Raw genomic sequence first — 230,000 nt, forward strand, 5'->3', positions numbered from 1 at the left:
TTTACCAGTTGTTATTTAAATATCTGTGTCCTAACTACAGAATTAGAAACTTTATGAATTCACAACACATGAAGATACAAATCCCTATAGACCTGTCAAAAACATGCTACAGGGTGACGTGTTGTCTTTTTGCACTTTTTATATTATTGGCAGCATAAAGTAAAACTTTGTGATCCTCATACGTTTGCACTGTGATGAAAAAATAACAATGCTTGCAGACCATCCCAGATGCAGGGGTGGTAATTCCTAGGAAATTGTGGTTCTAGGAAACTTACATTAGATCATAATATGTGAAATGATAATAATAATAATAATTTATTTCTTAAGATAAAATTACATATCCTAAGTTACAATATAAACTCAAAAAACTATTTACATATCATATCTAAAAATTATTCTGTTACTAAAAACGTTCTTAAACCTGTCAGTGTAGATTCTGGGGACAGAGACTGACGTATTTCTAAGATTGTACCTCGCGTTCTTTTCCCTAGGTAAAAACTGGAAGAACGGACATTCGGGGTCATTCAATCTTTTTTTGTAGAGTGTCTTGTCCGCCTTCTCTAGCAAGTCCCTGATATTTACATTCTTGGACATAAACTTTCTTTTCATACACCGGTCTAAAAAATTCTGTATTACAGAAAGGTCGGAATCTAAGGCACCATAAACCGGCAGCCGGAGCGTAAGAAAAATTTGGTAAAACTATTGCGTTAAAAAGGTGATCTACTTCCTCCTGGGACATTCCTTCCTTACGTAAAGATCCTAATACGAATAATGACTTGTTCGCCTTAATTACCTTCGCGCGCACGTGACTGCTGTATGTGGGAACAGGGAGACCCATGCATTTTAATTAGCGTTAAGTAACAACGTCTCCTTTTAGTAGGTTTGCTGTTACATCCATTGTGGATTTTAAACAGCCGTAGTGTTTGAAGAAGGTTTCCATGAATCTCAGTTTTAAACATATTTCCCCATCCCAAGTTGTTTATAAGTGTCACCCCATTACTAACCATCTTGCGGTCAATATGCAAATAAAACTGGGTAAAAAATATTTCCAGAATCTTGTCAGAACATCCACCCTCTTTTGGGTGTAAGCTGTATTTACTTCTTAATAAGTTTCTTTACGCTTCTTATATTCAAGCTTATTAATATGCTGAAAAAATAAGCTTAGGCTAAAAAAAAAAAGAAACGGTATAAGCTTAACTAGTGTACGGTAACTTTATCAAGATCCCCTTCAGTACAAGCATAACAAATGACCATCAAGCTAAAAATCAGGGAACCAGGAACGTGGATAAAAATAAATTCGGTTTTAAGTCACCACCGTTAAATAATAAACTAAAAGCATGAGAAAGATTCGGCTGTCATAAGCTCTCTGACGCACATAACTAAACTTTTTCAGTCATTTGGAAAATTAAACGCAACAACAGTGCAAATAAATAAGCAGATCTAAGCACGGAAGATAGCCCTGAAAACAAAATGGTTGAACTACAACGATTACAATTATCAGAGCATTCGATTCGCCGTAAGACAGGTAAGCTTAAATCTATCGAAGATCTACAACATCTGGAATGACAACATAAACATTCGGTTTCGAAAATTTTTACAGACCCACCTAATAAGCGGAACACCAGATGTACTCGCTGCGAGCGATTTGTATCCTATTCCAGTCATATTTTACAAGTGCCCTGATACAATTCTTTTCAAGATCCGTGTTTAATGAAATTTAAGTGACCTCTGTTTGATAAAGGAACGTCTACAAGTCAAATCCTGTCGCAATGAGTTTTCCCAGTAAAATTACTCCCATCGGATTTATAGCAAGCGCCAAGACTCATCATGAAGTCGAGGCCCAGTAAAATCACGAGAGCAACGTGTGCTTGTACACACCGGATGTCACCTCTGACACCAGGCACCAAACTAAAGATAACCAAAGATAGATATTTCCGGGACATTCCTGATTCATGAAATTAATATTCAAGCGACACGATTTGCTTCATTCGTGCATGAAATAGGATAGAAAACATCATTTTTTTTTCATTTACCTTGTATTCAATGAAAAGGGTTGGCACGTTGCCCAATTACCAAGATTATTTTTCGCGTGATTTCGTGACCTACTACTTGGTCTTTTAACTATCATAAGAGAACTTTTGAGTAGTGATTAATTATGTCCGTGCAAGTTGTCTCGCAATAATTCTAACAGTTATTGTTGGTTTTCTTTGTGCCCAAGTCTCTTCTGAGAATTACGAGACAATGGAATCACGAAAAAATGGGCAATTTTGTTTGTAAACTGGGAGTCCTGTTAGAATTTTATCAAAATGTGGGCTATTTTGCCAAGAAACCATATGCTGTCAAAGCTAACATCTAAGACAACGCCAGGTTAACGCCCACCAAATTTGATGTATGTTGGGGGAGGGGGGGAGGGAAGTGCAGTTATGCTCGAGGAAGGCTAAGTTAAGGGGGCATAAAGCATTATTTTTCGTTGATTTCCTCCCTTTCTCCTAAATATCTAGCCAAGATTTCATTCAATCAAAAAGTTACTCAATCAAGTTACAGTCCTTAGTTCAATAATTATTTGTGAATTTTTGAACGATTTTTCGAATATTTTTTATGTGAAAAAATTAAGCGGGGGGGGGGGGAGATGTTTGAAATTTGAATAAAAAGGGAAAATATTGGATTTGGGGGTTGTTAAAAGTTGAAATATGAAGTAAATAATTAGTAGACAATTACCAGATAGTCCAACACCACAACAAGGTGCCTCTGATCTCATTAGCGCACTAACTGGTTTATGTGTATACCTATTCTACCCTCATATATTTCCTTCCCAAATCAACATCATTTCCCACAAATTTTAATTTGTCGTCTCATGGCCAAACAAAATTTTCTTAAAACATGCAGTGAATGCTTTAAAAGGAGTCATGTCATAAGTGGGTGTATGATTGTCCGGGTGAGTGTGGTCCTATAAGTAAGTTTAGCATTGTATTTGAATAGGCTAAGGCTGAGGCGTTCTTGTTCAGGGCTAGAGCAGTGGCGTAACCAGGGGAGGGTCCCCTTCCCCTACCCCTTATTTTTAGACCAAACTGAGGCCCGAAGGCCCGAAAAAAAATTTTTGGCGATCAATATTAGGGCCATTTATACGAGGAAAAATACGACGCGTCTTACACAGGACGCGTCTTAAATAAGACGCGAACTTTCCCTATAAACGGCACATTTCGTCTAAAATAAGACGCGGCTTAGCTAAGACGCGTCTTATTTTAGAACAGCCCTTAACACCTGTCCTTAGATAAGTTGCTTCTTAGCTAAGACGAGAAAAACTTCGTATAAATGACCTTAATAAAAAGAAAGGGATTTTTTTTTTCAATTATTTTTTCTAGAACAACAGACTTGTTTTCCACACCCAAAAGTCGGTTCCAGATGCAACGAGATTTATAGTCTTAAATGATTATATTTAGAGAAAAGGCGAGAAAATAGCACCTCTCTCGGGTGGCAAATTCACCTTCTCTCAACCGAAGGGCTGGTGTCAACAATTCAGGATTATAACGTACTGCAAAAATATCTAAACTTTATTTTGCATGGATCTTCTTTTGCCTCTCTTAATGGAAACGTTAGTGTAATTATAGGCGTATACCAAAAGCGGCTGTGTGTGTGTGTGGTAGGGGGGAGGGGGGATATGAGAAAATAGAGCTTCACACGTGCTCACAAAAGTCCCCCCCCCCCCAAAAAAAAAAAAGAAGAAAAGAAAGAAAAAAAAGCACTGTGGACAGGTTATTGAACATGTAATCACAAGTTAAAAAGTATTAAAAACTAATTTACTGTGCATTAAGTCACTACAAGCTCGCTTATGTTAAGATTACTCAATATCTAATATTTCAAGTAGATACAGAGCAAATATAAGAAAAATAGGGACATTTTTACACACAAATATTTAAGGAACCCTTCTTACACAAAAACATTTAAAGACATACACGTATAACAGTAAGTAAAATGAGTTCCCATAAATTACAAATAGCTTAACTTAAATATTCCGATAACAAATATTCCGAATCAGTAGCCTTTAAAAGGCATATACGTACAATAAATCTTAGAGGAGAATAATTTATTAACAGTCGCCTGTGCCAATTTCACTTTCTCTAAGTTCAAAGCATCAGTCTTGTGATCAAACGCTGTCACCCAATTTTGTTTAACTATGCCTCCACAAACTGAGCAGGTGGATCCAAGAAGAACTGAATCAATAACTTCAGTGGGAAAACTGGGCAACGTCACACATATGGCTCTTTACAACAGTCACTCATCCAAGAAAACTCACTGAACCTGTCTGATTGACAGCAAGTTAAATTATTTTACTGTGACTGTAATCTGACCAGCTCTGAGGCGAAACATGTCACTCCATGTAAGGTAATACAAAACAATATTTGGAGTCTGTATTCCATTTTGTGGATTCCAGATGTACTGGATTCAGGATTCTAATTGTTGGCAGGATTGCAGATTCCATATGTAGCCTGTGCACAGACGCCCCCCTCCCCTCATTCCACGAGAAGAAATTTCGAGGATACAAGATTTTACGAGGAAAAATTTTCTAAATTGCAAAATCTGGATTACCTTACATGGGGCGAGTCAACGCTCAAATATTTTGGCAAGCTTTGCCACAATTTCATAGGAATTTACACATGTGTCCTCCTCAAACCTTGCAAAGGAAATAACATATTGGTAAAGACAAATTTGCTTGATTTGATGCACAAGAATTTCAGTTTTCAAAATATTTCATTTTATAGTTAATTCCAAACTGAATTTCGTTTTACACAGTCTGTTATGACTGAGCAATCAAGACATTCCATGAAAAAGTCCTTGGCCTTCAAATGATTGACAGTCCATGTTACTACATCAACACCATAACCTCTCCACATCTCTAACATGTCCCTGTGGAACAAAGCAAAGTTTTTTAGTGGTTATCATATCAGGTCAAGTATTGTCCAAGATCTCACACAGGACCATCTTCCACACAGCTGTCATAAGTCAGGAGAGCTTCTAAATCACAATAACTTTCACTAACCACTTCTCTTAATTACCAGAAATAGGGGTTTTTTGAAGGGGAACCCCAAGGGTAGGAACCCAAGGGTAGCAGCCACTTGAGGGGGATCAAAGGGAAAGCAGGAATTAGGTGGCAAACAAATAAAGGGCATTTCCATTTTCGCCCACCCTAATTCCCTCTTTTCCTTCTTCTTTTAGGCCTTTAGTTTGCCAGTTTTACTTTGACCTTCACTAAAAGCCCACAAAAATTAGTAATGAGGATGACAACAGCAGCAGGGGCGGATCTAGGGGGAGGGTGCAGGGGGTGCGCACCCCCCCCCCCCTTGAGATGACCTGCGGTTTTTTAATACAACTGGTATTCTGCCAAAAAAAAAACTATGTGGTTTATTGGTGTTGAAATAGAGCAAGAGACGAGTGCACCCCCTCCTAAAAAAAATCCTGGATCCGCCCATGAGCAGAGAAATAATCACTCAAAAAATGAAATTGCATTCTTTCAAACTTGATCACAATATTCCAACTTGCTCAATACTTCACTGGGGAGACTAATTTTCCTACTGTTCAATAATATCATTTTTAAGGACCACACCTAAGTGTAATATAAGAGAGAATAACTGGTCAATTTGTGTATTTCCTGTATCTTTGAAAAGTTGCGCACTACAGATGAATATCATGATCATAGTTAGGCAGTGGCCAGGAAAGGAATGTACCAAATAGTTTACTGCATGTGCAAAGTTTTGGCTATATCAATTTGCATTTTTGACATTCCCATTACTGTCTCGGGGGGGGGGGGGGAAGGGGGGGTATTGTCCAGATTTCAAGTGCTGGGGATGATTGAATGGGGGCAAAAAGTCAAAACCCAAAATCATCCCTAGACCAAAAATTAACTCCCCAAAAATCCCATGCTGAATTTCTGATCTTTAAAATCTGAAGTACCCCTGGGTCACTGTCATCATTGCTAAAAACAAAACAGCTGAGACACTGTGCAACTGTCTGCTAGTCTGCTCGTGGCATTGATCATCTTTAATCTTCTACTATTTGATGATTGACCTCAATTGTCAAAATAATTGAAAAATCTTCTAAATTTGGTCAGGACACAGAAACTGGCAATGAAAATTCAGACAGGAACTTTACAGCAATCAGAAACCAAAAGACAGTCTGAATGAAAGATAATAATATTAAAATACTAATTGTCTTGGAGATACAGAAACAAACAGTGAAGAAATTCTGAAAAGAAAGATGACTTACGCGCAAACATGTTCCTTTGCACATGACAGAATGGGTACTCCAAGGAAATCATAATACCATGGCAAAAGCACCTCCCATATTCTATCAAGGAAACTCAAAAATGATACTCTGATGGAACTATCAATCTCAAACAATTCCTTGCCTCCTGTTATAATATAACTCATGCTGTCTCTCCACCATACTAAAGCAGTAATGATTTTAGGATCTGTCTTGCGAACCTTAAAGATGTCAAAGCAAAAATAAAACAGTTTTAAAAAAGCAATAATTCTTCTGTAGTTAATTTGACTCTTTACTATTGATAGTTATGAAGGGAAAAAGTTTGATGCAGTTATGAAATAGCAGTACCCTGTGAACAGAGCCTCCTTTTATTGTCTCCTTCATGATCAAAGAGGAGAACAGCTGGCTGATCTGCCTGAATCACATCAAGCCTTTAAAGTCACCAGAGCCTGAACTATTCTGGACTAGTCAATCTTGTTTTCTCTTGTTAACTGGATTTTTTAGTGCAAACATCCAATTTTTTGATAATCACGTGCTCATAACTGAGCCCACTGTACCACTGAGTTCAAAAATTGCATCCTTCGAGCAACATGCAGTGCATGCTCAGCAAGCAAAGATCTTACTCAATTCGTACAGAGTCTGGAGTTCACCAAAATCCAGGAAAAGAATTAAGGCTCTTCAAGCAGGGTGATGAAAAATAGAAACATAAAAATTGCTCCTGATTTTTGTTTTTAAAGAATTGGGTTAATAACTAGTAGTAGAACTTGAGGTGATGCCCACCTCCATCTAGGCCAATGTCAGTGTATCACTCTTGCCCTAATAGTTCTGTCATATGTAAACATAGCAGGCTAATCCTGACCCTAAAATGATCAAAATGTAAAAAATCAAAATAGAGCTATTTCAAAAATAACTGACTGCTCTACCGTTGCCTTTTTGTCCACAATTAACTTAAATCACATTTCACATTGAAAAACTTTTATTTTGTGAAGTACAACTTAATGATATTTATATATGTTGTAGTTCAATTTTATCCTTGGTTTAAATTTTATTTTCCTTTGTTTCAAACTCATTATCATACATAATACCATATCCCAAAACAAAAGAAAATAAAATTTAAACCAAGAATAAAATTGAACCACAACATATACATTAATTTAATAGAAATTAAAAAATAGTAATTATTACTATTTTATAAGTAACATGCAATCATCTACCTTGTAAATTACACCAGGAAAGTAGCTGCAGACAAGAGCTCTGTCATATAGTTGATAACTCGAAAACAGATTTTTCAAATATTGTGCTGTCTAAAAAAAGATTTAAAACAGGAGATACTCAGTTAGTACACGAAATTAACTCTGTACTCAGGTTCTAATGCTCACAAAAGTATGACCGACTACAAAATAAGTTTCTAGTGAATAATCTACCAGCTTAATTAAGTCATGTGTTGTTTTGGAACCATTCTGGATTGTGAATAACCAACCGAAGCTACGTAGCCTCTTGACATAATCTATCTAAGTCTGCATGGCAGGTGTCGAAGATTTCCCCAGGCAACGATCTTGACTGGATATTATTTGACAGCCAGATATTTTACACTTAACTTTTCTTTGCATGTCAGTTAGGAGGTGGGTTGGAGCCTGAAACAATAATTATTGATTGCAGCATTTACCCTGATTCACCCCTTTATCCCTTTAAGCCCCAGTATCTACATACAAATTCTCCAAACAGATCTCTATACATTTCCTTAAAGAATGAGTTAAGAGAATTTGTTAAAAGATCAAGGAATTTTTAGTTAGGTGATCATTTTATTAATTCTCATAACTTATCTGTTGACAATGTATGGATACTGTTAGGAGAAAATTGATCTTGGTCACTATTGGGACTTAAAGGGTTATTTGGCTGGTGCACGACATACCAAGTGAATAGCGAGTCTCGCATGACATCACAAAGAACACCACAATGATCCCTAGCCCTTAAACAATGACACAATAAACTTTCCACGAAAGAATGACACAATAGTGCATACACTGTATATTGACTTGGTATATTGAGCATCACCCCTTTATTACAGTCGACTCCCGATAACTCGAACCCTCGCTAACTCGAACCTCGCGCAAACTCGAACCAAAATCGATTTCCCCTGGATTTCCTTCATAATGTACATTTACTATAATTTCACCCTCAGTAACTCAAACCCTCGATAACTCAAACCTCCCAATAACTTGAAGTAATTTTTGTTTCCCTTCAAAATATTTCTATATATTAAATTTACCCTCAGTAACTCAAACCATGCTTTCTGCCTGACAAAAAGGGACTGCAGTCCCAAACACTTAAATTATTTTAACAACCATGTATTCTTTGTCTTTACTTTTTTGTCAGTTTGAAGTGTGCATGTTACTTGCATTCATTCCCCCATCCCACTTTCTTATTTCCGGTTATTTGCTGCTAACTCCTGATAACTAGAACTCCCACTAACTTGAACCTATTTTGATTTCCCTAGCAGGTTTGAGTTATTGGGAGTTGACTGTACATGCCCTTCATGTTCTTGACTTGTACATCGAAAATTCACCCCTCCTCTCTCAAGAAAGCCTTCCACTCAGGATAGTAGAATCTCTGTGAGATGTTTCTGGAATACTATTATTATAAAGTAACTTTGCTCTCTCTCTCTCTCTTTTTTTTTTTTCATGTACAGTGTGCTCCAATGATTTAATAAAATAAAAGTAGTAGCAATGTACTCACCCAAGCCAGCATATCGTGGGTGACAAAAAATAATTATTATTCCTTAATTTTGGCGGCAAATTTCAGATGTGAAACTACAGAAATGCCATGACAATGGTCTGTACATGTCAGGACCAATATGGCATCAACGTTTTAAAATGTTATGAATGAAGATGACAATAAATTTTATTGCAAGGCATTAAAAGACGCTAAACAAAACCAATACACAAAAGAGCACATGAAAAAATGAAGAAGGATTCTATTAGGTATTTTCAGAAACTCATAAGGGGTTGAAACGTGTAACTCTCATATGTTTGCTTTGTCTGATGCTCGTGATTATTCATTTTAGAAAGTACCATATTTGGAACGAGAAGAAGAGATAACTAACCAATCAAACTTCGCAAACAACGTGACGTAATTTTCCTTCAGGTTCCCGCGCCCGCTTAAAAAAATGGCCGACTAACGGGGGAAAAACTCCCGAAAGCCGACAAAGCTTTCAAAGGTTAAAACCAGGAATATTATCGAAACACTGAGCAGGATATTATTGCCTTACCACCCGGGCTAAACGTCACATTATGAAACCCATTGACGGCCTCGCAACTTCTTGAAGTTGTCACTTCAAAAAACGATGCCTCGTTGACCCTTTGCACAGTAAACTTACACTGCAAATAGGCTTTTAAAATTCTTATGTTAAAAGTCTAGAATAAGCAGTGAAAAATATTTTCGAATAAAATTCATTAGCTGCGTATCGAAAGTGTCCAAAACCTGAACCTGACATCTTCGCAAAAAGTGATGCTTGTAATGAATGTGAGAAGCATTTTAAAAGCTTAAATTAAACTTAGATGTTGTAGTCACGATCGTGTTTTGAGCTAATTTTATGAATGAACAAACTCAAAACAATAGACAGAGAAGCCGTTTCTTGAAAATTTTTATTCAAAGTCCAAAAGGTTAATCCTTTAAAGCAATTCGGAAAACACTATCTGGATCGTGGATCCGTTCACGCAAGTGACATTGGCTAAGCACATGGCAAAATTCAACACAAAATCCATCTCAAATCAGGGCACATTTTGTAATTTTTCTTTAGCGCCGAAGAGAAAAATTTATAAAACGTCTATGAAACATTTAAAAATACATAAATTCCCTTTCAAAAACGTAATTGTCTTGGCCATAGAGTGCAAAATGTACCTGAAAATTCAGCAAAATCTTCGCTGACTTGGTTGCATTTTTAAAACAGACCATGGGCTCCGCCGTGAAGAAAACAAAGTTGAATTCGTCGAAGGACGATTTCTTGATGAAAAGCTTCCCTTTCTCCACAAGAAGAAAGCTGAGCATTCTTTTGAACTTTCTCTTTCCATTTTTTGTCTTTTAACGGTGTATTTTTAACCTTGAAATGCAGAACTCTTGTCTTAAAACATCTGCATGGTGATCGCGCAGCAGCCATTTTGTTGAAAATGGATATCCGTCACTAAGATTTCCAAATATGGTCAAAATGAATATTCACAAGCATTGGACGCGAGTTACACGTTTCAACCCCTTATGGGTTTCTGGTATTTTGTCATAAAATTCTGAAAAATTATTATAAACATATCCAAAATTTAAGCTTCATCTTTAACTTTTCAGTGCGTGGAGTTCATGACTGATACGATAAACATGTCAAAAATCCATGACTGTGCGCATAATTTGTCACCCATGGTACTAATTAATAAGTCATCAAATGGTAAACTACCCAGATTAGGTAATAATTTCACTTGTCACAATTTGATCCACATACAAAATTAAAATAATGGGGTAGAATGTGTGTATTAATTGTTTTGTGTATTGGCAAAGCAGAGAAAGAAGTGTAAGGTGCACAGTCATGCCTCTAGGAGCCTCCATAAAATCTTCTTTACATAAATTTTGTTCTCACCTCTTCGGAATTGCTGCCCTTCTTGATTTCAATAATCATCTTTAACCCAAGGCTGGCACAAAGCTCTACAACTTCTTCAACAGATGGAATCTTTTCCCTTGGAAACTTGTCACTATCATAATTATGAAAATATTAACAATATTGTTATATCTTTGACACTGTTGCTCCCTATGTGGTTATAGTGGAGAGACTATGGACAAAATATTAATTAGATACAGTTTGAAAATTTCAAAATTTACAAGGATTTACCTGGAAAACTACTCAACTATGACTGGGAGGCAAGAGTTCTTTTTCCCAAACAAATCTTTCTAATTTTGGTGGCAGTTACAGTCACTAGTTTTGAAATATATGGCTGAACAGGTTAGCTGTATTCTGTTTTAGTTCCTGCTGCAGTCATTTTTCCAAAACAAATCATTTGTGTTTACAAAAAGTTGATTGCGCTACCAAACTGCAAATATCCAAAAAGGCCTCTTAAACAAAGTTGACCAATTGGATTACAGGAAACTAAGAACACATTCCAAGAAAGTTGGTTGTGGGCCAATCAGCAGCTCGTAAAAAACAATAAGTTACTCAAAGCACAAAATTTAATATTCTTGGGAGAAAACATTTTTCTGGAAAGCAAAATGTTTCACCAGATGATGTTTTTCTATATGAAACTTTGCATGCAATACCCAGGACACATTTTTCTTTGACACAAGCTGTTATTTTGTCATCTACCGGCAATTTCAAAACACAAGTCAACATTTTACATTTTTCGTCTCCATCACCCACTCAAACGGATCTCTTGGGAAACACATGCTTTCTTCAGCGGGTTCAAAAGGTCATGTCTGTAGGTTTTTTATTGGTTGATTTCGATCCATGTCGTTTATTTCATTTTGTGGTAATTATGATTGACAACTAACTTTCTCGCAATGTACTGTTATTTTCCTGTAATTGAATTGGTCAACTTTGTTAAGGTGGTCCCGGGTATAGTAGTCACACTATAACTTACAGTGTAGGCCCTGTTTACAAGCAGGGAGAACCCTCGCACTCGCACTCGCACATTTCTTCTTTTTTTGCATGATGTGTTTACAAGGTAGGTAGGGTTACCCTAGCGCTAGAGTAACCCTACCTGAGTGCTACGGTTACCCAAAAAAGAGGGTTACCTTATCTGCCTTGTAAACGCTCTGCTAGGGTTAACTTGCCCATCTGCAACAACTTTCCTCTGTTATGCCTGACCAGTGGTCTTGACAATTTGAATGGAATTATTGGCAGGTACAAAACACAGCTCACAGGTCAAAGGTCAATAGTGTAGGTCACTGCTCTATTTCCCCTTAACCCTTTAAGTCCCAATAGTGACCAACAGCAATTTTCTCCTAACGATATCCATACATTGTCATGAGATGAGGTTATGAGAATTAATAAAATGATCACCTAAGGGAAAATACTTTGATCTTTTATCAAATTCTCTTAACTAATTCTTAAAGGAAATGTATAGAGATCAGTTTGGAGAATTTGTATGCGGATATTGGGGCTTAAAGGGTTAAGCTAAAATTCTATTTTGGATTGTGATTAGGGCTGGGCGACACTTTAAGTGTTCATGTTTATTTACCATAGCACAGTGACCTGTAGTTTGCCCTGCACTTGTGACCTGTGACCTGGATTTTGTACCTGCCGTGAAATTATCCAATTTCTGAGCTAAATTATAAAAATCTGAACAAAAAGTCAATATAGGGTATTTTCTGTATATGATGATAATATTTTCCCGTTTTTTCGTGAATTTAAGGTTTTTTCCATAGAGAACTTCAAGTTTTAATTTATTTCGAATCTTGGACGTTACAAAGAATGTCACGCATGACGAAACACGTCAGTAAAGCTTGGTAGATTAGCGGAATTTGCTTGTAAACCAGAGCTAACTTTAACCCGCTTGCTAGGGTAACCCTAGCACAAGGGTAACCTCTTGCTCCTTGTAAACAGACCCTTAATTAAGCTACATACATGTAAGCTTACAATTTTTAAATTTTTACAGTACCTTAACGGATGTTTACAAGATGCGTCAAGTCTTCGAATTTCCTCAAAGGAGAAGTCACTGACCAAACCTATTCCATCTGTAGTTCTGTCAACAGTTGAATCGTGAATTACAACTGCTTTACCATCCCTCGTGAAATCTACGTCAAATTCAACACCAATTGCCCCATTTTCTTTCGACATACGAAACGCAGCCAAAGTGTTTTCAGGTGCTTCAGCTGACCCGCCTCTGTGAGCAACAATTGCCGATTCCGATTTATCATTACGGAGAAAAGATTTGGCTATGTTGGGGTCAGGCCGAGGTAGGCGCAATACGCGGTAGAGAATTGAGATGAGGACTAAAACAAAAGCGAAGAACTGAAGACAACAAAGCGACTCCATCTTTGTTTTCGTACCTTGGGAGATCGATACCTGGGAGCTACCCTGGGAACGAATTTACGAAACCCGCACGCGTGAAAACGCGTGTTGCACGCGTGATCCTGGAGAAACCACTGCTCGCGGGGAAGCGGTCTTGTGGTTTGCTGAACATGAATCATTTTCGAGTTAGCCTGCGTCCTAATTCCCTTCCCCTTCCCTTTCGAACGCCTGCCACGCAGACTATTTTCGCGTTGACTTCTCTCTCCCCCGCAGAGGCTCCCTCTGGGTATCCCTATAAAAATAGCAATACTCAAAAAAAAAAAGCGTGCTCTCTTTTCCTTTCTCCTCAGCCTCCCAACAACACAAAAAAGGGAACTTAAGCAAAGGCGTTTCTGAGCGACGCACGTCGACCGGAAGTGAGACCTTTTCCTTTAACATATGCCTTAATTAACGCGAACAAATTTGTATTGCTAAGTTCCTTCACCCTTAATTTTAAAACGACGATACGCCCGAAAATTTGGGCAAAAACATTGCCCAGGAATGTAAAAAGTCTACTTCCGGTCAACGTGCGTCACTCAAAAACACAAGAGGCCTCTGCGGAGGAGGAAGCGTTGACTTTTATGAATTTGCTCGGCGAATCTTTTTCTGAGGTTTGCACTCTTTTCGAAAGTAAAACCTGTTACTACTTTCAGACCAATATCTGATCTGCGCCAATGTACAATTTGAATTAATTTGAACCATAAAAATCTAGATTTACCTGTTTCAAAAGAAATTAGTCAACAGGTTTTCAGCGGACGTACTGTCAGAGCAGTATGACATTAGGCTACATTTTCGCGCCATTTGACGACAGCGATTAATTTTGCTTGCGAATTGTTTAAGCGAATTGTTGCGTGACGAATTTCGCGCATGCACGATAAAAAAAAATTTGGTTTACTTTTCGCACGGCAGCTCACACAGCGAAAATGTAGCCTCTGCTCGCAGGGTATATGACATCGGAATACGTAGGAAATTTGGTGGCGGTTGTTGGCGGTGATGGCTATTTTCTGTGGACTTTATATTGATTTCTTAATATTTCTCCTCTTTTTTAGCATTTTGATTTTTTTTCTCTACCGAATATTTCGGTTTCCTCGGCCGACACCACACTTAGTTGAGAGCTTTCTTAAACGAGGGACATTGACAAGACATTCTCCAATAATTATCGGTCATCGAGGAGGAGGATTAGAAGCTCCAGAGAACACGCTCGCCGCGTTTAAATTAGCGAAAGAAAATGGAGCAACAGGAGTTGAATTCGATTTAGACTTTACTAAAGATGGCATTCCTGTAATAATTCATGACTCAACCGTGGATCGGACAACAGATGGAACAGGAAAAGTTTGTGACTTCACTTACGACGGGATCAGACGGCTGGACGCATCTGCAAAACATCCCCTTAGGTAAACTTTATTAAAAATTTCCGTACTTAAAAAAGTGTTATTCTTTGAATCTGATATTGACCTATATCTAGGCTCGGTATATTGACCCCAACATTGTTTACATGTTAGTGGGTGGCATTCTGCCGGGAGGGGGGTTACTTGGATTAATTTTTGCTGGGTATGTGCCACTGGCCTCTCAGAACCCCTACCCCATTATAGTCTATTCTGTGGCTATATTGTAGATCCCATCTTAATCATTTTTTGAGAAAAAAGTAGTTTTTGCAATTCCAACTTAGTCACATTCTGTTTATGCATCTACTTTATAAAGCCTTTTATCAAGGTCATCCAGAAATAAACTGACACATTTGTTAAACTTAATGTGGTGTAAATCTTTCTATTTTTAAATCGCTACATACACTACATACCCTGCAAGCAGAGGCTCTTAGCTGGCGGGCGAAAAGTAGCTTCTACCAACAACCGTTCAAATCCATCCAGAAATCTGGATGAATAAATTAAAAAACAGGTTTTTTCCTGTTTGACCGGTTTAGAGCACTGCATGAGTCTTGCGTAGCAGATCAGAGCTGTTGCAATTTTTTTATTTCTGTGAAACTTGTGCCATATTTTGACGACAGACCTGACGATTAATTTTGCTTGCGAATCATGTGATGAATTTCGTGCATGCATGATAGAAAATTAAATGTTTGCCAATAGAGGCTACTTTTCGCCGGCCAGCTCACACAGCAAAACTGTAGCCTCTGCTTGCAGGGTATACCACATGGCACTGTACCTGAATTTTCTAACCCCCAAAATCCTTAAAATGTGCAACCCCATTCTCGTAACTCTTATAAAAATGCAACCCCATAATAGTCAATCCAGTCGTGGAAATGCGACCCCATCCAGCAGCTCATAGCAGTTAGCCTACTATTGGGAAGTACCCCGCGGGGGCATTTGTAAGTGTTAAATAGTGTTGTTATCCTGTTTACAGGGACAGGTTTCCCAATGAACGTATCCCACATCTTCAAGAAGTAATTGATCTCTGTCTAAGCCTTGATTTACAGATGTACATTGATGTCAAAGCTGCAACACAAGCTGTTAAAGTATAAGTTATTTAATTACTTATCATACAGACAGGAAAGCATCAATTCATGGTTACTAGTTATAATATATCAGGCTAATACCTTTAACTAATGCATTTTTCAGCAGCTATTGGCATGTCATGGGGGGGGGGGGGGGGTTGACCCCAGGGAACCCCCAGCCATTTTCACAACCATAAAGTTTTCTTCTTGTTTTATTTAAAATCAGGAATCAAAACAACCCCGGTCAACAGACAAGTCCGTCCAAGATGACCAATAATATTTGTCTGGACAAACTTTCTGTTTGCCCATCGTTTTGATCAGACACAGTGATAAGTGTCAAGAAAAAAAAACACATTTTCACAACATTTGTACATAATTTTCAAGACGACAAGCATCTTTTTTCACTATATTATGTATTTGCTTGTTGGGGTTTTAAGGCATTATCAGGTTATTTTAACACTTTGACTGGTTCAAAGAGAGACGTGGCTGAGCTAAAATAAGTGCACCAGGCTGCGAAGTCCTGAACAAGGTTTAGTCCTTTACAGTCCTTTACAGGTTATGAGCTTTTCATGGCTTGTCCTAGCACTTAAAAAGCATTCAAAGCAAGTTGCCTGAGAAAATTTTATCCCAAAAAAATTTTCACTGATCCTGTCCATGATAATAAGTGTGAAGATTTAATGAATGGCTGTGAAAGGTCAGGACTGCAAACTACAGCTTCATTTTGCATTACTGCAACCAAAAGTCATTCAAGGTGACAACCTTAAAATCCGCAAATTGTGGTCCTGCCACAAACTTTTGACTTGATCCCAAAATCTCGGAAAAAATTAAATACTTTTTGATCATGAGTCCTAATTAGTTTTGTGTTTGTGTGTCTTAAAACTTGTTGCACCAAGATCTCAAACTTTCAAGCATGATTTTCAAGGAGGTTTAATTTACCTAGACCACTTGGCCATGCTACTGCTGGGGAGGAGGAATAAAGCCTGGTAGCTGAGAGTGCAGGCATCAGTTGGCTCTGCATGGTTTGCATGAAGCATGTGTGTTTTTGTGTGCAATTAAGTAAGCAACCCCAGTCTCAAATTAGGGACCATACGACCCAACAATGGTGACGTCCATGAAAACGTAACTGAATAACAGACTCAGCATTCTTTCAATTAACCATTTCACGATTATCCCAAGTCGCCCAGTAACTTAAAAGAGGGGAATTTAAGTTAGAGCTAAGGAGAGGGGACCGCACCCAGGTTCAGACAGAGATGGTAGAATTTATTGCCTCAAGGCCATTTCCATCCTTAAGTAAACTTAATATTTGGTCATTTCATGTTGTAGTTGTGCAGGGACGGCAATGTAATGTGCAAAAAAGCGTGATGCATGTACAGAGTTGTTGTTTTTCTCATTAAACCCACTGACTTTTTGACATTGCCGTTGCCGTCGTCGTTGTAGTTTTGTAAGGCCCCTAATATCTTAATGAGTTTTAACTTAAAAGTTGTCAGGCAGAGCACAAACAAAAACACCCCCAAAAACACCAGTTATGCAGGCAAACGTCAGAGCTTATGTGCCATAATAAACCAAGTTCTGAACAGACAGGATGATTGCAGATGTGACATAATATTAGATCTAGAGACTTAGGAGTGTCGTAGCCAAAAAAACTAGCCACTAGTCGTGGATTACACCTGGTAACATTATATTCCAACCATTCAGCTAGTTACACTTTATTACTTAACAGGCTGCGAGCATCCTAAAAGAGGTATTTGCCAGTCATCAGTTGTATAATAAGGCCATGGTGTGCTCATTCTACCCCAATGTTACTTTCCAGGTGAGAAAATTATTTATCAGTATTTTACAGTCAAATATAAATAGAGTGTGAGCACAGAGGTTCCCTGCAGTTTTGGTGCTTAGTTACAATGCACACAAATGTCAAATGTGCTTTATTGTATTCAGCATGCAAAGACAGTCGTAACTATAATAGCAGGGGGCTAGTGGATTTTGCTATTGAATTCCGTTCTTAACTTGCCAGACGGGCAAGTGAAGTTTTTTGGGTAATTTTAATTATACAAAAATAATGTAGTCATCCTGCTCGTCAAAACTATTTTTTCATGCAAGCTAGTTGTCATGACTCATGAAGACTGTGCTCTAAGAAAAATTGAAAGTAGCCCAGTGCTCTGAACCTGTGAAATGCAGGGTGCCCAGTATGTGATTTCTATGTAAAAGCCAAGATTTTCTAGTCACCTGAGAACAAAAGTTAGGCACCAGGGGCCACCAGGCATGGCTAGAGCACAGCCTTGTTCATGGGCTACATGGATGCTACCTTATTTTCACTTATTTTCACATGACTTTAATTTCGTGAAGTTGGAATAGAAACATTTCGTGGGACTTAAATTTTGCGATTTTGACGAATCAGCATTTTTCAAGGTACGGTAATTAAATTTCACAAATCAAGTACACTGGTGCATTTTTTTAAACTTCCATTCTTGCATTTTATTTAACCATAACAGAATAGAAATGCAACAAACAACTGGCTGAAATGTTCAACAATGTTAGCAACATAACATCTTTTTAAAATAGACTGATATAAGCAACTGAGCACTATTTAACTCAATGGCGCCGCCAATTAGCTAAATTTAGATAACGATCGCCTCAATGTTTTCAAATGGATGGTTGTCTTCCCTTGGACAAGTTCAGATATTCCCGCTTTGTTCCATCCTTTTGCAATGTGCTGCTTTCCTGCACTGCCTGTCAAGTGGTTGTAAAGGCTCACCAGCCAGGTGGCATGTAAGGGCTTCAGAACAGATAGCCTTAAAACAACCTCATCAGTGCTGTTTCCCAGCTCCATTTGTTTCTGACCTTCCACCGAATATCAAGTTGTAAACATATCTGTGCTTTGTGAACGATTTATATGTTGATGGCAAATTTGAAGACTGTACTGAGGAAGTGTTACAGGAACTAATTCAACAAAATGAATCAGATGATGAGGAATAAGGACATGCATTGAACTGAAATTTGAGCCCTCCTACTTGTATGTATACTCCTAGCAGATGGAAAACTTAATGAAAGGTTTTTAAATGGGTCACTAAATTAATTTTGTGTCTTTAATTTTTGTCGCACCTTATTTTCACAGGTCTTTAATTTTGCAAAATTTTTTTAATCGCAAAAATCATGAAAATTAAGTATCACAAAAATAAGTGATATTAAGGTAGTTTTAGCTTGCCCTTTGGGCAGGCTTTCAACACTGAGACTTCTCTGTACCTTTGTTTGAAGTGTTAGGAATAATGAAAATGGTAGTGGTGACATATGACTAAATTAAACCTTTTAGGTGAAATTTTATTATTTTTATTTTGTTTGTGTAATATATCAGGTTAGACGAGCTGATCCCAATATTTTGACTGCCCTCACATGGGAAAAAACGTTTATATCTAACTTTGACTATGATGGGCCACCCAGATACAAGCAATGGTGGAAGCAGATGTTGGCTTCAGTGTTGGACAGAATCTGGGAACTTCATCTCCATTCATGGGTTTATGATTTTTTAGGAGTTGGCGTATTTCTTTCACACACGGCTCATCTTTCAAGGTTTCAATTTAAAAAATCTAAATAATGTTAAGTTACTTTTTAATCAGCCAAAGAATTTAGCTGATTAACCCATTCGTCCTTGGAGATTTTGCATTTTGAATCTAGTCGAGTGGTTTTCTGGTCACTGTCGTGCTGTAAAGAGCTAAAACTTAACACAAAGCTGTTTACAGGTCGTACACTTCATGGCCTTCTGATCCAGATGCAAAATATTAGCTTGCAAAGTTCAGGCATGTGCAGAAAGCAAACTTGCGAGATAGTTTTTGGGTTTAAAAATGACACAGCAGTCTTGATTGTCACTATTCACTTTCTCTCTTCTCCTCTTTCTCACTTTTCTTGCCTCGTTTTTTTTTTTCTCTTGAAGTCACAAGCGGTAGAAAGGACATGGATCTGCACGGGCAGTTACAGGGGGCTCAGGGGTGAATGGGTTAAAAAATTTTGACCAATCATAAGTCAGAGTTCCAAACAATGGCCAAGAAAATATTACCATTTTACATGCTCCTCACATAGAATTTCTCTGTTACTTAGAATCAGACAGGTCTTGGTTAAAAGTTAGGAAACAAAGGATTAAAATACATGCTGCTTTGCAGAGATTTTGTAGAACTTGCTGTTCAAACCAATCAGAAATATAGTAGAGACAATAATAAAGTAAGCACCTTTTTACATTCCCACATGTTCATTGCATTTGATTGTTTCCTTCTTATCTGGACCAGTATTTAAACATCTAATTTTGCCACCAAAGATCATTGCTTATTGAGTCAGAGAGCAAAGGAAAATATCACTACAGATATAATAATGCTGTTGAGACTTTGAACAGTTAATTCTACTCTTTATTACCTGAGGAAATTGCGGGGAAAAGTCCAGAGAATGATAAAATCACTGAAACTCTCATTTCTTTCAGGGAATATGTGAAGAAATGGCAAGACAAAGGAGTTGATGTTGTTCTGTGGACTATTAACCATCCAGCTGAGAAGGACTATTTCACTACAGTGCTCAAATGTCCAATCATGACAGACTGTGTCAAGGAAGTGCAGAGCAAACCTCACGCTAATTAACAATCGGCATGTAGTAAATTAGATTTTGAATAGTAGGTTCAATTAATTTACTATTTAAAATAACATTTTTAAACTTTTTTCTTTATGTGTTACATGGTGTAACATAATTTTTTTACAGTGGAGGAAAGGGTTTTGGATGTTAAACTCTTTCTTTCCTATAATCGTGGCCAAAGAAACAATTCACTAGAAAATTGAAATTTATTTTTGTAAAGTCCTAAGAAATAAACAACAGTATGTAAAAGTTCTGCCAAAGAGGTTACATTTGAATGGTACAAATGTAACACCTGCTCAGTCGGGATTTCAACCACAGATTAAGAAGGTACATAAAAGAGTTAGTGACAAATAACATCACCAGTCTTGGACTGAACGGGTCTTAGGGTTTAAAAATCTTGATTTACATGATATGTACATGTACAGACATTATTTATATTCTAAACTATTAAAACAGAAACTTTAAGTTATAATACAAAGGAGCGAAGGTTATTTTAACTTATCATTGGCATGAGTGCTATTCACAGTAGGTATTTTTACATTTCTTTGTTTTTTAAGCAGAGAAATTAACACATCGTACTCTCGTGTATAAAGCTGTACAGTAAAATCCTCATTGAAATTTTCATTTTGCTTTTGTTTTATTGTTTTGTTTTGTTTGTTTTTTGTTGTTGCTTTTAACCAAGTCTAAATTCTCTTCCCAACCAGCAATGTTATCTTACACCTGAGGGATTTCACTGTATTTATCAGTAGGGAGAGAATGATTCAAATAATATTTTCAGTATTCTAGTAAGAGTACACACATGAATAGATGAAAGAAAAATAATGCTTCATTTAAAATACAATAATATGAAATGTTTAATAAAATACTGTTTTGGTGCTTTTTCATAAAACATTGCTGTATTGATCAAACAACTGACTGTTTGATGTTCTCAAAACTTCATGGCCTAATGTTAAGCCATTTTCACACCTGAAACACCTGAAGACAGAGATGTTGAGGCAGTGTGGTCGAGCAATTAGACAGAGTGCTGGAATCTAGAGGCCCTGATCATAAGGTCAATCCCTGCCCTAACTGTTGGCTGGATTTTGTTCACAGTAGAACTTTTCGGAGTCAACTCCTTGGCCACGCTTGTAAATAGCCAACTGGTCTGCCTTTTGCCAGCTAGGATTCTTAACCTTGATAATGTTTATTTCAATTATTTGTTTTTCCTTATTTGTGGCCCACATTTGTAAAATACTGGGTTATCAGTTATTGTGTTTGACCCCTATAAACCCCTATAAAGTCTCTTTTTTTGGAAGATCAGCAATGTGGAACCTGAATCACACTATTTTGTGGGATGAAAAATAACATGAGTGATTCCCCCCACCCCTATAACACCTGTCATATAGGCCACATTTAGGCGAGTGTAGCTAAATGTCGTGGGTTGTGGGTAGTGGGTAGTGGGTAGAGGTCGTGGGTCGTGGGTGTGGGTGTGGGTAAATGTCGTGGGTAAAAAATGTATGGCAAAAAATGATAAAAAATAATAATAATAATAATAATAATAAATAGAAAAAATTGTAAAATATTTATAAAACGAAAATCTCCAACTGCTTGATTGCCCTTTTCGTTACGGCTTCTTCTTCGTCCTCTTCCTGATATTTCCTTACACACGTGGGACTTGGCTCCCCTTTCACACCATCACTGTATAAAAGACCATACATGTTGCCGATGGAAATATATACATACCTGAGCTATCGCCGCAAAATAAACGAAACAGACATAAGTTATACGTACAATTTGCAGAAGGTATGGGATCAACAGCTCTGACTCGCTGAATGGAAGTGGCTGCTCACTATTAATCTTTATTCGATCTACAATTCCAATGATCAGCGGAGATTTCTTAACACTATGGAATGCGATCACCGTGGGAAAGGGCAGGGAAACAGGACAATTTTGAGGTATCTCATCTTTTTGCATAGAAGTCTTTCTTAAAGAAGTTTTAGGCTAGCTAATAACTTACGGAGGAACCACCCTCATGCTCAACCTTTCAAGTTAAGGCGCGGGCAGTATGTAAATTTTATTGCCTCACGTAAATATAATTTTCTCGATTTTTTTGTTTTTGCGTACAAAATCTTTGCTGTAACAATTCTAAATATCACTCCTCTAACTGAAAGGACATTTCAGTAACGAATGCTGACTTTTTTGAGAAAAAGCAGTTCAGTCTCCAGTTTTCTGTAACCTGCTATAGGTTTACATAGTGTACAGAGTTTCTTATTTTAGTGCTAATTATACTAAATGATTCGCTTATTTGCTTTGCTGACCGCGGGGAAGGGGAGTAAGACTGGCATGTACACGGAGATTTTCGTTTCATGAATTTTACAAATTTTTGCCTTTTGATTTTTTAATTTTGATTTTTTCTTTGGAAAACTTTTTTCTTACCCACAACATTTACCCACACCCACACCCACGACTCACGACCTCTACCCACTACCCACGACCCACGACATTTAGCTACACTCCATTTAGGCTGTTGCAGCACTTCCATATTAAAATCTTATACATTGCGTACTTTTAGATTCATCTTCACCAAAAAACATTTCCTACAAGGTCTGCGAAAAGCCCAACATAAGGAAGGAAAATTATTTTTACTTTCCTTTGCTGTAATTGGAAAGAAAAACAAAATATCAAGGAGAAAAAATACCTACATGTTTAAGTCTTGTGAGTCACGCTTGCTCCATCAGCTAGTTTGGAAATCTTGCTCTCAGCTTCTCCAAACCCAAAATGCTTAATTTTCCCACCAGCAAGGAACGTTTAGACCCAAGTCAAATTTAGAGGGATTTGTATGGAGTCATCAGAGCATATTAAACTGGGCTATGATATCTCAGAGACAATTTGCCCCGAAATGTTCATTTTTGGCAAGTAGACCTCTTAGAGGTTGTTCTTTCAGAATATCTTGACAAATCTCATAATTTTACAAATTTGATTTTTATGACTTCATCACTTTAGGACTCTGTTTGCCCTGGGTGTCTGATCCCTACCTTCCCATTGCTTTTCAGGTTTTCGGCGATGCCAGTGCCAATGCCAATGTCGGGATCAATTCCTTTTCGCACCTTCGATTCCTGTCGCAGCACGTACCATAGTTCACATTACAAATCCTTTGACAGCCTGTTTTTTTTCTATTACAGTTTTTTTTGCCATGACTATGTGCCATTTGATTTTCGCGGCGTCGGTGGCGAATCTCGCCCTGTCCTTGATATATACTGCACGAAATGTCAAACTCTTTTTTCATGCACACACAAGAAATTAAACAACATATAAATATTTTATTTTATTTAAAAATTTGTTTAAAACCGCAAAGAAGTAATTTTATCCCATAAAGATTCTGCGCACAAATAATTAATAATAATTCCCTCTCCAGCAGAATTTAGCAGATGAACCGCTTTTGTTTCCAAGAAATGAGCAGCGATATTTGAGGATTCCTTCCCAGTCCCCAGTATGTTTGTAATGATAGTAGAAATGGTGCTGACAGCAGTTTCCTATGGGCTTCACATTTATTTCACAATTCTTCTTCTATTCGTGGGAGTTTTGACGTTAATTCTGTACCGAATGCTTCGTTTTCCTCGCCCAACACCTTACACAGTGAAATGCTTTCTTAAAAGAGGAGTTTTGACAAGACATTCTCCAATAATTGTCGGGCATCGAGGAGGTGGATTAGAAGCTCCAGAAAACACAATTGCCGCGTTTAAATTAGCCAAAGAAAATGGAGCAACAGGAGTTGAATTCGATTTAGACTTCACTAAAGATGGCGTTCCAGTAATAATTCATGACTCAACCGTGGATCGGACGACAGATGGGACGGGAAAAGTTTCTGACTTCTCTTACGACCAGGTCAGACGACTGGACGCATCTGCTAAGCATCCTCTTAGGTAAACGCATCGTCTTTAGCTATTAAGCTTAATCCAATTTAATTTGATTTAAAATGGATTTGGGGTCCATTTTGTGTTTCATTGTTGTATCCAGAAATGGAAAGGGTTTCGCATTCTTCAGCCATTATGCATTCTAATTATTGTTGCTGTGTTGCGTGAGGCCGGCACTGTATTGTTGCCGCATCGGAAGTGGGTGGGGTATGGGTAACCTGCCCAGCCGTTTCTCCCCGCTCCTTGCCGCTGGGGGTGTTTCGCGAGAAGGAACGTCTGCGACTTAGCAACAGAAATTCCATACTGACAGGGCTCAAAATAATTTCTGGAAAGGTCTCCGGACATGATGAACGGCCAAATACACTCTAGCTCGGTCACGTGTAGTTTCTGGCTGGTCAAATTTATAAGACAAATAACTCAAAGCAAGGGCCCATGAACCAAAACTGCTGTTTATATATTCAGGGTGCAAAGAAAGTCATTTTTACAGCTTGCCATTTGGGCAAGCTGAAGCTAGCATATACTAGCCCAAACATCATTTCAACTAGCCCCAAAAACTTTATGATGAGCAGAATTGATTTCACAGTTCTTCCATAAGTTGAATTCCTCAAAAAACGTCAGTTGCCCGTCGGGCAAGTTAAGAACAAAATTCCTCGCGCAATAGCAAAATCCAGTAGCCCCAGGTCTTTGGACACTACTTTCTTTGCGTGCTGTATATTTCTAAAGTCAAAAGAGGGCTTCATGAGGTCAAGGAGCCTAGAAATTCACCCGCTGGGTGAAACTAGAAACTTGAGCCGAAAAAACCGGATGCTCTCGCAGGCTACGCAATACACAGCGACTCATTACAAACAATTTTAATTTATTTCATTTTCAATACGATCCCAAGGTTGACTGGTCAACTCCCCAATCAGTGTAGACATTGTCCATTGACCAGCCATCATTTCAAGCCCTGCATACTGATGACGTAAATCAATGTTTACGCAATAAATCCTGTAGTCATGGGGTTCAAAATGCAAATTTGTTCAATTTTACATTTCTCCTGGTCGATTTTGGTAAAGTGTTGTGTTCATCTGCAAACGAGCTCCAGCAAAACTCAAATGCTTCTTCTAGAGCAGAATATATTCCAGACATATTGACTGTTCTGTTATAGATTCATAGCGTTTACATTTGACCTTTGTACCCTTTTGTATTTTGTCTGTCATTTGTACACAGTAGCTAAAACAATGTAACTACTCCGTCAACCAATCAGCGCTTCTGACCGGATTCCAGACAGATTTTATGTCGTCAGTATGGGATTTCTGTTGCTGAGTCGCAGATGTTCCTCCTCGGCGAGGAGTCAGGAGAAACAGCTGCTTTCGCATGCTAGGTGATGAACTGTTTCATTTGACCGACCAGCTTCTACTTTCTACTGATAAAAGTTGATTGTTGAACTTTTCAAAGCAAAATACCTGCCACGCACCGAGAATGTCTGCACTTTAGTAAGAGTTGGTACTTACGAGTGAAACTGTAAGTGTAGTTGTGACTGTTGTTTACAGGTGGCCTTGAACACTGGGATCCATGGTGGGTGTGTGTTAGGCAGATAATAGCGAAGACAAAGCGACAACAGCATGCACAGATCTTATTGGACATCACAATATCTCCGCTAAATTTGCTAGTCTTCTGTAGCAAAACAATAGTCTCATATCCAGATCTCTAGATCTCTTGCTGACAAAGCCAAAGGCAAGATCTTGCCAAATCCGATTTTTGCATGAGATTGCCATTCAGGAATGTGGTAGGAAATGAAAGAGGGCGTGCTTGAAAGAACTCCTGAAAATATGCCCTTGGACAGTTTTTTCAACGTGTGACTGGGACCAGTTTGCAAAAAGTCGGTCAACACGGCTAAAAAGAACGCCTTTGAGTTAGTCAAGATGCAAAGTTTGAACCTTATTTGTTGAAAACTATCAAAGACCTATGTAACTCCACAAAATCCCAAAATTTTACAGCATTTGTATACATGCCTCGGTCCACCATACAGAGGTCTGTATTAAAATTTTGCTACTTTCTGGAGCAATATTTTCTGTCACTTTTAATCATTAAACTTGTTAAGTTTCCTTATGTTAAAGTACTCTCTCCAGAGACATGACTTAAAGCTAACCTTTCTTTGGACAGTGAACATGCATGGCCGGCAACAGTCACAAATTTATTTTGAGCCCTGCATTAACTGAATATAACTTGTTGACAATGGTGAGGAAAAGTGAGCCCTTTTCTTGTGGGGGGGGGAGGACAGTACTCTATACAATTTTTACCCTTTTATATACCATTTTTTTAGGGGAAAGGTACCCCTTTCATATACCTTCTGTTGACAAAATTAATGACACCCCTTTCACATACCTAGTTTCGAACTTTGCATCCCTTTTAACTTCTGTAAATGCACTGTATAATATATGGATAAATCACAAAACCAGAACATTTTCTTAACTTTTTTACAGCCATAAAATGCATCTGGTAGCCCTTTCGGTCCTTTTTACCAACCGTAATGACGAATTTTCCTACCCTTTCATATACTTCAACAAGTGAAATCCTTACCCTTTCACGTAGTAATATCCTGAAGCCTGTAAAAGGTACCCTTTTTGGGGGAGCCTTCCCATTTGGGCTATTATAGGGAGTTCCCCCTTGGGCGCACTTATGTATATGTGCTCAAAAGTGTTCATAAAATTAATGTTTTCTTAACGGGAGGGTCTCTAAACTTCAAAAGGGACTTTTGAATTTTTTATTTTATATTTACAATTCAATGCCCTTTTCAATATTCCATACAGGGAAAGGTTTCCCAATGAACGTATCCCACATCTTCAAGAAGTAATTGATCTCTGTATTGGCCTTGGTTTGCAAATGTACATTGATGTCAAAGCTGCAAAACAAGCTAGTAAAGTAAGTAATAATATTTATTATTTGACTGAGGTGTTAAAAAAAGATTTGTACAGGTTCTCACCTTCTCTCTTCCCAACATTTGTCACTTGGCTCCCCTTTTCACCGCATGCCTGATATTTTTGCTTATATGTGTTATAGGTCAAAATTTCATTTAGGTTAAAAATTTTTAAGCTAGGTTGATTCTCAATCTCCTCTTTGTCTCCTATCCCTAATTCATGGGCTAGAAGACAAAGGAGATTGAGAATTAACCCAGGTCAAAAAATATATACCTGAATTTAATTTGACATGTAGCATATGCACCAAGAGCCTGGCACAGGCTAATTTTTGATCAGAAACATCAAGACTGCTTGCAGAGCAAAATGTGCGAGGTAAAGATTGATTCTCCTGGAAAGGAAGTGCTGCTCAAATGAAAACAGTCTTTTTTTACCCCAGTTTTTCAAACCTTCCAGTAACTCAATCCAGTTATCTTTTCCCACCCAGTTTGGAAAGATTCCATATTATCATGCTAAAATATAATAGCTTTTTCTTCGTTTTTGCCAGATAAAGATTGATGACAGATTTGCTGAAATAAAGGGGTGGCAAATGGTAAAATCCGAGACTCGCCGCGATGCCGAGACCCTAGTTAGAAATCCGAGCCCGAGACTCTTCGGTAAAAAGTTTTTTCGAGACTCAAAAAAAGTAAAAACAAACCATGCAAAAACGAGACTTCGAGACTTATCAAAAACGCTTCCGAGATTTCGAGATCCTGTTAAAATTTTCCAAGACCCGTGTCTTTCAAGGTACCATTCACCACCCGTAAATAAGGCTTTTGCAATTATTTTGATCATGTTTAATCAAAATAGAATAATTACCACTATAGTTACTGATAAGCGGTTGTCTTTTTAACTGAGCCAGGCTGCAAGTGTGCTAAAAAATGTATTTGCCAGTCATCAGTTGTATGATAAAGCCATGGTGTGTTCATTCTACCCCAATGTAATTTTCCAGGTAAGAAATTTATTTATGTAATGTAAACTCAACATTTTTTTAAAAAAAATCTGAGATTTCAACAACCCATTATTGTTTTCTTTAAATGGGTTAGAGGTGATTAAATAAAAGCATGAAAAGAAAAAATGTGGAGCAAAATGCAAATTATGAAAAATATTTCCAAGAGAAGTAAAAAAATGAAAATAAATATCGCCATTCCTTTATTTCTTTACTTATTGACATATTTATTTATTTGCATTATTTGTAATATTATTTTAGTTATGTCTTTTTCCTCATATTTTTAAATCTCCTTTATATAATATTTAAAATATCTTAAAATGTGTTATTACATGTATGGTGTGTCCCCACACTGCCTTCCTCAAATAGCTTTTGCTAAAATGTATGTAGTGTATATAATACGCATTATGAATTTCTTTGCTGTTAATAAAGTTGTTGCTGTTGTTGTTGTATGCAAGGAGATTGTCTTGTCCCTCAAGTAGTTTCCTTGACAGGATATTGATGTTTTTCTATCTTGTACTTTATGTTAAGAGTGTTTCTTGTTCTCCTAGGAAAAAATTCATTACCTAATTTTCTTCTTTACCAACAGATTCGAAGAGCTGATCCAAACATTCTCACTGCCCTCACATGGCGTAAGAATTTTATATCCAACACAGACTATGATGGCCCGTCGAGATACAAAGATTGGTGGAAGCAAGTTTTCGCTCCATGGTTAGACAGAATATGGGAATTACACCTCCATTCATGGGTTTATGATTTTCTAGGAGTGGGTGTATTTCTCTCACACACAGCTCATCTTTCCAGGTATTGACAGTCTAGTCTGTTTTGCCCTACATAGCAAGTGTTTCCAGTTGAGTTATTATGAGTTATAATCATGCTTGTCTGCAAACATCACAAGTCTGGAAAACACTCCATGATAATTCATGGTTCGGTGTCCTTTTCTTCATACCTCTTTTTGTTGCTGTTGTCCCAACTTTCTCAACAAACTCGCAGGAAAATGCTTGCTATGTAGGCTAACTCTGTGTCCAAGCCTTGGATGAATTTCTCAAAGGTGATCAGCCCTTCTTGTTCTGATTGACTGGCTGTCAGATTCAGAAGGTCTCCAGAAGCTTTGAGGTGTGCATACCTGGTTGTTATGTTCTGCTAGCATGCCTGCAATAGTAGGGTATTGTTAAGCTGGCTATCAATCATGCAGTGATTAAAAGGACTTCCACTGTAGAGTTTGTTGCATCAGGCTGACACTGGGAAATCTCGATTTTTGCACTAAACTCAAGGCTGTAGCTAGTGAGAGACATTAGGAAAAGCTGCTTGCCTCATCTAGATTTTAAACCAAAATAAAACATAAAATACATGTAACTGGGAAACTATCCACCATTGAACAAGATTGATTCTTACTGGCTCATTCCTTTGGTGAGTTGATTCCAGATCTTGCCTCATCCATGCCAAAGGCCTGCGGGGGAACTTGTGGCTGGGCACCCTGGATTTCCAGTAACTAGTGTCATAGTTCATTCAAACCTCATATTTCATTGGATGGCTATATATCACAACTCTTTTGTTTAAGTGATAGGTTCCATTGTTATTTGTTTGTTTATTATTTTTCCAATTAATCCTACGAGGCCTTCTTAGACCCGCATCATCCCCCGACAATAATCACCCGCACAATAATTGTCTGAAGCTGTCTTGGTATGAAGGGCATTCCACCCTGCAAACTGTGATGGAACATATGTATGTCCAGGTTGAAATAAGAGGGCATCCTAATGATGCTGACAGTTTTGATGACTGACAGCCATCTTTATCAAAACTAAAAACTTCACAGGTTACAGTAGCCCTAAATAGGTTTCTGAAGGTGTTAATTGCAACAAACGCGTAAAGTCACTCTGTGGAGCCCGTCCCTCCCCCCTGGTGGTGACTTTGCAGATTTGTCACAAATTATTAATTTAGGGCTGCTGACACCTGTGACATTTTTAGTTTTGATAAAGATGGCTGTCAGTCATTGAAACTGTCAGCATCATCAGGATTTTTCTGTCGGGCTATACTTTAAGAACATTTGAATAGATTATTGAACTTACTAGCCTAATGAATTTCTTCAAGAGTGAAATAAGAGGGACTGATGTTGTTTGTCACAGTGAAGTATTTCAACAGGATTAGCTCAGTCAGTAGAGTTTTTGACTGCGAAAGTGGCAGGTAGCAGGTTTTGATTCCCAGGGCTGATCCAGTACTCAGGGTCTTAAAGAAATGACGGTTCTGCATTTGCCTTTTAAACAGCTAGAACTTTGCATGACTCAAATGACCACACAAAATGACACCTGATGGTGTCTTAAATTAGTAATTCCAAGCTTAATACATTGACACTCAAATGCATTTTTGGCATATTAAATAACAGGCAATCTTGGAAAATAGAGCATCTTGCAACCCATGGCGACTTACTGACTGACCAGCTTCGTCACTATGGACACCTTACTTATTGTATAAGACTTAGAGCTGGGCACTATATTCATTTGTTGAAAGAATTTGATCTCCTTATAAATTTCTTATATTAAACCCTTTGAAAAGTTAAAATATTATGATTTCCGCCTTTGCTCATAGTCTCTTTGTTCTTTTCTTTTAGGGAATATGTAAAGGAATGGCGAGACAAAGGAATTAGTGTTGTTTTATGGACAGTTAACAGCCCAGTTGAAAAAAGATACTTCACTGAAGTGCTCAAGTGTCCAATTATGACAGACTCTGTGAAATGGGATTCAGAGCAGGCTGCAGCATAAGGGCCCTGATATATTTTAATGTTACCATTTCTATCTCTTCTTTCTTTAGTTGTTGTTATTGTTGTTGTTGTTGTTTTTTTTTTTTTTCACAAATTTTTAAAAATCTAGGTTAAGTCATTGCCTAGTGTTGCTGGTTGAAGGAATCTAATTCTAGTTCATGAGCTTTTGTTCCTTCTGGGTTATAGGAAAAAATTCAAACCAAATTCTGTAGATCACGTTTCTCCGTATACTATGACTGAATAGTCAAACCGAAAATAGAACTTTCGGCTCACTCCCAGTTCATTACACAGGTTGTCCCATTTGCCAGAGGGTGGTTTTGAATTCACTGTTATAAGAAGTTTGAAAGAATGACACGAGAGGCCAGGGAAGTATGTTTGCGAGTGCTAAAAGAAAGCAACAAAAGTAGGTTCGACAGCTACAGAGTCAGGAACAGTGTATTGATCAGTTTACGTTTAGGGATTGTCGCGTGCACATTTTGTCCGACAACCTTTCTCGAAATAGCTGTATATGTTAGGGCGTTTTTGTGTGCTAAAACATAATTCTTATATTATATGGGAGTTATAGAATTGTGTTAAGGTGAAACTAAATGTCGTGAAGACATTAATGATATCAAAAAGGTTACTCTTTTAAGGGTGCCATTATTTTGCCCTATATGGGCTTACCAATTTCTTTTAGACCTATGTTTTGCTTGAATGACGGAAGTATGTGGCTGCATGAGATTTCATTTTCCTCCTTTTGCGATGTCGGGAATTTCATTTGCGAGCAGAGGAACGTTTGTGGCGTTAGGTGGACGTTTTGACAGTTTTTTGACAGTTAAAAATTTAAGATATTGATAATTAAAACTAAAATGTTTGATCAGGATTATTTAAATAATGTGCAAAATTTTTAGAATGATGAAACACGTGCTGTGAGTGTTTTAAACAGTTTCCAAAACTCTCTTCGAAGTGTTTTATTTCTATGGTATTGCTAAATCGTGGATGATCGCATTCCCCGTAACAGATGCAGTAAGTTGTTGTAATAAACAAGGAAAAACTTGCACTGGGCACATGTCAAATGAATAAAATTAATATTAACTTTATAGTATGGTCGCACATCAATTATGTTGTTCTCCGTCCAACAGTCCGGCTCGAATGGGAATTTAGATTTATTAATTTAGGGAGACATGAGTGTGTCTGTTTCCATCGGGCGCGCCCGTACCAATTTTATAAGTCTGTCCCATTCCCGTCTGTTGGCCATGACAAATACAAGATCCTGCCTCGTAAGACTGGTATCACTCTCTAGTTGGTCGATGAGTGTTGTTGCTGGGCGCCCCCTTGAGCGTCTGCCTTGTTTTGATTCCCAAGGAAGTAGCTGGCCAACAGTCTTTTTCTTGTTTTTCCATCAGTGGCCACTAAACTACAGCCGACGTATCTGGAGACTTGTTGAAGTTGGAGGCAGGGCTCCGTAGAGTTCCTTGTTAGATATATGATCTCTACAGCTTACGTTTAGAGCAGCACGTAGGAGCCTTGTGTAGCAGCCATGAAATTGTTTTTCCAGTGCAGTGGTCAATGTCCAACTCGCCGACCCGTACAATAGAACAGATTCAACTGAAGCTCTAAAGAAACTTGTCCTCAGATCTCTGCTGAGGTTGGAGTACCCAGAGAAAAAGTGCGCGACCAATAACTAACTTAACCTACCCCCATAATGTGGTTAGTGTGGCGTCACTTCTGGAAATTGAACTTGGGCTAGATTGGAGGGACGCAAGTGCGTCATCACTACCCGTGCGCCCAAAAATAGCTGAGCAGCCGCGAGGACTCATGCCGCAAGGACAAGATGCCCTGCCCCCGCCAGAGCAAACTGGATAGTGGCCGCCACATCGTGAGTTAACAATACACGCTTACATCTGACGCATGAAGAGAGTTTTCGAAATTATTAGAACGTGGTTTTCCTGCATCATCTAATAAGAGCAAACCAACCATTATCCTCTATTTCTTTATTGGGCTGCAATGATCAAGGGTGATGAAAAAGCAAGTGAAATACTTTCGTTCTATTTAATAGCGCGCTTAAAAATTACCAGATCCCTACGATATTGAAAATAAAAGAAAGTAAATAACAAAGTCCTAACCATACTGTACCCACTATAAGATTTTTGCAAATAATGGCCATATTCTTAGGAAAAATGTAAGTGTTAAAAAATAAAGTTTGATGAAAAAGAACGTACGAAACCGCCACATAAATCACGGTGGCTAACATGAAGTTCAGCATGGGATATCTCGGTAAGTAAATAAGTATTTTTTGTGCATTCCCAATCATGTAGATATGAATCTGTGATAAGTAGGTCTCGAGAGTGATTTTCCCCAGCCAGCTGAACAAACCAAGATAGTGGGATCGAAAGGAAGGATGAAGATTTCTGAACCACAGATAAATAAGAATAGCGATCCACGATGTATAAGGATGTATTATTTTGTAGTACTCTCGCTCTTGCATTAAAACAAAGTGGAACCACATCACCAAGACGCCAAACAGTGCGACTGTGATCCAGATTTTCAGCAGAATGGCTACCTGCGCCGTTCGTCTGTTTTCATGTTTCTTGTCCAAGAAATGAAGAAACCGATCAATGTACGGGTAGTTGTACGCACATAACATTCCCACCCAAGTGGCCCAATGATCAAGCCTAAGAAATACAAGAGAAGTGATTTTAGCATCCTCTTTTCGATTCTGTGCACACTAATGAGCTTCCTTGTGCATGTTATTGCGGGCGACAAAAGGAGCCCGCGACCCTAATCTCTAAGTTCTTTATTACGCATGCGTCACATGTATGTAACCAGCATTCGTTTGGACTTCCACTAAGAATGTATGGAATGCACTTTGATCACGCGCGTTTGGACCTTGTATCACTCGTAATCTGGTCATGCGTGTTTTGACCATATGTTACGTGAAACTCACGCAAAGCACAAAAAGCTGGAGCAGAAGCGTTTTGACCTTCGATCGTTGTCGTCATCACTTTGTAACCCTTGGTTATTACTTGTTTATATATCTATGTGACATCATCGACGCGACGTCCGTCTTCCTTTTCACCAAAAACATATCAACCTTCAAACAAGGGTTCATGTGGTCCCTGCTATACAACTCAAATCATAAAAAGGCAAATAAGCGAAGTAACTGGCTTAGGTCAAAGTGCAGAATTTACAGTACGTTTCTCTAAACCAGTTAAAGCTCAGTGGAAGGTGAAATCAAGGGGAGACAAAATCTGAAAGGGAAAATCAAAAGTAAATAGCAACACTAGCTTCTTACGTTGATCTGTAGACCCAGTATTGTAAGTTGCCTCTAACGTTCAATATGAACTGGAATGGCCAGAATACCACATAGGGAGCTCCAGGAATGTCGAATATTAAGGCGTTGACCACCAGATAGACGGCAAATTTAGCAGCCATGAAATAGCGATTCTGAAAATAACAGTAGGTTAAAAATAACATGATTTAGTTGAAGCTTTATCTCTCGCTTTCATATTCTCATACATTTATAATATACAGAGATAACATCTTCCTCGCCCTTAAGACGTACAATCAGTTTGGGTTAGTTATTTAATTCAGGATTAGTTTTTGACAATACCTTCAACTATGATAAAAGGTGTTGTAGGACCTGTTCAACGTAAATGATTACAAGGCAAATTTTGACGCACTATTCCGAACTCTAAGGGGCAGAATTTAAAATTATTATAACAGCTTTAGAAATTCAAAGTTAGAATGCTATTCTTGACTAGTAAACTACGAGTAGAGTCCCGCGGGAAACTGCCACCCGCGAGGTGAGGAGATATACTAAGGGACGCTTGCTCTAGAATTTTGCTTGATCTATACTGTAACCTTGAGTAGAAGCATATAACCCCATGCTTCTGTCTTGAGAAAAGAATTACGATCCACTCGTGCTCTAGATGTCTTGAAATGTGTACGTGCGTGTATGTACCGTATTTATTCGATTTAGCGCCCAGCCTCGAATAAGCGCCCACCCTCTACTAAAGGGCCCCCACCAAACTGTCGCCAATGAGATTGAAATAGCTAAGTTCCACTAAGAGACTTTCTGAAGACCAAGTAGTTTTCTTAGTATTTTACAGAAACTTTCAATGAATAGTTATAATTCTGCTTTGAAACATCTTCACGTTTTGTTGCAAAATAAAATTACTTTTGCCGAAAATTTAAGAAGTGCCCATTCAGCCTCGTCCCCAGGGCTTTCCCTTTCCATTTTTTAACGGAAAAGCCCTGGGGACGAGGTTGGCGCCCTTTTCTCAAGGTCCAAACGTTTCAAGGCGCCCAGGGCGCTTGATCGAATAGATACGACATGTGTACTTTCATGATTTTGAGGAGAAATTATGTGACTAGAACAATAAATCTAAAAACGAGAGAGATATTGTAAGAAATTATTATTCCACCTACTTGTAGCGTCGTTTTGGACTTGAAAGGGTCAACATTTTTAGTGGATGTTACCGCTACACTGTAATCATGCCAGAAAATTATTTACCTCGTTGCGTGACTTGAACACTGCCAACATGACGTAAACTGTGATAAACCAATAGGTGTGCATAGCACACACGTAATACCGGACAAACTCGTTTCTAGTGACTGCCATCACCATGACAACAAGGAAGTTAAGACGGAACATCATTCGTAGTAGACGGAAAAGTGAGTAGTCTTTCTTTATCCAGAAGTAGGAAAAGTTGCCTAGCAAGGAAATAAAAAAATCTCTTTGGTAACGTCTGTAAGGCGGACACCTAGAGTTGGTCCTTGCCCCAGGAGGGGTACTCACAAATGTTTACACGAGGAGGCTCCGCCCCGAGGGCCAACCCCTTACCCTTTTATATATCATTTTTCAAGAAAAGGTACCCCATTTGTATACCTTCTACTGACAAATGGTACCCCTTTCACATACCTAGTTTAGAACTTTGCATCCCTTTTAACTGCTGTAAATGCACTGTCTTTTTAATAGCAATCAATCACAAAAAAAAGTTTTCCCCACTTTATAGACCCATAAAATTCATCTGTTAGCCCTTTTGCAATTGAGCTCTTTCACAGACCCAAATGACAGATTTCCCTACCCCTGTATATACTTCAACCAGTGAAATCTGTACCCTTTCATATACCTGAAGCCTGAAAAAGATACTCCTTTCGAGCGGAGCCTCCCCGTATAGGTCATCATAGAGAGTACCCCCCTGGGGGTCCTTGCCTTTCTTTACCCCCTTTATTTGACCCTCTATAAGACGGACATCTCTTTAAGACGTACAGTTAGTGCCGATCTACAAGGTGTATAGAGAGTTGACTATATAACGGATACCGGGTGTTGTATCGTTTCCATATCCAAAAGACTAATCTTTACGGTCCTTTATTAGGCCAAAGAAAATACACAAGTTTGTAATTGTTTATCAAATTATTTTTTAAGGTTAAGGAAATATCTCAGTTTTCTTACCAAATCCTGTCATCCAAACATAAGCAGCGATATAGCATCTGATGGAATTAAACACCTCGTGGGCATCGAAATAGTGATACCAAACAAACTGAACCTGAAAACAAATGAAACAATCCAAAATTAAAAAATTAAAAATAGAGTTAATGAAAAGCGAATTTTAATGAATGCATCTGGCCTCATTTGTGGGTCTTATATATAAACCTTTTTTAGTTTTGGCAAGATATCAAAATAATGTTCTTCAGTCGGCTTGCATGTTACAAATTGTAGCTGGTTACGATTCCTATCTGCAAATCCTAGCTAAAAACAGAGAACAAGAAAGTTTCTCACTGCAGGAAAAACAAAAGACGTAACTGCAACGGAGCAGTAAAGGGAAGCAAAACAGGGGCTAAACCAAAACTAAGAGCGCGGAGTCGGTGCGCGGTTCCTTGAAAGAACGGTTAATTTTAACCCCAGGGTTGCTGTTAAGTCAAATTTCAGGAAGCAAAGTTTTCTTGCCTGGGAACGTGCAACTTGCGCTTATAAAGTATTTTCGAGCCTCTAATTCTGGTTCCAATTATAATAACACAAAATTATATTCTGAAAAATGTAAAGGAAGGCCTTAAAGGAAGGGCTGACGTTCGGCCCTGTCTGATCCTCGATGTTGACGCCAAAAGTCAACGGTAGCGATTGAAGTTACGCTCGCTAACGTGTGCCAGACAGATATATAGGGCCAGGGACCGCGGAACAGGGTGAAAAGTGGGAGGGCTGACAATTGAAAATAATTTTTTCATATTGAAAATCGAAAAAAGGAATAAAATCATAGTATGTGATTTTCCAAAAGTGGGGGCGGGGGCGCAAAAAAGTGGTGGGGCCGCGGCCCTACCAGCTCCTCCCCCTCCGCGGTCCCTGAGGGTGTGTTCCTTTCGGTGAATCCAAAAACGGATTTTAGATCTAAGAACGGATTTCGCGTTCCTTTCGGCAAATCCAAATCCGGATTTTTGATCTGGTGAATCCTTTTTGAAAAAGGATTCATTGGACTGGAAATCCGAAGAATCCAAATCCAGATTAACGGATTAGTGATCTACGCAGTTCCATCCACAGTGGATCCGAAATTAGTCAGATGATCCAGCGGTATTTCTAGTTGAAGTATTCCCATAGAGGCCGTAGAGTTTCCTCGTTGCTGTCATTTGCCACAAAACATCTGAAAACATTAGAAGATTGTTCCTGGTACTTTAAAATATCCATATACTAACCATTTGTCTCTAAAGATTGCTTGAAATCAGAAATAAGTAGTAACAAATGAACTGCTATCTAACTACAAACTCGCTTGTAGACGCGACAGGCACTCGATCGTGTTACGTAAAAAAATCTGAGCTATGGAACTGGATCAAACTGGCCGACATCCTTTAGATAATTTTCAATTTTTGATGTGCTTCTTTCTTTGTCTGTTTTGTATGTTCCATCGTCGCTATTCGAACTGCCGACCGCTAAATTCTGCACGGTATAATCGCATAATTTGTCAAACTGTAGAAACACGTCATTTTTTGAGAGGCTGTCGTGCATAATTGCACGCGTTGGCGAAAGGTTACCAAGGTTACAAATCCAATTTCGGATTTCACGTTCCTTTCGACCGCGAAATCTGGTAAATCTAGGATCAAAAATCCGTTTTTGGATTCGCCGAATAGACACACAACTGGGTACGACTATACGCTGAGTCTCTGTCGATAGCGGCAGGCTCACCCAAGAATTTCGGTGCAACGCTGCTGTGATATCAGTTTGAAAAAGGTTTCGTTTCTGGCCCCAATGAGAGATTCATTTCCGTAACTGTACCTGCATCCATCCTTTCCATTCTTCTGTCTGATCTCTGTTGACAAGTTTTTCGGGTGTCTTGCGAGTTGTGTAAACTGCAGCTACGATCACCAACAAAGCGAAGAGGAACACAAATATGTCTCTTGAGTACTGTTTGTTTGTCTTCGGCCTAGAATAAAAGTTTGTAAATTTTAGGTTGGGTTTGGTGACTGGACCCGTTTCCTTGAGCGGTATGAAAATGTAACTTTTCCTTTATTGAGTTAGTAAAGCCGGTGAGGCATCACACTAACTGTAAAAAAAATACATATTATTAACTGGCGTTCATCCAGACCCTGAGATAGGGGGAAGGGGGGAGTGGGGGACGGTCTCAAAAAAAATTTTTTCGGTCCTTCGGGGCTCAGTTTGGTCTAAAAATAATGGGGAGGGGCCCCCCGGGCCCTTCCCCTAGATCTGCCACTGTCGTGTTTCGGATTTTAGCACATGTCATGATGAATTGTCTCTTAATTAACTCTTATATCCTGTAATTTGAGATTCTTACCATACATGCTGATAATCACACAGCCAAAAGTAAAGCATGATGGCTCCGAAGATGACAGCTTTGGTTAAAAACTCTTCAAATGATGGCTGATCAGGATCAGTTTCTAGAAGTTTTTCAAATACACTTCTCGTGCCAGTGCTCTCTTCCGTCGCGTCCCCTCGGCCAAAACGTGATACCGAGGCTAAAATAAAAAAAAGTAAGCAACAACAGCTGAGTTTATATACTCTATGGAAATAGGGAAGGAAAAAGTTTCTGCTGAGTCTTTTTCAGTGCACTATGTGAAACAAAAACGAGAGAAACCCTACGAAAAAAGTTGGGAAAATCAGCCAAGAAATGAAGGAAAAACTGAGAGGCAAACACAAGTATTCGAAAAAATACTGAGGCAGCAAAGCAAAAAAAAAAATTACAAATTAATGTATTATAATTAATGTAAATTTGTTAAGGTAAACTTTTCTGTGCAGAGAGAAGTAGGACAGAACGGTTAATTTAGAATAGCATACACATCTGTGAGTGTCATTCATCCAATTTGAACAGGTTGTTAGTATATGAAAAAAGGCGTTTTACTTACGTTCATGCTTGGTAACTGGATATAAAGATATTAACACATTGTCCTTTTCTAAAGAAACAAAAGACAAAATATTTTATTTTTAATGATAAGGAATGGAGTAAAGAAAGCACCTTTCTTTGCTGGTTTGCACGTGACGTACGTCATGGCCACCATGTTGGAGATCAAGGATAAAGGCATTCCTCTCCTCCAGGATCTTAACTCCACTTTCATGCAAAGCGTTTATTAAAGTATTTATTGTATTGAACATCAACATGACCGCCTTGTCACGTGCTTGCAAACCAAGAATAGTTAGAGCATAGGTGTCACGAGCTCCTACACTGTGTAGGACTGCCAAATAAAAGAGCTCACACGTGATCGATCTCTGTAGCCTTATTGGCCAGTGCTTCTCTGATCCAGGATATACAATTGAATATACATTTTAACCCAACCTCGTTCCCAGGCTTCTCTCTTACCCCTTCCTCTCTTGCTCCGTAGGGACCAGAGAAAGAGAACCCTGGGAACGAGGTTGATTTTAACGGAAATGACAGTTGCACAAATTTTTCTCTTCTAAAGAAAGTTCCGAACTCTACCCATGCCGTTACCTACTAATGCAAGTAAGCGATTTTCTTTGAGTCGCAGTAGATCGAGAGCACGCGTAAGGAACTCCAGCTCTCTCTCTCTCTCTCTTTCCGCCTCGATCTCTCCTTCTTACATTATTTTACTTTTTCAATCACCGCGCTTGGCCCGGCTGAGGAAAAAGGGTCGACCGCTCGTGGTTTTGTACTATGCGAAACAGTAAGGTTTTAAATTATAAAATACAATTTTTTTCCCAGGTTGGTTGATTTCACAAATATCCTGCAAACAAACATGAATAGAGAAAATATTTTCAAAAATAAATGGATAAACAAAGGTAAAAACATTTGACCACAGAAGTAACCTTGGAAAAATACTTCTTGCCCAGATCAAATGAATTAATACACGTTATCCACACCCGGTCTCCGCTCAGAGAAGTCTCATAAAAGTCTTAAATGTTTGCAATTGGCCCCTGTACGCCTCTACCTTCACCTTTCGTTGCTGTTTCTACTTCGTCCCCTTCTTTTTTGGTGCCGTATTTATCACGCCACATGGAAATGTAACGTTTGCACTTCAGACAAGACCAAATAAGAATCACCGATAACCAAAGGATGAACAGCGCCTTTTGATGAAGGGTGACTGGTCGCGTTGGTGGAAGCCTGGGAAGGAAAGCGCTTGGTTAATATAATTCCGTTATGAAACTTACCAGACCTGGTTTTTCTCACTGTTTGTCCAAACCGTGATCTGACCGGTTTGCCATTGTTAATGGTAAACAACCACACGCTACCAGCTGTATTTTACACATGCGCACAGCAATATCAACCAGACAGAAGCAGCCATGTGCAGCCCATTCTTTTTCCAAAAGCCACCCAACGACGGGCGCTGGGGACGAGAGTCTGTGCAACCATGCACTGCCTGGGTTATACGGCTGTCTTCATGCGTAAAGTACTGGCCATACCTCAGAGTTGGTAGTGCCGGCTTCCTTGCGGAATTTGGTGTTATTTCCGGTCAAATTTGATATATTGTTACTCTATGCAACACTTCGGCTGGAAAGTTTTTTCAGCACGTCATTGTAAGCTTTTTGTTTCATCCTGCAAAAGAGCCTTTGACGAACAGTTCGTTTTCCTTTATTCGGCTTTTAGGTGCGCCAGAAGCAGATTCAGATTCAGTTTCAGGGCCTTAAGCAGCCTCATCTCTTGGCGCCTCGTACACAGTATAGATTATAGCGTTATTTGAGCAAGCGAAATATACGCGAGCGCGGGAAGGAGAGAAAATGCTTTCCTCCCTCCCCATATCACCTTCCTCCCGGGTGACAATTTTCACGCGCGCACTCGTATTACGCTCGCATTTCTATTCCTGAGGAAAATGAGCGACCACTTATAGTCTACCTACGTGTGACGGAGGATTGTGTGACGGCACAAAAAGAACTTCTGCACAGGTGGGTAAACAGGCGTTCATGATTTTCAAAATAATCTGGCGTGCCTGCCTCTCGCTCCACGTTCCCCTCGCTCTTGCATTAGCTCTCCTGAAAATCGCTAACAAATAACGCAATAACGCCTATCCGGCAAGCTACTGTGTGTGTGATGGCGGGGGAGGGTAGAAGAGGCAAGAGTAGTTAAGGCGGGATGGTGTTAAATACCTGCCAAGAGTTTGAATAGAGTTTAGGTAAATGTTACGTTCCTCGTATTTAATGGCTGGAGCATCCTTGTAGATAGCACCTCCCATTTTATTCCTGGTGTTTGTTTAAGGGAATTGTGGCTGCAGGATAAGGAAAACAAATCAACAATATAAATAAGACGGAAAAAGAAAGATAAAAAAATAAGAAGGTAAAAAGAAAAAAAGAAAGAGAAAAGAACCTAGGAGAGCACGGTGGGTTTCTCCCTTTACCCGAAACCTTTCCAAATCAGCCTGCTTAGAAAGCGTTTCCGAGCGGGATATTCCTCTTTTTTGCTCCCGTCCCAACTTTAATTCTTGATCAACTGGCGCGGAAACGCTTGCTACCCAGGCTATTTTCAAATTCAATGATCGGGTATTTGAGGAACCCAGAAATGTCGATTGACAAATTGTTACATGCTAATAAACGTCGCAGAGAAGAATCAATAATTTGTCTTTTCAACTGAGTTTGCTTGTGGTTTTGTATCTTGTTACGGCTATCAAGACCAAAAGTGGACGAATTTAGCTCATACTTCCGCGCTTAAAAGTCAGCTATGTGGGAAACAAATAGGTCGGTATATGTTATTTTCCAAATAGATAAATGAAAAAAAGAACAAAACTTCAGTTGTTGGTGTGACCGTGAAATCCCCGTAGCTCAGTGGCACAGCTCTCAAAGGTTTATATAACAAAGGCTATTAATACAATACAAATGACCTTGCTCTTAGGAAATCAATGACTTGGTATTTTAGTCCTATTTTGGTAATTATTATGCATTTAAAGGTCAAAACAAAAGGAATTATACAGTTGCTTCCTATGATAAATAAACTGATCTTTTAAAATATTCTTTATTTGGCAAAATGTTTACGGATAAGTCACTAGGCCAAGACATATCAATGCAGGTACGAGCCACATTCCATTTCGCCCACATGGGAGATAGTTTGCCCATTCTTTTAAACAGCTCTTCATGTATGGAAAAGCGAGAGATTTTTCGAAATGCCCTAAGAACATAGTGACGGATCTGTTTCCCCTTGCGAGTTAAATAAACAAGAAGGCTGTAAGGTGTAACAGAGTGGGAACGAATTTGTTAGTTGCTCTGGGGCGTAGCGACCTCAGGTGAACCAACAGGTGGTAGGATCGCATCAGATCACTCAAGCGTTCAATAGCTTTTCATGTAATTTTCAAATTTCAATCGCAGTCACAACAAATGATAACTAGTAATTAGCCTAGTAAATGAAGCAAAACGAATTTTGTTATTTCAGTAACTGAAAGGAATGCACAGCAAGACGACTTAGACCGGACGAAAATGCAATGAACTGATGACTCACCTATTCACTGAGAGACGTTAGAACGCTTCTTGGGAAAGAAAACAGACCAGCAGAGAACTATGAAGCGCTGCTTTCCGCCCTCTTAAACTTGTCTAAAGAGATCACAGAAGCTCAACGCCCCAATTTTTTTTCCATACGGAATTCAAGACCTCACAAGGGTCTTGTGTTCTTTCGGGTCCGTTAAGACGCCCTCTAACCTTGAAGTTTTATGTCACCCTCGCAATGACATCACTATCAATGATTTTTAATTGATCAAAGACTGCTACTAAAATGATTAAGTTCCCAGAGATGAGGTTTTGCGGGGACGCCGCGCACAAGAGAGATTTCTATCGGTGACAAATTAAAAATCACATACATTTAGTCAATCGGCTTTCCGACTGTTTGCCTAACTTTTTTGAACTGTGATGTGATCTCTACAATATACCAGGATCCATTTTTTTCAACAACAACAAAAACAATGTATGTATAAAGAAATATAAAGTTTACAATACTTTATGTCCCGCAAATAGCTATAATGCTAATCTAGGCAGGGCAAGACTTAAATAAAGACGTTATCAAATTACCTGAGAAAAAAGAAAAGAAAAGAAATACAATAACATACAGAAAGAAACACCTTACATATAAATTCGAGTACAGGGGACTTTTTTATTTGACAAAGACTAAAATCACAGCTGGAGGTATAAACAACATATCAGGTTAACATCATAAAATACTCTATTAAATAATTAACATTCAAATAATTATCTTCATTACCTAGAACGTTAAGGAGTAGTGATTTAATTTTTTTACGAAAGTTAGATATGTTGAGAGTCTTAACAGTTATTGAAATTACATTGTTATTGAAATGTATTTATTCGATTAACCGCCCTGGGCGCTTATTAAATTTTTGGACCTTGAGGGTGGACGCTTATTCGAGGTGGGCGCTTATTACAATTGCACCATTTTCAGAAAGTGTAGTATGTTTATTTTGCAACAAAACAATAAATGCTAATAACAAAACGCAAAGATGTAACAAAGCAAGGTTCCTGTAAACTACTCTGACGAAAACTCCGTCTTCGGGGAATAGTACTTATTCAAGTTTTTTAGGAGCGGGGGGCACTAGGAGCGGGAAGCGGGGTGAGGGTCGGCGCTCATTTGAGTTTGAGTGTGAGGGGGAGGGGGTGGGGTGGTGGTGGGCGCTTGTTCGAGGCTGGGCACTTATTAACTTTTTCTGCCTTTTGGATGGGCGCTTATTCGAGGTGCGTGCTAATTAATCTCGTACCCAGATCTCCAACTTTTCAGTGTAAAACAAGAGTGAGATCTGGGTCGAGATTAGGTGCTAATTCGAGGTTGGGCGCTTATTCGAGTAAGGGTATGAATATATGAAAATCATATATGTGAACTGCGGAGTGAACAAATTATTAATATTTGAAGGAAGATCATCGCAGTTATATAAGCAACCTATGCAGTTGCGGAAAGAAAACCTGAAAAAAATTCAGCCTTGTACAGGATTCAAACCCTTGACCTCTGCGATACCGGGGCAGCGCTCTATCAATTAAGCTAACAAGCCAAGTGGGAGCAGGTCGTTAAATTGGTTCGTAATAAACCCGTGAGACGATGATGATGAAATTATGAATATATGAAAATCATATATGTGATCTGCGGAGTGAAGAATTATTTGAAGGAAGATCATTTCAGTTATATACACAACTTATGCAGTTGCGAAAAGGAAGCCTGAAAAAAAATTTCAGGCTTGTACGGGATTCAAACCCTTGACCTCTGCGAGACTGGTGCAGCGCTCTACCAATTAATTAAGCCATAGGGAACCCACGCTCTTATTTGTAAACTACAAATGGAAATTCAATAAGAGATAAAATCGTACCTGTTTTGTTTTATTCTTGAATCTGCTGTGGTGCGAAGTGAATTGGAAGTTGTTTTTAACGATGCGAAAGACCTTCCCCTCCCCTTCCGCCCTCTTTAATTTTTTGGTTCTCGTTTCATTGCTCGCGCGGTTAAAACCGAAAATCCGCTTCCACGGTCTTTTTTCGCTCTACGCTTGCTACGCAGGCATTTTGAAGCGTCGACTTGAAGACAGTTTTCGCATCGTAAAAAACTTCCATTTCACTTCGAACCACAACAGATTCAAGAATAAAACAAAACAGGTAAGATTTTATCTCTTATTTAATTTCCATTTGCAGTTTACAAATAAGAGCGTGCATGGGTTCCCTATGATTATTAAGCTAACAAGCCAACTAGGAGAAGGTCTTTAACGGGTCTTGATAAAAAATGCTTTTTCAGAAAAAAGTGAAACAAAAAAATTACAGGACCTGCCACTTTTATGTCGCAGACTCGTTCTGAAAGCGAGGCCGATTTCCCGCCAAATTTCCCTACATTTTGTGTTTGATGCGCGGTCTTTCGAATTCGCGTGCATATGGTGTTCGACTGTTGAACATGTCGAACATGGAGAATTTCCTGGGAATGTTAAGCGAGCAACTTGGTGCAAAAATCTCAATCAACACGACGGTTTTGAACCCCACGTATCCGCTCAAGTTTGAAAGGTTTGGCGACGGAAAACTCGAAGACGACGCCGAGTTCCAATCGCACGTCAAAGAGCTATCGACACAGGGCCACGATGTCGCGATAGAATTTGCTTCAGATAAACGCTTCTACTCGAGCTCAAAGATTTACAAGGCAGAAAAGATGGCTAGAAAGGCATATGTTGAGGATGATCCTGTTGCTGCTGTTAGGAAAGCGTTGAAAATATCGCCTTATTGCCCCGAAGCTTACAACGTAATGGCGCAGTTCCAAGCTAACACCTATGAAGAAGCGCTTGGTAAGGATGCTTCATTTCGTCTACTGTGTGTTTTTAATTTCACAAAAAATGTAAATTTTTCCAGTCTGTGAATTTTTATTTTGTCTTAGCTAAAATAATGCAGGGTCTACTTCGTGATGAAACGATTGTAGGCTTGCTATATATTGCAACTAAAGTCATGGTGTGTGCCGAGGTCGACTGCAATCTGATAACTCCACTCTGAATTCCGGTCATGCATATTTCTCATGTGTCGGAACGCATAACACAATGGGCAATTTTCTCGTGTGCCATTGACGTGCAGAGTGTGGCCTAAAATTGTACAGGGGCGGATCCAGAAATTTCAGAAAGGGGTGGCCTTTTTACTACTTATTCTTCAAAAATAATACGAAATTTCCCAGAAAAGTGGCTGGCCGTGGTCCCTTTGGCCAACCCTAAATCTGCCCATGTTGCAGCTTTAATTTTCGCATCCACCACTTCACCTTAATTACTCATAACTTTCATTAAAAAAATGATCTTTCAACTCACCCCGTGAGCCCTTTTATTTAGGCAGATTCTTTACAGATGTATGTCACTCTCTACAGATGAATATTTTCCAGTCAGTACCTTATGGTTTGGAAAATGGTCAAGTGTCTAATATCAAAAATATCTTTCTCGAAATCAGAGTTTTACAACAAGGCTGTGGAACTAGCACCAAATGTAAGTGCTGAGTTTGAGCAAGAGTTACCAAAGCGGAGAGCTTGGTCTTTAAATCACCTGCGAAGTTACTTTCGAGCAGTGCATGGCCAAGCTAATACCTTACGTAAGATGGGGCGGTATGAAGAATCTCTTGAAAAGTATCTGCAACTGGAAAAGCTGGACCCAGCATTCTACAGGTATACTAGTTAATTAATTTTTTTTTATTTTTAAGATAATTATTATTTTTAGCTTCATAGTAATCAGGTTCTTTTTTTTTTTCAATTTTACAGATTTAAACAGCTTAACAACAGTTTAATAGCACTCAACAAGGCTGTGCTCTGTGAAAAGTTGAAGGGAGCCACTTCTCTGAACTAGTGAAATCTAGGGGACATGGCATATGATTTCTTTAAGGAAACCAAGATTTTTGCGTTGCCAGCGAGTAAAAGTTAGGTGCCTGAGGCAATTGTGCACTTTTAGAACACAGCCTTGCTCAAGAAATAATGAAAACTTTCTTCCAACTTAATGGCATGGAATTAATGCAAACCACACAATACACTCATTTTCTAATTTGACCAAGTGGGTGGATACTTATAATTTTCAGGGAGGGCACTTAAAAAAATGAGACCACTGTATCATTAAAAAGCACTGCTTCATTCTTATAATGGAGCTTGAAGACTGGCCCTACATTTGTAGCAAATTTATTACAGTTCCCAGAAAATTGGCTGGGTAAAGGCTTGAAAGTGTGGCGGCATATTCAGGGAAATATGGCCTTTACTGGTACACAACGTCATGTAATATACTTTTGTTTTGACTTTTTAGCTGGTGTTCATATGCCAACTGGAGGTACCATGTATTAGAGGTTTACATGAAATTGGGTGATGACAGAGGAGCACTCAAGTTTGCCATGAAAAAGTCTAGTGTAGAAGCTTTTCAATTTTCTTCATCATGTGGGGCGTGGTTTTGGACCAAAGCATTGCTTGACTATCGCTACAAGCAACACAGAGGCTATGCTGAAGACTTCTATGATGCAGTGATAGACAGAGATGATCCTGAATCTCAGAATGTCTTTAATAGCTTTGAAGGTACAATTTTAAGAGCCTTTCAGGCGTCACCAGAGACATTAAGTTTTCTGACTGGTGAACGCAAGCTGCCTGACTGTCTGATTCCTGTGCTCATGGGAAACTGGAGGTCACTGACTAATGTGGCCACTTACTGTCTGTCCAATGCTGAACTTTGGCGCAACACGCCAGGGGCATTGGAATGGGCTGCATCCAATGCTAGGACATTTATGTGCTCAATGATTTTGGATCAAGATAAGCAAAACTGTAAAAGACTTGGTATTCCATGCACAGCCAAGAAATTTAAAGAACTGCTCAGCCAAGGAATTTTCTTTGATGCAAAGGTTAATCGAAGCAGCAAGACATTAGTGCACTGTGCCGTGTGTGGTGAAATGCCTCGGTATTTGCAGATGCTGATTGATGCTGGTGCAAATGTCAAGATTGTCCCAAGAGGTGGCCGTGGTATTCCACAACCTCTGCACATGGCTTGTTATTACAGCTTCAGCTCAGAGATCATCCAGATTCTGTGCAAGGCAGGTTGGTACCCATCATTATTTTAGAGTTCTGAAATTACATTTGAACAGATCTTCTTAGTTTTAGCCTGGTTGTGGCTGGGAAGGAGTGTAAGGGTTTTTGGTGATGTATACATGTAGTTTTTGGGTTAATCATAAAATATCTTAGGAGCTGTCTTCGACATTTTTGGAAATCCTGGTCATGACAAGACAAAAATCTCATGCACTTGACTCAGAAAAAGTTGGCAGGTATTAGAGAGCCTTTCCAAAGTCAAACCTAATTTATTAAACTGGCAACATGCAGTGCATTTGAGATAGTCAGGGCTCCAAATACTGAACTTTATGTCCAAGCCATTGATCACTACATGTACATATGTTCTGAAATTGAATTAATTACCATACATACTGAGATATACTCACCAAAAAGTTTTCAACTTTCTTACGCAAAATGGTTTCTAGCCAATCGGAGCCACAAACAATGTTTTTCACATGTGAGAAAATTAGTTTGTACAATCAGAATCAATGTACAGTACATAATTCTGTTAAGCAAATCAAGACAAAATGGAAGGCAGACCTACATAATTTATTTTTTTATATATTTTTGACATACCGAAATTTATTGTAATTTGATTGTGAATAAAACTATACCTAAAATTTGATACACAAAATTATTAAAATTGTGTATACCATTGATACTTGGGTAAAATAAAAGTTAACAGTCTTTGTTATAGTACTTAGTTCTTTACAAAAGTTTTGTCCAATGTTCTGAATGTTGTTTGTGTTATGGTTTAATTTTATCCCTGGTTTAAATTTATTTTCATTTGTCTTCGGGTATGTATAATAATGAGTTAAAACTAAGGTAAAGTAAACTTAATCCAAGGATAAAATAAAAACCTCAACATGCAAAGTACTTTGTCTTTCAGGTGCTGATCCAACGGACAAGTGTGGGTTCCACTACTCTCCTCTACAAATGGCAGCTGAACAAGGTGGACTCAGAGCTTTGAAAGCAGCATTTGATTGCCTTCCTGACTACCGCAGGAAAGATCAGAAGGTCCTTGACAGCATCCTACTTGCTGTGTTTCAGAGCTCATGCTATGAGTGTGTGACAGGCCTGGGTGACCTGTGCCAGCGGTGCCTTGGTGGGGATGGTCCACATCGATCAGATGCAACATGGACAGGGGTGCTTGATTTCCTCACAGAACTAAATTACAAACCATCCAAGAAGTACCTGGACAGCATGCAGGAATTTCCCAAGAAAAAGAAGCTCTTTGCTTATTATGTCTGCAAGCTGCGAGGAGAGGAGCCAAAAGAAGCGGCAGAGGGTCCAGATTTGAGAAGAAGGCCACTGTCTCTTACACAGCCATCCAGCCTTTCAACATTCCTGTCAGCACTGGGGCAGTTTGGAGACCTTCCCAGTCAACTGCAGAAACAGCTTCAAAGCACTAAAGCCATCATGCCCAAGTCAGTGAAGTCAATGTGTGAGAATTGCAAAGGTAGTGAAAGGAAGATGATGGTTTGTGGGCAGTGTCGTCAGGCTTACTACTGCTCCCGAGAATGTCAGAAGAAAGACTGGAAACAGCACAAGAAGTCTTGTGCAACAAGAAAGGAGTGAAGAAAGTTCTTTATTCTTATTAGTATCAGTTATCGTGCCATTCATAAAGAGTATTGTCCATGTTGATAAATAGGAGGAAATAGATTGCTTTGTTATCTGTGTAAAGAACTATACTTGTACATTATTTTCTGCCATGTTCTTTAATGGAAATCAATTTTTCTCAGTCTTCAGCCACATGGTATATGTTCACGTTTTTATAATCGTTGCTGTTTGAATCATATCTTTTTGCCTTGTGGATGAGTACATAGGGGGGTTTTGCTATGTTAAGCACTGACAGCTTTTAAAGAATTAAATAACCCAAAGGCATTTATTTTTATAGCATTGCCGAAGTTATGGCATGTTGAAAAAAGTTTTATCAGAATTTCATGACAGATTTAAAATTAGTTTATAATGTATTGATATAATATTATTTAAAGATTGTTATAGTTGAAGAAAGATTAATTTTTATTGCAGGCATTAAATAGATTTAAATATTTTTTATACTTTGTTATTAGTTTTACTGTTTTTATTAAGCACTTGTGTGTGTACATGTTCGTCTGATTCATGATAGATAAGATTGTAACTTGCATGGATTAAAAAATGTCACCAAAAGATTTTTCTACCATAAATTATTTTTGTAAGAGTAGTTTTTGCTGGGATAGACTTATCATGAACTGAGTAGATCACACATTTATTCAATCGTTACCAACTGCTTTGATCAGTTCATCAATGTTTTATCATACGGATAATAAAAAACTATCAAGCTTACTAAAACTTTCATGATTTCTACTCCAATTCCCTTCATTATTGATGTGCGTACTGGTAACTCTTGAATACAGCTAACCCCCTGTAAGACAAACACCAATAACCGCGTCACCAGTTGCTGGTCATCTTACAGGGTGGGATGAATATATTTTAAAACAGGGACCGCGGAGGGGGAGGGGCTGGTAGGGCCGCGGCCCCGCCACTTTTTTGCGTCCCCGCCCCCACTTTTTGCGATAAAAAGAAAAATAGTTAAAATAAAAAAAGGCTTGAAACAAGTTTTTTCCGTCTATATTCCGATATATTCTCTGTATTTTCTTTAATTTCAAACGTCAGGCATTTTGTGGGGCTCCTGTGCTTTTCGCGGTAATTGTGCCCCGGGGCCGACTTGCCCCTTGACCAAACGCCATACCTTGGCCACCCCTTCGCTTCGTTCGGCAGCGTGTTTTGTACTTCCAGCTCCGGCAGAGTGTTTTTTATCAGTTTTATCAGACGAAATGAAGAAAATTACTAGCTTTTTCAAGCCAAACGAGGCTGAGTAGTTGTTTTGAGTTGATAAAAGTTTTATATTTTGTCTTTCTCCTTTCGAATCAAGGAAATATTCGATGGCAAGAAGAATTACATTACTTGAACAGTGAACGGCCATAGTTAGAAATTTTTTAGATCACTTAAGTGTAGTATTTTCTATACTATACATAAATAATACGAGATCTCGCTGATACTCGCGCGAGATAAACGAGATGTCGTCAAGAATGCCGACCTATAAAGAGCAACAAATACTGGATAAAGTATGCAGAGTCACGCGACAGAAACAAATCAAATACTATGATTTTATTCCTTTTTTCGATTTTCAATATGAAAAAAATATTTTCAATTGTCAGCCCTCCCACTTTTCACCTTGCTCCGCGGTCCCCGTAAAAAAGAGAGCTTGCCCTTTAGCTTTGGTTAAGCTGATGCTGAAGTTTACTAGGCCAGAGTGATCATGCAGGCCTACCAACCCCATTTTCACTAACATTCTCTTTATCTCATCAAATCTTGCTTGCTTATGGGACAACTTGCAGACAAAGCATGCTAGCTGGAGGTTTGCTCCACTAGTTGTAGGCTGTCAGACAGTTCTTTTGCCATGCTCTGTTCTAAGAGAAGTTGTTACTGGAGGGTCACAGGAACCAATATTTGGTTTTTTTTTCCAGAAAGTGAACTGTTTACATCAAATTTTTTATGACCTAAAGATTTGCCTGAATTAAACTGTAACAGTCAGAAACACAAAAACCCAATTCAACACTGATACAAACATGCTATAATTTTGAGGTAGAGGATGGTACTAAACCAAACAGTGTGAGAGTGACACAGCCTCATTCCCAGTTGTCCTTGGTGATTTCAGATGTGACATTACACGAAAAATTGCCAACAAGCACAAAAAAAATTGCAATGTTTGCAACTGCATGCAAACGTTGACATAAGTGAAGGCCCCAAAGGTGTCAAAGGTAAGTTCTGCTCGAAAGCCAACAACTTCCAGGCTCCTGTCACATCAGACATGAGATTTGTAATAGTGATAATGATGATAAAAACAACGAAAGTCCATTAGGTGACTGTAAAGTCAAGTTGTAGCAAAGTGTTGGCTTCCTTGTTCTTTGAACAATGTCAAACAATAGCCAATGCAGAGTCAGAAGGTTTTATGTTGATGACAAACAGATTCATTTATTTATGACTTTTTAAAGTGCTTGGATTTTCCATGAGAATGAATTTGTTTTCTCTTTCTAATAGTTTTCCCAGACTGTCCTTTCTGTTCTTTCTCAATTTTCTTACTTCTCCTCTTTTTAAATTTCTTGTGAAATCTTTGCTTTTTTGAAGTACATCTGAAAGTGAAAGTTCATAAACAGAAACAATTAATAATGCAACTCATTATCCGCATGTTTCTTAGTGTTGTGGAAACCATTGTTGGTTTGCCGTTGTGTTGGGGTGTATGTATTGTTCAGTGTCATTTGGTGATTGCACCTATCTGCAACACCAAGAAACTTCCCATTATCCACCTAGTATTCGTTCAGTTGCAATTAAAGATAAAACCCTAAGAAAATGTACACTTGTGCAATAGCTTACTTTTCAGTCTCTCTAACTTTATCATTGTTCAGCTGTTTCTCTTGTAGTGAGGCAGTTTCCTCTGATGTTGATGTCTCCATCAAGCCCTAGAGAAAGGCTGTGTTAAGTTAGGTTACAAACACCAGAAAGTCCAGAAAGTGTTTCAAAATAACAGGGATATCCAAATCCCGAGAAGTAGGATTCATGCAGATACACCTTGATAAAAACAAGGTTCTCTAGAAGCTCTGGTGACAGGTGAAAATTGCGTTCTAGTACACATCAAGCTGCCAGCTACTTACATAAAACAAAATAAGTCCAATGTATTTCTTTTTTTTCCCGTCAAAATGTTATTTGATAACAGCAAACATATGATGCATAATTTATGATTTGGGTAAATAAAGGTGTCATCCTCATGGCAAAATAATATTTATTTTGCCAGTTACTCAAAAATGAAATACCCTGAGATGCATGTTTCAAGGACCGCCAAATTAAAATTTAGCCTGGGGAGGCTCGTACAATGAAATGGGGTAGCTGCCTTCCCATACCTTACCCACACCTTTGCCACCTTTCTACCCAATCACTTGTTATCTATTTAATGATTTTCACATTGTACATCAAATTTTTAGGAGAACACTACAAATAGTGTGAAATCGTTCACTGCATGTTCCAAAAATACAAGCTGGATTGTAGATGGTGAGTGCCAAACTAGAACCAGCTGTTACTCACCTTGTTTGGTCCAATACATGCAAATTTACCACTGTCTAAGTTGACATCACTGATTGTAGTTACTGTGACAACATGATCAGGATGATCATAGGTTGTATTGACTCCAGGAACATCTTGTTCATCTTCTGATTCATCAGATTCAAGAGCCTCTAGGATTAAAATCAGTACACTTAACATTTCTTTTCTAGGGAGGAGAGAGTACTCCCTATGATGGTCAATACAGGGAGGCTTCACCTGAAAAGGGGTACCTTCTTAAGGCATCATAATCAGTTACAACTGTATGTAAAAAGGTAGAGATTTCAGTTGAAGTACCGGTAAATGAAACGGTAAGAAAATCTGTCATTTAGGTACTGGTATGTAAAAAACCCTCATCAATAGTTTTCCAAACACACAGCTTATGGCTGTATTATTTTAATTGAAAATGTACGCCTGCGGAAACCTGGACTTTGACAGCGGACATCCTGAGGAAATTGCAGGCCACTGAGATGAGACGCTTTAGGAAACTGCTTGACATCTCATACAGAGACCACATCACTAACGATGCAGTCAGAGACAGAATGAGGCAAGCCATTGCGCCCTATGATGATATCTTAACCACGCTAAAGAAACGCAAGTTAAAGTGGTTTGGGCAAGTAATGAGATCAGCAAGGCTTGCCAAGATAATTTTTTAAGGAACAGTGCAAGGAAGGGAGAAGAAGGGGCCAACAAAAGAAGCGTTGGGAGAATAATATCTCTCAGTGGACAGGGTTGAAGTTTTGCAACGCCCTAAGAGAAGCTGAAAACAAACTCAAATGAAGCGAAAGGGTTGCTAGGTCTGTGTTGCCCACTGGTCACCGTGACTATGGAATAGGTGCAAGGTGCAAAATTATAAAAAAAGGTTCCTGTTTTAAAACATCATTAAATTGCAAATCTTCCAACAGTCACTCCAAAGATATAGAAAAAGGATGGAACTGATTTTACTCAAATATATATCCAGTCATTGTTAGGTTGGCCAATACTCTTGAGTAGGTGATATTTTGTTACCTAATTCTTTCCTCCGTTTTTCTATTTGCTCCACCATACTACGCTTCTTCTGTAAGAGGGAATGAAAGAAAAACAAAGGAACAGTTTAATGAAATTATACATATATAAAGCCATTCTGGAAAACTGTTATCCTGGAGGCATCATCAATGCAGTCACTAGCTTATGACCACTAAGCTGTAGTGTTCAATAGCATTTGAATTCAATTCACAATCAATTCACCTTAGCATTACAGAATATTGTAACAGCAAACACTATTTTCTCTTTCATGAACTTAATTGATAAAACTATTTTCTGTGAGTGAAAGACCTAAATTAAAAGATGTTCCCTAATTTTATGGTAAAACCAACCTCCAATTTCAGCTCCCTCCTTCGCTCTTTTTCCTTCTTTGTCAAGTCTTCTTGGGCTTTTTTCCTCCGCTCATTTTTCCTCTTGCGAAATCCAAGAAGATATTCTCTGAAATTTCAAAAACCCATCATAACCTTGAATTTCAAAACGAGACCAGCTGCAGACTGCTTTGAATAAAATCTTTTACCAAGAACTTTTTGACAGGTGTAAGCTTAGGTTGTTTGAAAAACACAATACCAAACTACAAACCTGCGAGAATTTTCATCAAAAACGAGAACTTTCTTTTCTTTCCTTAGCTTCTTCTTGGCCGCCATATTGAATCACCACTGACCTCGACTATCGCAGGCCCAAAAAACATTGGTTACCAGGTTCCTGAGCAAAACGCGCGGGAAAATCAAATTAAAAATGGCGGAAAACGTAAACACTCTGTCGCGGTTTTCAAAGCTTCCAGACAAGAATCAAGCCACTGCTTTGGTAAGTCAAAACAAACCGGGAACTAAGGGAAAACCAGTTTTGGTTTTCCTTGGTCCTCTACTGTATTCTTACTCTTTCACGAATGATTTCTACAATCACCTTATTGTTATTTCAGTTTGTGGGTGTCAAGGGAATTGGAAAGCACCGCGTTGCAAGATCTACGCTAGCTGTTCACACTGATTTCTCTGTACAAATGTAGGTCTGGTTTAATCTTATTCTTATTTTAGTTCTACTGGAGATATTTTGATAGGAGTCTTAGCTAGAAAAAGTCGCGCTACATGCATAATCTTCAACTTAACGAGGGACGTGGGTGAGATCAGATCAGAGAATGGATATTTATTTGTATTTGTGAACTTTTTAAATAATTTTCTTATTATTAACAGACGTATTGCTACTGGTCTGCCATTGCCAGAGGACAGTGAGAACGCAAGGCCAAGAATTGATTTTATAGTGCTGTTTGTTGACTTGACCAATAACTTGAGGTACAATGTAATATAATGAATACAATCTTTCAATTGATACCCCCAGTAGAGTTAACAGGCAAGGCAGCGTACATTGGAAAGGTTCAAAATGCTGTATTATATCTGTTCCATAATACCATGTGTACAGCATCACGCAGGGCTGTCACTAAGATTTCAAGTTGCCGAGTAAATACAACAAGTGGGCGGGGAATCAAACAGCTGGGGATTTCTATTGGTTCTATTTTTCTTTTATTTTCCTTTGAAACTAGCCGGGGGAAATCCCCTGCCCCCACCTCTTAATGACAGCCCTTAGCTTGAGAGCCTGGGGATCAAGGGAATGAGGTGGCTTTGAATGAAAATAGGTATGTTCTCTTTTAAATCATAACTCAAATGCCATTTTTCTGGTGGAAGGGGGTGGGGTTAAAATTCATCTTCATAGTAAAGATCCAAGAGATTCAAGAATTTGTCTTGGAGTGCTTTTGCCAGCTCTGAAACAAATGTTACAAAACATTCTTAAAAATTGACTTTATTACTGAGTGGCTATTCAGGGTATGTACTCAAATCTGCAACACCATCCGTGTTTCAGCGTGTACATGCAAACTAGGGTACTTTTATCTCAAAGGAGGGGTACTCTAAGAATTCTTGGGTAGAGGTGTGCTGGAAAGACCGACCTGAAATCTTTGACCGAGACCAAGCTCTACTGCAATGTTGCTACCCTATTCTAGATTAGCCAGCAAAAACCCTCCCCCCCCCCCCCCCCCCCATCCCAGACTAAACACATGTAGAAACAAAAAACTCCACATTGCTTTAACTTATCTTTCTCATTAAGTTTGGAAACAATCAAAGCTTCAGTCAAACAAATGGACATTGACTACTTTCTGGGCCACTGCTGCTTTGTAGTAGTGCAAGGTATGTTTCCTTCCCCCTGTTATGAAATACCATAGCTGTTGCTTCTCAGAGAGGAATCTCTATCTCCTGGGACAGGGAAGCCGCGGGCATTTGCACAACAACATTTACAAATCCCCCTTAACCCACCCAAGAAAAATAATTATTTCTCCATAAGAAGCTAGCTACAATCACTCCTTTCCCTGGGGGCAATAGTTTGTTCAGATGAATTCCAAGGCACATGCAGATTGCAAGGAAATTTTCTTCTTGTTTTACTAAAAATACCTCTTTGTAATGTAAAGGGTTGATAAAAAATAAGGAAATAAAGTGCACCTGTCTACTGCACGTGATGTTCAAGTTAGTTTGTAAGTCATGGACAACATTGTTGTTGTAGGATTCACTGTATTCTTCCTTTTTCGCTAGATGCATTCAAAATCACGCATTTTTTCTTCAGTCTTTTTCCTCCTATCGCATGCATTCTGAATTAAGCGGTTACGATTAGTTGCTAGAGGATTCATTCACTGAATTAAAAATATTTTAAGGAGAACAGAATGTTACAATAATCACTGCAACATTATGAGCAAGCCAAAACAACAATAATTATTAGTGAATGTGTTTGCTCCCTTTGTTTCTGTCAAAGGCATTTTATTAACATTACATACATTTGTCTTATTTCAGCCAAAAATGAAGCCAAACATGCTGTTAGCATCCAGGAAGTAACAAGCCTTGCTGACAGCTTTGATTCACCTTTAATTTGTGCAGACTTGAGGGTGAGTTCAAGATCCCAGCGGTGAGATCTTCTATAAAATGCTTACTCCCAATGAAAGAATTACCTTGCATGAGTACAGTGTAGTTTCTCACTTGCAGTTGCTGGATAATCTCATGTGAAGAAACCCCAAGAATTGTTTGTGTAAGCAATATGAAGGGCAAAGCTAGCCCTGACCAGTTGCGTAGAATTGCATTATTGCATTATTTAAATGATATATATTTTTTAATTTTTCCATTTCTATCTATCATATTTTAGGCCTCACTTTCTTAATCAGAACCGAGAGATTGACGTTAGAATAATGTCTTTGTTTTTAAATTTGCACCTATTAGAAAGAGGAAGACATCAAATTCTTGTCAACAAAACTTGTTCACCTTCTTCAAGTATCCTGTGGATTCTGTGCAGATGTCACAACATTACTACTGGACACAACAAGAAAATCATTTGTGTTTGAGGATGAATTAAATGGCATGATAGAGTAAACTGGTCACAGGAACATGTTAAGTCTACCAGTTCATTGAGTGTCAACTGAAGATCATAAAAACAGGATGCCTCGTCATTCAGGATACTCTCTTCTAAGCCCTTGTCATGCCTTTTTGTCTGCATTGTTGGTCGGGCATGATACCACAAAGCCAATTCTGCTTACATTTTTGTCTGAGATGTTTTGTTACTAACAAATCATGGAAAAAAACTTTTGCTGTACATTAAGTAAGCTATTTTATTATATAAACACCAATGAAATACCAGGTGAGCTTTTGCGCGAAAACTTGGTATCTTCACATGTGAAAATAACATGTTATCTTCACATGTGAAAATATCACCGTTGCTATGGCTACATAATAAATCGTGCCTTTCACACCAAAAAACTATTAAAGTGAAATGGTTTGGTATTTCATTGGTGTTTATATAAATAATAAATAGAACATTACATGGCCGCTTGGAGATATGAAATTTCTCTTCTTATGTTGAAAAAATACTTCATGAGTGAGTGCAGCGAACGAGTGAAATATTTTTCAACACTCAAAGAGAAATTTTGTATATCTGTGTGCGGCCATGTAATATCCTCTATTGTTTCGTTAGTCACAGAGTGCAGTATTGCATTATGAACTAAAGCCTGGTTGTTTTCAACAACCAACCTGTGACACAGCTTCAGGTATGATATTGCATTGAGATATGGAAACATAATTATACCACCAGTGGCAAGAGCCATCAAAGGTCATTACTGCCAGCAAGCCTGGGATGTTAATCTCACGTCGACTTTGGAGGGACCCTATCAGTGGAGACTGAGATGGAGCCTGTTGCTGTTGCTGTTGGAACAGTGTTAGGCAGTACCAACAGCTATGTCACTACAGTCTAACCTCTCCTTACGGACACCTCTCTATTATGGACAGTTTGTTTGGTCCTTGAAATGCCAAAGATCATACATTCCTACCTCTATTAATATGGACACCTCTGTAAAGCAAACACTTGGTTCTATCCCTTTGGTGTCCATATTAAAGAGGTTTGACTGTAGCTGCATAGCTGGTGGGATACCATAAAATTCCGAAAAAAAGGCCCCTCCATGTATAAGCCCCTCCAAATATAAGCCCCCCAAACCGGTAACGTAAAAAAACCTCCATTAAATCGCCCCTCCAAATATAAGCCCCTGGGGGCTTGTAATTGGAAAATTGCCCTCAAATACAAAGAAAAACAAAGCAAATATGGTAAATTTACTTCCAACCATAAGGCTAGCCCAATCGATTTTGAAACGCAAATTTCCCTCCGTAGATAAGCCCCTCCGAATATAAGCCCCTCAAAATGGCCTTTGAAAAATATAAGCCCCGGGACTTATTTTCGGAATTTTACAGTATATCACATGCAACTGCCTTTTTCCGCAGGTCCTTTTGTTATTGTTTGAGCTCTAAAGCCACAAGAAAAATGGAAACAAAAAAATTCAGATGCCTTGTGGCCTTCTGCTGGCTAAATTCATTAGCTCCACCACTGAAAATCACCAACTCACTCTGATCCTGCCAACTTGGCAGGCTACTATGTCAAACAGAGACAGAGATTCAAGCTTTTGTTCATTCTACTATAGACTGCTAGTTGTTACATTTTGACAAGCCTTGATTCATCCTCAAAAGATAAAAAAGTGTCATGAAAAAAATGGCTGTCGGCGAGGGGGGAAAATGGGCAGTTTATCACTACAACAGTATTTGGTTAATTTAAACTAAATTTTTCATCATCTTCAGACTAAAATTTGTTTATTCATTTCTTTTCAAGCATGTTGTACAATAAATTACTATCTACAGATTGGGAAATGTATAAATAAAATCAATAACAAAATAAAAATAACACATTAGCATTTTTGGTATTGCATTAGAAAATGATCTGTACTGCTGTATTTACATAAAAGATTCTGACAAATGGATGAGCAAACTGCTCAACATTAAATCCAACATTTGCATCAATATCCACCCTTCTGTGTCGTACAAAACTAGCATGCGTTGATTGGCACTATGAACAAAAGATCTATTGATGTTCTGAACCACTGACTGCACCTATTTGACTTAGCATCTTCCCCTCTCTCTAAGCCCTAGAGTCTCCTAGAGAAAATAGTTGTACAGTGGAAGCTATCATAATAGACACTCCTGTAAGCAGACAACTCCACTTATGGCCACCTTCACAAAACCCTGTTTTACTCAACTCCAATGCAAACTCTGCATTTTTACATTCTCGTAAGCGGCCAGCTCCAGGTATGAACACCTTTTTCACGTCCCGAGGGTGTCTGCTTACGAGAGCTTCATGTACTTAGTACTCATGTTTATAGACATACTACTGAAATAATTATGTCAATGAAAATTTGTGACTGGGTATGAACATTCTATTCTACTTAAAAAGATGTTGCCTTGTCCTTCTCCTTAACTAAAATGGAGAATTCATGCCCAATTTGGTGCCAAACTTTAATTTGGCTCTTCTCTGGTGTCTGATCCACTCCCTGTAATAATAAAATGAGGGTTAAAAATTGCTGCAGTGGAAGATTTTCTGAATATTCCATCACTATCATTACTGTGAAAGGTTTGAACCCAGGGGTCTTTTCATAAGTAGGTTGAGTATGATTGTCCGCGTGAACGTAGTCCTGAATAGGACTGTTTCTGTTGACAGTGACTGGCGTTTCGACAACCTGTGCCGTAGTCACCTTCAGAGTCAAAGGGATTATCATTACTCTTTGTGACAAGTAACATCACTGTGTATACTGGGCCAACATAGGATTTTGAGACACCACTTACAAAATCTAACATTGTGTACATGTAATGATAAGCTATGTACATTTTTACAACAAAACTATTGACCACAACAGTTCATAATTTTTTTTGTACAGAAAGGTGTATCAGAAGATGAACTTTTTCTTTTTCTCAAAAACTGTTGAAAATGACAAATGCCTGAGTCCAATTTAACCGCTAAAGAATTAAACTCGAAAGGAAAATTTTTCTTTTTCAACAAAGAATGGAAAAATTAAAATAATATAAGCCTCCCATGCAGACGTTCTTAGGGCTTTGTAATGAGTTCCTGCCTCAGTGATGAAGCCCTACGAATGTCTGCGTATGAGGGTACGAAAATATTTACTCGCCATTTGTATTAACTATTAAAGTTAATGATCACTACTATGTGACATGTGGAAACAAGGGGTAATTGTTAACATCAACACTAAAATTAATACATGTCTTGCAAACAGTAGTGGGTCACAGACAACCATGTACTTCAATTATCAGGTGGTAAAATGAAGTTATCTTACTTGATATATCTCCTTTTAAAGAGTTCACAAATTGCAAGAGCAACAACAGGCCATAGAATGGTGATGATGATAGAGGGTACTGGAACATCAGTGATACTATATACAGGTGATCTATGCTGACTCCAACCAACTTGAGATAATGCAAAGTAGATTACATGGAGTGTCAAGCTGTACATAAAATGGAAAAGAGCAAGATAGTTCAGTTCACAACACATTGAATGTGTTTTTTCAATACGCTTGATACACCATACAGGGCTCAAAATAACTGCCAATCAACGAACGATGTCTGACCTGAGTGGCGACTACACCAGCTACACTGTAAAAACTTCAATCAGAGGTCATGTTGACCTGTCACACACAGTCTAATTCTTAAACAAACGGCCAAATTCTCACCTAAAAATCTTAGCGTTTTTTGTCCCTTTGCAAAACACATATTTCGCAAATTGAAAATCACACAAGGATTAGTTAACTTTTTACCAGCACTTAAACCATTCAGAATGAGACTTGACCAAGCAAAATTTCTTTGGCTGGTCATTGTGTCCGGCCACCAATCCAAAAATTAATTTGAGACTTGACAATACAAGTAAGGAAGTCTCATCTCATTTCATACTATTTTTTGGACACTGATTTCAAATCTTTGTACCTGGTAAAAAGCAAAGTTTTAATACTTACAGAACAGCCACTGTGCAGATCCAAGACTTATTTACGAAAGGTGATTTTCTCCAGAGTAAATGAAGGCGATGCACATAACTTGAGGAAATAAGTACTGCAGAAAAAATGACATCAACATAGTTTTACATTTTGTTACTTTTCAATGTAGTCTTTATGCTGTTAGAAAAATTTACTGTATTCCAATAAACTTCTTCCAAAGGACAAATAGTCTTGGCCGTAACCTCTGAAAATTCTACGTCCGCTTCAGACAGGTTTACATACCCAGCCCTTCCTCACCATTAGCAGTCCCAATTTGTTATACAGGTGAACTTCTATTAAACAGCCACCACTGAAGAAGGAAAAAGGGAGTGTGTCCAGTTTCAACTGAAAAGTCTGGTTCCATTTAACTGATCCAATGTTTTTTTATTTAGAATCTGGGTGTAAGAAAAATATTGGGTCTTAAACAGGGACAAAATTGCAAGATTGATCCAAAGGTTTGTTCCATTGACACCATGATAAAAGTTTGCTTGAAATAGAGATTTCACCCTAGGTTAGTTCAAAAATGATTGTGGTTTCCAAAGCAACCATAACCACGCCGCAGTTTCTGCACTTGGTCATGAGGTCAACAAATAACTCAGTAGCACAACCTTATGGCTAGTGTTCTCACACATAATAAATAATGATTTTTTCAGAGGTAGCATATCCAAATAGCCAGGTTCTTTGCCTACTATTCCAGCCGGTTAAATTGGAATTTGGAAGTGTTGGTTTTTGAGGAGAGGGAAAAAAAAGAGTAGCCAGAGAAAAATCTCTCAGAGTAAAGGAGAGATTAGCAACAACAAACCCAGCCCACATATGCTGTTGACACCACGATTTGAACCCAAGCCAAGTTGGTGGAAGACAAGTGCTCTCATCACTGTGCCCCCGCCCCCCCCCCCCCCCCCCCCCTTGCTCCCCATTCCCCATTACAAGTTGTTTACGAATATGCATGTATTTAAAAAATTGGTAATGTGAACGTCTGCTGAAATAAATGAAAGTACATGTGATCCTCACAGTCGAATGACTAACCTAAGGCTTGGAAAAAAAGTGTATGTTTATCGATTGAAAAAAAAAAAAAGACTTGACCAAGAATAACCAATGCTTGCCTTGGCATTACACCTTGACTTACCAAAAAGAAGAACAAGAAAAAACGTGTTGATATCTTGAGCTAAAGCCAGTGCTTGAATGTGACTCTGCCCCAGACCATTCCAGACTTCACTGCTATTCCTTTAGGTTAAATGAAAACAATTGCCACTACTCATTGCATGTTAATTATTTATAAATGAGATAGGAAGTGGGCGGTGGAGCATCATACCGCTTGAAACATTCTGTAAATTAATGCACTTACTTTCAACATCTCATACACCTGCTCACCTTACAAGCAAAACTATGTGACTATAAACTAAACTAATGTATTTTTTGGTGAATTAAGTATAAATTATTATACCCTCTACCACTGTTGTCTTTGAGTACCTGTTTCTGGCTGTCCTATCTTCTAATCAATCAAATCTGATCTTAGCCTTGCTTTTATGTTGTATCACTGATATTATTTATCAGTAAAATCCAACTAGTAGTCTGTTATCAATGCTGCGTTCTCATTGGTTGAGCTACTACTAGGCTATATGTTATAGCCCCATAGTAGTGAAAAGCGCGGGCTTTTTGGCAGCAAAAAAGTCTAGCTTTAACTAGCTAAAATTTTTTTCTCCTCAATATTTTTTACCAACTAGTTGGATTTTACTAAAACAATTATCCCTCTCGCCCTCATGGCCTCTGAGTCAATAGCTCATTTGGCCTTCTGCCTCATGGGCTATTGACTCAGAGCCCATTCATTTCCTCTCTATGCTGCTGCCGATTACCTGAACATGACGGTGTCCAACAAGAAAGCTCTTGCTTCTTTGGACTCTGTACACAAATGATCATGAACTTATTGTCTTTTATGATTATTTTATTTATCAGCTACTTTGTTCTCCTACTTACATACACTTGTGTAAATGCCTTTCATAAGGTGAAATAAACAAAGATTTAAGATCACTTGTTCTTTTCATTCATAAATTTTTCAAGGGGGATTCCTGCACCAGAGGTGCACATGTTTATGTTAATGATTAAGCTGAGGAACCTTGATGATATGGCTTAGCTAGCTACAGAATGCTACGCTAAAGGGGCCTAAGGAAACCAAACCAGCTTTCTGAAATTATGCTTTAAAAAAGCCCACGATTTAATCTTACCTGTATCCTAGTAGGTAATGACAGTCACTGGATTTCTTGTTTAAAGAACGGCAAATATCACGTAGATTTAGTGGAAAAAGAACCAGGCAGCATACACAAACAGAAGGAAAGAAGCACACAAGGAACAAAATGCAAACTCTATATGTGATATCCTGAAAGGGAACAAAGAAATACCTGTCCACTCCTGATTGGCTGAATCAGTAGAGCTTCATATAAAATCATACATAGGCATGTACTTAAATTGAAATAGGGTGGAATAGATGGCTGATCAGTGTGCAAAGAAAGTAGTGTCCAATAACCAGGGCTAGTGGATTTTGCTATCGGGCTAGTGAATTCTGTTCTTAACGTGCCCAACGGGCAAGTGAAGTTTTTTGAGGAATTTAAATTACAGAAAAACTGTGAAATCAATTCTGCTCATCAAATCGTACCCGAAAGGCACGCTGTAAAAATGACTTTCTTTGCACACTGCTAATACGGAAAATTTGCCTTAGAACATAAAAAATTCCTACCAGTACAAAATGTACCAGAAGCAAAAAAGGTTAAAGATTTTACATACCAGGCCATCTGCGAGTTTGTTTGGAAACATTCCTGCAAGCAAGCTCACCAGGACACTCTGTTGCCTAGTCTCTAGCCCTCATTATTCTTCACAGTCTGTGCATTTTGGGTCATGTGGTCTGAGCAAGTTTTTGACCCATTAGTCTTGGATACGTCCCCGAAATACATCAACAGAGAAGGTCTAGAAGACCCTGTACAAGAACTAGGCAAGACACTCTGAAGGCCTAATTTCCCCAGGAGAGCTTACCATTTATTCACATGTATGTGCTATGCACAAATTTACCTTGAAGTTTTTGTCATTTTTTCCTGTGATCATTGTCATAAGATCCTGATCAGCCGAGGAACCAATCAAAGACAGACTCAACAGGGGTACTGTCAGGCACGTCAGCCATAAAATATGGAGCCCTGTCAAGGGAGGAGGGAGGAGGAAGAATGATGATAGAAGCATGACGGCAGAAAGTACCAGCTGACATGAGAGCATGAAGGAGAAGCAGTTCATGAGTCCAAAGCAAAGATGACGTGCCTGCAATGTAAACAGTAATATTTATTTTAATTAGTGACATTATTTTATGGTAAGACTTAAAAGTGTACAACAGTGCGCTTGATGTAATATATCAAACATGAGACGCAGTGTTTCATCACCACATGAAACACTGAGAAGAGAGTTGAAAATACGACGCGCAGCGGAGTATTTTTGACAAACTTCGAGGTGTTTCATCTGGTGATGAAACACTGTGTCAAATGTTTGATATTTCTTCTCAAACAAAATCATTTTTGAAGGAGAAATTAAGGATGCAAAAATGAGCAGTTTTTCATCTGATATCCAAACACTCATTAAACATTAATTTCCTTTGAATTTTCTTTATGAATTATTAATGAGTTTGAGAAAGACAGATATCAGACATTGTCTTGTACATACTATATTATAAGCTAAGCTTGACTTTCATGTTGAAAAAATATTGAAAGTCCAATCAATGTTGATTCTTTAGTAATACATAACTAAATAAAAAAGTTTCCACCATTTAAGCTTGACAGTTCATTCAGATTTGTCTAGCAAGTGTCCTTAGAATATGAAATTACAATCGGCAACAAAATTAGTTGAGACACTTCACCCCAAAGGGGCTTTCTGATGTTTTACTGCCTTCAAATGGGGAAAACAAAGCTTTTTCTCCCCTATCCCCTCCATGTAATGTTGTGCCGCTGTTCGAGCTACCTATAGAAAACAACAAACACCCCAACTTTGAATGAAGGGGAGGAGAGAGGGGTGTGGATTCTTTTATTCTCTGAACTTACCTCATTTGAGTACGGTGTCTTAACAATTTTGACACCAATTGCCGCCTAAGAGGTCTTTTCAACAGCAATGTTTCTGCATTTCATGGGGTACATGGCCATAAAAAAGACCTTCAATTTTCATACTTTTTGACACATTTTATCATTATTTTGTTAGCCTATGTACCAATTTCTTAGTACCATCACTCATGCTTTAAACTTCCACAGATGTCTGGTAACCTACAGAGTATTACAAAAATCAAACAAAAAAAAATGCAAGAATAAAAGGGAACTGACCTCTTTGATTAAAACCTTAAAATCAAAGCTGGCATCTCTGTGGAATGCCAATGAGCAAGGTAGGGCATTAAGGAAGACACTCAACTCTAGTGGCGACAGCTCTGAAAATAAGATAAATAAAAACAATAATGGCTTGTTTACTTCAATCAAAGGTGATTGGAGACTCATGATCTAAAATAATACTAATAAGAGTAATTTGAAAAAAAAAAGGCAACTTGATTGCAGTTTTTCAATGCCTATATTTGACGGTTTGAAAGTACTTGAGGTCACACATCTAATTTTGACATTCACTTAAATTACTTAGAAATTATTTTTCTCCACCCCAGAAAAGAGAACTTTTACTGCTAAAGTAACAAATGAGTAGGAAGGTATAATTTTAATGGCAGTATAATCTGATGAAAAGGGCCTGTTTTTTAAAGGATAATAGTGTATCTTGGATAAACAAACTAACTAGTTATATTGGATCAACAGGCACCAAAACTTTATTCAATTAAATAGTTTTAGATAGAAATATGACATCTAAAGTCTGATTGTTGAAAGAAACTTTTGAATTTTAGAGGTTGACAGTTTTTTTTTATTATTGAAATGAAATGTTTTTAATTCGAAAAAATTTTTCTTCGTTACATTAATTTTTTTTAAGCTAAATTAAGTGCTTTTTAATTCGACAGGAATTGTAAATAGTGTTTTTGAATGAATAGTTTTTTCTTTTTTTTTAAGCGAATTAATTGTAAATAGGATTTTAATAGTTAGCATTGTTGTTAATAAAATTTCTTCTTCTTCTCTATAATAAAAAAAAAAAAAAAAAAAAAAAAAAAAAAAGTCTGATTTTCAAATTAGTTTATGAATCAATATGACTTCATACCATTCTCTTCCTCAGTAGACTGTTCTTCGCTTAGGCTTCGATGTATTTTTTGTCTAGCACTTTCATGACCAAGTCGAGGAGTTCCTGATCTAAAGTCTTTGGGCAGACCTTTTAAACAGAGCTGCGGGAATAAGGGTTCCACTGCAATACTGAAAAACCAATGCAAAAATAATAGTTTTTAATATGATACTTGAAGAAAAAAAAATGCCACAATAACAACTACACTGCCGTACTTATATGTTCACTACCAGTATAAGCTGATTTTCTGGAGATAAATCCTGTAAAGACCTCAAAGGATAGTAGGAACCACAGTTAATACATACATACATACATGCAAATACTTGATTAATATTTTGATCCTTTTAACACGGCTTTTAAAATCGAATAGGAAAGAATGTGAATTGTTCTCAAGGAACCATTATTTAGCAATTTCTCTTCCAGGGGCCAAGGAAAAAAAAGCAATTAGGAAGAAATAAACACAAATAACTCAGTGGCTCTAATGTAGTGACATAATTCTATTTAGTTTATAATAAAAGCCCCAACAATGCTGCACAGAGCTGTAAATAACAGTCAGTCGTCAGGCAGTGACTTACGAAAATATGCCCATATAAAATAAAGACTATCATATTGCAGCTGAAAAGTGGAATTAAGTAATAAAAGAAATCAAAAGTCAACCTAATATATATTTCCAACAATTTTATCTGGTTTGTCCAATTAAGGCCCTAATTTATTATATGTGAAAAAGATCCCAGGTTAAAAGTGTCACCCACCTACACAAGCTACCCTGGGTGATCATGAGTGGCCAACTTTTCATTCATTTCCTAACAAAATGTGGTAACATGGAAAACAAAAAGTTGACTTTGCTAGAAGGGTCACCCTCCTAGCCTGGCCAACTTTTCTCCTTGTGAACAATTTGGCTCGCCCAGCCGGGTCACCTCGGTCGAGACAAAACAATCAGAGCATGCGTGAGAACTGTTTTAGACAATCAGAGCTTCTGCTAGAGCTGTTGGCTCAGGCAAAGGGGTCAACTTTTTTTCATATAAATGCTCACTGAAGTAGAATTGACTGTGCATGTGACCTTTGGACCCAGGACAGGTTTTCTTCATATAAACAGGGCCTAAGACAGCGACCTGGTTAGACATGAAAAAAGGAATAATAATTTATGACCCTTCTGAAAAGAAAAATAATCTGCAGGCCCTCTGCAGCTACCAAATCTACTTTTAATGAAAATGAGGTTAAATCAAACTTAAAAATTTTATAAGAATAATTATTTGGTGAAACTGAAACAATTTGGCTTCTTCTTACCTAAGATCTGCTTGGATAAATATAGCAGGGTTAACTGAATTAAATGAACTTCCAACACAACAAACAACTTCTCCATAATCTTGCATTATTGAGATCATCTCTTGAACAGCTGCCCAAAAATATAAAAGGCCAATATATTATTTAATTAATCAGTTCTTTAAACACCTTCTTCAGTAGCCATGTCAAACTTGTCTTGAGAGCAGAATTTGATTTTAAAAATAACCACAACAACAAATGACAACCTTACTTTTACCTAGTACTTTTGAAAAAATAATGGTGTGTAATAATAATAATTTTATTTTTAATAAGCACAATTACTCTATTTGTAATCATTATGTTACTCAACAGACAAAGAGATTGTTTACAAATAATTTTTTATTACACTCTGAATCATGATATTCTTACCAGCTGGTGAACAATCAGTAAACAATGGAACAAGAAGAGGAACATTATCAACATTCTCCAGGTGAGGTCTGATATTTTGCACCCCTCTAGGAAGTTTAGCCTGTCACAAAAAAATGATAATTAATACTTTGTTGGTACATGGCGTGCTTAACTTTAAGAGAGCCAATCTTAATTAGACGTGGAGTCAGGAGATCTCTAGAGAGAGTTTGTAGTTGCAATCATAAGGTTGTTTTGGTCAGTAAACTTTTAATACCCCTAAAATGGTGAGATCTCTTGTGCAATGACTGATCATTTCACCAATTTTCACAGAGAAACTGTAGTAAGAGTAAATGCAATGATAGTTCAGAAGCATTAATAACAAGATCAACCCTTTGCCCAATTCTTTCAACCAGCAATCAAAGTAAAGTCTAAGTCCTCCTAAGTGGACACCCTAGGTGATTTTGTGGGTGTCTGCTTGCAGAATGTTGGCAAAAATTCAAGCATGATAAATAGTGTTGAAGAACGGCTTTCCTGCCATAGCCTTGTTTTCTGGTATGGTAAAGTGACTTGTTTGACATACAGTCAAACCGGGTTTAATGGACACACACTTAAGTATATGGACACCCACTAAAGTATATAGACACTCACTTAAGTATATGGACACCCACTAAAGTATATGGACACCCACTTAAGTATGTGTACACCCACTAAAGTATTATGGACAGCTCATTATTACAGATGGAAGAGATTAATCCACCCAAAATTAGTCCCATTTAGTTTAAAAAGAGTTGCGACATTGCATACAAAGAGTAACATAACCAGTTTGAGTTTTGGTAGGAGACTGCATAGTCACCCAAGTCCTTCCCAGCTACAACAGCCATACTAGAGCTATGCCATAGCAAATCTACTAGACAAGTACACATTGATTACTTGGAATACTGTATCATTACCCTGTTTGCAAAGAACCAGTAATCCTCAGGTGCTGATATCTGACTGCTACTCAACAGAGTACCTCCATCACTGTGGCTTTCAAGTAAGGGATCCACTTCTTCTGTGGCTTCAGCCTTATTAGGAACTGTTCAATAGCAAGGAGACATTATTATTAAAATTAAGGTAAATACAGTCGAGTCTATACTAAAGGCCCAGCAGATATATTCACTTCCTTGTTTTAAAATCTCTCTACACTGGCCACTTCAATTCCCTATGACTCGCGGTTGTACCTCATGTCTCCAAGGTGCTCCTGGAGAGGTTTGACTGTAATTGTCTTTGTTGGTTAAACCACAGGGCATTTGCCTTGCTGTTTGACCAAGCACATTGTTTTAGCTCAATGCTGCTTTAGAGAACTAAACAATCTGTGTATGCATTTCCTATAACTACTAAATTGGATGTAAATAGCAAGTAATTTGTATTGACAGAGTACACTGATGAAAGACATCATTACCTTGTTAATACTTTACTCTACATGTACCTTAGACTGTTGTTTTAACTAGGTGATTCCAATACTGGACAACCAATCATATTGAAATTAAATACTAACTACATGTACAATAAAAACCTCCTTTAAGTTACTGTCCAAAAATGCCAGGATTTAGTGGTTACTTACATCAGTTGGTCACCTATGAGGAACCCACTTTCAAAATTACACCACTTTGACTGAAAAAAACTGATTTTGGCATTTTCAATGGGTTACCACTTGCAAGAGGTGGTTAACTTATGACCGCGAAAGTTAAATTAAATTTTAAAAAAAAATTCACAGAAACATGATGTGCACATTTAAAGAGCTAGTGACAATACCTTTTTCAGGCGATTCATCACTACGAACTCCCCACCAACTGACATGTTTTTCATCGCCTTCTTGTCCAGCCACATTTATGTCATCTTGAGTATCAAAGAGACTCTCTGCATTTCTTTCTGATACTGTTGCACTGCTGCCTCGGTCCTCAATTAGTTGACCACCCTCTCTTAAAGAAATGTGACAATTCCAGCCTGTTTCCAGGCCCATGCGCTCTGCAAACACCTAAACATGAATTATATCATAGTCATTTTACAGGAATTTTGGCTCCAACAGTGCATGCTGTCAGCATTGGTTACTCTGAGGTCACATGGCATCTAATGATGAACTGTTTCCTGTCAAAAGTCTCAGAGTCAACAATACTGCAAAATCTATGATGTCAGAGGGCAACACTGGTGCCTTTTTACCTCTTACCTATAAAATGTTGAATTCTTGCTGAGATTTTCATTAATTTGCATACATAAATTAAAAGTGCAATAAAGTAGTTATCAAATCTTAATGTTTTACTTCATTCTGCCTCAGAAACACTAAAATAATTGTTGGGAAACAAAACTAACTGTTTCTCTTACGATGTTTAGGGGTTTACTGTCAGTCCAAAATGGAACAAATGCCTACACAATCCAGAACAGAGTCTGGCCCTTACCCTACTTCTCATTTCATTTTCAGCTGAAAAATAAACAAATCGGATCCCAGCATTATTTAGGTCTTCAATGAGTGGAAGAATGTCCTGTAAGAATAAAATTCAAGTGTAAGCCAAAGGGGACAAGATTTCATAATCCAAACTCAGAATTCAAAATGTAGGAATTAATTCACCTAGTTTGAGCTCTCTGCACCAAAACAGAGCTTAGATCAATCATAAAAATTCTATTTAAAATCAGGAAGATGGTTCTTACTGCTGTAAGCCATATACATGGCTGAATGATTCAAGCCGTCAATACATTTGTACCTTTTTAGCTTTAAACTGTAGTGTCACCACTCCAATGAAGATTTGTCCACCAAGAATGCTACAAAAGCAAAAAATGTGAATTACTTGAAATAAATTTGGGCAAATACATGTTAGAAGACCAATGATTAAAAAAAAATGATTTAAACTAAATACCTCTGATATTCCTCTGCATTCTCCACAACATTCACTCTGTCTAAGAGGGATGCTGCTGATTCTTCTGCATTCAGTTCAGAAGGCATTGTCTGTCACCAAGCACAAAGACATCATTTATTGATAAGTTCTCTAACAAAACACCATTGAAGATGTAATAAGATCTGTCATTTAATTATGATTTTATGACAGACAGTCAAGACACAAAGAAATTAACTTATCAAACTGGTTAAAGCAATTGTTTGATAAATTTGAATGTTGAAACTATAATTTAGAAATATTGAAACATTATTTTTAAACAAAGAAGAAGTTAAGCAGCATAAGAGCATTAAAAGTTGTTTGATTTTTTCAATTGGTCACAGCCATCTTCAGCTGTGTGCACTGAGCTGTTAATTCCCATCAAAAGATTTGCAAAAGACTGATGGTTACAAAATACAGATATATTCTGTCCACTAAAATCTACAACAACTGTTTGCATTAATAGCTTGATGAGTTGGATGAAATCTGAAAGTTATGATTTTCAAAGGGTTTTTCAAACTCTCTAAAACTGGGCTGGTTCAAACTCCACTGGCTTTTTTTTATAAAATCATGTTTTCTTAACAATATGAAGGATTGTGACCATGCACGTACACTTTGTTAAATTGTTAACTTACAGTAGGAAAGTATGAACATGTTGAAAAACTGTTACTGATGCTGACTTGTTTAATTTGTTTGTTTGCTTTTTTATGAGAAAAAATATGGTTCAACTTACTAAACAATTTTCTAAGAAAGCGATAAGGCTTTGCCATTCATAGAGAATAAACTAGAAAACATTGTGCAAATGACATTATTATATACTTACAAAAACAGTGGTCTCATCAAATTTATCTTCAGCTTCTTCTTCTGAGACTTCAGATGCACTGATAAAGAAACAATCAACGGATCAACATACTGACTTCAGCTTCAAACTGAATGGTTATCAACAAAAAAATTATTGAATATCCAAGGAATAATTAAAAGTTCTTTTGACTTCTCAAAATTTTCAATGCAAGAAGGCCCATATGCGACCAGCTAGTCTTAATATTGTCACACAATACACAAACACATTGAGAGTGACTTTAATAAAAATCATTTGCACCTTTCTATATCATCATTATCACTAAACGATAACCATCGAGTTGTAGATGGCAGCTCTAAGTACACATCACTGCTGTTTTCATCTGGTATCTGTCAGAACAAATAAGGAAATTTTGGAGAAAAAACAAGATTATCATATAACAAAACATCGATGTAACCACCTTTGTTGTTTTCAGTCAAGGTATGATGCCAAAACATGACAATTTAAATGCAAATAGAAGTAGACGTTCCAACGTAAGATTTATTATTACTCAGTTTACATGTAAGTAATAGAGACCTTGAGATTCTAAGATGAGGATGATTATGAGAACGAGATTTTCTCCCTACAAGTAGTGCATGTGCATGAACCAGCATCATTATGACAAGAAAATGCGATAGCCATTATGATAGTAATTCACTGACAAGTTATTTTTAGCCCTGACCCCAGTTAATCACATGACAAAGCTAAAAGTTTATTACCTGACTGACAGGACGATAAGCAAATGCCACACAGTTTGCTGACATGCTATTCCTCTGATAAAAGTCCAATACTTTCTTTCTAAAAATGAATGAGAAGTGAATTAACTTAACCTACAGACTAAGGGAAAAATTATTCTTACTGAATTTAAGAACATACCATAAAATTCCGAAAATAAGCCCCGGGGCTTATATTTTTCAAAGGCCCTTTTTGAGGGGCTTATTTTTGGAGGGACTTATATTCGGAGGAGCTTATCTACAGAGGGAAATTTGTGTTTCAAAACTGATTGAGCTAGCCTTATAGTTGGAAGTAAATTTACCGTTTTTGCTTTGTTTTACTTTGTATTTGAGGGACTATTTGAGGGCAATTTTCCAAGTACAAGCCCCCAGGCAGCCTTATATTTGGAGGGGCGATTTAATGGGGGTTTTTTTGCGTTAATGGTTTGGGGGGCTTGTATTTGGAGGGGCTATGGAGGGGCTTAATTTCAGAATTTTACAGTATTGAAGCTTAAAGGTGATGGAGATGTAAAAATTAATAGTCCCCTGCATATTGAGATCAATACCAGGAATGTGAGATACTGGGAGCTTTCTATTCAGCCCCCAAAATTCGGGAAATTTTAGTGAGAAATCAAATGAAACATACTGATTTCGGTTCTGTCCGACCGGAATATTTGAGACCACCTTTGAAGGTGGTCCACTTTGACCGGTCCACTCATTTCAGTCGGTCGGACCGCAATGTCCCTTTCTATTTGACAAAATTGTTGTTCCCAGTACTGCTATTTTGCATCCTGCTTACAAGAACAATACCCAGATGTGCTGTGGCTTGGGTTCTGGTCAGTGCATCTGGAATTTACCATTTCATTGGGCATGTGGAGTTTCCAAAATTTCAAACTGGAATTTTTATTGAACAGAAAGCATTCCCTCTGTCTCATTTTGCACAGAGCTGTTGTCATTGCCATCATCCCAGCTTGCAATAACTTTACAGTTAGGGTAAACATAGCATTACTAACAGCTTAGAGAATAACTATCTAATGAACTGAATAACCTGACCATTATTAAGTTCTTATGTAAACGTACCTCTCAGATGCTGTTACAGGACACAGACTTTTACCGTCCCAATAATCTGTACATGCTTCAAGAACAACATCTGCTGATCCTTGAGTGAGAAGTTGAAGAGAACCTACAAAGCAGATTAAAGATGCATAGATTTTTCTCAAAAAATTACCCATCAAAACATGATTTACGGATTTTAGAAAGGACTCAACCAACAACTTTTTTCCCTGGGCCTCTCTTCTCGCCCACCCCCCCCCCCCCCCCATCCCGCCCCCTTAAAGTAAGAAAGAGTGAGAAGGAGATGGGGGAAGGAGGGAGGGGAGAACGTGGGAATTTACTTGCCTCAACACTTTAAGACGGAATCTGCCAGCAAATTTTAGTGGACAAAAACCTTGTACCAGAATAATTTAAAGCATATTGCATTCCTTTTTACATTTTTCAAGGGCTAAATATGTAATTAGTCATCTGTAATAATACCAAAGAAAATTTCTTATGGGAGCCCTAGAAAATGAACGTCAAAGTTCACAAAATTACATCTTTCGCATGAAATTTTCACAACTTTACCTGTGTTTTCACAATTCTTGTGAAATTTGACATTCACTTTCTCGGACTCCCATGAGAAATTTGCTTTGGTGTTAATACAGATGATAAATTACATCTTTAGGCCTGGAAAAATGTAAAAAAGAATACAATATTCTTTAAATTATTCTGAAATTATTTTGAAACCAGCTGGGATGATGCTTTGATTCCTCCAAAAATGCCTTGAACAATGTACGTGTTGTAGGAGCTTTGAGTACTGGTTATTATTTATTATTAAAGAAAAACCATCAGTATTCAAGGTAATGTGACATACCTGTTCGTTTTTCCTTAGTAACGAGACAGATCATGTTTGGTATGGGCTTCTCTTTTGATACAGATAAAAATGAATGGGAATGGATGGGAAATCTGAAAGTGGAATTCTGAAAAGAAGAAGAAACCAGTAAGCAGCCACACAAGTCCTCAATGGAAGTTATCATTTCTTCTTCCCGATTACCTGGTAAAAGTAGAAGTGCAGAATGTAATACTATAGTTTGAAGTTTTCAAAACTTTATTTTTTGAATTAATACTATTTAGACAAAATATTATTTATGGCAAAAACACAACAATTTTTTTGTCCTTTAGTATATTATTCCCAAAAGTCTATATATGATAGTTTACCTATAAAATTGATACAGATAATGCAAAAATGAAATAATATTAAGCCGATGTAGGACTTGAAACTGACAAAAAATACTGTAAGCAAATCTGGTGTTTAGTTATACAGATGACTAACAACTTACCACTGGCGACTGAACTGCAAAAATGTACTTCTGCTTTATAAAGAGATCAAGAGCACGCTCCATAAAACCTATCTCCTTGCCAAGCAGACACAAACACCTGAAATATCCAGTACCATCAAATCCAACATTAGTGACTGCTTTATCAATTTAATATCATAGGTGACAAACTACTCCTTAACCTTCGCGCAAAAGTTCAGCATTAACTTATAACTTCACATGTGAAATTAAAAATCTGCTGTGGCAACGTACAGTGCCAAGAGGGAGTCAAGGTTTTAAAATGTTGTGAATGAAGATGCTGGGGCATTAAAAGACACTAAAAACCTAAACACAGAGAAAGCAAGGAAAATAGGAGATGTCAGCATGCGGGCTAGAGAGCACATGAGGAAGGATTCTAACAAGTATTTTGCAGAAAAATTCAGATAGCTGTGAACTTTAGCAAAAATTATTCTCCTAACTTTTCAGTTTGTGAAATTGTCAATACAATAAACACAATAATTAATAAAAAACCCACACTTGGGAAAATTTTACCTATTAAAATAGGTAATCAAAAAGTACACTCGTGAAATTAGGGAATATTATACTTGTGTTTTGTCCAAATTCTGATGACAAAAACACGAGAAATTATTCCATAATTTCACTCGTCACCATTTGATTACAAATACTTATTTTACCCTTCAGTTAAATGACAAATTATTTTCTTGCGAGCTGTTACAGAGGACCCAATAAAATATAAAAGCGCTGGTACCTTCTATAAAAAGGCAAGGGAACTGGATTGTAGGAAAGAGACAACAGACCAGTGTGATCTGCAAACCGGAGACATCGTACAGGACACTTACAGCAGGAGTTAAGGAGAATGTTTAGGCCCTGGAGACAAAAAAACTTCTTATCAACTAAATCAACAAGATCGTCTGGTTACAGTAAGAAACACATATAACTTTCAGTCTATACAGCCATTTGTTTTGTCCCTTATAATAATTTTACAAAAATTAGTCACTCTGATTTGTAAGATTTTGTCTGTGTAATAACAATCCTGGTCAAAACATTTGAGACACTTTGTCTTTGATACATGAACATCAGCAACATTATTTCCCTCCTACGTACACCTGGACACCCCTGACAGTGTTGCATAACCACACTAACAAAGTTCTTACACATCTTGCACAGGTTACAGGTTTGTCATGCAAATTAATTGTTGTTATAGAAGACATAACAGTGATGTCCCTAGGCCAGAAAACAGTACATTGAAGTTGTCCTATGCCAGTCTCTTAGATTAATAGAGCATGTTCGGTTGACAGCATTCTGGAATAGCACTAAATGGAATAAACTCTAGAATGTTAAATCACTTGATTGGGCTTTCATTGTATTCCAAAATCTACAAATTTGCTTGAAATAGAATATTCTGATCAGGGTGCAAAGAAAGTCAGTTTTACAGCTTGCCATTCAGGCAAGCTGTAGCTAACCCTGTTGTCATTTCAACTAGCCCCCCCCCCCAACCACCACCCCCCTCACAGTAGAAGAGGTTTATATAAAACTTTTGCATATTCTTATTCCAGAATACTATCAATCAAATGCATTGTTAGTCATTTTGCTGTTTCAGTGTTGAAAGATAACATGCATTTAGGATTGCCCCTCACGGTGTGACACTACTGACAGACTACATAAATAATATTGTATATTCACACAACTAAGTGATGAAAATTTTTGTCAGTAAATCCTCACCAGTGGTTTAAGAGAGCTGATATGATTCTCCCATCTGACATCATCAAACCTCAGTCCAAATTGACTCTAGAATTCAGTGCAAAAAAGTACTGAATATAATCAAAAGTCTTAAAGTGGAAATAGGGTAAAAAGGGATGGAATGAACTTGAGTTTAACAAATAACAAAGTCATTATCTAATAAATATAGTTTTGTTAATCTTTTTCCATGCTACAGTAGGTTTCAATAATATTGCAGCTGCTTGAGGCAACCTCCTTCAAACAGTGCATGAAGGAATGTCGGTACACAAAACAGCTGGTAATCAAGTCTACAATTAAGGCTAAGACCTCTACAATTATGAGATTAGATCACCGCTGCTTTGTAGACTTTTATAGACAGTTAAACGTTCAGCCTTTCAAACTAAGAAAAATGAACATACCATTACTTTCACAGTGTACACAGAACTAAATACATCCAGCAATCAAACTCCACATGCCCATCAAAGTGGTTTTAAAATATTATAACAACACTACAAATGAAAATACCTCAGGATCAGAAGACAAGTTGAGCACTTCTCTGTGACCTTTAAAATAATAATCATTCCAGTTGTTGCCTGAAATTCACACAAAATAAAGAAAAATAACATTTCTTTAGACTGCATGTATTTAATATATCTTACAAATTCCCTGTAAGTTTAATGTGAAAAAAGTTAAGCCCATTTAAACCAGACTTTTTTCAGGTTGCTCAATTAAATAGAGCCTTTTTTGTATATAACTGTACCAGCTTTGTATTAAAGGTGTTCACTGCATGTTTGAGATTATTTTCACAAAACAAACAAAAAGGACAAAGACAGAAAAGTAACTGAACTGATCAATATACACTTACCAGTGGTTTCAGAATCACTGACATAAATGTCATCATCATCGCCATAACCATCATCATCCTCGTCATCATTATCAGAAGATTCTTGTCCATCCTGGCTTGATGACTGTCTACTTACTTCACTTGTCCATGTGCAGGTGCTTTCTTTTCTACTCTTTGGTTTACCTGCCAACTCCTCTTTTAACTTGTGTTTGCGACTTTTTAGAAAGAACACTTTTTCTGCACAAGGATTTGGCAGTGACAATATCCCTTCTTTGTCCACACAACACCACACCTTCAAGTAGAAAGTGAAAAAAAATATATATATTTTACAGGTCAAATTTGATTTCAGTTTTGATTTACCCTAGGTTAGGTAGCACTACCCATCGGGTAGATCTCTATCCAATGGATAAGAATTAGGGAAACCAATGCACTATCAGCTGGATAGAGATTTATATGGTGGATAGCGCTATCCACCATTTGAACAATTTGGGCCTGTTATATAGTAATGCAGTAAGCCATATTACATTGATATGTTTGTACGGAGTCTTAAGTAATGCTAGCCACTACAAAAAGACCTATGATCACTTTATTTATAAAGATAAAAATGTCCTTTTATAAATGTTAGTAAATTGGGAGAAAGCCATTAGAGTCAAATGAGTCATGAGTCAAGAAAGATGAGTTAGGTCTGGGTTCTGACAATAGTGATTAGGATTAAGCACTGACAATGCTAAAAATGCCAAAATATAAAATGTCTTTGAAGGCCATAATACATTAATCAACGGCTATGCACAAAACAACCAGTATATATTTTTTAAAAAAATGTGTAACTCACTGTAACGCTTCCTAGAATTTCTAAAAGATTTGCTGTTCTTGGTAGACTTGAAGGATCTCCCAGGAATATTTTCAAAGCACATTTCAATACTTCTTGTACAGTTACCTCATTTGCTGGCTGAAAAACAAAAGTTGGTAACTTCACATGACACTTTACTTCACACGACTCTTGTAATCTTGTTGACCTCTCATCACTCTTACTGATCTTGTTGCTTTGGTGACTTCACATGGCTCTTGTTATCTTAATTGTTGATTTCATATGACTCATTTTGCCTTAGTGACTTCACATGACTCTTGTTGCCTTGGTGACTTGAAATGACACTTGTTGCCTTGGTGACTTCACATGATCTTTGCTGCGTTGCGAACATGATGCTGGTTGCCAAGGTGAACTAACATTAATTTATACTGCTTGCCCCGGAAAACCCTTTTTCCAGTGACCAAAGATGAATGTGGTTGCCGTAGGGACTTAGCCTATGAATATTTATTCTTCAGACATGGAGCCACTTTCACAATATTCTCCTGTAATGTTACGCCTTTCTCCTGCTACTAGAATTCTTAATTAAAACCCTGCATTATACACTTAATATTGTCTTAATGATTCCTCCTGATACCATCTCGGTCACACCATTACTTTGGTTTCTCTACAGTCTCTTTTGCTTTTACAATCTATTATGACCCTAATGTCACCTAATGAGGTATACTGGTTATCTTTACGTCACTTTTCCTATTATTTTCCACAAAACAATTAGACTGTTTAAAATTTGTTGAGTGCTCACCTTTCCTTTTTCTTTAAGAAATTGAAACAGAACTTTAACTTTTGCTGCTCCATAAAGATTGAGGGCAATCCATACAGTGGGAAAAGAAATGGGTAGGAGTGGCAAGACAGCATAACCCTGAAAAATCACACATAGTTTTCATACAAATGAACCTTAACTAATCTACAGCATGTCCTATTCCAGGCGTTCAGATGGTGGGGCACAGATGAAAAATTGAAGAGAGAGAGAGAGAGAAAAAAAAAAGAGAGAGGAGACCCTTGTTTTTTCACTCTCATTTTCCTTTTGCCTTTGCCATTTTAACTCGCTTCACACCATCTGAATACCTAGAACAGGCCACCCACAGCAGAGTATAATTATTTGCCCACAATTCTGATGCAGATACATGTGCCTCAGATAGAGGTCATGTAGAGATAGTTAAGAAATAATATAACATCCTGACACCTTTGAGTAGATCAGATAACAGGAAGTTCTTTTTTCTGACTCTTTGGTGTCTGAATGACAACGTTTGACTTACTGCGCTTTTCACAAACATGCGAATTCTTAAGTTCAAACGTCACGTTTTTCGCTGCCGTCAATCATAATTACGATCACAAGCAACGAACCCTGAAACACAGAAACACACAAAACGGATCGAAATCCACCAATCACAAATCACAAACCATGACCATTTGAACCCGTTAAAGTAAAGTTTTGTTTCCTAAGAGGTCCGCTAAGATGATTGACGGCAGCAAAAAACGCAATTCTCAGTTGGCTTTTGAACTTCACAATTCGCATGTTTGTGAAAAGCGCAGTAACTTTGATCACAATATAATCCATTAAAAAACCATGAATATGTACAGGAAGAATTACTATTGAGAAAGAAACTACAAAAAAACAATGTAAGAACTCTTAGTAATTAAAATTAATAAAATATTCATAAAATATACACTAGCTGTAACAAATAATTTATTACCTGAAGTAAAAGAACCAACTCACTCCAGTGTCCTGAGTCATTTGCAAGAAGAAATATTCTGAGAATATTTACAATCAAGGATAACACCTTCAGAAAAGGAAACAATAAATTATGCAATTATGCAAATCTCAATACAATATGTAAGCAAACTGACAAAATTTGCCTCAATTCAACCACATTTTAATATTCAAAATACTTCAAACATATTTTTTAGACATTATTTTTCAATAATACAAAAACTAATGTCATTAATAAACAAATTCAGAAAATTATATACTCACCAAAATAACAGGCAGGAGTCTCTTGTCTACAATAGTGCTAGTAATATAATGCATTTCGTTTCCTACTATGCTCACTGGTCTTTTCAAAGACTGATTGAGAATTCTCCTGTGTAAAAGATTAAAGTGATAGCTAGCATAAATTATGATATCATTACTGCGTCCTTCCACCACCTTCCAAGTGATAGATAGGGAATATTTATTACACAAAGTTTCAGAATAAAACATGACATAGGAAATTAAACATCTTCAACTACATACAAGAACTCTAACTCCAAGTATAATGAATAAAATGAGGAAAAAAAATGACTTTAAACCTCACTACAATAGCTTTAACTTTTTTAAGAATGACAACATATCAAATAGCACTGGGCTGTGAAATATCTACCTTAAACTGACTTTAAATGGTGTTACTGTGACAAGGAACTTTTCTCGTTGGTGAGGTTGTGAAGACTGTATACCGGTACCTGTTATTTTGGAGCCATCTGCCAAAAAAATAGCCACAGTTGTAAAATAAATCACAAACTCATCAGCTTGAAATAAAATGACAAGTCTTTGCATGTGAACATACCAGAAGGGTTTTGAGTGACGATTGGGTAGAACACTTGACCTTCTTCAAGAACCAGGGGGGAGCCTTTGTTTGATAATTCAGAGAAGAGCTATGGACAAAAGATTAATTAATAAAGGACTGAATTGGAAGTGTACAGGCTGTGCTGGGTAGTAAAGCCTGAACTTTAATCAAAGTACACTATATCTTAGGCAAGATTTAGATGCTGAAGTTTTTATGAGCTAAGTTGAATACCTTGCATCAACAACATGAAAAGTTCATCAATATTATTTTAAGAATTTTTTGCCTCAAACTGCACGCATGTATACTTGACTAATGTCTTTTGTTATTTGTATCATCAGTCCGATTAAACCAAAAACTTAACTTAGTTTGATGATGCAGGGATCACAGTCTGACATAGATATCAAACAGAAATATTTGCAAAAATTTTCTGGATTTCCAGTTTACTTTAAATGGGCCAAACTTCCTCCTCCTCCACAAAATAACAGCAAAACACCGCAGGTCTGTAACTCAAAAAACTCTGTGGGATGTAGGTGGACAACATAAACCCAACCCCTACAGGCTACTCAACTTTTAAGTTTGTCACTTTTGGGGATAAGACAACGCAATGAAAGGCGACTGGGCCAGGCACAAGGACTACTGGAAATACTTAAGGAATATTCAAGGAACCCATGCCAGCTGCATGCAAAGCCTCAAACCATCAAACAATCTTGTTTAACTGTTGACAATTCAAAACAAAATGACATTGCTTAACTTGGGATCACTGCTCAAAAGAACAACAGGATCAACACCAAGATATAACACCTATACCTAGTGAACTGTAAAGGCTTCTGTTATTTGAAGAAAAACCAAATATATAACAGATTGCTCTTTGTCAAATTGACTTGCTTTTGCTCAACAAAAATGTTCATCACAAGATTATTTTAGAAATTAAGAAAAATATTTGGAGTCGTAAAACTCCAAAAAATAATTCCTGAAAGCAGTTGTGCTGTTTCAAAGCAAGAAATTCGTGAAAGTTGACTATTGAGAAAAATAAAAGATAAGCAGAACTTGATGACCAAAAACATGTTTTTACACAACTTAAACCTTTACTGTGACTGTTTGCTTTAACGGCTGTTAAAATTCAAATGTTTAGCAGCAAACCACACCATGTCTGGCACCCTTTTAGAAGATGTTTTTTGTCTCGAGTCCACACTCACATGCAACCAAGTAATTTTCTTGCTTTATTTCAGGCCCCAACCAATGTCATATCACAACTAATGAAGAATCTCTTTTATTAACCTGTTGAACCTGTGCAGGGGCCGAGTGCCCAGGTCCTAGAACCACAACATCTCCCTGGACGAGCAGGTTACATGGTACACTGACGAGTTCCTGGTCTCTATAGGCATGCACCAGTGAGATGGATGGTGAAGGAGGAGTGCAAGGGTCAACGTAATCTGATGGCATCCAACTGCAACAGTCTATCAAGGACAACAATGTTAAATTACAGCCAACTATTATTTATCATATTGTAATGGTTATATATCATTTTAATGACTGAATTTAGAAACTTGAGCAATGGACTGTTTAGTAGAAGCATTGTTATGTTGGTGTTGTTGTTGCTTGTTTTTATTTGTCAGTTAGATTACACAGTATTACATGGGAATCATATCCACAGGAAAGTATGACATAGCATTTTTTATTTGAATGGTCACAGTAAAGTATAATTAACAATTAATGAATGAGGCTGAGTATCTTATGAGGAATTATGGAGATCGTTTGGTTCATTTTGGTATCAGTAATCTCATACACTTTTTTAAAATTTCCAGCTTATTATAGACAGTACAGCATTGTGTTCCCTCTGGGCAACAAATAGTTAAGTGAGGGCAAGTGAAAACTGAAATTTACTTGCACCTTCCCCCCCCCCCCCCCCCACCCCTTGCAAGTGGATTTAATTATTTTTTTTTTTCCTGCCCTGACCTATAAGTGACAACTACAAATCTCCAGGTTGCTTTACTGTTGCTCACCATCATAATTATCAAGAAGGTCCTGGACACTCCTTGCCATCTCAGTCCTCCTCAGTCTTTCCTCTCTCACACACAAGGCCAGGTTCACAGATGTAAGCAACAAAACAATCATCCCTTCAACTAATGGAAGGCTGGAACTGCAACATTATAAAATCGAAGTTCTACAAGACTCCTACAAACTGAATACTTATACTTCTGACTGAAATTGAGAAAATAAGAAATTCACTATTGTGATTCAATTAAGTACCCTCCATAAACTGGGTTCCATTATCACAAGGACATTTTGCCCGTAGAAATACATCTCCTGCAAGCTTTGCTAGTCCTGAGACTAAAGCTTTTAATTTTGAAAATCATAGAAAAGAAACTGTCCCATCACATTAACTCAACATTTGCATTTCCTCATGATACCGTTCTTTCCTTTTTAAATAAAATATTGTTAACTCACATGACCAACAAATGATTAAGCAGCCTGTCTCTGACATAATGTGCTCACTTAAGACCATTGTCAACAGCTATAGTGTGCTTGTAGAAGGGACCACAACAACATAAGATTGATTTTAAGACTAAGAAAATTTGTCACATACTTTCTTGTTGAGCCAGCCAGGGCATACGACAAAACCATCACCAAGACCTCAAGAATAAGGAAGCCAAGGCTGATAAAGCTGATTGGCAGGTGATGATTATGACTCAAGGTGTTCCACAAATCTTCCCTCCATGTACAGCTGTTAGCCTCCATGTATGTTGATAGTTCATCTTTGATGGCATCAAAAAGTCTCTTCAACGCTTCCTGAGAACTGAGGCCAACTGATTCATCGTCTCTTTTCTAATGTAATGATGAGATCACATAATGTAATGAGATCATGTAACGTAACTTTGCAATACATAAAACACTTTGCAGGTGGCAATTTTTTTCTCTAATGTTGCTTGCTCTACTATCCCTAAGTACATGTAAAAGAGTAGACTAGTTGTAGTCCCATCTCTGTGATGCATCATAAGCTTGTAATCTCACTGAGCTTGTAAACTTGACTTTGAGATTTGAACACAAAACTCTCTCTAATGCTGTAGGTCAAAATGACATTCAGGTTAAAATGGTGTCAAACCAGGTTGATTCTCTAGTTCCTTTGTTTCTTAGCCCTAGTTATTCATGATCATTCAAGATCATGGCAAATGGCAAACTTCAGATTCATGTTGACAATTCCTCAAATAAGGAAATAAGCGGATAAAAACAGTTCAAAATAATTATTTTGGATGAAAGTGGTGTGAGACTACATGGAGTAATAAAAAATATTTTTGTGTAGATATAATGAACAGAAAAGGAAAATTTGATCATGTGGTACAAGTTGGTGTTTGCTCTTTGCTGTGAACATCGTTCTGAATTTCTCCATTAAAATTTAAAGTTAACATTTACAAAATAAAAAGAAAATAATGTAAATCAAAATAGCAAAACACTTACTTCCTGTGCTTCACAAAGAATTTCCAGGGTTTCCATATTAATTTCACCTTCACTCTCTCCCTAATTATATCAAATAACCAAAAGATTGATGCAAAGGCAAACTTTGAAACAAGGGTGCCATGCCATCTTGGCAACAGTGAAAGAATACATGACTGTAGAAAAAGACTCTTCTACAGTTTTTTTCAACTTTTGAAATAGACAAGTTAGGGAAAATCCGTCGATACAACTGGAAAGAGCACCTTAAATAATAGTAAAATTACAAAGTTTGAAAGTGATTTGTTGAAAACTAACAAAGATGTCACTCCTCAAAGTCACCAAATTTTACAGATGTTTGTATGGTGGGGGGTAAATGTCATACAAACATCTGAAAGATGTATCACTTTCAAATTTGGCAATTTTATTAATATTAAGGCGCTCTTTCCTGTGGTGTTGACAGATTTCCCAACTTGTCTATGTCAATAGTTGAAAAAACCGTGAAAGGGTCTATTCTTGTTGCATACAGAAAAAAGTTCCTCGGTTCTCCACGAGTGCCTGTTACACTGGCTTTTTCTGTTTTTTTTGGCATCTCTGAATTTTATTTTGGCCTTACAAATTAAGAAACTATAGTCTCAAAATTGAGCATAAATTGACAGAAGGCTTGAAGAGGGGGTATGTGCACCTATGATGTTCCAATAGTTAGCATGGGGAATCCCACTTAATAATTTCATTTCTGCAGTTTTAATGTAATGAGTTTCACGTAGGGAGCGTTTAACAAAAATCTTACGGCCGATTTAGACGGTACGATTTTATTTACAACTATCAGTGCGACTAGCATATGCCATGACTTTCAACCATCCACACCTGCACCATTTTCACATACAACATCCACAATGTGTCGTACGACTGTCGGGGGTCTAATTTACGTGACATGATCTGTCCACATGTGCAAGTCATGATGCATGCTACATGTAGTCTCGTACATATAGTCGTAAGCAAAAATCGTACTATCTAAATCGTCCTTTACAGTAGCTCCCATTTCGGAAGAATGACCTTTTATTTTAGAGACTGAATTGACCCATGGTCTATACAGACCGACTTCAATGTATGTTCTGCGTTTATGACCACCCCTGATGTGTGCATGAAAAGCTCACTGTTTATAGTGATGAAACTTGAAAATCAGATCTTTTGAACGGCGCTTTATCTCACAGGGATCTAGGCATTTGCTTCGCTTGGTGCATACGGATTATGTATCAAGCACTGCGATACTGTCAGATTATACAAAACTAAAGAAATTTAAGTTCACCTTACCAATCCCTCTCGTTTCCGCCAGCTCCATGATCGCCGTGCTTCTGACACCGCAGAAAAATCATTTGGATAACGTGACTTTTTTCCTTCTTCAGACATTTTCTATGCGACTTCTAATGAATGAGTGGTTGTTAACAGAATTCAGCTGACAATTTCATGACATCTCTTTAAAAAAGCTTCAGTTTCAGTCTTGATATTATTAAACGATTCACATATGGCATCAAATTCTTGCCTGGAAGAAAAATATAGCAGGCTCTCCGATCAAAGGGCTCATTTTGCCCGAATTCCTCGTCTCTTTAGAGAAAAATGGTGCATTTAGACCAACTTTCACCACCTGGGGTCGCCATGTTGAAGTCCCCGCCAAACAAACTCGTCCCAGACTGCCGGAGTTCTGGCGCGGACAAACAGGACACGAGGAGCTCGGTAATAAATCCGTGTTCTCCTACACGAATACAAAAAATCCGCATAAAATATCTTTATGTAACATGTAACTATGTGTCACTCAACATAACTATGCATCACTACCCATCAGCACCTATCACTGTCCATCACTACACATCACTACATATCACTACATATCACTACACATCACTACATACTACTACAGATCACTACCCATCACTACCCATCACTACACATCACTACCCATCATTACACATCACCATCCATCACTACACATCACTACATATCACTACACATCACTACATATCACTACACATCACTACATATCACTACATATCACTACAGATCACTACATATTACTACAGATCACTACTTTTATTTATGCAAGAAATCACAGTCAGTTTTATGATTTATTAAAAAGTGACGAAACAATACAAATGCACTACAAAAACGAGAAAATAAAAAACAAGCAATGTATTAAGAACACTCGTTCCAGCATTAAACAACAGCTGCAGAAAAAATTTACTCAAGATTGGTTTAAAGCTCAAAACGACATTTCAGATAGCTCTAGACAAACATATACAAACAAGGCAATTAAAAAAGATTATCGCTTGGAAGAATATCTAGAGATAGTTAGAAATCCAGCTCAGAGAATCAGTATGACTAAGGGACTTGTCAGAAATTAGCAGGGGGGGAGGGGGGTGGAAACAGAGGAAGGGTCGCAACTTTTTGAGACTCAGAAAAGAGAGGGGTCATGAAAAATGGGCCGTTCAAAGGGGGAGGGTCATGCACTTAGTCCCCAGGGCTCTCCCCCCTTGGGCGGAGCACTTAGTCCCCAGGGCTCTCCCCCCTTGGGCGGAGCACTTAGTCCCCAGGGCTCTCCCCCCTTGGGCGGAGCACTTAGTCCCCAGGGCTCTCCCCCCTTGGGCGGAGCACTTAGTCCCCAGGGCTCTCCCCCCTTGGGCGGAGCACTTAGTCCCCAGGGCTCTCCCCCCTTGGGCGGAGCACTTAGTCCCCAGGGCTCTCCCCCCTTGGGCGGAGCACTTAGTCCCCAGGGCTCTCCCCCCTTGGGCGGAGCACTTAGTCCCCAGGGCTCTCCCCCCTTGGGCGGAGCACTTAGTCCCCAGGGCTCTCCCCCCTTGGGCGGAGCACTTAGTCCCCAGGGCTCTCCCCCCTTGGGCGGAGCACTTAGTCCCCAGGGCTCTCCCCCCTTGGGCGGAGCACTTAGTCCCCAGGGCTCTCCCCCCTTGGGCGGAGCACTTAGTCCCCAGGGCTCTCCCCCCTTGGGCGGAGCACTTAGTCCCCAGGGCTCTCCCCCCTTGGGCGGAGCACTTAGTCCCCAGGGCTCTCCCCCCTTGGGCGGAGCACTTAGTCCCCAGGGCTCTCCCCCCTTGGGCGGAGCACTTAGTCCCCAGGGCTCTCCCCCCTTGGGCGGAGCACTTAGTCCCCAGGGCTCTCCCCCCTTGGGCGGAGCACTTAGTCCCCAGGGCTCTCCCCCCTTGGGCGGAGCACTTAGTCCCCAGGGCTCTCCCCCCTTGGGCGGAGCACTTAGTCCCCAGGGCTCTCCCCCCTTGGGCGGAGCACTTAGTCCCCAGGGCTCTCCCCCCTTGGGCGGAGCACTTAGTCCCCAGGGCTCTCCCCCCTTGGGCGGAGCACTTAGTCCCCAGGGCTCAAAAATAAAAATAGTATAGATAAACTTACCTTTGTACTTACCTTTTTTACTTAGTTCTTGGTTTTTTTTTTGTTTTTTGAATTTTTTGTCCCTAGCGGTCTTTTGACTAGTTTTTTTTTTTGTAGTTATCTTTTTTGTTGTTGTTGTTGGTTTACGCTGAGGAATTTAGCTCTTGGTATGGTTCCGTTTTGTGTACGAAACTGTACTTGCCTACTGAATTCAAAAGCGTAAACTTCTTTTAGATTGTGATATTTTGGGGGTGAGAATTGAATTTGCTTCATTTCTGACTAAATACATGCTGTCTTGGTGTATATACCAAACCAGAATTGTCAGCGTGACGAAAAAACTTACAGCAAAATTAATGGAAAGAAAGATGCAACATGAAAAGAAATAAAACTTACTCGTTGAACCTCGAGATCTTTTTAAGAATAATGACCGAGTGCGTACTTTTCCATAGTTTTAGGACCAGCAGGTTATTATTATGGTCACTGAATTGAAACAGGAGGTTATTATTTCTAATAATTATCTTCTGTACCACCTCAACGACCTGTTCTTAAAATTTACCTAAAATAATAACCTGTTCAAAACAGTGGAAAATTGCATGAAGACCCGACTTACCGACTGTGTTTAGCAAAAAATGAACTTACCATAGGTTTGGTATATACTGAATAAATGACAGACACACAAATGCGTTGGCTGCATATCCTTTTTAAGGATCGTGGCAGTACTTTTATTGTTATTTTGAACACTTTTTGGGAAGGCAAATTGTTCTTCTTTTCTTTATGGTGAGGCAGAACCTGTTAAAAAAATGGAAAGCGTTATTTGTTGTTGTAAATACCACGCTACTAACGTGTTAAGAATTGCACTCCGAATTAACCTTCTTTTCTTGATTACCTGGTTTCTCGTTACCTTCAGTTTTATTTACACCTGTCTTGCACCTCTGTCGACTATTATCTTGTGTCAGCCTAACCGTCCCTGGAAGCATTGCGATTCTCTCCCGGTGCAAGCTAAGCACTCTACGCCAAAATTGCCAACAGTTTGTTTGTTGGTAACCCGTTTGTGCGGCATGAAAGCATAATTTATCTTTAAATCGTACATTAATTAACAAGGTCGCGGTTAATCAAATGTAAAACTCTGAGTCAGAGGAATAAAAAACTGTCCAACGTTTGAAGTTTATTTTATTAATGTAGTCTACAGAAGAGAACACTTCTTTAATTAAATCAAAGCGAAAATTTTTAACTACATAGACATCAACAAAATAGGCCTATTTGATCGTAACAATCCCAACTCGCGTTTATCTTGTTGACTCCAGTTCAACACTTAACGAGCCAACTTAACAAAGGGAGCATGCATGTTTACAGGTAACTTCTGGTGACACATTGAACAACACACAGAGAACAGAATTATGACAGAATGTCCTTTACGCGAAGTCTAAAAGAATAATTTCTTTCTGCTGCAAAAATAACCAGTAAGAACCGTTAAAGCAATTTGGAAAAACAAGCACATTGAGAAAAACAACACTCAGATTTGACTAACGCTTGAATTAGACGCATTCAGAAAAAAAAATGCCGACTTGATTAAAACTTGACAAATCGATGAAAGAACTGGCTTGTGAATGAGTATACAATAGGCCTTTCGGGAGTATTATGGTATTTTTGAAAAAGGCCTATAGCCGTGTGAATTACCACAAGCTAGACCCAGAATAAATTTTAAAAGTACCGGGAAAGAAACATACAAACTTTCAAAACTTCTCGGTAGATAAAAGCGAAGAAAGTTGAGGAAAACTAGTGTTAAAGAATTGCTAGCACAAGAACCATTTAAACTCCTAATATTTGATTGCTCAGTGATGTTGATCACCACTATCAGTTTGACAAAACTAACGAATATGCGAAGACTACGATAGCCTGTTTTGCGCTCGTCACGATTAAAGTTAAAATTGCGAAAGAGCGCGAATTCAAAGTTTTTAAAATTTCCACGGCAACTAAACTTACGGAAAACCAGTAACGTTGTTTCGGCGACTAGATTAATTTGGGTTTATTGCCAGCAATTAATGTAAACTAGGGCTTAATAGGCCAAAAATATAAGTTGAACTGAGGACAAACCTGGTAACTTCGAAGAGGCACAAGTGAATCTTAGCTGGTGGTGACATTTGATCCAATCCAGAAATGACAGCGATCGTTTGAGATGAGTTTGGTCCTTCCAGTGTAAGTTAACTGTCTAAACAACAGTTCAATCAACTCGAAATCAGCGTCTTCCTTTTGTACAGTTTCTCGATTAAAATTCATTCCAACTCGAGAAATACTCGTGTGGCACATGCAAAGTAGCATTACCAAAGTTTACCAAGATGTGATTATGCGCATGTTGGATTATTCAACTCAAGTTTTACTGGCCTTTGTGTTCGGTACAACAATAAAAACATATACTATTGATGTTAATTCATATGCAATTAACGCTTAAAATTCTACCATTCAAAGACTAAACTTTGTTAAACCGCTAAAATGTATCAAAAATATTTTTAAAAAAGGAAAGGATCATCGCACTTTTTCAAAGAACTGTGGCCCTAGACAATCAGTGCTCAACGAAGACTGTGTTAAAACTGCTAGAAACGTTGTAATAACGATTTAATCAAAATCTTTTGATGAAAATCATTGACGCCAAGAAAGATTGAAATTTAACAAAAGGTCAGCAAACATGAGAAAACAGACTTTAAAACTTTTTCAACGTTTTCTGCTCCGGAAGAGACCGGAACTGGATATTCCTTAATCGTTCAAGAAAAGCTAACAGTCATGATAGAATAGTTTAACTCTGATATAAGACGTGAAGAAGATCAGAGATCGGACTGCAATAGTTTCCTGTTTTGCTTGTTATTCAAAGTTACAGTTTTCAAATACAGCATTTTTTATCCGCCAAGGGAATCGAATGAAAGAGTGCTAAAAGTTGCTTTCTTAGCATTCCTACAGTTTTGGAAAAGACAAAGCAACTTTCTCACTATAAAGATGATCAAGCGTTTACATTGCGCCCAACAAATGCTTGATGAAAACATGCCTATATTTCCCATGCCGCTCGGGAAATGCACCTGATTGGTCAGTTTCTGTTACTGAAACCGCGACCGAAGTTTTATTAAAGTCCCCTGAGGCATGAAGGGTGGACCGTTCAGCAAAATGCTTTTGAATTATAGAATGGAGTTTCTTTCTCTAGTACAGCGAACTTTATATATCAGCAGCGTTTCAAGACTTTTAAGTTATGTGAAACAAAGGAAAGAAGAAGGAAAGAAATCGATCTCTTAGCTACGAGTGGTATACACTTTCTTTGAGTGTATTCCAAAACTTGAGTTGGTGGGCTGGCGAGTCTTGCCCTGTTATAGTCAGCATTCGCCTGGCCATGCCATTGCGGGTATCTCGTCTTTACGGACAACCATACAAAGGACAACAGCTAAATCACCCAAAAGACTTGAAGGTTTTGACTGGGAGAAGCTCTCATGATTGCAAACTTACGGAAACTTTTTCATTTCCCGGAAGCACATTTTATTGTTCTCGTTATCGTCATAACAGACATTGGGCCAACCTCGTCCCCAGGGCTTTTCCGGGAACGAGGTAGGCATGGGGTCTCTCATTAATTCAGTCCAACATGTACATTGGTAGCCTGAATTTCATCCGATTACTTAGAGTCGTTATTAGTCGATTTTTTGAAAGCGAACCCAACGAAATTTACAGTCATGTGAGTGAAAAAGGGTCAAAAGGCAGGTACCCCTTTCGACGCCTGCTACGCAGGCTTGTTTTAGCCTCACTTTCTCCCATTTTCTGAGGGAAAAGCCCCGAGGACGAGGTTGGACGATTTAAAGAGTTTTTCTGATGCACACTTCGCCCCAATGAAGACAACACCTTGTAATGTTTGTTATTTTTTAATACACTGAACCGCTATATAGTGTTTGTCTCGTTAACAATATATCTTTTACATAAATTCATCCATGGCCACAGACAGAAATCCATTCATAAAGAAATGAATATTTGTAATAAATAGACTACTGCATTTACAAAAAGATTTTACAAACTGACACGACCATTATATATAGTTGTTGTTCTTTTTAATGTTCACTAGCTAGGTTTGTAATGCATGCTGTTATACGTTGGGTGCCTTCTAGCCTGCGTAGCAAGCGTTTCCCTTTGGTTTCGGAGCAAAGAAAGACCGAGGAACGGAATTTTCGGTTTTGGCCACGCGGGAAATGGAACGAGAGCCAAAAAATGAAAGAGCGAGGAGGCAACTACAACTACGGAGAATGATGACATATGTCGAGACCATGAAGGGAGAAACAGTCAGGCATAGCAATCCCTGAACATACAGGAAGAAATAATCGTGTTTATCTTTACAACTAAAAGAAGGCAATACCAATACACTATGCTGCTTTTGAGGCTTATATGGCAACTGCGAATGCAGCATGAAGGTAAACAACATTTCAGAACAAACTTACTTTCCTTTAAACTCCTTTAAAATAGTTTTAATTATTTATTTTTTTGTTTTTAAATTATTATTTTCAATTGGGTCTTCATTTGAAGAGAAATTACTGAGCCCATAAAGAGAATAAAAATTTAACCATGATTACCATATCTCTACATGCTCTCTACAAACCCTGAATTTGGTCATTTTTTAGATGTTGTTATTCAGCAGAGAACGAAAAAGAGAATATGTAACATATTGTGTGTGAAAAATGTATGAACAGAGGCATTAGGGACCTTTAATACGAGACTGAGTACCAGTACAAGTTTTCAAGCCAAATTCGAGTGCCTCAAAAAATTTAAAATTATCATGCCTCTCTTACACTTGAAGTTTATTTATATGCTGGCTAGCAACAGAAAGGCGCTATAGTTTGGGTGATAAAATTAGCTCGAAAAGTTTTACTTGTACTCTATCTCGCCCCGTTGCCAAATCTAAAGATCATTTATGTTTTGCTTGTTAATCCCATTTGGAAGGTTTTTATGTTGTATAGTCCAGGCATCAATAAAAGTATAATGATTGTTACCTGAATACAACACCATAAACCTACATATTGAATACAACAATTTTGCAAGTAATTGCTTCACTATATACACATTTCCCCGTTTACTGTATATACATATCCCTGTTATACATACATGTACCCTTCCAAACATAAACAGAACAAAACGGATAGTGAACTTGCCAGAGGTTTATGCTTATAAACGACAAAGTCCAAAAAGTGGTTGTTCCAAACAAAAAAAAACTTTGGCCTATGGTGCGGATATTTGAGAAAACAATTTCGGACTTTAAAGAGAAGCAAAGGTTGACTGAGAGCTGAGAGGAGATCTTGCAGGAGGATTTAAGCTGCACAACATGTTCTTATTGTTGCATTTCTGTAGGTTATAAAAGAGGTAATTCTCTGTTACTGCTGGGTGCCTGTTGAGCCCATGGCCTGCAAGTAATCAATCAATCAATAAATCCATCAATCAATCAATCACTCAGTCAGTCAGTTAGTCCATCCATCAATCAATCAATCAATCAATCAATCAATCAGTCAGTCAGTTAGTCCATCAATCAATTAATCAATCAATCATTAATGTGAGGTAATCCAAGAATTAAGTGGAATAGATAGACAAAATGGGATTTAGAGAAGATAGATAAAACTAAATTTGCGAGTCAAAATGTATCTTTGCAGATAAGACAATTCAAGGAATAGCTTGAGGTGGGGCAAGGATGAGTTCACCTTAATAGAATACCCATGCTAATGAAAGGAAAATAGAAGAATGAAATAGGGCTCAGATAGGTTTACAGCATATTTAAAAGGCAAGCAATATTCTTTAAAAATAACACCACAATTTTTAGTTACCAAAGGAAAGGAAGGCACTATGGCAGCCATTGGAAAATCAAAGACTCCTGTGAGCAAGGTTATGGATGAATTGAATAAGTGTAGTGGAGCATGCATGGTATTATGAATTGAGTTATAAATTAATATATGATTTTATTATTGGTAATAACAGATAATGTTATTATTCTTTAGTTCAGGATTGATAGACCTTACACAGATGAGCTGACAAAAGAATGCTAGATAGCACATTTTATGGACAAGATGAGACTTACAAAACTCGAGGAAGAGAGTTAGAAGATGTTTGTACATAGAATTGTCCAGGAAGTTGACGGCGACGAGGAGGATTTACCTGCTAAAGTGAAATAATAGAGCAGCCATACCACATAGATGTGAGAAAGAAAAGAATTAGCCATAGTGCTCAGTTCAATGGACTTGCAAATAATTTTCTAAAGAGTTATTTACTCTAAATACAAGCAAATAGACAGTGACATTTGTATTTTGTACTCCTTACACCCGATTGTCACACTTTTTACACATTTTACTTTACATTTTTATATATATAGCTCCATGCAGAATACGTGTTGATGCTGTTCTTTGGCAAAAGCTCAGATTTTAACTTTTAATATTATTTTAATATTATCTTACAGCAGTTCAAGGCTTCACTTGAGTTACAACATTTTACTTTCAAACAATGGCACTATGTCACAGATACAGACATTTTACCAGTAAGGGTGTTGATAGTTAAAGGGTTCATTGCTTTTGTTTGTTATGGATTAGGCAAGAGATTGCATACAACTAAAGTGCATTGAAGTCATCATCCTATATAATACTATTATTTAATTTGCTCCTCATAATATATTTACTTGTAAAAATTGACAGTTGACAATAATTACTTTATTTTGAAACTGTATACATTTTACATATCCTACCAATGAACAGTTATGACTGGTATTTGCAGAAGCCACAAAAACTGTAACTTCAACAATAATTATTGTTAATAGTCTGTCATCCTCTTTCAATAATTGAGAGGGATTATTATGTATGATTATGTGAATTTACAGACCATACCTAATCAGAAATATAACCTACTGAAGATACCTTGATCAAATTTAAATCTCTATGAAAATACCTGATTGAGGAGTTGTCTTCCGAGGAAATTACCAGCAAAAGTGGTAATCTTTTTCCCTGCATCTTTCTTGCAGCGGATGTAACCAATGAGGTTTGCAATATTAAGGGTGAGACCAACAGCAACCACTAACTTAGAAAAAAATCAGTTCAGAGTGTTACCTTCGATAACACACTCAAACAAGGAGGCTTGGAAGAAGATTGTCCAATTACAACATTTTCTGAAAACAAAAGATTCTCAAGTGTTTTGCAAACTGACAAATAAAATTCAAGATTCAACTATGTAACCATTACAAACTTTTAAACTGGTTGAACTTACCTGACCTCTCAGGAAACAGCCCTCCAATCAATGAATTTTGTTGGTCGGTTTGCCAATAATACTTGAGAATCTTTTTTTAGAAAATGTTGTGATTGAACAATCTTCTTACAAGTGTCCTGGTTTGTACTGTAAGTGATTCTGAGAAGGGCTCATTTTATGGAGCTTTTGTAATTTGATTTTCAAGTCTTATCTCTTACAAAGCCTTAGAAAAGCTTCACTGTTTATTTTCTTATCTTTAACAAGGCCTCAGAAAAGCTTGACTCCCAGGGCATGCTAAAGTTCACAGTGGGTAAGCACAAAATTGTATTCTATCCCCAGTGGACTAACATGCACTATAAAGCTAAACAATGAGATTTATTAACAACATTTAGAGTACAATGTTTGTCATGCTTCCTTGTTAAAAATGAATTAGAACTTGGGCCAAGTAAATTTATCAATATTATTATATTCACCGAGCACAATTGGCAAGGCATGTGAAAATTATTTCTTGATGCTTGCTGTAAGTGTGGGAGTGAAAAATATTCCCAAGGCAGTCTATGTGGAGTTGGTATGACCAGAAACCTTGTATGTAATCAACATATTACATTTTGTCCTCTATAAAAGTCTCTTAAACTTTGGCTTCAGCAGACAAACAAGGATAACGGTGAATGTGCTGAGGATTAGCAAAAAATGTGTGCTAGGTTTTGGCTAGAACTCCCCTACTCTGGGTTAAGCAACCCCAACCCGCCCTCAGATTCCAAGCAAACCTCATGTAAACATGTAAAATCTGTGCCCCAAACTGTACAAGCCTACAGACAACTTTCTGCTAATGATACAAAACTGTTGTCAGACAATATTTTGAGGGTAATTACGAGAACTGTTACCTACTGTAGGAAACAGTGAAACCCTGTGAAAAAAGCTTCTAATACTAACAAGTTGAAATACATGAAAGATTCTAAGGTGCGTTATGGTCAAAGCTCCCTTAAGACACCGACCATTTGACTTTTGAGGGGGGGTATGGGTGATTTGGTTTTGGTAAGAATTTTTTCCCCCAAACCTCTGGTGATAGAATTTTTTCCTGGCATACAATGGTGTAAGATTTATTTTTTCAGCTTTGTACACCTTGAAAGATATTTTTTTCACCAGGTACTTCCTTGCAAGAATTTTTTTCCCTCAAAATCAGTCTGCAGGATATTTTTTCCTGAAATCACCCATACCCACTCAAAAGTCAAATGGTCAGCCCCTAAGCAGACACCCTTAGGAAAAAGAAAAAAAGTGTCCATGACTGAAAATGTTGCTTATTGTAACAGAGTGTTTTACAAGCAGTGAGTCAAAGCAGGATTTTGTCCATAAGCTTTCTGGTACAAGTGTATTGCATAAGAAAGCTTCAACAGTACTAATTTTGATTAGTAAGCTCCGTTTAATTCACTTCCATATTTATGTATCACATTTTAATAAACGCGGTCAAAATAAACTTACCAACCACTTAAATTTCAGTGAAAACAATGCAGCCACTAAAAAGAGCATCCAAATGAGAGGACAAATGACCAGACCCAGCCAGAAAACACGAGATTCAGCAGTTGTCACACTTTTATCATTCTGTTGGGAAACAAGTCATATCAAATCAAGTCACTGTTGTGCCCTAAGAAAAACTGAAGGGAGGCCTGTGCTCGGAACCTCTGAAATCCAGGGTCCCCAGCATCTGATTTCTACAAAAAAAGCCTAAGATTTTTTAGTCGCCCAGGAGTAAAATTTCAGCACCAGGGGCTACTGGGCACTGCTAGATCACAGCCGTGAAGGTATCCCAACTTAAGCCTGGAAGGAGTTGAAGTCTTGTCTAAAGTGAAAACAAACACTGATGAAAGCACAAACACAAGTTTAAAAACTTTTGTTTTAAACTAATGGAAAACTTGGCTACCAAAGAGCCAAATTCTCAGCTGTTGCTACCAGGTTGGGGGAATCTTAACAAAACTTGAGCTGGTTCTTCCACCTTGTTTTTTTGGCAAAATATCAGGAGCTTGTTCTTACCAACATGATACTGAAGCTAGAGATTTCATTTTCACAGGCATGAAAGCTAAATAGAATGAGAAAACTCTAGGATTAGGTATTGAAAGTTGTCCTCTAAATTTCTAGAATGGGGAATCAGTAGGTTTTCAATTTTTTTTTTGCAAAATCAGTGTGCACATTTCAAGACCTGGGGAATCTTAACAAAACTTGAGCTGGTTCTTCCACCTTGTTTTTTTGGCAAAATGTCAGGAGCTTGTTCTTACCAAGCTGATGCTGAAGCTAGAGATTTCATTTTCACAGGCATGAAAGCTAAATAGAATGAGAAAACTCTAGGATGAGGTATTGAAAGTTGTCCTCTAAATTTCTAGAATGGGGAATCAGCAGGTTTTCAATTTTTTTTTTGCAAAATGAATGTGCACATTTCAAGACCTGGGTAACACATTCCCAGTTCAAACCTATCCCACTATGCTTTCAACAAGATCAGACCCTTTTTAGAGAATGCCTCTGTGCATTGGACTATGAATTGGCAAGAAATATTGGTGGCACTGCCCTATACTGACCTGAAAAATATTTTAATTTCATACCTTTTTAGACTCAAACACCCAGTGACTGTTCCCATCTTCATCAATGTAGTTCCACCACCTAAGACCTACTAATAAACGGCCAGTTACATTTTTGACAGTCCAAAAATCAAAAGACAACAGCAGAACAATGACCACAAAGTTTGTGATAAAACTATCACTGAGCAGCCCGCACAGAAGATAAGCAAGAATGGCTGCAACACGGAAAAGGAGATGAAAAGCTGTCACCAGAGGATTCCTGAAATGAGAGTAAAGAAAAGAAGTATAATCAAGCATCAGACTGATTCAAGGGGTATGATCCATTCAAACAAACACTTCCAGAAAATTCGGCCAGGGATTGAATGGAACGATCCATTTTAGTTTGGTCTGACTGAAATATTGGGGCCAATGTGGAAGGTGGTCCAATTTGACAGAGAAAAAAAAGACCAATAAATTCTAGTTTGCCCGATGTGTTGTTGTTAGCAATAGCCGGCCCTGGATAGTACTAGTGATGTTAGTTGTGTTCAGTGGACGGGAAAGTACAGTTCTGTATGTACAAAGCCTAGGGGTACTCCCATATAAGCTAGAAAGGTATGTGCTGCCTTATAAGGTATGCTTTTTGAGGGTCTTAACCCATTAAGCCCCAGTATCTACATACAAATTCTCCAAACTGATCTCTATGCATTTCCTTAAAGAATGAGTTAAGAGAATTTGATAAAAGATCAAGGCATTGTTATTTAGCTGATCATTTTATTAATTCTCATAACTTATCTGTTGACAATGTATGGATATTGTTAGGAGAAAATTGATCTTGGTCACTATTGGGACTTAGAGGGTTAATCCTTAAGTAGTGTATCATTTTTGCCCTGGTGTGATCCTTAGATAGGGTACCATTATCCTATCAGCTAAAATTCAAGTGTGCAAATCCCCACCTAAACAAGAAACAAACTCATCTGGTAAAACTGAACTTTACCTTCGAGTATTAGGAAAGCAATTCAAGGAAGATGTGCTTACTTCCTTCTGAATTTTTGTATTCCCTTAAAATGGGTCTCATTTTCCAGGTCTGGGCCTTAAATAGGGTATAATTCTTTTTGTCTCACCCTTAAACAGGGTTAGGGTTTAAGAGCCTGGGTGGCACACACCTATCCATAATATATGGTAGTACCCCCCACCCCCTAGCCTGCGAACAGCAGACGCATTTCCAGTTGTCCCTTCTCTCCCTCCAAAAAGCGATGACCGGAAATGTGTCTGCTGTTCGCAGGCTACCCACCCCTGGGTACAAGGGAATTTTAAAAATTCTATGCAGAAATTTTGGCTGAATGGATTGCTGTTAGCCTAAGAACAAAGAGACTTTTTGACTGTATTTTTATATGCAACATGTATGAACAAAGGAACTGTTAGGCTTAAATTTATAATTAAATGAACAAATATAATGATAACAGAAATAGAATAGTTGTCACTAATATCTTTTCCATGCTTCCTTTTAAAATTTCTTGAATTGCATGCACGATTGTTATCACTTTCTTTTTCATTTCATTTCACACATGAAATGATGTCATTTATTCTGTCCACTTTCACGGACAACTAGTATGTAAACTTAGGCTTAACGTATAAGTTTCAGCTTACGCTAAACTGTTGACATTTTCATAAAACACGACAAAAGTTTTAGAAATTTACACATCTGTTTCTAACGGCAAACCCAAAGAGACTTATTGGGAGAAAATAAAATAAATGGATCTAAAAACACGTTGATATTAATGCATATGAAGCTTAGCTAGCTAATCTTGTCTGAGACTGTGCTTATTTGCAAACCTGAATTTCTTTTTTCTGCTGAAAAGTTCATCTTCGTCTCCAAAATTTAATGCTACGTCCTCCGTTCCATCCAAATGATCCTAAAAAGATAGCAAGGATTATTACTTATATTCTGATTAAAATAAAGCTAAAAACACAAACATCTTCGCAGAAAAACAGAAGCAATTTACGATTTGAAAGTGTCCTTACCGTATCCGCCATCTTGGATGATTTTAAAAACCGCTGACCTTCAGAAGACGACGTGGCAGTTTCCGCTGCACCATAGAGCATAGCTATCGACCAGTCAGCGCGCGAGGATTCGCTCAGTTATTGTAATTCAAAGTAGACAGACTGCAAATTATCTTAGTTGCTAAAAAATATATATCTACGGATCGCAACTGTTAAAATTGACTTTGGAATCGGGGGTAGTGGGGAGGGGGGAGGGAGGTATGGGTGATTTGGTTTGATATAGTTTGTTTTACTCGACATACAACGGCGTAGGATTATTTTTCCAGCATTACACGCCATGAAAGTTTTTTTTTTTCAGTGTAGGACTTTTTTTTTTCGACAGGTATTCCCTTGCAAGAAGTTTTTTCCCCTCGAAACCAGGCTGCACTACAGGAAACTTTTTTTTGAAATCACCTACCTATACCCCCCTCCAAGGTCAAAGGGTCGGCCCCTTATGATAGGCTAAATTCGACGGAACTTAAAGATAACAGATTTCCCTCATTCCCAACATTTAGATAAGGAACAGGGAGTTCGGGAGTATAGCAGACCGAAACAAACTCGCTGCATATCGCAAGTTTGGCAATGATGCAATACAAGAGAGAATAGATCATTTTCTCTTGTGTAATATCAAAATTCAAGTTACCGTGAACTGTCGTCATACTCGGTCATAACCACTGAAGGGTACAGGGTTCCTACGTCGGAATTCTTGAAAAAGTCTTGAAATTTGTCCAGCACGAGTTTCCAGACCTGGAAAAAGTCTGGAAAAGGAGATAAAGATTTTTTTCAAAGCTACAATAAGTGCTATATGAGTGAAATTTTTTTCTGGTTTTGGTGAAATCTTATTCAATCTCGCCCGTCAGGAGCTTGTTCCAGCGTCTTTTGAGATGATCACCTTTCTGATAACCTTGAGTGTCGAAAAAGAAGTTATTGTTTTGGAAAAAAAGTCTGGAAAAAAGTCTTGAATTTTGCATCGAAGCTGTACGAACCCTGAATTACCTTAAAGCGTATAACTCAGTATATAACCTCTCCTTATGGGTTATATGCTTTTGCTAGTGTAAGTGATTCCAGGCTTGTCTATCTTTGTAAAGGTTTTAGGAGGGCTCTATAAATATACACGATCGCTTTACTGGCACGCGCGATTCCCGTTTTAAACGTACTTTCAACTTTAGAGTGACAAGCATTTGGAACAGCCTAGATGACAATATTAGCATATAGCAGTTCTCTTTGAAAGTTCAAGGCATCCATGAAAGAATATCTTCATACTCAGTGCAATTTGTAATTTGTGTGCGTAACCTATAAACTTTGCAATTATATCATAATATTTTTAGTAAGCTATTTCTTATTATTTAGTTCTTTTCTATTTTTTATTTCACTTGGAGGATGTTTCACTCTCTTATCCCTTTATTAAGTTTATTCTCATTGTAAATAGTTTCTGAAAAGCTCGTTGGGGATGTTACCTATTTAAGTTTTATTATCGATTCTTCTGAGTTTCCACTTTCATGAGCTATTACAGCAGCTAATCACCTTGTTTTTTAAAAGACTTCGGTTCGAAAGGGTTCTTCGATTTGCGATAGATCAAGCTTTCGCGTGAGGCGGAGTTTAGCTGGCGGCCGGGAAAGCTCTTATGTGGGTTTTAAGGTTCCCAAATTGTTGAGATTTTGTTTGGCCATGGCTCGGAATAAATATTACTTTAATCTTTATGAGTTCCTCAAGAGATGTATTCACGAAATTTGTTTCTGCTGGGTTCCCGGTCGCCATATTCAGTTTGTGCCCCTCAAAGGGACAACAACCTGGCGTCTCGCTTGTAAAACGATTGTAAGAGGAAGGCAAATAAAGCCGGGAATCTTCCACTAAATCCCACGCAAATAAATTAAAAATCATTCCTAAAACTGGAAACGCGGGACAAGAGCAATAATGGTCCCATTATGGCTATTGGGGGGATAACCACCCCTTCAACAAGCGGTGAGTTTCCTTGAAAACATTCCACTGTAGTAAGCTTTATAGGCAAATAACAAGGAAATGAAAACATATTTTTTAAAAAGTATCTTCCACTAACGTTCCAGCTGGTTTGGTTTTATATTCATTCCACGCTTAATCAAAATGGGTTGAATTGGGAAACTGGCTTCCGAGGAAAATCAGCTAGAAAATTGTATAGTCACATATTGTTTCTCCTTTTTTATTTGTATATTAATTTTAACTTTTTGTACGCTGTGAATTTTGGAACTGCAGGTACAGTAACTGCTTTAAAACTGGCAGAGTAAGCCTTAACGCAGCTGCGTGGTCGATGTCGTTATATGTTACCAGTCGTTTTGCTACAAAGTCTTTTCTCAAATCCCCGCCTAGATAATAGGCTGATTTAGCAACAGGACGGGAACGTAAGTTGACGACGGGAAAGCGCGCGGAAAGGACTAAACACGACTTCCGGTGCTCAATTTGCCGCTCTGCCATTGGTCAAGCCAGTCGTTTGATTTGCGCGCGCCGTCGTCAACTGACGTTCCCGTTCTGTTGCTAAACCATCCTACTATTTCCTTTTATTTTCTTTAGCTGGCTCCGAAGTAGGGGGCAAGATGAAGCGAATACGGTGTTCTGATTGGCTACCCGAGGGTGTAAGAGGGCCTAACGAGTCGGCTTACGATAACAAAAACCTTTTTCTTTTACCAAGATTGTTCATTCGAGACAGCCTCGGTCCATAAAAACGTAGTCTGCGCCAGCCTCTCAGGTAGAAGCGACGTCGCGGAAATAGAACAAGCAACGTAAAATAAGACGCGCTTTATCTCGGAACTTTTGAGGCGGTGGCGGAAAAATATAGCCAGCCTGCATGCGTTTTTCGCATCACTTTCTATCTTTTTTCTGTACGACTACATATTACTAGAGACCTTGATGAGGACGACTATGAGATCTAGATTTTCCAAGTACTAAGTAGTGGGCGTGCGCGAACCAGTGTCATTTTGGCGGGAAAGTGTGATAGCCATCGTCATTCTACCACGAGGTTTAGCGGCAACATCGTATTGGCGAAAACAAGTTATCAAATGTTAGGAATTTTATCATTTAGCGATCGGGAGTGGGCTTTAACTCCTTCAACAGAAATATGCGTGCTAACTTTTGTGGTGAAAAAAGTACAAGGTGTCTATTTTTAGAGAATAGACGAGAAAATTAAATGTCGTCCTAGTAGTCGTCTTCGTCCTGCAATCTAAAGCTCTCTACTGTCTTGGAGCCAGGAACAAGTAATACAAGTGCAGAAAGTGAACTTGGCCAAAATCATAGCCTGCGTGGAGGGCGTTTGAAGCGAAGGGAAAGGGGGATTAAAGCGCACGAGAAGGAAAAAAAATGAGCCCATCGTGTCCTCGCGCGCCTTCACTTTATTCCCCCTTCAACCTATTTAAATTTGAACTTTGTTGACGCTCCACACAACCACTGTGATTCACATAGACGAGTATAGAACAATTTTCCAGCCGAACTCTAGTCTCTGGACACACTATTTTCTCTTTAGAGATGGTCGAGTGTGCACCGAAATAAAACCGCGAGGGATTCATTGACCGGGGGTCTCGTACTTCGTACTTACCCTCGCGCGCTCGTTGAATACCTCCAAAAAAGAAAACGAAACGACTTTGAAGCAAACCGACATGACACCTCGCTGTAAAGGGAAGAAAGAGGAGCATTTCCCTTTATGACATTCCAGCCAAGTGATTACTTCGAAGCTGGCGAAGCAAATTTCGCCTGGGGGCCATTTTGAGTAGCGAACGAAGCGAGCAGCGAGAGAACGTGCGAGCGAGTATAGCCGCGAGGAGCGGGGAAGTCGCGTTTCCATTCGCGTGCCACTTGCGCGTGACTTCTCACGACGATGGAGACTTAATTGATTTGGTTAAAGGCGTTTAAGGTGCAGCATTATGAGTTCTTCTATACCACAGCTATTTCACATTATGTTTTCTCGTAATGGCAGCACGCAGTACTTTAAAAAATATATTCCCTCTGTGATCAACGAAGTCGACCCGCACTGAACTAGGTTACATGATCATAAAATGACTTCGTGTAGTTGACTGTAAGTCATCATATATCATGTCGAATGGCACTATTTACGGGACTGTTTTCAGCCTAGAACGGTTGCCATTTTCCCAGAATAGTGTCCTTTATAGCATCCACGTACTGCGCAGGTACCCAGTAGATCCAATATCGAGAAGCTTCTGTTGGCCCGAGCTGAATAGCCTGCAACACAAAATAATCAATTCAGCGTTTACCCCCAAACTGTGCTAGGTGCAATTCAGGAGAGTGCGAGATAAGTGCCAAATCGGAGAATAGTAAAATAATAGTTGTGGTCCATTATTCAGTTGCCACTCTCCTATTCTTCTGATTCTCAAGTTTCGTTTTACGATTCTCCGACTCTTGCCCGATTGTTTCGATTCTACATTCTTTTAAAATTTCGTTCTTTTTGTGACTACCATTTTTGAGAAAAAAATCGCTGCAAACGTTTATAGTCCTCGTCTTTTCCGCTATAAAGCAAAACAAGCGTGCCAAACTAGGAATATTCCTCCTTCTTCAAGCCATAAAGTGAAACAAGCGCGCTTCACATGTAATATTCAGGACGTAACTAATCGATAGAAATCGATCATCGAAAATGTAATCGATTAATCGATAATACTCGATAGTACTCGATATTTGTCGATTGATTAGTCAATTTAATCGATTGAAATCGATAATCACAAATTTTTTGTCGCATCTATGGAAATCGAAAATCTGAAACGTGATCTGATCTTATCACAACACTGCGTAACACTTACCTTCAAGCTTACCTTAGAATCCGCTTTGTTGATAAAGATGATGTTACTTCTTTCTCCAATGGTAGCTACTTTTCTTATTTATTTTTTGTACCAGGATCACTGCTGTAAATTTGTACTCTAGAATTGTCAGAATCGTGGTAAATAGCCGGAGTCACTAATGTAGAAATTGGCAAACTGTCGTCCGTTCTCGTTCTCGTTCTCCGTTCTCGTGGCTTACGGAGCGCGGAGAATCTTCGTCCATTTTCATTTCGATCATTGTCGAACAAATCGATAAAATCGATAGCTAATTACAGAAATCGATCAAAATCGAAAATCACAAAGACGCGAGTGATCGATTTCTATCGATTTCCGATATTAATCGATTGATTAGTATCGATTAAGATTTAAGATTTTAGTGTTGTAATGCGCACTCGATCATATCTTTATCGCATGCTAGACTGCGCAATATAAGAAATAAACATTATTATTATTATTATTGATTACGATCGATTACGTTCGATTTCTATCGAGTATCGAAAATATCGATTAGTTACGTCCTGAATATTTCTCCATCTTTATGGCACGGGGCGAAACAAGCTTGTGACAAGTGTAAAATTTCGCGCTCTCCAGGAAAAATCGGAGAATCGTCGGACAATAGCACACTAAAATCGGAAGAATCGTACAATCGGAGACTTGTCTTAAATAAAAGTTTACATCGCAGAATGGTAAAATTGAGAAAATCTGTAGAGCTTGATCGGAGAACAGCCCACCTACATCAGTTGTACTAAATTCCAACTGCTTTCGCACTGCTCTGGTGCAAATGTGAGCCACTTAAAACGTTCTTTAGCTATTACAGTTTCGGTAGTGCCAGAGGACAATACAATAAAGCGAGCTAAAATTAAGAAAAATGGACTTGACATCCTGTAAAGCCGACTTTAGGCTTACCATAATATGATACTCCTCATGGCCTTCAATTGATTCGGAGATGACATTTTTTATTGACCCCATTGGTATTTTTTCCGTTCGTTCTGCAAACAAATGATAAAATTCAGCTTCCTTTATAGCAGTGCGACTAGCAGCGCAGTTTACAGCGAAATAAGATTTAAAGAATAAACATGTAAGATCACATAAGATCACGCTGACAGCCCTTGAACTTGTTTAGATGAACAATTAGCCTGTTCAGAGACCCTTTGTTTTCTCATTAGAGATCGTCGAGCGCGCGCGTGAAAATAAAAACCGGAAACGCATGGGGGTGTGGGTGGGGAAAGGAGAAAATTGTTTTTTTCCCCGCGTGTCGTGCTCGTTCTCGCGTGCGAGTGAAAGCACGGCCGAATCCTCGGGGGGGAAAAAACGCCTGTGGACAGGTTAATGAACAGTGGAATATTTTGGACAGCATCGACAGGGTGCGGATAGGGCGAGGTAATAGCCGAGGGAATTCCAGCGATCGCGCGGATCATGAAAACGAAAATAAAGGTTTCTGAGAGCTTCATAGCTCCGAGAATTTTCTGGTCAACTTTTTGCTTCTTTTTTGCGTTTTTCTGTGCCCTGTTTAACTGAATGGTGATATTCAGGTAACGTTTAAAAGACCTCTCCCCCCTTCACAAATTAGTTATAAGAAAAAAAAAATACCCATGACCGTTAAAACTGGTGACCTCACATGTCGTACAAGCGACATGGATCTAAAAGGACGGTTACGGGTGGTGCAGGGGTTAATAGGGACCTTAAACAAAGAGAACGTTGACGTCCCGGACGTCAAAAATGGCAACCGGACTCGACAAATACGTACAGCAGGAGTTAAAACAAAGGTACTCAGATTCGTTGTGTGAGACAGAAGCGTTCCGTCAAGCGAGACATCGAACTTCCGGTTGCTACTGTATTCATGACGTCCGGGACGTCAGCGTGCTCGTTGCTAATTACGCTGGGTATCTACTGAGCGGACATTGTGAATTATGGCCAAAAATTAAAAGTAAGATCCTGCTATCAGATAAACGTACAACAAACCTTTTGTTCCAATCCATAGTTGATCCAACTGGAGTTTGAAGGTTAACCTGACTTTTCCACCATATTTGTTATACATCCCCGCGACTGGAATATCTGGTAACTTTTCCTGTAAATAAAATGTATTTCACCTGAAATGTATAGGGTAAGCAACTTCTGCTAGGCCGTGAGGGCTTTTGCTTGATATCATGTTGCTTTTCAATATTATATTTTACCACAGGATTTTGTCAAATTTGATGACTGGTGCTCTTTGCAGTTAAAGGGTTTTTAAAAGGTGTTATGCAAAAAGTAAGTATTCCGGAAGTTTTTATCCCCCTTTAGTTTATTAATACAGGATATTGCTGGTCGAGGGCGACATTGATAAAGATGAAATAGGTTTTTCCAACTTTTGACTAGAACCAGTTAGCGAAAATCCGCCGGTCAACACAGCTGCCTTTAAATCGGTTTGAAAGTGGTTTGTTCAAAACTAACGAGGATATAACTCCTCAAATTCGCGGAATTTCAAAGACATTTGTATGGTGGAGGACACAAACAACATCTGTAATGAAAACTCTGCGACCTTGTGGAGCAATATCCTTGCTCGCTTTGGACGTATTTTCATTAAACTTGGCAAGATTCCTAATTTTAAAAGGTACTCTTTCCAGAAGTGCCGATGGATATTAGCTTACTGGTCTTTGTCAAAACTTGAAAAATACCAGGATGGATCTATTCTAGCGGGGATGCTGCGCATGTATATACTTCGTTCTCTCAGCCACTGATCAGGCGAAAGCAGTTGGGGGGTGGGGGGGGGGGGGGGGGGAACTGACCAAACACGTACGTGAGACGACTTCAGAAGTTGGCGAACAGGGCGCTGGCGAAACGACCGTAAACCGTATTGGGCATGACTGGCAATCTAGCACCTCAGTGTGATTTTTTTCTGCTTAGGTAACAGAGTGGCTATACAAGGGCAAAGAGCAAGTCTCGAAAGTTTCTGGAACCTTAAACTAACTTCCTTCTTGCAGTCAAACAACACAATAAAAATACTCTACACTTAAGACTTTGATCTTTCTGATTACTCAAACTAACTCCCTTTCCCTACAAGGTTCTAAAATGACTGGGATTCTACCACAGGCAATTCTCCAGAAATTTAGAAAGCAAAAAGGGAGACATGTATTACATGAATGTTACTCACAATTTTTTTTCAAGAAAATACCTTTTTATTTTTTATTCCTGGCATGACGTCATCTGGAATTCCTTTATCTAAGACTTTTTTATGCATCTGAAAATGGAAAAAAGAAAATAATTTCTTAGTGTATTTATTGGAGTAAGAACTATATTACCAAACAACCCAAATAGAAAGCAAAAGTATCGATAATGAAAAATAAGAACCTTTTGTTTACAAAGAGGTTCCTTTGATGAAGCTGCAAGACAGAAGAAAAAAAACCCTTCAAATTAAACATTTTTCAAAGACAAGGATAATAATATAATTAAGGATGGTGTCCTCTTTGGTAGATCTCAACAGGATCTAATGAGTTTAAAAATGAAATTGGGCAAAAACATACATTTTTCTGGGACAAAAGCTTTATTTTTGTAAAAATTTCCATTTAAGTAATGATCCGGGTAAGACAGGAAGTAATTTCTTTTTTTTTTTTTTTGCATTTACGCTTTCCTTACATATTTTCATTTTCACACAGAGAATGCAAAAAAAAAAAAAAAACTACAGATAGGCAGTTTACGAAATAAAATGTATTTTAAGTCCATTTTTAAAGAGTGTTTTTTTGGTGTTAAAAGATTTCAACCAATAATAAGAGTTGCAAACAATGGCCAAGAGAAGTTTACAATTTTATGTGTTCCTCATGTGGATTTCTGTGTTACTTAGACTCAGACAAGATTTTGTTATAAGGATGGTGGTTAGAAAAGAAGGACTAATATACATGCTGCTTTGCAAAGATTTTGTAAAATTTGATGTTTAAACCAATCAGAAGTGTAGCAGGAACAATAGTAAAGTTAGCACCTTTTTGCATTCTGATGTGTTCATTGCGTTTGGTTCTTTCCTTCTTATCTGGACCATTAAATTTAGTAAAGATAACAATTTTCAGAGGAATTTAATTTACGGTAAGAGAGGAAGATGTTTACATCAAATTCAAGAAAACTGAGCTGGCAGACGTTTTCATACCTACATCACAAGGAATTACTACTGCTCATCACACATAGTGGAATGTAAAATGAATATTATATATTGGCATGGGGTTTGCTTGACTTGCTTTGACTGAAAGGTATTAAAGGGGTCCCAGCTGAGCATTGGTTATGTGTTACACGTAGATGTTCCCTACCTGAAGCAATTTTTTCTTCTTTCAAAGCCCCTGGGGGAGGAGGGGTAACTTTCATCACATCGTTCATGGTTGAGCCTACAACCATCATTTTCACTCCATTTGTCACATTTAACTCTCTCAATGTTTTACTACCATCCTTGACAAGTCCTGCAGAATACAAATATCTTTGTCAATTTTTTCAATCCTCAATAAACTAATATTATTCACTGGTGTTTGACAAAGAAGAAGTGTGATTATTATAAAAATCACAGTTTTATTTTCAGTTCCCACTGGTGATATTGTTTATTTTACCATGATTACAATCTTCACATATTAATAATAATTATTATTAGTATGGGGTGCAAAGAAAGTCAGTTTTACAGCTTGCCATTTGGGCAAGTTGTAGCTACCATGAACTAGCCTAAGAGTCAATGAGGATGATCAGGATTGATTATACTTCTTCCATAATTTGATTTTCCCCCAAACAGAATTCACCAGCCTGATAGCAAAATCCACTAGCCCTGGGCAAATTGGGACACAACTTTCTTTGTGCACTGTAATAAAATTGTTATTTAACCTGAATGATCTGAATAACATATGTTACCCAAAACCCAAAAGGCATAACATATGTACTTCCTTTTTTCAGACAAGTGCGATATGGAGTTAAATGTTGAGATTGTCTGTGTGTACAGATAGTGCTTTCAACTTTTGTTGGCATTATCCTGTGTAGAGTGCTTGTAATTTTTAAGGTAAAAAGGAACAGGGTACTGACATTTCTTTTCATTAAAGGATGCCAGGAATCTCATAGATCATATACCATCTAACGATAGAGTAATAATTTGATCAGAAGCAGGAAATATTAGAAATGACAAAAATCCAAGAAAGAGATTATAAGATCAAGCAAGATATGAGTCAAAACAGTTTTAATAGATAATCATACCTGACAAGTGACAAGTGAGCAATTACACCTAGTGTCAAAATATTCAAACTTTGGAGTGACATTTATAATTATGTCACAAAATCATTAAATTGGAATGTTATCACATAATTAGTATAGGTAACAGCATGACTTGTAGGGATATTTGGCATAAATACCACGAGTGATATTTCAAAATCGTTATACGTAATTTCACGAGCCGTTAGGCGAGTGAAATTTGAGACAATTTTGAAATATCACTAGTGGTATTTATGCCAAATATCACGTACAAATCATGCTATTATTTGTTTATACTACTACCCGCAAAAGGTTTGTAATTTTCACATGTAGGTATTTCAAATTAAGCTGAAACACTACTCCTCTAAGCCAATCAAATTGCAGAAATTTCTCCCGTAGTAGTATAATGGACATAATATCACAGACTTATAACAAGAGAATAGATTACCTTTGTACATCAGCTTTTGCATTGATACTGGGAGACCTGTTAAGTAGCAAATATTTATTTCTTAATAATTATTAGAAATGTTTTGGTGAAATGAGGGTCAGCAAAAAGATTATTAGCATTGTAAAATCAAACAATACCTTTTATTTCTGGGAAACTGGTCCTTAGCAGTTCACAGTCATATGAACTGCTTAATGCAAAAGTTACGGGAGACAACTTAAACTGTACCAAAGAGGGAATGAACATGGGAAATTAATTTAGAGAGTTAATTTTGAGGTGATTGGAATATTGTATTTTTCTCCCTCACTTCAATTTCCCTCATAAAGGAAGACATAAGTTTTCGAAATCAGTGATGAATATATGAACGAATAATAGACTAGTGCAATAATATATTATTATTTTTCATTTCATAGTTATGGTCTTTTAGTAACCCTAATCTTGAATTGTGATATTGCACTATTTCCAAAAGTGCAGGATGCAGTAATTTTTCAATATTTGGGGTCTATTTTGAACAGTGTATAGCAGCTTCTACCTAATAATTTTTTTTTTTTGTCACCCTCCAATGTCACCATGTTAATTTGCAAAGCTGGATATGGTGACTCAAATTAATGCTGATATTCAAATACACAAACGAACTTTGAATAAACTTCTTTGTTCTTATGTAAAGGAAACTATTGTAATAATATGTATGAATGTGACATGGTGGGGGGGGGGAGTGGGGTTGAGTAGTTGTTACATGCATTGAATGGAACCCTAATCGTTTTATTCTTTAAAAACTTTCAGGGCTATAGGGAGTTATTCAATAGAGGCCTGAACACTTAGTTCAAGAGTCAATTAATCTAAACCAGACAATAACGAACCTGTGAGATTTTCTATATGCTGCTTGAGACTATCAGCTGTTTCATCAACAGGGAAATTAACCTCGTAGTTTTTTTTGTTCCAGACCACTCTAAAACTTGCAGTCTCTCTACTACAGCACGCTTGCTCCACTTCCGTCGTGTCTTTTTCTTTTTCCTCCACACTAAAATCCTCTTTTGATTTCTCATTTGAGTCCTCGCTATCGTTGACGACGTCAGCATTTTCTGGACAACACTTTGACCGACAAGTGTCCTTCAACCCGAGTACTTGATCATCCTTAGCCTCACTCTCAAATTTATCTTCTGTATCTACGACTGAAATGGGGACAAAAGCTATAACTACCCTTGTAAATCATAAAAGAAAACGAAATCTTAGTTGTTTCAATAGTCATAAAAAATCCCACGAAAACAACAAAAAAATTACCAGAGCCCTCTTCCGCCATCTTTTTCTCTTTCATTAATGAGCATGCGCAAGTTGTGGTGACTTGCTGTTGATCGCAGACTCAAGTAATAATCATGGCGGACGTGCCGGAAAATGCTCCTGAACGTAAGAAAATTATTCTTGACTAACATTAGATAATGAAACATAATAGTGACCTACGGTATGGGGTTCTATGAAAACATGAATATAATTTTTCAAAACTGACAGACTGTCCAGGAACGGGAAGTGAACAGGCAGGAAAGAGTACTGCATGCCAAGGCTGTCCAAACCAAAATATCTGTGCCTCCAGCAAGCCAATTGGACCTGATCCAGGTAATTTGTCGTCAGAAAATCAGTTCAGACGTTTAATTTGATGTTAAAGTCATGTGGAATTCCACAAAGTTTCAGACATTATAAACAGAGAATGGTAACCTCTGTAGCCCATGGACTACTGGAGGTCTAAACTCTGAAGACTCCCTCTTTGCTCTAACCCCCCCCCCCCTTCCCCCGATATCAAAGACCCACCACCCCTCCCCCCGATAAACACAGATCATTTCAGTCCCCAAATCATGACATGGCTGTGTGTGGCTCAGCATATACAAAGTCTTACATGAAGCACAGACCATTGAGATTTGTTTTTATTGTTGTAATGACAGAATTTTCTTTGAAAGTGATGAAATACTTGCAGACACTGAGACCATACCATGACCCAGTCTGCATGGTATGGCAAGTGCATGTATGAGCCTTTTGTTTAAACTCTTTCTGTGTACACCAAATCTGTAGCATTGAATGTGGCAGCACCATGCCTAACAAGAGATTTTCCCCTTGACCTGTATGGGAGTAGTTATGATATTTTTCCCAAATCCATACTAACCTGTAAGTTTAACACATTGAGTGGACCGGCAATTGGATTGTAGCCTTTCTTTCTACTGAGCTAAATGCTGAAACATGACCATATGTGTCCTTTAATAAATACTGTTTACATATTTTACATCATTTTATGAGTTATAGTGTTTGATCAGGAAGTTATTGCTCCCCAAATTGTATCAAAACTCTATACGTGGCTTTGATAGAACCATTCTTAAGATTATATTATATACTTGACGAAAAAAATAAATAGCCAAAAATAAAACACAGCATCCATGCAGAGGTTCCAAGCAATCTAGACTCGTTATTTGTGACCAGTCACAGATGAATAGTTTTTGTCTTGCTCTTACTGAGATATCATGTGATTAAAAGAGTTTTCATCACTTTTAGCTGTGCAAGAAGTAAAGGAAAGAATGTCTTCAGTTAAACATAAGATCCTGGTATTGTCTGGTAAGGGAGGTGTCGGTAAAAGTACATTTACAGCTCATCTAGCACATGGCCTTGCTGCTGATGAGAGTAAGCAGGTAACGAATATTTTCTTCTTTAGAAGCTTTCATGCCTTAGTCAACACCAAGGGCCTTCCATTCGGAATGGTCAGGTTACATGTTAGTAGAGCTTACGATTATTTTGTTGTAGCCCTTGAATGAGGCAAAACAAAGCAAAATTTGGGGAAGAAATTGTGAAGAAACTGACAAAGGTCAAATGGTTTAGAGAGTTCTGCAGTTTTTGTGCTTGACCTCTAGTTTTATATTGATAGCAGTATTAGAAGCTCTAATAAGTAAATTGTGCAATGCATTGCTACTTTATTTTTCAGATAGCAGTTTTAGATGTTGACATTTGTGGTCCATCTATTCCCAAAGTTATGGGACTTGAAGGGGAGCAGGTAAGGTTTTCACCTCAGGGTACTGTGATGGATCTTAGGCAGTTTGGAGGGACGGGGGTGGTGGGGGGGGGGGGGGTGGTCTGTGTGGTTCCCACCCGTCTTCTGATTGTACACTCATCAGACAATAAGAATACTGAATGCCTTAGAAGTTAATGTTAACTTAAAGGTACAGAAGAATCAACATATAACCTTGGGGTAGGGAGCATTGACTCTAAATAATACTTGTGTGCTTCACCAGTATTGCGATGAGAAATGTGTTAATTGTCTCTTGTGAAAGCTAATAGCCAGAAGGATGGGGATTATTTAACAATTATTCCTCGAGCCTGAAGGGCGAATGGGCTATTGACTCAGAGGCCAATTGAGGGCGAGAGGAATAATTGTTTTAGTAAAATCCAATTAGTCAGTCAAAAATATCGAGACACCACAACTTTTAGCTGGTTAAAGCTAGATGTAAATCCCTTTTTGCCGCCAAAACTTTGGCGCTCTTCACCACTAGTGGGCTATGACATATAACCTAGTAGTAGCTCAACCAATCAGAACTCAGCATTGATAATAGACCACTAGTTGGATTTTACTAATAGCCTTAACCCCTTGGCTACCAAGGACATATATATGTCCTATGTGAGGTCACTCAGCGACCAAGGCTGTATATATACATCCTCAGACATATGAAATCACCAACAGCCCGGTCGTTCAAGTTGTCTTGAATAAATATACTCCAGTCATTGAGAAACGGCTGCCGGTTGCTGGGTGTATTTGGCTCTGGTAGGCAAGGGGTTAAATAATGACAGCAGTTTTTACAGGTTTTTAAAAGATTTCTGGATCTTTCCCCAGGCTGTGATGGGCAGAAGTGATTTAACAAACATGAGAACATGTAACGGAACTGCATGTCTTTACTGGGCAGTTTTAGACCCCCTGATCTTACTGTGTCTGATAAAGCTTCTCACTTAGTGCTGTATTATTGCAGTTTGTAACATTATCATTGCACAGAAAATTTCCCGAGTAATGATCCCTTTTGGCTATTTTTTTGCCTAGGTACATCAAAGTGGTTCAGGGTGGTCACCTGTGGTAAGAATTCATATATGTTTGACTTTAACAACTTTCGAACAGTTTATGCTCTTCAGGAACTAATAGATATAAGTCAGTGTTGGATTTGTCATAATAGCCTCAAACTGTGAGAGAATATTGGGATAGGATGTGGCCTGAAAAGTCCGCTGACATTTTGTGACAGAACAGTGGATTGTAATCCAGCTAACACATTAAGAGAATGTATGGTTTTATGCAAAGAAAAGTCTTAGTTTGTCTTTTTGTTGTCTGTTGGGGCTAATATCTGAATTCCTTCTAAGAAATTGAAAACTCATAATTAGTCAGCAAAGAACGTTAAAAAAACCCTTTACAGTCACCTCAGTGAGTTGTATACCTGAGCCTGTGATGCAGTAATGTGATACTGGTCAGCTAATACCTTATTACAGCTGTCAATTGACCATAACAGGGATGTCCAATATCAAGTGAAACACAGCTTCGCCTTGTGAGTGTGACATTTCACATACGCTAACATGAATGGTTGGACGTACAAATGGATGGATTTTGTGACAACCAAAATTTCTTGGATGCATAGATAACCAGATTTTATTGCCGATGGTGCCCTACTGCACACGCTTTGTGCACCTGAGAGCTCTGCTATTATGGCTTACGGGGCTTTCCAAAAGTCAGAACTGGCCGCCCAGACCATTACCAGACAAGTCTTTTTGACAATGAAACAGGCTTTTTCAAAGAGTTTTTGCTGAAAAACCATCTCCTTCATGCATACTATTTTAGGATTTGACTGATGTGTCTGGATAGTTTTGTGAAATTCTCATTAAGGTGGGAATGGTCTGGCTGGTCAGTTCTGACAAATGGAAAGCACCCTTAGTTACTCTCTTCCTATTTTCCTTAGTATGTTGAGGACAATCTTGGTGTGATGTCTGTGGGTTTCTTGTTAGCCAGTCCTAGTGATGCTGTCATTTGGAGAGGACCAAAGAAAAATGGTAAGAGACATCTTATTTGTTGTAGTGACTTGATTAAGGCCATCCAGGCAAGTATTTTAAACAAATCAATTGTTGACTAACAAAGATTTTTAACTTAGTGTTATTTAAAAATCTATTAAAATTCAGTTGTAAATTTTCTTGTGATCTGGATTGCTGGGATTTGGCAGGATGGGTCCAAAAAAATTTTGGCCGAGCAGTTTTAACTTTCTGGCCATGTGCAATCAATAAAATGATGTTGATTTCCACAGCAGATTACTGACCAACAAATTTCGATTCATGTTGAACGAGTGAGTGATGAAAAGTCCAAAGGAACAAAAATTTCTTGCCTCCATATTGATTATTTCATGTGCTGTTATTTACCTCTGTTCGTAACTTTCTGCTGCCTGCTTTGTAAAATCAATAAGCCAACACTGTAGCTTGCTTCCTATCTTGTTTGACAAAAAAATTTGGTTGTGTAAAATCTACTTTTGATCATTGTTGTTAATGAAAAACCTGCCAGTGGTTGGGTTTTTGAATTTATTCATGATTGAAAGGTACATTAATATTGAAATGCACGAACTAATATAAATGAATTTATCATAAGTAAACTCAGTCCTAGCAGCCCAAACTTCTTTTGTTTTCTTAAGATGATCTGCCCATTAAATAAAAAGGAGTGAAAAACAGCTTGAGTATAATTCGTTCCAGATTTTTTAGTTAAGCATTAGTAGGAGGGCCCATGTGGGATACTAATATTTTAGGGCTATGCTCTAAGAAAAGTGAGTGAAAATCAGTGGTGCCTTGCATATGATTTCTGTACATAAACTGAGATTTTATGGTCTTTTGTCACTCAAGAGCAATAGCAAGTCACCAAGGGCCACCAGGGCACTGCCAGAGCACAACTCTGTAATTTTCATGGTTTGCCCAGGAAAAAGGAAGTTTGCTTTTTGTCCATATTGTAGGTTTAATCAAGCAGTTTTTACGTGATGTTGACTGGGGTGATGTAGACTATCTTGTTGTGGACACACCACCTGGAACATCTGATGAGCACCTGTCAGTTGTTCAGTACTTGAGTAATACTCATGTAGATGGAGCCATTATCATTACCACACCACAGGTAAGAATCGAAGAAAATCACTGACAATGTGCAAAATAAACTGTTCATCTTCAAAAACAAAAAATTGTAAATTGTAAATTGCTTGTTTACCCACGAAGCACATAGGAGTTCATATGAACTCGTTGAAACGTGTCCGTGCGTTCCAGATCGAATTGGAATTTGGAAGTGTTGGTTTTTGAGGAGAGGGGAAAACCGGAGTAGCCGGAGACGGGATGGGATTCTAGTCCATCGCAGGGTTACCCCCCAGCAGTATGTCGCCGGTACCCAATTATAAACCTGGGTGAAGAAAGACAAAATGGAGTAAAGTTCTTGTCTAAGGAAACAACGCGACGGGCGAGGCTTAAACCCCGGACCTCCAGATCCGGAGTTGGAGGTGTTAACCACTCGGCCACACTCGCCTCCACAAAAAATTTCAAGGGCTTCAGTATTATTTTCCCGAAACTTTTAGATGCAATTTAACGTATTACGAAAATGAGAATTTTTCTGATTCCTCTCTCCATCACATTTTTGAGTCCGAAAATTTTAGGTCTTCTTTTTTCTACGAAAAATAGCCTAGCCCAGGGAGTGAAATTTGAAAAATTAAACTTCAGAAAATCGTAGGGAATTTATAAGATGAGCTTCAAAAATTGTCGATGAATAGAACGGTCATGGAGACATTTTTAGCCATCCTAAAGAAGACGGATAGAACGTGTTGGACGATCCCAACTCGTTCAGACGAACTTAACTGCGCCAGACGTCGAACTTTTCTATGAACTTAATTCTCTAAGTTTGGTTCGTCTCGTGGAAAGTTCGACGTTTAGCCTAGGCCATAGATCGTCCAACACGTTCTATGCAGCTAGATCTGCTTCAGACAAATAACGTCTGAAGAACGTTCTAGAAGGAGAGCATTCGCATGTTATTGCAGTAACCTCAGGTATACCCTAAAATCAGTGCTGGGGCCGTTAATATTTCTTATTTTATTAATGATCTCCCATGCTATGTTAAGTCAAGGGTCCTTCTTTTTGCCGATGACACCGTCATCAAAAAGACTTAAGTGGTAAATAAATAAATAAATAAATAAATAAATAAGATAGTCTCCGGGACAAACGTCGAACTTCACATGCGACGAACTAAACTAATAATTTAAATAAATTTAATAATTTTAAAAATTTGTTTATCTAGGCTCGTTCGGGAGAAAACTTATTGAAATTGCTTTTTGGTCTGATTTAGTTGATTCGGAGTTGATTGGTTCAACGCGTTCTAAGGTCGACGTCTGACCCAACAGACGAACTTAACTTAATTCAGGTCGACCCACATTAGAGTTTGGCTCGTTCCTTGAAAAGTTCGACGTTCGGCCTAGGCCTAAGAGTTTGAATTTCCACTGTAAACTAAAAGGAGTAAAACTCGAAATTGCAAACTTGTAAATAGTATTTCAAAATGGATCTAAAGCAAAAGAAGAGGTATATAGATAAGACAATAGAGGGTTAACTTTTTTCCCTAATCGTCCTAGCTGGGGTTTCTTAAAAATGCAAGAGCGTACCCAAAGTCTGCATCCCCTGTGCTTGCACAGGCACACCAGAATAGACCCTGCTGGAATGAAGGGCAAGTTTGACTGTCCTTATTAATTAACCGAGTAGATTCTAATATGCACATATGCTTCAATTCAGTACACTAAGTCTTCCATTAAACGAACACTGTAACATAAAAAATGTTTTAAAATGCGTCACCTTACGCGGAGTTCATTGAACGTCAGTACGAAGTTCTTTGGCTCGCACAGTGGCGGCATCTACCGCTCTCATCAAAGCTGCTCTTACTCCACGTTCTTCCAGAGCGTTAATACCTTCAATAGTAGAACCGCCAGCAGCACACACACTGTCTTTAAGCTCTCCGAGGTGTTTTTGACTTTTCAAAGCCAACTGAGCAGCTCCAGAGGCCGTATGTGCTACTAATCGCACTGCTTCCTCGCGTGTTAATCCGCCACGCACTGCGCCGTCCGCGAGGGCGTCCAGGACGAGGTACACGTACGCGGGACCGCCGCCGGTCAGTGCTGTTATTAAATCCATTAAGCGCTCATCTACTGTGTGGCAGTATCCAACTTTGGACATTAGTTGATGGACGACTTTTCGGTCTTCGTCGCACGTAAACTTTCCGTAGGAAACAGTTGTAACTCCCTCACAAATTTGCACCGCGGAATTCAACATCATGCGGACTACTTTGGTATGACCAGGCAAGGAATTCTGCATGTAATTGAGCGTGACTCCAGCGGCGATGGACATAAGTAGATGATTTGAAGTCACTACAGGAGAAATGTCCTTGAAAACGTTTGAGAGTGCACTTGTTGGAGTAGCAAGGAATACATAGTTGCATTCCTTTAAAACTAACTGGTTATCATCAGTCACAGCACAGGCCATGTTGCGAAATTGATTCAAGTCATCCTGTGTACGAGAACTGGCAATAACTTGGTTTGCTTTGACTGTTCCTGCAGACAAAAGTGCTTTGGCGATGTACTGTGCTACTTTTCCCGCGCCGATAAAACCTAACGGTGAGATCAAACTCATCTTTAGGTGACCTGTGTGAAGCGTTGTGTGGAGAGATAAGTACGCCAGGTCTATTATCCAGACTCTATTTCTGCCCTTTCTTCGCCCCGCGCCTGATAAAGGTTAAATCTAATTAGCGTCAAAGGTTTCAATAAGCAATGGACCGTGAAACTTGAAGGCCCTGAACCTTGAAAAGTTTCACGGTTCAGAGACTAATCTGACGGTGAAATCCAGGTGAAAATCAAACTCATTCTTGGCACTTGTAGCTACTTGTTTTTTCTGCTTAAAGAACTTGTAGCCCATGAAGATCAAAAGCCTCCAAAGAATATCTAATCATATTTAATTGACCACTACATAAAATACCATAACATACCATAATGCTCTGTGTTTTTCACCCCAAAATTTTGCATAAGCATTGTTTGCAGTTTCTCTTCGGGCCATTTTAACTCCCAAGAGAAACTGAAGACAATGCTTATGCAAAATTTTGGGGTGACAAACAAAGAGCATTATGGTATGTTATGGTATTGTAAGGCCGATACACACGAGGGATTTTGCTCCGGGAGCAAAGTTCCTCCGTGTGTACCAACGATTTCATGGGTATACTTCATCCTCGGGAGCAGAATTTCCACCCCTCAAAATGCTCCACGATATTTAACCGGTTAAATATTTGGGAGTAAACTCCCGGGGCAAATTGAGCGAACTTGAAAACGCTCCCTCGTGTGTACTGACACGTGCAAAATGAGCCCGGAGCATGCTCCGGGAGCAAAACCCCTCGTGTGTATCGGCCTTTATGTATTGGTTAATAGCTCTATTGACTCTGTTGTATGTTAATAATATTGTCTTATTTATAGATGGTGCTTCGTTAACGTCTTTCTGACTGGAAAAAAGCGCTCTTTTACAAGATAATCATTCTAGCCGCCGGTCGAATAATTATTTCGCAAAAATAGCGCTATAAAACAGCCCGGAACAATGAAAAAACACGACACCTGACTAAGTTAACATTTCGTTAGCACTTTTATTGGAACATGTTTTTTCAAAGCTGTGTTTTGGAGCAAATTGTAGCCGCCGTATTGTTCATCTGTATCTGTTTTTCTCTTATAAAGCACAAAAGATCTATGCTCAGATGTCTAAAGAGAAACGGTCACGGGAACAGAGAGTGGTCTGCCTGTGTTGGGCGACCCTCTAGGTTTTTGAGGAAGCAGAGTATCTAGCCGAGCCCATTTTTGAAAGTCTGAAGTAACAGGGCTTTAAAGAAACTTGAATGCCAGCTTGTCCTTTGAGCAAGCACCTCTCGCATTTCCTTGGCCGGGGCCACCTCTTGCTTGTCTTAGTTAATGACTTTGTTAGAGGATGACTTGACCCTTGCCTATTTGGCAAGTAAGCTTTAAAAGTTACCGATTCAGCAAGAAAATCAACTTGCCCCGGACTAACAGACGGAAGTTTTTTCCAGCCCTAAAGTAAGTTAGCAAGCAAGCAAGCATGTATAGTTCACGAAATCGACTGGCATGACAATAGAAAGTAATTGACATGTTTGTCTCCATTGTCTGGTCAATGATCGTTGAAGCGAACAGTTCTTAATGACTGAATGCTCATCGCTGTTAAATATTTACTACGCCTGATTTCTGTAACGGTTTACAACACTTTCGGAAGCCGTCTTCGTCAAACGATCACATACACGGCGGAAGTCGCCAGGGGCAAATGTTTTTGTTCATTTTAGCGATCGTAGGCGTGCCATGTTTGCTTGACTCGATTTACTGCGAAAATGGCGCCAAGTTATGTCTGCGGCGCTACGCTCAACAATTTATTGGCATTTCCATGTGAGTAAGTGGCATTGCTTATGACAATATTAATTAAAATATTAAAAAGTAGTAACATCAGTAATATAAAAATTTTCGCGCCTAAAAAAGAGCGCGTATCGCATGTTCTCGCGGGAGGGGATTCCTCGTGCCCTCGCACGTGTTAGTCGCTCCACTACAGGGGCTCCAAGAATGTACAAGAGGAGTCCTCCTGTTGAACGGTCATAGTGTCCACTTTTCAAACATAGGCGTGCTAAAGACAGGCTCCAATCTCGCTAACAAACGCCTAAAACCCGCAAACGAGTACAGCACGGTTCAGTTCGTCACACATTCTTCCTGCGCTGGTCTCATCGTCTTTCATATTTCTCTGCTTTCTTCGTTTTGTTGCACAGATTATCCTACTCAATCTTTTCCATTCGTTTTTATGTGTCATTCAACAGTTGATTTCCAAGCATTCAGGACACGGGAACCGTTCAAAGCGTTTTTACAAGCGTTATTGGAACAGATCTTGGGTCCGCTGCCTAAGAGCAAGTTCCATGAACCATTTCACAAAATAGATGTTGTTTCACGATCTTTTATTAGAGACTTTTTTAGTCTAAACTGACGACTAGACTACGAGGACGAGATTTTCTCAATACTAAGAAGCGAGCGAGTAGCGCTATCGTTATTAGGAACTTTAAGATTCAACGACGCGGACAGCAACGAGAACGTCAAAAAACAATAGGTTTTATAGGCAAAACAACAACTCTGCACGTGCATCACGCTTTTTTGTACCTTTCTTAGCCCGTTTTTGCACGAGTACGACGTGAAAATGCATAATTTCGCGTTTTTTGGAGGACGTAAACAAGCAACGACAAAATTTTATTTCTCTTTCTGAACTTGGATGTGGTCCCAAAGAATTCAACTCCAGTAGGGTTCGCCTACATTTGACAAATTATGTGGGTAGGAATAAACGCAAATTCACTTTTTAAGCGACGTTCTCATTGCCGTCGCGTCGTTGAATCTTGAAGTCCCTATTGGCGGGAAAACGTGAAAGCCGTCATCATTCAACGCGTTTTGGCGAGAAATGTTAGAAGTTTTATCATTTTACGATCAGGAGAGGGCTTTACTAGGTTAACATTCTTCAATAAAAATAATCGTGCTAACTTTCTGGTGTAAAAAAAAAAAAGTACGATAGAGCTTTTCGGGTTGTGTATTTTTTGAGAATACGCGTGCTCGTCCTGGAATCTACAGGTGCCTTTAATCCGTTCTGGCAGACGTGTTCTACCTTTAACTTCTGCATACTTCAATACGCTTTCGTTACTAAAAAAAATGATCCCATTTGTTCAAGATGAGAAAGTAACAGAGCTTCAAGTACAGTATAGTCTGTCAAGTATAAGTCACCTTGAATATTGGAGAAATTTATCTATCTTTTATTAACCTTTATTTGCTGCCTAGTGAAATTCCCTTGCGACATGCACTGACTGGTGCTGGCTCTCTCTTAAGAAAATCATTGATTGAACGATTGTTATTATTTTGTATTTAAAGGAAGTGTCACTACTTGATGTGCGTAAAGAAATCAACTTTTGCAAGAAAGTAAAGATGCCAGTTATCGGAGTTGTGGAAAATATGAGTGGTTTCGTTTGCCCCAAGTGCAAGGTATGTGTTTTAAACACTCAGCAATTTAATAACTACCATGGGACAGATTTTTTAGACCAAAGCTGGTTCACGAGGATGCCTTATTTTGAGGCCTCGTCGACGCGCCCACACGTATTGTATTCGAAACGTTTTCGCCAGTCCACGCGAAAACTCTTAAACGATGGAAATACGATAGCATGCGTTTTGTGATTTATGAGATCATCGTATTCGAAAACCTCCGTTTTCGTCCGTACGCACGAAAACGGAAGAGCCGGCATTTTCAAAAATATCCTCTGACTCCGGAGGGCGTTTTGAACAGGTGTCTTTTCGGTGACCGTTTTCAGCGGATACGCGTGGACGTTAGGCCAAAACGTAGAAAAACTCTCCGTTTTCAAACAATAACGGATAGGCATTGACGGGGCCGTGGAGACAGTAGGGACAGATTTTGTGTACCAAAGCTAGTTAACGAAGATCAGTTATTCTTGAGTCTCTTTACAATGAACAGTTAGCGTTCAAAATTAAAATGAAGAACGGCGAATGGGAAACAGGAAGCGGGGAACGGGAAATTGAAGAATTGTAACAAAGCAGAGAATTGGAAAAGAAGATATTGGTGGGGCATCCAGTGAGGTTTTTGACGTACCGTCGCCGTCCTCGTTTCTTTTGCTCCCCGTAAGCACTGGTCTAAAGTACGGAGTTTATAATCCACATCAAAATTATCTCTCCGGGCCGGAGGCAAACAAGCCGAATATTTATAAGCATTAGTGAGAAGCTGAACTCGAAACTATTTCACGCTGTTCCTATGCAGCAATTAGTTTGAGCAACTTTTAATGTAACAATTGAGGACTACATGCTTCTACCAGAACAGTGAAGGTTAGTTTTAAAAGAATTGAAGGATGCTGCCTGTTTGCTAAAATTTGATAACTTGTGTTAACTTTTTTTGATACAGAAAGAATCACAGATCTTTCCACCGACAACAGGGGGAGCAGAGAAAATGGCATCAGATATGGAAGTTCCTTTTCTGGGCAAATTACCTCTTGATCCTCGGATAGGCCGCTGCTGTGACGAAGGAAAGTCATTTCTAACCGAAGTTCCAGATTCGCCGGCTGCCGATGCGTACAAAAAAATCATTCAAAGTACGTTGCTTTCATGTACTCGGCCATCGTTATGTTTTAAATTTAAGATTGTACTGAATACTACGCTAGCCTGCGAAGACAGACGTATTTCCGGTCGTCGCTTCTCTCCACCCCAAAAGTGATAAAGCGACAACCGGAAATACAGTTGAACCTCTCCATAACGGTCGCCTTGGGGTTAGAAGAAAATGGCCTTTGTAGAGAGGTGACCGTTGTAGAGAGGCTTAAAGAAGAGTCAATGTATGGACGATACGCCAGAAAGTGGCCGTTGCAGAGAGGTGGTCGCTGTGGAGAGGTGGCCATTGTAGAGAGGTGGCCGTTGCATCGAGGTGGCCGCTGTGAAGAGGTGGCCGTTGTAGACAGGTGGCCGCTGTGGAGAAGTCGCCATTGTAGAGAGGTGGCCGCCGTGGCGAGGTGGCTGTTGTAGAGAAATGGCCGCCGTGGCAGGGTGGCCATTGTAGAGAGGTGGCCGCTGTGGAGAGGTGGCCACTGTGGAGAGGTGGCCGCTATAGAGAAGTGGCCGCTGTGTAGAGGTGGCCACTGTGGAGAGGTGGCTGCTGTAGAGAGGTGGCCGCTGTGGAGAGATGGCTGCTGTAGAGAGGTGGCGGCTGTGGAGAGGTGGCCACTGTGAAGAGGTGGCCATTGTAGAGAGGTGGCCGCTGTGAAGAGGTGGCCATTGTAGAGAGGTGGCCGCTGTGAAGAGGTGGCCATTGTAGAGAGGTGGCCATTGTTGAGAGCTGGCCGCTGTGGAGAGGTGGCCGTTGTAGAGAGGTGGCCGCTGTGGAGAGGTGGCCTCTGTGAAGAGGTGGCCATTGTAGAGAGGTGGCCGCTGTGAAGAGGTGGCCATTGTAGAGAGGTGGACGTTGTAGAGAGGTGGCCGCTGTGGAGAGGTGGCCGCTGTGGAGAGGTGGTTGCTGTGGAGAGGTGGCCGCTGTGAAGAGGTGGCCATTGTAGAGAGGTGGCCGCTGTGAAGAGGTGGCCATTGTAGAGAGGTGGACGTTGTAGAGAGGTGGCCGCTGTGGAGAGGTGGCCGCTGTGGAGAGGTGGCTGCTGTAGAGAGGTGGCCGCTGTGAAGAGGTGGCCATTGTAGAGAGGTGGCCGCTGTGAAGAGGTGGCCATTGTAGAGAGGTGGCCATTGTTGAGAGCTGGCCGCTGTGGAGAGGTGGCCGTTGTAGAGAGGTGGCCGCTGTGGAGAGGTGGCCTCTGTGAAGAGGTGGCCATTGTAGAGAGGTGGCCGCTGTGAAGAGGTGGCCATTGTAGAGAGGTGGACGTTGTAGAGAGGTGGCCGCTGTGGAGAGGTGGCCGCTGTGGAGAGGTGGCTGCTGTGGAGAGGTGGCCGCTGTGAAGAGGTGGCCATTGTAGAGAGGTGGACGTTTCTAGAGAGGTGGCCATTGTAGAGAGCTGGCCGCTGTGAGGAGGTGGCCGTTAGTGGAGGTTCGACTAAACATCTGCAGACGCGCGTTGTGATTGGTTGTTGCCTATGATCTGTCACACAACAGACACGACTTAATAGCGTCACGGAACTTTCTCATTTTTTTGTCCAACATCTGCATGGTGAAAAGTTTGGAAGATGATTACGGTGTTATTCCAGATTGAACGAGCGAAGGCTCTGAAAAAGTTTAGAAAAAGCTATTTAAAAGTGAGAAGACGAAACGGAGAGGAAACTTTTGGAGACATAGATTCCATTTTCCCGCGTGTCTATTGAAAATGTGGCAAGAACATTATTGACTAATTCGAAGAATCTCAGGACTTACCTCCGCTTCGTCGCTGTTTTGGAGTGAAACAAAGTGGTATTACATTGTTATACCGAGACGATTGTGCTGAAGTATGATTGATATATAACTGATTTATTATTGAAAAGACATACGGTAAAATGGAATCACTCGCGTAGAACAGTTCCAACAAATTATATAGATCATTCCTATATATATTTAAAACAATAATAGTAATAATGCCAACAGGTCTTATAACGTTAAAAATACTAAAGGCGTTCTACATTACTAAGCCAAATTAAAGCATAAGCTAGTCTATTGTGCGTGCCTTAGTTTTTTGCTCTGTTTATTCCGCGACCAAGGAGTCACAAGTACCTGTAAAAAATGCCATGATTTTCTGTTCATGAATATATTACTTTGTTTCTTTTTTACCTAGGAATTTTAGACTACTGTGCCGACAAACATGATGATGAATAATTTGTGAAAGCCGTAAAAGAATGGTTGTTTCAGAGCCAGCTGGCAAAGAAAATCAGTTCATTTTTGTGCGACCCAAGGAGACTGGTTGGTTGTTGCTAATAAGCCATTTCTCGAGTTCCAAAAACTCTGACTTTTAAACGAGGCCAATTGCAAAACCTTTCGTGTGAAAACGAGCTTTATTTATGCATGAAAATGAAAACTCATTTTCATATCAGTAGCTTCGCACTTAGCCTCGGTTTGAAACTCGGTTCGGGCAACTCGAAAATGGCCTGTTGAAGCTTTTTGTGAATCATCGAGTAAATATGATGGAGTTTACTATTAACTATGCTTGAATGTGACTTGGAATTTGACGCCGGGATTTGACCACCACCAGGCGATATCCTGCACAACGAAGGCTACCCGAAAAATCATTCAGCGGCAAGATCAAAGATAAGTGCATCTTTTCCAGATCAAACAAAAATAATGGTTCTGCTTCCTGGCTTTACATGCATGTACCGAATCTAATCCTAATGATAGTTTTAGTACACGGGGCTTTTAATTCCCGCCGCAGATTCAAATGCCTCTTTTGAAAGATTTAAAGCAATTCGTATGGATGGCTTAAGAATAACGACGAACATGGCCGGAGTATTAAATTTAATAAGGGAACACTTATGCTGCCTTATGAGGCCGTTTGTCAAAGAAATGTACTGTCTGTAAGGATGAACAGCTACAATGCCGACACTTAAGACGACGACGTTACTTGAAAAAGATTTTTCGCTCTTTAAAACTGCCTTATGTCTGTAAATTTCTGAATTGCTGAGAGCCATCTTTCAGGGCGTACACGACTTCCACAAAGCTACATATTTGATTATAGGTAGCGCTGGATGAACATTGTTTTAATAAAATTGTAATTGCTCCAACAGTTGTGCCAAAGAATCAAAATTTTGTTGGGATTGGAGAGGTTCTTCTATTTGCTAACTTTAATAATTCATTCTATCCTGGTTAAAGCCGCAAATACTGTATCCAGGATCCCAACGGCGTTAAGTAAAGGTAAAGAAAACGTCGGAAGGGTGTAGTCCTAATCGCGTCTGATTTCAAAGCCTCCTTAGCATCCCGCGTAATTTTTCTCAGGGGCCTTCTCTCGGCCGGGATATGGTTTCTGTTTTAATCATGGTTAATCATGCCGTGGAATCACTTCCACACTCCCCTACACTCTCCTACGCACTTCTATTGTGTAACTACTACCAGTTTTAAACCCTCCTTGATGGAAGCGTACGGAGCGTTGTAAGCTAAAAACACCTAAAAGCTTCCCTGTTTTTTTGGCTGTTGTTGAGCAAAGATTAAAATACTCAAACTTCAGAGCCAACAAGTCATGTGCTGACTTCCACGGACATGTGAATGAGCTTTAAAAAAGTTCAAATTTTGCGTGTTGCATGTCATCCTCGGATACTCAGTGGTTTTATGAGTGTTCATGTATTAGTTGGTACTGAAAACTTCCGTTGGTAAAGTGTCTTGAGGAAGGACGAAAAACCGTAGAACCCGTCTTGTGGCTCAGCGGTTCCACTGATTTGACTCTTGTAGAATGTGAAAGAGCTGAAACCGTAACAATATTTGGCAGTGAGCGCTCCAGGCAACATGTACGTGTAGCCAAGCTCTGTTGTGTTGACCTTGCCACGTGTCGCCTGTGAGCAAACTCTCCGGGGCGCTCTGGCGGCGGGACGGGAAAAGGACGAGAGCTTGCAACTACGCCTCTGGAATTTGAATTCCACCCTCAATTCCACCTCCAATTCCCTTGTGGTTCCCCGACTCCCCGTCAACTGAGCTGTCAGACTTCCGCCAATCAGCGCGAAGCGGAAACAAACATTGAAAAACACGTGTCAGGGGTAATGCTTCAGTATGGATGTCATCTCCCCCAATTAGCATTTCGCATCGACTTTTCCGATGCAGATAATCAAATTCCAGAGACGTAGTTGCAAGCTCTCCTTCCCTATCCCGCCCCGCCGCCAGAGCGCCCCCGAGAGCTTGCTCGCAGGCTACATCAATGTGGTTAAAGTGTTTTAAATCGAAACATATCTTTCGTTGTTTTACTTTTTGCGTTGGTGAAATCAATTTGTCTTTTTTTATGTGGAAAGAAAAACATTTCTTTGTTAATCCAAGCCAGTTTCTCACACCATTTAATCGGCAATTGTCTTGTCTATACGTCTTTAATTAAAGATCATCTTGTATTTAAGGTTGCGTCCTCTGTCGAAATTAAAATTTCTTCATTGCGTCGGCGTAATTTTAGGTATACAAAAGCCTTGTTTGCTCACCAGCTGGAAGTTTACTCACGCTCGGTTTTTCTGTAGTCCGCCGAAGAGCTTTGAGTTTCAACAATGATCTGAATAAAATTCTATTTAATCTTCATTTTACTTGCTTTGGGAAAAGTTATAATTTGCCGGGGAGTCCTTTTTAGTAGTTTAAAAGATAATAAACATATGTATCATATCTCCTAGTCAACCATAGCCTGTTCTAGGCGTTCAGATGGAGGGGACATCGAAAGGAGAAGTGACAAGTGATTTGAACGCCTCAGGCCAAGTCAACCACCTGGAATTCCTAGCTTTAACGGACAATATGAGTGGAAGGAAGTGAAAAGTGGTTTTGCATTTTTTATTTTTATTTTTAGAAAATATTTACTCAGTTTATTAAACCACTAGTATAGAATTAAAATGGAAAAAATTTTGGCCATTTTCGTGTGTTCAGACAAAGACAGGAATAAACTGAGGTTGAGCGAAACGTGAGGAACCTGTTACAATTAGTTTTTAATGAAAAGAATTAATAAATGGATTTGTTTTCCTCCTGCGTTGGTTGATAATTGTTGTTAAAACAATTTCTCGTTTTTTTGCACAAAAATGTCAGACTGGACTTGATTTTGGCCATGTATTGTAGAGTTTTTCATAGTATGCGGTGCCGGAATAGTTTTGGCCGAATAAGCCAGTATTTATACTGGTATACAATGAACGCCAAAAAAAGAACAAAATAAATACGTCCGATTTGCATAAACAGGCGTTTTTTCTCAGTTGTAAATTATGTAATAAGTAAGAAAAGGAAAATCTTTTCAGAGTGTTAGTCCGAAATTTCTGCGAGGCTGCTCGCCTAATCGCAGTCAGGAAGTAAAAGAAAGAACATGGCTTGTATGCATTGAACCAGGATTGTATAGAGAATTTTCCTTTTTCGCGTAAGCGCCAAAAGTCGACTCCAACGTAGACTGTCCAAGTACGAACTGCCTCATTTGTTTCGAATTATCTGGCCGCCGGCGCGAGTGGCTCTGTAAAAGAGGAATATTTCAAAATTGACAGAGTACGCTATCAATCTTGCTTACACTTGATGAAGAGTTCATAAATTACTTCAGAGCACCAGGAAGCTATTTTATGTTGGTTTCACGTTTCATTATACTTCACATTATTTTCGATTCCTCAGACAGAGGCGTGCTTTCGTTGCACAACTGCACGAATATTATTTTCAGTTAAGAAACAAGCTTCCCTTCACGGTTCCCACTCTGTTCTCGACAGAAAACGCATTCTTCAACACTCCAGACATTTGGGCCATTTATATATTGTTTCTCCAAAACTAGTATATGGCTGACGTGCAGCGATCAGACTTAAACACAGTGAAAAACCCGGGATGGTAGTCTTCGTGTAGTGTTCTTCACTGTAAGAAAGCCTTAAAATGGCTCTTTTGCCTGGAGTGTTGAAGAATGCGTTTTCCTTCAGACGTGACAAGAACAGCGATGTATTTTACTTCCGGGTGAAAACCGAGAAGGAGAGGTTCTTTGATCTGAGCAAAGGAAGCAAAAAGTGCTCACGAGTTTGAGGAAGCAAATGTGAATTGGAACTCTTGAAGGCGTGAAAGCCACGTAAAATTAGCCTGTGATCATGCCCTCCCTATGTCTCTAGGTTAACACGAAATAACTTCCTGTTGCTCTGAAATAATTAAAAGCCCGAACTCTTCACAAAGTCTAAGCGAAACGGATAGTGTATTCTGACAATTTCGAAATATTCCTCTTTTATAGAGTAACCTGCACTATAGCCCGCCTGAAATAATTTTAGTCGAAACAAGTGAAACAACTTGTTCTTGGACAGTCTACGTTAGCTTACGTTAGAGTTTACTTTTGGCGCTGACGCGAAACAAGGAAAATCTCTATAACCCTGGTTCAATGACATATGTTAAAGCAATGCACTTTTTTACTTCAGTTTCGAATGAGTGACCAGCTTCGAGCAAAGACCATCCCCCATTTTTTTTTTTATGCAAGGCTCACACTCCGAAACGATTTTCTATTGATTACACTTAACACAATTTCCAACTACGAAAAAGGTCTGTGTAAGCAAATCTGAGGTTTTGTTTTTCTCTATTTTTTTCAGTTTTCGCATTTTTCAACACTGCAGACATCAGGCGGGCCATTTGCATCTGACTTCGCCAAAACGACTTTTCAAAGTTACATGTAAAACGTGAATAAGCGAGCAGACGCGTTTGAATGAAAAACGAGGGTAATCTCCGCGTTGCGTTTTATAGCATCATGTTAACACGATGGAACATAGAGCCTCTTTGTGGGTATTTTCCGACAAAATCGAAGTCGCGACGACCGGTATTGATGAAACGGTGATCTTAGAGATTTAATATAGCGCACTTTATGGCGACTTACCTAAGCTTTGATTTTTAACCTGAATGTGAAAAAGTCAACAGCATTGAAACGCCGAGATAACGCTTGTTCTACAAGCTACAGATCTTCAAACCCAGATTAACAACTAACTAGAAAACTAGTACCAGAATATATAGACAAAAATAGCGTTAAATTATTCACTGGACGCGATTGAGCTTCATTAAATTTCTCAAAACAATGTCTATCCCGTGTCAGATCGCTTTAAAAATGAAAAAGGTTATGAGACAAAGATCGTCATAAAACAGAAGTTCTGATAAACATATGCATGTTGCAGATAAATAAACACTTTACAAAGTGTTGTTTTAGATCGAGAGGAAGCTGTTTGGCGTAGTTTAATATAGATGGAGCATTGACTTCCGCTGAACACACGTGCACGACGACAAATTTTCCTTTCTCTTTTTGAACTTGGACGTTGTCCCTAACAATTCAACTCGATGAAAATTCGCCAACAGTTGACAAATTGAACGTAGTTAAAGTTTGAAATTTCCGCACGTAGTGACGTTTCCACCGCGGTCCTCGCTGAAGTGGCCAATTTCTAAGTCGCAATCGGGGTCAATAATAAGAACGACTTGTTTTCTTTGATAACCTTCTTTGGAAATATCGAAGCGACTCTGCTAGCAGGGTACAACAACAGCCTGGCGAAGCGAGTTTACATGCGGTTCACCTTGAAAAGATTTGATTAAACAGGGGCACCCAACGAGAATATTGTTGAAAACCACTTAAACATAGCATTGTTAAACGTATTTTAGTATTTAAACGGTAGATATAGGCATATTTTTATCCCCTAAAAATTTTTCATCTGTTCGGATTTCCTAGCTGAAAGTCTAGTGATCCGAAAATTATAGAGATCAAAACTTACCTTTTCAAAAATTCAGCCAGAAAAAAGGCTCCCGAAAATTCTAGGTGACCTTTTAAGAGTAAAAATCCGTTAAAAATGGGCAATTACAGTAGTTTTTAGATGTTCGAAAATCCTAGGAGAGGCAGGAAAGCAAGAAATTTTACAACAAATGTTCCGAAAATTTTAGATCTCAAATCGTCTTCCGAACAAATATTTTCCGAAAGTCGTTGGGTGCCCCTGATTAAACAACTTTTAGAATGCCAGCTGAATTCGCTAGCTTAAGTGTTCAGTTTCCTTTTTACGGACAAACGACAGATGAACTTGATTGTCGTTCAATTTGAAGTGGGAGAGCGATGCTAGAGAATACTTTATTAAGGCCTTTAAAAGTTTAAGCAATTTTAAAACTATCAATACCAGCTAATTTCGCTAGCTGTAGTTTTCAGTTCCTATTCGTGCAAATTAATTTTTGTAAAAAAAAAAAAAAAAGCTGCAGCTTTACGTACCGCCCATATTAACTGTATAGTTATACGGCTTCCACGCAACAACGATTAATTATTCCTTTAGCCGTACAGACAGAATGATATATTTGTAGCCAGCGGGACACAGGGCATAGAGAACAATTGTTAATTGTGTATAGTAATTTACAATTTACGTTCCTAGTAAAACGAGAGACACCAACTGCTCTTGGAGTAAAGTACACTTTACGTATGTGTATGACACTGAGCCAGCTGCGTAAAGAAACCCAGGCCTTGTAGGTTTAACTCACGTATTCTGTGAGAGCTTTAGATACACTCTGTATTTTTAAATTGAAAATGCGCTTCAATGAAACTTGTTCGTAGTGAACTAGGTGATGAAGCTAATCTAGGGGCTCTCGCTATGGTAAATTACCACCTGCTCCTATCTTGGTCCTTTACGTGACAATCGTTTAATTTTCATCGCTTTCTAGCTAGGGACAACGTTAAGACGCATACGGAATTCTTTTTTTCGGAAACTTAAATCAGCAGTATAAACTCATCATACAGTCAAATCGATGTGGCTAACATAACTTTTGTCAAGATCAAAGACCAGAATACAGTGACCAAGAATCCTGATTTCTCGAACGATCGGTTTGTCCCGCAAAACTCTTGGTAACTCGAATGAAAACTGACCTCTAGTGTGTTTTTTAATTGATATTACCAAAATATTATTTTTAACAAATGATAATACAAATTAGGGTCCTTAGTTTTCTGGTCTTAATTTTCTTTTTTTGCGAAAACAAAGTCTAACATTTCGAAGCGACAGATAGATATAAATCCCCAAAATATTATACATAGCTCACTGGTCCTAGGGCACTTGGTTTGGGTTAAATATGGGAAGTGCAAATATATGACCGCAAGTAAGGGGATAAATCCAGTACCTGATTTTAAAGACAAACACTTTATGCTCTATTAATCCTTTAAAAAACAGGAGCTGGTAATTGGCTCCTTTGAAGAAAGTTTTAAAACGGAACTTGACATTTTCAAGCCTCTTCGGAAAAAAAAAAAAAGCAGAAAAGCCGCTCTCGGGTCTTCGTTTTCATATCAAAAACACTGGTTATCAAGAAAATAAGAGGGTCTTCGTTTTCCAGGGGGTTTAGGTTTCGCTGTGCACAATCGTCCCTATGGTGGCCGTTTAGATAGTAGTTTAAGTGTTATGCGTCCACCTGTACGATAGCCTGACGACGGACAGGCACATTCATAAGCGTGTTGCTGGGTGATCGTTAGAATAAAATTGATTTTTTTCAATCATTTTTGCGTAGAGTCTCCATATGTATTTTGGATCTATTCACTATGTTAGTTTGCACAATAGTGTGTGAAATTTAGGGTGCAATGCTGGTTACTTTTTAAAAATAGAAAACGAATTGATGATTTTGAGATAGCGTGACATCCTATTGTCTCTTTGTATTGATTGATGAGCGATTTGACGAACCAGCCAATCAGGAAGCGAGTAGTTAATAAAAGATAAAAACAAGCTCCATTTCGCTTGGATTTCTTGTAGCGAACGGAAGGAGCGGTTGCTCTTCGTTCGGGAGTGTTGTGTCGGTCCAGTTCACAGTTGGTCAATTTATCAGCGCTTAACTCCTAGTAATTCTTCTCACACAACAAACATGATATCTTCTTTGAACGCTGTGATTACAGTTTTACTGGTATGTGTTTATAAGATGTCTTTGTCGACTTCCTCATCAGCGGAAGTTATTAACCACGAATACTGTGTTGTTGGCGCTGGGCCTGGAGGTACGTTCCTGTAAATTGATGAATTTTCATACTTCCAATATATCAAAGAGACATTTACGTCTCTAATATGCTGAATAAATGTGTGATTTCCTTTATTTCAGTGCGTTTAACAGTACTTATCACAATATTATTGAATAAGTCTTATCTACATTATACCCCCATGCTCTTGCTAACACTAATTTTTTCACTCGTTCTGGTTCAGGACTTCAAATTGGTTTTTACCTCGAGCGCGCTGGGAGAGATTATGTTATCTTCGAGCGAGATGGATTAGCAGGTGAGAATTTTTAAACTTTTTACACCTTTTATGTTATTCCTTTCCTTCTTCCGCTATTGGACACGCTTCAGCGTCTCGTTTCTACGGTGAGCTACCGTAGCTCGTGTAGAGAACAATATAAATTTCGGAAATTTTCACCTGCCATTGCCTCGATCAAAGTGTCGATTGCAATTATATGGGCATTATTTAACACAAGGGAATCCGCTTAAGACTCGTCAGGTAGAAATGGGGAACGTTTTAAGTTGCAATTTGCGTTTAAAGGTGATGCGCTAAAAATCGTCGTTGCGAATCGTCTCGTGTAACATCACCTTAGAGTTTGGTAATGTCGTATTTGTGGCTGAAGTGAACGATATAATCGCAAAATCAATTTCAGTGGTTTCAGTTTTGATTCTTAAGTTGAGAAGTAGTGCAGCTGTTGTATGAAATAAGATTACATAGTTTTGTTGTTTCGGCGTAAACCGGCGTAATTAGAGCAATTCATGTTCTAGCGTAAATCGTCACACAAATTCATTACTGTTCGTGCAATCTGACAACTAATTTAGCGTCTTGTCTTCCGCTACATCAAATCAAGACTTCTGCATTGGCTCGTATAACCTTTAACCCACTACAATGAAGTGCGTCTAAAAGTTAAATACAGTGTCTAATTTCGTGGTTATCTTGTATTTGAATGTTCGATCTTTTTATCTCCTTCCTTACGTAACAATATTAATCTCTCCGCGCATATACTTGACTTAATTGTTCGAAAATAGACTTTTGATTTAAGATAAAAAGTTTCAATGATTCATGAATGTTTGAATTTGCGGTAATTTTTCAAAGAGATGTTTTGATAAAAAAAATCAAATAGGAGAGCGTAGAAGTAAACGAGAACTTATGTAAATACAGGTTTTCTGCTTTGCATAATAACCTTAGCTTCATGAAAATATTAATGTTCATTTAGATGTGGATTAAAGTGGTTAAAAGAACTTTTTCACACCCGTATGTTTCTTCGATGTACGTCATGTTGTTTCTTCTGAACTCTTTGCTGAAAGTCCATACCAAAAAGCTATTTTTGTTACTTGTGTATTAAGTAGAAAAATATTTGATCTTCCTTGTTACCACTTTTAAATGAGCATTTACAAAATTGTATTTATTTCAGACGGTCGCAAGAAAGGGCGTAGATCAGTTTGGTTTCTTTGAGATTCTGTTTATTCAGAGTCAATACATGTAGGATCAGGAGTTAAAAATAATAAACTTTTTCTCTAAACATAGCTGTCTTTACAGATAAATATTGGGTTTAGGTTTTTTATTATATTCATTTTTACGCAGTGATATTAGCTGTGCAAACCTAATTATCACGATTTTCCACATCATGGCAGCGATTGTTAAATAACTTTTGTGAAAAGCCCACATCAATCATCATTGATCTCACTCTTCGAACAAAATTTAAGGGCCTCACCTGCCCTAGAATCGCTTCTTTGAATTACTTACTAATCTGTCAAACATATGTCTGTGAAATGTTTCTTCACGCCTCCTAAATTTTCTTGGGAAAAATTATAGATATTCAAGCACATGGAAAATCTGAAACAAGTATCTTATAATTCAGCGAATTCTGGTACGGGTATGCCCCTTAAAATTTGTCAGGGGAATCTTAATTAAAACTGTAGATCATAGTGTTACATAACGAGAAGTGAAGAACAAGAATTTATTCCAAGAGGATCTCCCTGGGGGCTTGAGACTCAAATGGAACTTGACTTCCTTTATGTGGAAACAATGGAACAATAACTCTGGGGAAACAGGGGAACAATGATTTTCTAGGTTAGAGAATATTCTTTCTGGGTCACAGGCTATATTTTTCATCAACATCTATTTAATATTACACCTTCTCTGGTCCAGTAATTATAGGCTCTTTGCATGACTGTGGTCACCTGAAGACGTGATCAACTTTTAGTAAACACGGAAACGGTTCACTTTTGAAAAATTTTGTTAGCACAAGCTGAAAGAGCATACCGTAAAATTTCGAAAATAAGCCCCTCCAAATATGAGCCGTAATGCAAAAAAGTCCCTCCTTTAAATCGCCCCTCCGAATATAAGCCCCCCTAAGGGCTTGTACTGGGAATTTGCCCTCGAATCCAAAAATGTAAAATGACAAATTTCCTTCCCACTAGAAGCCAGCCCAATTGCTTTTGAAATACAAATTTCCCTCCGTACATAAGCCCCTCCAAAAATATAAAGCCCCTCAAAAAGAGCCTTTGAAATATATAAGCCCCCGGGGGCTTATTTTTACAATTTTACGGTATTTAAAATTAGGTAACCTAAGAATTTTCAGCCGTATATCTCAAAATTTAAAGGAGTGATTGCAATGGCCGCTGGAAGTTAGAGGCATTTGTAGGAGAAAAACAACTTTTGCCACGTTTTAGTTACGCTTGCATGGTTTTCCATACAAATCCTTTAATTTTTGAACTGTCATTTAATCTTTCTCTTGATCTTACGCATTTAAGGGCTCAAATTGTCTGTTTTGAATTAAAAGTAGATTTGAGTCCTTTAATGCTTAAGGAAATATTTCATAACAGTTTTGAAAATTTCGAAATTACAAGGATTTGTATGGAAAACCATGCAAGCATCACTAGATGGCAAAAGTTTTTTTTCTCATACAAATGCTTCCAGCTTTGGACGGTGGCTCTGTTGCAATCACTACTTTTGAGATATACGGCTGAAAATTCTTAGGTTACGTATTTTTTATATGCTTTTTCAGCTTGTGCTAACAAAATTTTTCAAAAGTGAACTGTTTTTGTATTTACCGAAAGTTGATCATGTGATAAAGTCATGCAAAGAGCCTATTGCCCTCTTCCAAGTGGCCAATGTACTGACAATTATATACCTGTCAACTCTCACGCCTGCGGGTTGAAAACTTCGATCTCACACCGGCTCACGCTTGCGGGCCAATTTCTCACGCGTGATTGAAAAATGTGAGTTGCTGTCGTCTTGCTTGACACAATTTCCAAAGATATGTTAACTCAGACCCATGTAAGGAACGAAAACCATGCGTAAAATGGATAAATGACAATACCTTCCTCGCGATCTCTGATTTTGTGGATAAGAGTTCTCTCGATAACTTCACCTTTGGCAGACTTCGGACGTCTTCGGAAGACTTTGGACTTGCTTCTTCGGAAGACTTCGGACTTCTTCAGGAATCTTCGGAAATGATCGTGTCGTCTTCAAAAATCCCAGCACTCCCAGAATAAAAATCTCACGCTTATATCTCAGAAAAAGTTGGCAGATATACAATTATCAAAATGATCACCAAAGTATAATTATTATAAAACAATTTAAGCAAAGCATGATCCATGGCTTAATGGTGATGTTATTCCAGACAGGTTCAGCTGTCTCCCCAAAATAGGTATATTGTTGAGAAAACACTCTCCTGGACACATCTGAAAAATTTCTGTACAATCCAAGGTAACTATCTAAATTAATTTATTTACGAATACTCTTTTTAATAATTATTTTTCAGGTGCATTCTATGTCAAGTACCCAAGACACAGAAAGTTAATATCAATCAATAAAAGGCATACAGGTGGAGTTTGAGACCATTCTTAGTATTTTGTATTGCTTCAACTCATGATTTCTCACAACCATGGTATAATTTGAAGGACACCATGCATAAACTACCCCCTGGTCCACTGATTTTTTGTTCAGGTCATCTTTTAACCTGCAGAGCCCTTCAATTGATTTTCATCAAAAGAACTGGAAAAGAGACATGATTTTATGTGATGGCATTTTAAATTAAAGCTTTTATGATTCTATTAAGAGTAAATTAAAGTTTTTATGATTTTAAGCATTCAGATGAGCCTGTTTATGTTTAAATTATTAGCAGGCAAGATAGGGAAATACATTAGAGCATGTTCATACAAAGGGAAACTATGAAATGAATCATTTTGTTTTTTCATGTTGTTTTTTTACCCTCGGAAGATAAGACTGCTAGAATGTGTCCTATTCTTGCAAATTTTGCAGTAAGTGTTACATCACTCCTCTTTTTTATTATTTCAGGTAAAACAAACAAAGAATTTAATATGCGCCATGACTGGAACTCTCTTTTAAGTGATGATGAGTCTCTGTTGATGACACGCTATTCCAAAAAGTTTTTCCCGGATGCTGACGATCTGGTTAGTGACCAAGATTAATTTTCTCCTAGCAATATGTGATGCATAATTAAAGAGAAAAGGTGGTGAGAATTTAAAAATAATCAGCTAAGGGAAATGCAGGGCTTAAACTTCAAGACAATTCTGTTATGACATGTAAGTTAATGGTCTTTCCTGCAAGATTAAACAGTCTGACCATTACTTGATTATAAGAATTTCTAACAGAACACATCCATTGTTGGAAAAGCTAACAAGTTCAAGAGAAGCAGCCATGACGGTAATTACTGACATAAATCTTGGGATTCTGGGGTACCACTGACAGTTAAACAACCTAGTCCTATATCAAAAGGAATCGCTATAAAAATTTTCTACATTGAAAATTGCCAGGCTGCAATTGTAGCAGTAAGTACAACAGGAATCAGTTGCCTTTAATTTACCTTTAAATCTTATATTTCTTTTGTTCTTAATTTACTAAGTGCAACCAAACACAAGGTCGGGACACACTAGGTGACATGTCACTGCAACACATGGTAGAGAGAAATCACTCTTTGTGAAGAGACAAGCGAGAAGTTGCATGACATGTTGGAGCATCAAAAAAAATCACTTTGTGTGTACGGGAGAATTTTGTGAACAATTAATCTTTGTCTCAGCAACAGAATTTTGTCGTCACAACAAGTTGCACAAATTCACTACCATTGTTTTATCATGGCCTTAGCTATTTATCAAAGTAACTTTTGTTCTTAATGAGGTATTATAATAGTCTCTTGTAGTTTAAATTCTTCTTTTTTGTACTAGGTGAGGTACTTGAATGACTATGCAACCAAACTTAAATTAAAAGTGCAGTACAATACAAACATCAAGCTTGTATCAAGAAATGGTGAAGGCGATGATGCGTTGTTTCATCTTACAGACCAGAATGGGACCATGTACACTTGCAAAAATGTGATAATGAGGTATTAGTGTTATAGCGCTTGCACTACATGCTGATCCCTTATGGAACTGTTAAACATTAAAAATTAAGAGGGACCATGTACAGTCTTGACAAATTAGGAGCTTGCAAAACAGCTCTGCACAAAATTGCAAAAAGCCTATGACTAAACTTGCTGGAATAATAAAATAAAATAATATTTATTAAATTAAAATTCTCATTGGCTGTATCTGAACAGTCAAAAATGGATTTTTCCCTATTTTTTATTCTGGACTTACATTTTTACTAATTTTTGTTTAAAAAAAAAAAAAAACTTTTTTTCTTTTATAGTACTGGTATATCAACAGAAAATCTTCCCAGGAATTTTATAGGAGTTGAATACACTGAGGTATTTTTATATTTAAATTGAATTTGATTTTGATGTTTTTTATGTGAATAATAAACAAATTACTTAATAATTATATGGTAGGGAATATAGAGAAATACTTTCCTTCGACATTAAAGAAATCTGATTATAATTTTAGCCTAGGCCAGTTTTTTTCTCAACAACCATATAGGCAACCATATCGTCCCTCATCACCACCATGTAATATGATGGCCATGGGTATAACCACCAGAAACTACCAAATGATATTTATAATGATTGCAATTACCACTTATAACCACCACAACTCGCGATCGACTACAATGAAAACTGCGTAATACTTAACTACTGAAAATTACAGCTGACTAAATTCTTTTGATGTCAAGTATAAGTAACTTTGCCAAACTACATTTTAAAACATAAGTTCTAATGCATTTATTTCTCAGAGCTACTCTGAAATGTCAGTTAATCCTGATGATTATGAAGGACAAACTGTGTTAATCATAGGAAGAGGTCAGTCAGTGTTTTGACACTTATTTAGGGAGTTTTGGAGTTGTTTGGTCTTCCAAATTAGCATTATACCAGAATTATCAGATTCTAATTTTTAAAGTGAGTTATGGTCATTCCCTCAAGTCTAACTAAAGATAATTTCGCAAGCTGTACATTCATTTACTTTACGTGGAAATTAGATTAAATCAAACATCAATGAGAACCCGTCGAGGCACCAGCATGTTTGAACCATTAGGTAACCAATATAATTGCAGTAGCCTTGAATTCAAAGATTGCAAAGCCTGTTTTAATACAAAACTGCGAATAAATGATTGCAAAATATAGTGACAGGTTATTATTTTCAGGTCACATTTGACAGGTCAGAAATCAATGCAGGTTTAACCGTGCTACAGATAAATTTTAAACCAGACTAGACATGTCTCCTAGCCCTACACTCCTTATCCAAAATGTTGTTTTTAATCGTGGGGAAATTATTTGTTTCCTTAACTATCAAGCAGTGACTTGTAATGGTGACCTATAAAAGAAACCTTTCCCAAGTACAGTCAAATTGTGCTTTTTGGACAACAGCTTAATACAGACACCTCGTTATGATGAACAATTTCGGCCTTTGTCCCTGGGGAAAGAAAGCTCTTACATTTTCTCCTAATTCAACCTGTTTAATACCGACTGGACATTTTCCTAGCCCCCTCAATCACTCAAACTGCACAGTCATGTCACATGGCCTTTTTTTAATTAGTTTGTGTTTTTTAATTAGTTTGTGGCTGTTACTGGGTAAATGAATTTCCAGCCAAAAATTAATATTAACGCATAGCAATAGCACATAGCAATATTTTGATTAGTCTCATGGTTATATTAACAAAAGTTTTTTTTTATTATCACATGCTTACCAGGTAATTCAGCTTTTGAGACGGCAGAAAACATAATGGGAGCAACTAATTTAATCCATATGTTTGCCAGGTATGTATTGTACACATTTACACTACAAGTTGTACAGCTGTGGCCTCCTTCCTCAACTTATAAATTATAAGTGTAACATAGGAGTCCGTAAGTGTTATGAAATAACGATGTCTCCAAACAAGCATGACGAATACCCTGGTCCCAGAGGTTTTTTCTTCTTAATTTTTCTTCAGTATCAATCAATCAATAAACAATGCCAAGACGCAAGCCCTTTCAATCGGTCCCTGCAAGTAAGATTTTGACTTAGTTCTTTGAATGGTTGTGGCGTTACTAAACGTCCCTCTATCAGAATCTTGGGCGTGGAACTTGATATCATTTTTAAACTTTATAGAGCATATTTCTAGTCAGCTAAGAAAGGCGTGTGCAAAGACTGGTGCACTTAGGAGAATTACGCATTTTGTACCAGCCCTGTGGACGTTATACTAGCATTATATACACTTCTTTCATTTTACCACATCTACAATACTGTAGTCCCCTTCTGTTAGGGGTGGGGAAAGTCCAGACCAATAAAATTGAAGACGTCAATCATTATATACTAAGGACTCTGACAGGGCACGGGAAATCATTGTCCTATCAAGAACTCTTAAATATATGTAAGTTGGACACTTTAGAGTGTAGGAAAAAGCAGCAATCTCTGATCCTATTATTTAAATGCATTAGGAACATAGGGCCGAAGTACATTAGAGACTTTTTTAGCATAAGAGAAGCGTCTTACAATTTAAGAGGAAATGGTGTTAATCTTTGCGTTCCCAAATTTAATCTTAATTTTATGACGAACTCTTTTACTTACAAGTGCGCTCAACTATGGAAGAAACTTCCAGAAGATGTCAAGCTGGCTGATAATGTTAATATTTTTAAGTTTAAGCTTAGAGGTCAACTCAGCTGTAATTTTTATATTTTTAATTTTTTTTGTTGTTGTAATTTTTATAATTTTTTATATTCATGTGTACATTTTATTATTATTGTTATTTTTTTAATTATACCAGATTTTTATTATAATTGTAGATGTAATGCACGTTTGTATTTTGAATGAGCACTTGTGCATGCTCTTAGACGATAACGTGGGTAAATAAATTATTGATTGATTGATTGATTGATTGATCTTTGGGTGGGTATAAAGTCGCGGGGGAAAGTATATATTGATGTATCCCATCAAGGGATCTTGTTTGCAGTTATATTTTCAGTTCACAATTTTGCACAATTAAATTCTGACCTTCAAAAAAAAATTTTCTTTGATTTCATTACAGATCAAGAGTTCGTCTGTCTTGGGAAACACATTATGTTGGTGATTTGAGGTAGGTTCCAAACTTACTCTTTTCTTACTCAAAAAAATATTCTCAAACAAAGCCTTAGCAAAAATGCTTACCATTCTATTCCCAAAGAGAATGGTCCAAATTGACTTCTGTTAACCCCCCTGTAAATTATTGTATGCTATATAATAGCAACATTGTTTTATATCAGATAGTCAGGTCATATTTTTGTGAAATGTTTTATATTTTATTTGATCCAATTTACGCTTGCTCTTTGTCTTTTTTTCCAGAGCTGTAAATAATGGGATATTGGACACATATCAACTGAAATCTCTGGATGCATTGTTGGGTAGGTTTAGTTATGAACCAATCTCACGCTTTTTACTATAAACATGTCCGCTGAAGTTATATGTTAATATCAGTTGGGTGATTTTCTTTGCTTTCTTGTTTTTGTTAAGACCTCTCTAGCTGGTGTATGACACTTTCGCCATTTCATTTTGTTTAACCTGAGGTCAGGCTCTACTTTCGTTTCGCTTTGAAAATTACATTCCGGTGGGCAAGGCGAAATGAAAAGACCTGATACAATCCTTCTAAACCACAGGGTCCAGAGGAGTTTCGTGTGAATAAATGAATTACTTATCTTAAGTCTCACCTTGAAAAATATCTATTTCTGCAGTCGTTTAGCACGATTAATATTATTAGCCCAGTGGGCTCTTTATGAATCTACTGTAAAGGATTTCTTTCGCTTCTTATCTGACCAAGATCGACTTTGTTGTTCGCCATTTTGAAAATCAATAACCACAAGTCATATCCCCGCTGGCGCATGGCACGTCGCCTGAAGGGCGACCGACAGTGCCCTAAGCTGATCTTGCGAGCCCTCAGTCTCTTGTGAAAACGAAACTGTAACCACAGGTAACTCAGGCTCACTGTTTGTGTCATTTGCTAGAAAATGGAAATAAAAATCGATGAAACTTACCATGTGGTGAGTTGTTGTTGTCCTTAATATGCACACGAAGTTTAGAGAAAAATAGTCTGCTTCATCTTTCCTACATAGTATAGCCACCCCTGACTATACCGGATCATTCATGAAAACAACCACGCAAGGAAAAGCGCTTTCAACTTCTGTTGATTTCAACAGCCAATCAGACCCTGAGGCAGCCAAGCTGTCAGAGCGTTACGGCCAAAATCTGGCCGCAGTGAGCACAAACGTGAGAGAGATTGTATCAGGCCCAATTTTAGCGTTAGCCATTAGAGAGAATGTATGAGAACCGCTAAAATTGGGTCTGATCGCAGGTTACATTTTATTGGAACCAGTGTACGCACCTTCCCCTCTGCACAATAGAGTTGTAAATTGCCGCTTATGAGCAACCCTCCACCCCCCCCCCCCCCCCCCATGAATAGGTTCCCCCAGTTATCACCCCATCTACCTGTAAATATGAGGATTTAAAGCTTAATTAAAAGCCACTAAATGCAAAACGTATTTTGATCATCGCTGTTATAACATCAATAGGAGGCAGTGTGGCCAAGCGGTTAGAGCGATGGACTTGTAATCCAGCCAGAGGCCCCGAGTTCAAGTCCTGCCTGGACGGAGCTGGATTTGTTCTCGATAGTCCCAAGTTCAAATCCTAGGCCACGCTAATAACCAGCTGGTTCACCTCCTACTTATAGCTGCAGGGGGATAGACTTTTAACCTTGTTATGTTGCATTTGACTTATTTGTTTCATTATCCCCGGAAGCCCCATAAGGATAGGAGCCCCTCTGTTATGTTAAAAGCCCTCCTATATATAAAAATCCCTTGTGAAGATTTTCAGTGAAGCCCAGGGCTTTAAAGCAGCTGTTTACAGTATTTCTTTGAATACTCGTTTTTCTTTGAATATTCGTTTTTGTCATGGTTATTTTTATACAGAGGCTCCTATTGAAGAGATTGCAGTCATCAAGAAGGATGGAAAACTTCATGTTGATGCATTTGACGGCTCTGGAGAAAATGTTGTTACTACTGAACAGCCTATTTCAGAGAGTGGAAAAGCTCGTAAGTTAAAGTTTTTAGTGTTAGCTCTGTTTATGTTTAAGTTCATGTTATTTTCTGTTTTTAGAGAGCTTTAGCAACGAGAACATCAAGAAGCAATTAGGTTTATCTGCAAAAATCTACAACTATGCACATGCAGCACACTTTTTCCACATTTCTTTACCGTCACTGCACAACTACGACTTAAAATTCCCTCAAGTGTCCTTTTATGGAGGACGTAAAACTTGTAAAACTGTAGCAATCCTGTAACTATGACCAGTATAGTGAAATCTCTTTCTTTCTATCTTTTCTCTGTGTAGTAATTTTATTTGTTTTGCTCTTATTATTTTCATTTTTTTTTTTATCATTGCTGCTATCATTATTTTAATTTACTATAATTTTATTGTAATCTTAACTGCTGCTAATTTGAAATCCTTGTAAGTAATGCACCTATCAATGGTTTGCCCCAGGATGGGGGGGGGGGGGGGGGGGCAACCCACGTGAATTAGACTCAGTGAAGCGCACATGGGTAGGGAATTTGACATCCTGAACCTCCCCTGGGTGGGAAATTTGACCCAGCCATCATCTTGAAAAGTGGAGGACCGTAGGGAATGAGTGATAAGAAGTCCGCCATCTTAGAAAATACCCAGTAGAGTTTCCTACATTTTGATGTGTTCATTTCTTTGTGAAGGATGGCAGAACGACACTTGCTTTTTAAGTTTTTGAAGTTTTATGACAAAAAGTATTTTGTCCCTCAGCATTGAGAAGCAATACTTGCACAAAGTCTCATTGAAAATAATGCTTTCTACTTGCATATTTTCACAAGATGCTGCCCTGCCACGAGTTTTTGATAGAAATTAATGAAAGATCAAAAAATCATACGCAAAGACATGAAAGAGTCGTGAAATTCTTTGTTAGATTTGCTGGTATACTCAAAATGTCCAATTAAATGAAATTGTGGACCACAGGTACAAAACACCAGCCCTTAGACATTAACCCTTCTTGATGCTGGCATGTCATGTTCTGGAACTGAGCATTTTGCATTGCTGTAAACACTGTTTGAAACAATTCAAAGGTACTTTTGGTTTAAATTGCCAGCAATCTTCTACACTTGGCGGAAATGCACAAAGTTTGTGGGTACCATTATTTTTTTGTCACCAAGTAATTATTACTCTCTGAAGACGCTCAGTGCTGCAATAACAACTGTTGTGAGTGCCTATTGGTTCGCCCCAGGGATGTGAATTTGACCCAAAATGGAGACCCAAGGATGGGGAAATTGACATTTGGAAACTGAAAATGTCAAATGTCCCATGGGTTGCCCTCCGCCACCCCCATCCTGGGGCAAACCATTGATAGGTGCATAAATATGTTAAGCGCCAAAAACCCTAGTTGTAATAAGCTTAACTTAATCATACCTACCCGCCTCGACTAGTTTTAACTATTTGGTAGGTGCTATTCAAATTGTAAATGTCTGTGTTTTAATAAAGTGTGTTGTTGTTGTTTGTTGTACAAACAGCACGACAAATTTTTCTTTCTCCCTCTTAACTTGCATTTGTGCGCTAGTCCCCAAAATTTAAATTCCAGGGAAATTCACTTACATTTGAGATTTTACGCGAGGCAGAATAATGGGGACAAAGTTTGAACAAAAAGCGAAGTATTTTAGTAGTGATGTTTTATCTACTGTTTCCATCGTGGTTGCGAAAGCTCTCTATTGCGTCATGCCCAGCATTCTTCTTAATCTCCACAGGTACAACAAAAGCATTTGTGAAATATAGCGAAGCACCTACTTAAATCCCTCTTACCTTAATAGGCATGTAGCGTCTGAATATGTCCATCTCTCCTTGCTCCTCGCTGCGAAACATTCCTAGCTGCTAAGACGGTGTAAGGCAGCTGCTAAGAGCAAGAATAGGTGGGTGTATTCTTAGTCTAGCTATAGGCTCTGAGAATATGTCAAATGCAGCCTAGTCCCTAGGCGTTCTCGGCTCGGTCAATCCTGAACTCTACCGTGAGCTGTGACGTCACCGAGAGATACACGCCCCGACTTCGCGCGGACAACGGGGCAAGAGAGAACGCCTAAGGACTAACTATAGGCTGTGTCAAATGTATCTTCTTTGTTTACAGCTGATAACTTTGCAGTGAGGGAACCTTATGATCGTATTATAAGATGCCTGGGTTTCAAGGTATGCTTTTCATAGTTAAGAGCCAGAGTCGAATGCCATTTCTAACCAGATAAAGAGCTCTGCTGGACTTGAAACTTAAACCAAATTTTGACAGTTACGGGATCACTTACCCTCAAAATGCTTTTGTTTGTGCTTAGTTTGACTTCTCTGTGTTCGACAATTCAACCCAGCAAAGACCATGCAAAGGAAAGCGATCCAGAAAGTACCCAGAAATTCAACCCAACTATGAATCAACTACAGTGCCGCGACTCTTCTTTGGTGGGTTTTGTTGTTCTTTTACTCTCTTTCAGTTTCCACACCCTGCAAGGGTACCACTGGGAAGTCTTGGTGGGGGTATGCCGCCCGGTTCTCCAACTCCTGACTCTATTTCGGAACAAAAAAATGTCATTTTCCACACCAGTTTTCAGACCTGGCCCCGGTTGTTTTAACGTTGGATAGCACTATCCACCAGATAAATCATTATCCAGCGGATCAGTATTACGAGAAACAATGGTGTTATATGCTGGATATAGAGAATAATACATGGTCGCGCAGAGATATGGAATTTATCTTCGAGTGTTCACATTCGATATCGAACGAGTGAGCGCAGCGAACGAGTGAGATATCGATGTGAACACTCGAAGATAAATTCCATATCTCCAAGCGTCCATGTATTATTCTGTTTATTATATAAACATACTGATGACGGCATTTTTGATGATTTTCCGAAGATTTCCGACCACCTTCCGAAGATTCCCGAAGATTTTTCAAATTGTCCCGAAGACCAGACGAACGTTCCCGAACATTTTCCGAGAATTTCCGAAGATTTCCGAAGATTGCCGAGCACTTTCGAGGAACACCCGAAGATGTTTCGATGATACACCAACGAATTTAAGTACAATTTAAGAGACGAACCTGATGTCAGTGAAATTATCGATATCTTCACATGTGAAAATATCGTATTTTTGCGTGTGTTCAGATACCACATTTCTCGGTGGTAGAAATCCTTGTAAAACACTGCAGTTTATATAATAAGTTTATACAATTTCGACATTTTAACTATCTCTGAATCATGGCTGGATAATTCCGTCACGAACTTGGAGCTAGAAATACCAGGATATGATTTATATCGTGTCGACAGACAGGACAAGAAAGGTGGTGGCGTTTGTGTTTATATTCTACAGAGCTACAAGACTGAAGTTCTTTGGGATATTTCTGGTATATCGGTTGCTGGTTTCCACCAGCTATGGATTAAGGTCCAAGTACGCAACCTTCGCTCTCTAGTTATCTGTACTGCTTACAGGCCGCCTGATGTACCAGTGAGATGCTTTGATACTGATTTGACTCCTAGCTTTATTGCTGCTTCTTTACACAACAAAACAATATACATTTTAGGGGATTTAAACTGTAACCTTTTAAATCTTGAAAACCCTGACTCCAGAGCTCTACTTGATTTTTGTCGCTTGTATAATCTATCTCAGATGGTTAAAACACCAACTCGAGTGACTCCTTCCACTGAAACACTTATAGATGTTATTTTGTCCTCAAACGAGCAACAAGTCCGGGAAACAATCGTGAAACCGTGCTCAATAAGCGATCACGATATTGTTTGCGCTACACTCCGCTTGAAAAATCAACGTCAAAAGCCAACTTATATTACAACAAGGTGCTTCAAACATTACCGGCCCGATCAATTTCTTGTTGACGTTTCGCAAGTACCCTGGTCCGTTTTGGACGTTTTTGATGATCCTGAAGATAAATTGAACGCGTTTAACCTATTATTCAACAATGTATTAGACGAACATGCACCCATCAAAACAGTCAAAATTCGTGGACGTCCCAACCCTTTTGTAACATGCGAAATTCGGGACCTTATGAGACTTAGAGATCATTGGAAGAAGGTAGCCCAAAAAAACAAAGATCCACATGCTTGGTCTGAATACAAAAACCTTTGTCGCGAAGTCAAACATGAAATAAGGACGGCTGAGAAAATATTCATCGCGGAGCAAGTTGTAAACAACAAAAACAACTCTAATTGCCTCTGGAGAGCAATCCGCTTGTGCATACCCAAGAAGTCCGCTTCTCAAAGGAATTATTCCAAAGATGACAAAATTGTTGCTGATGAATTTAATAATTTCTTTTCCTCTGTAGGAAAGAGTACCATCAATAGAATTACTAAATTGGCAGAGGAATCGAATTATACTCTTAATCAATGTTCATTTATTCCGAGAATCTACCCATTGTCAGAGCAGTTCACCTTCAACGCAGTGAAGTGCGAACAGGTACAAAAAATTGTCACATCAATGGCCAGTGGTAAGGCCCCTGGGATTGATAAAATCCCAATCCATGTGATCAAAGATTGTTTGCCTGCTATCTTGCCATCGTTAACGTCTATTATTAATGCTACCTTTGAGTTTGACACCTTCCCTTTGGCCTGGAAAACAGCTGAAGTGACACCGATACTCAAGGCTGGAGACCACGATATTCCAAACAATAATAGACCGATTTCATTACTCCCTGTCCTTTCTAAAGTCTGTGAACGTGTCGCTCACAATCAACTTACGTCATATCTACTTTCGAGAGGCCGTTTATCATCCAAACAAAGCGGAAATAAACAGTGGCATTCAACGGAAACATCTGTCATTCAAACAACTGACGAAATCCTAAATGCCATTGACAAAAAGAAACTGACTGCAGTTGTCCTCCTTGATCTAAGCAAAGCTTTCGACAGTATTGACCATCAAATACTCCTCGCTAAGTTACAGGACATTGGTGCGTCCAGACCTGCGATAAAATGGCTCGGAAGCTATTTAACCTCGCGATACCAATTTGTGCGAATAAATACAACTCTGTCGACCAAACTACCTGTTAGTTCTGGCGTTCCACAAGGGAGCATCCTTGGCCCATTACTCTTTAACATCTACGTTAATGATCTCCCTTCTGTGCCAGAAAATTGTACATCGCAGTGTTACGTCGACGATACCAAACTTCTCATGTCATTTCAACTCCGCGATCAGCACGAAACGATAGAAAAAATGAACAAGGACTTGTTAAGCATTAGGAATTGGTGCTTTGATAATCAGCTTTTACTCAACCCAGATAAAACAAAACTAGTGATATTCGGCAGCCGGCAAATGACTGCTAAGGTTAGCGACTTTAGGCTATTTCTATTGGGGAAGGAACTCGAGCCCGTTAAGGCTGCAAAAGACCTTGGTGTCACACTGGACTCTAACTTAACATATAATGAGCATATTGTTTCTACTGTATCCTCATGCATGTCACGTTTGGGTCAAATTAACCGCGTTAAGCATATTTTCAATAAACACGCGCTAATTATTATTATAAATGCCTTAGTTTTTAGTAAATTATTCTATTGCTCTTCTGTTTGGAGCAATACTACTCAAACTAATCTGGACAAGCTCCAAGCAGTACAGAATTTCGCTTGTCGTATTTTGAGCGGCGCTAAAAAATTCGATCACATAACTCCTTTGCTAAAAGACTTGCGCTGGCTACCAATCAGGCAACAACTTTATTTTCGTTTTGCTGTTCTGGTTTTTAAGTGCATGACGAGTTGTGCTCCGGAGTATTTGACATCAAAGCTCGTTGGAAGATCCGCCGTCTCGACAAGGAATACGAGAAATTCTCAACTTTTGAACATACCACTCTTCCGCACTGCCAGCGGCCAAAGGACCTTTCAATATAGAGCAACCTCTCTCTGGAATGAGTTGCAGCCTGCGCTCAAACTTAGCCCATCCGTGACGGAATTCAAGTGTTTACTCAGGCAAAAGCTTCTTAATGACTGCTTTATTTAATTAATTTAATTAATTTTATTGACCTTTGTCTTCTTTTATCATTGTTATATTCTTATTGTCATGTACTTGGTTTATAATTTTGTAATGTAAAATTGACTCTGAAAAGCCCCGTGGGGACGAGCCAATAAAGTATGTATGTATGTATGTAAAGTGATTTATCCGGTGGATAGCGCTATCAAACGTTAAAACAACCGGGACCTGGCCTTTAAAATCCAGACTCCTTTTCAGACCTGAAATTACTTACCGTAGATTAGAACGTCAACGAAAAGATTTCTAAAAACCCATTTCGAATTCGCATATTATCTTTCTTTCCCATTTATTTGGAATTGGACCAACAAATACGTTCATATACTCGTAGCTACCTCGAAAACCAAACCCGATTCCAGACCAAAATGTGGAAAGTCTATACCCGTTTTCAGACCGAAATACCGCAAAAACTATACCGTTTGGGGCGGTACATACCTACCGTATATGGCTTATATAAGGGAGTACTGACCACCCTTGGGTGAGACACCTCTATGTCCTTTAGGGGAACCAAGTTAGCAACCGGTCTTTTCATAAACTTTGCAGTTCCACAGTCCTACTCCATAACTGCTTATTTGTTTGTTTTCTCTTACAGCTGGTACCAATACTCATTCGATTGACCTCCGCAAGTCTGCAGGAGGATTTATTCATGGTTTTCGTTACACTGGTTTGTAGCGTTTTAATTTCTTTTCAATGAATTTTTTTTTCAGATTAGTAAATAAGCTGGTCAACAGATCATGACTATTTAAATATCGACCCAAAACAAGCAAATGCACTTCCTCAAGTGAGCTTGCCCTCAGGCTAGTCTATACGCCACTTGCACATCTCCCATAATGCACCTTATTTGCCCCCCAAAATTTTGCATTAGCATCGTTTTCAATTTCACTTAGGACGGCTGTAATACCCAGGAGAAGTGAAAAACAAGGCTTTTGCAAAATTTTGGGAGGAAGAGAGGGGGGGGGGGGGGGGCAAATAAGGTGCATTATGGGAGATGTGTAAGTGGCGTATGCAAAGGGCTTACAGTTGCATTTTATGACTGTTTCTCAAACTCATTAATAATTCATTAAGAAAATACAAAGGAAATTAATGTTTAATGAGTGTTTGGAAATCGGATGAAACACTGCTTAGTATTTGCATCCTTAATTTCTCCTTCAAAAATGATTTTGTTTGAGAAGAAATATCAAACATTCGACACAGTGTTTCATCACCAGATGAAACACCTCGAAGTTCGTCAAAAATACTCCGCTGCGCGTCGTATTTTCAACTCTCTTCTCGGTGTATCATCTGGTGATGAAACACTGCATCTCATGTTTGATATATTACGTGAAAGTTGAGAAAACGTTCTGGTTTTGTGATTTATTCATATTTTAAAGACAGTACATTTACAGCAGTTTAAAGGGGTGCAAAGTTCTAAATTAGGTATGTGAAAGCGGTACCATTATTTTGTAAATAAAAGGCATAAGAAAGGGGTACCTTTTTTGCCAAAAGTGGCGTACTAATTAAAAGGGTTAAGGGTTAGACCTCGGGGCGGAACCTCCCCGTATAAAACTTTGTCGAGTAATCCCCCCTACCCGGGAAAGTAACCAAATCAACAGCTTGTTAATGAAGTCTTCTTAGAATTTTTTTCATTTGTAAAACTAAAAATACTTTTTTGCACACAGCTCGGGCTCTTTTTCGTCTGTTGGAATGGCGTAATCATGAAGTCACCTGGCCTCACATAACAGTCCCTGTAACAGAACTCTTAAACGTCATCGTCAAAAGAATCAATGAAGCCTCGGTAAGATTTGAATTAAGCACTAATGCAGATCTTTGGAAGCCATTTAAAAAGCTGGGTCACGGAGTTTTTTGAAATTCAAAGAATGGGAACTACCACCAAATTATTTTAAAAAATATAACAAAGCATAAGATTAGAACGGATTGCAATTGCGGTTTTTGAAAACCTTTTAGCCTAACATTTGTGCAAAGTTCGTTTTTGTTGCTTGTAGGGTTTGATATAATGCCTTGGGAGACACATTTGTTTGAAAAACAGCTGTGATTTTGTCATTTGTTAGCAGTTTCTTCGCTTAAGTTTTGTTCCATTGCGAAAAAAAAACGTGTAATTGGCAATATTAACACAAAGACCTACGTAGACAGCAATGACACAGTGTTCCACTTTAACGATGATTTACAAAAACACTATAAATATTACCTATTATTTTTAAAAAGGCCCCTAAGAAGCTTTGTCACTTTTGCCTTTACAGGGTATTTATCAAATGTTTGGTGTCCTTGGAGAGATAATGGTCTTCCGTAAGTCTGTCATAGTTCGTAGTTCTAAACTCGAAAAGTCTACATCTTTCTATTGTAGCGGGCGTATGACTGGACGTACGGTGTGTAGGGAGAAAACGTCATTAAATAAATGGAGTTAACTCTAGATAGCAGTTAGCACAAATGCTTTCTTTGTAACCCAGGACGATGCCGTCAGTTCAGATCAATATATGGTTTCAAACACTTGTTTTGACAACGCCTTCAAAATGTTTAACCAATTAGCGATTTGATACTAAAGCTTCAAATTTACTACGCCTCCCATAAACCGATGAAATGCTGGCCTTCTTCTGACCTCGATCCATTCTCACTTGCAGGGGAAAATGGCAAGGTTGAATATTTTGAAGATTTTCCTATTAGACTCGTTCATAAATTTGAAGGTGAGAGTAAGATAAGTTTATGTAAATGTAGGTGAAATTCCCAGGAATTGAATTCTTGGGGACCGCACCAAAGTTTAGAGCGAAAAAGAAGAAATTTGTCGTGTTATGTTACTCCTCCATAAAACGTCGCTTGAGGGAATTTTAAGTCGTAGTTGTGTAGTGACGGCAAAGAAATGCACAAAAGAGTGTACTGTACGTGTAGAGTTGTCGCTAGCTCTCGCCGTCGTTGTCGCTTAAGCTCCCTACAAAAACGTCACTTAAAAAGTGGATTCGCCCTGCCTCAAACTTTATCGTGCTTATTCCGTCTCGTTTAATTCGTCAAATGTGGGCACATTTTTTTGGAGTTGAATACTGGAGGCCTGTACTAAAGTTCAGTAATTACATATAAAGGAAAGAAAGTTGTTGTCTTCTGTTCCTGTCCTCGACTAAACATGAAATTAGGCAGTTTCACGTTGTAGTCGTGCAACGACGGCTAAGAAATGTACAAAAAATCGTGATGCACGTGCCAAGTTGTTGTTTTGCTAATCTAAACCTATTGCCTTTTTGCCGTTCTCGTTGCCGTCGCCGTCGTCGTTGAAAAAAAAAACGCGCCTGTTCGGTTTGGCGAACTAAATTCGTGATTGGATTTTAGAATGTCGAATAAATGAGAATTGAACGTTACTTTGTGTTTTTTTTAACCGTGGCAGAACTTTAATTCCTGGGAATGGAAAATAGTTGTTTGGAGAGAGCTGCCTTGTTGAAAAAACTGGCGTAGGTGGCAGAAAACTTTTTAAACTTTTCGCGCGGCGGAGCAGTAGCAGAAGCTCATGACACGCAGCAAGAGATTTTCACCAATTAAGCAGTTGCGCGCAATAAATCCAGCCAGCTTGTTCGGCTAACTTGTTGGATACTGAGAGATACTCAGTCAAACTGAAAAAAAAAATGTTTTGAAGTCGGTTGTTTAACTCCTTAACATACATGACGTGGTATTGCTTACGGTTTGCAGAGTACACGGGTCGCCCAGCTGGTCCAATGATAGTCCTCAACATGGAATATGGCAAAGACTTTTCCGGAGCAGGGTTAGCATTACTTTTGTTGTTCCTTCATTCATTTACTCGAGTAGACATCACAGAGGTAATTTCTGTAGAACAAAACAGACTTCCATGAGATATTATCCCCATGCTGTAGTCTTAGAAACCGGTGACCCTAACTAATAAGTTTACTTTGGCAGAAAAAAAGATACTTAAAAATGTTATCTATAAACAGAGATGGCCCAGCCTCTTAAAATTAATAAAATCACACTCCATATTCCATCACGACAAGCACATAGTTAGCAAGCTAATCTTCAAAACAACCAAGCACTATTAAGTTTCGTACATTGAATGAGTCACTGCTGTCACACCACTCCACCTTACTTTCATACACTGAAACGTGTGTTTGACTTACCTTAATCAAAGACTTAACTCGTGAACTCTTTGACGACCGCTTTGGTCGTATTCGTTTCATGTTTAACGAAGCTCGCTTTGCTTTCTGAACCCATTTAGCTTCCATTTTTTGCACGTGCGCATTAGCCAAAATTTGAACTATTTTTGGTCTTTTATGAGCAAGTCAGAATTTCCAAAATGAGGTATCTGTCCAAAGATCCATCCTTGCTGATGCTGCTGCAAAATATCAGTGTCCTTATTAGTGTTGCCAACTTATTTTAAGCCATTTATGCTAACGCCGAAAACTAGTCAAGAAAAGAGGAGTTGTTGAAAATGCGGTTTTTCGCCAACTCCCTGGTATACTACGAGTAGTCCCCCATTTTCCCTCAGGAATAGTAGAGCGAGCGAAACGCGAGCGGGCGTGAAAATCACCCCACGCGAGAAAAGGCAACACGCGGCGGGGAGAGCCGCGTGTCGTCTTTTCTCGCGTGGAGTGATTCTCATGTGCGCTCGCGTTTCGCTCGCTCTAATATCCTTGAGGAAAAATGGGGGACTACTCGTAGTCTAACTCCCTGGGGGTCGCCAAAGGTTTAAGCTTGATCGATCACTTGGAAGTTTGGCATGGCCAACACGGGATTAAGAAATACGTTTTGCACATCATCCTCCGCATATAACATGTTAAAGTTCCCGAATTGTTTAGTGACCCCACCCCATCCTAAACTATCGTTAATCGCTAAAAAGTTTAGGCAGGACTTGGTTTCGAAGCTTATGTTACAGTATGGCATTATTTTATTACTGTTTGCAGAAAGGACACTTTTCGCCCAGATCGGGCTACAGGAGAGCCGTCTGATGCGCATAATTCTAACTTTTTGCATCCTGTGTTTTACTTCTACAAGCACCCACCCACAGGTAACTATACGGTATTTCATTGATAAAGCGCCCTGGTGCTTTTTAAAATTTCATTTTAAGGGCAGGCGCTTTATTCGCAAATGCTGGGTACGCTAGGTGAATTTTTTCTTTAACAAACTGAAACTTTATTTTGGCTAAATCTCGTTATGAAAAAGAATTTCAAAAGATTCACAGTAAAACGTTTAAGCGTCCAGTCACCACAACTAAAACCTGTTACCACAGGAAAATGAGAAGGGCGGAAAAATATATTAAAGACATTTAGCAACACGCCTTTCCCTTTTACCGCGGACGTGAAACCCCTGTTTGATGTCTGGCGTTTGCTGTTTGAGGTTCGATCCACTCTCCACTCAACGTTACGTCAAGTTATTGGGAATTTAGCTTCTATCTGAGTAAAAAACGTCCCTTATCGAAGAATACCTTACACAGTCAAAGACAAAATGAGCAAGTAAAATAATACTTAATGTTACAGGCTTCTTTCCGATGCAAAAGCAGCTGAAAAACCCACCGAAAGCAAAATACTGCATCAAAACGTGTTTTCTTGAGGCGGTCGACATATTAGGGCCATTTATACGAGGAAAAATACGGCGCGTCTTAAATAAGACGCGAACTGGACCATTTATACGAGCATGTCGTATCTAAATCTTCTGTACACTTAAACTAATTTAACTTACTTTTGAATTGTAAGTTTATAATACGAAGATAGCAATTTGATTAGTAAATATAAATTGTGATAGTTTAGAGTTAAAAGGGTCTACTTACACCAGCAGATGTCACGCATTTGTCCATGAGGTCTGTTATGGCCTTCTCCTTACATAATAACAACAAATCTTTTTCCTCCGCGATGGACCAAGTGTTTCTTTTTACCTTTAACGGCGTGCTTATTGTATTTGAGCGAAGAAAAAAAATAAAGCAGAATAGACAAGGAAACTAAAACGCGTTGTAATTTGTAAACATTTTTTCCCCGCCAGTGGCCTGCCAGTCCACCGCGGGGCAAGCGATAATTTTCCCGCCAAAAATTAACGCATGCGTACTATGCGTTCGCGTCTTATGAAAGACGCGAAGGCTCGCGAAGGTCATTTATACGAAGTTTTTCTCGTCTTAGCTAATAAGACGCGTCTTATCTAAGAACACGTGTTAAGGGCTGTTCTAAAATAAGACGCGTCTTAGCTAAGTCGCGTCTAATTTTAGACGAAATATGCCGTTTATATACCCTGAAATCCATCCGATTGCTTCGAGTCGTTTTCTCCTCTCAACAACGTCTGAATCGACCGGCCGTTAATGCCGTCCAGTGACGTCACTCATTACCCGAAAACCGGTTGGTGATTTTGATTGGTTGATTGTCTAAAAGGAGATGTAGAGAATCAACCATAAGAGGACACAAAAAAATCTGAGCCCCAGATGGGATTCGAACCCACGACCCTCCGTGTTCTAGATCGGATGCTCTAACCTCTGAGCTACTGAGGACTCGATGGCGAGTAAGGGTCATTTTTGTGGGTTGGACTTTCGAACCGCATCTCGCAGTCACACAGTCCATCACAAGCAACACATTAAGGCTTAACTGTATCACACAGTCACATTAATAGTAAGAAATGTCTCACCCATGAAGGAGCCTCCAACCAACCAACCTATGCCAGTGATGTTAATATTATAAAGGAAATAAAGGGAGATGTAAAGAATCAACCATAAGAGGACACAGAAAAAATCTGAGCCCCAGATGGAATTTTATAATATTAATATCAGTGGCATAGGTTGGTTGGTTGGAGGCTCCTTCATGGGTGAGACATTTCTTACTATTAATGTGACTGTGTGAGTCGGTGGGAGTGCCCATTTCCTCGGGTTGAGGGTAGGGCGCTTATTTGGGGAAATATGTTAGAGACCCTGTCAAAGAACTCCAGTTTACTTTTTTGAGTTTTGTGGAGACCACACTTGATCGCTTGATTAAGAGGGAAGTTTTTCTTTTCCTGCAGCTTTACCTAAGGAAAGAAAGGGCATTGTGCTTCCCAGACCACATCGCCTTCACCACATGGTCGAAGACTTCTTAACACTGTGGTAAGCTAAACTTAAAAGTAGGTTTACATGAAAAGAAAAACAGTACGGTCTTTAGGACTAAAAACTTCATTTGGTCTTTACTTTAAATGATAATATCTTTTTGAAGGTTGGTTAGTCATCGAAAAAAAGCCCAGAAATGTGAAATCGTTTCCCTGTGTGGTTTGGTTATCGAAAAGTATTGGTACTGGAATTTCTTTCATCGATTTTCAGAGTATCCTATGAAAGCCGTTGTTTTCTTTCCTACAGTATATCGCAAATGAGGAAGATGTTTCTGTAGTTCTCCCTCGCCTCGTTCGCTTAGATTGCGCAAGTCTTTACACGGAGCTTATTTCTCGACCCATCGACAGCCTCTTTCATCAAAGCAATGTGTAGCTGCAAGATATTTTCTAAATGTAAATCTAAATCTAAATATCGTTTTGTCGGCAACATCCACGAGGGACATTACGCCAACTCTAAAACACTAAAAAATAGAAGATGACAATAAAAGCTAAAACTACAAATAAAAACTAAAATGAACTGCTAATTAAAGATAGCCGAATGTTGTACTTTTAAAAATAGAGAGAAATTGACTGGTAACAGTTTTTTCCGAAAGTTTGTTCCATTCAGTCATTGTCGTGGGAAATAAAGAAAATCTAAAAATATCCTTGTGTCCTTTCAGTACAATAAACTTAAAATCGTGGCTTCCTCGTGTTCTCCTTTCTCTATTGGGAATCAAATAGTCCTCCCATTTCCCAACTAGGAAACCATAGTACATCTTATACTTCTCAAACTCATTAATAATTCATTAAGAAAATACAAAGGAAATTAATGTTTAATGAGTGTTTGGAAATCGGATGAAACACTGCTTAGTATTTGCATCCTTAATTTCTCCTTCAAAAATGATTTTGTTTGAGAAGAAATATCAAACATTCGACACAGTGTTTCATCACCAGATGAAACACCTCGAAGTTCGTCAAAAATACTCCGCTGCGCGTCGTATTTTCAACTCTCTTCTCGGTGTTTCATCTGGTGATGAAACACTGCATCTCATGTTTGATATATTACATAACAGACAGCCTTGCGTGTCTTCTAATTGCTTCAAGTGTGTCCCACTTTAAATCTTGCCGCATTCCCGTCACGCTCGCTGTTCAATCGTAATTTCCCGTGATAAAGCGAGCCGTTTTTCGTTGTTCCCTTTCTAGAGCGGTTTTATCTTTCTGGTAGTGCGGGTCCCATGCACTACAGGCATACTGGAGCCATAAGCCAATAATAATAATTCCATCTGGGCCATAAGCTTTGTCTGCTATTCCACTCTGGGGCACAGGTTATGATAGTTATTGTTCCAATAAAATATTGCTTTATGGAGTTGTCGAGAAAATCAGAAAGACAATTTTCTGTTTCCACCATAAAAATAGAAATTAAAGAGCTGAGAAAGCCAGCTGCTGGAAGAACGTAGCATTGGTCTCATCAGCATTAGCAAATTCTGGGGTAGCGATCATTTGAGGGTCAGGGTGGTGTTCTGTTAAATAAAGACCCTATTTCTAACGTTTTTCAAGGGGCCATAGATACTAAGTTGAATTTTTGTTACAGGACTGCTCCATCTTCACACCTCCTTCCATTGCGACGCTTTATTGAGAATGTTGTTGGCAGTGATCTCCGAAGCTTTTTTGCGTCATCCTGCTTCAAGGTAAATTGATTGAGTTTACTAAGTGATACTTAAACAAGACAAAAAGTTGTACTTTTTTAAAGGACACTGGCGCCTAGGCCTATTTCCCTTTCGTAAACGATAGTTGCCATTCTTAACGGTCGATGCAAATGATACGTTTTTGAATAGCCCAAGTTGAATTTACGTTGAAAGTTATGGAAAGGGCTAGGATCTCTCTCCTGTTGTTGATGTATCAGTTAAGAAAGACAGTTCAGTTCTAGTGTAGTGGTAAGGGAGAAAGATTAGGATACGAAAGGTTCCGGTTGGAAGTCCGGGTTCGACCCTGGGTTTCGATCTTCTTTCTTTTTAATAGAAACACCCTCAATAACAGGTCAAAAATTTTCTAAGTGTCTTAAAAATGCGACCGTTTACGCAAGGAAAATTTGCGCCGTTAAGATTAAATGCTACTTGAAAACCCAAAGGAAAATTTTTTCATCCAATGCACGTAACTCAGGCCTTGGCTACTTCATATTACACACAATTATTTGTAATAGATGCACAACGTGAAGTCATATTACTTCACCTTTGACATAATTGCTACCGTTTAGGTGAGAATTAGGGCTAGGGGACACTTGGTGAAGTTTCTCATAGAGGGCCTGAATCTCATTAGCGTGCATTCGGTCCCTGAGGTGTTAGTAGTTATAGTTTGCTTTAAAAGAAACAATGCGATCATTCTGTCAACATAATTTTTTTACATAATTTGTTGTTGTTCAATTTGAGTATTTTGCGTCAACTGATAAAGGCGTATATTTCTTCATCACACTTTAAGTTTTGAAACAGAGATCTAACTACCGTCACGAGGTTAATTATTATTTTCTCTTTCCAGATAATGATGACGCACAAAACTGCACCAGTTAATTGCCACAATCATTACACTGATGGTAAGAATAAAGACGTTTGCCCTCTTTTCATTTCCTTACGTCTCTTTTTCCTGGTGTTGTCTATAACAACTGCCATGAAGGGGTGAAAAGTCCGCTTTTTTTTTCTGCGAGATCGAAATACGGTTAGACTACGAGTAGTCCCCATTTTTCCTCAGGGATAGTAGAGCGAGCGAAATGCGAGCGCGCGTGAAAATCACCCCACGCCAGAAAGGCGAGACGCGACGGGGAGAGAGAAGAATCACCGCGTCACAGTCCGCGGTGATTGCGAGGTGATTGCGCGTCCGCACAAAGCGTATTTGAATCGTTTAATTGTACAGCCCGTCTACATAAAAACACTAAAACGTTGGATTTAGACAGCATCCCTTAAAGAACATGATGTATGACATCAATCGTATTCGAAACTTCCGTCCTTCCATTAGTAAACGAGAAGCCGGCGTTTTCTGCAGTTTTGGTGCCCGAAACTGCGTTTCCACGTGGACGAAAGGCGAGGCTTTGCCATCGGAAGAGGGACTATCCTCCATCAATAAAAATAACCATGTTTTTTTTCGCTGGTGCAACAAAGTAAAAGGAAGCTTTCTGGGGTGTCTAATTTTGCGAAAAAAAAAGCTTGAACTCAAATTTCTTCTGATTATTCGTCCACACCATCGTCTAGTAAGGGGAGGGGAAGGGGGGGGGGCTCTTATTTTCTTTTCTGTTTTTTTATTGCCTTATTTAATTGTGGAAACACGGTATTTTGAGGAGACTGGTAACAGTTACCACGACTTTTTTCAACATTCTTACAAAAAAAATCTGGGAAGCTTTACTACGACGTCCTCTGTGCCATTAGAAAAAGAAATTCAAAACTAAACAAAACAGAGATGTTCTAATGGAAAAGGTCGCTCGATCGTTGGGATTTCAACTATCGCAATGATCGCTCTTTTTTCAGCGATCAAGCCGTTCTGTTTTAGCCTTTTGAAACGTCTCATCTTCTTCTTTGTTTACTGTAGGTCCGATGTTACCGGTGTCGAAGGTTCTCCAAGAAACTTTGGCAAGCAATAATGGAATTCATGAACGATGAATCACTTCTATTTATGGACATGTCTTTACTTTGAAAGATGGAGTCTAAAATATTCAGCACAGTAATATCATGAGTGACAAATAACTCCTAAATTTGGCGCCAAATTTCAGCGTTAATTTGTATTTTTACATGTGAAATGACAAAATCCCCATGGCAACGTTTTCTATATCTCGGTGCCAAGGTGGTACTCAGGCTCTGCTTGTTCAAAGGTTGAATGGCGCTATCCACCAGATAACTTATTAAAGGCATCCAATTGCGTAGCCTCCTCTGCAGACGTTCTTAGAAGTTCGTCACGCACGATAGGAAGGGATTGCGTGACAAGCCAAAAGGAGTCCAGTGAATAGCGTTCTCCATATTTTGAACTCCTGGGGCCAGTTTTAAAGAATGTTTCGAATGAAGATCTCAGGGTACGAAAGAGCACCATTTTTAAAAGCCAGAAGAATGCCAATGGTATTTAAATTTTAATCTAACAATAAAGAAGATTGTGAACTTAAAATTATGCTGTAAACTTTTCAGAGTGTAGTGTTCTCGATACGAGTCTAAAGTTTCCATTGTGTACTATATTTGTCACCCATGATATTAACAGGAAGTCAAATGACGTACTTGTGAATTAGAAAATAGTTTCGAATGTGTTTTCAAAATTCCAATAATTTCCCTCGACTTAATGACAAAATGCGCGTGAAAATACTTCCTAATGTCACTCGTCGCCATTTGATTACACATAATAATGGTATTTAATGCAGTTATAAGTTTTAATTAACTTATAATTTTAAATGAAAAGAAATTTAATTAATTGATAATTTTTTAGATTTTGTTAAGTAAGTTGGGGCCGTTTCAAACATCGTGCTACTGCTGTGCCCAACTCAATTGATCGTATTAAATTCGACTTTAGAACGGCAGTAGCGCGACGTTTGAAACCAAGTCGTGCTACTGCCGTGTAGCACGGCAAGCCTTGCCGTGCTACACGGCAGTAGCTCGATTTGGTTTCAAACGTCGTGCAACCGCCATGCCGAACTGAATTCATGAATTATTACATCAGAATACATTTTAAAGTTTGCTAAACCGTTTCTTTATTTTTGTGTTTCGTTTTCGGGAACAGCCGTTCTATTCGACTGAATTGGATTCGACGTCTGAAACCAAGTCGTGCTAGTGTCGTGCTGCTGTCGAGCCACAGTCGAGCCAGCTCAACACGGCAGTAACGCGTTTGAAGCAGACCTTATTCTAAATTAACCCAAAAAAGTAGAAGTCAAGTCTTGAGCTCCACCACTGAAAAATATTCTTGTACTCTAAGAAAAGAGCTCTCTATTTATGACCCACAAAACGTCGTCTTGGTATTTATCTGGAAGTATGTAGCTTCTGGTTTTGTTTTGCGTTACAAGTTAAGGCGAATCATGGGATGTGCGGACATTAATATGTACTCTCTATAAAAATATGAGATTTGCGGTCTTGGCAAGGGCTAATTGAAAGTATCCATTCTAAGGGGAAGGTAATGTTGTTCAAGATAGCGATTCCTATCTTGCGTATTACTCGAGCTTTTGTATTTTAATAATTCAACGTTACCAGTCCGCGAGCTATATTTGGCCATGATCGTTCGTAAGGATTTGAACTCCTGTCCGTATTTTTTAATCCTTACTGGGTCTTTGTTATAGCAAGTTGTCCTGTCCAAGGTGTGTTATGTGTGGATAGAACATTTCGACGTATTTGTACTTATCGTTCTATTAAAACTTTAGTTTTGACACTCGCTCGTTATTTTTCTTTATGCTCTCAGTTAAGCCGTTCCTCTGTTCTTTACAATGACCTCACTCATGTGTCTATCATAAATGTTATAACAATTAATGAATGAAGCTGAGTATCTTATGAAGAATTATGGAGATCGAGGAGGGTGACAACACCCTCCGAGATCTCCATAATTCTTCATATGATACGAAAGCCGAATTTAGCCAAGTAGCAGATGGCTTCGAGTTGTCTTCTTGCTTTCTTGCCGATTTGCCTTTCTTTCTTCCTTGCCTATTTCTTAGTCTTGAAACGAGTGAAATGTCCACCATTTTGTTTTCAAAACCAAAACAACTCAACCTCGTCCCCAGGTCTTCTCGGTTAACGGTGCATTAACCTGCAAGAAAGCTGAACTTTTGACGTCATCGGTTCATTAAACGCAAAATTCTTCCAAATTTGGTCATCAGTAGCTGGTTATGGTGAATTATGCGTGTGCTTTTAGCTTATCAGAATCGGGGAAATAGTTTGAATGAATAATAATTAACAACCATAAACTCAATGGTAGACGCTAAACTCAATAAAAGTCTACCATTATCTAATACCCGATTTATGTAGCCGTTAATTATAAAACCCTTGAATCTCAACTTATCTACTTGTGCGGCAAAACGCGGCACGATAAATGATAGGACGCCATCCCGGCCTTTCAGTAATACATCACGTTGACGTTGATTGTCGTCACGGATTTTGCGAATGATGATAGCAAGCTTTTGACTCTTTAGTCTTTGACAAGGGTCTTCTGAAATAAGCCGTTTTGTGAGTTGCATACTGGTAATACAGTGGCTACAGTGTATCTTCGTGGTAACTTCATTAATATCAAAGCCGAAAAGAACATTTCCGAGCTTCTTGTTTTTATAAAAGAATTTTGGAATGGGGAGGCAAGCGGGTGCAGGGCGAAGGGTTTATACCCCTGTTTTTCAGTAATATACACATACTTTTTTTTTTAACTGCAATTGTTGGTACTCGCAGGATTTATAGAGTTGAGATTATATGTCCTGTAAATATTGATCACATCCTTGATCGTGCAGAGATTTGTTGACTACATTGCGGGAAGGAGCTATTCTTTACTTTGATTGCCGGCGACGGGGATTGCAACTGTGATTTCAAAGAAATAACAAAAGGATGAAACAACTAATCAAGGACTTCAATTTATTCAGGGGCACCCAACGGCAATTTTCGGGAAAATATCTGTTCGGAAGACGATTTGAGATCTAGAATTTTCGGAGCATTTGTTGTAAAATTTCTTGCTTGCCTGCCTCTCCTAGGATTTTCGAAGATCTACAAAATGGTATAATTACCCATTTTCAACGGATTTTGACCCTAAAAAAGGCCACCTAGAATTTTCGGGAGCCTTTTCCTGACTGAAATTTTCGAGAAGGTAAGTTTTTATCCCTATAATTTTCGGATCACTAGACTTTCAGCTAGGAAATCCGAACAGATGAAAAGTTTTTAGGGGATAAAAATATGCCTATATGTACCGTTTGAATACTAAAATACGCTCAACAATGCTATGTTAAGTGGTTTTGAACTATATCCTCGTTGGGTGCCCCTGTTTATTGAGGGCTAAAAGCTCATTCACATAGTACATTTCATTTTAAGTTACTTTTTACGTAACAAGCAAAATACTATTTTTGTCTTAGAAAAATATCCTAAGATATTAAATTTACGAAAGTCTATACATCACGAATTTGATGATTTTCTAACATTTTTTAAGTTGTTACGCAGACTTCTACCTCTCCTTACATGCAAAATTCCCTTGTCCATGTGGATAAACACTAACACTTATTAAGTCCTTTAGTAGCTTTTAAACCTTCTTGAATTGAAATAATTCCATTAAATTGGGAAGTAAACAATTATTGAGATAACGATACATGTATATCACAGGCTGAGGTGGGTGACTGAATCGCCCTATGCTAAGGTGATCCAAGACAGTCTTGGATTCCGGACTCCTGGTACTGGATTACGGATTCCTTGTCAGTGGAACTTAGATTCCGGATTCCAAAGCCCAGGATTTTACATTTCACAAGAAAAAAATTTCCTAAATCCGTATTTCGTAAAAAATTAAAGAATTTTAGGAGTAAGTGCCCACCCACTACAGGAATTGATTCAAGCATCATGCATGCTGAGATTGCATCCCACCTATAGCCTGTGACAGTTGGCGATCATTTTGCCATGTCGAACCATAGCAACAAAATAGAATGGGGAAACCTTTAAACTGCTTATCTTCCCTTCCCTTTTCTGGCTATGCTACCTTTTGCCGCAAATCCTTCACTACATGAGCCATGGATATAAACAGGGAAAGGGGGTACAAAGGTATAAAAGCAGTGACCAAGACATACCAAAACTTTTTGCAGGTTTGACATTTGCAGTTTTTCAAAATGTTGTTAGAGAACAAAGAGCTTACATTTGAATATTATTATATTCTAGAGAGTTTGAGTTTTTTGAGGGACTGATTTAACCCAACAGTACTTATTCACAGGGTTCAAACCCTTTCTTGGACCAAGAATCCAGGAATTTTTCATGGAGGCATTGAATCTTTATTTTGAAATTCAAGGACTTCAAATAAGGTGTGTTAAAACTCCTGTTTAAGGGAATTCACAACAACAGTCACATCTCCTCATATTATACTTGAGTACCCCTCTTCCCTACCCCCCAACACACACCCCCTTCCTTGCGAGAGTATAGCATTATGACCCAGCCATGTAACCTTGAAAAACTTACAAAAGGACCGTTTTAGTGCATTTAAGTTGTATAAATTAGCCAAGACTAGGGTCAGACTAAATCTAATCTGCCTATCCAGACTGTTTGCTGAATTCTTCTTAAACATCTCCACAAAATCTTTTTAAATACCTTACTTACATGAAACTCAGCCACAGAGCTTGCTATTGTATCAGACTTGGTATTATTAAATTGTACCATTTTTAAAAACATTTTTATATTGCATTGGGAGATTTTTCAACTACTTGAGTTCTAAGTAAAGCTGTTTACAGTGCACTGTGGTAAATAAAATAAAAATTAAATAAATAAGATATCATATTTACTTGGTGTTGTAAAATAAATGGATATATTCTTAACAATATTATTGTTGCAAAATTATGCCTTAATTTAGATATTGGCCAATTTTGATCGAAGAGGAGAACTACCTGATTGGTTATGATAATACTGTGATCAACACTGAAATGAGGATACCCTCCGCGACACTTGGATTAGATTTTTCTGTACTAATCAAAAACTTGCAGTAAAAATAATCATTTAACAGCACAGACACAGACCATTTTGAGAGTCATGTATTGTTTTTTTTTCCCCGCCATTTCTAATTATTTTTACAGCTGTAGGTCCTGATAATTTGGCCATGTTCATCACAGGACTAGAATGAACATTATATAATTGACAAATATGTAGTGCCATTTCTTTTTCACATTTTTTCGCATTTTCATGTTTTCCACTTTTGTTTCCATTTACAGCTTAAATTTTTCTGTCAGCGTACTCTACCGTACTGGGAAACTTTCAAACACTGGCTTAAATTTGATAATTAAATTACTTTTAATTATAGGTTTGTTGCAGGAGAAACCCTAAAACTCATTGTGCAAACTCCACAAGTAACTCAGTTTTGGAGTTACATTACAATGTAATAATTAAACTAAAAACGTCAAGAACAGCAGCCTGGTTTTTCTCTTTGTGACTCAACATACTGTTCAATATTAAACTTTGGTTCAGAAGGCCTCTTCAAGCTTCGGTGTTTCATGTCCCTTTAAATAGAGAAATGATACAACTGAATATCTCTTTCCACCAAAAAATGAAATCAAACAATAAAACACCTTTATATCCAATTGCTAATTCTAAATTAACCTCATGTCACTGCTAACTAGAAAAGAAAGTTCACTAGGAAAACCATAGGGCCAATATTATTAAATGAATAACGAAAAACGTACTTTAAGTATAGCTCAATCCCAATTTTTCAAACCCCCAGTAATCTTTGAAATGTTTTGATAGAATGATCTTCGTATGACTTTGAAAAATGGTTTCCATATTAAAGTGTTTGCTATTTGTTTTATCAGCAAATGGATGAAAAGAACAAAACATAGACTCTTCGTTTTCCGCCAAATTCTGTTCAATTGACCAATCGTGTTGCAGTATGACGTCAAAGCGATTTCTATAAAGTTTTTTGGGCATGAAGTTTATTCAGCCGAACGTTCGCTTAACCAACCAAAACCCCGGGGGTTTGGATCCGTTTCATAAACCAATCAAATTGCTTTATTTCTGTTCGTTTGTTGTTTTTGTTTTGTTCGTGCGTTTTCATTTCAAGGTCACATGAAAATCGCTCTAAAATTTAAACCCAACCTAACTTCCCTTCACAAGTGTAATTTTACCCCAAATTTTTCAAACCTTGCTATAACTCAAACTAATTGTTTTTCCACCTTGAGAGGTGGTTGTAAAAATGCAGATTCCACTGAATGTGAATTGAATGTGAACTAATGAAATGAGTGATTAAAGGGTAAGAGCGTGAATAATAAACAAGTCAGTGGAGAAAAGAAGCAGATGCGTGAGGTATTGTAAAGGTAAGAAAAAATCTTAAATGAAGTATGAAGTTTAAAGTGAGGTAAAACCAAGGGCTAACACAAGAACCAATAAGAACATGACATTTGGTGACAGTGTGACATCATATCTTTTGCAATAATTAATTTATGACTGGGTAATTCACAGGGCTGTTAGCCAGTGCAGAAATGCTTGCACACTTAGCAATAGCTACAAGCAAATAGCTTTTAATAAACTCAAACTCAAGGAAGCAACCACCTCTCATAAGCAACTCTTTTTTACCCAAAATACCAAGATAAATTCTCCCCAACAAAACAATTAGGAATTCAGTCCTTATATGTGTCCACGATCCATAAGCAATCACCAAACAGAGAACGGTTCAAACGTAAAGGTAAAGTTAAAGAGTTCTCATTTCATGTCAGTAACTCAAAATAGTCATCTGACTAAAAAACCTGAGCCCGACGCTGCGCTCATTTTATCCTCCTCTCTCCATAAGTGCTCCGTTATAAAGGTATTTAAAGCTACTTAAAGCTACACGGAAAGGAAAGAAGTCAAAACAAGGATTTGCATTCACACCTGACAATCGAACTCGGGACCTCGTGCACAGAAGGGCATGCACTAAACAACTGTGGCAATCCTTCCTCCTCGTTCAAATGCTTACATTAGGTTAATTATGAACTCAGATTTGATATTACCTTGCAACAGCCATGAAAGCTAAATCAACATTCAGTCCACTTTTTGCACTAGTTTCCATGAATGCTACATTATGAGTCTGCCACAGAGAGAATGATGAAAGAATATTATTAGTCACTTTAAGTTAGATTTAATCACAAATTATCTCTTATAACCTAGAAATGATACAATGATTGACATAATGTTAATTCAGTCAGTACGCAGTCCCCCTAAATAACTGCTATAAAAAATAACTTCTCCAGCTAAAACAGATGACATAATGAAGTTGAATGGTTTTGAAGCATGTACCAGTAACCCAAGCTACCGGTAGGTGGTCAAGTCTTATTACACAAAATTGTTCTTTGCATGTCCTCAATTTGCCCCTTGCCAACCCCCCCCCTCCCCCCCCCCCATGACCCCTCTGGAAATAGGCAACTTCTGAGTTCCAAAAACCCTCACTTTCAAAAAAAAAAGGCCACGTGAGGAACCTTTCTTGTGACAATGAGCTTTATTTGCATGAAAATGAAAAATCATTTTCATATCAAAGGCCGAGCACTTAGCCTCACCTTGAAACAGAGGCTTGAGGCAACTCGGAAATGACCTATTGAACAATAACTTCATACTATTTCAATATATAGGACTTTATCTAAAGACCCCCTACTTCAATAGGAATTTCCAATCCCAACTGTGGGAGAAGTTGAGGGACATTTTTTTACGGCCTCTTTCCGGACCTTAATCCAGGCCCAAAATATGATATGACCAGTTCACTCCTGAAATATGTTCAAGGTTGCAGAAGATGATATCAGCCTCAGACAACCTTGAATATCCCTGATACCACAGACACTGAAGCTTTGTTTTGTTATACATTTTGTCTTCAAGAAAATGACGAAAAAAGAAGCCAGAAGCACATAAGGTACCTGCTAAGTACTCTAAGCTGTCTGCAAGGCAAAAGGTGCCTGCAGCTTTGACCTAAAGTTCATGTGACATTAAATATCAGTTGCTGCCGTGGTAGGACTAGGCAAGTTGGCAGAGCATTTGATGGAACATTGGGAGATGCCAGGTTCGACTTCCAGGACCACACCTACACTTGGGGTATTTAAATAACTGAGGAATGAAGGTCCTGCAGTCTTTGCCCCACAAATGACTACTCTTTATGTGGTTGAGATGAACCACATAAAATAGCAGTATCTCCTAAAGGAGATATTCAAATGGTGTTCTTAATTTAAGTACGCTTTCTTGTCGATATGGCACTCAAATAAAGTGCTTACATATATTTGTTTAAGGAATAAGTAGTGACCATACCTTAGCAAGCTGTTCCCCTTGCTCTCTGGAAATAACCCTCTGATTTGTCAAATCGGCCTAAAATGATAATGCAAAAATCACATAATGGTACGTGCATACAAGCCCTAGGATTTCAAATCCCATGTTCAAAAACAATTTTTGGGTTCTGTGCCCACCTTTTTTTCTTGGCACTGGAAGCCATAAACCAGTAACACATAATGTGCTTTTTGAGAATGACTCAAGATGGTGAACAATAGAAAACTGATAGATGCTAAACATTAATTTATAGTTTCGTAACTTAAGAACTGCTAACTAGTTAAGTATCTGTGTCGAAAAATAATGACTTTCTGTCAATGGATCCCACGGCTGAAAATGGTACCGGGAAACTATTTTTTGATCTGTTATTTTAAGCCCGCAATAACAACACTATCCTGGAAACTTTCGTTACCGTGAAGTCCTAGGGCTTGTGCATATATTGCTGGGAATTAGCTGTTAATACAGAATTGGACATTCATATTGCAAACTGAGCAACCCAAGGAAGATATTCTGACTTAAAAAAAGTGTAATTTTACCTTATTTCCAAGCAGCATTATAATGACATCAGATGATGCATATTCATAAATCTCAGATAGCCATGCCTGTCACAAATATAATATTGCATTAGAACATTAGAGCGATATGTGTGTAAAAGAAAAAGAAATCTTACATGGAATGATGAGGGATATGCATAAACTAATGGTGGCGTACTGGGCCGGGTTCCTTAAAAGATCGTTAAGTTTAACCAAGGATTAAACCAAACTTTAAACATGGTTTTCTTGTCTAGGAACATTTAAATCAAGCCTACAAAGTACTGTTGGGCCTTGACTCCAAAGTACAAAAATGATAACATTAAAAATAAAATGTTATTGTCTAAGCAATACATAAGGGCACTTATCAGCCCTACGTACTGTACAGACCGGAATTTGTCTTGCCAAACAGGAGGGAGCAGCCATTGTGGCTGCTTTATCACACCGTTAGCTCTTGAAAAATAACCAATTATTATCTTGAGAATAACGGAAATACACCATGTAATAAATTAATATATTGATTGTTAGACAAACTCTCCCCAAAGTGAATAAATTAGGGCATTATTTCCGATGTTAGGGTTTGGTGGACTATTATGTTGTTTGTGTTTGTAAACTGAAAAGTTAAACAAGGTGTAACTTCTTGCAGCACAATCTGCAAAGATGGAAAGGAAATTAAAGTATTGTTAATTCTCACCCTGATATTTTCAAAAGAACTTTCACTGGTCACATCATAAAGCAGCAAGAGAGCTGAGGAAATTAAATAATTAACAAATTATGTCAGTTACACAGTACGATTCATAAAAGTGTTAAAGATTGCAGATCTTGTGTCATTTTGGCACCCCTTGGCCCAGTATTGGTTGACACTATCGGCTGCTACTTGGTTGATATATCAGCTGACATATCGGCTGACTCTTGGTCACCATATCAGTCAACATATCGACCGATTTGTCGGTCAACACTTGACCGATATGTCAGCTGGTGTGTCAGCTGATATATTGGTTGACTCTCAGCCGCATTTCAGCCAAGTGTTTGTTTATTACCATAAAATTCCGAAAATAAGCCCCTCCATGTATAAGCCCCTCCAAATATAAGCCCCCTAAATGGGTAACGCAAAAAATCCTCCGTTACATCGCCCCTCCAAATATAAGCCCCCCGGGGGCTTGTACTTGGAAAATTACCCTCAAATACAAAGTACAACAGAGCAAAATCGATAAATTTACTTCCAACTGTAAGGCTAGCCCAATCGATTTGGAAACACAAATTTCCCTCCGTAAATAAGCCCCTCCGCATATAAGCCCCTCAAAAAGAGCCTTTGAAAAATATAAGCCCTGGGGCTTATTTTCGGAATTTTACGGTATCTATTTAATGCCTACCTTGCGAGTCCCTGTAATAAGCATGTGTTATACTACGGAACCTCTCTTGTCCTGCGGTATCCCATATCTGCAAAAATATCAGCATTAAGGAATCAGCTGATACATACGAATACAATAAACTTGCTGCAGAATGTGAAAAATACAGGACATTTGAATATTAGCTACATACACAAAATGAGCTCCCATCAATTTTCGAATTAAAAAAAAAACTAGAACTGTGTGATTGTAATGTACACTTGCAGACTGGTTAAGGGACCAGCAAACAAGATGAACAATGTAGTGAAAATTCTCTAAAAAAACTATACCACAACTTAAAGACTGGTGGTGGATCTGAAAAGACTTCAAAGAATTTCACAAAAATCTTTGCCTTACTTCCGCTACTACTTCTTCCTGGACAGCCCATCGCCTTCATTTAAAAGATTATTTCAAATCTACAAGCCTGCAGACTGCATTCGTCACAAATCAATGATGAAGTTGCTAACAAAAGCATCCTCTTATGCTTCTGGCTTATTTTATGATAATCTTATGATAAGTGGAGCAAATAAGAAGGTGGAAGACAATAGATTTGCTTTATTTTACTCTCCAAACACCATTCATAGAACATCAGTGACAATCCTTCGAAACTTTAACATAACAATGTATTCAATTAAATTCCACTGAAAAACAGGGACAACCCTAAACGCAAGCATATGCAAAACTACACGCGTTGAAAAAACACTTAAAATGCATAATTTGGAAGTACAAATATCAACTGTCAACGACTCTGGACTCCCTGTGAGCAGCGATTAAACAGTGGAGCTTTTAATAAAGAGCTTTGCAAAGCTCATTCCGCTTTTTTAAATATCTAGCCAAAAGCTGACATGGATCAAAAATCATGTAGTGGGATTACCATTATAATTAAGTGGTGGAAAATAAACAAAAGAAAAACTAAAAATTAAACATTTCACCATAAATAATCTATAAATAAAAGTTACGAAGCAGTATTTAAAACTTAGTCCATTTATGACTTTTTCACCTGCAATTTAACTCTGGTTCCATCGACATCTACTACCTTGTTCTATCGTCGGGAGAAAAAAAAACACGAAGAAAACAAAATTATGCTTGGCGACACGTACTACAACTACCATAAAATCTTCATGTTAATTGTCCATCTGGGAGTATTAAAAATTGGAACAAAACAGCGCCATGTAGAACTCACTTTGTAATCTATTCCCACAGTTGAAATAAAAGATCCAGACAGAAAAGCTCCATCTTTGAATCTGACTAGCACGCATGTTTTTCCAACGCCAGAATCTCCAAGCAACATCACCTAAGGAAAAATTAGCAGGTCGAAAATTCGAAGTCAAGAACGCGGTTAAGGATATTTAACCTCTCGTTATTAAATATTCGAGGTGACTCATCTACTAAACGTCAATTTGTTAAAGTTCTTCTGATACATTAAATGTTCAAAATCTTTAGGCTGTAGCTGAAAGATACACGTGACTAAACATAAGGCAAACTAAACTAAACATGCCATTTGAACCCATTCGTTTAATGACACTAAACGTGTTCAACAGAGCGGATTCGAACGGTGAAATTTTTGAGAGCAGAAGCGAACACACGCAAGTGCATATCCAACCTTCGTGACAAGTATAAAGACAAACGCGGAAATTGAGTCAAAGAAATAAATAAAGCAACTTTACAATAATCACTACGTAGACGAAACAATAACCAAACAGCTTTGTTATCAAAGATTTATCTCACACAACTACTGTTTAGTGAGTAAAGAATTTTACTAACCTTGCAAGCAACATCGAACGTCTCGCTAACAGGGCGCTTTGAACCATTTTGCACACTCGACATGGCGACTAGTTTCAAAGCTAAGCCCCAAAGTGGAGATCCGGTGTTACCGGTGATATTTCTTTTGTCGATGAAAGCATATATAGGCAGACACGTAACCCCGTATAAACTTTCGGCCGACTGTTGATTGCTGAACGATATGCACTCAGAAAAGACATTTGCATCTCTTACTGACGTCATCACCAAGCCTTCCCGCGCAAATCGATTGTTGGCGGGACGGAAATTCCACCAATGCGCGACATCCTACGAAGTACTTCAGGAGTCAACAATAACAACACCCTTCTTGAACGATTTTAAAATAAATGTCTCAGCTACTCTTTTATTTATCCTTCTAGTTTATTTTACGGGAGTGATGAGTGTGTACCATCATTGTACCATCCATCCCTGGAAGGCAGAGTGAGACAAAGTTTCCTTATGGTTATGGTAGCCGCTCGTCACGCAATCCTCCTCAGGAACGCGTTACGAAGCCGAGGCTTTGGAGGCTAAGTTTATGAAGGAATTCGGAAAAAGGCGTGTTTATAAACAAAGCTTAAAAAATCCGTCTCTCTAGTTTAAACAAACATTCCTAAATTATGCCACAGACTGGCAGACGAGACATACAGCAGTGAAAATGTTTTTTAAAAAAATGAAAGCCAACCTAGCGGCAACACGGGTGATGAGCTTAAAGACAGATTGACGAATGATCTCATTTTAATATAAAGCTAAATTGTAACTTTAAATTTAATTAAATCAATATCTAATAGAGAAAAAAGGGGGAAAGTGTGAAATCATTAACGTGAAGAGGACGTTTAGAGACTTTGAAAACCTATAATCTATAAATTTGTCCGTTTATATAAACACGAAATTTGGCGAACTTACGAATTCGTTCAAGAAACGCCGCTCGGTTTTTCTTTTAACATTCACGAATATCTCTGTGTCTGGATTTGAATGAAACACTCCTACTCGTGTTTAAGAATACATAATAGGGAACAAGTAACGACACCGCGAACGAAATTACGACATATACAACAAATCTAGTGTACGGATATAACAAAACTAGTGTACGGAAGGTCGTGGGTTCAATTCCCATCTCGGACACAGAATTTTTTTCTCTGTTCTTCTCTCCACAAATGTCATTTCATTTATTATATATATATATAACAAATCGAACGAGCCGTGCTGTCGTCCTTATACCCCCCCTCCCCCTCCAAAAAAAACAAGTTCTTATTAAGCTCATCAGTTATGTCATCTTCAACCTAAGCGAAGTTATTTAACAGGATTTCACGAGAATTGGTGTTTCAGTAGCCTGCCTCCGCATACGTTCTTAGGGGTTCGTCACGCATTCCAGCCCAAAAGACGAACCCCAAAGAATGTCTGCGGGCTGAGGCTAGTGTTTCGGAAGATAGCAGGATTATTTCATTCAGCTATTATAGTGGCGATTAACTTCAGTGAGTTTTAAAAATGGTCACATTTTTTCGTTAAGCGCTTCACTACGCTTAGATGCTCATAAAATTCACTAAAAACTGCGCGGTGAACCTTTTAAACCTGGGAGCGAGGTTGGGCGGGGTGATGAATGAAATGAAGATGATCTTGTTTGACGGTGTTAATCGTCTCAGTATGCGACTAAATGTTTAAGAGGATTTATTTTAGAGCCGCATTAAGTCGTTTATTCCCTGTCTGCGTGGGTATTGAAGCAATTAGTGGCGCTAGGAGCCCGTAAGCGTCATGAAATAACGATGTCTCCGAACAAGCATGACGAATACCCTGGTCCCAGAATTTTTTTTTAATTGTTCCCGGCTTCGCGAAGGAGAGGACCGAGCTGCGAAGCGGCGATAACTGTCGCCTCAGGGAAAGAATCCCCGCTATTTTGGAACTACTGAGCAACCATAAAGTGCGCTGTGCTGAAGTGCAGTGTGAAGTGTGATGTCACAAATATTAGAATTTTTAAAATTCATATGGGATTTGCGATCTTTAGAAAGAACAAGACCAAAAGTGCTTCCTTGCCAAAATCAACATGGAAGGGTAAATCACTGGCAAATTGGGTCTGAGACATTAGCACTGATTTGCTCTGATGCTTCCATAAGAGTCCTAACACTTAATCTGACTTGGGCCAAAACGTCAAATTTCTTCAAACTGTATGGCACTGCCTCGTCCCCGAGACGCTCACGATCACTTTTTGGGGGATATTTGAGTTAATTGTTGTTTCTTGCCTTGGCAACACCTGTGGAGGAGGCTGTGTACGGCACAGCCGAATGAATACAAGTGCTTATAAGCGTCAACAATCCGTGTTAATAGGAAAATAACAGTTCTTTATATTCTCTAACGGCTAGCTCTTCGAAATTTTATTTCCCAAGTTTCGTAGCTTTGAGACTGAGTTTTTCCCGTTTAAGAGGCTGCCTGTTTTGTAATTGCCATTTTAGAAAAGAGGAAACTTGGTCGAGTTAGCTTTCGCAAAGACTTCTGGGACTGTAACTAGGGACAGGGAAAAGAAATTGGCCAATAGCTGAATACCGCGTTCTCACTAACGATCCCAGAAGCCTTTGCGAAAACTTACTCCGCCAGTAATCGACCTTAGCTTTGTCCGTACAAAGGTCCGACGGCTTTGCCAAGCTGATGAGCCCCAATAAGGGCGAAACAGCTGTCCATGGCTGCCACTGCCAAGGTGATGGTTGTGTGCATGCGTAAGGTACTGGCCATATCGCGGAGTTGGTACACCGGTGTGCCTCAGTGCTTAAATTGGTATTGTTACAGTGATATGGGCATCCCCGCGTTTTGGGCATCCCCATTCCCAAAACCCTAGTGATATGGGCATCCTCTGTAACCCAAAACCCTAAACCAAATGGCTAAGGTAATATGAGAAGGGGATGCCCCTATCACTCACACTGTGAAAGGGAATTGCTTTCCGCATGTTTTTTCTTCCCTCTCTTCCTTCCTCCCATCCTTCCCTAGACTGCAAAACAGTCCGTATTTTTGCGTATTAAAGTACGCGCGAGCCGTCAAACAAAAGGTCTGGAACGAGGTTGAAAACAGAGAGCGAGACTGGGGAAGGGTGTGTAAGGCTCGCGCACTTCGCGCGCATAAGACTCTTACGCCACGCTTTACCGATTTCTTTACTGATTTTGAGAAAAAAACCGACTGTTTTGCAGTCTAACCCTACCCCGCTAAAAAACCTCGTATTGTTAAAACAATTAAAAAGTTACACAGTAACCATGTCAATGATTCATTTAAACTTTTCTTATTTCTAGGTTTCTTTGAGAAAGGTGTATCTTTTAATACCCCATATCAATGACTGCCTAAACTATGTACAGCAAGGGATCGGTTGAATCACGAGGAACTGACTCGTGTGTTACGTTTTACCAGTCCTGAGCTATGGTAGCAAATGGATCACGCCCTACTTTCAAGTTTATTACACTCAAATAGGACCCATGGGATTCGCTGCTTTCCCATTTCAGTCAGTCTAGCATTTCTAGGGAAAGAATCGCTGATACTAAATTATTAGTTACTTAGGAGACAGTGTACAATACAACATCTCTACTCTCACTTGATGTACTTTAGTGTTCAGACGAGTAAGCGTCATTGTTTCATTGGCTACGCAAAATAGACAAGAACGAAAACATGAGTTGTCCTGTAAAAAGCACTACATTCAACGGATACGGAAAGAAGGCTATCTTCAGTCAGGCTTTAAAAACAACAACTTTCTGCCATAAGTCCACCCAGTAACATTTTCTGAGGTGCAGGTACAGCACAATCTGTAGAGAAGCTATTCTGTTTTTCTTGTTTCCCGTTTCTCTTCATCATAGCCAGCTATGCCTGAAAGCCCACGACCGTCTCCGAAACTTTGGAAATCTTCGAGTAGCCCCGACAAAGCTCATTGACATCCACGACAAGTGAAAAGCAAGCTTTAAAGTTCCAATTCTTCTATGGTGTAAAGTCCAACTTTATCACTCTTGGGCAAAGGTTTTCTTTTCTTGATGTGCTCTAACAAGTTTTCGAGAATACGTAGCTTGCCGTAAGTTTTAATCTACAGAAAAAATAAAAGTATGTGAATACTTAAAGTACTGGTTAAACTAGTCCGAACAAATTTTTGCCAGTGTCAGCATTAAAAAGGCTTTGTTTAGTAAAGTTTTTAAATTGGAAATATTTTGAGTGAAAAATTTGGCCGAGGAGGACCTGAATTCCCTCCGAGATCTGCATAATTTTTTACACTATACGAAAGACAAATCTATAATTACTCTAACTATAATCTTTAATCAGTTTCTTGCCAATAGCATAGGCTAATCGTGGCAATGGGTGATCATAATTAGATAGACAGTAGGTGATGAAAAATGGCTTTTAATTGTGGCCTTTATAATTAAGGGAAAGTAACTAAAACAAGAATTTGCTTTTGGTCTTACCAGTTTGCTGGAAGAAAAATATCAGTAATAAAACTTTTCTAGTGGAACAGAAAGTTAACTTTGAGCCCTCGAGATTGACACTCTCTCTTGTTGAGATGGAGTAGCACAAATGAGGGCGATTGTAACGGAGCGAAAAAGACCAAGACTGATGTGCGCGTATACCTGTTGAGCCACAATCTTGTGACAGCTGACCAGTAATTCGTGGGCTTCAGGGGTTATCACCAGCTGAGTGTAATGAGCGTTTAACAGTAATCCCGCCCAGTCCAATACCTAAAATACATGTACAGCATAATTATTCAGTAAAAGAAGAAGTACGTGTGCAGCAGTGAACGCTAGTAAATTCAAATTATCACGACAATAACTAAGATCTCCAAGATCACCAACTTCTTTAAATTAGGTTTCCGTAGATTTCTGCGGATCAAGATCATAAATGACGTAAAAAGTCTACCTGTGGATATTTTAGCCTCTCGCAGTCCATTTCACCTTGAAAGCTATTAAAACCACCGTCCATAAGATACAGAAGGAACTTCATTAACAACTGCGCGAAAAGAAGAAAAGAAGTTTCCTATTAATAAGTAACCCAATAACCCTCCCAAGTTAACAAACTAATTAAATGACAGTCGGGGTCATTTCGGGGGCTACACAGTACTTTCCTGTGACTGGCACTGTTTTTATTCGGGAACAAAGAGGATTACTTTGAGTCTGTGAACGAAATGCTCAAGGCAAAAAATCGGTGATACAAACTAAAATTGATAAAATACTTACTACAGCGTCTTCAAAGGACAGCTGCTTTAAGCATGGGAGAAGGAAAACGTTGTTTACAGGGTAACTTAATATCGATGATCTTGCAAATAGTTAAGGACTAAAGACCTGAACAGGCAAATAAGAGTCTCCAAATATAAAATAAAATTTCAACTAAAAATTGTATTAAGACAATACATATAGTGCTAAAAGATGAAAGTAGCTTTGAATTAACAACAAAACTGGTTCACTTTATTTCAATTACTGTATACTGCAAATTTCAGGATACAAATACATGGCAGTTGTCTTGCCCAAAGGCATCTTATGAACATCGTCTTCGGTCTGTAGTCCACCCAGGTCGTTTTCCTTCGAAGAGGACTCTATTCTAATAGGAAATGGATTAAAATTTTATCCTGCCAACAGGCAGACTAGGAAAGTTAACAACGGGGTGGGAAAACTATAACACGTGTTTTGGATTCAGTAAGTAGGAACCAGGTCAGGTCCGTGTGTATCTTGCAAGAATCCTGCATGATATTGATTTTTTTAACCGTACTTTCGTATCCATAGATGGATAAATGCATTTCCTAAAAATAAATCCCGTTTACAACGTTTTGGTTATTGTTGTTGTTGTTGTTTTTTATGAACATCCCCCAGAAAATTATCCGTAAAAAATTTTTCGGTACTAGGTATTTACGCTCCCAAAGAAACAATGAAATATCCTTAGCTTTTTAGCGTTCCAAGGAACATGCTAACGAGCATACTCGACTAGATCTGTCTTGTAGCTTTTATCCACTTTTCATACATTGGCTAATTTTATTCTCAATACCTGAAAGTAGCGGTAGCTTGCGAGAGAAGTAGACTCTATAAAGTTTGAGAAAAGAGGAACCACAAACCTCAGCACGTGACGTAAGCAAACAACAACTGAATCCTCAGAAATTCCTTTGATATTCTCGAAGCATTCTTTGAGTAGATCCTACAAAATAAATAATAAAGTAATTACGGTTTCCCAGCATGGACAATTGGCAAGGCATTACATACCAGCCAACCAAAAAAGCCGACACTACAATAACCAGCTGACGACAAGCTTCAGATGCAACAACAAAAGGCAGAATTACCTACGTGAAGAGCACAACAAAAAAGATCAAAAGAGTGATAAGTTCATACGGCATTGACACATGCCTAAAGCTACCAAGACAACCCCGTGAAAGCCTCAAGATCGATTGAAACCGAAAGAAGTCTGCTACCAAGTTTACAACTTGGATAGTGTTGCAGTGGAGGAGACGGAATTGTGGATTGTATCAAAAGATGTATCATTATTTTAGGCACGTTTCTCAGAACACATACACACAAAAGATGGCGGCACCTCCTTAGAAGTATCTAAGTAGACACATTCAGACATAGACAAACCAGAGCACGATGTTGACATATTGGGAAAGAGATCCAGATTGGTTCACCAGGGGAGTTCCACGGGAGGCAATTTATATCAGAGCCAACAGTCCATATCTGATTACAGAGGGGAGATCCAACCTTTCAGCCACCTGGACCAAACTAATCAGGTCACAAATCACGAGACATGCTCTTCTATGAACAAGGCTGTAGCAGGGTCGAAAGCTAAGCATTTTCTCTCTGTTTGTGTAAATGTGTAAATAATCAAGTTTAAAATATGAACGCAATTCACTACACCGCCAGAAAAATAAAACTTGCAGTTACATGTCTTAACTTAGAGGTTAATAGATATAATTATGATGTGGTTCAATTTTATTCTTGGTTAAATTTCTATTTTCTCCTATTCAAACTCAGTTTCATACATTACCAAACCCCAAAACGAAAGAAAATAAAAATTAAACCAAAGATAAAATTGAACCACAACATACACAATTTTAGTGGATAACATAAATTCTGACTAGGATTGCCTTCTTGTATGAATTCTTACGAAGCGTACTCTGTCTAAGATTGTACACGGGTTTGACATTTTCTCAATTCTCATATCAATTCTGTATCAAATGCAAAGGATAAGTCTAAATGATTCTTTTTATTTGCTCACCAGATCATTTTTTTCCACAACACAATTCAGCAGGTCTTTACTGCAACTAAAACAAGATGAAAGCACAGAAATCTTTGACATAATATTTACTTCCCACGATAGGCGACCTATTTCCAGGAAGACATTGGTTGAAATCCCATCGGGGACACCAATTTACTAAGTAAAGGCACAAACCCATTTTTCGGCACCAACCGATTCGGTTTGGTAGATAAAATACATTATATATCATATAGTCTGAGAAAATTCAAGGCTTAGCCTTAAGTTTAATTTTCAACCGGTCGAGAATTCATCCAGAGCCTCGAGAACGTAGCCTTAATATTATTCAACTAAATTCTTCTTCTTTTTTTACTTTACTATGTTTACACCACACCTGCAACATCCGGGAAACAGCTATTTCGAGAAAGGTTGTGGGGAAAAAAGTGCACGCGAGAATCCCGAAAGGTAATATGGGATATGATCAATACACTATTTCTGATACTGTAGCTGTCGAACCTGCTTTTGTTGCTTTCCTTTAACACCCGCAAACTTACAACTATGGCCTCTCGTGCTATTCTTACCCACAATACCTTTCGGGATTGTCGCGTGTACTTTTTGCGACAACCTTTCTCGAAATAGCTGTATAAACAACGCACAACCCACAATAACCTGATTTGCTCTGACGAGGGTCCAGTAAAACAGGTTTTAAGTCTTTCAGCACTAACCTGGCAGGAACACATTTGGTTTTAAGAAGTTCAGACACACACTCCCTAGGCCAAAAGCTCTTTTCACTGATACATCTGGATAGAACAGCTGATAGAAAATGCTGAGATAACACTTCTGTTTTCTTGCCGAACTAACCAGAAGACAAAAGCTTGAAATCAGTAATAGATAAACCAAGCAGTAACGAACGGACACGTAGACCGATAACTGGATGAACTACAAAACCCCAGATGAGTTACGAAATTCATGCTTTTTAAGTATTTTAGACTGAAGGCAACTACCTGTATAGCCAGCATAACAGGCGTTATTTTATCCCCTTTTTCAGGGGAGCGAAGAAAGCGTGCGTCAAATAGAGCGCGAGGAGCGTGCGTGTCTGGCGCTCTTCGCACGCTTCGCGGTTGCCTTCGCTAGCTTAAATAACCCCCCCCCCCCCCCCCCCCAAAAAAAAAAAAAAGAAAAAAATTTAAAAAAAACGCATATTTTTACCAGTAAATCCGTAATATAGCGGAAGCCAAGACATGTAGTCAAGGTCAGAACTCTAGAGTAACTTTTAAGGCTCGTTTTTACTAAAAACCACAATCAACACCGTCATCGTTAACATAAGACAGCAGCGTATTTACCTTTCCGTGAAATGTTGTCCCTGGTTTGCTTTTGTTATCTGCATAGAGAATTTGATCGGAAAAACAATTTCACTATGTCTAGTTTTAAAATCTGCTTTGTCTATTTTTCGTGTGTTTTTATATTTCTTAATAAGGTGAACAAGGGTAGCGTAGCAATGAGCCTAGACGCCTTCCGTCAATGTGGCCTGGGTTCCAATCCCAGAGGCGACGCCATAATGTAAGTTTAATTTGATGCTGGTTCTCTTCTTTAGGGCCCGTTTCTCAAAAGTTACGAAGAAAATGAATTTTGATCTTTCAAGGACCATTGCGATCATGACAAATTATGGCAAATTTCCTGGATTTGAATTGGTAGGGATCACTTCCAATTTCAGAAAGAGAAGAATAAGTTGGTCGTGTTGTGTTCACGTCCTCCACAAAGCATGGCAAAAGGAAATTTCACGTCGTTGTTGGGCAGAATACGTCGAAGAGAGATACCAAAAATTGGATTCACGTGCATGGCTGTATTTTTGTTGTTGTTTAAGGCAAAAAACTCCCTTATTATGATATGTGAGCGTGTTTAATTTTGAAATTTCTTTGTACACACCTTTCTTGGAAAGCTTTACTGTCATGTAATTTTTCATCTCTGAAGAAAACGCTTCTAGCGTTGGTGTCTGAAAATAAAGATTGAAAGAGAGAAAAAGGAATGATTATTTTCTCGTACTATAAAGTCAAAATTTTCGTGATTCAAAACAGATGTAGGAAACGACTTCCATGTCTGTAGGATGGGATACACTTCAGTCTTTTATTCAAATCTTTACCCACTTTCAGACCCAATTCTGTGACTTTTTTGTACCATATTTTAGAAATTTCTCCATATGTAACCACAATGACCAACACTAATACACGTACATATTTCCCTAAAAGATATGACTAATCGGTTTCCAGGAACGGGAGCCAGGCCTCGGTATTATTGTCATTTAATCTCATAATCATCAGGCTCCTGTAGTTCCATGCCCACTTTTTAGCTCATTTGAGGCAGACAGGACCTGTTAGCATTCTTATATACATGTATAATATCAAATCACTTCCCCGACCTCCTCTCTCTTGTTAATAAGAAAGGTCAAAATTGTACCTGTAATGGATCAGTGAGCTTCTTAAGCACTTCTTTCTCCAATTCATCTTCTTTTCTCATTGTCTCTGACCAATTTTGAAGCGCCTGCATAAAAAAGATTTAGTAAACGAGATCATCAGTGACAGTTAACAGATCATCCTTAAAGCTGAGAGGTCAATAATCTGTTCTTACCTCGCCTGGTCTTGCTAACTTTAGTGTTACAAGAAGCTGAGGCTTACAACTCTCATCTTCAAGAAACCTGCAAAGACATGAAACAAAGTTTGAAATAAAACTTATGTAGAGAATGATACCTTAAATCAAATAGGCCACTTTGATAAATGCAATAATATACTCAAATTGCAATTTTAGAGTATTTTTTTGTAGTAACCTATCAGGGTTTTCATTAAGAATTCTAGTAGCAGGAGAAAGGTGTAACGTTACAGGAGAAAGAGGCTCCACATCTGAATATAAATAGTCGTAGGCTACCAAACGCTTGCTGGAGAATTATGCATAGTAAAGGAGAACTCGCCGACGTCCAATGTCTAATGACCACCCTGGCCTATTGAGGGAACCTCTATCGAGTGGTCAACCTCTATTAAGGGGTCACTTACCAAAGTCCCGCAAGTCATTTCTCTTAATTACTTTACAAATAAGCTGTATTAAGCGGTCACGGTCACCTCTTTTGATGTCCCAACAAGTTTTTTGTTTTTGTTTTCACCTTTGTTAAACAGTCTCTTTGACAAGATGTACAGTGTACCATACTAGTGTAACAGATACATTGTGCATGGCATTAAGTGGTCTTTTACTTCCTTTCTTCTGACACAAGAAGAGGCAAAGACACTTTCAGGTTGATTTGTCATGGGATAGATATTTTGCTCTTTGATCATCTTCATTTTCTTGAGTAACTGTTAGGCTTGTTAAACCTTTATTAGTTAGCTCTGTTTTTTACTTCTCTTTTTTCCTTATTGTTGTTGTATTGTAATTGAATAAGTGTGAATAAATGAACTTGAACTTGAACTTGAACTTATTAAACAGTCAGTAAGCTATTCCCCAAGTACGACCGTTTAATACTAGCCTGAGTATCAGGCCTTCCTAAGGGGCTAGGGGAGAGGAGATTTTAGATGGGGGAGGGGGGAGGGGGAGAAGAGAGAGAAGAGGGGGAGAGAGTTTCTCTCCTTCAGCTCTCTCCCTTTCTCGCTTCCATCTTTCGCCTTTTCCCCTAGAAATGTCTGATACTCAGGCTAGTTTAATACAGGTTTGACTGTGCAATATATATTGATCTGTACATTAAATTTACTGTACTCACTTTGCAGTGGAATCTAACTGTCCAAGAGCTGAAGCTAATGAGCATGCATCTAAAGAGAATTGACAAACAGCCACACAGTGATGAAAGCCAACGCAGATGAATCCAGGAATATAATGTACACAGCATGCCCCATCAGACCGAACTGGTCGTGGAATGGAATGCTGTTTAGTTGTTATTTTGTCCAGAGTTTGCCAAGACTGCAAAGTTCCATACTTGATGTTCCAAACCATTATTAGGTCTAAGATAAATAAAATTTAAAGTAAATGTACATGTATGTTATCACAGATAATTCCAACTATAAGAAGAGAATGGGAAAACATGAACTACATTGTACATGTATTTATACTTCACATTAATTTAAACATTCAAGAATACGTAAGGTAATTTTACCTTTTAGGTTGCCATCAGTGACACTGCTTCCACAGAGACAAACATGGTCATTATCAATAGATGACAAGGTAACTGCACCCTGTGTAAAAAGTTACAGAGATCAACGATGCCTAAGCAATACAAAATTTTTAAGATATTAGTTTCATAGAAGGAAAGAAATATTTTGGTTGGTAATAGCTAAGCAATACTCCTTTCTTTTGACTACATGTAACCACAGAAAACAAAGCCTAATTAAAACAAAAACAAGTGGCAGACACCAAAGAAAAAATTTACCCTCTCTTTATGTGAGCCAGTATGTAGAGGATGTAATCTGTGAAGTATTCTGCAGCTAAGTGAAGGCTTCTTTGTGTCTAACTGCATTTTCTGTGGATGTAGTACTGTTTCTATTTCTGTGACACAGAGTGAACCATCAGACCCTGTTTATAAGAAAAAACAAAAAATTACATTGAATTATAGCGTCAGAAAGACAACCCCAGGAGATGTCTCATTTAGCTAATAAAAATTTTCAGAAATTTCAGTTGATAGATAAATGGGACGCTGTGGACCAGGCAAGAATTTTACAGAAAAAGTGGTGAACAGTCTCCAAAAGTGTACAGCACTTAGTGCCTAAAATAAACCATAATTTGCACTGAATGACTGTATTTATTCTAGCAAATGAATAAACTGAAACTGCAACTGTTTAAACTTACCATCTCTGGCAAGGGTGATAAGACCTTGAATTTATCATTAATTTTACGTCTCCTTAATCATATTAATAGAAATAGTAATTATAATAATTAATTATTGAACTCACAGTAAGATGTGATATGATGTCCTTCATCACAGGTGCAACAGGCCAGAAGTTGGGTTTCCTGTTATCAATAATTAAAAACGCATTCACTGTATTTCACTCAGGGAAATAAAAAATTGGGTTTAGATACATGTATTATTAGCCCAACAAGTTGCAAATGGGCATGATTGGCAATGTTTTCACCAAAACAACCATATTACATGAGGCTAGATCCCAGACAACACATACATGTAACCTTTGCAGCATAAACATTGCAGACAGGTTCACTTCATTTGAGTTCAAAGGTGAGATATACTAGTCGAGATCTTGTGCAACTTGTTTTGTACTGGTGTAACTACATTGCAAGCATAGCTGCAAAAATTATTGAATGGTGCAACAGGGCCCTGAAATTGTAAATAAAAAATTTTAATCATTTTATCACCCACTCTCATCCCCTGAGGGGTTTTTCAGAGATAATAATTTACAACACTGGTTAGGGCCTGCAGTTTATTGTCCTAATCCCAGACGACTAGAAAGTCTAACCATCTGCACATGTCATAGTCTGCTCCACAGACATTCTTTGTGTCGTCACGCAATGTTCCTACTTCTTCCATTCTAAGCAGCCGATTGTGGGGAGGAGTGTTGTGTGACAACACAAAAAACGGGTGTGAAGCACACTACACATTCATTCCAAAGGCAGCACTTTCTAAGTGTTGTTTTGGCCAAAGTTTGAAATAGCAGCCTCCCGCTCGGCAGACTGGTGCTTATCCAGTTGAGCTAACCGGGTCATCTTAAGACTGCTAGCAGTTAAAACTGCAATTGCTCCATGCTCTAGCCTAACAAAATACTTTGAACAGCACTTTTTTATCTACGAGTTAATAAATAAAAATGATTACGTTGAACATAACTACATGCTAATAATGTACACAAGTTGTAAACAAGATACCAACTGCGTATTTACCTCTACTGGAGATATTAATTCAAACTCTGCTTGCTTGTTCTCTGGTTGACATGATGTGCTATGATTAGTTATCTTTATAATGTACTTGTCCTTATCCTAAAACAATAAAAACAAACATTATATGTCATTTGGAAAAACTGATGTATGATTATTCAGAGCTCAAAGGCAACATAATTTATAGAATAGATGTGGGTGGTAAGTGGGGTGCAGAATTAATCTGAAATAATGAATTTAATACTATTAAATCACCGTACATGTATTCACATACTATCAGTAACAGTTACTAGAATTATTCATTTTTTTAAGTGATAAGTCAGGGAGTGATGGGTGATCGCATCTCTCAAACTGTAACTTGAAATAAGTTAAAAGTTTGGTACAATGTAACTCAAAAAATAATTTTGAAAGCAAAAACCAGTACATGTTGACAATTCACAACTAGAAGCAGTAGAATTATTAATGAAAAGTCAAGTGGTAGCAATGTTGATTATCAGCATGATAACAACAAAACAATAAGAAAAAAGTGTAGGTCAAAGAAGAGGATTCTGAATTCAAACCAAGTGGTACCAAAATGTTCAAATACTTGGGCCCTCTACAATTTCAGATAGGAGCCATGTAGCCTTTATTGGTCAATTATTATTCCCTGTATAAGTCCAGTCAGGTATATATAAAAAAGAGCACAACAAAAAATAAAGGTTAAAGTGGGAATATATCAATAGTATCATTAAAAAACCCACCCAACACATGAGGATACATAAGCTAGTATCCATCATGTACAAAATCAATGAATGAACAAACAAAATTTATACTGTTTGATACCCACATGTACTATTGACCCAGAATATGGCTGATTCTGATAACTGAACACACAGCTCCAGAGAATTCTAAAACTGAAAGAAATAGAAATCTCTCCTTTAATAAAACCATCACAATTTATTAGGTATAGGCAACTCCATTTAAACACTTGTAACCAAATTTTTCATGGCCTAATGGTGGATGCACAGTGTAATAGCAAGGTTCCACTGTGTGAATGTATAACAACCTGAGAATTTTAGAAAGCAGATGAGTTGTGAGAGAACAGCTCCCCTTTACATACATGTAGGGTAGTAATTAAGTAACAAACACTTGAAAACCTTATGCAGTGAATTTGAAGTTCTTGCATGCAAATACATCTTAGCACTGCACAACAAATCACATTACAAATCTTTTATTACAGGCTTACTGATACACACATTTATTTCCACAGAAGTTTTATTTTTATTATGGAACATAAAACCCATAAAGTCAGTTAAATATATTATGTCTCCAGTGTATTAAAACAAAAAATATTAATTTGAGCTTACTCTTGTGTAGATTTCATGGTTCTGAGTCTTTTCACTCTTTTTCTTTCACTGGCACTAACAATCTCTGCTAAAAACTTTGAAGAACCATCTTCAAACATGATAAGTGGATCATGTTGCAAGCTATTCCACACAAGCAGAGTGAATATTTCTTTCTCTGTCTACAATTAAAAAAATAAAAAGTAAATAAGTTGATTGAATAATTACTTTCTAAAGAATCTTTTTAACAAATAATAATTATTATTGATTTTGGATTGTTGAATACAGACATCTCTCCTCTTTCTTCACCAATATAGGGACGTTTCGCAGGACCTCACAAGAAATTCCCATTCCACATAGAATGTGTTCAAACACAAAGTGTTAAATGCTGTACTTTGCCTGGACCTGCCACCCCCCCCCCCCCGCCCCCTTCTGCTCAGCTGTCTGAACACTGATACCTGCATAATGTTCAAGCCATTGTTTACATAAGACAAAACGTCACAAAAAGGTGAAAAAGGTCAAATTTAAACACGATGAATCAACTACAGGGCTGTACCAAACAGTCATTATTCAGGGAATATATTTTTCTATAGAAAAAGCATTTGAGTTTGGTTACAGCTTGTTTGCAGAAGGACTCAAAACTTTACCATAATAGACCAGGAGAACTATAAACTCTGACAAATTTACATTTGGAACCTTATGACTACCAGATCAATTACATACACATAACAAAAAGTACTTACTTGGAATCTTTGGCATTTCTTAAAATCAGAATCAGATTCTTTCCACATAAAAAGTTCCTAAAAAAAAGTACTCCTCAAGTCAACTCTGTGGACTGTGATCCACATACGCTAAATTCTTTAATGGAAACTTCTCAAAACTCACGTACCTTATTTAAATCAGGTAAATGAAAAATAATAATCAATGACGCCCTGATGCGCAAATACGTTCTGCTTACCGTTTTGTTTACAGCGACTAAGAAATTTGCATCGATTGGATTGTGAACAGCTGCACAAGTTACTTCCTCCCGTTGCTCCACAGACCAGCTATTGATAAGTTTCTGGTGCTGAAGCTGTGAAAGAAAATCAGTGTACAATAACGGCTTGAGAACCTACAAGAATCAGTGCCACCAAGAGAGTTCATAAGAGCATTATACAGTAGAACCTCGATAACTCGAACTCGGATAACTCGAATTCCCCGCTAACTCGAACTAAATTTCCTTTTCCTCAATCAAAATTGCACTGAAATTTATCCCAATAACTCGAATTCCTTGCTAACTCGAACTGTTTTTCGTTTCCCTCCCGGGGTAACTTCTACTGTACCTTCCGACCTAAAATGCTTACTCATTACTCACATTATAAACAAGGACTCCTCTGTCTCTAAAAGTTAGAACTACATGATCATCGTCAACATGTCTGGCGATTCCAATTAATGAACCGGTCTGTAAAACTTTACATAGTTCGAAAGGCTCTCGCAGGTCCGCCATTTTGCCATGTGGTTTGCGAGCCCGCAGAGTTGGTCAGAGAATTCCTTGTGGTAAGTTATGCGTCGCGCACTAGCGCGCGCCTCAAGGGAATCTCAGGGAATCTCCTTTCTTTCCTTGCAGCCTGAAATTATGTTTTGCTAAATGTCTCTAAAATTCGATTGTAGTCGCGTTAGAAAAACAAATTTGATAGTTATCTTCTGTACCTTAATTTTAGTATGTTTTAAATTTTGTCTTTCCTATGAAGAACGGAAAGGCTCATATGGAAACGTGGTTGTACAGAGAGGTCGAAACAAGCCAGGATTCCATAGGTGGTAAATTTGTGCTTACTGATTTATACTTTATCTGCTCAAACTGTGAACTATGCATGCCTCCTACTGTCTTTGCTGCTTACATACTCGAAGTGATCTTTCCAAGAAAGGTTCTCATCTAAAACAACACCTAAATAGCTAAATTTAGCTACTCTTTCTAAAGTCATAACTGTTATACAAGAATTTGGTGATTTGGCAAGATTCTTAATAATAGGTTCAATTGGCCCCCAGCTATCATCAACTATCATTGACTATCGTATGCTTTGAATATGTTTAAGTATCTCATGATAGTTGTTAAAAATGTTTCCCTTACGGCTGCGATAAGATGTTTAATTTAGTTTGTCAGTCAGCTGTTTCATGTTTTTCCCCAATGGGCTTGGCATGACCTTTTGCACACAAAATGGCAGAAAAGAAAGATGGAGCAGTGTTGTTAAGTGCAGAGGGAATATTAAGCAAGTCAGGTAATGAGACACGTCAAATTGCTAAAAAAGACAGGAATACAGAAATGTGGAGCTAAAAACAAATTAAATAAATATCAAAAATAATCATTATCCTCCCCAGAAATTCAACAAAGTTGACGAGAAAAACAGCTCTCCTATATTTTCTACAAGAAAGCCATGATCAAGCTGAGTTTAGGCTATTTGACCAACGTGACCCTAAGTGGATATTATGACATCTGTTAACATTTTCCTAGATGTGAAGCTTGGGGACGGGGATTAGAGCTCCCAAGAGCAAACAAGGAATTTCTGGTTCTGACTGTCGTGAACTCTTCTACTCTATTTCTTGATCCAATTAATAGCAATTCATAGTAAATGATAGTTGAAACTATCATTGGCTTTCCTGAACTATATATCATGATGTTTGTTCCCTGCATTAGAGACCTTACTACCTATGTGGAGTGGACAGTTTCAGGCAGCGGTCATTCTGATCTTCAGGATTGCCAGCTATTGTTAGTGGAATACTTTCCAAGTGGTGTGTATGTGGATCCAGATCAGATCAAGAATGAAGAGGAGTTTGGTGGTCCTGAGGTCAGAACTAGCTCAGAAAATTTCTAAAAATTAATGAAAATTACTATTAAAAATCATTTATCAGTTATTAATAATCTAACTTTTTTTAATTTGTAAGCCTGTATTTTGATTTTCTACTGGTGTTAAGGTCATAGTGAGGTTGCTTGTTATATAGTAACAATCATAATAAATTTTTTTCAGGTTTTAATCACAGAGGCTATAAATACTGAGGTGATGGCACATCATTCCTCTCCACACAAGGTCTTTTTATTTCCTAAAGCAATGGTGAACTCAAGGTAGGTCATGAGTTGACTTATTGGCTACTGATTGCCGTATGTCCTTGAGTCATAATCTCCAGTTTCTTTATAAATGTTTGAATTAGAGGGTGGGTGAGTTGGGGTGGCAGTGAAATCTTGCACTCTCAGATTGTTTTATCCTTATAAATCTTGGTAAAACCCAATATCCCTATCTTTGTTATAAATAAAAAAAGAGTCAATTATCCCATAGCAAATGAAAAAAATATTGTGATGCAAAATTACCTAGGTTAAAAAATTGTACATAGTGATAAAGTAAATTTAACTAAGAACAAAAATTACCTGCAACATATGTATTTTCCTTAGTTAATCTTAGCAAGTCGAATGTATCTTATTTTTTAGAAATAATTTCTACAACCGTTATATATTTTCTTTAATAACTCAAACGTTTTTTATTTTTAGAATTACAATTATTGTAAAGCGCCATTGAGCTCACAGAAAGGGCGCTATATAAATTCTTGTATTATTATTATTATTATTATTATTATTATTATTATTAAAAAATCTAGAATAGTAAATGTAAAGAAGCTCCTCACAGTGAAAGACACAAGCAGGATCCCTCAGAGGGAGGGGCTGGGGGACCAGGTTCCCCCCCCCCCCCATTTTAAAAAATAATAAAACAATGAAGTAATAGACAAAAAAAGTATTTTTGCTGGAATAAGAATATCCAGAAATATACAGAGGACATCAATAGTTATCATTGCTTTCATTTTTTGTGCACAGACTGGGATCCATTTATGTGAATATTAGCATACCAATTCATCTGAGGTACCACAAAGCTGCTAAAAAAGAAAAATTTGTCCCTGTTTCACTGTCCCCACCAACAATTCTTGGGAAATGTAATCATGGTAAGTGTATTATTATAAAAATGAATCTAAAAAGTTGCTTTCTATGCAGTGAAGAACGTATGACGGTACAATGTGTGCCTGAAGAAATGGCACTCTGAGAACAGCCTGGACTCGGAATTTTTATATTTTGGATATTGGGCTTAAAGGGTAAACACAAATCTGGGTTGGAACTTAACCTTTCAACTTTGAAGAAATCTCACTACTTTCATTATAATTCCAGTGATTCCAGTGATAATTTTATTTTCTGTACTACAGGAATGGACAATTTTGCAACACGGTGTGCAAGTGAAATGATCAAGGCTCCTTGTAGTGCAAGAAAGTCATCCAGATACTGTGACTGGATCACACTTTCTCAAGTTAATGAGGTATTTTTTTTTATTATGATGAGCATTATTTCAATAAATATTATCATATTTAAAGCGAGATGCATGGGTGTGTATGCATGAGGATGTGGATTATTATTTTCATAAGCCCATTCTTCCCCATTCAGTGACTAATCTGCTTATACATGTACATGTTAGCCCTGGTTCCTGTAATTTAAACGGACTATGGAGGCGACTCAAAACACTTTCCCTGATTTCCAATTCAAACATTGCTTTCACACTGGTAGTAAACACTTTTTCTCTTGGCATTATATATAGTAAAAGAATGCAGCAATGCTTAACATACCCTTTAAGCCCCAATATCCAAATACAAATTCTCTGCACTAGTGTCCATAAATTGCCTTATAGAATCAGTTGAGAGAACTTGATAAAAGATCAAAGCATTTCTCCTTTGTTCATCATTTTCTTAATTCTCCCAACCTTTTCTCTTGATGATGTATTGATATTATTTGGAGAAACCTGATTTTGGTCACTCTTAGGACTGAAAGGGTTAAGGTGACCATCCCCTTCCACTTTGAACGCAAGATACGTGAAATAAATTAAAAGTGGGAAGTCAAACGTGCCCACAAGTGAGATATGGATGGAAGGTTCCAAAAAAAGGTTTTTTTCAAGATCGGCGTTTCCACCACAACACCGTGACACCATTGCCGTTTTGACATTTCAAACTCTTTTGCACTTTATAAATTTTTGAAGAAATTTAGAGGGGAGTTCAGACTACCATGTATTATTAAGTCTAACAACAGACCTTGGTGATTAAGGAAGAAACTGTTAGGGCAGAAGGTTCAGAAAATTTCCCTTTAACTTTTCCGCAACACTTTATCATACCTACACCATTTTTATCCATGACCGACGACATTTATCCTCAACACTCCAAATTTGATCTATCCCTTTGAAAAAAAAGTTCAACTGTTATGTCATAATCTTATAAAATTCAATACTGCTGTTGTGTCACGACCAATCAGAAGCACTGACGCGTTATCAGTGTGGATTTTCTTTGCTCGTTTCTCAGACGTCATTTCGCGGGGAAACCAGGGGTGGCGTCTCGAAATGTCGGCTGTTTTTCCCAGGCTAATGTTTTTCTGGCGATACTGATTTCTTAGAACATTATGTTGATATTGTTATTAAGGATTTTTGTCGTATGTTATGTAGGAGAATCTCCTTGTTTTTCAAGTGCCTGTTGGACAAACTGAACATACCTTGCTCATCACCATTCTGACTGTTTTCTCAGCCATAGCTGGAAGCGGTCTGCTAGTTTGGAACTCTTTGCTGAGCTCATGTTGAACCTGTTTCTTGCAGGGAGGTTATGCGTTGACCTTCTTGTAAGTCTAGTAACTCTCTCGTACAGAGGAAATGTACAGGACTGCAAGATTTTTTTATTATTATTGAAATGATGGTGTCCATTTTGTGATATTTTGAATGTGTATAAAGAGATGGAATGAACTTTAAAGTCGATGATTTTGTAATAAATAACGCTTTTTCCAATAGTACAGATTGATAAATCACATTACGTAATTAAGTAACAATGTGTATTTCAACTATGGGCCGATGAAAACTGTTTTTCTAAAAAGAAAGAAACGGTACTTTTGGGTGTTGATTTTTTCCCCTTCGGAGAAACACGCGTCCAGGTTTCCTTTCACCCTTGCGTTATTAGCAAACGGCCTCGACAATCAATCCAGGACAAAATCGAAGCTCTTGATCATATCATACGCGCGTCTAAGTTCTATCTGAAAGCCGGAGCCATTTCAGGTAAAAATTTCGGAGTTTCTTATTTGTGCCAAATATCTGGCTATAAAACAGCTACATATTAGAAAACTCGCTGTATATTGTTTTACAATGTTGGCTGCGATCATACTAAAAAAATTAACCGAGTTATCTCCCGTTCCCGTGGTTTCTTAATCCAATACTTTCCGCATTACCAACATTCGCACTGATGATACCTAATGGTAAAAATGCAAATCACACTCCTAGCTTTTCAACCATTTCTCGCAGGACACTTCCTTTTGTGTTCAATAACCTATCGAACCTGTCAAATTCCTTAACTTGTCCGTCCTTTAATACCAGTATCCTGTCACAGTCTCTTATCGTGTTTAAACGATGAGCTATAGTGATGATTGTGGAGTCCTTCAGCTTCTCATGAACCACCTTCCAGATGGTTTGTTCTGTGTCTGGATCAACGTGTGCAGTTGGCTCATCCAAGATAATGATCTTGTTCTGCTGTAGCAACAATCGAGCCAAACAGATCAGTTGGCGTTCTCCTACACTGACATTGCCCCCGTACTCCAATAACTCATGATTCAGCTGCCCCTCTAGGCTTTCCACTAAATCTTTCAGCTGTACATCTTCCAGAGCGCACCACAATTCTGCGTCTTGAAACTGCTCCATAAGATCAAGGTTTTTTCTGAGTGATCCACTAAAAAGAACAGGACTTTGGCCTAGAATTGATATTGAGCGTCGTGTTTCGCAGAGGTTTATGTCCTTTATTCGAACTTCATCGACCGTTATCCCTCCATCGGCTTCGGGCATGCGCATTAGAGAAGCGACAAATGAAGATTTTCCTGCGCCCGTTCGACCAGCGATACCAATCTTTTCTCCTCCTTTGATTGTGAGGTTGATTTTCCTCAGTACTTGAGGACCCCCCGGATAATACGTCAGTGATACGTCATGGAATGTGATATTTCCTTCACTTGGCCAATTTTGCTGGGGAAGTCGTTTCACTTTGTATCCAGGCTCTGACTCCAGTTTGGTATACGTGATAACTCGTTCAACTGATGTCATTAAATTCTCGACTTCTGAGGCTTTCCTGACGGCGTATTGTGTGACAACTGAAGTTTGAATAACGTAAACAAGGGCTAGACCAGCAAACGCTAATTGGAAAAGAAAAAGAATATTTAACGCGTTTATCAGTTTTTGTTACAGGTGACGTTATTAATTTTGCATCCTACCGCTTTTGGTAAAAAAAAACCGTCCTAAATACTGCTACTATTAATAGTTGTTTTTTAATAGTTGTTAGGCCAAGCAAAAAAAAAAAGCGGCAACTGTTTCTCGTCCGGCTTTCTTCAAAGAAGAGAGCAGGCGGGATCTTTTTTGTTATTTCTGACTTTTATTAACTTCTAAATTTAATGCTTTCTTTACAAATTATTATTGCCTTCTCCCAGGGATAAGATGGAGTTCTTCGGACAAATATTAATGAACAAAACATCAGATATTGCTGAAGCACAAATTTGGTTTATAGGGTACATGTTTTAAACAGCAACGTGATGTGTCGTACCTTATATCTCGTTAGGTAGGTTGCATTAAAAACGTCAATAGGACGCAGTGTTTAATGAATGATTGGCTTTATCATTTAGCCTGCACACCGCCGCTATTAGTTTTTGTGCGTTCCAACTTTTCCAATAACAAATAATAAAAAAGGAAGGCGGAACCGAAAAATGAAGAAGTGGGCAGGAAGAGAAACATTTGTTTTGTTTTTGTTTACTTGGCCTTGTGATTGTTGAAAATGGTTCAATTTGGATAAAAATAATTTCGATTTTGTTTCCGTTTTGTAAAATTCAGCTTTATAATGAGCCAAAAGAGAAAAGTTTGGGTTGTTTTTTCGGTATTCAAGGGGTAGCGGAGCAAGGCTCAAATTGATTTTATGTGGACCGTACAAGGCCCAATTAAACCAATTTCAACGCTATTCCAAAGGTGGTTCGAAAAATCGAGATTCCTCTGTATATAAGAACGCGAAAAAGTGTATTTAACTTAAAGTTCTCTTTCACAATGTTGAAACAATGTTATGACTGGATATTGGTTCACGTACCAGCATCTTGAGAAACCAAAGCGGCAGCTACTGCCACTGTGCCAATTAATATAGCAGAGAGAAGATCCATATGAACACCAAGCCACCGAGCACTCGCCTTCACCATAATATATACCTGACTGTATACATCTTGATACCTGAGGAAGTAAAACAAAAGAAATTTTATTATATTCCCAAAGCAATTCTTGTTTTCTTCATGAGAATGCAAGATGATTTCTAATTTGCCCGTTTCTAGCCGACGGTAGGGAAGTTATTTCGCAAAATGACTCCCTCATCAGAGGTTGGTTGGCCTGTGGTTTTTATTTATACTTAAAGTCTAATAACAATCAACTTTATTTTAAAATGGGGGTAAACACATAACAGCAGAAGCTGATAAACCACTGACCCTCCAACTAAACTAACTAACCTAAAAATTACAGATACATATTTACAATAGTGCTTAAAAATTGTAATATAAATATAAGAATCATTAAAATAAGCTATCACATAACAGCAGAAGCTGATAAGCCATTGGCCTTCAACTAAATTAACTAACCTAACAATACAAAGATATATTTACAATAAGGCTTCAAAATTATCAATATCAATATAAGAATCTCTAAAATAAGCTATCAAAGCATTCTTAAAAGATGAAAGACTGTTTTTCCTTTTAATATCATCAGGAAGAAGAATTAAATGAAGAATTAAATGAAGGATGATCATAGTGGTTATATACGCAACTTTTGCAGTTGCGAAAAGAAAGCCTGAAAAAAATTTTCAGGCTTGTACGGGAGAGATCATTGATATACATGTGCGATTCGCCTTGCAATGCCTTGAAAAGTAGAACACACTTATTTATCTTAACGTCATCATAAAACGGTTAAAAGCTTCTTAACTTGTTTCTGATCTTCTTTCATTCAATTCCTTTTTTTTCTGTTTTGAAGATCATGCATTTTTCAGTCGCTAGGTAGTGAATGATGCTCAATTTTCCTAGTTAGCGAACCAGTCAGATTGCTTAAAACAGCCAATATCACTGAGTGTGTGTATGCCATAGTAACTTGAAGAATCATCTGCTGAGAGTTTCTTGTCTGTCAAAAAAGGATTTTGGTTCAATTTAACGTGTCTCATTATAAACTCGAAAAACGCAACCTAACCTTCAAACCATTTGAGTAATCGCGCTTGAGAGTAGAAAGAAGAGATATTTTCTGGGATAGCCGTGACTCTCCGAAGACGGACACCGTTGGGTCCGTCTCAGAGTGATGTCACAAACCCTGGGAGTAAAGAGCGGCATAGATCAACTCTATAGGTGTCCGTTTTCCCGAGGTGTTTGTCTGTAATCACTATATCATACAAAAATGAAAAAATAAAAAAAGATTTCAACACACCCATGAAACCGATCCACAAAGTCATCTTGTCTTTTCCTTGTCCGAATCGTGTCCAGTCCATTCAGGGTCTCTGAAACGTGAGAGAAAACCGGACTGCGACAAATGGATTCCAGTCTTTTCAGTTCCCTAGATGTCTTCAAGTAGTAGCTGGTAATGTAGACAGCTAGGAAAGTGACGGGTACGAAAACCAGTAGAAGCCAAGGATTCGTTGCAGCTGGCACAAGAATTGCTGTCGACACCATCAAAGCATACTGAATGGAGAGCAGAAACGTTTTAGGCAGTAATTCGTCCAAACAACCTATATCTCTAGAGAAACGATTCATGATTCTCCCCACGGGATTGGAGTCAAAGAAGAGCACTGGGGCTTGTAGAACAGCCACAACGATTTGGTCGTGAAGACGTTCCGAGCATCTCAGTGAAGCCAGGTGGAATACCTGCGCTCGGATGATGGCAAATATGAAGGCTGCGGTGACCAGACAACCGTAAATGCTTATATTCGTCTTGTTACGCTGATCGTCTGGACTTTTCTGTGTCAAAATAGACAGCCATACATCAGGAGAAACTAGCAATGCTGTGAAAAGAGTGAGACAAAAACAGTTTAAAACAACTGCAACGGCGACGGCAACGTCAAGTTAGAAAAGCAAAAGGGTTTGATAAGTAAAACAACAATTATCTCGGCGCTACGTAAGAGTTTGTGTGATTTCAGTGGATGGACTTTTCACTTTATAACTGACTTTCATATTCATCAGTTAACCTGACGCCTGATTTTCCGTTTTCCCATCATCATTTCTCTTCCATGATTTCGAATGATTCCGCGTTGGGAAAATTCTTTTTAATTTCCTTCTTCTTCCTTATTATTATTATTGTCATTGTTATTACTACTATTACTATCAGTATTTTATTATTATCATTATCATTATTGTTATTATGGTTACTGTTATTGTTATTGATATTTTTTAAGAGGATCGGGGCGGATGAAACGCAGTTTACAAGCTGCGTTTGAAAGACTCGGTTATGCAAACTGGATATTCTTAGGGGGCGTCAGCGGATAATGTTAGGGGTGATAATGTACGCATGCGTACAGTACTCTGTCGAAAGCGTATAGGGCAACATAGTAGCGCAGGGTCTCTCCAGGAGACCGTAGTTTCCAGTAGGGTTGTATTTAACTCATCATTATATTGATGAAAATATATGACGCCTCGGGGCTTTTCCGATGACACAATCCGTTCTCTAAACGTGTAAAACTATCGCTTACCTTGAGAGATGAGAAAAAGTAAGAATAATGAAATTATCGCCAGTGAATTCAACCCACTTCTGAAGTAATTCCAGTAAAGCTTGGATGACACTACTCCGGTCATGCGATCTTCTTCCGATATCTGTAGACCCTTTGCCTCGTTTTTGACCTGAGGTGGGAAAGGTTTGTCCGATGCACCATCGTCCTCATTATTTGATTCATCAAGGTGGTGATCTGACTTGCCACTGCTTACTTTTATGGTATAGAGTGGATCGATAGTTTCATTCAGAATTCCTCTTTCTTTCAGCTCATTAAAGCTTCCTTCACCCAAAACACGGCCTTTATACAACACAATGATATTATCAGCCTCTTCCATAAGCTGCTCTTGGTGGGAAGCAATCACACGGGTTTTTTGACCCAGCAGGTCTTTGAAGCATTTTTCAAAAATATCTTGACCAACCTTGACATCTACAGCGCTTAAGGGGTCATCGAACAAGTAAAGGTCCACATCAGCATAGACTGCGCGTGCCAAGCTTACTCGGGCCCGCTGACCGCCACTCAACAATTCACCTTGTTCTCCAACCATCGTTTCATCACAATCGGGAAACTGATGAATGTCTTCTCTCAGCGCACAAGCTTCAATGACTCTTTTGTACTTGGATTCATTGTATGGTTCGCCAAACAAAACGTTTTCTCTAATTGTTCCCGAGAATACCCAAGCTATCTGAGGTGCGTAAACAAGAGCCCCTCTGCAGATTACGTTCCCCTGTTTGTCTGGTACCTCGCCAGCGATTGCTGAGAGAAGGGTAGACTTTCCGCTACCTACTGGCCCGGTAATGACTGTTAAGCTCCCTGAAGCTGCCTTAAATTCGATATCTTGTAGAATAAATTCGTCTTTTCGCCTTGACTGTTCATAACTTAATCTTAACACAGTCAAAGTATCCATCGTGTCACGGGTTTTATGTTCATCAATGCCATCTTCTTCGTTTTCTCTCATTTCTTCCTTATGCTGCCATAAAGAACTCTTCAACATCGCTGCGGACCCCTCCATGTTTCTTGTGGGATCCGCGAACTGAAGAGCTGGAGCGGTGCCCGTGGGTGGGTCTTGTAACAGAAGAAAATATTCTATTCTGTTAAGTGAAACATACGCGTCATATGTGTCTTGCAAACCACTGGCCAGTAAAATTGAACAGGTGACTCTTGATACATAGATGAAAGAGATAAGCATGAAAACATTAACTGGTGTCAGATGTTTCCCAGTTAATACCATTGCGATAACAGACACAAGTGCAGCCATTGGCACTGAAGCCATGTCCAAGGCAGCAAGGCTTGTCAAAATGATGCTCTTCTTTCGGATAATACTTATTTCACGGCTGAAAATAAAATATTGATTTTTAGAAGATGCGCTTCATTCTTAGCCTGAGAAAACTGCTGACACTTCGCGATGCCACTAGTTGTTTTCACGCGAAATAACGTCTCTGAAATGAGCGCATAAATTCTCCACTGATGACTTGTCGCTATCCTGGAGCCAGTTTAATAAAACTTTTACAAGTGTGGCTATTGTTTTAGAGTATGAGAACAATAGCCACACTGGGAAATTACACTTGTAATAGTTTTATGAAATTGACCCCAGATCTGGATAGTGTTTCTGATTGGTCGCTCCGTGTGGGAAATTTTGCTTCAACCAATCAGACACTACCCAGATCTGACTAGTTACACGTCATCAGTATGGAATTTCTGCGCTCGTTCCTCAGACCAGGGAAAACCAGTGGTGGCATCGTGCACGAAATGTCTGCTGTCAGTTCTCAGGCTACTTCATTCTTTATGTTATATACATAGATTTTGCGTAACATAGAAAGGTCTAAGGAGGAACTCATTGTTTCTTAAGGGCGTTGTCTTTTAATACAAAAGCCACGTACTTTTGTTTAGCAGATGACCATGCATATTTGTACATGATTTATGAAAAGACAAGGTAAGTTTCCTCAAGAACATTACGTGGTCTGAATTGGGAAAACAAAACTTGTAAGCTAAAAGGTTTATGGTGTTTTTCCTACCTTCGTGTACTTTTAATGCTATCTCGGTATTCCTTCTCCCATGCATTTGCTTTAATGGCGCGAATCCCAGAAACAACCTGGTTCATCCACGAGAGCCGCTGGTCAGAAACCCCGGCTGTGCGCAGGCGCAACTTAGAGCCAGCAGCGGACAGCAGAGCGTAATATGGAGAAAGACAAGCCAGGAAAATAACGCCCATTAATGACTGCCAGCCGATGAAGTACACCAGCCAGAATGTGACTACGGCGACCTCGAAAAATGTAAAAACTATTGAGAATAGTAACTTGAAAGCCTCCTCTTCTAATCGTTGCACATCGTTTGATATGAGATCGATCACGTGCCCAGTTGAAAACTTTAGCAAGGCACTCTTCGTGAGAACGAGTGTCTGAAAAAGAAATAAACTACCAGACGTTAGATGATTGTTATAAGAGGTCGAAAAGATTAGCAATTAAACACTGACGCGTGACAGGAGCCCTGCGCGTGAAACATTTGCCTTAAAATTCCAATGAAAAAGAATAGAAGTCTGCCGAACAGAGAGGCCGAATGTTCACAACTCAGCCGGGTCAACGCTTGGGGTTTTAAAGTGCCTGAGGAGAAAGTGCTGCCTTTGTTATTTATCTGCAAACGGTTCGCGTTACCAGTCTTCTCTTAAGCCTGGGGCGGCACTTAAGGTAGTTTTGGGTACAAGTGTCGCTGAGGACTTCAAACAATGACCCTTTTAGCACAAAAATCGTCTTTCGCTACCCTGTTTAAGACAAGAGAGCTCATCAAATGACCCTGGCTCATTTTGCATAGAGAATTACGTTTAAAAAACTGCGATCATAGAATTAGTTTTTTGTTATTGGTGCCACAAATATAGACCGCTCATCGCCAACCCAATTCCCGCTCTTTTAAGGGCTTCGGGTCCAGAAACGACACCCTTTTTAAAACACTAACTCTCTTTAGCGGCACGTACCTGCCAAGGCCAAATAAGATAGGGCTCTCCCCCAGACGCTAAAAACCTTCACACTCTTCTTTGATAGCAGGGGACGGAGGGATGTTACTAAACAAGGAACAGGGAGCGGGGAACGAGCACGGGAAACGGCAAAAATGAAGGATGGGAAAAAAAACCTAACTGCAACCTCAGCCCTATCACTAATTTCATTTCCAGTTCTCTACTTTGTTGCCATTTTTTCATTTTCCTGTTCCCCGTGCTCGTTCCCGTCTCCCAGTTCTCCGTTTTAGTAACATGTATGCGGGGATGGAATCCCTGGTGGGTGCAGTTGTCGATGTCAAATTCAGATTCATATTAGGGGGTATTCCGGCATAACTTGCTACTTCATTGATCGTAAGTAGTCTGGCAAAAAGTCCCCCGAACAAATGTGATTAATAACTCTAAAGAGTCCTTAGGGAAGTGGATAATACGAAATTTTCAGTTTAGACATCTATAGTTATATACGTACATAAAGGATTTTATAGTGTTCACTTTATACGTATCATTCAGGAGGTTATTGAATAAAGTTTGGTTTCTTGCGGCTAAGATCGCTGCTGAAGTATTCACATTAAAGGAGAGGTTTATTCTTGTGGAGGTCCTTGTAGGGAAAAAAAATCCAACCTCGTTCCCAGGGCTTTTTTCCTTAGAAAATGGGAAGGGCGGGAATGACTGTCATATCCTTACCTTGAGGTAAATTAATCCTTTGAGGGCGCTGCTAAATCGAAGTCCCCACACTTCACCTCTGTAGTCAAAGTGGTGCATGGCAAGCGAACCAATCAAAGCATTGATACCCATGCCTAATGCACAACCATACAAAAGATACACCGAGTGTAATTCTGGTGACATCAGAGATACCATAAAAAATCCTAGAAGCAATGGCTGCAGGAGGCGTGACAGAGAATACAAAGCGTAGTTCACGGTTAGAATCAGCACTTCTTTGAAAGGAAGCAGTTTTAGAACGCATTTCCAAAGTTTTGGTCGTTTTTTCTTTCCCTTGCACTTGGCTTTTTCCTTGTTCCATTCTTTCTGAAGGTGTTCGATTAGAAAAGAGGACGTGTTTTCTTCCGAAAGAGGCAAAAAGTCACTTTGCTCTATTGGTCGTTCATTGCCTGTCTTGAGCACATTGTTCATCCAATGAAAGAACATGAATGATAGACAGCTGATTTTCTCTGTGTGGTCTTCATCAGGAACCTTCTTGTATCCGTCTCTTGTCATGTTTCAACACTGACTGACCTTAAAAAACACAACAAACAAAACATCAACAACAACAACAAAAAAAACAAATAATAAGCCCGACAACCCGGAGGTCAGAGCTTCCATTGGTTACTGACCAAGCAAAAGGGTTTACTGTGTCCACTAACATCCGCATAACTGTTTTTATTATATAATGTACTGACTATCTGTCATCTCATTGGCTAACAGCCAACAGCTAACTTTGGAAATCAGCCTAACCTACATATTAGTTAGTTATCTGTTAGCAGATGACTTATCTGTAGGTTGCGCGCCCAATGCATGATTTCTAACAGAAATGTCATTACAGTTTCACTACGAGCTCTCGTCCTGATTTTTGCGTTCCATCGTTAGTGGACGGAATGCGTAAACGCAACAGTTTGTACTGTGTCTATAAGTTTAAGAGGACTTGTGCGGGCATAAACTCAAATGATCTAAATTTGAAAAGTTATAAGAAGTGAAACCCCGTTTTTCTTGCCCTTGATTAAGTTATACTGCGCCACACGACGACTTATCAACATCACGAGCGTCCCCAAACTCACTACATCTAATAACGTTCGGCGTAACCCAACTGGTCATGGTCTTATGGGAAACTTAAAAATTTAATACAAAATCAGTCTTACTGGCTTATCCTAGCTTATTATGAAGAAAAGGAATAAAGGAAACTAATTTGCGTCATATTTTCTCTTTCTCTTTTTGAAGCGGTCGGTTTTTAGGCTCTATTACCAGCCGCTGTTCGGGAAACGAACCCGCGCTCCTGCCTTGAAAAGTCTCTTCTCGGGTATGACCCGAGAGAGCGGCGAAATCTCGGCTATCTGGTTTTACGATCCTGTCTTGATAAAAGAAAATCCTCTTCTGCTCGCAAAATCAGCCAAGATCGCTTGAAAAAGACATCAAGAACACAAAATATTGCATAAGTAAGTTTACTTTATTCCTTTTCTCGGCAATAAGTTTAAGATAAGCGATTTGTTTCTTTACGTTTTTCCGTTTCCCGTGTGGGCCATATAAATCGTTACGTTTTTTGACAATCGCTTCTGACCAACTTCCTTTTGTAAAAATGCTCTAATATCAACTATCATAAACTTCTGTCTTGTTCCAAGAAAAGACCGAAGGGACGACTTGCTTAGTCATTAGAGTACTTTTAAAACTGAAAAGTGGGAGGTCGCGGGTTCGATTCCCGGGGCCGGACCAATAATCAGGGTCTTGAAATAACTGAGAAATTAAGTGAGTGCCTTTGCCCTGCAAATGGCTAGACCTTCGCGCGGCTCGGATGACCATGGAGGACCTCGTCCCCAAAAGAAATGAGAAATGGTTGTTTACCATTTACAAAAAATTTCCGGAAAATCCGGTTGGAAAGTAAAGGGAACAAAACCGTTAGGGTCGTTCCAGTAGAAATTTTCCGGGAGCAACGGAACATCTGAAAAGGCAGTCCTGTTTTTCAGGACAGAATGTTCCAAACGGAAATTCGTGTTCCATTTACTTCAAAGCCATCTTTGATACCAGTTTCAAGCCTTCGCAGCCGTTTTTCGGTAAATGAAACTGATTTGTACAAATGGTAAACGCGTCCGGGACGAAATTCACCTTTCCTGAATTTTGCTCACCATTTGCCCAAACCGTGGACCAACCTGTTTCCCCAGTATGTAAAAGCTAAACAACCAGAGTCTTGAAGTAGTACTTTTCGTGCTGAATACATTAAGGCTCAAATAAAGTGAATGTTTTTTCGTGTTTCCAAAGGCCGTGATTTACTGCCTTGTTGTTGTTGTTGATGTGAATCTCAACGTCGTTTCGGCGACTACCTATGTCCAGACTATACACGCCACGCGTTTACTAATATACATTAAATATTTCCATTTGCGAAACCATAGGCCATTTGTGTAAGACATTTCTTTTGTTGATTTACTTTTGCGCCTTCACGCCAGTGTGCGTATGTCAATTATGTATTTCTTTATATATCGATAAAGTATGAATATTTTGATTCAACAGCCAACTAAAACTGTTATAAAACTAATTTTGCTACCTTGGTCACTTTACTCCATTTTCATTAAAATTTTGCCTTCTTTTCGCAATTCGTATTTATGTTGACAGAACATTATCAAAATATTGTATTCGAAAAACTTTGGCTTGGCTCAGTGTGTCCAGTAACTGCTCTGTGACTTAAAATTGACAGGGTTAAATTTAGTTTGGAGATACTTTATTTACAGGGAAGGCTTTTTTTCGTAAAACCCCAGAAAACGAGCCGAACAGCCTATTTTACCTGTTCTTTCTGCAAAGATTTCAATAGATAAAAGGAATGAAGATAAGTGGCATCTTAAACCATCATCGGTCATAGCTAGGTAAGGAAAATATTACAAGCGAATAATAATTTTAGTGCTCTTTTGGGGTAACTTACCTGTTTTAATGGGTAGCAAGCAGGCTGTGTGTTAACTTGACGTGTTAGAACAGACTCCACAAAAATATAATTGTATTCTCATGTCCGTAAACCACTCACTGGAAGTCAGAACTTCAACAGGCGATCGACTTCAGTAATAGATTTATTTTATACCTTAATTCATTACTCTTTTGTGTGCATTCGGGATAATACTAAGCCTCAATTAAAATTCCCGCCAGAATTATTTACATAAATCAATTTAAATTCAAATTTGGAAGTAGACATACCAACAAAAATCACAAAAAAGCACGCATGCTAACCTAGAGCCTAGCTGCTAAATATGAATTCTCGATCACTAGAGAGCTTTAGATTCTAATACGAGTACGAGTACGAGATTTTCTCAATAGTACGTAGTGCTCGCGCGTGAACCAACGTCATTTTGGCGGGAAAATGTGGTAGCCGTCGTCAATGATCGGGAAAGCGCGTAACCTCCTTCACTAAAGATAACAGTGCTAACTTTTATGGTAAAATAAAGCTTTCCGGGAAGTCTATATTTCGAGAATACGCGAAAAAACTTGAAGTCAAATCTCGTACTCGTAGTCGTCCTCGTCTTCAGATCTAAAGGTCTCTTTTACGCGGTGAAACGAATACGACCCAAAGGGGCCATTTGCATGATAACGTCATTTTACTACTATGACCAGGATCCGTTTCAGGGTTTTGTTTTCTTTGGTACCGAGGCACAGATTACGTCTAACAAAAGAAACAATACAACCAAACAATAAAGCCTTTCAGGAGAACTCTATTGTTTGGTTCCATTGTTTCTTTTGTGATGACGGTACCTGCAGAAAGACCTAACATTTGGCGCTCTGATATGTAATATTTTAAAACATTTTGCGCTTCGCTGCATTAATTCAACCAAAAATTTGTAATCAAGCAGTGCCGTTTCACGCAGGACTATCTGGAAAAATTGTCGCTTGTACCGTTCGACAGAGAGACAATCGGATGCATTTATTGGATTCAAAGTAGTTCATTATTAGTAGTACTTCATTTCGTACGATTTAATCTGAAAAATTTTTTGAGATCCATTTTTTTTACGAGGACGACCGTCTGCTTGGAGATCGAGTGCGAACCGAGAAGGAGATCAAGCGCGAGCGAGCCTTGAAGGTCCTGAAAGACTCTCCGGTTGTTGCACCTCTCCGGCTAGGTGAGAGTCTTGGCTTTTCCCGATTCTTACTCGAAGGCCGTTAATTTTGGTTCGAAAAGTTAACAACAACGACAATAAACAGCGATAAGATTTTCAATGGAGTTCACAGCTAACCTTTTTAAAAGCGGCCAAACAGCTTAGTGGTCGTTAAAAACTGTAAAAGAGTTGAACATTTTATGCGTTCGTCGTGAAGAAAGTTTAGTGAGAAAATGTGCAAACGACAATTCTTCATTTAGATAGTGTCGAACAATGCTATGTTTAGGTGGTTTTGAACTAAATTCTCGTTGGGTTCCCCTGTTATTCCGTGGCTAATTGGACCCCATTTTATCCTTATTTTATCTGAGGAACGGGCGCAGAAATTCCACTCATACTGATGACGCGTCGCTACCTAGATCTTGGTTGAAGCAATTTTGAACTGGTTGAAATAAATGTTCAGCCAATCAAAAGCACTACCGAGATCTGGGTAGTGAAAGGTCATCACTATGGACGAATTTCTGCACTCGTTTCTCATGCTTCATTTTGCGTTGAAACCGTCTTAGCGGAGTCGCGCGAAATGTCGTCTGTTTTCCCCCGCTGAATGAGAGGCGGCTGTATTATATGCACAGACTAGCAATTTCATTAATAATGAAAAACGACTTTAAATAATCAAATTATATAATTACCTTACATTTACTGAACAATATCAAATTAAAGTATATCGCTACCAAGAGAAATAAAACCTTTTTACTGATGAATGAACCGTGGGCTCATTCAGTTTATTTGAACTTGCTTTTGACTGCTATAACCCGTTTTTTTAAAAAACCGGTAACTTAAGAAATGTAAGTTCCACAAACCAGATCAAAAGTGTCATGTTGTTTTGGGTCTTGTGAGTAGCCTTAATCTGTGCATAAATTGTAAGGTGTATGGCTACCTTTACAACAACATCAACACTTTGTCAGAAGCGGATGGTTTCGGATAGTATTTCTAGGTTATTTTTAGTTGTTTATAAAATATTACAAGTTTAAGTACGAAAGGAAAAATCCACGAAAGCGGAGAAATTATCAGGGTTTACATATTGCATTTGTGTGTAATGGTATAAATTGGCGAGTAATTAAGTTTTATTTTCGACTTGACGTCATCGAACAAATTTTCCCGAAATAATACTACTACCCTACGTCACATTACTTTACGTGGCCTATTTTCTATGAATAAAACATATTTTTAGACTGGATGTCATCATACCACGAAAATGTTCAAAAAATAAATTATCCTGTTGCGTGGTGTTCTTTTGATCACATGATTATCCATTGACTATTTATTCAGTTGACTTGACGCCCCTTTTATATCATCGTATCAAGGTACGGCTGAGAGAACAATTATTGTAGTGAAACGAATCAGAGATTTCAGGCCTCCGTGAGATTACAGGTAGGCTAAATTAGTCGACTTCAAACGACCAGCCTGCTGTCCGGTTAAATAGCTTATTTAAATAAGTGAATGGTTTTCTTTCGGCACACTGTGGCAAAAAATATTGTTCGATGCGATGTGATTCTGCACCTTAACGAAAAGTGACACTGTTTAGTAGGGTTTTGGTCAAGTTTCTTGCTCTTATTGACATATGTTTTCCATGATTGTATCTATCGGTGGGCTCAGAAACTACAGGCCTCGGTAAATAATTTCTCGTTTTTGAAAGGAATTATGATCGATCAGGTGACTGTTCTAGTAAGACAAGCCAGAAAATTTGTTTGACTTTGAATATCTTAAACTAACTGATAGTATTTGATCTGTCTGGTCATCGTTTCCGATCGCGGGTAGAATTTAAAAAAAAAAAATTAGAAAGTCGGACGTCCAGGGGCACCCAACGTCAATTTTCGGAAAATATCTGTTCGGAAGACGATTTAAGATCTAGAATTTTAGAACATTTGTTGTAAAATTTTTTGCTTGCCTGCTTCTCCTAGGATTTTCGAACATCTAGAAAATGGTATAATTACCCATTTTTAACGGATTTTTACCCTAAAAAGGTCACCTAGAATTTTCGGAAGCCTTTTTTTTCTGGCCGAAATTTTCGAAAAGCTAAGTTTTGATCCCTATAACTTTCGGATCACTAGACTTTCAGCTAGGAAATCCGAACAGATGAAACATTTTAGGGGATAAAAATATGCCTTTATCTACCGTTTAGATACTAAAATAGTTTAACAATGCTATGTTTAAGTGGTTTTGAACTTTATTCTCGTTGGGTGCCCCCGGACGTCGTCTGCGGATTTTGGATGACCTTCTGTGGAAACCGTCTGAACTGTTCATGTTTTGATCCATAAATCTTGTTTTTGCCTGTCTCACTTCGCAGTTAAGGCCTTCTTTGGCGTGATGTTTTCGTTCCTAAAACTGGATGCTGGTTTAGTTTTGGTCTTTCCCCATAAAGTAAAGACAACAAATCTATGCTGATTGTCCAATTCAATGGGCTCATTCTCGAACAAACAATGTAAAAAAATCCCGCATGACTTGTTCGTTTTTTAGCGCCAAAGTGGTCGGATAAATCCTGAACACAGAATTTTACTCGGATTCAGTTTTTTACAAGTGTTTTCCAAGTCTCAAGACGGAAAAGTTTCCCACTCAAAAATCAGGTTCAGCAAATAGTACCTTCGCTTATTCCGTGTGAGATAAGTTTTTCCCACTTTTTAATCGTTGTTTAATTGTAGTTTAAATTTCTACAGCTATCGCGCAAGCGCTCTGCGTTCGAATAAAAACAGTACCTTTTGTTTTACCGAAAGCCATCAAGGATTTCTCAGCCAGCTAAAACCATTGCTTGTGACGTATTACAGTTTATAGAAGGCGATACAATATCAGAGCGGCCTAAAAATAGCAAAAAGGAGCAATCTCGAATATAAAAAGAACCAAGCATCTTCAGCTCGAAACAGAAATGACCTCAACTCGAAAACGAAGAATCCTGCAAGCCAAAACCAAAATACCCTCAACTTCGGTGAAAACACCTGTAAACAACTAAATATAGTCAGTTGGTTTCAAGCATGATGGCCTGTTCCAGGCTCTCGGTACAGAGAGTGAGAGAGAAGAGGGGGAGGGGGGCGGGGAAAGAGATAGATAATTTTTTCGCGGTCCCCGTTCTCTTTTTGTTCGTCTCGACTAAATGAAAACCTGTAACAGGCTGCAGGGGTGACAATCTCCTCCGGGCATCTGTCAGGCACTTTTACTTTTGCTCACGGTGTAAGCCCCGATCTGTCTTTTTGTCCTTTTGAGAAGGGAGGGAAAAGAGACACATATAGAGATTAGAGGAGAGTTCGGTCATTTGTAATCAAACGTTTGCCCCGGGGGGTTGGGGATTTACCATCGCAGACTTTTGGTATATTATATTTTTAACCCCTTACAATGAGAAAGTTTGTGGTATTGCGGTGTTGATAGTTTTTCACGTGGACTATTTTGCGGGATTTTGTAACATTACGGTATCTCTAAACATGTTAGATGCGGTATTTTTAATATTTGGGTCGATTTTTGACTTGGTATAGTCTTATTTGCCGCTTTCCTTTTTTAATTGTGTTGCAGTGTTCGGCGATCTTATAAACTCTATACTTACTGCGCATGCGTATACTTCTACTTCGTTTATTATTGGATTATTGTTCACATAACTGCTGAATATCTTTCAGTGGAAAGCAGATTTCATCACGACAACTACTGCAAATAACGAAGCGAGTTTCTTATATAGCGAAATAATACAATATGCTCCTCAGGGCTGAACTGTATTTCAACTTTTTTAAGTGTTTTACCGAAAGCCATCAAGGATTTCTCAGCCAGCTAAAACCATTGATTGTGACGTACTACGGTTTATAGAAAGCGATACAATATCAGGGCGACCTAAAAATAGAAAAAGAAGCAATCTCGAATTTAAAAAGAACCAAGCATCTTCAGCTCGAAACCGAAAAAAACGAAATAACCTCAACTCGAAAACGAAGAATCCTGCAAGCCAAAACCAAAATACCCTCAACTTCGGTGAAAACACCTGCAAACAACTAAATATAGTCAGTTGTTTTCAAGCGTGATGGCCTGTTCCAGGCTCTCGGTACAGAGAGAGAGAGAGAGAGAAGAGGGGGAAGTGGGGCGGGGGAAGAGAGAGAGATAATTTCTTCGCTGTCCCCGTTCTCTTTTTGTTCGTCTTGACTAAATGAAAGCCACAAGGGTGACAATTCCTCCGGGTATCTGTCAGGCACTTTTGCTTTTGCTCACGGTACAAGCCCCGATCTGTCTTTTTCCCCTTTTGAGAAGGGAGGGAAAAGAGGGGAATACAGAGATTGGAAGAGGGTGGGATCACTGGCCACCCTCCCCCCTTCAAATGGTGGGTCATTTGTAACCCGGGGGTTTGGGGATTTACCATCTTAGACTTTTGGTATATTATATTTTTAACCCATTACAATGAGAAAGTTTGCGGTATTGCGGTGTTGATAATTTTTCACGTGGACTATTTTGCGGTATTTCGTCATTTTGCGGTATCCGGCTAAACATGTAAGATGCGGTATTTTTAATATTTGGGTCAATTTTTGACTTGGTATAATCTTATTTGCCGCTTTTCTTTTTTAATTGTGTTACAATGCTGGGCAGCCTTGTCCACTCTATACTTATTGCGCATGCGTATACTTCTACTTCGTTTATTATCGGATTATTGTTCACATAGCTGCCGAATATCTTTCAGTAGAAAGCAGACGTCATCACGACAGCTATTGCGAATAGCGAAACGAGTTCCTTTTATAGGGAAATAATACAATATGCTCCTCAGGGCTGAGCTGAGGTACTGTCACGCATTAGTGGCGCGGCAGGCTGTCATGCATTAGTGACGCGGCAGTGTAATTCCTGGTCACTATTTTTAGAATGCTTATTGATGACACCTCAGAAAAAAAAGAATTAAAAAAATCATTGCCCTGAATCTGAATATGAGTCAACTGGTGAGGTTGTTGGAAGGTTAGTTTGTTATTGCTGGCTGACAGGGTGGTGTGCCTGTCATTGGGTTTACTGTGAAACTAGTTTAATGTACTGCTGCACTATATAATAATATCTCAGTGCGTTTCAACATCTTCCTGAAGGTATTCTGTTGGATAATGTTCGAAAAGTAGTGTTTTGTTTGAATTTTTTTGTCATTAAGTGGAAAGCACCACGCATGGCAAATTGAGCGACAGTCACCCATGCTAATGCAGGAAGATAGAGTTTCATTAATTGATAGCGTTGTTCCATTTTGGTTTTTCACCAGATCATTGCAAACATGACGCAAAGTGGAATCGGAGCAGCAAGTGAGACTGATGTTGCAGCACTTAGTTCAGGGCAATCATTGGACTTTGATGACGACACATTGAAAGGTAAAGACATTCACTACTGTTATCAGTTGATCACCAAAAGAGCTTTGACATAGCAAGGACGAATGAAATTAAAACTATAGACAAGAACATCACGGTGACTGGAAAAGACAAAAAAAAAAAAAAAAAAAAAAAAAAAAAAAAAGGATGAGCCATTTTCAACGGGCGTCATCAGCTACAACAGAATTTAAAGTAATTAAATTGGCTGAAATTGTAAAAGCAATATTTACAGAACTAACAAGTAATTGACTAAGAACCACAAACAGTCTATCAGATTATTCTTGGAGCAGGCTTATTTTACGATTGACATAAGCAGAAAATTAGCTTTTGGTCTGCATGATTCACATATTCTTAGGAGACCCAAAAAGATCTCAACGCACATCTTATTCAGTGCAATGCTTCCGCGTCCCTTTTGTCAAGTATTTTCTGAGGATACAAATCATGTACGACTTTTTTGGCGTGTTAAACAGAAAATTTAGTCTCATATCACTGTTGCTACGTAGTGACCATCTTCACTGACAAAACCTAGTAGGAAATAATCTTGCTTTCTAGAAATAAGTGTCAAACAAAACTTTGCAAACCTTGGTATTGACAGCGCTACCCAAACCAAACCCTGACGGGAGGGGTTGGTAACTAGATGGGAGATCAGCAGCCATATTCTGTCCTGAACACTTTCATTCTCTTCCTTTTTCTTTTTTTTTATTTCGTTTCATTGAACATCCTATTTCTATGACTAATGTCATGGTTTACGCTATTCATAAGGTAACTATTAACACCCAAAGCAATAGCGCTCAGGTTTAACGACAATTCAATCTGCTTCGTTGTCAGCTATAGCAGAAGTTTACAAGACTGAAGGTAATGAAGCGTACTTAAAGGAAGATTACAGCAACGCCATTTACTTTTATACTGAGGGAATAAAAGTAAACTGCAAGGACCAGGACCTGAAGGCTAAGCTGTACAGCAACAGAGCATATGCAAACCTTCGTTTTGGTGAGACTATTTGTACTTTTGCAAATAGTGATGTGGCAAGGTTGGGGGGTTGGGAAGGCGAAGTAGCCGAGTGGTAAGACAGAGGTACTGGATTTGAATTGTGATTAATAGTTTGTTTGAAATTTCGTAGTCCGCACAGAAAGACATGTCTTTAAAAATGTGATGATGACCAAATATTATATATATATTTTTACCGAATTGCTGATCTCGTCAGGGAACTATTTGAGAACGGTCTAATCGAAGTAGATGTCAGTGATTGACACATGGTTACAGGGCCGTAACTAGTTTTTTTGTAACAGGGGGCATTATCGCGAGTACAGAAGGCACGAGGCTTGTGCGGGGGTATGAGGGTATCGTCCCCCAGAAAATTTTCATATTTGGAGGCTCCGAAACGTTATTTTCAGTACTTATCATTAGATATGTCTCCGAAAAATCGACCTCGAATATGAAAATGGCAAACAATTGCAAGTCACTATAACCAAAATAACTGAGTCTAAAGAAAACAAATCCATCCACAGACTTGATGTGTCTGGCTCAACAGGTCCGGGGGGGAAGCTGTCCCCCCTTGCCCCCTCGCTAGCTACGGCTCTGGATTATATACTTAATAATGAACAATTGCGGTTTCAACTTTCAGAATCTAAGTATAAAAAAGGTTCAAACAAACGGGTCAAACAATAACGTTCTTGCTGGACGGTTCCCTTCCATCATATTGCCACGCGCCTTTATTCTCCCGCTTATTCCCCTCCCCCATCGCATGCCTGCCATGCATGCATTAGCTGACGCAGTTAAGTGAACTACTCACGAAAGAAGTTTTCTTTTTCCAGTGTAAATGATTTTTCATCTTGAAGTTTTTTTTAATGTAATATCGTACTAATAAAAAGCATTACGCATTATCTGATTAATTCACTCGGGAACCTATGACCCGTATGGGCTCCTGATTCACTACATTCTGTTTTGGACTTGCTTTAACAAGGTCATCCTGTACTTGCCACCTTTTGTTTATCGTACGTGCTTTGAATTCTCATTGGCGCGCTGCGTTTGCTGTGTGTGACATTTTGGATTTTGTTTTTCAACATTCCTAGGAAATTACATTAATTCACTGGAGGACGCAAGAGAAGCCACGGACATGCGACCACTGTCAGTGAAACCAATAATAGCAGGTAATTCCAAAGGTTTAGTACTTTGTCCTTAAGAGGCAAATAGAGTTTATGAGGTGCTGAAAGCGTTTGAATTTAACCACATTCTAACTCAAAACCATAACTGGCGTTCTTTGATCATTTACCTTATTTTTTTCAAACTTTTGGAAACTATGCAAGAATGAAATTGAAGCTTAGAATTAGGATCAATAACTGAATTCACAAAGTCACATCATTTCTATCACAGGCCTCTCGCGAGACTACGAAAACAGAACTGACTTGATCAACTGGAAATCAGCAATCACCCTTCATCGCCCTTGTGCGATGTTGGCTGATTATGACAGTGGCGGTCATGATCAAGTCCTCTATGTTTAACATTTCAGTTATAATTTCTGTTGATCCCGCTAAGCGCTGTTTTGATAGAATGGAAGAAAGGGAGCAGGCTTGTGTCGCTGAATATTCTAGGTTTACTGATTTACTCTATTTTCACTAATTCAGGAGCGAAAGCTTTAACGAGATTGACTCTGTTTAAGCTGGCGATCACGTGGTGTCATAGAGGATTAGCAGTATCCTTTTGTTCATTGCATTCCTGCATCATGATCAAAAGATAGCTTACCTTTGCTACTTGTTATACTCCTTACTATGTTATGATTAAATTTCCACATAGAGTACGATTACAAAACGTCTTTGAAACATGTCTCGCGTTCAAAGCAAAAACAAATTACATTGCAAATAAAATGTGATTACAAGCCCTCTTTGAAACCTATAAGAGAGAAAGAAGATCCAGGGGACTAGGTTCGAATTTACTCCAACCAAAAGGACATGGAGTATGTCACAGCTTCTAATATTAGAGCCTGTGTTAAAACCCAGTCTCACCAGTTACACCATCTACCCTATTTCTCCTCCACCTTTCCATCCCTGAGCTACGCAAGTTTCTGCCAGTTCTTCAATACACGTATTTCTAGTCTCAGGGAGTTTTATGAATCGGGTTTCAACACCGTATTGAGTGAACTAGAATTAATTGCCACTGGTATCCTAAAAGGTAAAGTTTTTAATACTCCTCGTATTGTAAGCATAATTTACACAGAACGACAACAACAACAACTTATTTATCCATGGCTTCGTCCTCCCCCAGGGAGCCGTGTACTATAGCTAAGTAATAAATGGATTATACATAGTGAAATTTAAAATTAATTATGCCTTTACAAGTATACCTTAAGGTTCCTATACTAAACGTACAGTAGAGAAATATAATGACTTACTTTTTTAGAGTATAAAAATTTGTTAACAGCCAGCTAGTACAGGTACCCCAAGCTCACGAGCGAGAATAGTTGTTGCGTAACAGAACTGTTACAAGCGGGTTTGTATGGGGATTTTAGCGATCGTCGTTATTAAGGGGTCAAAAATGGCAATAAAAAAATAATACGTCAAAACGTTTTACCTTGCCTCGTTCAAGGTAGTGTATTATTTGTGGTGTGTTGTTAGCATCTTCGGTCGTTTCAGGGCGATTCTAGACTTTCCAAAAGTACTTCGTCGGATTTCATATCTTGCGACTTCGTCGCTCGCGGTCGGCCGCTTCGCGGCCAAACAAGGCTCGCTCCGCTCGCCAAGAGGTCGACTTGTAGCAAGTCTAGGGCGATTCCAGCGAGTTTCAATTCTGCAGTTCTCTGTAATTGAAACTTTTAGTTTTTTTTAATAGTATAAAAGTTGTTAACTGACCTATTGGCCTGCTAGGCCTCAGCTGACAAACTGTTCCATGGGACAACACCCTGATATCGGAAACTCTCTGTAAAGAGTCTTGGCATAGAATGAAAATATCAAGATTATATCTACGAATGATATTCATGTTTGCAAATTCCACAAGGATGATTCGAGTGCTTGTTTATCCTGTGGTTTAAACTCGTCTGTGAACGAGGCTTATCCAGTCGAGGTCGCGGAGAATCTGAGCAGATCTGACATCTCACCCGGATCCACATATTATAAATGCAATAGTTGCAATTTTTCAGGTTTTTGACTAAGTCCAGCACCAAAATCCCTAGACGCAACTCCACAATAATCGGGATAAGACATCATATCGAGATAAGGCGGGATCATGAATCAACAATTTGTAACTTGTTACGAGAATTCTTTCAGGACATTTTGGCTTCAGTTCCCCAAGCTAGGGCCGCAAATGCTATTGTAGCTTTATTGTTGATCTCTTAAATATGAAAAAAAAGGTACTGCTTACTACGTTATTTGGCGTGGGTGCCGATGTGAATTGAGCCATTGTTTCACATTGCTAGCTTAGGTTATGAATTAGAGATGAGAACAACTCTTTAGGGTTTCTAGACGCCTAGGCAAGGTAAGTGTCATCGGAGTTCAAAATTTCTAGAAAGGGATAGTTAGTTACAATATGGCAAGTCATTGATACATAATAGGAATATCAGGGATCCGAAGATAGAGCCCTGAGGCGCCCCGAAACGTACACAAGTTCTCCATATTTGGCGCTGGTTAAATTTTCTGTTTCTGAAGAGGTTTAAGTTCGAATACCCTTTTCAGCTTGATAAACAGAATGGTGTTTGTTAAATCACTTCTCGTTATCTAAGGTGCCAAATGCCGTTGATATGTCGACAAGAGCTCTCAAAGTAAAGTATTGAGAGAATTAGAGACTGTAGCTATAAGTAAACTTATTTGATGCCTTGGAAACTGAAGACAGCTGGGATACTGTTGAGGCCATTTCAGTGACAGAAGAAAGAAGAAATGGCTTGACTTTGGTTTTTTGTTAGTCACACATAATGTCAAAGTCAGGATCAGACAGGTTAGACCTGATCCTGTAATTAATTACATTCTGATTGTACATGGTAACACCTCCAGTTCCTCTTTATAAGGGGCGTAGCCAGAATAAGTTCCGGAGGTACGCACAATTTCCCCCCTCCCCCAGTAAATCAATAGATCCCTCGTCGTTTCCAAGTTTCCTCTCCATCCAGTTCTTTCTTTACAGTAAGACGTGGGAGAATCATATAGGAGACGGATGTGCATGCAGGCCCATGTTCCCAGGGAAAATGTCAGCTGAAATATGATATTTAGGCGATTTGAAATAGCTAGAAATGTGTCTAAAATTAGCATACTTCTTACAGATACTGGGGAAAATTTCAAGTTACTCATGATGAACAACTTACTTAGCCTTTTTAGCCCCTCATGAGGGTTAGTTTTGTTTAACCGAAATATTGGGAAAATAAATTACCTATCCTACGCTATCCGATCAGCCTTGACTTTAATTCATAGGAACTCACTGAAGAGGTCCACTAGTTGATATTCAGTTCGAACAAACATAAGAAGTACTTAATTTATAATGAAACTTCATACCTTAACAATGTCAAAAGATCGAAACGGAAAACACCGCTTTGATGGAGCTCAGAAAGCTGGCAACAGACATGGACAACGAGGTATCTTGGTTTGTTTCTATAACATACATGTTTATTCAAACTCATATATAACTACATAAATTTGAAAGGGAGAGTCGAGAGGTTAACCCTATGATTAAAACTCTCCTAAAAACAACAAACAAACAATAAAAATTACAACTTTAAAAAGGATTTGAGTTTACATTTAAAAAGTTCAAGGGTACCGGCTTCAACAACATTACTAGGTAAATTGTTCCAATAACTAATTACATTGTTAAAAAAAGAATATTTAAAACAGTTGATTCTAGATAATTTACAATAAAGCTTATACGAGTGATTTGCCCTAGTGGATTTGACTTTTGCGAATTGAAAGAATTCCTCAAAATCCAAGTGTGATAAGCCAAACACGATCTTATAACATTCAACAAGAGAGGAAGATGTCCTACGACTGGACAAAGATGGCCAATGTAACGTGTCACAACGCTCTTCATAAGACATATCACCTCTTTTTTGCTTAAGAGCTAATCTTGACGCGCGTCTTTGCACGCTCTTTATTGCATGAATATCTTTGACAAGATATGGGTTCCAGACTGGAGCAGCATACTCTAGAAGTGGTCTGACCAATGTTTTGTAAAGCAATGAAAAAGTTGTTGTATTAGCTGTTCCAACAGACCGTCTTATTAGCCCTAGGACTTGGTTCGCCTTATTCACCATAGTACTAATATGTTCACTCCAAGTAAGATCTTTTGATACAATAATTCCAAGATCTTTAAAGCTCTTGACATCTTTTAAGGCCGTACCTAGTTTATAATTCGTAGTCGATTTGTCACGAGAATGCGTTATTCGCATTGCTTCACACTTTTCCTTATTGAAACGAAGTTGCCATTTTTTCGCCCATTTACCAAGATTGAAGGTGTAATAAGCATTTCGCTTTGATTCAGCGATGAAAATAGCTTTTCATGCTACACTGATATTGCAAGTTGACTCTAAAAAAGCCGAGATTCGATCGGTACCACAATCCGTCGACTAAGGGCTCCGCATTTAAAGCAATTTTACTAACAGTTCGCGTTACGTTAAAATTACCCTGTACTAACTTTATAAAATGGTTGCTAAGGAATCAAAGCATGAAAATCAGGCATTATATTCCATTGTTGTTTATTCAAAAAGTTTCTTCTTTTCTGATTGGCTTAAATCCCGCGGCTTATTCTTCATAACCAGCTGGCGTTGACCAAATTTGGAAGAAGTACTACAGCTTAATTGCCAGAAAATAGACAGCAAACCGAGAAGCCTTTGATCGAGATTGCGTTGTTTTGTTGGAGAATTACAAAACGACGGAACATTTTTCACGTTTCGCAAAGAAAAAATAGCTGAACTATTGCCTAAAATCAAAGCAAGAATAAAGAATATCTGCAGAACTCATGATCTGCAGAACTGGACATCCCTCTATATCCTGAACTTGTCGAGAAACAGGCAACTGCGACAACTGAAGACGGTCGAGGCGGGTTTAGGAAAGCATGCTTGTTTTTAAACTAGGAATTATTTTGAATGAATAATAAAATAGCTTTCGTTTAATCTGAATAATTAGGGAGATCAAGGAGGGTGTTATCCACCTCTGCTAACACCCTTCAAATCATACTCAGCCTCATTTGATAATTGTTAATTAACACACTAATCATCCAACAAAGAGGTTCCAAAATTTCACACACAGCACTAGGTTTGAATATTGATACAAAACGTATTGGACCCGAAAACTTGGATCAAATTACCAGACACGAGACAGAGACGAGAAACTTTAATTAACGGTATTTCCTCTTTCAGCCCTCTGGGTATTCTCTGTTTTAGTTCTTCTGAACTGGTGGCCAGTCAGGTAGGGAGGTTGCTCATTAGTAATTGGGGTTTAATGAATTACTCTTTTTTGGGGGTGGGGGGAGGGGGAGGGGAGAAAACACATAATTCTATATACAGTATTCATAGCTTTTTACTGCTAAGAGAATAGGAGAATGAAACACTCACATAGTAGTTAATTGTCAGTTTATAGCGGGGCTCCCGCGAGCGCGAAGCGCGCGTGGGACAGAGCCCCATACTCATGGAATATGGTCAACCTCTTTTCGTTTGGTTGTCACGTGATTGACCGAGCGTACGTACGTACGTACGCGTCTACAGATTGTACGGGTGGGGTAGGGGAGACTATCAAAAGGAAGGGAGGGGTGTCTCAGGCGTGTCTTGGCAAGTCCACATCTTTAATATAGGATTTTAAGACATTCACAATATGGTCAATTGACAGCTGTCAAAACAGGATAGCCACTGACCAGTATCCCATGACCATATCGCGGGCTCATGTGTCAACTCATCGAGGTGACGTGATTTGTTTGGAAGCTGTCCGCTGACCAGTTAATTGTTTTACTAGATCGCGAACAATCTTCAATCTCATACTTTTACTAGTTAAACTGATAATGCACACATATTGGACATCAATGATTTGATCAATTGACAGCTGTCAAAACAGGGTACCCGCTGACCAGTATCACTTGGCTGTATCGCGGGCTCAGGTGTCGACCCTTCGATGTCAAGTATTTTTTTGAAGTTATCCGCTGACAAGTTACTAGTTTTCAAGTGATCGCAGGCTCAAGTTCAAGTTTGTTCTAAATTCATATGAAATATGTTGTGTTTATGTGCTACACAATTAAAATTTTGATTGCAAACTGACCTCGGACGCGAAAATTCAGGCAGCTGTTACAGGCAGGGAAGACAGTTGCTTTTGACTTTTCTCACCATGGTCACGCGTTGGTCACGCTCTGCGTCCAATTTTTATGCTCTGATTGGTCAAAATTTGACAGGTGAGTTCATGTGGAAAATTTATGCAGCATCTTGAATCTTGTTTACTTTGACAGCTGAAGCTGACAGAGTTTTGTGTCAACTTGTGATGTTTTTAAGTGTCTTTTTCCACTGGATGTGCAAAATGAAATTCAGCTGCTATCAGGAGTCCTCTGTTATTCATGGCTAGTTTGTTTATTGGGTTTTTGGTTGAGGAATACGTCGCTTCTCAAAGTCGGAAATCCGATTTCGGATGGCATCGTTTTCGTTTTCACCTTGCTTGATGCGTAAGAGGATTGCAAAGTCTGAAGCGATATTGGCTTTTCTTGATACCTTTCAGGAGCTGCATCTCGAATGGTAAGCCAGAGAAATTATTGTATTTGATGTTTGTTTTTTTAGATCTTATTTAATGAAGTCGAGCGGAGTTTATGCGGTCATTTAGTTTATGCACGTTTGTAAGATTTGAGACAATGATCTGACCGAGTATCAGGTTTGATTACAGAACTTTAAAAAGCCTTAAGACAGTTTCTCACCGCAAATAGAAACAAAACGTTCCAAAGAATATTTAGTTATAATTCTGGCCGGAAAAGAAAACTTTGAGCGATTTTCTTGCCTCGAGTTCGTCTTTGAAAAAAGCAAACACCGGGAAGCCGGCTTAAAACATAAAGTTAACTTTAAGCTTGAAGACTCAGGATTTTTAGGGATACTTTAATACTTGTCTTTCTGAATGAAAATTGTTGTTTCTGTATATGTTTCACCGAATTATATTTCTTTTATTGACTGTTAGTAGTCTCTCTTGTAATTTTAATCGCTGTGCCGATTGTTTTCAGTCGTTCAGTGAACATCGCTTGCAGGAGTACTCAAAATGCCGCGCGTTAATAAACCATTAAATAAAAAATAAACAGAATAAATTCTTTATAATGTTGGAGCGTAACTCTGTTAATGTTCATTCAAACACTCGCCACAGCTCGCACTACAAAAGTGAGAACCGGATGGTCGTATAGGTGATTTTGGAAATTTTTTTAACAGTTTATGAATATTGAATGAGTGCAATTTGTATTGTGAAATACTGCTTTCTGTCTGAGGTCTGCCGGTATGATAAAAACAGTGCCTCATACTACTGTTTCACCTCATATGTGATGTATAAATGGTATAAAAGGTTGGTTTACACGCACCCAGATTTGTTGACAAGATTTTGCAAAGTAAACTTGTCGAACCCAAAAAAGTTGGCCTGATTTTTTTCCCCACTAATTAATCTACGGTGACCAAGAGCTATTATGGCTATTAAATGTGATCGAAGATGATTACCAGTTTTTGGGTGTACATATGAGGCTAGCTATCAACTCGATGTAAGATTTGGTTCACTCTTGGGCTGTTTGCAAATTATTTTTCTCTAAAATCAGGTAGCCTTTCCCTCAAAAGTCACATAAAATTGCCTCTAAAGTTAACTGAATTGTGGAATTCGAATACAAGTTTATTGTTTAATTTAAATTATAAATTTATTAATGGGAGCCTCGCTTTTAGCCCTGGCTAAATCTATATATTGGGTCTAAAAACTGAACCGTTTCAATATGTATACAGTTCAAATCTCTCAGTTTGTTAAACCGGCGTCTATTACTGACTTGATTCAGTAATATGGTACTCATAAACAAGTATCTCATCGTTATCACAATTTTGAAATGAGAGTCGGCATTGGTGTGAAAAGGTTGACTTTATCGCACTTTTCCTTGTTTGAGTGACTTCATTGTTTTCCGAAACGTAACTGACTGATACCATTATTATTTTTTTCTCGCGTGCCCCGAAATCACTGTGGAGAATGGATTGCCTAAACTTGGTTATTTGCTGATGACTCTTAATATAAAAACGATTGAGGGTTTTTTCTTGATATAATACAAGACACACGGAATAAAATCAAAAATCACTTCACTCTATGGCACGCGTCGGTAGCCAAACTGATTGTCGCACCTTGTTCGTGACACAAAGCTGGCTCGACAGGGCGCAAATTTAGAACGGCTTCAAGTAAAAAATACGTGCTTTTGCTCGTTTGATTCTAATTTTGTAGATGTAGTTTCAAGGTCATACCAAAAACTAATCTGTAAAAATGTTTCGCGTGCTGTTGCTTGGTTTAAAAGCTTAGCGGGACTCGCGGGTTGAAGACAAAGCGTTTAGCAAGACAATAAAGTGAAAAGGCGCTAATTTGAGCACTTTAGGGAAAATAGCTGGGTGGGTTGGCTTAGTTTTATTTCATCGACGCAGTCGATGTAGAAACTACGTGCGCTGCGGGGTCGTGCTTTTTAAGCTGCAGGATGTTAAGTGGCCCGCCGAAGTGAACGTTAATTTTTTCGTCGTCCTAGACTAATACGGCTTTTTTTGATAGTGATGTTAAACTTTTCACTTCGGTATTCAACTTTTGCACTGGCTTTTTCTTGAGCTTGTAACATGGAAATCTAGCACGTTCTGTTTAGGTCTTCGCTTTGTTAGTTATTTGGGCCTGAAACTTGTTTTCTCATTTGAAGCGCTGAGATTTCGGAGGGGAGCCTTTATAAAAAATAGCCTCACCCCTCTCCTGTTAGATCATTTCTACGGTATATTTTCTTCACACCCTATTCCCCTAAGTCAGCACTTGTTACGCTACGGTGGCTTACGAAGATTTGAATTTCGCGGTCGATGATCTGGCTACGCATCGGTAATCGCAACCTTTGTTTCTCGAATAATAGAGGCAATTACCTTAAACAATAAAAAAGACCATAAAAGGAGCGAAAGTCTCTGTCATTGTTAACCCAAATTTGCACATAGTTGACACAGCGTGCTTCGTTTGCAAGCCACAAGCCGGCTAACAAATAACATGTTTTAAAGGCATCTCAGCCACTTAGCCGTGAGAAATTTATAACATCTTTGATAGGATAAACATTTTTTGTGCGAAAATATTCGGAATTCTAGCTCAGTTGTGGCTAAAATCGGAAAAAAGGCGTACATCACGGAGATCCGTCTAGCTCGACGGTTTCGTTGTATCTGAGCTACTTGATAATTCGCCCCATAAACCTTTGCGAACTGCTGCCCAATTTCCTCTGATCCATTTCTAACTCTGAACGCTATTCTCATAGTGTGACTGTGTCGATCATTCAACATGTCTGTAAGCGTTCAACTATTTTTTTTTTTTAATGTAAGTCTAGACGATAAGACGTAAGCGACCAAAGTTTCGGTTCCATCCGTTGATAAGCAATCTGCGATACGGAAAAAGATGGCGCTCCCCGTTGCATCTGGGTAGATCGACGAAATGTTGGTTCTGCTATTGACGAACGTTTTGATCAACCGAATTTTAAAGCGCATAAGAACTTGGAAAGTGTTCTTGTTAACTTTCTTAATGACGACGATTTTTCTCTTCAAATTAAGTTAAATTATGCAGAAGACATCAAGTACTATTATCTTCTTCCCCAGTTGGAGATATTCAAGGTTCTGATGAAGGGCAAACAAATCGAAAGTTTTTCAGATATATCACAGTAAATGAAGTGAAGAGGCAGAAGAGCCTTGCTTGAGCGTGCCATGATTGTTGCGATTGTACAAATCTGCAAACTAGCTTCTCCACGTCAATCCAGCCGCTGCAGCAACGGGCGAAAGATCACTTTAGTTTTCTGTGGCGCGCAGAGTCAAAACCTGGCTGCGAGCTAAGATGACCCAACAGAGATTTAAGAGTGGTGGAATCTTAATAACTCATAAGACAAAAACTGACGCTGTGTGACTTGCTGATGTGGCTAAAAAATTTGTCAGTCGAAATGATAACCGAAAACGTAACTTTGGAACATTTATATACTGACGCTGATCAGCCTCCTTCATATAGCCAGCTAACTGGACTAACACATGATAGACCCGACAAGGGCCAATGCGAAACCTTTAAGGCTTATTTCTTTTTCTTGATATTTTGTTGATTCTTTTTGGTGAAATCCAGTTTAAATGGTAAAAGAATATAAATTTAAGGATTGCCCTTAATATTATTTGAATCTTTTGTCACATTAAATGAACGCCATATATTTTAATTAAGTTTAAATTTACGTTTTTGTGTAGAAAACAAAGAAAATGGTGATAAAAGTCCCACCAATCCAAAATACGCTCCGCGGTTCCTGTACATCCTCCGTAAACAAGCGTTTACACTTACACACACACCAAATCATACACCCTTGCACACACCAAACGTGACTACTATAGTTGATTAATTTAGACCACTTCTCTGATGTCTATATATTTTTCTACTTCTATCTTCTCCTTTTAAAGAGCCAGCCAGGTAGAAAATCTTAAAACCGTGGATTTTAACACCATGCAGTGCCTTAGAGTACAGAAGGTTTTTGCCGATGAGAATTAAATATTTGAGTAAAAGAAGACCAGTTTTTCATTACACCATTCATAATTTGATTTTTGCAAAGAGTTAGAGATTGTTTAGATAAAGACTTATTCAAAGAGAAATCTAGGACGAAAAGGAAAAAGCAAAGGAACAAGATCGAAATTTATTCTTGTATTTACTCCTATTTCTTAGGCGGCACGTGTAATGCCTTTTTTGAAACACGAATTTCATGCTTACCTACTCAGATAACCACTGAGTTAAAAAATTTACCTTCTAGCAAGTCAAATAAAACAGATATCACAAATTTCATGAAGCTTATTTCTTCACTTCTTCTTTAATCCATTTTGTTGGCAACAATAGCCAAAGCGTACATAGTATTTTCCTGCAATTTTATCTCAAATAATTATACTGTTCCCTCGAAGAGCTGTAGATTAGTTGTGAACGTAAGTATTACATGTAAAATCTTGGACGACCTTCTTATTTCTTCAGAGCTAGTAGCTCCAGTTTAGGTTAGTCTTTGTATAGTAAGACACCATACGGAAGTCTTGCAAATAAATGGGCGTTTGCCATTTTCTAAAACAACCTACAGGAGTATCAATATTTAAAATAAAAGTATAAAAAGACATGAGGAGGATTATCAGGTTAAGGACATTTATTATTTTAACAGCTTTGTAAAGGACGGAGATATAACTGATTTTACATAGGATAAAACACTCTTATTTTTGCTGCTTTTAGTCATGCGGTGGAGGTAAAAGTAAACATCAGCAACCCGACAGCACTTTCCGCGTAAAGTATTGCTTGTGCAATTATCACCTTGGAGTGAAAGCTTTAAAATGCAGTGATTATAAAACAGCCCGATATTACTTCGAGTTGGTATTAAAGGAAGCCAGAGAGATCGGAAATAAAGATTATGAAGGAAATGTATATGAAGTCCTTGGCCAGACCTATCACAAACTCGGTGATTTGCAGAAAGCAAAAGAGTTTTATCAGCTGAGTCTAAGTATCGCAGAAAAGGCTGGAGACAAAGATTCTGAAGGAGCTGCATATAACAACCTTGGCACTGCCTACCGCGATCTCGGTGATTTGCACAAAGCAATCGAGTTTTTTCAGCTGAGTGTAAGTATCGCAGAAAAGGCTGGAGACAAAGATTCTGAAGGAACTGCATATAACAAGCTTGGCCTTGCCTACTGCGATCTCGGTGATTTGCAGAAAGCAATCGAATGTTTTCAGCTGAGTCTAAGTATCGCAGAAAAGACTGGAAACAAAGATTCTGAAGCAGCTGCATATAACAATCTTGGCCTTGCCTACCGCGATCTCGGTGATTTGCACAAAGCAATCGAATTTTGTCAGCTGAGTGTAAGTATCACAGAAAAGACTGGAAACAAAAATTCTGAAGCAACTGCATATAACAACCTTGGCGGTGCCTATCACAAACTCGGTGATTTGCAGAAAGCAATCGAATGTTTTCAGCTGAGTGTAAGTATCGCAGAAAAGACTGGAAACAAAGATTCTGAAGCAACTGCATATATCAACCTTGGCGGTGCCTACTGCGATCTCGGTGATTTGCAGAAAGCAATCGAGTTTTTTCAGCTGAGTGTAAGTATCGCAGAAAAGACTGGAAACAAAAAAACTGAAGGAACTGCATATAACAACCTTGGTGATGCCTATCACAAACTCGGTGATTTGCACAAAGCAATCGAGTATTTTCAGCTGAGTCTAAGTATCGCAGAAAAGACTGGAAACAAAGATTCTGAAACAACTGCATATAACAACCTTGGCCGTGCCTATCGCGATCTCGGTGATTTGCAGAAAGCAATCGAGTTTTTTCAGCTGAGTGTAAGTATCGCAGAAAAGACTGGAAACAAAAAAACTGAAGGAACTGCATATAACAACCTTGGTGATGCCTATCACAAACTCGGTGATTTGCAGAAAGCAATCGAATGTTTTCAGCTGAGTCTAAGTATCGCAGAAAAGACTGGAAACAAAGATTCTGAAGCAACTGCATATAACAACCTTGGCGGTGCCTACCGCGATCTCGGTGATTTGCAGAAAGCAATCGAATTTTGTCAGCTGATTATAAGTATCGCAGAAAAGACTGGAAACAAAGATTCTGAAGCAACTGCATATAACAACCTTGGCCTTGCCTACCGCGATCTCGGTGATTTGCAGAAAGCAATCGAGTTTTTTCAGCTGAGTGTAAGTATCGCAGAAAAGACTGGAAACAAAAATTCTGAAGGAAGAGCATATAACAACCTTGGCATTGTCTATAAAGATCTCGGTGATTTGCAGAAAGCAATCGAGTATTTTGAGCTGAGTCTAAGTATCGCAGAAAAGGCTGGAAACAAAAAAACTGAAGGAACTGCATATAACGACCTTGGCGTTGCCTATCACAAACTCGGTGATTTGCACAAAGCAATCGAGTATTTTCAGCTGAGTCTAAGTATCGCAGAAAAGACTGGAAACAAAGATTCTGAAGCAACTGCATATAACAACCTTGGCGAAGCCTATCACGATCTCGGTGATTTGCAGAAAGCAATCGAGTATTTTCAGCTGAGTCTAAGTATCGCAGAAAAGACTGGAAATAAAGATTGTGAAGCATATGCATATAACAACCTTGGCGGTGCCTACCGCGATCTCGGTGATTTGCACAAAACAATCAAGTATTATCAGCTGAGTCTAAGTATCGCAGAAAAGACTGGAAACAAAGATTGTGAAGCAACTGCATATGACAACCTTGGCATTGTCTATAAATATCTCGGTGATTTGCAGAAAGCAATCGAGTATTTTCAGCTGAGTCTAAGTATCGCAGAAAAGACTGGAAACAAAAATTGTGAAGGAAGAGCATATAACAACCTTGGCATTGTCTATAAAGATCTCGGTGATTTGCAGAGAGCAATCGAGTATTTTCAGCTGAGTCTAAGTATCGCAGAAAAGACTGGAAACAAAGATTCTGAAGGAGCTGCATATAGCAGCCTCGGCTCTGTCTTTCACTATCTCGGTAATTTCCAGGAAGAATTCAAGTTTTTTCAGCTCAGTGTAAGTATCGCAAAAAAGAATGGAGACAGAACGTCTGAAGGATGTGGATATAACAACCTTGGCATTTTCCGTCAGCGTCTCGGTGATCTGGAGAAAGCAATCGAGTATTTTCAGCTGAGTCTAAGTATCGCAAAAGAGGTTGGAAGCAGTTATTGTGAAGGAACTGCATATAATAACCTTGGCGAAGTCTATTACCATCTCGGTGATTTGCAGAAAGCAATCGAGCTTGCTCAGCTGAGTCTAGGTATCGCAGAAAAGACTGGAAACAAAGACTCTAAAAGAACTACAAATGCCAACCTTGCTTCTCTTTTTCTCTCTTTTGGCGACTTTATTAAAGCCGAGGAGTGTGCTAAATCCTCTATAAAACTGTGCGAGGAAATGAGGGATCTCCTACCCGGGAAAGACGAGTGGAAAATCAATTTTCGGAATGAACATGACATAAGTTATACTCTTTTAAGGAGAATTCAATCACATCAAGGTAGAACCCTTGAGGCACTTTTCACAGCTGAGGCGGGACGAGCACAAGCTCTCATGGATCTCATGGGATCACGATATTGCGTCAGGGAATCAATTCGACCGTCGTCAGAACAGCAGATAGAACTAATAATGACAATTTTAGAACTTGTTTCTTTACCAACGATTTTTGTAGCAGAAGATGAAAAACTTGTGAATTTGTGGTTACTGCTTAAGGGACAGCAGTGTCATTTTATCCGAAAGAAGATCAGTGTTGAGTTAACATCACTAATTCGCGAAACGTACCAAAAGATTGGTGTCAAATTCGATGTGAGAGGCAAGGATCGCTCCCGGGATGAGCCAGAAGATGAAGAGAGTGTTGTTCTTAAAACATTGTATGACGTGGTTATCGCTCCATTTTCTCACTTGATAAAAGGTGACGAAATCATCATTGTCCCTGACCGCTCATCATTTTTGATTCCTTATGTTGCCCTTGTGGACCAGAATTCCAGGTATTTGTCCGAAACGAAGAGAATTCGATTGGCTCCATCATTAAGAAGCTTGAGGCTGCTGGCAGAGTGTCCGGAGGACCGCCATAGTACATCTGGTGCACTGCTTGTTGGTAATCCGTGGGTGGAAACCGTACGCATCAAAGGGGACAAATTCAAACCGCTTCCAGGTGCTGAGAAAGAAGTACAAATGATTGGACAGATTCTTAACATTCAACCTCTCACTGGTAGGAACGCTACAAAAAATCGAGTTTTGAGCAGGCTCAAATCAGTTTCGTTAGTACACATTGCAGCTCATGGTTGTGCAGAAAACGGAGAAATTATTTTGTCTCCTAATCTTGCTGATGCTAAAAAGCCGAAAGAGGAGGACTTTCGTTTGACAATGAGAGATGTTGTGGATGTACAATTGCGCGCCAAACTTGTTGTCTTAAGCTGCTGTTTCAGTGCACGAGGGGAGATCAAAGCCGAAGGCGTGGTTGGTATTGCACGTGCCTTTTTAGGAGCCGGCGCACGTTCTGTTATCGCGTCATTGTGGCCGCTAAGCGACGAAGAGACGTTGGAGTTTATGAGACATTTTTACCGCCATTTGGTAGCGGGGCAAAGTGCAAGTAAGTCCCTTCATCATGCCATGGAATGTATGCGGGAGACTCAAGAACTCAAAGCCGTGAAGTACTGGGCGCCATTCGTGCTGATTGGGGATGACGTGACAATGAAATTTGGCCAATGAAAGGTGAGTTGCCCAGTTTAAAAAAAAAAAAAATGAAAAATAGATTTTTTTTCATCAGCATTAAATTCAGCACGTGCGAAGTTCGTGTTTTGAAACGGAACTTACATTTCTACAACGACAGAAAAAGAGTAAATTAAAGCACGGACGACGGATTGAAAAACACGTTGTGCAGAGTAAAAAAAAAAAACAACACAGGATAAAAGGATCATGCTAATTTGAACACATGAGGTCAGTTTTCAGTTGCAGGCCAGAAATAAGTCAATCGATCAATCAATAGATCGATCAATCCGTAGTTTCAAAAGTTCTGATGCCACGAGTTTATGGTTAACACAACACAGCAAAGACCGACAGTTTATCATTGTTAGCTTTTTCTGTATTTCCTTCTATAACAATTAGCATTTTTTACGACTGCGCGATGAAAGCGTACTATTCGGGTGTCCGGCCGGCATACTTCCTGAAACAGTTAGCTGTTGTAACCCTATTTCAGACCTGAAACTCTGTTTTCAAGCGTAACTGCCTGTACGCCAGTGTGCACATGCGTTATTCAGCCTGTAATGCTTGTACAAGAGTACCCCTCCCCCCTGAGACAGTTACCTGGTGTTACCTTATTTGAGACCTGAAAATCTGTTTCTATACCGGAGGCGTAGCTACCTTTTCGCCAGTGTGCAGCGGCCTGTAAAGCTTGTATAAGAGTAGCCCTCCCCCTCCCACTCCCCCCTACACAGGAAATTTCCCCACCTGAACATAGCTAGTCTTCTCGCTTATTAGTTAACTTGATAAAAATTACAGAAATTAGCTTGCCTGTTTTTTCTTTCACTGCAGAGCTAATAAAAGATATAGAAGGACTTCTGACATCTGGAAAAGCTGTATGATCCTGCATCTCCATTAAGTCGCTTTGGCTGTACTTACCATCGGGAATTGATTTACGGATTTATTTACAGTGAAGAGAGGTAGACCATGAGTACAGTCCCTTATTTTCCCGAGGGATAGTAGAGCAAACAAAATAATTAAGCGGGCGTTCATGAAAAATACAACCCTCGAGTAAGGCGACCTTTCCTGGATACTTGTGGAAAACTTCAACAAGTGCTCGCTCAAAACCCGCTGTGCAAGGGTTTCTGGGAACAGGTTTCAGTCATTCCGTGGACGAACCTTTTATAGACTTCAAGGAAAAAGTTGCTTTATTTGCGTGATACATTGTAAATAGAAATTATATACCGTAACATCCCGTTTCTACGTGTTCAGAGAAATTGATTACTGGTTTAAACTTTTACAACAACAAAAACGAAAACAACATTAGCTTTATTTGCATGCCTATAAGCTCTAAGAGTACAGTTGCAAATTAAAGTTTTTAAAGATAAAACAAGAAGAAATAATAACGTAACGAAGAGATAACAATTAAGTTACATCAGACTCGCTTGGTAATAAATCACCACAAAAATGTAATTGTGATAATGCAAACTTCGTCCATTGATTTTTATTAAAACCGCAAAGAGGACAAAATAATCTTGTGATTTGGTAAATTCTGCAACTTTCGATCATCCTTTTCTTTCCTTTCAGTTACCTTGCTTTTATCTTTTAAGTAAGGGAAAAAAATCGTTCTTAAAATTGTTAAAAAATTCTAGCCGGTTTCTTTGAGTGTTGAAATATGTATTTGTTTGACAATGCAACGTTTGAACCCACGCGGTCCGGGATGTAATAGTCTTCTTTGTTATTAATACAAGGAAGAATTCATTAATATCAATAATACGAGGAGGATTCAAGTTCAGCCCTACAAGTAATATTTGATCAATTTTTGCTTGTTTCGAGACAGCGAAAAATCAACCAAGTACACGACATAATAGATTCAAAAAGGTTTAAATCCTGTGTAGGCTGTAAATTATAACAGGCCCTATACGGGCTAAGATGTCAGTACTCAGCGCTTGAGATACTTCTCTTTTCAATGAATTCTCCCACCGATTTGTTATCAAAGCTACGGAACAGTTTGCCCCCCCCCCCTCCCCCATCCCCCCCCCACATCCGTCTTGAGAGCGATGTAAATAAATTTCTT

At 38.5% G+C, this 230,000-nt stretch overlaps 18 protein-coding genes across 20 annotated transcripts in view; 7 read left to right on the forward strand and 11 right to left on the reverse strand.

Annotated features, from left to right (window-relative positions):
• LOC140941669 (uncharacterized) overlaps nucleotides 1-1,814 on the reverse strand; it is a 13,693-nt gene extending 11,879 nt beyond the window's left edge. Inside the window, exon 1 of the mRNA XM_073390688.1 lies at nucleotides 1,607-1,814. Within this exon, the coding sequence (XP_073246789.1) occupies nucleotides 1,607-1,665 (59 nt within the window). The 5' untranslated portion in view covers nucleotides 1,666-1,814. The remainder of the gene's footprint in view (nucleotides 1-1,606) is intronic.
• Nucleotides 1,815-3,782: 1,968 nt separating this feature from the next.
• Nucleotides 3,783-13,321, reverse strand: LOC140940442 (glycerophosphodiester phosphodiesterase 1-like). Its single transcript, XM_073389416.1, has 5 exons — nucleotides 12,891-13,321; nucleotides 10,880-10,991; nucleotides 7,473-7,562; nucleotides 6,262-6,479; nucleotides 3,783-4,905 (listed from the first exon to the last, which is right to left on the reverse strand). Exons 1-5 carry the CDS (start codon nucleotides 13,265-13,267, stop codon nucleotides 4,761-4,763), a joined length of 942 nt encoding a protein of 313 aa, XP_073245517.1. The 5' UTR covers nucleotides 13,268-13,321; the 3' UTR covers nucleotides 3,783-4,760.
• An 838-nt stretch (nucleotides 13,322-14,159) lies between these two features.
• On the forward strand, nucleotides 14,160-21,228 carry LOC140941158 (glycerophosphodiester phosphodiesterase 1-like). The gene is made up of 5 exons (XM_073390136.1): nucleotides 14,160-14,676; nucleotides 15,641-15,752; nucleotides 17,452-17,541; nucleotides 19,081-19,295; nucleotides 20,194-21,228. Exons 1-5 carry the CDS (start codon nucleotides 14,276-14,278, stop codon nucleotides 20,345-20,347), a joined length of 972 nt encoding a protein of 323 aa, XP_073246237.1. The 5' UTR covers nucleotides 14,160-14,275; the 3' UTR covers nucleotides 20,348-21,228.
• A 2,559-nt stretch (nucleotides 21,229-23,787) lies between these two features.
• On the forward strand, nucleotides 23,788-31,680 carry LOC140940666 (glycerophosphodiester phosphodiesterase 1-like). Its single transcript, XM_073389653.1, has 5 exons — nucleotides 23,788-24,241; nucleotides 27,025-27,136; nucleotides 28,031-28,120; nucleotides 28,707-28,921; nucleotides 30,726-31,680. The coding sequence occupies exons 1-5, from the start codon at nucleotides 23,811-23,813 to the stop codon at nucleotides 30,874-30,876; spliced, it is 999 nt and encodes a 332-aa protein (XP_073245754.1). The 5' UTR covers nucleotides 23,788-23,810; the 3' UTR covers nucleotides 30,877-31,680.
• A 1,179-nt stretch (nucleotides 31,681-32,859) lies between these two features.
• LOC140941539 (uncharacterized) lies at nucleotides 32,860-41,518 on the reverse strand. Its single transcript, XM_073390550.1, has 9 exons — nucleotides 41,398-41,518; nucleotides 40,251-40,417; nucleotides 39,207-39,254; nucleotides 38,639-38,819; nucleotides 38,122-38,269; nucleotides 36,313-36,406; nucleotides 35,371-35,570; nucleotides 34,150-34,301; nucleotides 32,860-33,529 (listed from the first exon to the last, which is right to left on the reverse strand). Exons 1-9 carry the CDS (start codon nucleotides 41,481-41,483, stop codon nucleotides 32,926-32,928), a joined length of 1,680 nt encoding a protein of 559 aa, XP_073246651.1. The 5' UTR covers nucleotides 41,484-41,518; the 3' UTR covers nucleotides 32,860-32,925.
• A 3,634-nt stretch (nucleotides 41,519-45,152) lies between these two features.
• Nucleotides 45,153-50,258, forward strand: LOC140941718 (uncharacterized). The gene is made up of 4 exons (XM_073390732.1): nucleotides 45,153-45,548; nucleotides 46,189-46,399; nucleotides 47,022-47,797; nucleotides 48,696-50,258. Exons 1-4 carry the CDS (start codon nucleotides 45,167-45,169, stop codon nucleotides 49,382-49,384), a joined length of 2,058 nt encoding a protein of 685 aa, XP_073246833.1. The 5' UTR covers nucleotides 45,153-45,166; the 3' UTR covers nucleotides 49,385-50,258.
• A 1,403-nt stretch (nucleotides 50,259-51,661) lies between these two features.
• Nucleotides 51,662-54,632, reverse strand: LOC140941108 (nucleolar protein 12-like). The gene is made up of 6 exons (XM_073390071.1): nucleotides 54,545-54,632; nucleotides 54,298-54,403; nucleotides 53,951-53,999; nucleotides 52,928-53,076; nucleotides 52,223-52,308; nucleotides 51,662-51,981 (listed from the first exon to the last, which is right to left on the reverse strand). The coding sequence occupies exons 1-6, from the start codon at nucleotides 54,607-54,609 to the stop codon at nucleotides 51,828-51,830; spliced, it is 609 nt and encodes a 202-aa protein (XP_073246172.1). The 5' UTR covers nucleotides 54,610-54,632; the 3' UTR covers nucleotides 51,662-51,827.
• Nucleotides 54,437-57,791, forward strand: LOC140941109 (centromere protein M-like). Its single transcript, XM_073390072.1, has 6 exons — nucleotides 54,437-54,769; nucleotides 54,885-54,964; nucleotides 55,153-55,251; nucleotides 56,060-56,139; nucleotides 56,794-56,885; nucleotides 57,214-57,791. The coding sequence occupies exons 1-6, from the start codon at nucleotides 54,701-54,703 to the stop codon at nucleotides 57,361-57,363; spliced, it is 570 nt and encodes a 189-aa protein (XP_073246173.1). The 5' UTR covers nucleotides 54,437-54,700; the 3' UTR covers nucleotides 57,364-57,791.
• A 1,313-nt stretch (nucleotides 57,792-59,104) lies between these two features.
• On the reverse strand, nucleotides 59,105-86,141 carry LOC140941243 (transmembrane protein 94-like). Its single transcript, XM_073390225.1, has 36 exons — nucleotides 85,781-86,141; nucleotides 84,494-84,553; nucleotides 83,625-83,863; nucleotides 83,041-83,177; nucleotides 82,316-82,494; nucleotides 81,038-81,125; nucleotides 80,855-80,951; nucleotides 80,470-80,575; nucleotides 80,189-80,275; nucleotides 79,237-79,353; nucleotides 78,462-78,578; nucleotides 77,651-77,921; nucleotides 77,311-77,378; nucleotides 76,789-76,854; nucleotides 75,815-75,933; nucleotides 75,070-75,166; nucleotides 74,604-74,709; nucleotides 73,775-73,877; nucleotides 72,701-72,779; nucleotides 72,243-72,331; nucleotides 71,967-72,024; nucleotides 71,129-71,217; nucleotides 70,976-71,033; nucleotides 70,673-70,756; nucleotides 70,032-70,254; nucleotides 69,188-69,312; nucleotides 68,259-68,358; nucleotides 67,854-67,962; nucleotides 66,549-66,697; nucleotides 65,687-65,787; nucleotides 64,404-64,643; nucleotides 63,566-63,717; nucleotides 62,470-62,567; nucleotides 61,326-61,419; nucleotides 60,654-60,821; nucleotides 59,105-59,855 (listed from the first exon to the last, which is right to left on the reverse strand). The coding sequence occupies exons 1-36, from the start codon at nucleotides 85,874-85,876 to the stop codon at nucleotides 59,783-59,785; spliced, it is 4,242 nt and encodes a 1,413-aa protein (XP_073246326.1). The 5' UTR covers nucleotides 85,877-86,141; the 3' UTR covers nucleotides 59,105-59,782.
• A 5,609-nt stretch (nucleotides 86,142-91,750) lies between these two features.
• On the reverse strand, nucleotides 91,751-99,696 carry LOC140941386 (Golgi apparatus membrane protein TVP23 homolog B-like). Its single transcript, XM_073390381.1, has 6 exons — nucleotides 99,661-99,696; nucleotides 99,472-99,551; nucleotides 97,684-97,918; nucleotides 96,572-96,691; nucleotides 94,799-94,927; nucleotides 91,751-93,276 (listed from the first exon to the last, which is right to left on the reverse strand). The coding sequence occupies exons 1-6, from the start codon at nucleotides 99,670-99,672 to the stop codon at nucleotides 93,247-93,249; spliced, it is 606 nt and encodes a 201-aa protein (XP_073246482.1). The 5' UTR covers nucleotides 99,673-99,696; the 3' UTR covers nucleotides 91,751-93,246.
• A 3,329-nt stretch (nucleotides 99,697-103,025) lies between these two features.
• Nucleotides 103,026-111,422, reverse strand: LOC140940163 (ubiquitin domain-containing protein UBFD1-like). The gene is made up of 9 exons (XM_073389065.1): nucleotides 111,382-111,422; nucleotides 110,961-111,272; nucleotides 110,104-110,139; nucleotides 108,743-108,889; nucleotides 107,799-107,830; nucleotides 107,623-107,688; nucleotides 106,434-106,539; nucleotides 105,378-105,460; nucleotides 103,026-103,881 (listed from the first exon to the last, which is right to left on the reverse strand). The coding sequence occupies exons 1-9, from the start codon at nucleotides 111,413-111,415 to the stop codon at nucleotides 103,771-103,773; spliced, it is 927 nt and encodes a 308-aa protein (XP_073245166.1). The 5' UTR covers nucleotides 111,416-111,422; the 3' UTR covers nucleotides 103,026-103,770.
• Nucleotides 111,423-111,433: 11 nt separating this feature from the next.
• On the forward strand, nucleotides 111,434-126,395 carry LOC140940164 (cytosolic Fe-S cluster assembly factor nubp1-A-like). Its single transcript, XM_073389066.1, has 10 exons — nucleotides 111,434-111,504; nucleotides 111,607-111,711; nucleotides 112,636-112,769; nucleotides 113,060-113,128; nucleotides 114,164-114,196; nucleotides 115,065-115,155; nucleotides 116,094-116,248; nucleotides 122,088-122,198; nucleotides 123,124-123,310; nucleotides 125,456-126,395. The coding sequence occupies exons 1-10, from the start codon at nucleotides 111,474-111,476 to the stop codon at nucleotides 125,494-125,496; spliced, it is 957 nt and encodes a 318-aa protein (XP_073245167.1). The 5' UTR covers nucleotides 111,434-111,473; the 3' UTR covers nucleotides 125,497-126,395.
• Nucleotides 117,967-118,795, reverse strand: LOC140940601 (pyrroline-5-carboxylate reductase 3-like). Its single transcript, XM_073389597.1, has one exon. The coding sequence runs from the start codon at nucleotides 118,783-118,785 to the stop codon at nucleotides 117,967-117,969; it is 819 nt and encodes a 272-aa protein (XP_073245698.1). The 5' UTR covers nucleotides 118,786-118,795.
• A 6,632-nt stretch (nucleotides 126,396-133,027) lies between the features above and the next one.
• Nucleotides 133,028-161,243, forward strand: LOC140940168 (FAD-dependent oxidoreductase domain-containing protein 2-like). Its single transcript, XM_073389073.1, has 23 exons — nucleotides 133,028-133,261; nucleotides 133,464-133,535; nucleotides 137,026-137,088; nucleotides 137,562-137,677; nucleotides 138,449-138,606; nucleotides 138,912-138,969; nucleotides 139,392-139,458; nucleotides 140,346-140,412; nucleotides 141,660-141,707; nucleotides 141,953-142,011; nucleotides 143,569-143,691; nucleotides 145,789-145,847; nucleotides 145,985-146,105; nucleotides 150,258-150,329; nucleotides 151,324-151,439; nucleotides 151,903-151,948; nucleotides 152,281-152,343; nucleotides 153,329-153,401; nucleotides 154,552-154,655; nucleotides 156,623-156,704; nucleotides 158,274-158,370; nucleotides 159,215-159,269; nucleotides 160,256-161,243. The coding sequence occupies exons 1-23, from the start codon at nucleotides 133,135-133,137 to the stop codon at nucleotides 160,324-160,326; spliced, it is 1,917 nt and encodes a 638-aa protein (XP_073245174.1). The 5' UTR covers nucleotides 133,028-133,134; the 3' UTR covers nucleotides 160,327-161,243.
• A 3,631-nt stretch (nucleotides 161,244-164,874) lies between these two features.
• Nucleotides 164,875-172,500, reverse strand: LOC140940371 (ras-related protein Rab-37-like). 3 transcript variants are annotated; one of them, XM_073389324.1, is made up of 9 exons: nucleotides 172,304-172,500; nucleotides 171,723-171,833; nucleotides 171,540-171,581; nucleotides 170,525-170,591; nucleotides 169,846-169,898; nucleotides 169,158-169,223; nucleotides 168,607-168,663; nucleotides 167,328-167,404; nucleotides 164,875-165,090 (listed from the first exon to the last, which is right to left on the reverse strand). In XM_073389324.1, the coding sequence occupies exons 1-9, from the start codon at nucleotides 172,364-172,366 to the stop codon at nucleotides 165,081-165,083; spliced, it is 546 nt and encodes a 181-aa protein (XP_073245425.1). In that variant the 5' UTR covers nucleotides 172,367-172,500; the 3' UTR covers nucleotides 164,875-165,080. The 3 variants fall into 3 exon arrangements, with proteins under 3 accessions (XP_073245425.1, XP_073245423.1, XP_073245424.1); XM_073389322.1 differs by having other exon boundaries at nucleotides 164,875-165,845; XM_073389323.1 differs by lacking the exon at nucleotides 171,540-171,581 and having other exon boundaries at nucleotides 164,875-165,845.
• Nucleotides 172,501-175,584: 3,084 nt separating this feature from the next.
• Nucleotides 175,585-188,277, reverse strand: LOC140940475 (nucleolar protein 11-like). The gene is given in 21 exon segments (XM_073389450.1): nucleotides 175,585-176,363; nucleotides 176,899-177,006; nucleotides 177,185-177,274; nucleotides 177,502-177,580; nucleotides 177,767-177,862; nucleotides 178,371-178,450; nucleotides 179,522-179,567; nucleotides 180,223-180,371; nucleotides 181,371-181,490; nucleotides 181,952-182,035; nucleotides 182,123-182,189; nucleotides 183,237-183,474; nucleotides 183,627-183,705; nucleotides 183,900-184,042; nucleotides 184,420-184,477; nucleotides 185,357-185,452; nucleotides 186,177-186,243; nucleotides 186,697-186,854; nucleotides 187,416-187,472; nucleotides 187,631-187,744; nucleotides 188,027-188,277. Coding segments are annotated over 21 exon segments (2,181 nt in total). The 5' UTR covers nucleotides 188,159-188,277; the 3' UTR covers nucleotides 175,585-176,243.
• LOC140940473 (phosphatidylinositol-glycan biosynthesis class X protein-like) lies at nucleotides 188,232-192,444 on the forward strand. Its single transcript, XM_073389448.1, has 6 exons — nucleotides 188,232-188,466; nucleotides 189,344-189,494; nucleotides 189,675-189,769; nucleotides 190,511-190,635; nucleotides 190,891-191,000; nucleotides 192,168-192,444. Exons 1-6 carry the CDS (start codon nucleotides 188,300-188,302, stop codon nucleotides 192,297-192,299), a joined length of 780 nt encoding a protein of 259 aa, XP_073245549.1. The 5' UTR covers nucleotides 188,232-188,299; the 3' UTR covers nucleotides 192,300-192,444.
• A 107-nt stretch (nucleotides 192,445-192,551) lies between these two features.
• LOC140940474 (ATP-binding cassette sub-family C member 4-like) lies at nucleotides 192,552-201,670 on the reverse strand. Its single transcript, XM_073389449.1, has 6 exons — nucleotides 201,125-201,670; nucleotides 199,470-199,852; nucleotides 197,437-198,788; nucleotides 196,182-196,752; nucleotides 194,818-194,954; nucleotides 192,552-193,882 (listed from the first exon to the last, which is right to left on the reverse strand). Exons 1-6 carry the CDS (start codon nucleotides 201,653-201,655, stop codon nucleotides 192,975-192,977), a joined length of 3,882 nt encoding a protein of 1,293 aa, XP_073245550.1. The 5' UTR covers nucleotides 201,656-201,670; the 3' UTR covers nucleotides 192,552-192,974.
• Nucleotides 201,671-230,000: the final 28,330 nt, after the last annotated feature.

This window comes from Porites lutea, chromosome 6 (assembly GCF_958299795.1).
Source record: "Porites lutea chromosome 6, jaPorLute2.1, whole genome shotgun sequence".
In the NCBI taxonomy this organism is placed as follows: domain Eukaryota; kingdom Metazoa; phylum Cnidaria; class Anthozoa; order Scleractinia; family Poritidae; genus Porites; species Porites lutea.

Excerpts from the sequence above, each read along its gene's own strand:
- LOC140940371 (XM_073389322.1), bottom strand. The coding sequence starts at position 172,366 with ATGTCGAGTGTGCAAAATGGTTCAAAGCGCCCTGTTAGCGAGACGTTC. Across the intron at positions 169,224-169,845 it reads GTTCTTTTGAAAATATCAGG|GCATGGCTATCTGAGATTTA; the intron begins GTGAGAATTAAC and ends TATTTGTGACAG. Across the intron at positions 167,405-168,606 it reads AAGGGGAACAGCTTGCTAAG|ACTCATAATGTAGCATTCAT; the intron begins GTATGGTCACTA and ends TCTCTGTGGCAG.
- LOC140940601 (XM_073389597.1), bottom strand. The coding sequence starts at position 118,785 with ATGAGTTTGATCTCACCGTTAGGTTTTATCGGCGCGGGAAAAGTAGCA.
- LOC140941243 (XM_073390225.1), bottom strand. The coding sequence starts at position 85,876 with ATGTCTGAAGAAGGAAAAAAGTCACGTTATCCAAATGATTTTTCTGCG. Across the intron at positions 72,025-72,242 it reads GATAATGATGATATAGAAAG|TGCATCTGAAGTCTCAGAAG; the intron begins GTGCAAATGATT and ends TTTCTTTATCAG. Across the intron at positions 64,644-65,686 it reads TTAAGGTTTTAATCAAAGAG|GCACGTCATCTTTGCTTTGG; the intron begins GTCAGTTCCCTT and ends TTTACATTGCAG.
- LOC140940442 (XM_073389416.1), bottom strand. The coding sequence starts at position 13,267 with ATGGAGTCGCTTTGTTGTCTTCAGTTCTTCGCTTTTGTTTTAGTCCTC. Across the intron at positions 7,563-10,879 it reads AGGGCAGCAATTCCGAAGAG|ACAGCACAATATTTGAAAAA; the intron begins GTGAGAACAAAA and ends ATCTTTTTTTAG. Across the intron at positions 4,906-6,261 it reads GCAAAGGAACATGTTTGCGC|GGACATGTTAGAGATGTGGA; the intron begins GTAAGTCATCTT and ends TTTGTTCCACAG.
- LOC140940168 (XM_073389073.1), top strand. The coding sequence starts at position 133,135 with ATGATATCTTCTTTGAACGCTGTGATTACAGTTTTACTGGTATGTGTT. Across the intron at positions 150,330-151,323 it reads TCATGGTTTTCGTTACACTG|CTCGGGCTCTTTTTCGTCTG; the intron begins GTTTGTAGCGTT and ends TTTTGCACACAG. Across the intron at positions 151,949-152,280 it reads TGGAGAGATAATGGTCTTCC|GGGAAAATGGCAAGGTTGAA; the intron begins GTAAGTCTGTCA and ends TCTCACTTGCAG.
- LOC140940164 (XM_073389066.1), top strand. The coding sequence starts at position 111,474 with ATGGCGGACGTGCCGGAAAATGCTCCTGAAC. Across the intron at positions 112,770-113,059 it reads CTGCTGATGAGAGTAAGCAG|ATAGCAGTTTTAGATGTTGA; the intron begins GTAACGAATATT and ends TTTATTTTTCAG. Across the intron at positions 115,156-116,093 it reads GAGAGGACCAAAGAAAAATG|GTTTAATCAAGCAGTTTTTA; the intron begins GTAAGAGACATC and ends TCCATATTGTAG.
- LOC140941158 (XM_073390136.1), top strand. The coding sequence starts at position 14,276 with ATGGCTATTTTCTGTGGACTTTATATTGATTTCTTAATATTTCTCCTC. Across the intron at positions 15,753-17,451 it reads CTGCAACACAAGCTGTTAAA|GCTGCGAGCATCCTAAAAGA; the intron begins GTATAAGTTATT and ends ATTACTTAACAG. Across the intron at positions 17,542-19,080 it reads ACCCCAATGTTACTTTCCAG|GTTAGACGAGCTGATCCCAA; the intron begins GTGAGAAAATTA and ends GTAATATATCAG.
- LOC140941539 (XM_073390550.1), bottom strand. The coding sequence starts at position 41,483 with ATGGGAGGTGCTATCTACAAGGATGCTCCAGCCATTAAATACGAGGAA. Across the intron at positions 38,820-39,206 it reads TCCAGTTACCAAGCATGAAC|CCTCGGTATCACGTTTTGGC; the intron begins GTAAGTAAAACG and ends TTTTTATTTTAG. Across the intron at positions 33,530-34,149 it reads TACTGGGTCTACAGATCAAC|GCTTGATCATTGGGCCACTT; the intron begins GTAAGAAGCTAG and ends TGTATTTCTTAG.
- LOC140941386 (XM_073390381.1), bottom strand. Across the intron at positions 97,919-99,471 it reads AGCAGAAAAAAGAAATTCAG|GAATCCTCTGGTGACAGCTT; the intron begins GTTTGCAAATAA and ends CTCTCATTTCAG. Across the intron at positions 93,277-94,798 it reads GAAGACAACTCCTCAATCAG|GCCATGGGCTCAACAGGCAC; the intron begins GTATTTTCATAG and ends GATTACTTGCAG.
- LOC140940473 (XM_073389448.1), top strand. The coding sequence starts at position 188,300 with ATGTCTCTAAAATTCGATTGTAGTCGCGTTAGAAAAACAAATTTGATA. Across the intron at positions 189,770-190,510 it reads AAAGCAATGGTGAACTCAAG|ACTGGGATCCATTTATGTGA; the intron begins GTAGGTCATGAG and ends TTTTGTGCACAG. Across the intron at positions 190,636-190,890 it reads TCTTGGGAAATGTAATCATG|GAATGGACAATTTTGCAACA; the intron begins GTAAGTGTATTA and ends TCTGTACTACAG.
- LOC140940474 (XM_073389449.1), bottom strand. The coding sequence starts at position 201,655 with ATGACAAGAGACGGATACAAGAAGGTTCCTGATGAAGACCACACAGAG. Across the intron at positions 199,853-201,124 it reads AAGGATTAATTTACCTCAAG|ACACTCGTTCTCACGAAGAG; the intron begins GTAAGGATATGA and ends TTTCTTTTTCAG. Across the intron at positions 194,955-196,181 it reads TTTGTGGATCGGTTTCATGG|GTATCAAGATGTATACAGTC; the intron begins GTGTGTTGAAAT and ends TTACTTCCTCAG.
- LOC140940163 (XM_073389065.1), bottom strand. The coding sequence starts at position 111,415 with ATGAAAGAGAAAAAGATGGCGGAAGAGGGCTCTG. Across the intron at positions 111,273-111,381 it reads GATGGCGGAAGAGGGCTCTG|TCGTAGATACAGAAGATAAA; the intron begins GTAATTTTTTTG and ends TCCCCATTTCAG. Across the intron at positions 107,831-108,742 it reads AGAAGAAAAAATTGCTTCAG|CTTCATCAAAGGAACCTCTT; the intron begins GTAGGGAACATC and ends TCTGTCTTGCAG.
- LOC140941109 (XM_073390072.1), top strand. The coding sequence starts at position 54,701 with ATGGCGGAAAACGTAAACACTCTGTCGCGGTTTTCAAAGCTTCCAGAC. Across the intron at positions 56,140-56,793 it reads CTGCTTTGTAGTAGTGCAAG|CCAAAAATGAAGCCAAACAT; the intron begins GTATGTTTCCTT and ends GTCTTATTTCAG. Across the intron at positions 56,886-57,213 it reads TAATTTGTGCAGACTTGAGG|AAAGAGGAAGACATCAAATT; the intron begins GTGAGTTCAAGA and ends TGCACCTATTAG.
- LOC140941108 (XM_073390071.1), bottom strand. The coding sequence starts at position 54,609 with ATGGCGGCCAAGAAGAAGCTAAGGAAAGAAAAGAAAGTTCTCGTTTTT. Across the intron at positions 54,404-54,544 it reads TTTGATGAAAATTCTCGCAG|AGAATATCTTCTTGGATTTC; the intron begins GTTTGTAGTTTG and ends TTGAAATTTCAG. Across the intron at positions 51,982-52,222 it reads AAAGTTAGAGAGACTGAAAA|ATGTACTTCAAAAAAGCAAA; the intron begins GTAAGCTATTGC and ends TTTCACTTTCAG.
- LOC140941718 (XM_073390732.1), top strand. The coding sequence starts at position 45,167 with ATGTCGAACATGGAGAATTTCCTGGGAATGTTAAGCGAGCAACTTGGT. Across the intron at positions 45,549-46,188 it reads CACCTATGAAGAAGCGCTTG|AGTTTTACAACAAGGCTGTG; the intron begins GTAAGGATGCTT and ends TCTCGAAATCAG. Across the intron at positions 46,400-47,021 it reads CTGGACCCAGCATTCTACAG|CTGGTGTTCATATGCCAACT; the intron begins GTATACTAGTTA and ends TTGACTTTTTAG.
- LOC140940666 (XM_073389653.1), top strand. The coding sequence starts at position 23,811 with ATGTTTGTAATGATAGTAGAAATGGTGCTGACAGCAGTTTCCTATGGG. Across the intron at positions 24,242-27,024 it reads TCTGCTAAGCATCCTCTTAG|GGAAAGGTTTCCCAATGAAC; the intron begins GTAAACGCATCG and ends TATTCCATACAG. Across the intron at positions 28,121-28,706 it reads ACCCCAATGTAATTTTCCAG|ATTCGAAGAGCTGATCCAAA; the intron begins GTAAGAAATTTA and ends CTTTACCAACAG.